We start from the raw sequence: 243793 nt of genomic DNA, 5'->3' as shown, positions 1-243793 counted from the left end.
ACAATAGGTGCTGATATGCAACCATTGCTAGCAGGAAATATTGAAAATTGAAACTATTCCTCACCAGTATGTCACTGTTAAAGAAGGCTTCGGTACGCCGTACCATCTAAAAAAAAGGCACAGTGTGTGTGTATAATATTACGAAAAGTTTTGCATTGACATTCTTTTATGTTATTCTTTTCTGTTATTCTGTTTCTAGTCGCTCAATTTTCTTTTTTCGTGTTTTTTTTTTTTTTTTGTTTGTTTAAAAGTTTAATTTTTCTGAACAGCGAGGACGCTGAAGTGTTTTGTAGACGTATGATGTTAAAAAAAGATTGGAAGGGAAAAAAATGCATGTTAAGGAACCTCTTTAGTCGAGTTGCTATATTTTACTTTCTCGTTTTTTATCATTTAGTTGGAGGTGCTAGGTTCCTGTCCTAAGTGAAGAGGAAACTACACCTCCAACTTTAGTGTAACGATTTTGTCGCCATGGCCGATGGTAGAGCTGGATCATTTAGCCGAGTAGTTCAAAAGCATGCTGGACGTGCGAAGGAGCGGGTATAGTCGATAATTATATAATATTTAATTAAATATATGTCTGTATATAAAGTAAGAGTTTGCGGGTTCGCCCCCAAATTGCGACTAAAGTTGCCTGCTGGCTTCAATGCTGCACTATCACATGTTTTAATTTTATTTTTATCCATAAGCGTAACCATAAATAGTGATGGAATCTATTAACGTTATTAGAATATTTCAATCAGGAATGGGATAGGCATGGTTTCTAAGAAAGTAACTCATTTACCTAATGAATGCTGTTTGTTCATCACGTTATTTAATGCGAAAATAGTTGAAACACGTGAATCAAATAATTTCAGAGGCTGATACCACGATCAGAAAGAAGGAATTTGTGTGCAGTTGAAGTTATTGTCATTTGAATTTGCTTATTTTAATTGCATCCCAAATTAATAATCTCGTAGATACCAACTAACGATATTTTTTCTTTTTATTGTGCAGTATAAGAACTGGCGTAGATTCAGTCCTCTCCAATTACCGAACTCCGCGGTTTAGCTTTGTATTCAAGGAGACGGTCAGTTTGAAACAACGTTAGGTTTATGGAGAGATAAACATGACATTCTCTCTCTACTGAAAACCATCACTTGTTATTCCTTTAAGTATACAGGATCATTTGAAAAAACCTTTGTGTATCTCATATTGCAATGAGAATCAAAACCAGATTTTTCACCATTGCTGTTACCTGTGTTGTGAAGACTTCGTGCTCCTTAATCAAACACATCGGCACATCACTACCAGTGATAGTGGTATGCCTGTGTGTTTGATGTGAGAAGTAGTAATATATTGATTTAACTGATTTTAAATGATTAAGTCACATATTGAGGGCTGTAAGCTTATGGCACTGTAGGATGATATAATTCTATACCAGTAGTGCCAGTTATTGTAATTTTTTTTAGTCGATATTCTGTATTTGGTTATTTCCATGTGGTTTGTTGTGTGTTAGATTTTCATATCTTGTGTTCTTATTTGGTTAGTTTTGTGTTTGAAATGGTATTAGTTATTAATGTAATTTTTATTTATATTTTTTGTTTAATTTGTGTTATTGTGCATGTTTCTAAGTTTGGTTAATTTAAAAATCTGTATATGTCGGCTATCTCTTAAGAAGCTGGGTCCTGTTATTTTCAATGAATAATGCTTATGTGCCAATTACAGAAACTTGAGTCAGTGACATGCTACATGTATCATGCGATTTTGTCATCTCATTTATTGGAGATAAGTAGCTTTTCTATATGTATACCATGTTCTGATAACATGGTTAATCCTATGTTATCAGAACAACTGACAGACACAGTTTGCTGTGACTGTCAGTTGTGAATATTCTCCAGCTGGTTTATCTTGAAGGGTGAAATAGTTGAGATTTTGGAAGAAAAAACTATAAGGCTGGCCAATTCACCTTTAGTTCAATTCTTTATTAAGGATCTTCATGTCCTAGAAAGGATTCAAACCCACATTTTTCTAACCACTGGGCATTGTCTTTACCAACTGAGCTGTAAAGGCTCTAAAAATCACTTCTGTGTAAAATTATTTTTCCTTTTAAGATCTCCAGATAAATGTATTCTTAGTTCTCTAACTTCAGTAAATACTGTAATTATTGAAGTTTAGCAAAATTATTGCTGGATACTGTTCTGTATTTATCAGTTTTTAGCATCTGTTAGCTTCATGTCTGTCCATCTATCAACCAGTATGACTTGCATTACTATTCAAAAGTGGATGAACTTGAGAAATTGCATAAACAGCTGTTTCTGTAAGATAGAAATATAGAAATCCAGTAAATGCCTCTGACTTGACAGCCTCTACCCGTCAAGTCAGAGGCTTCTCCTTCCTGTGGTGTTGAGTTTGTTTCCACAAAAAGGAGCTCTGGCAAATCCAGCAAGCATTCTAACTGCCAAAGGGTGCCTTCCTCTTTTGGAGGAAATGCCAAAACTAGATCCACTGGATAGTAAGTAATCTTCATTGCCTTGTGAAACACACCACCCTGGTTATCTTAGGCCTGAAGTGGAAAATGCTGTGTTTTGGCTCACACCGCAAGAGATCTGGTTTTTGTCTCCTTTCCTCCATGCAGTATGAGTGACATCCTTCAGGAGAATTGTAGACACTTAGAGACCCAGAACTTCCACCATTTTGAGGGTACATTAGTAAAAACAGTAGTCATGTGGGCCAGCCACCACATAGGATTTGGTCTGAACCACTCATTAATGAGCTAGGAGGCTTCCCACTCAGCTAATGCATAATCCTGCTGCCATATACTCTGCCAGGTCATGCCTCGAAAGAAGTCTGAGTAGGGTATATGGGAAGCTCTCAAGTTTACATTATGGCAACAGGATAGCTCGTTCTGTGTATCGGTATCATGCTCAAGAATATCTCCTTTCATTGCATGTCCCCATTGATTCCTACCATCCAGCAGTGAACAAAAAATAAAATAGACAAATGATGACAGTGACCAAAATAAATCTTCCTCAAAACAAAGCAGTGTTTAAAATATACCAGTCCTCATAAAAAAAAAAATATAATAAATAAATAAAAAAAATCACATTCATTTTATAAACATCTGTGGCATAAACTCTAACAACAACAACTAAAAAAAATGACACACATCATTACTTATAGACATCCAAAACACTAGATGTCTTGACAGCTGCTGCCTTTGCTGTAAAGGTGGCACTTATGCCTTGGTGCAATCTGACATTGCTTGCCAGAGAGAGCCAAATTTAGAATCGTCTGCTTTTGCCCTTCTGTGACTCAAGGATTCCTTGCCCCATTAAGTAACATTCGTTTGGTGTATTTACTGCTCCTACCCATGATACTCAACCTTCTGCAATCCAGATATCCAAATAGTGAAGTCCATAACTCCAACATGCTCCCCTTTTTTCAGCACTGCCAATCAAGCTGGATAGTTTCCCCTGTAAGCAGTGATGAAATACATATTATACATCTTCTTACTCAAATTCCTAATAATCTCTCTAGGTTACCAATATTCTGGGATTTTTTTATTTAAACTAGTTTTCCTTTCAGATACACTGTAGAGATCTCCTCTCTTCTCTGCAACTCAGATCACAATCTTGTGTATTTCCAGTCACACCGAAGCCTTCCCTATGGCCACTCCCAACCTCGCGTTCTTTTGGCACTAGAAAGGTACCAAGTGGAATGACCTCCAGATCTGCTATTTTTCCTATCTGTAGCCTAACTATTGCTTCATTGCTGACCCAGACTGTGTTGAGTGAGTCACAGAAATATGCACACTGGCATGAAAGCCTACATCCTCCATTCTGCCTGCAATCGTCATTAACTTTTCATGCCTTGGTTCAGCTGAAGATCTATAGAAGCAGTTGAAGAAAAAACTCAGCAGGTGGTTTACAACAAGAACCCCCCCATCTTTATACACCCTATGCTGAAGTACATGATAAATGTAAAACAACCATTAGCAAGTTGTTGGAAGTTTTTTTCACTTGATAATTGGCATGAACTATTCTAACGATTAGGTTACTTTTATGTAGTGGCTAATGACACATTAATTGCTTTAGTTATCACATAATGCAAAGCACACATCCTTTATTATAGGATGTGTGCTTTGTATAATGCTCTGTTATGGGAAGTGTTACTACCCAGACAGGTTTTGATTTTCATTGATGTCTCATGAGTGGAAGACAGATCCAGAAGAGATACCAAGGTTGAAATACTGCAGGACTCATATACAAGTAGTGAAAATGTGTATCACCTTATTATGAAGATATTCTGGATTACAGCTAGACATTGAAAATTTTTTCACTTGGTTATGAATTATGCCAAGAAATTATATTCCTGTTTAATTCTTTACTGAAGTGTAAGCAAACATAGTTTGCAATGAAATATCCTCTTAACTAGGCTAATTATACAGGTTGTGTGCCTTGCATTATGGGATACTAAAGCAATTAATGTGAAGTCATTAGCCTCTATATACAAGGAGCCTAGTCATGAGGATACTTTGTGTGCAAACTTTGTTTTCTTACATTTAAATAAAGGATTAAACAATAATTATAATTTCTTGACAACTTTTAACTTAACCATCAACAAATCCAACTTCATTGAGACCAATAGTAAAAAAAACCTGCCTCCTTTTCATTTGGAAAGGAGGCAGGAACTTGGAAGGCTACAGATGCAACTTCTGCTCACTTTCATCCCCTCTCTCTTTCCCTCTCTCTCTCTCATGCAGAGGACACCGTTGTTACAGCACCCAAAGATAAAGCTGACATTTTAGCATTAGTCTTTTCTTGCATAGATTAAGCAGATTGTCTCATACCATGCCTCCAGTGTTTTTTTGGAAAAAGACTTCATAAGAGAAATGCTTGATAACTTGGATACTAAAAATTTTTCTAGTCCCTATGGCATCTCTCCAGTCATACTCAAATATTGCTCTTGAGCTAACATTTGTCCCCTATTGTTTCTTCACTCATCTGTACTCAGCGAGTACAGGTGCCACTTATCCCAACACATGGAAGCAATCATATATTTAACCTATTCCAAAGAAGATAAAAGCCTCCCATCAAACTAGTGACCAACTGCCATTGCCTTGTTAAATTGTGAATGAAGCTATGTTATGTAATTTATTATTTTTCATTCACATTTAACATTGCTTATTAAATATTAATCATGGCTCATATAAATTTATTTATTATTCCTTAAATAAGAATTACTAATTAAAAATTTATTCAAAACCTGACCTATTATTAACTTATAAAATAATAATATGTTTAGAATTTTGTATAACTAAATATATATGGTGTAACGTAAAGTGTATTTTTATATTTAACTGTATACGTAATCAAAAGTTGAAGAAATAGCTTAAATATTATATTGTTCTTATTTGTGAAATATTTAATGTTATGTAATCACTCATGTAGCAGTAATATAGCATACATTACATTGGCGAAATGTTTACGCTTAGTCTATTGTCATGGAAACGCACGCGTAAACAACCACGAGTGGAGTAGAGCGTGGCGTTCGAACGTAAGGTGGGAGTGAAGGTCATAGATAGATAGGGATAGATAGAGCAGAGAGAGAAGGAAGGTCATAGATAAGACAGGGAAGGGAGAGGAATTTTATTTAGCGAGTGAGGAGAGAGTTTTGCGGAACCAAGATTATAAAATCCTGAGGGCAGAAATTCATGAGTTTAGTGTTCGGAACCTATAAGTAGTGAAACATAAAGTTTAATGTTATAAGCGAAAACTGCTGTTGTTATGAAGAAAGGTTGATACCGTAATCAGATAAAAGGAAACTGGACAGTCAATGCGAGAATTCTGATTAGTTCTAGTTAATTTGGATTACGATTAAATTCTTGTTGCCCTAGGAAAAGGTTATATTGATTACTTGGAGAAAAGTGAACAGGAAAAGATATTAGTACCTAATTACTGTTGTTTGGAATAGTGAAGTGCGACTTACAGTAATACAGTTTAAACTATGGAGAATATTTGTTATGTGTGTTCCGCTAAAGTTAATTAAGTTAATTCATAAGTGCTCTCTCAATAATTTGATGTATTGAAGAATTTGTCTGGTAAGAGTAGTTGTATAAGATTGTCTATTTTAGCATTAACTGTAATATATCTCCGATGCTCAAGGTCCGGAATATATTTGCTTGGAATATTGCTTACGTAGTTTATTGCCTGCTGTGAATATAAACATTGAGCTGATAGATTTGTGAAGACTGATTAAATGTGAAGTTGTTATATTAACTTGAGATAAGAAGATTTGTGTTTTTGAGACTGTGAATAGTATATGAAAGTTAGAACATTGAATTAGTATCAGTGACCTAAGAAGAAGTGTTAAGTTAATTGTATAGTTCCATTTTGAAATAGAGTTCTTGTATTTGTTAACCATATCATATATTAAATGTTTTATTTTGTTGATCTAAATATTGTGTTTGCCTGAATTCCTTATTATTGCACCGTTCATAAACATTCGAATCGTGCGGGAACCCCAAGTAAAAAAATGATTATAGATGATTCGGCCTAATGAGATGACTGTTAACTTAATTTAGAACTGATCCTACTATTTATATAGACTAATCTAAAAATAGGGTGGCGCAGTATAAATATAAATTTCCCTACTTTTGGATCGGTGATCATTTCGTAATTAGTTTTATTATTTATAAAAGTGACTTGAAACTAGATAGATTTAGAACACGACAGAAAAGATTCGTCACGACAGCCTCATTCTCCTACAGAATAATGCAACGGTTATCAGTAATCAACTTCTTCACTGCTTATAGGCTCACTAGTTAATTAGTGACCACTAGTATTGATCCTGTCAGTATAGATCTATGCTGATCTCTTAACCCATATTGTCCACTACTGGACATGTACCATGGAAAAAGTTCAGAAACACGTAAGCTCTTGCCCTTTGGCATTTCCAGGGCTTGTGATTGTGTTTGGAATTGAGGCCTACTTCAGCCCCTGCCATCCTCTGTTATTGGATACCCTGCTTTCTCTTTGTTCATTTACTGCATCCGATGGATGGCATCCTCACTTCATGCTTTGCTACTAGTAGGAGTGTGCCTCAGCACTCTGTTCTGTCACCTATCCTTTTTTCTCCTATACATAAATGACTTTTCAATTGCCACTAACCCTATCCACAGCCTTGCTAACAATAATACACCCATTCATTCTAGTCTTTTTGACAAACCATATAATTCTGACATCCTAAGCTTCAAGATCATTTGCAACAGTGCCTTGAACACTGATCTCCTACAATCCTTCAGTGGGGCAAGGATTACCTTCATTGCCACCAAAATGCACTCTTACCTTTTCTCATGCAAAAGGGATTTCAGCTCGTCTTTCCTTACCATCAGTAATACACACATCACTAGAAGGATTAGATCTTTCTCCTTGGACTGACTTTTTCCTCGAGCCTTTCCTGGCATAAACATCAATTGCATTAGTAGCTTTCTCAGCCTCTAAATAACTATGTGTTATTTTTCACTCAAGATGCTATTTTACACCCATCCAGCTACTGACTCAGTACATATCCCAAATCTCCCCATACCTAGTTTATTACATATTTGTGGTAGCACACCTAAAACTTCCATAAAAATTCATGATGCTGTCTAGAGGAGGGAAATTTAGCTCATAGATGACCTTCCATCACAGATGGACTGTTTCATCTCCACGTCTCTTCTGCAGTTACTCATGGTCATTGAACCCCATTTTCTGTTGGGCCTGTTAAAACGAGCAGCAGACTTAAAACCCAGTAATCATTTGAGCTATTTTGTCATCCATTTTATCAGTGATGCATGACCATAAAAAAAAAAAAAAAAAGATCATTTATTATTAGGTGTCACTTTTATGAACTCATTGTTGGAGGATACTCCAGTTGACAAAATCCACCATCTTCACTTAATAATCCTCTATTTACATCTTCTACACATAATGCCTGTTTATAAATTAAATTAAAAATGCCAAGAAATTATATTCTTGTTTGATTCTCTATCAAGTAACAAAGCAAACATGACCAGGCTACTTGTATGTAGAAGCTAATGACTTTACATTAATTGTCTTTGTATCCCATAATACAATGCACACCATCCTTTTGGGTCTGTAGAATGTTATGGAAAGTGCCACTAACCAGATTGGTTCAACATTTATTGAGGTCTCATCAGTGGGAACCAGACAGAAGGGGATATCCATAATGCATAGCATTATAGACACCTGAAAGAATGTGTGCTTTGCATTAGAGAATACCAAGTCAATTAATGTGAAGTCATTAGCTTCTATGTATACAAGTAGCCTAGTCATGAAGAAACTTCATGTGCAAACTTTGTTTGCTTATACTTGGATGAAGGATCAAACAAGAATATAATTTTTGTTAAGTATAGTCTGGGAAAAATTCCCATGTTACTCCTCTTAAACGCTATTATTATAATTATGGCTATTATAGCCTGTTTTTGTTTAGGAGTGTCCCTTATTTAAATACATTGGCTATCAATACTCAAGAGGGGTATATATATTTAGGGCATTATTGGTGAGTATAGAAGGTAATAAGGTAGAATAAAAGAGGTGGAAAAATTTTGGTACATAACTTTTTTGATTCTACGATGTCTTCTACTTCCACGATCTCGCTGAAGGTTGTTTACAAACGGGGGGGAGGAGCGTGGGGTGTGTGTTTTGACACGGGAAAATAAGTTTGGATAACCCGGGTTAATATTAATAATATATATATAAATGTATACATATATTATTTTGAATTAAGGCGCATTTTTGTTGGGGGGGGGTATACTTATGTGGCAGCTGGGGCAGGGTTAACGGGGTGTGGGGAGGGGAGGAAGGGTATACTTATGTGGCAGCTGGGGCAGGGTTAACGGGGTGTGGGGAGGGGAGGAAGGGTATACTTATGTGGCAGCTAAGGCAGGGTTAACAGGGTGTGGGGCCACACCCCGTTAACCCTGCCTTAGCTGCCACATAAGTATATCCTTCCTCCCCCCCCCACAAAAATGCACCTTAATTCAAAATAATATATGTATACATTTTTATATATATATATATATTTATAAAAATAAATTTAACTGACTAGAACCTGAGAAAGTATAACAAAAACCTTTAATACATCACAACTAGTTTCATCGGTGCTCCGACTTCTTCAGGTGAGAAATAAAAACATAAGATATAAAATAACACGGTAAAAAATGAACTTTACAGCTTAATAAAAAGCAGAATAATAACAATCATATTTGAATAGGTGACCGCCTGCTACCGTTGGCATGAGTAGAATGTGTGCGACAGCTAATTTTTGAGCGCCAGTACTGGATTACTGCGCTATGGGAATCGGGTAAATTGTAGCTAAGATTATTGTTTAAATGTGAAGGGTCCAGAACTATTTCTTTTGATTCGATAATTCTTCTTTCAAATTCATCCTTGCAAATATATATAGAAAAGGTTGTACGGCTTGCCTAAGATCCATAAGGTTGACAACCCTTTTAGACCTATTGTGGAAGGGATTGACTCACCTACGTACAATCTGTCCAAATATCTTGCAGCTTCTTTAAAACATTTAGTTGGCAATTCTTCTTCCTTCATCAAAAACTCTGAAGATTTCATCTCAAAAATAAAAAAATTTGAATCTTTTAGACTCGGACAGAATGGTGAGTTTTGACATCGTATCTCTGTTTACGAATGTTCCTACAGATGAAGTTCTGAGTCTTCTTAAGGACAAGGTTTCTAAAAAAGTGTTCGCTCTTCTAACTCACTGCATCAATTCCGGCTATTTCTGCTACGAAGAGAAAATATACAAACAAACTAGCGGTTTAGCTATGGGCAGCCCTCTATCTCCAGTCTTAGCTAACTTTTTTCTAGAAGATTTTGAAGAGAAAGCTATTTCCTCAGCTACTTTGAAACCTAAACTGTGGTTACATTGATGACGTCTTCCTTATTTGGGGACATAGTTTAGAGGAACTGCAAAACTTCCTAAACCATTTAAATAACCAACATCAAAACATTAAATTCACATCTGAACTAGAGATTAACGGCGTTCTCCCCTTCTTGGATCTAAAGATCAGTAGATTTCCTGACTGTCTTAAATTTTCAATTTTTCGAAAAACCACCCACACTGATAGATATTTACATGGTTCTTCTCATCACTTCCCACCTCAGAAACTGGGCATCATCTCCACCCTCACCCATCGAGCAAGATGTCTCATTTCCACAGAAGAAGACCTTCAAACAGAGCTTAACTTCCTGAAAAACACCTTCTTAAATAATGGATATTCGTCTCGTAACATCACTAAACGTTTGAGACCACGCCAACATCCTCGACAAGAAGATGACTCCAACCCTATCACTCATATACAGTTACCTTTTATCAGCACTCTTACCCCAAAACTAGCTAAGATTCTGAAAAAATTCAACATAAAGACCGACTATACTACGCTGCCAAAACTTCGTTCTTTTCTGAGTCGACCAAAACACAACCATCTGCATTTTCCTGGTGTTTATAAAGTTTTGTGCAACTGTGGTCGACCTTATTTTGGCCAGACAGACAAATCTGTTTCACTTCGTCTTGAGGAACATAGATGTGACATCTCCTACAGTAGAGCACGAGCGAGCGCCCTTTCCAGTCATGTCCTTTTCTCGGCAAACTCTAACCTTGAAGAACAGCCACATCAAGTTGATTGGGAACGCACTACTAATTTATATATTTGCAAGGATGAATTCGAAAGAAGAATTATCGAATCAAAAGAAATAGTTCTGGACCCTTCACATTTAAACAATAATCTTAGCTACAATTTACCCGATTCCCATAGCGCAGTAATCCAGTACTGGTGCTCAAAAATTAGCTGTCGCACACATTCTACTCATGCCAACGGTAGCACGCGGTCACCTATTCAAATATGACTGTTATTATTCTGCTTTTTATTAAGCTGTAAAGTTCATTTTTTACCGTGTTATTTTATATCTTATGTTTTTATTTCTCACCTGAAGAAGTCGGAGCACCGATGAAACTAGTTGTGATGTATTAAAGGTTTTTGTTATACTTTCTCGGGTTCTAGTCAGTTAAATTTATTTTTATAAATGTATACATCCCGAGTAAATCCTAATTTCAACAATATATATATATATTATTAATATTAACCCGGGTTATCCAAACTTATTTTCCTGCATCAACATCCCCCCCTTACCCCATTTGTGAACAACCTTCAGCGAGATCATGGAAGTGGAAGACATCGTAGAATCAAAAAAGGTATGTACCAAAATTTTTCCACCTCTTTTATTCTACCTTATTGCCTTCTATACTCACCAATAATGCCCTAAATATATATATCCCTCTTGAGTATTGATAGCCAGTGTATTTAAATAAGGGACACTCCTAAACAAAAACAGGCTATAATAGCTGTAATTATAATAATAATTTTTGTCCTTTTTAATTTAATTTATAACCAATTGAAGAATTTCTACTGCCTATTTATGGTATTTTTGTTTGTAAAGTTACTGTGTTATCTTGGCTGATTTGCAATGAAAAACCAGAGTTTATCAGAGAAAGAGCCCAGTTATTTTCACATGAAGGACTGACACAGCTGAAAAAAGCATATATAAAGATTCCTCTCATCACAACGAGAATCAAACTCAGCTCTTTTCTAATCAAAGGGTCCAGTGTCGTGTTATTCTTCCAATTGTGCTACAGAGATGCTTATCAGTTTCTTGCGAAGTGGCTGCCAGTTGAAGTAAGCAATTGAAAGAATGAATATAAAGAAATGATATAATTTAGGAAAATTAAAAAGAAATCTATAATACTTTCCAAGTTTTCATATCTGCCACAAATGGTTCAAATTTTGTATATTCCATCAGCTATCATGAAATAAACCATTTACCGCTGTTTGTTATGCATATATTTTAGGTTACCATGAAATACACCAACCAATTGTGTTATTCACAATTGGCTGGTGTATTTCATGGTATGCCAGAGCACTTGGTAGAAATAAAATGAGCAAGGGTTTGATTAAAACAAGTTAATGGCCGAACAGTTTTTTTTTTTATTTTAAGGACTGCTACCTAATAACAAATTTCAGTGAAATCTGTACAACTAGAGCACAGATAGATAAAAGAAATATAATAGGTTCAGTATAGATTTTGCATAATGCACTTAAAAACTGTGCAGCATAAATAATAAATTTCAGTTCATATATTAGTTCTTTTGTAAATTGGTATGATTGGGAAGGATGAACTAATATTTTATAATTCTTACAATAATTGTTTCCATAATTTCATGCATTACAAAAAAGCCTCTATTTTTTTTTTTAAATTATTTTTTGCTTATGCTCCTCTCTTTTATTCTCCCATCTCATTGTTCATAAAATAACATAACAATGAGATTTGCAATTCATAATATGTACATTCAAGGGGTGTATGGGATAATGATACATGAAAAGTTTATATTATTACTTAACTTCCTATCAACAGTTTTTCCCCAAATTAGTTTCTCTCAGAACCCCAATATTGTCACATATTATTACTTTCAGGCAATGTATTCCTCACCAACTGATATTTCAATCAAATCCCCTCTTCTCGTTACAAGGCTGTAAGTTGCATTTCCCTCAATCTCTCCTCGTATTTGACATTGTATAGACCTGACACAAAATCAATAAACCCCTAATACCTTTCATCTCCTTGAAAACCAGGCAACCAAATCTGTGCACAGTAGTCTATATGTGGCCTGATCAAATCCTTATACAGTTGACCTTGAACAATGCAGGGGTTAGGAGTGTTGATTTCCCGTTGTTCAAAAATCTGCATATAACTTTTGACTGTCCAAAAACTTTATTATTATTTGACACCTCCAGAGATTCCAAGACTCATCAAGGGAGGGCACCTACTCTACAACTCTCCCTCCACCACTCAACCTCATCCACCAACTGCATCATCTACACCAATGCCATCTACTGTCCACCACCACCACCGTCACTAGTATTTTCACAGACAATCACAAACATCCATCCCATGGCAGGATTCGAACTGGCAGCCTTTTGTCTGGAGAGCAGATATGCTAACCACTCAGCCAATTAGGCCCACCACTAATAGCCTACTATTGACCATATAGTATGATTACGTAACAGTAGCCTAGCCTATACGCTAATGAATTAATCGTCATAAATATTTTATTTTTATGCTAATTAATTATTTAACTAGTCTTTCCAATAACATAAACAGCCAATTAATACATTTTGTATGGTATATATTATATACAGTATTCTTACAAAAAAGTAAGCTAGAGAAAAGATGTTGTTAAGAAAATCATAAGGAAGAGGAAATACATTTGCAGTACTGTACTGGATTTATCGATACTAAGTTTACATCATCTGTTTACGAGATGAATCATGTCTGGCAGTACCTACATCAGCATTGTTCTTATATGATACAAAACACTGCACATGTTATACGTATTACTAACACTAGACATCAAAAATGAAAAGCTAATCTGAAAAAGAAATTCATATTTATTTACAGGTATAACGATTCATGCGTTGATAAAGAAACAGCAGCAATATGATTGTTTTATGGTAGCTTAGTGCAATCGATATGATTGCTTCACTGTAGCCTAGCTTATACCTTAATGAATTAATCATTATAAAAATTTTATTTTTATGCCAATTAATTAATTTAACTAATTAATAATAGTTAATTTTTATGCATTTATGATTTAACACTGCATCTTTACGTTTGTTTACATTTCTATCAACTGCGAATGGTGCCATGTACAGTCTCTAAGTGTTTGTGCATAAGTTTTGATAAATTTTAACTTTTTTTTATAATAGATTTGTATATATTTATTGTAGTAAATGTTAAAATAGACTAGTATCTACATATATTTTATGCATTCATGACATACCTAACTTTTTCTTAAATTTTTCTATATTTCTAAGCTACTTGGTTCATCTGAGAGTTTTTTCAAATTGTCGAAATCTCTAAAAAAAATTTCCAATAGATTTGTTTTAAAAAAAAAGTGTATAAGTGGATCTGCACAGTTCAAACCTGCGTCCTTCAAGAGCCAACTGTACAAGGGAACCATATCCCCTTTGCATCTGCATACCAATGTCCTCATTATTGCCATGATCTGTTGGGATGTTCTTACAATTTTAGCAGTGTGACCCCTGAACTTTCAAGTCTCTGTCCATCATCACTTTCAGATCTCTTATCTCCTCCACTGTCTTCAAAATTTCTCCATTAATTGTATACTCTGCATCCCAACCTTGCCTACCAAATTTCAAGACCTTGCACATTGCAGTATTAAACTGATAGCTCCACTCATTTGCCTCACATAGTTTATTCAGATTCCCCTGCAAGGCAACACTGCTCTACCTTCTCATAGTTATTTACAAACTTTGCATCATCAGCAAACAGGCTGCACATTTCTAATTAAGCTGGTCCCAATGTCATTAATGTACAAGTTAAACAATAATGGTCCCAAAACAGATCTCTGTGGCACTCCACTAATGACATTCCTCTTTTGGGATACCACTCCATACACAACCATGCCGATACCTGTCTGACAGCCAGTCAGCTATGTAACTCACTAGTCTGTTATCTAATCCTATTTGTTTCAATTGAGCTACTAGCTTGTCATGTGGCAGTCCATCAAATGCTTTTGAAAAATCCAAGTACATCACCATATATGCATCTTCTTTATCGAGTGAATTTGTTGTTGTAATACATAAGCACATCGCTGAAACATTACCCCCCCCTTCTTACAAGCCCATGTTGATCATCATAAATATGCTATTATCAACCTACTTCTGAATCCTAGTCTTCACTAACTTCTCTAATACCTCAACACCTTATATTTTGGTCTTCTAAGGCACTTGTGACTGCATTATTCTACCTGTATCTTGGTCCTATAACTAGTCTTTTTCCTAGCATCAAACACCTGTTGTGCTAACCATTCCTCTTCCATTCTGTTTAAATGACCATACCAGCTGAAATTAGCTTTGCTAACACATATCTGAATGCTAATAATGTTGAGTTCCTAATATCTTCATTTGTAATGATTCTGTCATTGATGTCATCTGGTCACTCCTCTAATTCTATTATTTCAGAAGTGTGTTATAATGTGAATTTGATTCCTGAAAAAAGTCACTGATAACAGTCTTCAGTTAGAGGTTGAAGGAAATGAAAATTAAAAATGTGTGCAGTCAATACATCTACAAGAGATAATGACAGGATTTGCTCATGTGCTTATTCCAATACAGGAAAAACTTCTGTAGATTCCAAATAATAATATGTTGGTATAACGTGGAAATAGAAGAGGAAATAAAAGTGATTCTAAATCATGTTTTTTCCATTTCTATTTCTGTAGAATCATTTTTGTTGAAGATACTTAATAACAATTAAGTAAAGTATATATGCTCTGTGTGTATATTGCCAGCTTGGGAAGCCAAGTGAATAGCATACCAGCTCTCCAATCTATTAGTTGCTGGTTTATATCTTACTGTGGGATTTTTTTTGAATGTATTTATGTGGAAAATAAACTTCCATCAGATGTAAGACCTCCAACCTGTTTGTTTCATGTTTGCTCTGTAGAATAGTTTCAGATTATGTAAAAATATTTAAAATATATATAAAACAAAAAAGTCTTAGTTTACCCACAATCCTTTCATAGATAGGTGTTACATGATTGGTTTTTTTTGTAAGGCTTATACCCGAAACAAAATATCCAAAAATTATTCATTGGGAGTGGGCATAAGATACTTCTCAAACAGGTGGGGATTGACATTTTCATGCTCTTTGGGAAGAAGCAAAATAAGCATAAGTTGTACAGTTGAATCAAATCATTATGGACCAGGAGTTGTGGGTTTTAAAGAGGGAATGATTACATAATTTTGAAGTTTCCAGATAATCAGAATTTTGAGAGGCATTCTGGCATTCACAGGAAAAGGATTTGAATTGTTAAGAACTTGCTGATTTAAAAAAAAAAAAAATAGCCATTGATAATAACTTAATGAAGTTTAGGAAAATTATTTTTTTAATTAATAGCTGCTCATCTACTTAAGAATTTTTAATATTGCATTTCATGCTTTTGATATGCCATTACTCTAATGTAGGAAGAACATGTTGATTCCCTACATATTTGCCATAGTTAAATGATTTTCAGTGGTCCATTTTATGGAAGGAAAAGTAATGTATTAATGAGATTTTTAATGTTTTCCTTTTTTTTAAAAAAAAAAAGTTAGCTTCATTGATTTAATTTAATGGTTGGAGCAACTAAAGCCAACTCTCTTTAGTTGGTTAAACTATTTAATATTAGACATGACTAGATCCAAGAGATTCTAACATGTTATCATGTGAGTTCTCTAGCCAGTTGGTCACTTGGGATGTTAAATGAGTCATACTGCTACTTTTAAATTAAAGATATCAAGAAATTATATTCTTGGTTTAATCCTTTATCTAATGTAAACAAACAAAGTTTGCGTGGGAAGTCACTTCATGACCAGACAACTCGTTTATAGATGCCAATGACTTCACATCACTTGCTTTAGTATCCCATAATATATATATATATATATATATATATATATATGCGTTGTGGGAAGATCTGGGTAGTGATTCTTCTCCTGATTCATAGCATTATACATGTCCGTAAGGATATGTGCTTTGCATCATGGGATACTACAAGTGATGTGAAGTCATTAGCCTCTATATATAAATTGCAGTCGTGAAGTAACTTCACGCATAAACTTTGTTTGCTTACACTCGGATAATGGATTAAACCAAGAATATAATTTTTTGGCATCTTTTAATTTATAGTATAACCAAGTGGGAAAAACTTTCAACTGCTACCTATTTTAGACTGGTTATTTGCACTGGAGATTATACAGCCCTATTATTTACAAGGATTGAGACTTCTCAATCCATGTAAATAATAGGGCTGCAAGTCAGCTATTTCATAATCAAATATTAAAATAAAGGAAGACTTGAGACATACAACAAATTAACTCCTGAACTCTAGGTGCCAAGTAGTTCTCAAAATCCATATAGTATATGCAGGATGCAAAAATAAGATTAGAACTTTATTCCAACTAAGAAAATTCTGCCATTATCACGTCATTTCCTTTCAAAACAAGATCCAATAATGAATTACCATTACTCTTAGAATATTCTCTATCCATCTAAAAATAACATACTCTAGGTGAGTTTTTGTGACTAATGATTATTGTATTTATTTTATTATTGGGGTGGGAGGCAAATGGAGACATGAGTGAAAAATGAAATGTGAATGATGGGAGTATGAAAAGAAAAATGGTTGAAGGTGAAGAGAATGGCATAGTGGCCATAATGAGGAACTTTGGTTATTTCATGGTGCAAAGCATAAGATGGGATGACTGATAAAGCATTAGTTGAGTGGCGAGAGTAAAGAAAAAAGAGAATGAAAGATTGAGAGTAGGATAGGTGTGCATGATGAAATTGTGTTTTCCTGCAGAGATTAAAGAAGGAAAAAGAAAGAGTTATTGTTTTGTCAGTTATGTAAACGTTAACAAATATTGGATGAAAAAGTTATTGAAAGAAGTGAAAAATAAGAGAGAAATAAGGATTGTCAGTCTTTTGCTGAGATATGATAGAATCAAATTGAGAATAGCTTTGATTTCAGATGAATCTCTGCATTTTGTGGAAAGAATGTATGCACCTTTTAGATGAATTAGTGAATTTGATAGATGAAAGGACTTGTATATGAGTGAGTAGATTTGGAGTTGAGCTTAATGCAAGTGCAAAAGCAGGGTAACTTTTCAGAGGGAATGGGTGCAGTCACTTTTTGAAATGAGTGAGTGCAATAATGAGAAACATCAAAAATGATGAATGCAATTATTCCAATGCCAAGGCTAAATGTGACATTTATTAAAGGATACAAGAGTATCTGTTTGCCTAAGGAGATTTTTCACCCCTGTCTAATGCTTCTGCCGTTACTGATGTCAGAAGCATTAGACAGGAGTCAAGAGTTTATCTAGCTCAGCTTGGCAAAAACAGTATAATATTGGTGAGACTTGGTTGATGGAGAAGATATAGTTATAGGGGATAGATTTTAATCGATATTGTATTTTCAGGGAAATAGGGAGCCTTGGGGAGGGTGTGAATGATTGCTGAATGGTAGCAGAACTGCAGCCAGTAGTAGAGCTTTGTCAGTAGGACACTGGTAGAATTATTCTTGTCTAATTAATTTACTTTGTATAGCCTCCATAGCTCAGTTGGTATAGACAGGTCTTTCTGAACACAGGTCTTTCTGACTTTGGTCAGAAAGACCTGTGTTTGATTCCTGTTGGTGATTTGAAGAATCATTATCTGGTCTCTTTTGATGAAAGGTGAGTTAGCCGGTCTGATACAGAGGTAGGGGGTTTTATCCACCCAGAAACTTGGGTTTTTCGTCCCCCAGAACAGGCAAACCAGCCCCGTGAACACACATGGATTACAATCAGGAATACCTAAGACCCAGCCATAAGGCTGACTCGTCAGCTATGCCAGTCCTGAGCTTGAATAAAATTAGGGGGGATTGAGATGGTGCTGTAGTCTTTTATCCACTTAACTCGGTATATATAGTTTGCATGCCCTCAGTCTGTCCTCATAACCAATGTTGTACATTCATAATTTTTGTTATCTGCCTCTGCGTCACCCCCTCCAAAATTTCATCTTCTTCCAATCTCAGTGAGTAGATCTGAGCACAGAAATGCAGATATGGTCTGTGCTCCTGAATATTGTAGCAGTTCTCTGAGTTATCTTCATAACCCCTGTAATATATCCTCTTAACTTCTATCAGCAATCATCCCACGATCCCTTACTTTCTACACTTTTTCTAGTATAACTCCCAAGTGAATATGGAGCAACCCTTCTGTGGATCCCATATTTCAAAACCTTGCATTGACTTGTGTTAAACTGATATCCTCATTCATTTTCCCATCTTTCCAGCTTATTCAGATCCTCTTGAAAAGTCAAAAAAAACATCAGCACTATTATTAACCCTCCCAAACTTCATATCATCTGCAAACCATTGACAATATCATTTCAATTCACTAACCTAATATCCAAACCCATATGTTGCAACTTAAATACCACCAACTTGTCATATTTGGAATGATTTTTAGGGGAGGGAGGGGGTATCGTTGTTTGCTGATATCAAATTGTGGAAGAAATACTTGATAAAAAAAAATGTAGAGATCCTGCAGGATTTAAATTGACTGGTGGTATAGAAAAAGATAATGGTTGAGAGTATAATGTAATCGCTGCATAAGTTATGCAGTGACAAGGAGATATTCAGTTGTTTGCAGATGATATTGAAGCTTGGGAGGGTTAATAATTAATTAACCCTCCCAATAATTAACAAATCTTAGTTCTAGTTTTAAGATTTAGTTAATCAAAGCGATGTGGAGCGCTTGCAGGACAATTTAAATAGGCTGTCAACATGGACAAAAAATAATGGATGTCAGTTTAATGTCAAGAAATGTAAATTTATGCATTGGGAAAAATATATTACAAGCTGTGTATTATATTGATGTTACTGTACTCCAAGAAATAGATGAAACTAGAGATTTAGAGATGGTGGTAGACAGAGAGCTAAAGTTTAGAGGACATATTGCCAAGGTAGCCCATAAGATTACTTGGCTATTAAAGAACATATTAACATGTAGATAAGGAAGTTGTTATTCCTCTTTATAAGGCCTTGATATGTCCACATCTGGATTACTATGCTCAGGTCTGGGTTTCTTGGGGATGAGGAAACAGTGGAGAGGATTCAGAGGCAAGTGACCAAGATGGTGAGTGGCCTGTGGAATCCCTATGAGGATAGATTGAGAGTGTGTGGATTACAGAAGTTGGTTGATGGGAGAAAAGGAGGGGATAGAGTAAAAGTTGCTAAAGAATTTTATAGGATTGATACAGGTGAAATGTTTCAGCACTTAGTTAGAGGGACCAGAACAAGGGGGTCATCCCTGGAAGTTGAATAAAGGTGTGGTTAGTAGGAGTGTGAGGACTAGATTTTTCGCTTGGATAGTTGTGAATGAGTAGAATGGGTTGCCAGAGTCAGTTGTGAGTGCTTTGTCCATTAATGGGTTCAAGGAGAAGTATGAGAGATTGGGACTGCAATGATCTTCGGACTCCATGGAGGTGCCTGTATAATAATAAGATTGTACTTCATATTATAGGTGAAACTGGGCTATAAGGAATCAAAGCTAGAGTTTTGAGAATGGACAGAATTGTAGTTCAGAGGACATATTGGAAAAGTAGACAATACTTTTTTTAGAGAAAAACTGGAATATTAAGTGCCACCAGTACCATCAACAAGGTATAGCATAGAGGCAGCTTGCCTCACAATGCTGCTTAATAAGGGTGCTCGTTCAGCCATATTGCGGTAGGCACTGTCGCTACACTAACAATTCCTGTTAACGTAGCAAGTGCGGAAAAGTTTTTCCAAGCTTAAACAATTAAAAATTATTGCAAACAGCAATGATCCAAGAAAGCTTGCCCCAAGAAAAATTGGTTGGTCTAGCAACTATATCGATAGAGGTGGACATAGCCTATAATTTAAATTTAGAAGAACTTATAAACAGTTTTATTGCACAATATCCCCATGCAGCAAACATTTAATTAATATGTAGTTATGTAATCGTTTTCCACTAACGTTTCTCTTGTAATAAAAACAAAATAACAATATAACAATTTGAGATTTTCTTATATTTTTGTCTTATAATCCATCAGGGGCAATATTTAATTGTTTGCCTCAGGGCGTGATCTAATCTGGTGATGGCCCTGGGTTCCACGGTCGATTTTCTTGAGTTCACGGGATGAAAAACCCGAGTTTCTGGGAGAAAAAAACCTGCTTGCCCATGCTGCACGTTCCTTCGTGTGACCAAACACTGTGGTGTGTAAACTCCACATCCACTGAGCTACACAGGCTCTCGTAATTATTTATTTTATTTATTTATATGTTTATTTTGAATTTAATAAACATTTTTTCGTTTTTGATAGTATTATTATTATTATTATTCCGGGCAACTCCAAGGAGTCTACAGACTCATCAAGGGAGGCCCTAATATCATGTCAAGAACAACTATTTGACATTCACACAGTATCTATCATACCTTGCCTTGAACTCATTCACGGTCGTAGCACCCACAACAGACTCTGGAAACTTATTCCACTCATTCACCACTCTCCAAGTAAAAAACCTAGCTCTAACACCCTTGTCAACCACACTTTTGCCCAGCTTCCATGTATGGCCCCTAGTCCTCCCACCACCAGTCATATTTTCAAAAATATCTTCTGGATCTATCTTATAGAAACCCTTCAGTAATTTGAATGTCTCAATCATATCACCCCTCCTTTGCCTATCGTCCAATCTCTGCAACCCACAAATCTTCAACCTATTCTCATAAGGTTCATTCCACAGACCTGCTATCATCTTGGTCACTCGTCTCTGGATCCTCTCCACTTCCTCTCCATCACGAAGAAACCCTGGCGCCCATAACTGGGCACAGTAGTCCAGATGGGGTCTTATCAAGGCTTGATACAGAGGAACAACAACTTGTTTGTCTCTGCATGTTAAAGTATTTTTCATAAGCCAAGTGATTTGATGAGCTGATTTAGTCACTTTTGCAATGTACCCCCTAAACTTCAATTCCCTATCCACCAACACTTCCAAATCCCTGGCCTCAACAATCTCCAGGAGCACGGTTCCACCAATGCGATATACTGATGCTATTCTTTTCACCCCAAAGTGCATGACCTTACACTTTGCCACATTAAATTGACATCCATTTTTCCTAGCCCAGTCCTCCAAACTATCCAAATCATCCTGTAAAATTTTGACATCCTGTGCACTCACAATTGCTCTACCCAACTTTGCATCATCAGCAAACAAGTGAACACTTCCTCTCAAATCCTTTCCTATATCATTGATGAACAAATTGAAAAGCAGTGGTCCAAGAACAGAGCCCTGCGGCACACCACTAGTCACAAGCCGTCTTTTAGACTCCCCTCCTGAATAAACCACTCTCTGGTATCTCTCCTTCAACCACCCTCCTATCCATCTCACCAACCTATCTATCCCCATCTGCTCCAGTTTACTGATTAGAGTTCCATGTGGTATCCTATCAAAGGCCTTGGCAAGGTCCAGTAGTATCACTGTAAACCCATTACCCCTATCCAGTTCAGCCGTAACTTTGTTATAAAACGTGAGGAAGTTACTGAGGCATGATCTACCCTTCACAAAACCATGTTGTCCCCCATACAATATCCCATTTTCATCTATCCAATCCTGTATTCTTTTCTTGACTAATTTCTCTAAGACCTTGACAATGATTCCTGATATGCTAATCAGTCGGTAATTTAAAACAGCAGTCTTGGAACCACCTTTATGCAGTGGAACTATTTTCCCCTCTTTCCACCCCCTCGGGACTAACCCAGACCCGAGACTCAAACAAAATGGTCAAGGGTACTGACAATTCTTTAGCTGCTTCTCGTACGACACAAGCTGGTATACCATCCAATCCCACGGGTGTATTGACATTGAGGTTATGCAATAGACTACTCACCTCCACTTCATTCACCACAATTCCCGTATAATCTACTGGTTTATTCGTTTCTGCAATGTCGCCACCTGGTTGATATATACTTGCAAAGTGCTCACTCAGTAACTCAACTATATCAACCGATTCAGTTACTTCCCTACCATCGGCATTCTTTAAAATCATTCTGCCATGTACATTTTTCCTTTTACTTGCTACATATCTAAAAAACTGTTTAGGGTTTCTTTAGCCTGCATGGCCAATGTTCTTTCGTAATCCTTTTTTGCTTTTCTTACCACACTCGTTACCCTTCTGGCCTGCGCTTTATACCGTTCATGTGCCTGCCGGTCACCTTTCTCCTTAAATTCCCTCCATAGTTGTTTCTTTTTTTTGCAGCTCAAGCTTAATGGTGTTATTCATCCACTTAACCCCTACTTGATTTATTATTCGGACTCTAGGTATACAGTCAGCCATTGCTTCATGCAAACACTTCTTAACTGCCTCCCATGCACTATCAACTTCTAGTCCTTGCAGTTGTACATGCCATGGCACTGAACCAATCAAACTCCTAAGCTTGTCATACTTTCCAGCCCGATAATTCCACATGTACCCTGTCTTAATTGAAAATTCCACACCTTTAGCCACCTCCCAAGTCAAGACCCTATAATCACTCTCACCAATTGGTGGCAATGTGGTCATATTTGTTACAGCCAAATCCTCAGATGTAATTACTAGGTCCAGCACTCTCTGACCCCTTATTTTCCATTACATGCTGTCGCAGATAGTTATCCCTTAATAACCGCATAAAATCCATTTCCTTCCTCCCATGTGTCCTCTCCTCACTCCTCTCAATGCGACCATAGTTGAAATCTCTCATAATAATTACCCTCCTTCCACTCATTTCTTCTCTTTGCTTGTGCATACTGTCACCACCATTTTTTCCATCACCTGGTCTATAGCAGCACCCAGTTGTATATTTAGTTCTGCTAGCCACAATTTCACACCAAATGGCCTCAAATGTGCTCCTTTCTCTATCCTGCAATTCAACTTCTATTCTCCTTGGCTGTAGCTCATCTGCTATCATCAATAACACACCTCCCCCCATTTTATTCTCCCTGTCTCTCCTGAACACACCATACCCCCTCGCATTCAAAAATTCTTCCCTCTTGTTCCTAATACTCCTAGCATTAGTGTACATGAATTTAAGACCCCCCCCCCCATTAGCCCCAACCGTACCTTGATGCCTTATATTAACTATCCCACTCTGATTTGTTGTCCTTATTCGCTCGGACATATTATATTCATTCATACATTCAACTGCCTCCCTAAGGACTGTATATCTACCCCCCCCCCTTAATAAATCTAGTTTCCCTGAATTTGCACATCCACTACATTCAGCAACACTTTCTCAAGTCTCCTTACACCGTAACCATTCAAATGCAAGCCATCCATCTTATATAGATCCTTTCGCCCATTGAACTCACTCCACACATCCACAAATTCCACACCACTCGTCATACATAACCCACGCATAAAGTCATTCGCAATTATGGCCCTCCTTTTAAACATTTCACTGTCATACCATGGCAAAAGACTAATCATTCTAACTCTCTCACTCTTTTCTTTTGTTACCTCAAACAATTCATTCAGGTCTTCTATCATTTCCATTTTATCTCCTTTCAAATTATTCGTACCTGCCACAACAATAATTTCTTTCACCCTTTCCCTTTGCTCTCTAATAGACTCAGTTACATCCTTTATGGTTGCACCAGGTTGGTACGATTTTGTCAAATCCTTTACTAACATGGCCCTAGTCCTCCCACCACCAGTCCTGTTCTCAAAAATATCTTCTGGATTAATCTTATAGAAACCCTTCAGTATGAATGTCTCAATCATATCACCCCTTTTCCGTCTATCGACCAATTTTTGCAACCCACAAATCTTCAACCTGTTCTCATAAGGTTCATTCCATAGACCTGCTATCATCTTGGTTACTCGTCTCTGGATCCTCTCCACCTCCTCCCCATCAAGAAGAAACCTTGGTGCCCATATCTGGGCATAGTAGTCTAGATGGGGTCTTATCAAGGCTCTCGATACAGAGGAACAATAACTTGTTTGTCTCTGCTTATTGAAGTATTTTTCAGAAGCCAAGTGATTTGATGAACTGATTTAGCTACTTTTGCAATGTGCCCCCTAAACTTCAATTCCCTATCCACCAACACTCCCAAATCTCTGGCCTCATCAATCTCCTGGAGTACGGTTCCACCAATGTGATATACTACTGCTATTCCCAAAATGCTTAACCTTACACTTTGTCACATTAAATTGATATCCATTTTCCCTAGCCCAGCATAATACACATAATGATGCCAAGAGAGTTTAAATCTGGAACTAGTAAAAGAAAACGACTCAGAGAAAAGGAAAAACAGCTAAATAGTCAGAAGGGAGCAATTTTGTTTTCTTACGTTCTTCTGAAAATGAAGGAAGTGAAGAATTTCATAGAACTGAATTTGTATCTCAAACTTCTTGGGATGAAAGCAAAATATTGGTATCAGTATTAGGAGGAGACGAAAGTGAAAATGAAGAACATCAAAATAATGTGGAAAACATAGGAGAGAAAGAAGTAAATGAAACAAATCAAGAGGGTTTTGAAGAAAGATTTCAATCGGAGTCTGTACTGATCAGCAAGCAAGCTCTCTCTTATCCTACTGATGCAACAGTGTGGCCAATTAGTATTAATGAACAATTTATCGTGCATATTTTAATAAATATGCCTCAGAATGTTGGTAAAATCGAAAATTAAAAAAAAAAAAAAAGAATTCACAGAACGCAATAGAATAGAGGTCAGAAATGTAAATGAATTGCATTTTTACTGTAAAAAGGTGAATGGAACAAAGGAAAAACGAGACTGGCTAATTTTCTAAGAAACCAGCAAAACAATTTACTGTTTTGTTTGTAAATATTTTCTAAGTCAAATAATAGCTTAATAAAAGGTTTCAATGAATGAAGAAATATAACATAAACCTTATGTGATTACAAGCGTTCTACTGGACATATATGAGCAATGTGCCCATATCACAAATGAAAATCAAGTTCTGTAAATAGTTGCATTGATTCTGAATTGAAACAAATACAATCTGAAGAAAATTATTGAAGCAAGGTTTTAAAAAAAATAATAATAGTTACCATTAAGTTACTGAGTAAACTAGGGCTAAGCATTTAGAGGCAATGCCAATTATATTTTTTCTGATTCTTGCGGAAATTATTTATCGTGTTTACATTATTTAAGTGAATTTGATTTTTTTAAAACATCACATGAAAATGTGCACCAGCTGTGGTTCTGGCAGATGAAATTATTTTTTTTACCACACTTGTGATGAATCTATAGCATTAATAGCTTATAAAACAAGGAAATATTAATATCAGAAATTAAGGAAGTTGCTTATTTTGCAATAATACTCGATTCAGCATCAGACGTTGCACATAATGACCAGCATTTATCGGGTTCATCAGTATTACACAGTATAATTCCTTATATTTAGAAGAGGTAGTATTAAAAAATTAGAATTATCTTTGGAGATAAAAATGTGCGGAGGGAAAAGTTGTGATAACGCTGCCAATATGAAATGTGTCTGTACAGATTTACAAGCTAGGCTGAAAAAATAGTCACTCTGCATATTATCCTTAAATTTAATTGGCAACTATGCTGCAGAATCTTGTCTGGAAGCAGTGCCGTATTTTTGTTTTAAAAATGTATATAATTACTTTGCATCTTCAACAAGAAGATGGGGTATACTCCTTAAACATTTATTAAAAAAATCTCATCATCATCAAATTCCTGCCATGTACCCCGAAGTGGTGTACAGGATATGATAGTACTACATGAAAAATTCACATAGTTACTAACTTCCTATCTACAATTTTCCTCCAAATCAATCTGTTATCTGTTTGGGATTTAGCCAACCAAATTGTATTCTTATTGGCTTAAACTTAAAATTGGCTTAAAACATAAAATGATGGTTAAAAAAATCTTTAACAGTTAAGACTAAATGAAACGAGGTGGTCTGCAAGAGCTGACACTATATTGGCTTTGAAACATGAATATAAACAAATTAAAGGCATTACTTGAACTTTCCATTTCTCCTCATGTTAAGTACATATCTCCTCTCTCTTTTGGCTATCATGAAAAACCTATTTCTAAATTTGAGAGCTCATTGGCTGAACATTTTGACAATTAACAGTTGTGTGAGACAAAATTTTACAATGAATAAATGCTACTAGTAAATCTCTACAAGATTCCGATGTGGATTTGTTGTTAGCTAATAATTTGTTACAGTCCTTAGTTGGTTTTATTTTAGATATAAGAAATAGTTTTGCTACTTTAAATGAAGAAGCAAATTTATTAACAGATGAGACAAAATTTGAAGATAGAAAGAAAGAGTGAAAAAAAAAAAATGTGTGTGATGAAGTTTCACAATCTAATGATGAGATTATATTACATGGGAAAGAAAATTTTATTTTTAATACTTTTAATGTGATTTGGGATAAGCTAATTTTGGAAATTAATGAAAGAGCAAAACGCTATTTAGACATATTAGATATCTTGAATTTTTTGAAGAAAGATATAGATTAAGACAAGCACAAAGATTAGTATTAACAAAATTTTACAAACTTATAGAACTGATATTGACTCAGAAAAATTTATTGACGAACTTAAACTGTTGCTATAAATTCAAATGCCTATTCAAAGAGAGTGCTGAGGCCTTACTTCAACGCCCTAACTTGAATCGAAATGATTGCTTGTTGTTGTTAAAAATATTGAAAAGTTTAATCCGGATAACACACTAAGTTTTTTTTTTTTTTTTCAATTGAGACCTTCTATTTCTTACATTAGTCTAATGTTATCTTTAATTTAATTTATAAATTAAGATTGTTGTATCAAATTGTGAATTGATACCTATAATTTATTCATCACTCTGATGAAATTTACCTCTCTTTAGTTTTAGCAATGTAGCATCACTCGACTTGTTCTACTTTTGAACGATCAGTCGTTTGTATTCCACCTTATAAAAACTGTTCTTATCAAGCCACTGATGATAGTCTGTTAATTTCAGACTGAAATATTTGACAAATATTAAAATATTCTTGTGCTAACGTGTTGATAATTCTTAATTTCATGTCACAAGTGTTTCAAGAATAGAAGTTAAGCAATTTTTAATAATGATAAAGAAAATTCAATTAAAAATATACACAAATTTATAAATGACGGGTTATGGTCTACTTTTTTGAATGTAGAAACAATTTGAAAATATTTTTGACGATGCCTGTTTCAAATGCAAGTGCTGAATGCCATTTTCAGTGTTGAAATGAATAAAAAAATTATTTAAGAAGCAACCGCACCAAAATAAAACAAGTGACCTGTCGTTATTATGCATTGTAATGGACTTGATTAATTATGACGACATTATAGATATATTTGCTAAAACCAAAGCCGAAAAAAACATTTAATTATTTTTTTTTATTTAAATTTTAATTGATTTATTTTTATACTTTTTATATATAATTTTTTAAATTTTTTTTATATGTATACTTTTTTAAATGCAAATATATGTATACCAATATTGTGCTATTTTTATTTTATTAAAATGAGTTATTATAGAAATATCAACTTTTATTTTCAATAAACTAAAAAAAAAAAATTGTATATGACTTTGTAAATTGTATATAACTGAAATAGACTTGTTATTTTGAGGCCTCTTAATGATGTTGTGCCTAGGGCCTTCAAAAGTATAAATGCATCCCGGAGTGGTTAGACTCCATGGAGATGCTGTTGTAGCAGTAAATTTTCTTATTTAACTTTTATTTATATATTACCAGAAATTGAGTTGTAAGGTTAGAAGTTCAGTAATTCTAATGGTATATCAATAACTACATCATGTGCTAGAAATTGTGGAGTTTTTAGATGTGGGGAATGAATTTGATTAAAGGCTTTGTGTCTATATACATGCATGTATATCCAGACAGTGATTTCATTGGGAAGGCTGAAACATGAATTAATTGATTCACTTCAGTTAGTTAATACTCATTAGGTATTAACTTCAGTTAGTTAATACCCCCCCATACACACACACACACACACACACACACAATGAATTCTGAACACTGTATTGAAAAAGGTTATTTTCACTTGAAGAGTATATAGAAAAGTTCTTTATGTCCTAAATGAGATTTAAACCAGTCTCTTAGAGTAAACCCTGCTTTTAAATCTTTGGGTGGAAGATCTATCTCAAATCAAAGCCCCCTCATACAGAATAATAAATTTAAGTACATTAAGTACATATCTCCTCTCTTGGCTATCAGCTTGTTTTTGGAGCCTATAGACTCCAATCAATCCTCATAGGAAACATTTCACAGACCTGCAACAATCTTTGTCACTTGCTGGATTCTCTCCACCACTTCATTACCAATGAATCCAGGTGACCAGATCTGTTCGCAGTAGTCTAAACGTGGTCTTATTGATGCCTTATAAAGTGGAATAGTAACTTCCCTATCCCTGCTTGTCAGTGTGTGTTCTTCATCAGCCATGTAATTTGATGTGTTGTTTTGGCCACCGTTGCAGTATGCTCGCTAAACTTCAGTTCTCTGTCCACAGTAATCCCTAAGTCCCTTGCCTTGTCAACTTCTTGCAGTTCAGTTCCATTAATACCCACCAACATATTTAAGTCATCCTGTAAGATATCTACATCATCCTCATTGATATCACATCCCAATTTTGCATCATCAGCAAACAAGTTGATATTTCCTGTCAATTTTTTTCTAATATCATTAATGTACAAATTTAAATAAAAGAGGACTAAGTACTAAGCCTGAGTTGCAACACTAATCACCTGCCTTCTCTTGGACTCACTCCTCCATAAACCACTCTATGGTATCTGTCCATCATCCATCCTCTAATCCAAATCCAGCTTGATCCATTCCCATTTGCTCCAATTTATGCAACAGAGTTTTATGTGGAATCCTGTCAGATGCCTTTGCAAAGTTTAGCAGTATCACTGATTAAGAATTTTATTTATCCAACTCTACTGTTACTTTATAGAAAGTAAGTTACTAATCAAGACCTACCCTTCACAAAACCATGTTGCCTCTTATAAAGTATCATATTTCTGTCCACCCAGTCCTGAATCTAATTTTTATCTATTTCTCCAAAACCTTAACCACCACCACCACCTCCTGATATACTGATTGGCCTGTATTTGGTATTTCTGTCTTGGATCTTCCCTTATGCAGTGGAATTATTTTCCTCTTTCCACACTATTGGAACTATACTAGAACTGAGGCTTAAATTAAACAGCTTGGTCAGAGGAAGTGCTAATTCTCTTGCACATTCTCATAACATGGGCTAATATGCCATCTAACCCAATGGCAGTGTTAGCATTAAGGTTCTGTAATATATTTAAGCACTTCTATTTCTTCTATCTCTAGATTCATTAGTCAGTGACACATTTGGCATTGCAATATCACAACCAAGATGATACACATTTAGCAAAATGATCACTAAGTAACTCAACTATTTGATTTGCTTCTGTTACTTCCCTATTATCAACACTTCTTAAAGTCATCTTTCCATAGTTATTCCTCCTTTTACTTGTCGCATAGTGAAAGAACTCCTTAAGATTTCTCTTGGACTCATCAGCTAGCTTCTGCTCGTAATTAGCTTTGGCCTTCCTTACCATACAGGTCGCCCTCCTTGTCTGTACCTTACTGCTCATGGGTATGCTGATCACCTTCTTTATACTTCCTCCGCAACCTTTTCTTTATCTGCAACTCCTGCTTAATGATACTATTCATTCATCTCACTCCTACTTGATTTCATTTCCTGACTATGGGTATATAGTCTGATACTACTTTCCTTAAAAATCCCTTGAAAGTCTTCCCAGCATTGTCAGCATTTCTCCCCTTCAAATTCTCATGCCATAGCCCTGCTAAGAGCTGACTTCTCCACTTGTGATAATTGCCAGCCTTGTAATTCCACATATATCCTTTCTTAACAGAAAATTCCGCACTTAATCTCTTAGGTCAAGACCACATATTCGCTTCCCCCAAGTGAGAGAGTGTGACAACATTGGAGAACATATCAATAACCAATTTAATCACCAGATTCAACACTTTCGAACCTCTTTTCTCTTCCATTACATGCTGCCTCAGGTAATTATCTCTTTACAACCAAATAAGTTCCATTTTCTTCCTTCCTTGTGACCATTCCTTCTCCCAATATGTCCCCATAGTTAAAATCCCTCATAATAATTACTCTACCTTCACTCATCGTGTAGATTTGCCCGTGCATACCATCTGCATTCTCCCTTATACCCAAAAAGTTACATATTTCATCCTGTTGATCTCTATTTCACACCAAAGAGCCTTAAATGAACTTCCCTCTGCATAACTGGCATCTAGAGGCACTTTTACTATTATAGTTTATTTATTTGTTACTTATTTGTCTGTACCAGTAATGAAGTTCTAATAACATCTAATATGTGTAATTCAGCTTTTCATCTGTTATTAGCAAAATCCCTTCCCCCATTCTGTTTCCTCTGGCCTCCCTGAAAATACTGTATCCCTGATTTATGCTGTCTTCATTTTTTTCAATGTCTTTTATGCATTCAGACATGCAGATCTCCCCTCCAAACTTCCCATTTGGCCTACATAGCAAATGTCATAAGAGCAGTGAATCTCATGAACACCTGTTTCTTCATGGGATGATATGGAAGTTTTGGCGGATATAAAAATCTGAGATTTTATGCGAAGGCAAAAAAGCATGTCTGAACACATAAAAGACATCGAAAAAAGAAGGCAGCGTAAATCAGGTTTGACATCCCACACATCTACTACAGGCCGTCGAGTAGTTTGGTGACAAACAAAAATGCCTTATATTGATCATAATTGTTTTACAAGAAAGTTTCGCATACCCAATCTTAAACCAAGTTTGGTCTTCTTTTATTAAAAATCTAAATGCTTCAGACCTAGGATATGACACACATGACACCACAGAACATGACAACAACAACTGTACCAACACACATGCAGTAATGAAGTTAACATTTTTATTCTGATTACTTATTTGTATGTACCAGTTGTGAAGTTCTAATATGAGTAATTAAATTTCTAGTCTTTTGTTGTGTATAACTTTTGCTGGTACCCCTGATGATGTAAATCTCACAACTTACGAAATTTGTAAGGTTATAAATGTTTATTTTTATTAAACTCGTTATTTACCTTAAAATGTGGTCTCAATACTTAGAAGCTTCAGAACTGGTAAGCCACAGGAACTTATGTTTTCATCTAGACTTTTATTCTTATCCATTTAATAACAGAATTAGTTTCATTGCACTTCATTTAAACAAGTTGATGGAATTCAGTTTCAAAACCAGTAATTCTAGGATTTATGATATGTGCATGCGTGCACACATGTATGTATATATGTATGTACATACATATAGCAGCTGGTTGTTGATTTGATGTTTTCCTTTTTAGCAAGAGGCCAAGCCCTGTTTGCATATTTGATGCCTGTTGACAATTGTGTTGGATTGGTCATAAATAGGCATACACATCACTGAAATATAATAAAATTTTGATAAGGTTAATGAACACCTCCGTAGCACAATTGGAAGAATGACTGTATATTGCACCCTTCAATTGGAAAATGCCTAAGTTCTATTCTCGTCATTACTGGAGGAATCTTATGGTTTTTTTTTTTTTTTTAATTGAAGGTGAGTTAACCAATCTCATGTGGAGGTAGCAGGGTTTTTTCTCCCAGAAACTTGGATATTTTTCATCCCACATACAGGCAAATCAGCCTTCAGAACACACAATTTACAGATAAAAAAACATGCTAGTGGTGGTGGGCAGTAGATGGCACTGATGTAGATGATAGTGCGGTTTGGTGTAGTTGGTGGATTACATGATGGACAGAATAGGTGCCCTCCTACTCTGTCCTCGATGAGTCTTTGGACGAAATAAAAAAGAAAAATATTGTCTAGGTTCTAGTTTTGTACAGAGGTGTAAATGCCAGTGCAGATACACTATATATGGAAGTTATTGATTATATTTTCCCTTTATATTTAGCTTATATCAATTATATGTGAGCCATCTACTCATTTTGTTTATTTTATGAACTTCACCCTAGCATATGGAGGTGAAAATTTCCATCAAAGAAAACTTATTTGTCTTAACCAGTAGAACATATGTGTCTGAGAGAGAGAAAAAGAGACAGACAGACAGACTTAATTTTGGGGATCTACATCATAATGAAGATGCATTCTGATTGTATCATACTTGATTATTTTATATTAAATTCCATTTAAAATGTGATGCTATTAAATTATCTATTCTAGAAAATGAAAATAACCACATTACATGGTGTGTTTATTATTCTTAGCTAGTATGTGAATATCTGTCTTATGTGGAGTTCTGAAATTTAAAAAAAAGTGTCATTAGTTTCAGTTGTGTTGTGTACAATATTTAAAGTAAGTAAAGCTGTAGGTACATATTTAAACAGCCAAGACTGTTGAACTAGGTCAGACTGAAAATAATCAAATGAGTGGTAGACTTCTGCTGAGATAAATATAGCACAAGGGAATGTCTTTGGTGATCTTAGCTCATTCCTTGGTTGCTTACAGCTTGTAGTAAAGACCTTGTATACAAAGGGTGCTTAACACAATAAATGCCACATGTTTTGTAGTTCATTTTAAATTGTCCTGTTGACAATAAAAACTAAATCTTAAGTATCTGTTATTATGATCTGCTATACTATTTCATTTGATAATATACAGCTAAAAGCAGTTGAAATATTGATAAGTGAAGAAATTTTGATTAGTGATTTTTAACATCAGAAATTATAAGTTGAAAGGTATCGCAATTTATGAAATCAACTTAAACCCAAATATTAGTTAACTTGTATTAAGCTAAGTTTCCATCAAACCTTCAAAACAAATTGACTACATCTTACATTTTAAATCAGATATGTTATATTATTATATCTGAAATTAGTTAAATCTCTCTCTCTCTCACACACTCACACAAAATTGAATGAAATCTGCAGCATTTTTTGGTGAGGAATAACAGTGTGAATTGTTTGAACTTTCTAGTCAGTACTTAAGAGAATAATTTTTGAAATTTCATTTAATGCTTATGTTTAGAATACATACTTTTGCTAAATTTTTGCACAGATGACACATAATGTTCCTAGAATAGCAATAATAATGTGATCATGAAAAATTAGCTAATGATGAACTATTGAGAAATAGTTCTCATCATTAGCTGTTATATTAAGTTTATTTCATATTCAGAACAAATATTATGAAATTAACAATATTTGTTGATTGTCACATGTTGGGAAAAGTGCCTTACTTGAAAAGCAAGTTTTTCAGTAATGAGCTACTTTCTATAATCTGGCCACCCTTAGAACATCCTTAGCTTTTGCTTTATGATACTAATCTTTTAGGGCACAGTTTCATCCCCTGGAGAGTTTTTAATAGTTGCAGTCTTCTGAGCATCATTACTTTCTGATACCATGAGTAGGACATTTGAATCTCATTACTTATTGGACTTTGAAATTTGTTAATTCCATTCAAGTTCCTCTTTGCTACCCTCTAGCAATCACAACAGTACAGGCCAACCATTGCCTTCATGTGTTTGACTATGTTTGCAGTGCACATTTAGAGATCACTGCATATCTGCCATGAGAGGTTATACTAGGGAAACTAAAAATTCCCCACTCAGCATAGCTGCTTTGCCTAGTATTTAATTTAATTTATATCAGGATTTGAAGAACATGTATTACAAAATACATGAATTACTTATAAACAATGATTTAACTTGTGTTCTTCTTTATTAATTTTATTTATAAATTATAAGTAAAAGATTTCGATTAATCTAATAAAATATTTGTCAAATAATAAGAAGCAAATTATATTTGGAGATGGTAAGAGAATTTAGTATGCGTGAAATTAATTTAAAAAAAAAAAAAAAAACCTTTAGTGCCTTGCTGCTAGAAGAATAGCTGTACGGTAACATACTCGAGATTAATTCCTTTATTTTATAATTAACTGCTGATATTTTGGACTGATTTCAGAACAGCTTAAAACAATAAGAACAGCAAGTTTATTTAAATAGTAAAAAGCCACACAGTCAAGTATACCTCTTTTTTTGTTCATAGAAACAACTACGGAAGCATTTATCTTGTGATATATATTCTGAAATGGGGTGTGCTTTGCATTATGGGATACATACTAAGCAAGTGATATGAAAGTCATTAGCCTCTATATACAAGTAGCCCAGACCTGAATATATTTCATGCACAAAACATTGTTTTGCTTCCTTGGGAAAAAAGATTAAAACCAAGTATAAAATTTCTTGGTATCTTTAACATATATACTGATCTCATACACCAGAGGTCAAGAGACCTATAAGTACATCAGTGCTGTGTGTGATGGTTTAGATGTGGACTGAGATAGTTTTTTTTTAGTAATTAATTGTTTAGGAATACTATATGAGGAAGGCTGTTCCGGGGGAACAGAGGTGGATGGAATAAAAGAGAAAGAGGAGAAGCAGGTTCAGTTAAGTGTTTGCACTTGCATAGTAAAGGGATGCTGGATAGCTGCTGCTGCTCTTATATTAACAGGTACAACTGAAAGTGAAGTAATGATAGTTGCTAATTCACTGGAGCAGTGACCATGGAAGTACCTGTAGAATAGACAGTGATGAAACACTGTCTATTTAAATTTAAAATACTGTTTATATATATATAAATATATATATTTATAAAGAGATTTAATGATTAAAACCAAGAACAACTGTAAGGCTTTAATGATATAAAACACTAGTTTCGGCTTTGGACAGCCTTCTTCAGGTGTCTTCTAAAAATAGGAAACAGCAATAAAAAAATTGATGTATGTATGATGATGAAATGTATCAAAACAACTGCGTCAATGTTCCTGAACGTGTGTATATATATATATATAAAAGGGTGTCCCAAAATTCACGCAAGATTTAAATTTAGCGCCATTTGTGCGGTAAAGTGTTGCCGACGAGCAAAAAAAGACAGCTGACAGTTCAGGGTTATTAAAAATGGAGCGCTACACGAAAGAACAACGCATTTTCATTGTTGAGCAATATTTTTAAAATAATGAAGGTTTGGCAGCTACAGTTCACAATTTTCCTACAAAATATGGTCGGAATAATGATTTAACTCCATCAACTGTGAAAAGATGAATTAAAAAATTCAATGAAACTGAATCAATTAGTGATCTTATACACTCCTTCAACAAGTCGTTCAACAGAAAACATCGAAGCAGTTCGTGAGAGTGTTGCTGAGAGTCCCATCACATCAATTCGGCACCATGGTCTTGAATTGGGCATTTCGAGAAGCTCTCTACAGCATATTCTCACGAAAGATTTGCATCTTTACTTACAAAGTTCAATTGACTCAAGAACTGAAGCCTACTGACCACACACAGCGAAGAGAGTTCGTTGAATGGATTATGGAAAAACAACAAGTGGATACTTATTTTTCGAACAAAATCATCTTCAGCAATGAGGCTCATTTTCATCTTGATGGCTTCGTTAATCGACAAAATTGTCGCATTTGGGGTTCAGAAAATCCACGAGTGATTGTTGAGAAACAAATGCATCCACAATGTGTCACTGTTTAGTGCGGATTTTGGGCTGGAGGCATCATCGGTCCATTCTTCTTCGAAAATGCGGCTGGTAAGGCAATAACAGTTAATGGTGCTCCTATCGCGACATGATAATCCAGTTTTTTGTACCTAAATTGCAAGATATGGATGTGGACGACATGCGGTTTCAACAAGACTGTGCCACATGCCATACAGCCAGAGAAACAATTCAATTACTGCATGAGTCATCTCCTGGTCGTGTAATTTCCCGTTTTGGTGGTCAGAATTGGCCGCTCAGATCATGTGACTTAACGCCGTTGGACTTTTTTCTTTGGGTTTTTAAGTCTAAGGTTTATGCCAACAAGTCCACGACCATCCACGCCTTGAAGGAGGAAATTGAGTGCTGTATCAACGAAATTCAGCCACATTTATGCAAAACGGTCATGGAAAATTTTGACAAGAGAGTGCATATGTGCCAGCAAAGTCGTGGAGGCCATTTACCTGATATGCTATTCCATGCATAACCCTATACTGTATAGTTAATGAATAAATAAGAAATTACAATTTTTAATTAAAAACCTGTGTTTTCTATCAAAATTACTTCTTGCGTGAATTTTGGGACACCCTGTGTGTGTGTGAAAAATAAATTAATTTGAATGACTATAATACCGAGAATAAAAAAGAATGAAGTTGAATGCTGAGATACTACTAGTTTCGTTGAAAAAATCAACTTCTTCAGGTATCAACGATAAAGAATTATATAAAAAATAACAGGCATTATAAAATTACATCAACAGATCTAATATAAAAGACCGTAGTACATTTTAAACAGGAATGCGTGCTTTTTTAATCCTATTTTCCCAAATAAGCAAACGAACAAGTAAGTCAAGTTTGCGGCTGCACGTAGTGCAATTCGTGGTAAAGGTGGAGCAAGCTCAGATCACTTTCCTTAGAATTTTCCCCTAATGCAAAGCACGTTTCCTTGCAGAATTGTATGATGCTATGCATTAAGGTAAGTCACTACCCATACCGGTTTCGACCTTTATTGAGATCTCGTCAGTGGTAGCCAGACCTAAAAAAAAAAAAAAAAATGCCAAGGGTAAAGTAATACAGAGCTTATAAATATTTTACCTAAACAAGTTGCCATAAGGTGCTTTGACCTCATACCTTAATGCATAGCATCATACAATTCTGCAAAGAAATGTGCTTTGCATTAGGGGAAAATTCTAAGGAAAGTGATCAGAGTTGCTCCACCTTTACCATGAGTTGCCTAGTGTTGTACTACGTGCAGTCGCAAACTTGACTTACTTGTCTGTTCACTTACTTGGGAAAAAAGGATTAAAAAACCTAGCCTATAAAATTGCTTGGTATCTTTAACATATATTGTTTTTTGCATGTTAGGCCATTGCATTGCCTTACTGTCCTGAAGGAATGGAGATATCTTGGTATCTTCTGAACATCAAAAGGACAGTCTTCTATTCCTTTCTCTTTAGAAAATGCTTTGTCATCTTGAAAGGAGGAAATACCTTTTGTTTTTCCTCCTTTCAAGTTATTTGCTCCCTAGGTATTGTCATAAGTTGATACTCAGGCGTACCTATGTCTCAGTACTGTCTCGTATGGATAGGGCTATTCGCTCTGCCATTTGTTCATAGCTTAGGCTTCTTTTAGATACTCCTGTTGCCTATTTTCATGCCATGGTGAAGGACGGTGGACTTGGTATCCCTTCCCTCCTCTGGCTAATCCCATCTCCCCATAATAATAGAATTAAGAAATGAGAAATATCCACTTTGCAAATTTGCAGAGATGCATTTTATTATCCAAGAAGACCTTTAGCATACCACAGGGTGGACCAAGTATCAAGGTCAACTGATAGAGACTGCATCAGCAGAACATAAGAATTGGGCTATTCAACTATATAGCTCTGTTGGTGCTGCATCACTTTATGGATCTAATCTAGTACCTCCCCAGCATCAATGGGTAAGGTACTAGACACCAACCTGGTTATGAATTTATTAACTTGTTCAGGGCTAAGATCAATGCCCTGCCATGAGGACCCACACAGCCCGCAGCCGTAGAGGTGACATGAGTTGTAGGGCAGGCTGCTGTTATAAGAAAGGGTTTCAATATTGCCCAATGTTGTTTTTGAACTCATGATATTCTGGAGAAGCGGCATGATGCTGTGGTCTCCATATTAAATAACCAGTTGGCAGACTGCAGTTGAACCTCACTATAGGACTACAGCTGGTATTAGAAAGCCCAATTTAATTGCAAAGAAGGGTGAAAGAATTTGGGTTATTGATGCACAGATAATGGGTACTGGATGCCCACTTGTCAGTCATAAGAACATGGTCTCATATTATGGACAGAATATAGATCTTGCTCGACAGATTAAAGAGGAGTTTGGGGCAGCTCCTCATTTCACTAGTGCTACCATCCCCCTTCTTGGTGTGTGGTGCAGTGAGAGTTACAAAGACTTGACTTCTATAGGCATACCTTCGGCAGACATTAAAATCTTATTGCTTAGAGCTTTGCAAGGCACACGGGTGGCTTGGTGTCGTCACCAACAAGTGACTTCTGGAATACCTCCTACCGGCATGGGATAGATCTTGATGTATTTTGGTTTCAGCCTCTCTGGCCTATTTGGGGCAAAGGCATTGGCCTTTGCTTTGCTAGACCATAGTATGTAGCCCTGCATTTCAGTGTGAAGATTTTTAAAATAAAATATAATTGTTTTTTGTTAAGAAAAGTTACACGGGTGGAAACATGACTTAAAATAACCTACCATCTTTAGTTTTACATACCACTAAAACATTCATCACAAACAAAGACATATCTTTGCTGAGAAAGCAGTATGAATTCATTCCCAGAGTTAGTTGAATGAATAAGGTGTGAGTGAAATTGACAAGCAGTTTAACCACGAGTTCCATAATAAAAAAAAAATATGGTGGTACATTTGGTGGGTGTAGCAGGTTCAAAAAAAAAAAAAAAAAAAAAATGTGACAGCTATGGTAAAGAAGTTGAGAAGACTAAAAGGAATCTTTGTTTTGTAACTGTTGGTGAGTGGAAAAGGAAAAATTATTGTGGAAGAATAGCTACCATCTACTATTCAGTAAAGTTATATGACAGTTGCAAAAGAAATATCTAAACTATTAAGTGATGGTTTTGCTAGCAACTGTAATGTTATGAGAAGATATATTTACAAGTAATATACTAGAGATGTTGTCTAATCTTGAAAAACAGCAGTTGATTAGATGGGTTATATAAGCACATGTGCAAGGGGTTGTGGAAGCAGTTTAATATAGTTTGACTTGTTTATTCAGTTTGAGTCTAAATAGAGGCAGTGTTCTGAGGAAATGGAAAGAAGGAAAGTTGAATTCTGTTGAACAAAGTGTTGACAAAATATATATGCATTGAGTTATATGCTTAAGTTTTGTTGATCTAGAAAAGCCTGCGATAAGTCACAAAAAGAAAAGTTGTTCAGAGCAATACATGGTCTGTATTTAAGTTGTAAATCAGCAGTTACAATTAAAGAAATCATAGGAAGGTGGTTTGATGTAAAATCAGGTGAAAGTGAGCACTCTGTCTCCACTTAATTCATCATGTATGCGACTGATATGAAAGAAAGTGGCATTAAAGCTGATATCAGACTTGATCTTTGCTTTATGCAGTTATACTCCTAAATAAATATAGTGCAAGTCTCCAGGATTAAATTGAATAGCAGCTATAGTGGATTTGGAATGAAAATTAGCATTTAAAACAAAAAACAGAACTATAGAAAACATTAACTGAATATACTCAGTAGAGAAATTACAAAACAAGTACAGGAAAACCTCATTTAATGGATTAATCCATCAATTAATGCGTGCTAAGCAAAATCACATTAAGCGAATACAGTAAACAATAGGTTTCAGTAAACAATAGATTATAATTCATCCATCAGTTCGTGCAAATTTGAAAAAAAAATTATAAGCTATATTAGAGGATAAAATCAAAGTTAATAAAAATCATTATGATTGGTGATGTGATTGAGACATTCAAATTACTGAAGGGTTTCTATAGGATTGATCCAGAAGATATTTTTGAAAATATGACTGGTGGTGGGAGGACTAGGGGCCATGAATGGAAGCTGGGCAAGAGCGTGGTTGACAAGGGTGTTAGAGCTAGGTTTTTTACTTGGAGAGTAGTGAATGAGTGGAATAAGTTTCCAGAGTCTGTTGTGGGTGCTACGACCATGAATGAGTTCAAGGCAAGTATGATAGATACTGTGTGAATGTCGAATAGTTGTTCTTGACATGATGTTAGGGCCTCCCTTGATGAGTCTGTCGACTCTTTGGAGTTGCCCGGAACAATAATAATAATAATGATGACACATGAGTGTTGGATTATACCTTTTATTGCCTTATGGTAACAAATGACTGACAGCATGAGGAATTCCTTATTCCTTTAAGTAGAACTAAGTGGATTAAATTACAGATCGATTTTCCTCCAATATTCTTAGAATTTTGGGTACCACCACTATTAAATTCTTGTATCTGATATTATATGGAAGGAAAGGTTGTAGTTTCTTTGCATTTTGTTGCAAGCAGGCAAGAAAAATTTAGTCCTGCATTGCCATGGAAGTAAAGTCATTGCATTGGATAACTGCACTATTGAAGAATACCCTAACTCAGTGGTTCCCAAACATTTTTATTTCACGGCAGCAATCAGGATTTTTCCATGACACCCAAAGTCAGAACATAGGCCTACCTAACAGTCACAGTTGATGCGGTTATATTGGTTAAGTTAAAAATAAATAAATGAAACACGTATTTCAAATTCACAAACAATTTATGTAAAAAGTATTAAATAACTACATATTTTGAACAATCGAATCATTGAATAAATAAATTGTAATTAGTGGGACAGGTGAGCTTTGGACACTGTACCTTCCTATCATTGCATCAACACATTGATAGAATATTTCATGGTGTCGCGGCACACACAGTTTGAGAACCACTTCCCTGACGTATAAAGTGATAGATTAGCTTCCTTTTGCATAAGAAAAAGGAAGCTAAGACCACATTTGGACTACTATGCAGATATGGTCATCACCTGAGTTCAGAGGCACATGCATTTCATATGGTTGGATTTATGCAAATAGAAAGATAAAACCAGAAAAAATGAACACACACACACTAAAACTAGATAATAAAAATCAAAAATTTAAGTACAGATTGTCTCTAATCCATTGGACTGTGTCTGGGGGTAGCCTTGAACAGGTTCATCACTGTGCCCTTAAAACTCTTCAGTTGGCAGTCCTGGATAATATGATTGATGATTTGTTGATCAGCACTACAGTCACATGTTGGGATTGACACAAGCCTCACTTGTACATCATGGTAGCATATCTGCATGGCCTGTTCTCAGGTGGTCGAGTGTGCTCCAATGTCATCTGGGCAGGGGCCTCTGTTATGGGGTCTGTAATGAGGTGTCCATTTTTTATTGTTGAAGTAAGCCAGCAATTCTTCCATTCAGTTTCAGGAGAAATATGTATCTGGTTGCTGATTTTTCCAGATCAGGTTGCAGGACTTCAAGCAAATAGGTGGTAGATTTTGGAGGTCCTTGTGGATGGGTAAGTTGTTATTTCCCATACATTTTATCCACTCTCTTTTAGCAGCAGCTTTCCTCTCTTATGTCTGGTGCTATGATGTTAAAGAGTGTTGGTAGCCACTCAACAGGTGTAGACTTTATGCAACCCATGATAATTCTCATAGTATCGTTAAGTTGCACATCAACCTTGCTGACATGGTGACTCAAATACCACACTGGAGCACAGTATTCTGCACAAGAGTACTAGGGCAGCAGATTTTAAAGTGTTGGCTCCTGCCCCCCAGTCTAAACACACGCTTTCTGATGATATTATTCCTAGCTTTTGGCAGATATTTTCCAGGTGTTTCCTGAAGGTTAAAGAGCTATCTAAGATGACTTCAAGCTATTTTGGATGGGGGTTGTGCTTCAAAGTTTCTCCTTTAAATGAGACCTTCAGCCATTTATCAGCTTGATGATTGCTGAATTGAAATGTGCAAAATGTGCAGTTTTAGAGTGATTTGGGGGGGGGGGGGTAACGCATTTGCTGTAATAGATGTACAGAACTTCAAGGTCAGAAATGAGCATAGTCTCGGTCTCTTTCAGGTGTTTAGTCTGAGTAGTTGCCGATGCCAGATCATTTGTGTATGCGAAGTTTCAGGAGAAGATTTGTGGCATGTCACTAAATGTATAAATTAAAGAGGAGCAGAGCTAGCACAGAGCCCTGCGGTGGTCCATTTTTTAGTACTTTAAAGGGACTATTTTTACCATTCAGTTGTACCTTGAATTTGTACTTTAGGATGTTGGTCTTGTACTACAATTGCAAATTTCAGTACGAGTCCATTCAACCAAATTTTCAACCCATTCAAATAATTTTGTAAGTGCTTGATAACTGTGTCGTATGCATAAGTTTTCAGATGGGATAAGGCAGTAAGCAGTACATGTTTAACAAACTGTTCTTTAAAAGAAAAAAAAAATCAATACATCAGTGGTTGAAGTGTCATGTGTAATAGAACTAAACATATTCATATCTTTTGTATATCAGTAATTTGGTTATTAGCTGTATTATTATCTGAGACCTCCAGGGAGTCAAGGACTCATTAAGAGAGGCTATAAATCACCCAAACCAGCTATCATACCTTCCTTTAAATTCATTCCCACTAGATGCACTCATTACCCCCTAAAGGAAATTATTCGATTCACTCACTGCTATGTGAGGAATAAATCTAGCTCTTACCCCTTTCTTAACTGCAAACAAACTTAACTTCCATGGATGCCCTATGTTCTCTCCCCATCTTCCATATAACGAAAAATTTCATCAGCCGATATCCTATAACGCCCATTCAGGAATTTATAAATTTCTGTCATATCACTCTCTTTCTCCTGTTAACCAGAGTCTGTAATCCACATACAATCTGTCCTCATAATCTGAATCTCAATCCAGATATAATCTTTGTAACTCTTCTTTGCATCCTTTCCACAGCCCATTAAGGGGATAAAGAAGTGGCAAGAAGAAAATGACTTCCTTATCCTTACATGTCAAGGTTCACTTCAACATCACAGTTATCCTCCGAGTTGTATTTGCAACTTTTGCTATGTGACCTTTGAACTTCCAGTTCCTATCCACCATTATGCCAAGATCCCTAGCCTCATCAGTTTCTTGTAGCATAACCCTGCTCATATAATATGCCTCTGGAAATTTCATCATGCCAACTTATTAACATTAAACTCATGGCCATTTTCGTTTGCCCAGATTTTCAGCCCATTCAAATCATTTTGTAAGTGCTTGATATCAATCAATAGCATCCCTGATTGTCCTGGCTATCTTTGCATCATCGGCAAACAACTTCACATTTTCTGTTAGACCTTTCCTAATGTCATTAATGTATGGATTGAACAATAATGGCCCAAGGACTGAACCCTGAAGTACATCACTGGTCACTTGAAATCTGCAGATTCACACCTACTGTATACCGCTTTGATATCTGTCTGTCAACCATCCACTGATCCAAGTCAACAGTTTATATTCCAATCCCACATTCTCCAGTTTATGTAACAGCCTTTTGTGTGGTATCCTATTAGATGCCTTTGCAAATCCAACATTATCATAGTGTATCCATTCCCTTTATCCAACTCAGCTGTAACATTGTTATAAAATATGATTAAATTGCTAAAACTTGACCTTTCTTTAGTAAGCCCATGCTTACTTCTGCATGCGAGTTCTTACCAACTTCTCTAAAATCCTGACTACTACACTACACCAAAGATAATACTGATAGGTTGGTAGTTAGACGCATCAGTTTTTACAATGGAACTGTCATATATTCCTTCCATTCATGTGGTATCATTCCTGAGCTGAGGCTCAAGTTACACAAACATGTGAAAGGCCTAGTCAATTTGGTTGAACATTTCTCTAGCAAATGTGCTGATATTCCATCTCAACCATGTTACATCTGTTGATATATCTTAGCAAAGTGAGCACTCATTAATTATAAAATCTCATTAGCATCTGACACTAGGGAACCATCTGCATTCACTGAAGTTATTCTTCCATATTCATTCTTTCTTTTGCTTGCGGCATAATGCTAAAATTCTTTTGGATTGCCTTTAGCTGCATAGTCAATTTCTTTTCATACTCCAATTTAGCTTTCTGCATAATACTCATTATTATTATTTTTTTTTTTTTTTGGCTGTAATTCTATATATTTCATAACTCCTCTCACTCTTATTCTCAAAATAATCTTTTCACATCATCTTCTTGTGGATCTCTTGCTTGATAAGGTTGCACATCCATTTTACTCCCAACCTATTTATTATTCAGACATTAGGGATACATTCAGATATCACCTCGTTTAAGCACTTTTTCAAATATTTCCATGCATTGCTGACATTTTTTTCCATTCAGTAACTGATACCATGGGACCAAAGATAGCATTTTCCTAAGTTGATCATAATTTCCAACTTTGTAGTTCAACATGTAATCTCTTCTAATGGGAACATCAATATAATGAGGTATTTTCCAAGAAAGCAAAGTATGATCTCACTGTCACCAATGATGCCCCCAGTGGATGCCATAGTACCCCATAATGTAAAGCATCTATCCTTATAGACATGTATAATGCTATGCATTATGAGGAGCGCTACCAGCCAGACTGGTTTTGACCTTGAGGTTTCATCAGTGGGAGCCAGACCCAGAAGAGATACCAAGGATGAAATAATGCAGATGTCATAATTACATATTCTACCTACAAATCTTTGAAAAAATATTACAAAAAGATATTTCTGTAATATCTTTTTGTAATATTTTTGTAATATCTGTAATATGTTTTATAATTAAAAGAAAAATAGGTTACCAAGCATCTGAAAATGTTCTGTAACTTATATTCTCTCAAAAACTTTTTGAAAAATTATTATACATTAATTTTTAATTTTTTTGTACTATGCATTTTACTCTCTCCCTTTCTCTAAACCTTAAATACATTGGTGATTCATGTTAATTAATATTATAACATCTTGAATTGTTTATTTTTGGACTGTGTGGAGATGTATAATTCAGTAATTGGTGGCAATTTTTAGGGTGCCCCCCCCCCAAAAAAAAGTGTGTTTTCATTAAAAAAAAAAAAATTCTTTATAAGTATTTGTCTGATATAAAGTTTTTATAGCTGAAATGTTATATTACTAAGAATAATTTTAAAATTTTATATATGAATAAGGCTATTATAACATTCCCTAACATAGCACAGCTGCATATAAGTACAAGCACTTATAACCTGATTTATGAACTTCAAAGCCTTGCTAAAAATAAACGTTAAAACACAGGCAGTTTCATCTTGGGCTATAAAAAGAAAGATCATGTGGATACTTAATGTAAACTTATGTCCACTATTTCATGTAAATCAAATGTGGTTAATTTATCTATGCATTTTAAATTAAAACAGAACAAAAAATCATTTTGTAGTTTGTTTTATTCACTGTATCGTTGGGAAGGGGGAGTCTTTCTGAAGAATGAGGAGTGTTAGTTTTAGTTATTTGAAATGTTATTTTGGAAAGTAAAAGCAGCCAGGCAGAACACATTGCTGTCCTTGGCTGTATGTTATCTTAGTGTTGTAACAAAATAACTTAAGTAAGCATGTCAGTTAGACAGCAAGAGTACCACTTTCATGTATTTAAATATTATAGTATTAGAATCAGTATGTTAAAACAATCATTGAAGCTTTTTGAACTTTAAATTTATTTACCCCACCATCTTTTATCTTGCTTCTGAATTTCAGAAGTTTAATGAACTAATTTTCAACATCTCTATATTGCTGAATTAATCATTAGAATTTAAATCTTAAGTGATCAAGATTTTGTAACAAATTACATTTAACTAAATTCAATTTAACACCTTTTTAATTGGATCAGTTTAATTTTTTTTTTTTAAATTCAACTCCATTATACAAATATAATTCTTAGATAGTAAATAAATATGGAATAGTTATTTATTCAGTGGAAAAGTTATTACTCTGAAGTGCATTGGACTTCAGAGTAGTAAAAATAATAATAATAAGCAAAATTCAAAAGGTAGAACATACAATTACTTAAACGTTTATAGTAAGTGGGCATTGCTTCTGAAAACTTAAACTTGCCCATGAAAATTCTGAAGCAGAGTTTCCATGGGCATTTCTCCTCTGAATTGGCTACTGCCATTCCTCCACTTTCTTCTAACCATAGAAGAGCCAACATCTATACTCAGTCCAGTTTCAAACACACCAAACTAACTTCTCATCAGCTTCCTTCATTCCATCCACCTCTATTCTTTTTGAACAATCTTCCTCCATACTGTTTATACTGCTGAGTACAACTTCCCCACTCTTTAAGAAATATATCAATAGGCATCATTTTTCTCCTTAATCACTTGCCCACACATGGCATTGTAGTGTTATAGGTTCTTGTGACCTTCCATATGTGTGGTCAACATAAAAATAAATAAAAAATATTACAAAGAAATGTAATGCAAGCTAGAAGGATAACATCTGAATAGTTTAAACGTGAAAAGTAATATGGTTATTAAAATTAAATGGTTTTTTCATCCTGCATATCAGGTAAACCAGTCAGAAAACACAATTAACACCATTGTACTTGAATTAAGGGGATAAAAATCCCTTATTATTTTACAGCCAGTATGCAAAACTCTGTGATTGAAAACTACGATCTAAGAGTTTCATGCCGAAGAACTATCGGCGAATCCAAGCGTAAGTGAACACCTGGTAGTAGTACAACACCAAGGCAAAGGTGGAGCAAGCTCCCTCACTATCCTTGATATTTTCTCATAATGTAAAACACAGCTCCTAGGAGATGTAATGCTGCCTTACATTATGAGGAGAGGTCACTACCCAGACCGGTTTCAACCTTTTTTGAGGTCTCATCAGTGAGTAGATATATTTCTCCAACTGATTAGAGATCCCTTGACACTTCTGCGCATGTGAGAAAAAGGAGAATCCATTCTGATAATAGGGTAATCAATCTGTCTTCTGGGATGAGTTTGTTTATTATTACAGGTGGGAAAATTTAGCCTTTCTTTTACGAACATTGCTGTTTTTAAAGTGTAACTATTTTGCTTGTATAACAGTTGGGAAAATGTAAGTAGAGTATTATCAAAATTAAAAATGGTATAGCATAAAACAAAAATTTAACTAAGTTTATTTTTAAGAAAGTTTTCTATAAAATAAAAATAATTATACAGAAAAACAGAATTTTTTCAAATGAACTGAGATATTCTAAACTTACAGTTGAGAGAACTGAGACACTTTAATGTCCTAAACCGATTAATTATTTATGACTTGTTGCGACTCTTTTAACAAACCCCTGCAAAAAAATGTTGAAAAAAAAATACCATTGTCAAGTCTTTTTTAATCTTCAGAGTCATCTGAATCGGTGTCTGATTCACCATCACTTTCACTTAAACTAATCACCAAAGGTTCGCATAATTCTTCGATAATTCCATCTCTGTCCCAATACATATTTTCCAATGAGGTGACATGAGAGCAATATTTTCCACAGTTTTGAACCGTAATACTTTCAATCGCCTGTTCTGAAAGCTTAAAAAGTTTCGACATGTCAATAGCCCCAGTTATGTTGCGATGGCGAATGAAACTTTTCACTTCTGCACAAACATACTCAATAGCATTAATATCGCAATGATATGGTGGTAGCCTCAAAGCTAGAAATCCATGCTCTTTGAGCATCGTGTCGAATTTAAATAGTTTAGTTGTGGGCAAGTTTCTTTTGACCAAATTAAGCAATTCAATTTTTCACATGTCTGGGGAATGAGAAATGTTATTTGCAGAGAGCCAATCCATAAGAACTTGCTTCTTATTAGACCAATTTGGAACTTGGAACTTTGTTTAATCGAATAGAGTGATATGAAGCGTTATCAATTATAACAACATCATTTTTAGGAAGGCTTGGAATCAATTTTTCTTCTACCCACTTTTCGAAGATCGTAGAATTCATTTGCTCATGGTAATCTTCAGTAGTTGAATTGGCTCTGTATATTAAGTTTGAATTCAGTAAAAAAAAAAATAAAACATTTCTCCACCCGCACACGAAATTATTATGCGCCACAAGGCATTTTCGGTTTGTAGCATTCCACATTCTTCTTTAGGCTGCCAACATTTTCCATAAGTTAAATTACTATCAATCCAAGTTTCATCTAGATACACAATCATTCTTTTCTCCTCCCTGAAACATTATTGCTCTCAAATACTGCGTTCTAGATAAAAATAATGTCACTTCGCTCCATGATAAGTTTCCTTTTATTCTGGGCCTTTTTAAAACAAAATCGGATTTCATGAAGTATTTTCCTTAAAGTTTCTCTTTTCCAAAGAAAATTAATTTTTTCTTTAAGCACAGGAATCAATTTCGGAACAGTTGGCACTCTTTTCTCGACCACGTAAAATTCGTGAATAGTTCTTTATAACGTCTACATCAAAATCATTCAAAGCTACGGTTTCGATGGTTTTCTTTCTCTGACACTTTTTTAAGAGATTTAAATTTTGGCTTATCTTCACCTTTTGATTCCCTACGAATTTTTTTAACAGTCGACCCTGATACGCCCGCAACTGCACTTGCACGTTTTATGACTTGAGAAAGGGGAACAAGGAGACGGCTTTCTGACGATTCTTTTTTGCAGAATGTCAGCACATTCAACATTCTTTTGCAAGAGCTACTGAAACATTTAACAACAGAACTTGTTGACTGTACTGGATCCATCATACAAATTAATAATAAAAAAAAAATGCAAAAAGCGACAAAAAAAATCAAGCTAGTATTAGTACAGCGACAGACAAGAAAGCACGTGATTTCGCATGTTGGCAACTAATTCGTACATCCTTCATTTCTTTCTCTCCTTCAGCATGAATCGACTATTCTTGGCAAAATTCCAAGGAGAGACCTACAAATGGTGGGTGAACTATAGACTTGGATGATTTTTGAGGTCTCACCAGTGAGTAGGTAGACCTGGATGATATCAAAGTTTAAGTGAAAAGAACTTGCATACCTTCACTATACGAATGCCAGAAAGGTGTGCCCATATATTATAACTAAGATAAAAAGCCAAACTGCTATTTTTTCTGGCGAAGTTAATTAAATTAAGGGGATAAAAAGCCCTTATTATTTTACAGCCAGTATGCGAAACTCTGAGATCGAAAACTATGATCTAAGAGTTTCATGCCGAAGAACTATCGGCGAATCCAAGTGTAAGTGAACACCTGGTAGTACAATACGAAGGTAACTCGAAGCAAAGGGATAGTGAGGGAGCTTGCTCCACCTTTGCTTCGAGTTTGCCTTGGTGTTGAGAGTTACCAGGTGTTCACTTGCGCTTGGATTCGCCAATAGTTCTTCGGCATGAAACTCTTAGATTGTAGTTTTCGATCTCAGAGTTTTGCATACTGGCTGTAAAATAATAAGGGATTTTTATCCCCTTAATTTAATTAACTTCGCCAGAAAAAATAGCTGTTTGGCTTTTTACCATTGTACTTGATTTCTAATATTTCCATGCTGAAACTGCTGCATGTCTGTTAGAATTTAAATAATTTCTGCTGGAGATCATCTTCATTCTGTAATGACTACATCAGCATATACAACCAATTTTTTTTTTGTGATCTTCCTGTATGTAATCCTTGCTGTTCATTGTTAGGATTTAGTCTTGGTTCCAAGTCTTCTTTGATAACATTTTTAGGGTAGTTCATATTACTGGTATTGTAATGTTAACCTCCACTTGTTAGTGATGTCTTCTTCAAGATATGTTTAATTCAATTTCTCATGATTTCAATTATTTTCAATTATATATTTCTTTTGCCTTCACATTTTAGCATTTCATTATAAATTCTATCGATTCTTGCTGATTTTTTTTTTCAATTTTGAATGACTGATTTTATTAAATTATTATTTATTTCACTTTCCTCTTTTTTTTCACTAATATTTCTGACATTAATTCCTGTTTGCATTCATATAATTTAGTTAACATAGTTTATCACTGTTCTTGTTATGTGACTGGTATCTTTGTGTAAATATACCAGTCAGAAATTCTCCGCTAATTTTTGTAATGTGAATCTCTCTTCATTACTGATAATAGTAAAGGTGATTAATCATCACTGTATAAAATGAAGCCCATTATGATGATGAACAATGAAGTTTTTTTTCTTCTTCTTTCTTTCTCTTTTTTTTTTTTTTAAACCTAGGAAATGAAGTTAATGCTACAGCTCATTAATAGTTGCATATGGATTATTATTTTTACTATTATTTTAAACAGCAGTAAACAAAATATTGTTCATTTTTTTCAGTGGCTCTCTCTCTTTTTTTTTTTTTTTTTGAGTTAATGTACTTCAAGAAATATATGATAATTTGAAATTGTTTTTCAGCTGTTACAGAATTTGGGAAGAGCTGATAGAACAACCGATGAAATTTTCAATTACCATTTAAGTAACTTCAACAGACAGCAGGTAGGTAAAAAGGGTATATTTTTGTTATTCATAGCATAATGAAACATAGTTATGACTTTTTTTTTTTTTTTTTGCAATAAATGACCTTTTTGACAAGTGATTTTTGCACAGTGATGAGAAAAGATGCGAAGATAATGTACTGTGTAAAATACAAAGAATATATATTTTTCACCACATAGAATTTGAATGGAATTCAAACTGATAATTTACAGAAACATTATTCTTAATTCTCTCATCTTTTTTTTTTTCTCTTTTAATTATTTTATTTTGGTCAATTTCTTGGGGCAAAAGAAGCTTCCTTTTTAAGCGTATTTTAAGATACACTTATGTGCAATTTTTCAGCTCTAGCTCTAGGATTTTATTGAATTTCTGTATTTTTTATAATTACATAAGCATCTCCATGCTATTGATTTTGACAAAACACTTAAAAAATGTTAGTAATAAAGTATTTGGCAATAGATCAAGTGTATATGATTAAAATGTCTCTTAGTACAATTGTTGACAATGATCCTATTCTATAAGAATATATTACAAAACTGCAGCTTCCCCCTGCCACCTTCCTTTTTGTCTCCAGTTGTTTTTCCTTATTTGTTATGTTCAAATGATACTTGGAGTTTTCATAATTTTTTTTTATTTACACATGGTTATTTTTGGGTGCATTTTACAGTTTTGTCAATCCATCCATATGTATGTTCTGGATAGATTTGATTTATATTTGGTATTTTGAGTGTGTATTAAAATTTGTTATCTAAATTTGTTTCAGTAAGACCAATTTATTTTCAGACCTCCATGGAGGCAAGACTAGTTGCTGGAGGCCCACAATCTCTCACAAAAAGATCATGCCTTAAACCCATTCTGTTTTTGCACTCAACACACTCTCAAACAATGCATTCTGCTTGACACCCACTCTCCATGCAAAGAACCTGCTGCTCACACTCTCCTTCTGGCAATGCCCTTTTGTTCTACCTTTGTTTCCCCCCCCTCTTCTCTGTGAAAAATCTTCATATTAATCTAGTAACAACAGTTCACCAACTTATGTTACCAACATCACAATCATATCCCCCTCTCTTTCTACTCACATGGCTCTGCAATTAGCATTCCTTTAATTTTTCTTCATATCCCATATTCAGAGACCTGACACTGGCTTAGTGAATGTTCTCTGAACCCTCTAAGACATCTTCATCCCCTTGAAAGGTCCATATGTGATCTTATACAAGGGAACTGTAACCTCTTTACTTCTTCATGTAAAAGTTCTCAACATTATCATTATCCATTGTGATGTTTTCACAATTTTAGGAGTGTGATCCCTAAACTTTATATCTACAAGATCTTTCATCTCTTCCACCTCCTTTAAAAAATTTCCTGATCAGTTTGCTTGCCATCCTTGCCTACCAAATTTCAAACCTAACACTTCACAGCATTAAGTTAAACTGGTTGCTCTACTCAGTCTTTAAAGATCTTCCTATAGGTCACATCTGCTCTACTCCTCAGTTCTCAACTTTGCATATCTCCACTTTAGTCTGTCCCGGTGTCAATAATTAACATACAAGTTAACTTTTAACGGTCCCTTCCTATTTTGGGATACCTATCTAACAGCTAGCTTATTGTGTGTGTGTGTGTGGCAATTGACCTAAGGCCTTTGGAAAATCCAGGTATACAACTGTATATGCATCTTTCTTATCCATTGAATTTGTTACCTTGTTGTAGTATATAAGCTGATTGCTAAAACACGACTTCTCCTTAACAAACACTTGCAGACCATCATAGAGAATGCTGGTATTATCAACCCAGTTCTGAATTCTAGTCATCACCAATCCCTGACTGATTAACAAGAATCTCTCTCTCTCTCACACACACACACACACACATCCCCACTCACTTGCCCATTCACCCAATCTATTCACGTCCTCTTGCAAAGTTGTGGCATATGTTCTACTCCTGATTGTTCTCACCATTACATTATCTGCAGACAACTGCATATCGCCATTCAAACTTTTTCCCGGTATCAACGACATATAAGTAAAACAACAGTGATCCTAAAATGGATCCTTGAGACACATTACTAGCAACTTTCTCCTTCTGAGATGTATCCCCATATGGCTTGATGATACCTATCATACAGCCAGTCTCCAAACCAGCACATTAATCTACTATCCAGCCTCATCTGTTTCACTAATTATCAACTTGTCATGTGAACGCTGTCAAAAGGCTTTGCAAAATCCTGATATACCACTTTGTATGCGTCTCCCTTGTCTAATTCATTTGCCACTTTGTTATTATAAATAAGTTATAAGTACACTGCTAAAACACAATCTTCATTTAGCAAACCCATGCTGTATCAGATAGATACATTGTCAAGCCAGTTCTGAATCTTGGTCCTTTCTAACACTTTAACATCAGGTTTACTCAATTCTTTGTATTCCTCTTGCTCATTCACTATTTGTAGCTTCTCTTACTCAGTTCTGCACAATGCTACCTTCATGAAGATGAAATAACTTTTATGAATTGCTCATTTAACATCTCAAATATATCATCACTGATTATTCTACCATTTTCATTAATATCATTCTTCCTTCTACTCAGCACATACTGAAAGAACTTCTTTGGATTTTTTTTTTCCTCATTAGCAGACTGCCGCTCATATTGCAGTTTTGTTATATTTACCAAGTGTGGGTCGCCTTTCTTGCTGCTCTTTGTATTCCTCATGCAACTGATTATTACCACTAATCTCATGATGCCTCCATAATGCAGCCTTCTTCCAAATTGCTGCCTCACCTCTTCATTTATCTATTTCACACTTCCCTTATTTAACTTACTGGTCTTTGGAATGCATTCAATTCAGACATTGCCACTGCCATACACAGTTCCTGAGTAGGACCCAAGAATTATTGATATCTGTTCCATCCAATTTCCCCATTCCATGATATAGCTGCAAGCCCATCCCCTGAGTTTGTCATAATCACCAGTCTTCAAGTTTCACAGATGTCCTTATATGGCTCGGCCACTACCCAAGTGATCACCTCATGGTCACTTGCACCAGCTAGAGGAAGATTTGACACCTCGGTTTACAATAACATCCTCCGATGAGATGATCAAATTCGAGACCCTAGAGCCTCACATGCCTTCTGTTATGCTAAGGTAATTGTCCCTTAAAAACTGAAGAAACTTATTTTCTTTGCCTCAAGATGCTGTCTCTTCATTTCAATCTATATTATCATAATTGAAATCACCCTTTTATTTGCTAGACTAATTTGTCTATACATTACCTTCTCACAGCTCTCCATATTACCACTGTCCACCTCTACCTCATACCATGTCCCCTCAAAATCACTGCTGTCATTTGTTCCTTTCCACTTTCCATCTCCACTTTGGATGGACATAACTCCTATGTTGCCATTAACAGTACCAGCACTCCTTCCTTTCTGCCCTGTCTCTCTTGACAACCAACGTCATATTCTTCCAACATCTGTTCCTGTCAAAATGTCATCCTTGTTCAGCCGTGTCTCACTTACTCCAATAATTTTTAAGCAAATGAACTCTGAGCACAGCAATTTCATTCCCCTTATTTTGGATACGTCTGGTCTTCATAAACATATTAACTCATTCCTGGTTTTATAACAAATCCTACCAACACCACTGCTCAGATGTGACTCCTCTTCCCACCATTCTTGTACATCATCTATCCCGTGCCCTTTCCCAGACCTAAATGTTGTCTCACACATCTGCTTCTGTATTCAGCATCTAGACTTTGTATAGTGTTTCCCCTGTTCACTCTGACTCTCCATTTCCCTGTCTGTCTTGTGTTCCTTTGCTCTCACTCATGCTGCTCCTTCATTTACAAGCTGTTCTACTCTTTTTCCTGCTCTTTCATATTATTTCTTGTTTCATTAGATCTTCCATTCACTGCAGTCATTACTCTCTCTTGCAGCAACAATCTCTTAAGCTGACTTGCATCAAATCCATTTAAATATATTCTGTCTCTTATAAATCTAAATGTCTCAAATGCATTCTGCATATTCACAAAATGCACTAATTTCTCCTTGCACATAGTTCCTCTAGCACAACATTCATAATCCTAACTTTCCACCTCAATTAAGTTTTAAAAAATTGTCCTGGTTTTTAAAACTCTTTAAAGTACTCATAAATTTTAGAAGTGCAATTTACAGAAATCATTCATGTTTGGAGATTTATACAAAAAAAAAAAAAAAAAAGATAACAAAAATTATCATTTTAAAAAATGTGTAAACTAGCAGTAACAAGCATAATTGCTATTTTCCTTTTACTTTAAAATATTTATACAGTATTGATAAGTCACATATTCCTTTTCATTACATTTCAGATTGTTGTCTTGGTACATAAAACAAATAATTTATCTCCAGACCCTCCATAGCTCATTTGGTATTGATGATGCTGTTTGGTCAGTAATACCTGAATCCAGGTTTATGAGGTTTTCAGTCAAAGATAAGTGAGTCAGTCCTGTGTGGAGGTGGCAGGGTTTTGTTTCTGGAAACTCAGGCTCTTTTCATCTCCTACAAAACAAACAAACTGGCCAGAAAAATAATGCAATTAATAGACATACACTTGCCTCATAGCTGTAGTTGCTTGAGCAATAACTCCAGATAGTCTCCAAAGCCACCATAGCGATAATTTGCTATATATGAAAAATGACACAATCTGTAATAAGAAGTTTGTTGAAATTAATTCCTGTCATCTGATTTACTTCCTCATCAGTTTCCTGATGTGTACCCTGAAGGGATGTTGAGGTTACTGCACTACATGATTAAGTTTACATTATTATTAATCTCCTAGCGACAATTTTCCTCCAAATCAATCTATTACTTGTGGGCACTCCAGTATTGTCCTATATAACATTCCATGCTCCTAAAGCACTTCTGACTGAATCAATCCACCTAGACTTTAGTTTTCCTCTGGGTCTCTTTCCTGCCATCTTAGCATCAAACACCTGTGTTGCTAACCTTTCCTCACCCGTTCTATTTAAGTTGCCATACCACCTTAGATTAGCGCTGGTAACACATTCTTGAATGCTAATAATGTCAAGTTTCATTTTTAATATGATTCTGCAGTTGATGCCATTGGTTCATTCCCCTAATTTTTCTCATAACCCTCATATCTGTGATCTCTAGTCTTTGATCAAGTGCTTTATTTCTACTCTCAGATCAATAACTTAAAACAATTTGAACACTGTCTTGTATGCTGCTAGTTTGGGGTTTTGACTGATTTCTCACTTATTCCATATAATTTATTCAGCTGACTTCCTACCATATCAGCTTTACTAATTCTGTTGTCTATTTCTATATTTAATTTTCAGTCTTCATTAAAAATTGTGCCTAAATAGGTGAAATGTTTTACTTGTTCTATAGGTTCACCATTCAGGATACATTTGAGGTTTTCAATGTTCCTGCCTATTTTTGTTGTGAGCACTCCACATATTTCTTTGTCTTTTTATTACTAATTTTCATACCAAATTTATGATGCACACCAATTACTCAATTTAGTCAAGGAATCCTGGAGACTTGCACTAGATGTGTTTAGGAGTACAGCATCATCATCATCTACATAAAGCAAAGAGCTAAGTTGGACATCTCCAATTCTAATATCAGACTTGATGCCACTTTCTTTAATAATGTGATCTATATAGATGATGAATAATATTGGTGATAATGTGCATCCTTGTCTTACCCCTGATTTTACATCAAATCATTTTCCTATATTTCCTTCAATTCTAACTACTGACTGACAACTAGATTATGTATTGCTCTGTATAATGTTCCATTCATTCCATATAATTGTAGTGCTTTGAAAAGGTTTTCTCTGGACACCTTGTCATATGTCTTTTCCAGATCTACAAAACTTAAGTACAAATCCTTGTCATATTCCCATGATTTCTCAATTGTTTGTCTTAAAGTGAAAATCTGATCTTGACAACCTCTGTTTGGCTTTGAAACCTGCTTGTTCTTCTCCAGGTTTCTCTTCCACAAACTTTTTCAACCTCTTTTCAAATATGCTTGCATAAATTTTACCTGGAACACTTAGTAGAGAAATTACTCTGTAATTTTGTAATGCATTCAATTTTATTCCCTTTTTTATAGATGGATTCTATGAGAGCTCTACTCTGATCATTGGTAATTCGACCTTCTGACCAGGCCCTCTGAATCATGCAGTGTAGCCACTGCAAAACTTTTATATCTCCATACTTCAGATTTTCTGGTCAGATATCATCTACTCCATCTGTCGTCCCATATTTCAAGTTTTTGATGGCTTTTTCTACCTCAATTGTTGATGTTTACTCCGCTTTGTATTCCTCTTGAAAATTTTCTAGTATAGTTCTATCACTGCTTGGTTTGTTTAACAGTCTTTTCAAAGTAATTACTCCAGACATCTAGAATATTCTTATCTTATTTTCATGTCACCTTTATCATCTTTGATTCCTTTTATAGTACTCTTTACTCCGTTTCTAAGCTTCTTCAATAGCCTCTAGAACATTTTGCTAACTTACTGATATTTATTTTTTATATTCTTACCAAAATCTTCCCATGACTTTTGTTTAGCTACTTTTACACAGCTTAGATCTCTTGCATTTTTCTTGGTATTCTTTTAGGGCATCTGCCAACTTATTTACTAGGAACTTATGGTATGCTTGCTTCTTTAACTTTTTGTGTCCACCATGGTGTTCTTATTTTTCTATCCTTGTAGACAACTTCACCACATATCTCCCTAGTTGATTAAATATCTTCTTCAAAATTTACTGCTGAGACCTTAAGGTTTGGTTCTTGTTTTCAGTTTGTTTCATTTTTTCTTCAAAAATGTTTCTATAGTTGAGTCTACAGTTTACTTGTAAAAGCTGCTGAACTTAAATTATTTTTAAAATTTTCTTACATGCTGTTCTTTTTAATGTGATATCCATTTTAATCCTGCTTAGTACTGGTCACTTCCAGTTTCAAATCCTCTGTACACTCTTGTATCCTGAATGAACATGAATGATATAATTATCAATGATGAATGAGGCTACTACTACTTCTATTTGTAAATCAGATTTACAAATAGAAGAAATTTCTAATATTTTAGATATAATATTTAATATTTCTAATATTATTAAATTCATCTTCCAGCTCTGGTTTGATTCTTAATTCTTTGAATTCACAGTCAGTAATGAGTATAAAATCATATAAAAAATGGCAAAAATTAATTTACTATAGTAAATGAGTACAAAGTTATAAAAGAAAGAAGATACTTATGACATTACATTTAAAAGCCATTAGCTTGGACATTTAAAAGAATGTGTGACAAAATATTTTAGCAAATGTTAATGGTACAGAACATGGATGAAGATGGAGAAAAAATTTGTTCGGAGCAAGACTGAAGTGACTAGCTGCTTCTGCACATCTTTTAATAAACTTGGACAAGGGGAATTATTGCTTTTGATTCTGATGAACAGCAGTTATATCTGTGAGAAAAGTAGCAGAAATTGAACTTCTGAAAGAGTGGACTGAATTAATATGACATAATACACTGATATTGAGGATTTTGTTTGGATATACACTGACTTTAAAAACTCTGACTACTTCTTGTCACAGTAGATAGAAATACATCATCATCATCAAATTCCTGCCATGTACCCTCAAGGGGTGTACAGGATATGACAGTACTACATGAAAAAATTACATCATTACTAACTTCCTATCTACAATTTTCCTCCAAATCAGTCTGTTACTTGTCAAGACTCCAACATTATCAGATCTTATATTTCTATCGTCTAAGGCACTTTGTACCGTATCAATCCACCTATATCTTGGTCTTCCTCTGGGTCGTTTTCCTGCCAACCTGGCAGAGAACACTTGTTTTGCTAATCTTTCCTCTCCCATTCTATTTAAGTGACCATACCATCTGAGATTAGCTCTGCTAACGCATTCCTGGATGCTGACAATGTCAAGTTCTTTCCTAATATCCTCATTTTTAATATGATATTGCCATTGATGCCATCTGTTCACGCCTCTAATCTTTCTCAGGACTCTCATATCTGCAGTCTCTAGTCTTTGGTCAAGTGTTTTACTTCTGACCCAGCTCTCAGATCCATAAGTTAAAACTGGTTTGAACACTGTCTTGTATACAGCTAATTTAGTGTTCCAACTAATTTCTTTCTTATTCCATATGAATTTATTCAATTGACTTCCCACGATACCAGCTTTGCTGATTCTGTTGTCTATTTCTATATTTAGTTTACCATCTTCAGTAAAAATTGTGCCTAAGTAGCTGAAATGTTTTACTTGTTCCACAGGTTCTCCATTCACAACACAGTTGACATTTTCAATGATTCTGCCTATTTTCATTGTCTTTGTCTTTTTATTGCTGACCTTCATACCATATCTATTACAACAGCTATTCAATTTAGTCAGAGAATCTTGCAGACTTGTAGCGGATTTATTTAGAAGTATAACATCATCCGCATAAAGCAAAGAGCTGACATTAACATCTCCAATTTTGATATCAGGTTTAATACCACATTCCTTCATAATGTGATCCATATAGATAATGAATAACAGAGGGGATAATGTACATCCTTGTCTCACACCAGATTTAACATTAAACCATCTTCCTGTACTTCCTTCAATTCTAACTGCTGACTCACAACTCAAAGACTAAGTATTGCTTGATATAATGCCCCATCGACACCATATAACTGCAGCGTATTGAATAGCTTCTCTCTTGGCACCTTGTCATATGCCTTTTCCAAATCGACAAAACTTAAATACAGATCTTTGTTATATTCCCATGCTTTCTCGACTATTTGTCGTAAAGTGAAGATCTGATCCTGACAGCCTCTATTTGGCCTGAATCCAGCTTGTTCTTCACCAAGCTTTTCTTCCACAATTCTTCTCAACTGTTTCTCAAGTATACTTGCATAGATCTTGCCAGGAACACTCAGTAGGGAAATACCTCTGTAATTCTCACATTCAGTTTTATTTCCCTTTTTATATATGGGTACTATGAGAGCTCTACTCCAATCATCGGGAATTCGTCCCTCTGTCCAGGCTTTCTGAACTATGCAGTGCAGCCACTGTAAGACTCTTATACCACCATACTTCAGCATTTCTGGTCGAATATCATCTACTCCTGCTGCCTTCCACATTTCAAGCCTTTGACGGCTTTTTCTACTTGAAGTATGGATATGTATTCCTGACTGCATGCTTGGTCAGTGTTTTTTATCACTGTGCTGTCATCACTGCTTGTTTCATTTAGCAGTTTTTCAAAGTAATTACTCCATACTTCAAGGATATCTTTTTCTCCTGTTTTCATTTCACCTTTATCATCTCTAATTCCTTTTACAGCACTCTTTCCTCCATTCCTAAGCTTCTTCAACAACCTCCAGAATATTTTGCCACCTTCTTGATATTTATTTTCTATATTCTTGCCAAAGTCCTCCCATGACTTTTGTTTAGCTAGTTTTACACACTGTTTAGCTTTCTTACATTTGTCTCTGTATTCTGTAAGAGTAAAAGCTGACTTATTTGCCAGGAACTTTTGATATGCTTTCTTCTTTTCCTTCACTGCCTCTTTAACTTCCTGTGTCCACCAGGGAGTTCTGATTTTTTTATCTTTGCACACAACCTCACCACATGCCTCTCTGGCAGAATCAATCAATGTTTCCTTCAGAGTTTGCCACTGAATCTCCAAGGTTTGATTCCTGTTCTCAAACTCTTTCATTTTCTTTTCAATAATATTTCTGTATTTTAGTCTACAGTTTACATCTGAGAGCTGCTCAACTTTTATTCACTTTAAAACTTTCTTACATGTTATTCTTTACAATATGAAATTCAATTTTATCCTGCTCAAGACTAAATAGTGATCACTTCCAATTTCAAATCCTCTGTACACTCTGGTGTCCTGCACCAGGGAGAAAACATCACTATCAACAATAACATAGTCAATGAGACTTTTCTTATTCCTTGCCTCTTCTCTCCATGTGAATTTGTGCACATTTTTATGTTGGAACATGGTGTTAGTAATAACCAGTCCATGTCCTGAGCAGAAATCCAACAGATATTTGCCATTATTATTAGCTTTGCTCTTTTCTCCAAATTTTCCCAAAATATTTTTGTATGTCTCACAATCATTTCCTACTCTACTATTTAGATCCCCAACAAGGACCAACTTTTCCTTTTTCATTGTGTCAGTTGCTTTTTCTAAAGCCTCAAAAAATTCCTCCACTTCTACCTTAGTAGAACCTTCTGTGGGACCATAGGCACAAATAAGTCTCATTGTCCAGTTCCCCATTCTCATATTTGCCCACATTACTCTACTTGAGACTGACTGCCATTCAAGATTAGCCTCGTATTTTGTGTTGAATACTATGGCTACTCCTTCTTTTCCTTGATTGTTATTGCCTGAATATAACATTTTGTATTTATTGCTCAGAAAGATCTCACCAGTTTTGGTCTTTTTTGTTTCAGTCACCCCTATTATGTCGATCTGGTACTTATCTAATTCCTCAGCTAGCTCCATTTCTTTGCCATTCAGGCTTCTTACGTTGATAGTACCGATCTTTAACTCTGGTGATGTTGAGTTGGGGTTTGTTTTCAGATTTGTTCCAGTAGCTGACTTTTCGCTGTTTGCCCTGGTTCCCTGGCGAAAACAACGGGGGCCTTGTTTAACCAGGCGACGCCCCAGCCGGCATGAAATTTTGTCATGTTGTACCATCATTTTTTATTTTGGTTTAACCAGTAAGAATACAATTTGGTCGGCTAAATCCCAAATTGCCAGCCCATCCTCGTTCGTTCAGTATCAAAGTAGATACCCAACAGGGTGCACCACGAGAAGGTGAGGATTGGACATTAGGTCAGAAGCCCTGGTCGGTTCTCCGCATTCCTTTAAAGGCTATGTGGAGGTCTCCTCTCAGTTATACAGCTTTGACCCTTAAACACCCCGATAGAAATACATTAAATTATTATTAAATATGTACTCTGAACAGATGCATAGGACAGTGATAGACTAACACATCATCATCAAATTCCTGACGTGTACCCTCAAGGTGTGTACAGGATATGACAATATACTACATGAAAAATTTACATCATTACTAACTTCCTATCTACAATTTTCCTCCAAATCAGTCTGTTACTTGTGAAGACTCCAACATTACCAGATCTTATATTTCTATCGTCTAAGACACTTTGTACCATATCAATCCATGTATATCTTGGTCTTGCTCTGGATCGTTTTCCTGCCGACCTGGCAGAGAACACTTATTTTGCTAATCTTTCCTCGCCCATTCTGTTTAAGTGACCTTACCACCTGAGATTAGCTCTGCTAATGCATTCCTGGATGCTGATAATGTCAAGTTCTTTCCTAATATCCTCGTTTTTAATATGATATTGCCATTGATGCCATCTGTTCATGCCTCTAATCTTTCTCAGGACTCTCATATCTGCGGTCTCTAGTGTTTGGTCAAGTGTTTTACTTCTGACCCAGCTCTCAAATCCATAAGTTAAAACTGGTTTGAACACTGTTTTGTATACAGCTAATTTAGTATTTTGGATAATTTCTCTCTTATTCCATATAGATTGATTCAGTTGACTTCCTACCATACCAGCTTTGTTGATTCTGTTGTCTATTTCCATATTTAATTTACCGTCTTCAGTAAAAATCGTGCTAAAGTAGCCCCAAATATTTTACTTGTTCCACAGATTCCCCGCTCACAACGCAGTTGACATTTTCAATGATTCTACCTATTTTCATTGTCTTTGTCTTTTTATTATTATTATTATTATTTGTCATCTCTGGGGAGTCTGATGACTCATCGAGGGCGGACATCTACTCTACAACTCTACTTCCACTACACCAACGCCATTTATCGCCGACCACCACCACTAGTATTTCCACAGACAATCGCAAACATCCATGGCCACAGCAGGATTCGAACCCAAAGCCTCTTGACTGGAGAGTGGACCTTCATATCATATCTATATTGCTGACCTTCATACCATATCTATTACAACAGTTATTCAATTTAGTCAGGGAATCTTGCAAACTTGTAGCAGATTTATTTAGAAGTATAACATCGTCCGCATAAAGCAGAGAGCTGACATTAACATCTCCAATTCTGATATTGTGTTTAATACCACTTTCCTTCATAATGTGATCAATATAGATAATGAATAACAGAGGGGGTGATAACGTATATCCTTGTCACACACCAGATTTAACATTAAACCATCTTCCTGTACTTCCTTCAATTCTAACTGCTGACTTACAACTCAAATAAAGACTAAGTATTGCTTGATATAATGCCCCATTGACACCATATAATGTAGAATGTTGAATAGCTTCTCTCTTGGCACCTTGTCATATGCCTTTTCCAGATCGACAAAACTTAAATACAGATCTCTGTTATATTCCCATGCTTTCTCGACTATTTGTTGTAAAGTGAAGATCTGATCCTGACAGCCTCTATTTGTCATGAGTCCAGCTTGTTCTTCACCAAGCTTTATTTCCACAATTCTTCTCAACCGTTTCTTAAGTATGCTAACATAAATCTTGCCAGTAACACTCCTTAGGGATATACCTCTGTAATTTTCACATCCAGTTTTATTTCCCTTTTTATATATGGGTACTATGAGAGCTCTACTCCAATCATCAGGAATTTGTCTCTCTGTCCAGGCTTTCTGAACTATGCAGTGAAGCCACTGTAAGACTTTTATACCACCATACTTCAGTATTTCTGGTCGAATAGCATCTACTCCTGCTGCCTTTCCACATTTCAAGCCCTTAATGGCTTTTTCTACTTCAAGTATGGATATGTATTCCTGACTGCATACCTGGTCAGTGTTTTTTATCACTGTGCAGTCAATCACTGCTTGTTTCATTTAGCAAATTTTCAAAGTAATTACTCTATACTTCCAGGATATCTTTTTCTTCAGTTTTCATTTCACCTTTATCATCTCTAACTCCTTTTTACAGCACTCTTTCCTCCATTCCTAAGCTTCAACAACCTCCAGAATATTTTACCACCTTCTTGATATTTATTTTCTATGTTCTTGCCAAAGTCCTCCCATGACTTTTTTTTAGCTAGTTTTACACACTGTTTAGCTTTCTTGCATTTGTCTCTGTATTCTCTAAGAGCACAAGCTGACTTATTTGACAGGAACTATTGATATGCTTTCTTCTTTTCTTTCACTGCCTCTTTAACTTCCTTTGTCCACCATGGAGTTCTACTTTTTCTATCCTTGCAGACAACTTCACTACGTGCCTCTCTAGCTGAATCAATCAGGGTTTTCTTTAATGCTTGCCACTGAATCTCCAAGGTTTGGTTCCTGTTCTCAAACTCTTTCATTTTTTCTTCAATAATCTTTGTGTATTTTAGTCTACAGTTCACATCTGAGAGCTGCTTAACTTTTATTCTCTTTAAAACTTTCTTACAGGTTATTCTTTCCAATATGAAATTCAATTTTATCCTACTCAAGACTAAATAGTGATCACTTTCAATTTCAAATCCTCTGTACATGCTGGTGTCCTGCACCAGGGAGAAAACATCACTATCAACAATAACATAGTCAATGAGACTTTTCTTATTCCTTGCTTCTTCTCTCCATGTGAATTTGTGCACATTTTTATGTTGGAACATGGTGTTAGTAGTAACAGGTTCATGTCCTGAGCAGGCATCCAACACATATTTGCCATTCTTTTTAGCTTTGTTCTTTTCTCCAAAATTTCCCCAAATATATATTTGTATGTCTGACAATCATTTCCTACTCTGCTATTTAGATCCCCAACAAGGACCAACTTTTCCTTTTTCGTTGTGTCAGATGCTTTCTCTAAAGCTTCAAAAAAATTCCTCCACTTCCACTTTAGTCGAACCTTCTCTGGGACCATAGGCACAAATAAGTCTCGTTGTCCATTTCCCCATTCTGATATTTGCACACATCACTCTACTTGAGACTGCTTGCCATTCAAGAAGATTAGCCTCGTATTTTGTGTTGAATACTATGGCTACTCCTTCTTTTCCTTAATTGTCATTACCTGAATATAACAGTTTGTATTTATTGCTCAAAAAGATCTCACCAGTTTTTGTCTTTTTTTGTTTCAGTCACCCCTATTATGTCAATCTGGTACTTAGCTAATGTCTCAGCTAGCTCCATTTCTTTGCCATTCAGGCTTCTTATGTTGATAGCACTGATCTTTAAGCCTGGTGATGTTGAGTTGGGGTGTGCTTTCAGATTTGGTCCAATAGCTGACATTTCGCTGTTTGCTGGAAAAACAACGGGGGGCCTTGTTTAACCAGGGGCGCTCCAGCCGGCATGAAATTTTGTCATGTTGTACCATCATTTTGTATATTGGTTTAAGCCAATAAGAATACAGTTTGGTTGGCTAAATACCAAATTGCCAACCCATCTTAATTCGTTTAGTATCCAGGTAGATACCCAACAGGGTGCACCACAAGAAGGTGGGATTCGACATTAGGTCAGAAGCCCTGGTCAGTTCTCCTCATTCCTTTAAAGGCTATGTGGAGGTCTCCTCTCAGTTATACAGCTTTGACCCTTAAGCACCTTCCCCCCCCTTGTTCTTGTTAACGGATTTTAACTACATCAGTCTGTTATTTGCCGTTTCATTAACTTTTCACTGTGTGCCCTCTGAGGTACTATATCGGTTTCCATCTGAACTTGGTTTGCTATGTTTTATTCCTACTGCAAATATCTCTTTATTACTCTTTCATGCTGATTACTTTAAATATGAATCTACTACATCAGATAAGTACTAAATACTAAAAAATATTTATGAAGGTGTCCTGAAAAGTCGTGATAATTTCAAATTTCTTCAAACCTCTGACATGTCTTATATATCCTAAAACCGAATGAACAAATTATTACAATTTTATGAAACATGGGGGGGGGGTTAAAGGGTTTTAAGATATGTTCTTTCTTGTGGTTATATCAGTTGCTTTAATATCATTTTTGTTCTAGGTATTTATCAGAACTTTTCAGTCCCCTCCTCCTTGTATTCCACATGTAAGAGGTAAACTTTTATAGCATGTACAGATATGTATGCAGAGGTTAAGGTTTAAGGTCCTTGTATGCTGCTTGATTATCAAGAAATTTATCTGGTAAAATTTGCTTGTAGTAGGATATTTGAATAAATAGTTCAAGCTGCTCATGGTTATGTAGAAAATATTTAAACAAAAAAAACATTAAAATGCATAAGAGCATTACTGTCATTCTGCAGCTGTTTATACAGAAACACTAATTCTGTAGTTGAAGTTTATACAAAAGAAGAGCAATGACATTTAAATTGTATAAGAAGGAATGGGGACGAATATCTCACAGTATATCAAGAAATTAATTGATGAAATTGAAATGAAACACTTTTGGTTGTTTATAACCCTTGTCAGAATATAGACAGATGTATTAATAGTTTTGATATACTTCAAAAACAAAAAAAATTTCTATCATTTGTCACAAATGATAACTGACACTAGATTTAATAGGTTGTGAATAATATAAGCACATAAACACAAGAAAGATGTTTAATTAACCAAATATTTCGGTCTGGAAATAGCAGACCATCTTCAGTGGCACTACAAGAACAGTGAAAAAAAAAAAAAAAAAAGGTGGAATACTAACAATAGATCATTTAAAAATAGAATAAACCGCGTGATGTTATATCACTAAGTATTAAAGGGAATATTTTTAAGCAGAGACATGATTGAAATAAAGATATTAATTGATAATATTAAATAATATGAATTAATGAGTTATCCTGATTAACTTTCCCAGATTTTTGATATAGATGTACAGTCATTCCAATTCAGGTTAGGACGATGGAGTAAAGCCTCTATGCTTTCTTTGAATAAACATTCAAATTTATAATGGGATCTATGTAAGAGGCTAATTTTTGACCAAAGAATGTTGTGGTTAGTTTCAATCCTGTGCTCAGCCAATCCAGATTTTTCAGGTTTGTTGTGATGATTGGAGGATTGATGTTCTTGGATTCTTTTTCAAGAGAAGGTCAAATTGGCCAAAATAGGAGAGAGAATAGTTGCAGGGAATTTGATAAACTCCAGGAAGAGACATAGCTGAGCATTTGTCTTTAGGAGAAGGAAAATGGGAAGATAATTTGTTAATAGGTGAATATGTAGTGTTAACTCATATTTCTTCAGAATTCTTGCGATAGGTTCTGAAATCCCGGAGATGTATGGAATTGGAACTCGATGTATTGAATCTTTGTTGTTTTGTGGTGGATTATAAGAATTGAGAAGATGTTGAGTACTCTTTTCGGAAAAGCCATCGAGTTTCATGTGTTGTTGGATAGTAGAAAATTAGAAGTAGAACAATTAGTTTTGTCTATTCTGATTAGACATTTTATGAATCCTGTTTTTTTGACAAAGATGATGGGCTGATTCTTTAAGAATATAACGACCTGTGAGCGTTAGTTTCCTGTAAACTGTAGTTGTAAGAGTATTTGAAAATGACCGGATGAGGAGAATGTCTAAAAAAGATAACTGGTTGTTTTCTTCCGTTTCCATAGTAAACTTTATACAATGATGTAAGGAATTCATACTGTTTAAAAAAGAAAGTAAGGAGTCTTTGTTGTGCGGCCATACAGTAAAGATGTCATCTTATATATCTTACCCAAAAAGATAGTTGAGGGAAAATAGATGAGAAGAGGACTTTTTCTAGATGTTCTAAATAAAAGTTGGCTAAAGCAGGAGAGAGAGGACTTCCCATGGCCGTTCCTTCTACTTGGCTGTAAAATTTGTTTTGACATAAGAAATATCCAGAGTGTATTACGAAATCGAATAGTTTTATAATGTCTTCTGGAAAGATGTCGGCAAGTAATTTTAAAGTCTCCTTGAGGGTACGCTTGTATATAAAGATTCTATATCAAAGCTCACCATAAGATCTGTAGGTTGCAATGAGACATTTTTCAATATTTCTAAGAAATCTGAGGAGTTTTTTTAGAAAGGAACTAGAGTTGCCTAAGTGAGATTTCAATGATTTAGCTAGATATTTGGCTATACGGTAAGTAGGAGAATCAATACAATCTACTATTGGACAAAGAGGAAATTTAATCTTATGTATTTTAGGAAGACCATAAAATCTAGGAGGTCTTGCAAAATGAGTTTTAAGTCTTTCAATTGTGTCTCTGTCTAAACTGATGACTTCATCTAAGAGAGAATTTAATTTATTTAGTTGTCTGTTGGTTGGATTATGATCAAGTTCTTGATATGTGGAGCAATCGCAAAGTAAAAGAGAAAATTTTCTTCTGTAATTTGCTGAGTTCATAACTACTGTTGCTTTCCCCTTGTCAGCTTTGGTGATAATGAGGTGACTGTTTTTTCTCAAGGACTGTAAAGATTTCATTTCAGAAAGAGATACGTTGGAAGGAGGAAGTTTGGCCTTAAGTAGAGAAGCAGCAACTACTAGGCGAAGAGCATTAGCTTTATCACTAGTTAGATGACTGAGATTCCGTTCAATGCTAACTAGGAAATCTAGATATGGTATCTTATTAGGAACAATAGAAAAATCGTCCTTTTTGACAGGATGAGGGTTTCGCTATCAGTTAGAACACGTCCAGATATATTGACAATCCAATTATCTGGAGTTTTTGAAGGGTTTGAATTGTTTAAACGAAAGAGCTTCATATTTTCGATTCAGATGTTGACTTAGTTTATTATATGCTTGTTGAGTAGAAAACTTTCAGTTATACAAGGTAAGTTACGAGCAAAGATCAATTTTTTAAAACAAATGCTGCGACAACAAGATTATTCCCAATTTCGCTAAGATTATATAAACTATAAAATCTCCTGGAGCTCATAATATTTACTGGAACACCAGTTTATCGTTAATCCGTAACCATCTTAAAGCTGCAAAACGTGATCTTGCTATTAACAGTCTTCATATTTCTGATCGGGATGCTTAATGGTCAAAGCTGTATAACTGAGAGGAGACCTCCACATAGCCTTTAAAGGAATTCAGAGAACCGACCAGGGCTTCTGACCTAATGTCCAATCCTCAGCTTCTCGTGGTGCACCCTGTTGAGTATCTACTTGGATACTGAACGAACGAGGATGGGCTGGCAATTTGGGATTTAGCCAACCAAATTGTATTCTTATTGGTTAAACCAAAATGAAAAATGATGGTACGACATGGCAAAATTTCATGCCGGCTGGGGTGTCGCCCGGGTAAACAAGGTCCCTGTTGTTTTCGCCAGGGAACCAGGGCAAACAGTGAAAAGTCAGCTACTGGAACAAATCTGAAAACAAACCCCAACTCAACATCACCAGAGTTAAAGATCGGTACTATCAACATAAGAAGCCTGAATGGCAAAGAAATGGAGCTAGCTGAGGAATTAGATAAGTACCAGATCGACATAATAGGGGTGACTGAAACAAAAAAGACAAAAACTGGAGAGATCTTTCTGTGCAATAAATACAAAATGTTATATTCAGGCAATTACAATCAAGGAAAAGGAGTAGCCATAGTATTCAACACAAAACACAAAATTCAACACAGATTAGGCTAATCTTCTTGAATGGCAGTCAGACTCAAGTAGAGTAATGTGGGCAAATATGAGAATGGGGAACTGGACAATGAGACTTATTTGTGCCTATGGTCCCACAGAAGGTTCTACTAAGGTAGAAGTTGAGGAATTTTTTGAGGCTTTAGAAAAAGCAACTGACACAATGAAAAAGGAAAAGTTGGTCCTTGTTGGAGAATTAAATAGCAGAGTAGGAAATTATTGCGAGACATACCAAAATATTTTGGGAAAATTTGAAGTAAAGAACAAAGCTAATAATAATGGCAAATATCTGTTGGATTTCTGCTCAGGACATGGGCTGGTTATTACTAACACCATGTTCCAACATAAAAATGTGCACAAATTCACATGGAGAGAAGAGGCAAGGAATAAGAAAAGTCTCATTGACTATGTTATTGTTGATAGTGATGTTTTCTCCCTGGTGCAGGACCCCAGAGTGTACAGAGGATTTGAAATTGGAAGCGATCACTATTTAGTCTTGAGCAGGATAAAATTGAATTTCATATTGAAAAGAATACATGTAAGAAAGTTTTAAAACGAATAAAAGTTGAGCAGCTCTCAGGTGTGAACTGTAGACTAAAATACACAAAGATTATTGAAGAAAAAATGAAAGAATTTGAGAACAGGAATCAAACCTTGGAGATTCAGTGGCAAACTCTGAAGAAAACATTGATTCTGCCAGAGAGGTATGTGGTGAGTTTGTCCGAAGGATAAAAAAATCAGAACTTCCTGGTGGACACAGGAAGTTAAAGAGGCAGTGAAGGAAAAGAAGAAAGCATATCAAAAGTTCCTGGCAAATAAGTCAGCTTGTGCTCTTAGAGAATACAGAGACAAATGCAAGAAAGCTAAACAGTGTGTAAAACTAGCTAAACAAAAGTCATTGGAGGACTTTGATAAGAATATAGAAAATAAATATCAAGAAGGTGGCAAAATATTCTGGAGGTTGTTGAAGAAGCTTAGGAATGGAGGAAAGAGTGCTGTAAAAGGAGTTAGAAATGATAAAGGTGACATGAAAACGGAAGAAAAAGATATCCTTGAAGTATGGAGTAATTACTTTGAAAAACTGCTAAATGAAAGAAGCAGTGATGACAGCACAGTGGTAAAAAACACTGACCAGGCATGCAGTCAGGAATACATATCCATACTTGAAGTAGAAAAAGCCATCAAAGGCTTGAAATGTGGAAAGGCAGCAGGAGTAGATGATATTCGACCAGAAATGCTGAAATATGGTGGTATAAGAGTCTTACAGTGGCTGCACTGCATAGTTCAGAAAGCCTGGACAGAGGGACGAATTCCTGATGATTGGAGGAGAGCTCTCATAGTACCCATATATAAAAAGGGAAATAAAATTGAATGTGAGAATTACAGAGATATTTCCCTACTGAGTGTTCTTGGCAAGATCTATGCAAGTATACTTGAGAAACGGTTGAGAAGAATTGTGGAAGAAAAGCTTGGTGAAGAACATGCTGGATTCAGGCAAAATAGAGCCTGTCAGGATCAGATCTTCACTTTTCAACAAATAGTCGAGAAAGCATGGGAATATAACAGAGATCTGTATTTAAGTTTTGTCGATTTGGAAAAGGGATATGACATGGTGCTAAGAGAGAAGCTATTCAATACGCTTCATTGGTGTCAATGGGGCATTATATCAAGCAATACTTAGTCTTTATTTGAGTTGTAAGTCAGCAGTTAGAATTGAAGGAAGTACAGGAAGATGGTTTAATGTTAAATCTGGTGTGAGACAAGGATGTACATTATCCCCTCTGTTATTCATTATCTATATGGATCACATTATGAAGGAAAGTGGTATTAAACATGATATCAAAATTGGAGATGTTAATGTCAGCTCTTTGCTTTATGCGGATGATATTATACTTCTAAATAAATCCGCTACATGTCTGCAGGATTCTCTGACTAAATTGAGTAGATGTTGTAATAGATATGGTATGAAAGTCAGCAATAAAAAGACAAAGACAATGAAAATAGGCAGAATCATTGAAAATGTCAACTGCATTGTGAATGGAGAGCCTGTGGAACAAGTGAAAGATTTCAGCTATTTAGGCACGATTTTTAGTGAAGATGGTAAATTAAATATAGAAATTGACAACAGAATCAACAAAGCTGGTACAGTAGGAAGTCAATTGAATAAATTCATATGGAATAAGAGAGAAATTAGTCAGAACACTAAATTAGCTGTATACAAGACAGTGTTCAAGCCAGTTTTAACTTATGGATCTGAGAACTGGGTCAGAAGTAAAACACTTGACCGAAGACTAGAGGCCGCAGATATGATTATAGATTATAGGCGTGAACAGATGGCATCAATGGCAGTATCATATTATAAATGAGGATATTAGGAAAGAACTTGACATTGTCAACATCCAGGAATGCGTTAGCAGAGCTATCCTCAGGTGGTATGGTCACTTAAACAGAATGGGGCAAAGAAAGATTAGCAATACAAGTGTTCTCTGCCAGGTTGGCAGCAAAATGACCCAGCGGAAGACCAAGATATAGGTGGATTGATACGGTACAAAGTGCCTTAGACGATAGAAATATAAGATCTGATAATGTTGGAGTCTTGACAAGTAACAGACTGATTTGGAGGAAAATTGTAGATAGGAAGTTAGTAATGATGTAATTTTTTTCATGTAGTACTATCATATCCTGTACACCCCTTGAGGGTACATGGCAATAATTTGATGATGATGACGATGAATATTTCTGATCTTCGCACCTATATTTCCACAAACTTGGATTCACATCTTTCACACATAGTTCTGAATATGGCTAAACGTTCTACTCATTTTTTAAAAAAATTGATCTTTGCTCATAACCTACCTTGTATAACTGAAAGTTTTCTACTCAACGAATATATAATGAACTAAGTCAACATCTAAACCAAAAATACGGAGATCTTTCGTCTAAATAATTCAACCCCTTCAAAACTCCAGATAATTATTGAAAGTTTATTTTTCACTTGGTCAGACTGTAATAAATTTAGTTTAATACTTGATCCAAGTGTGTGCAAACAAAGTTTGCGCCTGAAAGTATCTTCAGGACTGGGGTAAAGTGGTACTACACCGGGCAACTCCTTGCAAAGGTGGAGGAAGCTACCAACACTCCTATCTCAGTATCTCCCATGATGCAAAACTCATCTCCTTGCAGATATGTATAATGTTATGCATTAAGGGAAGGGCCATAACATTATAATGCATAACATTATACATATCCGCAAGGAGATGTGTTTTGCATTATGGGAGATACTGAGATAGGAGTGTTGGTAGCTTCCTCCACCTTTGCAAGGAGTTGCTCGGTGTAGTACCACTTTACCCCAGTCCTGAAGATACTTTCAGGCGCAAACTTTGTTTGCACACACTTGGATAAAGGATTAATCCAGATAATTAGATTGTCAATATATCCGGACGTCCTCTTACTGATAGCGAAACCCTCATTCTGTCAAAAGGACATGATTTTTCTATTGTTCCTAATAAGATACTATATCTAGATTTCCTAGTTAACATTGAACGGAATCTCAGTCATCTAACTAGTGATAAAGCTAATGCTCTTTGTCTAGAGGTCGCTTCTCTACTTAAGGCCAAACTTCCTCCTTCCAACGTATCTCTTTCTGAAATGAAATCTTTACAGTCCTTGAGAAAAAACAGTCACCTCATTATCACCAAAGCTGACAAGGGGAAAGCAACAGTAGTAATGGACTCAGCAAATTACAGAAGAAAACTTTCTCTTTTACTTCGAGATCGCTCCACATATCAAGAACTTGATTATAATCCAACAAACAGACAACTAAATAAATTAAATTTTCTCTTAGATGAAGTCATCAGTTTAGATAGAGACACAATTGAAAGACTTAAAACTCATTTTGCAAGACCTCCTAGATTTTATGGTCTTCCTAAAATACATAAGATTGACTTTCCTCTTTGTCCAATAGTAAATAGTATTGATTCTCCTACTTACCGTATAGCCAAATATCTAGCTAAATTATTGAAATCTCACATAGGCAACTCTAGTTCCTTTCTAAAAAAAACCCCTCAGATTTCTTAGAAAAATTGAAAATCTCATTGCAACCTACAGATCTTATGGTGAACTTTGATATAGAATCTTTATATACAAACGTACCCTCAAGGAGACTTTAAAATTACTATCTGACATCTTTCCAGAAGACATTATAAAACTATTCGATTTCGTAATACACTCTGGATATTTCTTATGTCAAAACAAATTTTACAGCCAAGTAGAAGGAACGGCCATGGGAAGTCCTCTCTCTCCTGCTTTAGCCAACTTTTATTTAGAACATCTAGAAAAAGTTCTCTTCTCGTCTATTTTCCCTCGACCATCTTTTTGGGTAAGATATATAAGATGACATCTTTACTGTATGGCCGCACAACAAAGACTCCTTACCTTCTTTTTTAAACAGTATCAATTCCTTACATCATCGTGTAATCTTTACTATGGAAATGGAAGAAAACAACCAGTTATCTTTTTTAGACGTTCTCCTCATCCGGTCACCTTTAAATACTCTTACAACTACAGTTTACAGGAAACTAATGCTCACAGGTCGTTATATTCTTAAAGAATCAGCCCATCATCTTTGTCAAAAAACAGGATTCATAAAATGTCTAATCAGAAGAGCCAAAGCTAATTGTTCTACTTGTAATTTTCTACAGAAAGAACTTTCTACTATCCAACAACATTCTCTTTGTTGGATAGTAGTTGAGTACACTTTTCCGAAAAGAGTACTCAACATCTTCTCGATTCTTATAATCCACCACAAAACAACAAGGATTCAATACATCGAGTTCCAATTCCATACATCTCCGAGATTTCAGAACCTATCGCAAGAATTCTGAAGAAATGAGTTAACAGCTACGTATTCACCTATTAACAAATTATCTTCCCATTTTCCTTCTCCTAAAGACAAATGCTTAACTATGTCTCTTTCTGGAGTTTATTAAATTCCATGCAGCTATTATCTCTCCTATTTTGGACAAACTGGACATTCTCTTGAAAAATCTGGATTGGCTCAGCATGGGATTGAAACTAACCACAACATCCTTTGGTCAAAAACTCGTCTCTTACATAGATCCCGTTATAAATTTGAATGTTTAAAGAAAGTGTAGAGGCCTTACTCCATCATCCTAACCTGAATCGGAATGACTGTATATCTATATCAAAAACCTGGGAAAGTCTAATCAGGATAACTCATTAATTCATATTAATTTTATGTTAATTAATATTATTAATTAATATCTTTATTTCAATCATGTCTCTGCTTAAAAATATTCCCTTTAATACTTAGTGATATAACATCACGTGGCTTTTTCTATTTTTAAATGATCTATTGTTAGTATTCCACCTTGTATTTTTTTTTTTAACTGTTCTTGTAGTGCCACTGAAGATGGTCTGCTATTTCTAGACCGAAATATTTGGTTAATTAAATATCTTTCTTGTGTTTATGTGCTTATATTATTCATTCTTTATGTCACAAGTATCCTTAAAACATCAAATCTTAATAGATAACATGAGTTTTTTCCATTATTAAATTTGTATCGATATGTCTACTCATGGTATACCTCTTTTAAAACTTGAATCTTAATAGGTTGTGATAATATAGATAATTAAACTGACTAGTTTTGCCACATACTAGGGTTTCTGGGTTAGGAAGAAAAACAGTAACAAAAAAAAATACACTAAGTGGTAAACATGAACCATTACATAACTAAAACTGAACATGTAAGAACTGTTATACAAAAGTAAAAAAAACAGAAATATATGGAGGTTGGCACAGATCAGTGATTGTTTAGTATTCATGATAATTGGCAGAAAAGTAAAGTCTGACATGGAAAGATCTAATAAATGACTTCCAAATATCACCTAAAATCATTCTTTGGTTTCTGTTGAGTGTACCTTGTGAGTGGATAACCATTGTAGCTTCTTTGATGTTGCAGGCACTGAAGTAGTCTTCAATGTAAGGCATGAAGCTCTTGTCCCATTCAGTATTGTCGTGAATGTGGAAGAAGTGGAAAACTAGGCCTGAGCTGTCTTCTCTGCCGTTATTAATGTCTCCAATGTGCTCTTTTTTGTCTAATTTCCAAACTTCTAGAGATTTGCAAGGCCACAAGAATGTGGAATATTATAAACTGCAGGATGTTTGTTGAAAGCAGTTGTGGTACTTAGGTGAGCGTATATAGTCACAGTGGCTTGAAAGCCATTCTATATCATGAGATTGGTGATTTTGACTGAAAGTCTACCAGTATAAGGGATGGAAACCGAGGCTTCTGCAGATGGATTTCCAGCTTCCTGTCTGGACACACTCTATGTGTAATGGTAGATGGCTCCGTATCCTCCATCTATCCAACTAATGCTGGGGTCCCACAAGGTTCAATTCTCTCACTGACCCTCTTCCTTCTATATATCAATTACCTACTTCAGTTGACCTCCAACCCAATACACAGTTTTCCAGATGACAGCACATTGTGCTCCTCCCTTTCATTTGATAAACCTTACCCTACACAACTCACTTCAACCCACAGAACATCAACCACAACTTCCTTTAACGTAGACCTCCAAAACATACTCCGATGGGGCTCAGATAACCTCGTCAACCTCAACGCTAGTAAAACACAGTTCTGTCTTATTTCCCACAAAAAAGAACCATTTTCCCCCAGTATTATCTTTGATAATACTCAAATCCCCAGACAAGATGAAATTTCTCTTCTTAGAATTACCATGACATAATCACATCACAACCATTGTATCCTCAGCTTCCAAAAAACTAGGCTTTCTCTTTCGCTCAAGACGTTACTTCACCTCAAAACTGCTGTTAACCTTATACAAATTGCAAATCCACCCAGCTATCGAATACTGTTCTCACATTTGGAGTGGTGCTCCCTCAAAATGCTTGACTCAATACAGAGGAGAGCAATTAGACTGATAAATGATCCATCTCTTACCGACTCACTCCTCCCACTTTCACATAGATGTTTAGTCTCTGCAATTTGTATATTCTACAAATATTTTCATGGAAAATGCTCATCTGAAACAACATCAGTACTTTTCCCACTCTGTACTATACCCATTGGAACACGTACAACCACCTTCCAACATCCCTTCACAGTACACCTTGAAACCCACCGAACAAGTTTCTTTTCCTCCTTGTTCATCCCTGCTACTGCAGTACTTACTGTGGAACAGTCCCTGGCCGGCGGAAGCGGGCATGTGTGCGCCGCCACCTGGGCACTGTTCGTAAGTTCTTTTTTAGAAACAAAATTTTTATCATGAAAACAAAAAATCTTAGAATGATCAATATTAAAATACATATTGGCTGGTTACACCGAATAAAATTTAAAAAAATTGTATATTGCTGCCTCTTTAATCAGCCGGCTGTTTACAATTTTGCAGCGAGAGCAGGCTAAATGCTTACCTAAAAAAAAAAAAAAAAAAAAAAAAAAAAAAAAAAAAAATGTTGTCTACTGCAAACTGCAGTCTATCTAAAGTGAAACGGTGAACGGTTTTTATGTGCAGAAACGAATTTTCGTACAAAACATTTGTTGCTAATTAACCATTTCATCTCTGTGTTGTGTTGTGTAATAATTTCTTGTGGGTATAAAATAGAAATGGAATCAAAAATTAAAAAAAAAAAAAAAGTTATCCGGTGCACAAAATTGTAAGCGTCATGCTGCGAAAGAAGCAGATGTTAAGAAACAAACTGGGGCTCTTAATAAATTTGTTAAAATATTCTGATGCAGATTATGACCACTCGATAAATCAGAGTTGAAGAATCTTGTACATCATCCAGTTTGCATGAAGGTACTATTAAACAAGATAACAAGATGCATGATTTAAGTGAAAAATAGTTAGGAGAAGATTTAGTTGACCACGAAACTAACACACTTTGTCTCTGTAAATTTAGAAGATCCAGGTGAATGGGGAAATATTGATGAAAAATTAAGAGTTGTTTTAATTGAAATGGGGCCTGTTCAAAAGAAAAATATAATATATCCCAGAGATGCATATGGTCATAAATTTGGCAACACGTATTATTATTGAAAAATGGAAAACGGTGACCTCGTGCCAAGAACAGGGCTCATTTATTCCGAAACTTTAAATTCTGTTTTTTGCTTTTGTTGCAAACCTTTCGCACCTACCGAATCAAGTAGTCTTGTAGAAGGCTATAACGATTGGAGAAATGTAAGTACAACTTTGCATAGACATCAGACTAGTTTAACTCACATGAAAAATTTCTTAAAATGGAAGGAACTTGATAAAAATTTAAAAAACAAAACTACTATTGATTGAGAGACTCGATGGAAAAGACACGTTGGACGAGTGTTTTAGAATGCTTGATTGAAATTATAAAATTCCTTGGTAGCCAAAATTTAACTTTTCGCGGATCATCTGATAAATTATATGAAAGGAATAACGACAATTTTTTTATATTTAGTTGAGCTGTTTGCGAAGTTTGATCCCGTTATGGAAAATCATGCTCAAAGAACCCTACAACGAAACAATAGAGTACACTATTTGAGTAAAGATAGTCAAAATGAAATATTGGAAACTTTAAGAAACGCAATCAGGGATACAATTTTATTATCAATTCGAAAATCTAAATATTATTCCATAATTTTAGACTGCACACCTGATGTAAGTAAAACAGAACAAATGACCATTATTATTCGCTTTGTTTCCTGTGACAATGGAATTGTTAAGATCAGGGAAAACTTTTTAGGTTTTGCAGATATATCAGATTCCACAGGACGTGATTTATGCGCAACAATAATGGAACATTCTCATTGAAGACATGCGAGGTCAAGGGTCTGACAATGGGGCAAATATGAAAGGGAAAAAATATGGGCTCCGAAATTTGCTTTTAAACAAAAATCCTCGAGCATTTTACGTGCCATGTGCTGCTCATACTCTAAATTTAATCATTAACAATTCAGCCAAAGTGAATGCAGATACAATTAGTTTATTTGCCATTATTCAAGAAATATACAATTTCTTTTCATTCTCTTACAAACGTCGGGCAATCCTTTTAAAGTTCGTAAAAAAATTAACTTTGAAACAGCCATTAGATACCGATGGGAAAGTAAAATTAATGCAATCCGCCCTTTACGATATCATTTACGAGAAAATAGATTCTCTTGAAGGACGGCGACAATAAAGACGTAAATGCAATAGAACTATATGACGAGTTATGTACTCTCCGGGATATTTTTCGGAAGGATAATTTAAATATTCAAAACCCTTTTGATATTCTTAATTTTATTTTGTCCAATAATTTATCTTTCCCTAACTTTTCAATTGCTTTAAGAATACTATTAACCTTACCTGTTAGTGTTGCGAGCGGTGTACGTTCCTTTTCCAAGTTGAAATTGATTAAAAGTAGGTTTTAATTTAAAACCTACTTAAGAACAAGTATGTCACAAAAAAGGCTTGTTAGTTTTCCGTTAATAGCTATTGAAAATGATATATGTGCGGAATTATACGTTAAGACCATTATTTCTACTTTTATGAATATGCAATCAAAAACCCTAAAATTTTGATTTAAAAAAATGTCAAGTATATTTATGTAATTTAATTTATTTTCTATTATTCTGTAAAGATGTTATTTTTTGAATACTTATATTAAATGTTCTAATTATTTCTGAATTCTTCTATTTTCTCATCTATCTTGAGTTTCTTTTAATTTCCTAAAAGATAGTTCCACTTATAAAAATTATTACAAGTTACTAAGAATTTAGTAACTTGTAAAATGCAAGTATTTTTCAAACTTTAGTTCAAATAAATTTTAACTTTAATTAAAATTCATTTTAATTTTGTTAGCGATTCGGATCGGTGAGAAGACTATAATCCCTGTATCATTATATTCAACGATTAAAGTGAAGTGGCTTTATCAAATTTTGCTTAACTTTTGAGAATTTTTTGAATATTCGGGTTTTTAACGATTATCCTGCTTAGTCAACACCCGCGGTTCGTTACATTTAGCGAACCAACGTGTGGCTGTTCTGTCAAAATTTATTTAAGAAATTTCAAATAATTTTAATTTTTATTATCGTAAAGGAACCACATAAGCCCAGATCGTTACAGGGGCACTTAGATAGACATTGCATGCGGGCGGCAAAGATCCTAGCGCCGGCTCTGCTCCCAATAGTAATCCTACCAGGAGATAATTTATTCGTACATGCTCCATTGCATTACAATGCTTATATTACATGTAGCTTACAAGTACTGAATAACATTTCTATTTATATTTTTGTATCCATTTCATATTTACATTTATACAGTATAATTCACATAATATCGGTGTTTATGTTAGATCACAAGGATGGAACTTGATTTTATTAGCAAATTTAGTTAATTCTATGTAATACTGTTCAATAAGTCTGTTTTGACACTGGTTACTTGTCTCCGGAAGTGATGACGTGTTGTATTAGGGGCATCCGGATGGAGTCCAATAGCTGACAGTCGCAGAGTATGTGTTCAACAGTCTGTTGATGGTGTGGACTGCAGATGCACGATAGTGATTCCAGGATATGGAATCTGTGCAGGTAGTGACTTCGTTTTTCGTGTCCCGTTAGTAGCGTGGTTAAACCTGGAGAAATGGCATGTCTTTTCAGCCGGAGTCAGTTTCTGATGCTAGGAAAGAATTCTTTTGTTGTTGATCCGTTTTTTTGATGTTTTCCATTCTTCTTCGCACGTCTAGGCTTTTCTCTTCTGCGAGTGTTTTTATAGCAGATTTCGGGAATTTCTGATGACTTGTTTCTAGCTGCTTCTTTAGCCAACTGATCCACTCTCTCATTTCCTGCTATTCCAGTATGCGCTTTCACCCAGCAGAACTTGATTTCCCATCCCTCTAGAGTGACATCTCGAACCAAATTTCTTGTCTGTTCTATTAATGCAGTATGGCTGTTCTGGTCTTTTATGCTATCTATAGTTCCTCTACTGTCACTGTAAATTGTTGCTGTCTTTTGATGAGAGGTGTTGAGTTCTAATTCCTGGAGATATGTAAGTGACTGAACTATAGCAAGTTGTTCTGCTTGGTTGTTTGAACAGAGAGGATGTACTCTAAAGCAGCGTTCTTGTATTATGAACTGTATGTTGTATGCAGTGAAAGAACAGCCGACGTTCCTTTCGGTTTTGCTTCCGTTGGTGTATATTTCAAATTCGTCACTTTCACAGCTTTCCTTCTCCTTAATATTTGTTTTCTTTGCTGGGTGAGGCCACTTACTATAGTGAAGCGGACGTTCGTAGCTATTTGGATTGATGTTGTAACTTTCGATAGATCTTCCGGAAGTGACTTCATATATAAGAGATAATTCTTGTATTTTCTGGCAGGTCGGCGTTAGAGCTGCAATAACGCAAGCTGCCTCGAAAGATATGGTTTAGTATCCTTTGATTATGCGTATGGCTATAAGGCGTTGAACTCGGTTTAGTATTTGTCGGTTTATCTTTGATTTTAGTGTGTGTTTCCAGGCAGGTGCATCATAAGATATCAGTGGTAGTATAGCACGGTATATATCATTTTCAGCGCTCGTTGGCCTAATCCCCACTTAATCCTTGCTTAGCTAGGAGGTTTACTATTTGTAAGCTTTTTCCCGCAACATATGAGATGTGCTTATTGAAGGTGAATTTTTCGTCTATTGTAACTTCCAGTTCTTTTAGCCCACTGGCTACCTCGAGAACTCCTCCGTTTAGAAAGACTGTTACAGGTTGTTTTTCGTGATATGTGAAGCACTTTAGACTTCGTGCTATTGAAGGTCACTTTCTTCTCGCATGCCCACTCTGCAATTTTAAAGAGTTCTTCGTTGGCTGTTACTTTTAACTGTAAGCCGTCGTGTCCCCGAATCATTATCATCGGCGAAGGCTATGACTTTTGTTTCATTAATGACAGGGACTCTTAAAAGCGAGTCGTACTGAATGTTCCAGAAACCTGGCCCACAGCAAGAGCCTTGTATTTGTTAATTTCGTCGGATGTTTCTTTTCCTGGTTTGATTATGGGTATAATTTTGGAGTGTTTCCATATTGAAGGAAATCGTCCTCTTTTAAGCATTTGTTGTAAACTGTTATGAATTCAGGGAATTGGAGAAACGCTGTTAAGAATATGTCGCTGCTTATTCCGTCTTCTGCAGGAGTTTTTCTTGGATCCATCGATCTTAATATTGACTCGATTTCATTAGTTCGAATGAATCGTCGTCAGGAAAGTCTATATCTGTTTCCATTCTTTGTTTGTACGTTTTGTGGATTTCTTCATCTGTTGATTCATCGGGAATAAACTCCATCATGATAGCTGCAGTTTCTGCTAAATTTTTAGTGTAGATGCCGTCTGTTTTCTTGATAGTTGATAGTGTAGGTGTTGTCTTGTTCTTGTTTGCTGATAATTTATATATGCAATTCCAAGGATTCGACATGATTGAAACTGTACAAACTTTTTTTCATGATTCTGTTTTCGCGTTTGTAATTTTGGACTGATAGCTGTATTTGGCTTTGTAGTAATTCTGTCTTCTGCGCTCTCTTAAATCTTGGTTATTGTATGTTCTTTGGTATAGTCGTCTGAGTGCATTAACACGTTTTCTTAGGACTGTTAGTTCGTCGTTCCACCATGGTACTGATTTTTTTTTTTCTATGTTTAGCTTGGTTGTTCTGAGTGTTTGATCGCTAGATTTTTTTCAGTCCTGATGAAAGTGCAGAAGCAAGAAAGTCTATATCGGTTTGTGCTGATGGCTACGTTCTTGTCTTATCTGAGCTGTTTTTCACTGTTCGAATTAAAGTGATGTTCTGAGATTAGGCATGAAAATTCGGTTTTTTATTGGTGAAGTGCTTGATGTTAATGGGATGGTTTGTGTTGTTTATTCCGTTTATATTTTTGTTACTGATATTAAAACTTAATATGCGATGATCAGAACAGCTTTCCTCTTCACATTTTCATTCAGAAACCTGGGGTAAAATAGCGTTGTTTGCCAGTGTCAGATCAATGAAGCTGCTTCCTCTGGTATTTTCAAATGATGGAGTGTTATTGTCGTCGTTTAGTATATGTAAGGAATTTGATGCTATGAACTCTTCCAATTTTTTTTCCCCTCTATTGTTTGTGTTTTCGCTAAACCATAATACCGAATGGGCGTTGCTATCTATTCCCATAATTAAGCTGTGGTTGATGGTAAAATCCACGATGTTGCCCATTTTTTCTAAGTCATATTTTATGTCGGTGTAATAGTTTAGATACATATTTGCATCAAAAGTTTTAATTCCTTTGTACGTAATTTCAATAAGTACCGAGTCCTCATTGCTGTGCTGAGACATTAATATTGCCTCGACTTCAGGGTTGACTTGCAGCTCTCTTTCTTTCAGATCCTTTGGAAAATATTTTAAAATTACAGTAAAACCCCGTTTTTACGTTCCCGCAATTTACGTTTTCCTGCCATTTACGTCATTTTCTGTTGGACCTGTCTTAAGGCCTATTCTCACGATGTATTGTTTTCCTGCCATTAACAACTTGATGTGGACGTTATTTCCTGTGATTTGCGTTTTTTTTTTTTCTCGGTGGCAATACTGATTTTCGAATCGATTTCAGCGGAAATCTGCACATTTCTGTTCTCAGGTGGCGTTGCTTTCGGCTGTAGTTTCGTTTCCGCCATCACGGTGACTTGCGCGCATGCAGCAGTACTGTAGTGATGAGCGATACCGTGATTGTTCAATCACAGTACGAATTGATATTGCAGAATTTCTGCAACGTAATTTAGCATGTGAAAGTTGTTTTCGAGTTGCGGTGGTGGATGAATGGAGAAAAAAGATAGAAAATGTATTTCGGTAGAAGAAAAGATGGCAATTCTGCGACGTGTAAATCATGCCGGAATAAAGAACTTATGCATTTAGCATAAGATCTTAGACTCTCCGTGTCCACTTTGAACACGATAGTAAAAAAACAGGTCAAGCATTGAACTCGATGCAAAGCAATCTGGCGCTAAGTCAAAAAAAAAAACCAGCAAATATAAACTCTGTTTATTTATCCATATATAAACCTGCTGTATGTGAGCATGTCTGCGGGGTTAGCCTAGTGGTCTGTGCGCTTCGCAACCACATGCCTGGGGAAGGAGTGTTCTAGTTTCGATTTCCGTCAGAGACGTGAGGAACTTAAAGATCTTCCTCAGCCATAGCCAAGTTAGCCGGTCTTGGGCGTGGACAGTAGGGTTTTTTTCCCCAGTTTATCCTGGGGTTTTTCATCCCGCAAACAAGCAAACCGAACCCGGGAACATACAGGATACAGCCATAGGACATATAGATGAAGACAGAAGAGGAGAGGGTGCCATCTGTCTTAATTCATCGCCCATTAGACATTCATGGCTCAGCCATGAGTGACCGAACGGTCCATTAAGAACTACGGGATAGGATAGGATGTGGACCACATGCAATCAGATGATTATGCATGTGTAGGAATCTACGTTGAGCTGCATAATATTGATTTACTATTTACAGTAAAAAAACTGTTCACCTTTGACAAAACATTAAGTGTAAAAGACGATTAATAAATAATTAGCCATGTTATCCCACTAGCATAGTTTCGATAAAATCAGACATCGAAAAGTTTGATTTTTATGAGACATGGAAAATAATAATAATAATAAAACGCAGTATAAGAAATCAGATGGTAAACAGATGATGCACGATAATTCTGATTCATTATGTAGAACTTTGTATCATGACTGACCTGTGATCCGTAATGGAAGATGGGAAAGAAAATGACTTTTTCGTGAACATATCACAGCAGAGGCGTAGCTGGGGGGGGGACAGTCCGTCCCGGGCGACACTTTGAACATTTTTGAACTTTTGCAGTTAATTCTAAATACAGTCTCGAGAACTCAGTTCCAAATATCGTAATACTACTGCAAATTTTCCTCACAATTGCTGTAAGTGTTGCTAGTTGTGAGAGGAGTGTTTCTAAATAAAATTGATTAAGAATTACCTACATCATTATGAAATAAGACTTCGCCAATGTCACCGATGATTTTGCTAACAGAAAAGCAAAAAAAATAAATTTTAGAATGTTGAAATTAAAGTTTTACTTAAAAAATAAATAGTGTTTTAATTTATTTCCCTATATGTCGTTTTTGATTTTTTTGTAGTATTTTTGGTGTGTATTGAGAGGGGCGGCAAAGTCAGAGACCACCACGGGCAGCAAAAGCTCTAGCTACACCACTGCATCACAGTACTAATGAAACGCGTGTTTAGGCACATATGAACCGGTCGGTTCATATGTGTGCACGTGCGTGCTTTCTCGAGTTTTTGTATTTTGTAACCCACACAAAATAAATTACAACCCTTTCTAAAGTATCAGATATACATTGACCTGCAAAGGCACTACATTGAATAGTTTATGTGGATGATAAACATCTAAACTTCAGACAAGATGCTTACTTATTCAGAAAACTTAAGTTTTGTTCCCAGACCGTTAACAATGTAATCTCTAAATGAAGCCTAATATAACGAACAGGAACTAGATCAGGGAATCTTGAATGTTCTAAAAATATATCTAGTAGATTTGAAAAATTAACAAATTGTGTGCGACTGCCCAAAATAAAATTCTTATGTTTACATTGTATTATGTAACACGAATGAGTTATTGTTCTTGGTTACCCAAGAACAATAACACGTGATTCCTTTCATATAGTTTCAAAAGAAAAAATAGGAAACTTAAGATAAACAAATACCATTATGGGTTATATTAGAAGTGTATTTGCTCGTATTATTCCACATGAAAGAAACAGATGAGTTAGAATATTTTTATTAAGAGCTACAATATTTTTATTAATCAGTAATGTAGAAAACAAAAATAAACTTGGAACCAGGACTGGTGGTTAACAGCTGAAACCAAACATCAAGCGTTATGGCAGCAAACCAAAATGCTTTACTTGAATAAAAATTTTTTTTCATTATTACTGTGTTATTATTTTGCCGTAAATAACGAAGAACTTTTAATTCAGATAATAAAAAAAACTTCAAATGAGAAGGGGGGGGGGTAGCTTTATACAAAATCTGTGCAGCCTCAACCATAGCTTGTTATGCTCATCTGTAGGTAATGACTTTTTCTCCACCTACCATAAAGTCTAAATGAGGCAGGCGACAAGGTGTTACTGCAAAATATAGACTTTTTGACAATATAATTTATCATTTGTAAAAGGACAGTTATTTAAATTTATAACCCACTTTCACGGCAGACTGCAGGTTGCTGAATGAATCAACAGCGTTTATGTTCTAAGAATTCAAATTTACATAACAAATTCCTTTTTATACTTTCAGTGAGCACGTTGGGATGAGGAAAGAAAAATTCTACTAAGCCAAAATATTCAGGGCAATGATTTTTTTTTTTATTATTATGTTCAACAATGTTTACAAATAAAATTTTGAAAAAAAAAAAAATAATAGTGATAATAGTAACAAACAAATAATAATAATAAAGAAATAATAAAAGTAACAAACAAAAATTAACAATTAAAATTATAAAAATATTTTCATACACTACTAAAAAACTTGATTATAGCGTTAATTTAAAAATAATATAAATCAATAAGATAAATTAATAATATATCAGAAAAATAATAAAAATAATGAATTTAAAATAATGTGAACACAAAATTGAAGGTGTCACGAATGATAATAACAATAAAATATATAAAACTAAACATAATCCTAAAAATAGGATTAAGAAATGCATCAGTTGGTCATCGGATTCCATAGGATCCATCACTTTTAAGTCATCTCTAGTCAGTTCAATAGTATCTATGTCATCCTCTTTCAATCCTCCCGTAATTATATCAAGACTTTCACTTTTAAATGCATCAGAATCATGTCCATTTTTTCCGGCATCAGAGAAATCTTCGCACGTGGCTTTAACATTGCTGGATTCAACAGAATCGTCATCTTTCACTCCTCCCATAATTATATCAAGACTTTCATTTTTAAATGCATCAGATTCATATCCACTTTTTCCAGCATCAGAGAAATCCTCGTACGTGGCTTTAACATTGCTGGATTCAACGGAATTGCCCTCTTTCAATCCTCCCGTAATTATATTAAGACCTTCACTTTTAAATGCATCAGAATCATGTCCACTTTTTCCGGCATAAATCCTCGCACGTGGCTTTAACATCGCTGGATTCAATGGAATCATCCTCTTTCAATTCTCCCGTAATTATATCAAGACTTTCACTTTTAAATGCATCAAAATCATGTCCACTTTTTCTGGCATCTGAGAAATCGCTTATTGAGTTAAGTTTGTTGGGTTTCATCGATTCGCCATCTTTTGATCTTCCTATAAGCAGTTCATCACTTCCTATTTGAATGGTGTCAGAATGATGTTCGTTTCCCCCTTCTCTTGAGTTGTCATTTTCTGATAGTGACTTACATCCTGGGCATATACCTACATGAAAAATGAAGATCATATTATTATCTTCGTTTAATAATATCAATCCCATTTTAGATCGACTTCTTATTTTTTATCAGACTGAGAGACCATTACACTGAGCTAAATAGTAGAAGTTGATTATAGATCCAGTGTGTATTTCGAAACTGGATTTGGAACGAAGGAGAAATCCGGTAGCTGGTAATTTATGTGTGCAATATGTAAACGAGTAAACGGAGAAGGAGATGCTTTCATATCAAAATGAAGAATATGAATCATTGTAAGAAAAGTCCTGTGAGAAATTTAAAATGGGAGCCATTTTAGTGTGAATCTTATATTATCCTACCGGCCGAAATGGATAAAATAGCCAGTCTATCCTAGCATTTTTCATTGATCAAAACTTAATCGCGATTCTGCCTTTTATCGTATAATTACTCTCCTCTGCCGTTAATCGCTTAACTGCGATTTTAGTGTCTTTAGCGGATTAACGCTGTGGTGGAGCAACCTTTGTGTCACTTGTCTTTACACGTTCTGTGTTACTTGGAAGTTCCTTTACTGTTCTACGAGATTTGACCTTTTTTTTTTTTTTTTTGCTGCACAATTTATTTATTGTATCTCTTCTCAAAAATAATAACAAATTTTACATCTGCAAAAATAAATAATCAATCTTGAAATGACCAGATCAGCTTTTGCTATGAATCTATTTATTAGTGGTAGATTTTGTTGGATTTTGTTTTTCAAATCAGTGCAATGGAACAAGACAACTTTATGTTCTTTCATGTTACTGACACTATAGGAGCAATTTTTTTCGCTAATTTTCAAATGTTTTTTGCATTGAAAATATTATATCAAATATTTATATTTCTTAAATAACAGTTATTGAAATAAATATACATGCCAAATATCATTATGTGGATCGTCACATTTCAGTGTTAGAAACTTTTTAGTATCAGACATTTATATACAGTGATATTTCAGATATATATATATATATATAGGATGCACATTACTATAACATCCAGTGCGTAAATACTGTAGATATGCTGAAAATCTAATATGAAAGATATCATATACGGAATAATTCAATATTTATGTTCATTTTGAAGATTTTTAATGCTCCCCCCCCCCATCCTCTTCTGGAACTCAATTATATAACTACTCTAAATTTCTACAGGTTTGAAAGCTTTTACAGACAGTATCCAAAATCTGTTATTTCATTTTACCTTTTCAACAAAGAAATAAAGCAAAAATATTGTTGTATATTGGAAACTTCAAATTCTGTAGTATTTCTTTGCAATCTAAAATCAGCTGTGTGCTGAAATTATTCTAAGTTTTAGAAATACCACAGTATATTTTCACCATGTAAAACTGTTTATATGCATACCACACAAAAAAGTTCAGTAGTGCTATTTTTGTTTATTTTTCTTAAAAAAAATTATAAATATTACTACTACTGCTGCTGGTTGCTATTTCTGAAATAATCTACATCTTAGAAATACTTGATAGTAATCCTCTTAGCTGGAGGAAAAGCTAAAGACTTAAATTACTCTCACTGCTACTGAGAAAGAAAACAAACTTCACCAGAAGTCACACTGAAGTGCCTCAACTGTAGTGCAGAATACATCAAAAATGACTTGTTTTCAACTGTTGATTAGCAGACATCCTGACAAAGAAATACTGACATTTGTTTTACAGACTGATATAGCATTTATGCCAAAGTAATTTCTAAATGGGGTGCTTAAGGGTCAAAGCTGTATAACTGAGAGGAGACCTCCACATAGCCTATAAAGGAATGCGGAGAACCGACCAGGGCTTCTGACCTAATGTCCAATCCTCACCTTCTCGTGGTGCACCCTGTTGGGTATCTACTTGGATACTGAACGGACGAGGATGGGCTGGCAATTTGGGATTTAGCCGACCAAATTGTATTCTTATTGGTTAAACCAAAATATTGAATGATGGTACAACATGATAAAATTTCATGCCGGCTGGGGCGTCGTCCGGTTAAACAAGGCCCCCGTTTTTTTCGCCAGGGAACCAGGGCAAACAGTGAAAAGTCAGCTACTGGAACAAATCTGAAAATAAACCCCAACTCAACATCACCAGAGTTAAAGATCGGTACTATCAACGTAAGAAGCCTGAATGGCAAAGAAATGGAGCTAGCTGAGGAATTAGATAAGTACCAGATCGACATAATAGGGGTGACTGAAACAAAAAAGACCAAAACTGGTGAGATCTTTCTGAGCAATAAATACAAAATGTTATATTCAGGCAGTGACAATCAAGGAAAAGAAGGAGTAGCCATAGTATTCAACACAAAATACGAGGCTAATCTTCTTGAATGGCAGTCAGTCTCAAGTAGAGTAATGTGGGCAAATATGAGAATAGGGAACTGGACAATGAGTCTTATTTGTGCCTATGGCCCCACAGAAGGTTCTACTAAGATAGAAGTGGAGAAATTTTTTGAGGCTTTAGAAAAAGCAACTGACACAATGAAAAAGGAAAAGTTGGTCCTTGTTGGGGATCTAAATAGCAGAGTAGGAAATGATTGTGAGACATACAAAAATATTTTGGGAAAATTTGGAGAAAAGAGCAAAGCTAATAATAATGGCAAATATCTGTTGGATTTCTGCTCAGGACATGGACTGGTTATTACTAACACCATGTTCCAACATAAAAATGTGCACAAATTCACATGGAGAGAAGAGACTAGGAATAAGAAAAGTCTCATTGACTATGTTATTGTTGATAGTGATGTTTTCTCCCTGGTACAGGACACCAGAGTGTACAGAGGATTTGAAATTGGAAGTGATCACTATTTAGTCTTGAGCAGGATAAAATCGAATTTCATATTGAAAAGAATAACATGTAAGAAAGTTTTAAAGCGAATAAAAGTTGAGCAGCTCTCAGATGTGAGCTGTAGACTAAAATACACAAAGATTATTGAAGAAAAAATAAAAGAGTTTGAAAACATGAATCAAACCTTGGAGATTCAGTGGCAAACTCTGAAGAAAACATTGATTGATTCTGCCAGAGAGGCATGTGGTGAGGTTGTTTGTAAGGATAAAAAAATAAGAACTCCCTGGTGGACACAGGAAGTTAAAGAGGCAGTGAAGGAAAAGAAGAAGGCATACCAAAAGTTCCTGTCAAATAAGTCAGCTTGTGTTCTTAGAGAATATAGAGACAAATGCAAGAATGCTAAGCACTGTGTAAAACTAGCTAAACAAAAGTCGTGGGAGGACTTTGGCAAGAATATAGAAAATAAATATCAAGAAGGTGGCAAAATATTCTGGAGGTTGTTGAAGAAGCTTAAGAATGGAGGAAAGTGTGCTATAAAAGGAATTAGAGATGATAAAGGTGACATGAAAATGGGAGAAAAAGATATCCTTGAAGTATGGAGTAATTACTTTGAAAAACTGCGAAATGAAACAAGCAGTGATGACAGCACAGTGGTAAAAAACACTGACCAGGCATGCAGTCAGGAATACATATCCATACTTGAAGTAGAAAAAGCCATCAAAAGCTTAAAATGTGGAAAGTCAGCAGGAGTAGATGATATTCGACCAGAAATGCTGAAGTATGGTGGTATGAGAGTCTTACAGTGACTGCACTGCATAGTTCAGAAAGCCTGGACAGAGGGACGAATTCCCGATGATTGGAGTAGAGCTCTCATAGTACCCATATATAAAAAGGGAAATAAAACTTCATGTGAGAATTACAGAGGTATTTCCCTACTGAGTGTTCCTGGCAAGATCTATGCAAGTATACTTGAGAAACGGTTGAGAAGAATTGTGGAAGAACAAGCTGGATTCAGGCCAAATAGAGGCTGTCAGGATCAGATCTTCACTTTACGACAAATAGTCGAGAAAGCATGGGAATATAACAAAGATCTGTATTTAAGTTTTGTCGATCTGGAAAAGGCATATGACAAGGTGCCAAGAGAGAAGCTATTCAATACGCTGCAGTTATATGGTGTCAATGGGGCATTATATCAAGCAATACTTAGTCTTTATTTGAGTTGTAAGTCAGCAGTTAGAATTGAAGGAAGGACAGGAAGATGGTTTAATGTTAAATCTGGTGTGAGACAAGGATGTATATTATCCCCTCTGTTATTCATAATCTATATGGATCACATTATGAAGGAAAGTGGTATTAAACATGATATCAAAATTGGAGATGTTAATGTCAGCTCTTTGCTTTATGCGGATGATGTTATACTTCTAAATAAATCCGCTACAAGTCCGCAAGATTATCTGACTAAATTGAATAGCTGTTGTAATAGATATGGTATGAAGGTCAGCAATAAAAAGACAAAGACAATGAAAATAGGCAGAATCATTGAAAATGTCAACTGTGTTGTGAATGGAGAACCTGTGGAACAAGTAAAACATTTCAGCTATTTAGGCAAGATTTTTTACTGAAGATGGTAAATTAAATATAGAAATAGACAACAGAATCAGCAAAGCTGGTATGGTGGGAAGTCAATTGAATAAATTCATATGGAATAAGAGAGAAATTAGTCGAAACACTAAATTAGCTGTATACAAGACAGTGTTCAAACCAGTTTTAACTTATGGATCTGAGGGCTGGGTCAGAAGTAAAACACTTGACCAAAGACTAGAGACCGCAGATATGAGAGTCCTGAGAAAGATTAGAGGTGTGAACAGATGGCATCAATGGCAATATCATATTAAAAACGAGGATATTAGGAAAGAACTTGACATTGTCAGCATCCAGGAATGCGTTAGCAGAGCTAATCTCAGGTGGTATGGTCACTTAAACAGAATGGGCGAGGAAAGATTAGCAAAACAAGTGTTTTCTGCCAGGTTGGCAGCAAAACGACCCAGAGGAAGACCAAGATATAGGTGGATTGATACGGTACAAAGTGCTTTAGACGATAGAAATGTAAGATCTGATAATGTTGGAGTATTGACAAGTAACAGACTGATTTGGAGGAAAATTGTAGATAGGAAGTTAGTAATGATGTAATTTTTTTTTCATGTAGTACTATCATATCCTGTACATCCCTTGAGGGTACATGGCAGGAATTTGATGATGATGATAATTTCTTAATTTATAATGATCAGTTTCACTTTTATTATCGAAAAAGTATCAATTATTTGATTCAACTATCTTGGGAAAAAAAAAAGATTTGAATTATTTTAAAGAAAAGGCACATATGTATTACATAATCATTTTTTGTGGGGGAGAGGGTTATAGACCTATTGAATCTGCAGATATTTCAGAGAATTTATTTTGAAAATCGTTCGCAAGACAATTGTTACAATTGTAAATCACTTCAGGCAGTTTAGTGTAAAATAGTAGCAAAAGTTTAGCTAATTTAACAATGCCACATTAAACTAGAAGAAAATGTTATATCTGCTGATGTTAGAACTATTTACATAAATAATTTTTTCTGGCATGATTTCCCTATTAGTTGTAATGTAATCAATTTACATATTTTTTTCTCTCTTCTATTCTCCCATGTTATGTGTAGTGATTTCTTTTTTGTACCACTAGAGAAAACAAGATAATAGCAGGAGAAAAATATGTAGTATTTTCTTTTTCATTGGGTGAATTTACAATGTTCTAAAGAACATTGTATTGTTTATTTGTGTTTTGAAAAGAAAGTGCAAATTGTTATTTTCTTATTTTTGTCAAAAGAACATCTGATACAATTATAATAGTGACATTTTACCTTTTTTCTCCCACACAAGAAAAAGAAATAAGTTAATAATATTGTTGAATCTGTTTTATTTTATTGTTACAAAACTTGACTGCTTTGTAATAACTATTATTAATGCTACTTTGAAAATTTCTAATATGTGGCACACACTGCTAGAAAATTTAATAGAGAAAGTTTCACTTTCGGCAAATTGTATTCTCATTTACTGAAGGCAATCTTATAATAGGCAAAAAAAAAAAAAAACAGTTGCATTAGGTGGGATTGTGACACACAATATTTCAAAAATTAAGAAATAAAACATCTCAGAGAATGATTTAGCCTAATGATTTAATTTATTCAAAATTGTTTGGAATATAATCAAGGAATTATATATATATATATATATATATATATATATATATGTAATAAATTTTTTTAACTTGGGGATATTGTATATTAGGATAACCAAGTAATTTTATAAACTTGGTTATTTTAACTCCTAATCCCAAGTATGCAAACAATTAAGTTTGCACATGAAACAAAGTTCAAGTCTAAAGATGGTATAACACCAGGGCAATTCATTGTAAAGGTGGGTAAAGCTCTGATATCACTATTCTTAGTATTTTTGAAACTGGTCTGGATAGTGACCCCACCCATAATGCATTGCAGTATACATCTTCTAGTGAGATGTGCTTTACATTATGGGAAAATACTAAGAATAGTGATCAGAGCTTTACCCACCTTTACAATGAGTTGTCCTGGTGTTGTACCATCTTTAGACTTAAACTTTGTTTCAGGTGCAAACTTAATTATTTGCATACTTGGGGTTAGGAGTTAAAATAACCAAGTTTATAAAATTACTTGGTTATCCTAATATACAATATCCCCAAGTTAAAAAAATTTATTACATCTATATCTCCTCCAGAGATTTTTATTAAAAATAAAAACACCTTGTTGCAACTTCTATAGGTAAAGTTGATAAGGCTCCGTATTACTAAAATCTTGGTATTTAGGGTCTAGCTATTCCTTGAGGAGACCTGAAAAAAGGTTGAAACTGGTCTGGGTAGTGACCCCACCCATAATCCATTGCAGTATACATCTTCTAGTGAGATGTGCTTTGCCCACCTTTACAATGAGTTGTCCTGGTGTTGTACCATCTTTAGACTTGAACTTTGTTTCTGGCGCAAACTTAATTGTTTGCATACTTGGGATTAGTAGTTAAAATAACCAAGTTTATAAAAATTACTTGGTTATCCTAATATATATATATATATATATATATATATATATATATATATAAATTTAATACTAACAGTATTAGTTAATCTTATTTTATTTGTTCTTCCTATTGTTATTATCACTATGCTATTATTATAGAATACAGTTTACATTGGGATAACACAATAAGTTTGCTGATATAAATTGATGCGTACATGAGAAAATAGTCCCTTTATCCCACATTTAGTAAAATATTACTATTACTACTAATAGATGGCGCTTTAGTAGCAAGTGGTAGCAAGCACAGTATTTTGATGCTCCCATATTTTAAGTTGTAGAGTTTTTACTTGTTGATTAAAATTCAAAGTGTATCATCGAATTCCATTCGCCAAGCCTAACATATTGATGCAAAAATTTTAAGTATCTGTTAAATAATAAGTAAGTTATAAGTTTTCAAATCTTGAAGCATACGGTGGTCAATGCAACAAGAGTTAAAAGGAAGTCGCCATTTTAGCAATCGCACCAGGATCGCCAAAACCAGAAAGATGAAGTGCTATAAATGCCAGGAAGACTTAACGGGGAGGAAAACCACATAACATGCAGGAACTGCCAGAGAAGTATGCATTTTCTCTATTCGGGATTGTTCGAGACCGCTTGGCAATGAAAATCGAATGCGAAGCATGATGAGTGGAAGTGGCCACACTGTAGAGAAAACAAAGAAATGCCACCTTCAACAGCAGGTGGGAAACAGCCAACGCAACCATCAGCAGCAGAGGAAATGGAGTAGCCCACTTTGAATGCATTACTAGAAAATAGATTACAAAACCTAAAAGACTGTTTAATCATATTTATTGGAGAACTATTTGAAAAGCATATCGCACAAATTACTGAGAAATTCAACGAATATGAGGAATTTATTAAATTTAATAACAGTTCTGTAGAAGATGTATTGCAGACTATTAGAGAAATTAAAAACTGCATTAAAGAGCTAACAAAGATAACATACTTAATTAAAGACGTAACTGAACTATGGCAAGAACTAAATTCTTTAGAAGAACATTATAAATTCCTAAACCAACAACAGTATAAAAATAATCTCTTCATAGATGGTCTCCCAGAAATTGCTACGGAACATTTAAAAGACACGGTAATTCAACTAAGCTAGCAGGATTAAAAATCAGTAGCCACGGATCTGAATGGAACTAATGACAATACCCCAATCTACCTGTCTGAGTACTTAATAATAAGCTAGCACCTTTTATTCCCTTATAGGGAGGAGGCAAGGCCTTTAAACCCTATCTAGATTTTGGAGACTGTGTGGACAGTTCAATCTCCTGTCCAAGTGCTTAACCATATTATCAGAAACTATTTGACCATGCAAGGAAAGCAAAAATAGAAAAGAATTACTGGAGCTTCTTTTAAAGTAATAAAAAAAAACGGCTTCAACAAAAAAAAAAAAATTATTGAAATAAATTCTAGAGCTTTCTTTGTTTCATGATTTGCACATTAAATTTAAAAGTTCATGATACGGTAAAAATATCTTTTGAAACTTTTTTTTTTTTTTGCATCGTTCAAGAATTGTACACTTATTGTTCCACTTCTGCTAAGCGATGGGCTAAATTGAATTCTCCTATTCAAAATTTAACTTTAAAAGATGAGAAAGCCGTATAAAAGCGATAAAGCTTCTTTAAAATTGACATAAACGAAATTTATCAAAGCCCTCTTGGAAATAAGACACAACTAAAGATCTCGAATCAAGACCGCAAGCTAATAATCTTGTTTTAAAAATTACGTCGTTTAAATTTCTTTGTTTAATTATTATATGGCATGAATGTCATGAATAAAATGATGCAAAACCCTTCATTTAATATACAAACAGTTATTGAATGTGCTGAACAAATTACAAAAGAATTAACAGATTACAGGACAGATCGAAATTTTGAAAGTGTTATTAATTCTGCAAAGAAGATGGCAGATGATATGGATATAGAGCCAGTTTTTCCAGGTATTCGAAAAAGAAAAGAAAAGAATGTGTGGTTATGAAGCAAATGATGAACCTCTACCTACCGCAAAAGATAATTTTAAAATACACTTCTTTTTTGCGATATTAGATAGTACTTTATCATAAAGGTTTATGCAGTTAAAGGAGAATAATGAAATATTTAAAAGCAACCCTAATTCAACGCATTGAAACAATGGAAGGAGGAAGATATCTTAAAACATTGCCAAGATTTACACTTAAAATTAAGCAACGATAAAAATCCAAATGCTCGTGATATTGAAAGCAATGTCCTTTTCGAGAACTCAAAACTTTACAATGTTCCATAAAAAAAAATCTATCCCCCTCACGATTTATTGAACTTCATACATGAGAACAATTTACATGATACGTATCCGAATATTTCAATTGTTTTAAGAATTTCTCGAACACTGCCAGTATCAGTGGCTTCAGGGGAAAGAAGTTTCACGAAACTCAGAATAATTAAAAGTTACTTATGATCAACCATAACCCAAAAACGTTTAACGGATTTGTTTATAATATCTATAGAAAACGATATTATGGATAATTTAGACTTGCGTGAATTAATTAAGAATTCTGTGGCATTAAAAGCACGAAAGGTACAAATTTTGTGATGTCATAAGGTACAGGATGTCATTCATGATGTGATTGTATTTATAAATTTATGTATTTCTTATGTATATATGATCCAAAATTATTTTGTTATACATATTATATACTCTACTTTTCATATGCGATTTCCTTGTTGTGTATGATTACTCCTGTACTTATTATAAGAAATATGTATTATAATTATAAAATGTTTCCTTTTTTAAATATTTTCAAGAGGGGTGGTTTTTAAATACTCTACTTTTCATATGCGATTTCCTTGTTGTGTATGATTACTCCTGTACTTATTATAAGAAATATGTATTATAATTATAAAATGTTTCCTTTTTTAAATATTTTCAAGAGGGGTGGTTTTTAAAGTTTGCACAAAGGCGACTCGTATGCACCAGGTGGCCCTGGGTAAGTCTATTCCACTGTGAAGGAAAGAATATCATCGTCTAGAAATAGGCGAAGAAACATAAAATATTGCTGTGTCAAAATGTTCAGTAGTTCTTGGCTTATCTATAAATGAAAACTGGACAAGCTGATATGCTTTTAGTGACGATCACCCATCTTCCGCACGAAGGCATGTCTCAACTGCACGCGAAATCTTCACAGCTAGAAAAATTTCTCTCATCAACATCAGTAGAGTAAGAGCTGCTTCAAAGACGACGACTTCAATTTTCTGCATCTTCAGAACTTTTTTTTTTTTTAAACCCGTTACTTTGCTTTCTTTTGGGGAATATACCACTTATATTTCAATCTGCTTTTGAATAGCAACGTGCAACGCAACACATATACAGGAATTTTGTTTCTATGGGGTTAAAAAAAAAAAAAAAAGTTCTGGAGGTGCAGAAAAGTTGGAGCCTTGGCCTATCAAGTAGCTGTTACCCTATTGGTGTTCATGAAAATTTTTCTAGCTACGAAGATATCGATTTTGTGTGTTGCTTAGACATGTCTTTGTGCAGATCGTCACTAAACGGGAAAGTATCAGTACAGTAATCCCTCGATTAGTGCGTCATTTTTTTTTTCGATACCCAAATTCGATTAGTGCGCCTATATACATCTTAAAATTAAATGTTACAGATTTTAAAAATTTTTCTATCTATACATTTTTTATGGCTAATTATTTTAAAGATCACTCACCAGGATGAAATAATTCACTTACCGATTTAAAACATTTTACAAAGTTATTTTTAATGGTATACTACACTAATTCCATATACACTATGTTCCAAATTTTTACCGCCAAAATTGATGTCATGTCGTCTGCTATAGTACGCCCACAGATTCGAGATCCTTCGACACTTCTGTGCATGTCAACAGGAGGAGAATCCATTCCATAATAGGGTAATCAATCCGTCTTCTCGGATGAGCTGTTTATTATTACACGTCGGAAAATTAACATTTATGATCATTGTAGTTTTTAAAGTGTTAACTATTTTGCTTGCATAACAGTTGGGAAATTTTATCTATAAAGCACATAATTTCGCGTGTTAGCGACCAATTCGTACGTCCTTCATTTCTTTCTCCCCTTCAATGATAACGTCCAAGAATTAATTAAATCTCATTCTGAAGAATTGAGTGATTCCGACTTGCTAAATTTAGATGCACAGTGGGAAGATCCCGAAGAATATGAAGAAAATTTAACCACTGATAGTCAACCAAAAGAGATTTCACAGAAACAATTTGAAAATATTTTTCGTACAATCGAAGTTTTTAAGCAGCAATGCTTAGAGGCTGACCCTGATGAAGAGATAAGCAGTAAAATTTGCAGAATAGAAGAGGCAATAGAGTCATGCCGTCGATTGTATGAAAAAAGGAAACCAAATGCCTGCCAAACTACTTTAGCTCAATTCTTTGTTAAGGAGTAGAATAATAAAATTTACATTCTGAAAATGTTTTATTGTCTTTCAGCTTAATGGTTTTCCATTAACTAGACCCTGAGACATACCTTAATTCTTTTATAAAAAAAAATTAAGGTTCAAAAAAGAAATTTAAGGAACGAATTATACATTTTCCCATAGGATATTATATTCGATTAGTGCGCTTTCTATGAATGCGCCTGTTTTAAAGAACGCATTAGGCGCACTAATCGAGGGATTGCAGTACTTCAAAACTGACGCGATTGTTGTTACTACTTGCTAATATTCCTTTCTGCTCGAGTAGCAGGCTGTAATCTAACGAAAATTATTGAGAAAGTGAGGAAAGAACACGTCCATTAGACAAATTAAAAAATCCCTAACAATAGCCGAATACACAGATTTTTTTTTTTTTTTTTTACACCTGTCTGATTGATTTACAGATATTCGAAACATTTTATTCTGATATTGCTTTTGTAGAATGACACTGTTTTTTAAACATTAATTCCCCCAATATCATATCATTTAATGATTTATAATTATCAGGAAATAATATAGATGAGAAAATTAGCTGATTTATAATAATCACGATTTAATTTCGGTATCAGAACATTAAAAATTATCTGGTACAATTACGTTGGAAAAATGATGAAGTCAAACAAAAAGAAAGTGCACTTACTTAGTAGTATTTGTGTGTGTGAGAGAGAGAGAGAAAGAGTTTGGAAGAGGGAGTTAGCTATCCAAGGCAAAATACAATTTTAATTCTATTATGAAAATTTGATTTTGACGCATGCATCTATACGTGTTTCGGATGATAAACTGTAGGCAAAGTATCGCTACTTCAAAACTGCCGCAAAATATCGAAATTAGCAGAAAAATATGTACATAACTGTTGACTTCATAATCGCCCTTTATTTCGATTTGTAGTGAGTGACTAGGGGAAACCAAGAAAGTGAAGTGCAAAGAACTACAGATCACGTTATAAATGTATAATCTTTACGTGATATGATTCAAGATTTACGTATGCTTCTTTATAAAGCAAAATCGTAAAAGCGCGAACTTTCACGCAGTCTGTGAACTAACTTTCGAACGAAGATTATGAATAAAAAATAAAGAAAACTTAATTTGGAACAGAATTTTAAGAATCAGATTTTCGTGAATTTATAAAATAATTGTTTGACAAAAATAATTATCTTGAATTAGGTTCTGGGAGAATAAATGTATTGGCGACTAAGATAATTAGCAAAAAAAAAAATATTAGTGACATTGATCTTCCAAATTGGTGTAATATTAAGTGAAGAAAGTATGAAAGGACCTCTTATTTTGCACTGGCATTAAAAGCAATAACTATACAATAAAAACAAGCAGCGAAAATGAATATAACCCGTATGTTTTTAGTCTAATATAATTTTGATTCTGGTTACCGAGCAAATGGCAAGCAACTGCGTTTCTGGCAATAGGTACGTAGCTGCGTACCTATCGATAAGAAGTGCAATCTGGTTAAGTATTCTCCTCAGCGTGAAGGATTGTTGCACTTCTTATCGATGTTCTTTCAACAAGGGTATGAATCCTATCCAGGTTTTGCTGGAGGTGTGGGTTCCTGGCTGGTGGAGAAGTTATTTGAGTTTTACTTGTCAGTCGTGTGTATGTGGGGGGAGGATGTGATTTGCAGTTGTCCATCCGCACTGTAAACTTTCCAGATATTGATGTAATCCTGTAAAGGAAGGAATGGGGAACTGCTCATTTGCATTGCCGATAACGCATTTATATTAATCAAATAGTTAACTTTAGTTGGTTCTCTCAGAGGTGGCCTAGGGTAGAAGTCTACCCTGACAAGCCTCCTCAGAGGCTTGTTAAGGTAGATCAATAAATAAATAAACTCAGGCGTAGATAAAATAAATTCACACAATAATCTTGAATCATGTTTCATAGCTAAGATTGCATACGAGAAAAAAATAAACATTTCGTTACTAAATGCAGAACTTAAAAAACATGAAGTAATCTGTGAAATACATCTAAAAAACGTCAAGGCTCCCATACTAAATTATTCTGGAAGCAGATGGCACTATCTTTACATAAAATCTCGAAATAATCTCTTGAAAATTATACACTTTAGTAGAGCTGAATAAAACATTTCTATTCAACATAGAAGTAGTCAAAGAAATGACACTGTGGCATTGTTACAAATTATAAAGTAAACTACAGACTGACAATGAACATTCATTGAAACAAACATTGCAACTATTCATTCATTCTATTGTTGCCCGACTGGATTCGAATCTAGACGAGAGCAACTGAAAAAAAAAACGAAAAAACTTCACCTCGCCTTTCACCCATAAAACAACACCGTTTCAGGGTTGCTGAAGTTCATGCTGCGTTCATAAAAATGACTTACGTGTTCAAGAAACTTTTTTTTTGTAATTCACCTCAGTGTAAAATTGTATTTTTAATGGTTAAATTGACTAGTTCAGTGCCTGAATAAGTATGTTAAATTGAAGTAAGGAAAATCTATTCTGTTGGACCTTCAATACCAATCTTCTTCAAATCTCTGCACATAGTTCGTTGAGATGGGTCGGGAACAGCCTTAAGTTTTAAAAGAGGTATACTGTGAGTAGACATATAGATACAAAATTAATAACGGAAAACTCACAAAGATTATTTAATAGTATAAATAATAAGGACAAGCTTCCATATCTTAATTATCCAGGTGTCTACCAGATTCCTTGCTCTTGTGGATTATCTTATTTCGGACAAACAGGAAGATCTGCCTCTATTCGGCTAGAAGAACACCAATCTTATATTGAATACTTTAAACCTGTAAAGTTTAAATGCACTTGCAGAACATGCCATTTTCACTAGACATAGAGTTCGTTGGAAAAAGACGAGTCCTTCACAAAAGTCGGTTCCTCATGGAACGCCTTTATAAAGAAACGTGAAACTTGACTTCGTTCTCCTAACTTAAACAGATCCGATGGTTTACATCTATCCCCTTTATGGTAGATAGTACGTTATAAATCAGCTAATCTTTCCTAACTTTTTATTGCATACATTTTTTTTTTTTTTTTTTTTTTTTTTTTAGGAAATTTATTGACCTTTTTAGTTATCTTACACCAGCTACTTAGGTGACGCTTTTTGGGATTGTCAGTTATTGTTTAATTTGAGCTTAATATGTACTGAAGATGCCTGTGACACCCAGGCGAAAATTATACTATTAAATAATCTTTGTACGTGAGTTTTCCGTTATTAATTTTGTATCTATAGCCTTCATTAAATGCTTCGGTCAAGTGCTACACGCAGAAAATTTTGTTAGTCCGTACAAGCTTACTCAGAGGACGGCGATCTCGTTCCCGAAGACAGTCTTAGGACCATAGTTAGGCCTCTTAGATAAGCAATTTGGGTTATTTTTCTACTGATTAAACACCCCAGATATCTCACCTGAGAAACCAGTCAGCTGCTGTTTTCAAAACTGTGGCTCCAGCCAGATGGGCACTCGCAATAAGCCCATCATCGAATTCCGAAAGATTTTTTTTTTTCGTTGCTATCAACATTATTGACGATTACTAACAGACAGCATTCTTAAATATTTGCTTAAAACACCTGGTGTTTTAAGCAAATGACGTATGTGATCTGGTATTTGCATACACGCTACGAAAGTGCCGTTTACATATCTGCATAAAGGTATGTGTATATTATATTACATATTGTATGCAAAGTCCTCTAAGTCTAAGTGTGATCCCGGACGATAAAAACATTGCTAGCATATCGCCATCATACGTGTGGTGTTAAGCTTACTTGTGCCATAGCTTCATACTCGAATTTCTCCATAAAAAAAAAAAAAAAAGGAAGAAAGAAAAAGGTACTTTTTACAGAAATGAATTACAAATACAGTTAACCCTTGAACAACGGGGGTTAGGGGCACAGACCTCCCCCCGCTCGTTGTTCGAAAATCTGCGTATAACTTTTGACTCCCCAAAAACTTAACTCTACTAATAAGCTACTGTTAACCGAAGCCTTATCGATAACATAAACAGTCGATTAACACACATTTTGTATGGTATGTATGTATTATTTATTATATTTCTTACAATAAAGCAACCTAGAGAAAGGAAAATGTTATTAAAGAAAATTAAGGAAGTAATACTTTTACAGTACTGTACTGTACTTTATTTATCGATACTGTAAATTTACGTGGTCTGTTCAAAAGATGAATCGTATGTCTGTCAGTACCTACATCAGTATTGTCTTAGATGATACAAAACACTGTAGATATACGTATTTCTAATACTAAACATCAAAAATGAAAAGATAATGTGAAAAGGAAATTCGTATTTATTTACAGGTATAACGAACAAGCAGCGATATGATTTCTTTTCGGTAGCCTAGTGCAACCAAAAGTTTGGTAACCTAGCCTATACACTAATGAATGAACGAATCTTTATAAAATTTTTATGTATGCTAATTAATTTAACTAATTAACAACGGTTACTTTTATGCAGTTACGATTTAATAGACAGTTGTAGGTATCCTCCTGTGATGAGTCTTCGGACTCCTTGGAGGCGTCAGGAATAATAATAATACCGCATCTTTATGTTTGTTTACAATTCTCTCGACTACGAGTGATGCCATTGGACGGTCTGTTAGTGTGCGCAAGTTCCAATAAATTTGAACTTTTTTTTTTTTTTTTTTTTTACAATAGATTTGTGCCTATTTTATGGTACTAAATGATAAAATAGACTAGTATCTACATATATTTTATGCATTCGTGACATACCTAACTTTCTCTTAATTTTTTCGATATTGCTAGGCTACGGTTCGTCTGCGAGATTTTTAAATTGTCGCAAATCTGAAAAAAAAAAAAAAAAAAAAAAAAATCCAATGAAAAAACGCGTATATCATTTACAACTGTATATTATTTGTAAATATATATTAATTTGGGATTTTAAGATAGACAGTACTATTATTTAAAATCATTAAAAAGACAACGTTATAACGTCTTTCAAGCTAGTCGTATTCCTACAGAACTTCCTACATTTCGTTGTAAAAATACCTTCGGATACGTAAGATTCCTTGTTCTTCGGTAAGGTTTACATCTGTAAGAAGAAATTTAAACAGGGATGAATGCAACGCAAATTTCTCATACTTATAAACAGGATGGCAAGTCTTCATGATTTGGAATTCAATGTTTCCCAAACTGTGATCCGGGGGTTCGCGGGATAGTTTATTTTCATTAAACTTTATCTTATCCTGTTGCTTACACCTGGCCTAATTGATATGATCATTATTCTTCCGAATATCTCCATTTATAACAGTATTGCATTATCATAAATGACACATTTAGTGTTGTAAAATTTATTACTTCACTTTATGATATGTAAAATATAAAAAATTTCCATTTTGGATTTTATGAGAGCCGCGGTGAATTAACATTCGCTACAGGGGGTCCGCGACATCAAAAAGGTTAGGAAACACTGATTTAGATGCTTCTTTGAGATGGCGGGCAGTTGAACTACTTGTGTTAAATATATTATTTATGTGATTTATACTTAATTAGTTACTTGATTGAATCCTTTCTCAATTAAAACCTTATTCAATTAAAGTCCTACTGGCTGCTCTATTGTTATGTCTTTACTTTCTCTATATATTGTTATATAGAGAAAGTATTTTTCTTCTTCAGATATCGGGCCTAATATGCTTACATCTAGGACTGTTTCCTCTTCGGATACTGGCAAATTTATATTTTGCTGCGTCAGCCAGTATCCTATAGCAGAAAAGATCCTTACTCAGGGAGACAATACTAGATTCTGAGGCGTTCTTACGCAGTGATCTACTTTAACTTAACGCTGCTGTATAGATTCAGACTATTGCAGTCGTGACCTAAATCTATAATTATATTTACTTTCTAATTCCTTCCCGCCAAAATAATTCTATTTTGGCGGGAAGGAATTATAAGTGGTAGTTTGGAATCGTAATCAGGCATGACTCAGGTTCAGGTAAATATGACAAGGTTATTGGAATATTTAAACAGATTACACAAAAATTCATACACTCAATTATGACTCAATACTAAATGAAAAGACTCGAGTTAAGTGGTTAACATGCTCTAAATTAAACCAAAGGTTAAGAAACATCGTAAAGCATGCGAAACACAATAACTGCATGCTGGGATAGATAGCAAATGATATGAAGTTAAACTAAAATTCCTTTCTGTAATGTGATTCATAAGATAATATAAACAAACATTATAATGTTACTCAGTTACTAAAATCCACAATTCTGATCTCATTAAGTTAATTCTATCACATACAATTACTAAAGATCTTTTCCAAACAATTCTTCTTACTCTCTCAAAGGAGGTTAACTTTATAATTAAAGACTGTCCACAGAGTTCTTTAGAATACTGTTCTTAATTTCACATTCGCAAACAATCTTCTCTCCTCTAATGAATTTTATACACAAAATAGAGTAATTTCACCTGACCGAATTTTTTCCGTGTCTTTCAACACCACGAGTATGTCTGGTTACTTCTTGTCTATTGGCTGTCCATACGCCAACGTAGGGGTTACGCTATCTTCATTATTTCTGCCGAAAACGGATTTAAATCTTTGCGTTTCAGGAACAACTCAATGGGACTTCTCAGCGACGGCTTGATTCTGCTAGGATTGGAAATTTTTACCTTCAGCTCTGCATAGAATCCATCTCCATTTTCAAGAAAGCTTGCTGTCTGACATCTTATCTTACCACAGACACTTCATCCCCCCCCTCTCCCCAGGGCAGGATGCTGGCGCGGCTACGATGGGGGCGCCGCTGCCGCCGCTAGGGAACGGTTCATAAGTTAATTTTTAAGAAACAAAATTTTTATCATAAAAACAAAAAAAAATCGTAGAATGATCAATATTAACATAAATGAGGCCGTATACACTGAATAAAAATTTTTTAAAAAATGTATATTGCCGCCTCTTTGATCAGCCGGCTGTTTACAATTTTGCAGCTAGCGCAGGCTAAATGCTTGCCTGCAGAATGTTTTCTACTGCAGTCTATCTAAAGTGAAACGGTGAACAGTTTTTATTCGCTGAAACGAATTTTCGTACAAAACATTTGTTGCTAGTTAACCAGTCATATGGTACGCATCTCAGTAGGCTACTGACAGTAGCGCAGTTCGGACTATTATTTCGTCTCTGTATAAAATAGAAATGGAATCAAAAATTAAAAAAAAAGTTATCCGGTGCACAAAATCATAAGCGTCACGCTGCGAAAGAAGCAGATATTAAGAAACAAACTGGGGCTCTTAATAAATTTATTAAAATATTCTGATGTAGATTGTAACCAACTCGATACATCAGAAATCAGAGTTGAAGAACCGTGCACATCATCCAGTTTGCATGAAGGTACTATTGCAACTATTGAACATGATTTAAGTGAAAAATAGTTAGGATTTAGTCAACTACAACAAGATTTAGTTGTAATTGACCACGAAACTAACACATTGTTAGTGTCTGTAAATTTAGAAGATCCAGGTGAATGGGGGAAATATTGATGAAAAATTACGAGTTGTTTTAATTGAAATGAGGCCTGTTAAAAATATAATATATCCCAAAGATACATATGGTCGTAATTTGGCGACACGTATTATAATAGAAAAATGGAAAACGGGAGCTCATGCCAAGAACATGGCTCATTTATTCCGAAATTTTAAATTCTGTTTTTTGCTTTTGTTGCAAACTTGTCGCACCTACTGAATCTTGTAGAAAGTTATAACGATTGGAGAAATGTAAGTTATACAACTTTACATAGACATGAGACTAGTTTAACTCACATGAAAAATTTCTTAAAATGGAAGGAACTTGATAAAAATTTAAAAAAACAATACTATTGATTTCTAGACTCAAAGCATGTATGAAATGGAAAAGAAACATTGGACGAGTGTTTTAGAACTCTTGATTGAAATTATAAAATTCCTTGGTAACCGAAATTTAGCTTTTCGCGGATCATTTGATAAATTATATGAAAGAAATAACGGCAATTTTTTAAAATTAGTCGAACTGTTTGGGAAGTTTGATCCCGTTATGGAAAATCATGTTGAAAGGGGCCCTACAACGAAACAATATACACTATTTAAGTAAAGACAGTCAAAATGAAATAGTGGAAACTTTAACGCAATCAGGGATACAATTTTATTATTAATTCGAAAATCTAAATCTTATTCCATAATTTTAGACTGCACACCTGATGCAAGTAAAACAGAACAAATGGCCATTATTATTCGCTTTGTTTCCTGTGACAATGGAATTGTCAAGATCAGGGAAAACGTTTTAGGTTTTGCAGATATATCAGATTCCACAGGACGTGGTTTATGTGCAACAATAATGGAACAACTGGAAAAATGGAACATTCCCATTGAAGACATGCGAGGTCAAGGGTATGGCAATGGAGCAAATATGGGCTCCAAAATTTGCTTTTGAACAAAAATCCTCGAGCTTTTTACGTGCCATGTGCTACTCATACTCTAAATTTAATCATTAACGATTCAGCCAAAGTGAATGCAGATGCAATTAGTTTCTTTGCAGTTATTCAAGAAATATACAATTCTTTTCATTCTCTTACAAACGTTGGGCAATCCTTTTAAAGTTCGTAAAAAAAATTAACATTGAAATAGCCATCAGAAATGCGATGGGATAGTAAAATTAATGCAATCCGCCCTCTACGATATCAGTTAGGAGAAATTTATAATGCACTTTTTGAAATTTTAAATAATGAAAATTTTAATAAAGAAACTCAGCATGAAGCACAAACATTAATGTGCTAAAATAAAAGACTACAAATTTATTTGCTCTCTTATAACTTGGTATGATTTACTTAACAGAATAAACGCTGTGAGCAAAATGCTTCAAGACAAAAATATGAACATTACACTTGCTTTAGAATCTATCGAAAACTTTAAAATATTCTTACAAGAGTATCGATCAGATACAAATTTTAAAGAAGTTCTAAAAACGGCAAAATAACTGCGTGAAGAGGTGGATTGAGAACAAGAATTTAAAACTGGTACGGAAGTTCGACGACGAAAGAAGACACGACAATTTGACTATGAGTATCATGATGAAACGCCACAATCGCCAGAAGATAAATATACAGTGAATGTGTTTTATACACTTCTAGACGTTGCAATGTGTTCGTTAATAGAACGTTTTGAACGTTCTACAAGATATGATAATTTTAATTTCTTATATAGATTACTACAAATTAATAACGAAGATTTACGAAAAATTTGTGACGATTTAGAGATTCTCTTGAAGGACTGCGACAATAAAAACGTAAATGCAATAGAACTATATGACGAGTTATGTGCTTTCCGGGATATTTTTCGGATGGATAATTTAAATATTCAAAAGCCATTTCGATATTCTTAATTTTATTGTGTCCAATAATTTATCTTTCCCTAACTTTTCAATTGCTTTAAGAATACTATTAGTGTAGCGAGCGGTGAACGTTCCTTTTCCAAGTTGAAATTGATTAAAACCTACTTAAGAGCAAGTATGTCACAAAAAATGCTTGTTAATTTAGCGTTAATAGCTATTGAAAATGATATATGTGCGGAATTAGACATTAAGACCATTATTTCTAATTTTGTGAATATGAAATCAAAAACCTTAAAATTTTAATTTAAAAAATGTCAAGTATATTTATGTAATTTAATTTATTTTCTGTTATTCTATAAAGATGTTATTTTTTGAATACTTATATTAAATGTTCTAATTATTTCTGAATTCTTTTATTATTTTCTCATCTATCTTGAGTTTCTTTTAATTTCCTAAAAGATAGTTCCACTTATAAAAATTATTACAAGTTACTAAGAATTTAGTAACTTGTAAAATGCAAGAATTTTTCAAACTTTAGTTCAAATAAATTTTAACTTTAATTAAAATTCATTTTAATTTTGTTAGCGATTCGGGTCGGTGAGAAGGCTATAATCCCTGTATCATTATATTCAACAATTAAAGTGAAGTGACTTTATCAAAATTTGCTTTAACTTTTGAGAATTTTTTGAATATACGGGTTTTTAACGATTATCCTGCCTAGTCAACACTCCCAGTTCGTTACATTTAGTGAACCAACATGTGGCTGTTCTGTCAAAATTTATATAAGAAATTTCAAATAATTTAAATTTTGATTATCGTAAAAGAACCACACAAGCCCGGATCGTTACAGGGGCGCTTAGATAGAAATTGCATGCGGACGTCAAGGACCCTAGCACCGGCTCTGCTTCCCCCTGAGGTTTTTTCCAAGGAATACAATATACAGGCTTTCAAATCGAATGTTAGCAAGTTCCTCCTTTCCCATCCCACTACCCATATACGCTACTAAAGTACTATAGGTTGACCAGCCAACCTCGTATATGGGCCCAACATAGAAAAAAAATGTCGGGAATCTGTTGTGGAGCAAGAGTAGAGAATAGTTGAGAGTTGATTTTTCACTTGGTTAGACTATAATAAGTTTAGTTTAATCCTTTATCCAAGTGTGAGCAAACAAAGTTTGCACCTGAAAGTATCTTCAGGACTGGGGTAAGGTAGTGCAACACCAGGCAACTCGTTTCAAAGGTGGAGAAAGATCTCATCACTCCTATCTCAGTATCTCCCATAATGCAAAGCACATCTCCTTGCGGATATGTGTAATGCTATGCATTAAGGCAAGGGCCACTACCCATACTGGTTTCGACCTTTATTGAGGTCTCATCAGTGGGAGCCAGGCCCAGTAGTGGAGATACAAAGGCAGAAGCAATGAGAGGTCATCCTAACCTATAGGAGTTGCCAAAGGGTGTGCAACCTTATTATTAAATTACTCCAGATTCAGAGAAAGATGTTGAGAGTTTATTTTTCACTTGGTTAGACTATAATAAGTTTAGTTTAATCCTTTATCCAAGTATGAGCAAACAAAGTTTGCACCTGAAAGTATCTTCAGGACTGGGGTAAGGTGGTGCAACTCGTTGCAAAGGTGGAGAAAGCTCTCATCACTCCTATCTCAGTATCTCCCATCCACGACTGGGCCTGGCTACCACTGATGAGACCTCAATAAAGGTCGAAACCGGTATGGGTAGTGGCCTTTGCCTTAATGCATAGCATTACACATATCCGCAAGGAGATGTGCTTTGCATTATGGGAGATACTGAGATAGGAGTGATGAGAGCTTTCTCCACCTTTGAAACGAGGTGCCTGGTGTTGCACTACCTTACCCCAGTCCTGAAGATACTTTCAGGTGCAAACTTTGTTTGCTCACACTTGGATAAAGGATTAAACTAAACTTATTATAGTAGATAATAGTATTCTTTGTACTATTTTCTTAGAAATATCCATTGCTCACCAATAGTTGGAGAAGAGATTGTAATTCTTCTTTTAGTGTTTCTTCATCTCCTGTAATAGAGATTTTTTTTTTTTCCAGCATATGTATAATATATAGTGCAATGAAGAAAAATGTAGGTAATAATAAAGCATGTATTAATACTTTTTTTTTTTTTTGCTTTTGTGAAAATCTGACTAAATTAATAGATTAATAGGAAAAATGGTCATCCTATTATTACATTCCTACTTTTTAATTTATATAAATGTTGATCCATTTTTAAATTCATGTGATGGGACCATTTATTCTCTAATTTGAATAAAATAAAAATTTATGTATTAATAGAGATGAAATGAGGTTAAAGATAATTCTGACTTAATACTATATATTCTTTTTTTTTTTTATTTCTTCTCATTCAGAATGTTGCAAGTAGATTACAAAAAGAATTTAGAAATTATGTGTCATGTGTTAGAGGTAAGTTTTTTGCCAAATTGTTTAATTCTATTTACTTTTTTTTTAAAAGCTTTATGTTCTTCATTTGATACTGTCACAATTACTCATGGGATATTTTTTTAAATATAGCATAAAAATTATCATTTGAAAATTTTTTGTGGCATTTGAAAAAAATTACGTTTGAATAATTAAAAAGAGGCTGTTAAACAAAGGATACATACACATGACATTATCTTTTCTTTGTATGTTTTCTTCTTAATAGGCAGTGTGAAATAACATATCTAAGGCTTGTGGCAGGGATTTTTGGCAGTCTGCTATTGTCTGCCATTCGATTTGGATGGTCTAGCTGTTTTTGTTTATATTTACTTCTGTAGTATTTAATTGGCATTATATTCAGGGATTGTAAAATTTCTTTAGTTTATGGTCCCACTTGGTATATCCAGCTGTTTTTCTGAGAAATTGCATTTCTGCTGTTTAAATCAGTTTTCATTCTTCTTTTTTATGGTCCATGTTTCACTTCTATACTGGTGTCCAAATCCTAAGGATGAACATTATTTCTGAAGATTACAGCTGCAAATTCAGCCAAATCAACTTGTGGCAATTTGTATGACTGATGATTTCGAGTAGAACGTGGGTACATATTCAAATTTTCGAATAGCATGCAAAGGGGTTGTGTGGTAGCACTCAGCAGGATAAAAGGCAAAAGACTGTGCTAAGCGAATTATGTTTGAAAGAAGCTCTTTTCATGAAGGAATAAAGTTGCAAAGTTGGTTGTCTTGTAATATCTCAAAGACATCATCTAGATGATTTCACACAAGGAAGAATTATTGCAAAGCTTGAAGAAGGCTGCAAAATTACTGATATTGCCAGAAGTTTGGAATCTGACATAGCATTGTATCCAGGCTCTGGGCAGTATTTCAAAGCAATGGCAGATGTTTGCTAAGAGGTCACCTTTGTTATACCAGAGCATGAAGACAGATTTATAACAGCAAATGTAATTGATGCACCATGACAGTTCATAGTGAAGAATTTTTAGAGATACAAACACATGTCAGAGTAATTACTTATAATTAAGGAAATAACAGTCACAGTCATCATCAGGTAAACATACATATGCACAGGACACAAGTTACATGACACTGCACGTGTTTTTATTCCCTAGTCATTTACCATAGTCTGACTTCTAGTAAAAAAATAAAATAAATAAAAAAAATTAATAAAATATATATAAAAATATAAATTAACAAAATAAAATAAAGTTTTATAGTGGAACTACATTAAACAATTTCTACAGTCCTCTTATATTAAGGTTTTCTTGTGTTGCATTGTTCTGGATGCCATATAGGTTGAAAATAGGTCCTCCAGATTCTTGGAATTATTAATCCATTGTTCTTGTTTAGATTTGGATGATGTTTCAGCATCTAACAGGCTTCTTTGAACTTTCTTTCAAACCAGGTTTTGGTGTGGTATAGGGATCTGATGCCTTTCCAGTTGATTCTGTGACATTTGAAGTGCAAGATCTGACAGGCCTGTTATACCATAGTGGAGGAATTTAATGTAGCATTTATGTTTGTCTTTTCTTATTGAGATGGTGTGCCCTTTTTCCTTTATGTAGGATAGGTTTGCAAGTATACTGAATTTTGTAAACTTCTGGGTGGGCAAGGTGGAGAGAGCGTTAGGTGTGCTGGGTATATTTTGTAATTTTGCAGGAAATTTGAAGGTTTCCTTAATGTTGTATTTATGTAGTATTCTATCTTTTTTCTGATATGCCCATAATGTATGGTTTGGCTATGGCATTCTTGTAATCTGCCTTTAATGGTATTTTGGTGGAGGATCTTGTGATTTTTTTTTTTTTGCCATTTTTTATAAACATTTGGCTAATGATTTCATATTCTAAGTTCAGCACCTGCTCATTGGAGTAAATTGTTAGGGCTCTTGCGTCCCTTTATCCACAGCTCATCATAAAACACATTTTCAGTGATGTTGTATCCATAAAAATTGGACAAGACACCAATGGGCTAATGTACTCTTTACAGGTGATAGTCGTTCTAGTCTTTCCTCTGATTTTAGATGATACTTGATCTGGCATGAAAGTGGGACTGCTTACCATATGAGAATGTTCTTGAAAAGGATAGATACGGCATTGCTGGGGTCTTGGTGTATGGAGGTATTATGCTTAATGGATGCACAGAGCTACAAGTGCTGGAAAAAGGGAACTTCATTTACAACAAAGTTTTTCATCATGTTTGATTGTTCTGTGGTGCTGTCAGTGAAGAATTCATTTTTATGGATGATAATTCTACACCACATTGTACACAACCAGTGGAGATACTTCTGGAGACCAAGGATATTAACTGAATTGAGTGGTCAGCATGCTCCCAAGATATCAACCCCATAGAACACATTTGGGATGCAATAGGGAGATGCATTGCTGCTCGAAATTCTCCTCAAGCTAGCAAACAAGACCTTCTCCTTACTCTGAGGAGTGGGCCAGTTTGCTTCAAGAACTCCTGAATCACTTGGTGCTAAACATGGTATGTGAGAGCTGCATCACATTTCAGGATGGACATATTCCATACTGAAATGTCTCTCTGATTAGTTTTCTGTAAGCACTGTACATTAATTCCTTAGGAAATTTGTAACTTTTGCCCAAAATGTATTGCAGTTTAATTTGTATGAAATTTATAACATGTTTTTGTGTAATATAATTTATTAGTATGCTGGCAATAAATTTAGCCACATTTGGCTGTAGTCATTAAATTTTTTTCATATACAGGTAAAAATGTAGTTCGTTGTTAGCTTTGGACAGCAGTATATATAATAAAGTTGGTTTAGACAGGATGTGATATAGTCTGATTCTGGTGTGGTTTTGTACCAAGGGTAGTTTAAATATATGATTTCTTATGCCATTTAACAAAATTTGATATTTTAATGTCTATATCTTTTTCATCTTTATGTGATAAGTCCCATCCCAGGTATTTGAAAGTATTTGTTTGTTCTAATATTTTATTATCTTTCAGCTATTTTACTTCTTATTGGGTTTTCTCCTTTGGAAGCCATTATTTTTGTCTTTACTTTTAATATTCTCATATTATATTGTCCTGAAATTTCATTTAGTGATTTTACTTATCTCTGTAGATCTTCTGATGTGAAGGAGTGATAAAGTGCAATATATATAGCCCCTCCCACTAAAATGCCAACTTGAACTTCTTGTGGTCCACCTTGTTCCTAAAGCACAAAAGAGGCATTGGGAACTGGGTATGGATGTTATAACCCTAACAGAACAAATGCAGTTAGAACTGCATGTCCAGAGGCATCAGGTAGCAACCCTAACATTGGACTTGCCTAGTGAAAGGCTAATAACCTGTCCTGGGAAAATTTGATGTACTATCACGTCTCAGTCAAAGAAAAGCCAGATGAACTATCAGAGAAACAACCATGATTCAGAAAAGGTAAATGAAATTGGAAGAAGGAACATGTAATGAAAATCGCAACTTGGAATTTAAGGAGCATTGCACACAAATTGCACTTGGTTTAGTTGATGAACAACTAAACCAAGTCAGTGTAAAGATATGTATAGTAACAGAAACAAAGAAAAAGCAAAAAAAATTTACCAATGAAACCAATAACTATATACAAATCTATAATGGAGTAAAAAACAGAAGAAAGAACAAAGGCAGGTATAATGATGCATAAATATGTGAAGAATAATACTCTATATTGTAACTACTGGACTGAAAGACTAATAGAAATTAGACTGAAAACATTGAAAGGTCATATAACAATAATTGGGGCATATGCATATTTATTATTTTTTGGAATAAGCAGAATATACTTTTTCTATGATGCAGAGAAAATATCTGTAGAGAATAAAATTTTGGAAACAGTATAGGATGGGTATTTGCATAAATTGGCGAGGGGTACCAGAAGACATTTTTAATGTTCAAGCTGGCTCAGAATTCTTCTGATATTTGGAAAAATACTAGTGGGAAAGCATGTAGTGCAGCATTTTCAATGTAGTAAGAGGTGATTTTCCTAGTTCAGTTTTGTCTTTAGATGATGTGACAGTGGTGCTATCTGTATGTATGTAGAAAAGTTTGAAGCATAGAAGAGCAGAAATTGCATATCAAATGTCTTTCTTTGCAAAATCTTTTGTCCCAGATGTTGCTTGTTTTTGAATTGTAATTGGATTGCTTTCACATACTAATTGGAAATTGGGTGGACATTTTGAGCACCTGCAATTCCATTCAGATAACTAATTTAAATGTGATAGGGGGGAGAGAGAAAGGCCTTTGTTCCAGCAAGATTTACATATTGTCAAATAGAATTTTGACATACACGTGCAATCTTCATGATGTTTTAACTAGTGTTAGATGAAATGATTTTCCTTCCTAGAATTACTGAAAATAATACTTACTTTTGTGACTTTAACCACCTCATTGCCAACTTTAATAACTTAATTAAATAACAATGAGTAACTTTTACTTAATTATTGTTAATTCTTATTGAGAACTAACTTTAATTTTGAAAATTGAATCTTTAGCTTTATTTTTGTAAAAACTATAGCTTCTCCTATATTGTAACTTTGTTTTAAAACAAGTTTAACAATTATATAATTTTATAGCGATGCAATCAGCAAGTAAAAGTTTCATGGAGACATTAACGGAACTTTACGAACGTGAATGGGTTGGACATGAACAGATACCAGTAAAGGCTCAGGTATATGCATAATCTTTGAAAATTTTATAAATTATGAGAATAAATACCAAGATTTAGTTGAACAGGTTGGTAATTTTGAGGTTTCGTTGTTGTTGTTGTTGAGTCCATTGAAGAGCTTCTAGATATGACTGTGGAACTGTAGAACTGCTTTGGCAATCTGTTGAACTTTAATGGAGCAGAGCTTTTCTCTAGGGTTATTGTCAATTTTCTGTAGAGCATCAGCAATTGCTGGACAAGAATAGATTTTCATGCCTTTAAAATGTTCCGTCCTTAGTCTGGTGTGATTGTGGTTATTTCTCTATTTTCATTAATTTCACTGATTTCATTCTTCTTCTTGAGTGTTTGTTTTGCCAATCTTATTTTGGCGACAGAGTTAGCATCAGTTAGTATAGTGGGTGTAATTTTTGAGGTAAATGTCTTGCTTCTTTGGTGAGACTGTCTGCTCTTTCATTGCCTTCAATATTTACATGGGCTGGTATCCATTGCAGTATACAGTTCTTATTTTTCAAATTTACCGTTGTTAGTTGTTCATGAATTTCCTGTGTATTTCCATTTTTTTAATGCTTCAAGTGCAGATTTAGAGTCACTGTAGATGGTTATTCCTTCTGTAATGTTTATTACTGGATTAGAGAGAGATAGAACTTGAGAACTGTTTGTATGGCTGTTAATTCGCAAGTGAAGTTTGAAGCTATTTTGCAAGCTGTGGTTTTGATTTGCATTTCCTGACCTCCAGGTAGAGTTAGAAATTGAGTGCTTCATCAGATGATCCATCAGTGTAGGCAACGACATGGTTTAAATTATTTAAGTGATGTATAGTGTCAAGTCCTTTTCTTTTATTTACTTTCTGTGAATCCTTTTTTGAACAAGGTTCTAGGAGATTTAAGTTTATCATTGTGTTTTTTTGGGTAGAATAGTGGAGAGGAATGGCATCTGTTCTGAGGTTTCATTACAAGTGATATCAAAAGATGCAATATGCTTCATTTTGTCTTGTAGCATTCTGAGTGATAAAGAAAAAAACTTTGTAAAATTCTGATTTTGTTAGAAATATCACTGATACATACTCAAATTCATATATTGCTAGATTTGACATAATGTAAAATTTTAGGATTCTGTTAAGGTGCAAAGAGGAGAAGTTTGTTATTCCCTTGCATACCACATAAAATGCCAGGACTGGAAAACTCAAACTTAGTAACATGCTACTTACTATTTTTGACTATACCTTGTAGTCTATAGACTTGATTGGCTGTTATAAACAGTCATCGGACCCTTGAGAAGTACAGAATATTACATAATATCTCAAGGTGCATATTGTGCTATTATCATTAGAGCAATAGATTTATAGAATCAAGTTGCACAAGAATTCAAAACTGCTATATCACATGACAAAAAAAAAAGTCAAAATAAATTGGCAGGGAGGGGGGGGGGAGTCACAGGTTGTCCATCCATGTATCATCATCTTCATCAATTTCCTGATATGTTCTACCTTCAAGGGGTGTACAGGCTACTATGATAGTACTACATGATTAAGTTTACATTATTAGAATTTCAGGTAATATGGAATGCTATTTTGCATGTAAAATGGTATTATGTATTACCTGAAGTTCCTTTACTAATCTATTAATAATTTTCTTCCAAATTATCTGTTGCTTGTTAACATTGTCATATCAGATATTTTGGTCTTCTAGAGCACTTCTGTTTAAATCAGTCCATCTCGATCTTATTTACTATAGGCCATGCAGCCTCGTGTGTGTGAGTGTGCATGAGAGAGAGAAATATTAAAAAAACAGGGGGGGGGGGGTATACATCCATTGAACAAGTGGCTCAATGAATCCATTAGTTGACTATAATATTTATATAAATGAAGAGAAACTAAGGATTAGTCACTGTAAGTAAGTGGAGGCTGGCTAGTATGTTTCAGTGAATGGCACAGACTGTACCTTGGATGATAGTGAGTGGCCTTTGTTAGAAAGATCAAGGTACAGATTCAGTCTGTACTGTTAAAGTGCAGACTGAATCTGTAGCCTTTATAAAGTTTTTTTTCATCTGAAGAGAATTACATACAGAAATGACAATATTTTTCCTTCCTGTAGAATCAGGTTTTTTATCCTGCAAAATAGGTAAATCAGCCAGAATACCTGCAGTGTACAGACATGATATACTAGCCTCATATTTCTGTGTGCCTTGGTCATAATTCCAAACAGCCATGGTTACGATTGTCATGAAAATAATAATATTAAAGGATGACTCGAGGGGTATAACACCATCACAAAATTTTAAACATCTATGCTTTTGTAGTTTAAATTACTACCTAGAGATGGATATTGTAAGAGTGTGCAATTTGCTTTAATGATGGACTTGATAAAATACATGAGAAGAGGTTATCAAGAGAAACTCATTGCACCAAGAGAAGTATTATTACTTATAAATCAGGTGAGATAAGGGCGAAGTTGTTGATAGTGGAGTGTTTGATAACAGCGGGGGCCATAAAATTAAGAGTGAGAATATTTTATTATAGTGGAGAATCTGTTAACTTTGTACATCAGTTTTTTCTTTCTCCTCATCAGTATCTCTGATATTGACTAAAATCATCATGATCATCATCAAATTCCTGCCATGTACCCTCAAGGGGTGTACAGGATATGACAATATACTACATGAAAAATTTACATCATTACTAACTTCCTGTCTACAATTTTCCTCCAAATCAGTCTGTTACTTGTGAAGACTCCAACATTACCAGATCTTATATTTCTATTGTTTAAGGCACTTTGTACCATATCAATCCACGTATATCTTGGTCTTCCTCTGGGTCGTTTTCCTGCCAACTTGGCAGAGAACACTTGTTTTGCTAATCTTTCCTCGCCCATTCTGTTTAAGTGACCATACCACCTGAGATTAGCTCTGCTAACACATTCCTGGATGCTGACAATGTGAAGTTCTTTCCTAATATTCTCGTTTTTAATATGATACGATATTGCCATCGATGCCATCTGTTCGCGCCTGTAATCTTTCTCAGGACTCTCATATCTGCGGTCTCTAGTGTTTGGTCAAGTGTTTTACTTCTGACCCAGCCCTCAGATCCATAAGTTAAAACTGGTTTGAACACTGTCTTGTATACAGCTAATTTAGTGTTCCGACTAATTTCTCTCTTATTCCATATGAATTTATTCAATTGACTTCCTACCATACCAGCTTTGTTGATTCTGTTGTCTATTTCCATATTTCATTTACCATTTTCAGTAAAAATCGTGCCTAAGTAGATGAAATGTTTTACTTGTTCCACAAGGTCTCCATTTACAACACAGTTGACATTTTCAATGATTCTGCCTATTTTCATTGTCTTTGTCTTTTTATTGCTGACCTTCATACCATATCTATTACAACAGTTATTCAATTTAGTCAGAGAATCTTGCAGACTTGTAGCAGATTTATTTAGAAGTATAACATCGTCTGCATAAAGCAAAGAGCTGACATTAGCATCTCCAATTTTGATATCATGTTTAATAGCCACTTTCCTTCATAATGTGATCCATATAGATAACGAATAACAGAGGGGGATAATGTACATCCTTGTCTCACACCAGATTTAACATTAAACCATCTTCCTGTACTTCCTTCAATTCTAACTGCTGACTTACAACTCAAATAAAGACTAAGTATTGCTTGATATAATGCCCCATTGACACCATATAACTGTAGTGTATTGAATAGCTTCTCTCTTGGCACCTTGTCATATACCTTTTCCAAATCGACAAAATTTAAATACAGACCTTTGTTATATTCCCATGATTTCTCCACTATTTGTCGTAAAGTGAAGATCTGATCCTGACAGCCTCTATTTGACCTGAATCCAGCTTGTTCTTCACCAAGCTTTTCTTCCACAATTCTTCTCAACCGTTTCTCAAGTGTACTTACATATATCTTACCAGGAACACTCAATAGGGATATACCTCTGTAATTCTCACATTGAGTTTTATTTCCCTTTTTATGTATAGGTACTATGAGAGCTCTACTCCAATCATTGGAAATTCGTCCCTCTGTCTAGGCATTCTGAACAAATGCAGTGCAGCCACTGTAATACTTTTATACCACCATACTTCAGCATTTCTGGTCGAATATCATCTACTCCTGCTGTCTTTCCATCAAGCCTTTGATGGCTTTTTCTACTTCAAGTATGAATATGTATTCCTGACTGCATGCCTGGTCAGTGTTTTTTATCACTGTGCTGTCATCACTGCTTGTTTCATTTAGCAAATTTTCAAAGTAATTACTCCATACTTCCAGGATATCTTTTTCTTCCGTTTTCATTTCACCTTTATCATCTCTAACTCCTTTTACAGCACTCTTTCCTCCATTCCTAAGCTTCTTCAACAACCTCCAGAATATTTTACCACCTTCTTGATATTTATTTTCTATGTTCTTGCCAAAGTCCTCCCATGACTTTTGTTTAGCTAGTTTTACACACTGTTTAGCTTTCTTACATTTGTCTCTGTATTCTCTAAGAGCACAAGCTGACTTATTTGCCAGGAACTTTTGATATGCTTTCTTCTTTTCCTTCACTGCCTCTTTAACTTCCTGTGTCCACCATGGAGTTCTAATTTTTCTATCCTTGCAGACAACTTCATCACGTGCCTCTCTAGCTGAGTCAATCAGCGTTTTCTTCAAGGCTTGCCACCGAATCTCCAAGGTTTGGTTCCTGTTCTCAAACTCTTTAATTTTTTCTTCAATAATCTTTGTGTATTTCAGTCTACAGTTCACATCTGAGAGCTGCTCAACTTTATTCGCTTTAAAACTTTCTTACATGTTCTTCTTTTCAATATGAAATTCAATTTTATCCCGCTCAGGACCAAATGGTAATCACTTATAATTTCAAATTCTCTGTACACTCTTGTGTCCTGCACCAGGGAGAAAACATCACTGTCGACGATAACATAGTCAATGAGAACTTTTCTTATTCCTTGCCTCTTCTCTCCATGTGAATTTGTACACATTTTTATGTTGGAACATGGTGTTATTTTATTTTGTGAGTTATTAAATAAGCATAAACATGTGAAAAATACATATCTTTTCAGATTCTTGTGTCGATCCCTTCATTCCTAATAAAGGTAGTCAGATTTAACTGCCAAAAGTTAGTTGGGCAATTTTGGAGAACTATATATATATAAAACAAAGAATTTTTTAGAAAACAGTTTTTGCTAAAACTTGTACTATCATTAAATTATGGATTGGGATGGGCTATTTATAGGGACACAGTAAGCAGAATGATGTGAAGTAATAACTTTGCTCTGGTTAGATGGAATTTAATAAATTTCATGCTTAGGACACCTATTAAAATTTATCATGTGAATTCATTTTTAGTTTGAATTAGATTATATTTGGTGGCTAGTTTACTTGAATAAGTAACACAAAATCTAGTTTCAGAAAATTTTTACACTGTCTGTAACAATTTTTCAAAAATTGCTCTAAGAGTCATTGGCTTTGACAATAACTGACAACATGAAAAAAAATGTGTGGGGAGGGGACTTTTATTTTAGTTATTTATTTTGTATTTGTCAGGTGCTTTCTATACTTATTCAGTGTATCTTTACTTACCTCACAACTGCATATTTTCATAGAGGCAAATTACTTTTATTATTAAGGGAGACATCCAGGGAGTCAGGGACTCATCGAAGAAGGCTACTTACTATATGCACCAGCCATCATACTTATTCTTGAATACATTCACACTGCTTGCACCCACAACATCCAATGGCAATCCATTCTACTCATGTATCACCATGAGAGAAAAACCTAGCACTCACCCCCTAATTAGTGGCATTCATTCTTAGCTTCCAATGATGCCCTCTTGTGCTTTACCCACCCTCCATAAATTGAAAAATTCCATGAACTGAAATCCTCTGACCCTTTCAGAAGTTTGTAAGTCTCAATCATATCACCCCTCTTTCTCTTGCTTATTAAATAATTTAAGGAATTTTCAATGTGCACAGGGTATAAATTAAATTAAACTTTAATCTATATTTCCAATATTTCAGCACTGTCATGTTGCCATCTGCACAGGAACTTAAAATAAAGACATGTGCATGCAGGCACTACATGCAGTAAATGAGGATGAAGCAGGAAGCTGTTGTTTCTCCTAAAAGCGGGCTATGTAGTTATTCTTGGCCGTTGGGCTAAAGGTCTTCTGGTGTAAGTCTCCCAAATTTGGGGCAGTCTCATGCAACCAAATTTGTTGAGGTTTGGACTGTTTCTTAGGACTGAGGCTGATTCCATGAATAGTCTTTCAAATTTGAATTTACTACGGTGTATTACCGTGGCTTTCTTCCACCGTATTCTGTGGCATATATCCAGAGCATGGTCTGCAAGACCAGAGTGGCTGTACTGGTGAAACCGGATGTAGTCCTTATGTTCTGAAATTCTTATATTCGCTGTCCTCCCTGTTTGGCCAAAATAGGACAGCTTACAGCTGCAAGGGACCTGGTAAACACCAGGTAGGTCTGTGGGAAGTGGTTGGTCTTTAGTGGAGCAGATAAGGGATGCCCATTTTCTATATGGTCTGTAACACGAGGTCAAGTCATGTTTTTTTAGGATTTTGGTAATTTTTTCCAAGTTGCCTCGGATGTAGGGAATAGTAATGGATTTAGAGTAATCCTTGTTGTGAAGGGGGGGGGGGGAATTGTGGTTTACTGGTTTCAATATTTTTTGGATTTTTTGGGGTGGGGTAGCTATTGGCTGAGAAAGTGTTGAGGATGTGATTTAGTTCTGTGGTTAGGGCATTGTCATTTGAACAGTTAGCCCTGTTGTGTAGTATCATAATAACTCCATATTGTTATTAACACGAGGTCAAGTCATGTTTTTTTAGGATTTTGGTAATTTTTTCCAAGTTGCCTCGGATGTAGGGAATGGTAATGGATTTAGAGTAATCCTTGTTGTGATGGGGGGAGATTGTGGTTTACTGGTTTCAATATTTTTTAGGTGGGGTAGCTATTGGCTGAGAAAGTGTTGAGGATGTGGTTTAGTTCAGTGTTTAGGACATTGTCATTTGAACAGATAAGTTTAGCTCTGTTGTGTAGTGTCTTAATAACTCCATGTTGTTATTAACACGAGGTCAGGTCATGTTTTTTTTAGGATTTTGGTAATTTTTTCCAAGTTGCCTCGTATGTAGGGAATGGTAATGGATTTAGAGTAATCCTTGTTGTGAAGGGGTGGTGGGGGGATTGTGGTTTACTGGTTTCAATATTTTTTGGATTTTTTTTGGGTGGGGTAGCTATTGGCTGAGAAAGTGTTGAGGATGTGATTTAGTTCTGTGGTTAGGGCATTGTCATTTGAACAGATAAGTTTAACCCTGTTGTGTAGTGTCTTAATAACTCCATATTGTTGTGAGGGGGGGGGGGGAGATTGTTGGTAAATGTATCTGCCTGTATGGGTGGGTTTTCTATAAACTGAGAAAACCAAGGTTCCATCAGGCTGACAGGCCTGATGGAACCATGGTTTTCTCAGTTTATAGAAAACTGAGAAAACCCTTTCTTAGACACATGCCTTGGAACCTTGGCATGTGTCTAAGAAAGGGAGGCTGTTATTTTTCTCTTTTTCCAGGGTGAACTTGATTCTGGGGTATTGGTTGCTTAAGTGTGTTAGGAAGGAGAGGAGTGTATCAGAGCCATGTGGCCAAATAGCGAACACATCATCAACATAGCAAAGCCATGTGGTTGGTTTTTGTGTGCGTGGTTGGTTTTATCGTAATGGTTTATGTTGAAAATTCCTTAAATTATTTAATAACATGTTTAACCAACGTCTAAGCCTTTCTAGAGAACCCCTCTTTCTCCTGTTTGCTAGTGTCCGCTGACTTAAACTGTATTTGTGTTAGTGATGATAATTGCATTGTATGCTTACCTACTTCTCCTTAATGTTTTTTCTTTTAATCAGTTGAATGCAATATGTAGTTAATTTTATTGTAAATTTTTTTGGTTTTTTTTAAATTATCTTTTTTTTCTTCTAGGCTTTGGAGATGTTATGGGATGACTTCTGTCACAAGATAAATGATCAAATTGGCATTCCACTGACAACATATCTTGGACAGTTCCCAGAAATCAGGGTATGTTGGTTGAGACATCTAAACAATTACCACTTATATATATATGTATATATATTGAGAGTTTATTTTTCACTTGGTTATAATATAATAAGTTTAGTTTATAATATATATTGAGAGTTTATTTTTCACTTGGTTAGACTATAATAAGTTTAGTTTAATCCTTTATCCAAGGGTGAGCAAACAAAGTTTGTGTCTGAAAGTATCTTCAGGACTGGGGTAAGGTAGTACAACACTGGGAAACTCGTTGCAAAGGTGGAGAAAGCTCTCTCATCACTCCTATCTCAGTATCTCCCATAATGCAAAGCACATCTCCTTGCGGATATGTGTAATGCTATGCATTAAGGCAAGGCTACTACCCATACTGGTTTTGACCTTTATTGAGGTCTCGTCAGTGGGAGCCAGGCCCAGTAGTGGAGACACAAAGGCAGAAGCAATGAGAGGTCTAGTGAACCAAGTGAAAAAAAGTGAAACAATAACCAAGTGAAAAATAAACTCTCAACATCTTTCTCTGAATCTGGAGTAATATAATAATAAGGTTGTACACCCTTTGGCAACTCCTATAGGTTAGGATGACCTCTCATTGCTTCTGCCTTTGTGTCTCCACTACTGGGCCTGGCTCCCACTGACGAGACCTCAATAAAAGTTGAAACCGGTAAGGGTTTCAACCTTTGCTATGCCCTTGCCTTAATGCATAGTATTACACATATCCGCAAGGAGATGTGCTTTGCATTATGAGAGATACTGAGATAGGATGAAGCAGGAAGCTATTGTTTCTCATAAAAGTTCTGATGGTGAAGAGAGAGCTTTCTCCACCTTTGCAACGAGTTGCCCGGTGTTGTCCTACCTTACCCCCAATCCTGAAGATACTTTCATGCGCAAACTTTGTTTGCTCACACTTGGATGAAGAATTAAACTAAACTTATTATATATATATATATAGCCTGTAACTTGTGCACAATCAATTCTTGCTATAGTGAACTTAAAGATACAAAAAGAATGGTGTTGGTAGTGTAGTAGTGACTTGATAATTTGTACTATATGAAGCCTTGACTAGAATGTTTTAGTAGTCTGTTATAGTGAATGAGTTCACTAGTGGTGCTTGCTGTAGTTAATTTGACTGCACTGTTAAAAATTATTCAGACACTAAATTTTTTCAAGATATGCTTAATAATATGCTAATTATTGATGACTTATTGGTTTTAGTCTCCGTGAATTGTAATGAATTCAAATATGTCTTAATTGGATAAACTTATTCAAATACGTTTAAAGATGTGAGAAAAAATCTCCTTGGATCACTTCTTCTGAATAATGAAAGCTGAGTTTGCTAGTCTAAGATGGAGATGGCAAGGATTTTTATTTACCATATAAGACGCACTTTTTTTTCTTTGAAAATAGGTCTGAAGAACAGGGTGCGTATTATACCCCGATATTCAGTTTTTTATTACTTTTATTTCTGGAAATTTTCTCTGTTCCGAGTAACGCAATTTCTTTCTTGCTTCCTTGCAGTGTCTGAGAGCATTCCAGTTACGCAGAGTTCAGTGGATGCCCATGCACTGTCATAGATGATCACAGCTGTGTTCCTGTTCGTTTAAACTTTCCAATTGTTGTGAACGGTGATAAATTTCTACTGTTAAATTTTCTCTAAATTTCTTGGCAAATTATGGCTGAAAAACGTTGGCATTGCTACAATATTGCATACAAGCTACGTGTGATTGCATATGCTAAAGAACATGGAAATAGGACTGGAGAGAGGCATTTCGGGCTACCCCCAACTGAGAAAATTATAAGAATTTGACAGAATCAGGAAGAGGATCTAAAAAAAGCACCGCACAATAAACATAACCTACGAAGTGGAACTGCAAAATGGCCATAACTTGAGGCAGAACTGAATACTTGGATTTTAGACCACAGAAAAGCGGGACTTTCAGTGTCTACAAATTGAATTTCATTAATTCGTCATTAACACAAGGAAACAAGAAAATTTTGAACTTGCGCAAATAGGAAACATGGACGAGGTTCTGCTGACTTTTGATGTGCTCTCAAACAAAACTGTAGATTCCAAGGGCACAAAAAGTGTTACTGTTAAAACTTCTGGGCACGAAAAAACTCTCTACATGGTTGTTTTATCCTGCTGTGCTGATGGGACAAAATTGCCACCACTATTGATTTTTAAAAGGAAGATGCTACCCAAAGGAAAAAACTGCTTAAAGGAGTGTTTGTACATGTTCATGCAAAAGCTGGATGGATGGAAGAGGAATGAAGTTATGGATAAATAAAATTTGGTCTAGGCGCCCTGTAGGACTGTTGAATAAGCCTGCCCTGTTAGTATGGGATCATTTTCGTTCTCACAGAAGAGAAAATGTTAAAAACTCAGCTAGCTGTAATTCCCGGAGGTCTAGCTAGTCAGCTTCAACCTTTAGATGTCTGTATTAATAAACCATTTAAGGGATTTATGAAGGGGAAGTGGAACAGCTGGATGCAGTCTTCAGATTGCATCCAGCTGTTCCACTTCCCCTTCACCTCTTCCTTCTTCCATCAGGAAGAAGGAAGAGGCATAGCATTTTGCAAGTTTGTGAGTGGGTCAAAGCTTCATGGGATGCTGTGAAAACTGAGACAGTGGTTAAATCATTAGTAATGCACTGGACATAGGACAATTTGTTGTATGAGGACTCAGATTCTGATTTAGAAGAGGTTTCAAGTGTCTCTTCATTTAGCTCTGGAGATGAATTTCTGGGTTTTGACGAAGAAGATTAAAAGTTGGTTACTCCTTCCTAGTTAGATTAGGTATTTGTTGAAAGTAGACCTACTTATTACTTTATATTTGAAATACTGTAAATTCATTATAATATTCAGTGATCAAGTTTTTTCCTAAAAAATGTGTACAAAAAAAGGGGGGTGCATCTTATACGCCGGCAAATATGGTATTTTTTTTATTTTTTAAATAATCATCTAAACTAGTTTTTAATTTTATAAAACAACAATCTTCCTTGGGCAGATAAGTCCACAAAGCTATCTGTTTTAGCAACTTCTCTTAATTTGCTACATATATCCTCTTGTTGATGAGTAACTATCCTTTGGGAATTAGCCTTGTTGGCATTCTAAAAATTATGTGATCTAGAAATCCTACTCTGGAGACCAGACTTTTTTTTTTTTTAAGCAACTTAAGGTTTCCAAAATCAAAACAGTGAATCGCAGACAAGGCAGCACTGAAATTCATTTACAGCCTGAAGATGTTCACAAAAAATCCATGTGTGCAGTGGGATTTGAACCCATGACTTATTGGTTGGAGAGTTTAAGCACTATCCACTTAGCCAGTTTTATTTTCTTACTACCATCTGCTACCTAATCATCATTATACATATCAACATTTGTTGGCATTTTATGTATTGTGTAGGTGATAGCCAACAAAAGCCATATGTTGAAAACTTCTGTTTTGACCTTGATCTACAGTGATATTTTTACTTAAACTTTAACATCATTATAAAACATTTCTTTTACATAGATTATATATATCTCACTGGTTGATTTTTTTTTCAATATATCACTGTTAACTAGTTTTGAAGTTCTTATGGTTTTATTCTTCTACTCTCAATCCCTTATAATTTCTTGCATATTTCCAGCAGTCCATGCTGAAAGAAGGCCTAGGAAAACTTTTTCAAACGTTTCTCAAATGAGTAACTATCCTTTGGGAATTAGTCTTGTTGGTATTCTAAAAATTATATGATCTGGAAATCCTACTCTGGAGACCAGACTTTTTTTTTTTTAAGCAACTAGGTTTCCAACAATCAACATAGTTGGCATATAGAATCAAACATTGATATATATATATAATATATATGTCAATCAATCAATCAATCAGCTTACACGCCTTTTTATTCCCATATATATAGGATGTAGGCGAGGCCGTTTTTAGCCCTATCTAACTTTTGGAGAGTAAGTGGGCAGTTCAATCTCCACTGGTGCCCAATCAGAGATAGCTGGCCCAAGGCTATCACTAATTAAGCAGCACGCAGTGAAGAGTAACGGCTCAACAAGTGCCACCATCTCGTGGTCCCTAACACTTGTATTTAATGCCTGAAATAATGAGGGTTCTACGGTCGATTTTCTTGAGTTTACGGGATGAAAAACCCGAGTTTCCTGGAGAAAAAACCCACTTGCCCATGCCAGAGATCGACTAACTCGGGAACCGGTCGAAGAAAGGCTTAGAAAAATTTCCTCTAGTTGCTGACTAGACTCAAAATCAAGTCTTATATAGCTGACATAAATAAAATATATAACGGCTTTTCTTTGGCTGATCTAGCATTATGAGACTTTTTATGTGATCGTCTCTCATGAAAGATTCTAAACCCTGTTGCATTAGTATGTGGTCTAAGGATTTTATTTTATTTTTCTTTTGTTGTTTATTTTTTACATAGTTTGGAAACCCTCCTCTAGAGACCAAACGTGAAATGTTTTCATGCCATTTCAGGCCTCTGATAAAGACAGTGATCTCAAACCAGTTAATGAAATCCTACCTAATTGCAAGCATCCATGCACATAGCAGAATTCAAATCTGCAGCCTGTTGGTTTGGGGGTCGGGTATGTTAACATTAACCAGCCAGGCAATCCGGTGGCAATCCATTCCAATCATGCACCACTCTGTGAGGAAAAAAAAAAGCCCCCCCCAGCAGCATTCATTCTCAGCTTCCAAGGATGCCCTCTTGTCCTTTCCCCATCCTCCGTAAAATGAAAAATTCCATTAACTGAAATCCCGTGTGACCCTTTCAGAAATTGTAAGTCTCAATCATATCACCCCTCTTTCTCCTGTTTGCTAGTGTCTGCAGTCTACAAATTCTCAATCTATCTTCATAATCAGTATTCCACAATCCTGATATCATTTTTAACATTCTCCTTTGTTCTCTCTCCAATATATCAGAATTATAACAGAAACCAGGAGACCAGACCTGCACACAATAGTCCAAGTGAGGTCTTATCAAGGTCTTGTAAAGAGGCAAAATGACATCCTTATCTTTACATGTGAACATTCGTTTCAGCATTGCAATTATCTTTTGAGTTGTATTTGCATTCTTTGCTACATGGCCCTAAACTTCAACTTCCTATCTAAATATCTACTAACACTCCAAGATCCCTAGCCTCATCAGTTTCTTCTAGCATAATCCAACTAATATGATATGCCATGGATATCTAATCACTCTGAAGTTTATTACTTTACATTTACTGACATTGAAGTGATATTCATTTTCCCATGCCCACAATTCCAGCTTATTCAAACCATTCCACAAGTACTGCATATCAGCATCATTCCTGATTACCCTACCTATCTTTGCATCATCAGGTGTATGTCACTTGTCAAATCCTTCCCAATATCATTAATTTACAGATTGAATAACACTGGACCAAGGACTGATCCTTGCTGTTCACCATTATATTTACCTTAAATCTTGCAGACTCACATCTCCCATATACCACTTTCTGATATCTGTCAGTTAGTCATCCTCTTATACACTTTAGTATTTTATAATCCAAACCCATATTCTCCAATTTATGCAACAGTCTACTATGCTGTATTCTGTCAAAAGCCTTAGCAAAATTCAAAAGTATCATGGTGTATCCAATTCCCCTTGTAAAATTCAATGGTAAAGTTCATTTCAAAGTAGAGATTCACTATCAATCCATTTCTGAATGCGAGGCTTCCTGAGATACTAATTAGTCGATAGTTGGATACATTGTTCTTTGCACCAACTTGTGCAATGGAATTACCATACATTCCTTCCATCCCTGCAGAATCTTCCCTGTTCTGAGACTCATATTAAACAGCCTGATTAGTGAATAGCCAGTTCAGCCGAACACTCTTTTAGCACACATGCTGATATCCCATCAGTCCCTATTGCTGAATTCTTATTCAGTTTGTGCAACAGCTGTAATACCTTGTCCTCAACCACCTGTGTTTCTTCATCCAGTGAAGAGGTAGCAGTGAGCTCGATGTCACGTGCTATCAACCTGGTGTACGTGACATTGAGCTCACTGCTACCTCTTCACTGGATGAAGAAACGCAGGTGTATGAAAATGGGCACTCATTAGCTGAACAACCTGTTCTTCATCTGTAACCCTCATGCCATCTGGATTTAGAAGAGTCATTCTTTCATGTTCATTCTTTCTTTTACTTGCAGCATATTGATAGAATTCTTATAGATTGCATTTAGCTTGCAGAGCCAATTTCTTTTCATACTCAGACTTAGCTTTCCATACAAAAGTTGTGACTCTTCTAACCTGCTGCTTATAATTTTAATAACGATATCATCCTTACACACATATTCCTTCCACAGCATCCTTTTCTTATGAATCTCTTGTTTAATAAGATTACACATCCATTTGACTCCTACACTATTTATTCTTTGAACTCTCGGAGCACATTCTGATATCGCATCATTTAAAAAAAAAAAAAATCAGCTAACGCCTTTTTATTCCCATATACTGGAGTAGGCGAGGCCATTTAGCCCTATCTAACTTTTGGAGACTGAGTGGGCAGTTCAATCTCCACTGGTACCAATCAGAGATAGATGGCCCAAGGCTATCACTAATTAAGCGGTACACAGTGAAGAGAGACGGCTCAAATGTGCTGCCATCTCGTGGTCCCTAACCCTAACACAATATATTTAATGTCTGAAATAATGTGGGTTCTACGGTCGATTTTCTTAAGTACGGGAGGAAAAACCTGAGTTTCCAGGAGGAAAAACCCGCTTGCCCGTGCCAGAGATCGACTAACTCGGGAACCGGTCGAAAAAAGGCTTAGAAAAATTTCCTCTAGTCGCCGACTAGACTCGAAACCAAGTCTTCCTTCGTGCGGCCAAGCGCCGTGATGTGCAAATGCCACATCCACTGATCTACACAGGCTTGCATCATTGAGTATTGTTTAAATGCTTCCCATGCACTGTCGATATTCTTTCCATCCAGCAACAATCCCATTCCACTGAACTCAGTATGCTCCTCAGTTAGTCATAATTTCCTGCTTTGTAGTTCAGCATGCAACCTTTTCTCAGTGGAACATTCATAAACTTAGTCTATTCCCAAGTGAGTACTACATGATCACTGTCACCAACTGAAGGCAGAATACGAGAGTAGTCTGAAAAGTTCTCGGCCTTGACCATAGATGGCAACACTATCAGCAAGATTTTTTTTTTGTATCATAAGCATCCATGTGAAATTGCAAGTCATTCTATCAAATAGTTTGTTTTATGCAGCTGTCTGAAGCAAAAGTGTTGTCTGTATCTCTTGAAACGGATAAAATTAAGTGTTATAAAATTCTTTGTAAAAGAAGGTTTAACACCAAAAGAAATTCATTTGAAGTTCATAAAAGTTTATGGGAACTGTTCTCCTTCATTTTCGACAATTAAGAAATGGGCTGCCGAGTTTAAACGTGGCTGTACCAGCCTTGAAAATGATCCACGTGAAGGACGTCCAAAAAGTGTAACAACATCATAAATCATTGATCAAGTGCATGATATGGTATTGGATGACAGGCGAGTCAAAGTGCATGAATTGCTGAGACTATAAGCATTTCAAAAGAACGTGTTGGATATATTTTGCATGAAGAATTGCAAATGAAAAAGCTTTGTGCAAGATGGGTGCTGCGCTTGCTCACAGCAGATCAAAAACGCACTCGCATGAAAATCTCTGAACAGTGCTTGGAGTTTTAACAAGAATAAAACTGATTTTGTGCGTCGATTTATTACTATGTATGAGACTTGGATTTACCATTACACACCAGAATCCAAACAGTGGACAGAAGCCAGTTGTTCAGTCCCAAAGAAAACAAAGTCAGTTCCATCAGCAGGAAAGGTCATGGCAACAGTGTTTTGGGATGCTAAAGACATTTTGTTTATTAATTATCTTGAAAAGGGTAAAACAATAACTGGGGAATATTATTCCGATCTTTTAACCAGACCAGATGAAAAAATTCGTGAGAAAAGACCCGGTTTGCAAAATCAAAAAATCATCTTTCATCAAGACAATGCACCTGCCCACAAAGGTGTTTTGGCAATGGGAAAATATTGAGGGATCTGCACTATGAATTGTTGGAACACCCTATTCCCCAAATTTGGCTCCCTCTGACTTCTATCTCTTCCCAAAACTAAAACTCTTCCCCGCTGGTCAGCATTTTTCTTCAAATTAAGAGATGATTGCAGTTATAGAGAGGTATTTTGCAGATCTTACTGAGAACTAAAGGGATGGATATTGAAGCTGGAGCATCGCTTCAATAAATGCATTAGTCTTAAGGGAGATTATGTTGAAAAATAAAAATAATTTTGAAATTATAAATTTGTTTTTTTATTGTTAGGCTGAGAACTTTTGAGACCACCCTCGTAGTTACGTCTTTAACTGAAACGCCCCCTCTGACACTATAATCAAATCTAACACTGTTTGACCTAGAGTTCCTTCTGTCACATGCTGTTTGAGGAAGTTGTCCCACAACAGCTGAATAAATGCATTTTCATTCTTCTCATTAGATTCTACTGCTACCCAATCAATATTTGGATAATTAAAGTCTCCCATTATGATTACTCTTTTTGCACTAATTTTTTCTATTTGGTGATGCATATTTTCATCACTAGCAACTGATCCACCAGGTCTGTAACAACATCCCACTATGTAATTGAACTTGTTAGATTCCACCTCACACCAGATGGCTTCACACTTACTGCCATATGAAATATTCTTAGTAGTAGTAGTAGTACATTCATAGGTCTCTACTCTAACTGGATTCAAGTCATTCGATATCATTAGCAGCACGCTTCCTCTCCTGTCTTCTCTATCCTTCCTAAAAATACTGTACCTTTGACACTCGATACCAGTTAATAGATCTGATTCTGATAGCCAGGTCTCACTAATACCTGCAATCTGAGGTCACAACATATTGAATAAGAAACAAACGAACAATTGTAGTTCATGCCACTGAACATAATCATGTCCCTCAAACTGAAAAAAGTTGGCATCCTTGACTTCCAAGACAGTGAACCTAAATTACGAATATTTGAATCAGTAGCACTCGAGACCAATTTTAATGTCATTAATATTTATCACCTGTATATTATTTCAGAAATTTATCAGCTCCATCATATTAAAATGATTCTGAAACTTTCGACCAATCAGAGTACTCCATGTTTGCTGATGCCATCTATATAGAGCATTTCAATATTTTCTGATATTCTTCCACACTTCCACTCTGGATGCCAACTTTTTTCAGTTGGCATCCAGACTATCCTTTCTCACATATTCTTTTTATATCTTGGGTTTTATTATTACTTTCTAAATTATTTTCTTTGATGAAATGATTTGTCAAATTTTAATGGAACCTTATATCACATTACACAGCCAATCTAGGTTTAATACTGCATTCATATTGTCTCTTCACTAATGCTCGAAGAAATGCTTTTATTTTGCTAATATACTTTCAATCACATTTCATGTCATATATCAATTGTAGCCAAAAAATTAAGCTTGAGTGCTCTATTGAATAATAAATTTGCTTAGATATTTTTTATGCATTCATTTTAATAATTGTTTTTTTAAGGTTTCTAAGTTGAATTAAATTCATTTATTTTTAGACAAAAGTTGCCAAACGTGGAAGAAAGCTGGTAGATTATGATAAATACAGACATAATTTACAAGCTCTTCAACACAATACTAAAAAAAGAGATGAAATGAAAATTGGAAAGGTAAGTGGTTATTTGCTATTGGATTTATTGATTGTTTTTGTTTTCTTTTGCTGATTAAGTGTTCTTGAAGGAGGAGCAAATTGAACTTAACCATATATGCGATACACCTACTTTTCTGATGGTTACAGCAGAATTAGTAAATATTTAATCATTCTCCTAATCCTTACCCCTTTCTACATACATAACGTAGTCACTATTCTCTATGTTAGGTGGTCAGCAAAAATATCCAGTATTTTGAAGATATACAGTCTCTGCATTGCAGGTTGGCCTACTGTGGGTAGATTGAAAGATCAGCATCTGTTTGGAAGAACATAAAAAATTCATGACTGCAGACAATCAGGTTTAGCAGACCATGCCTGGACACTACTCACAGAATCAAATGAAAAAAACATTATCATGCAAGAAGCACCAAAATGGAGACAACAGTTGGATAATAGACTACAAACAAACCAAACTAGTGCAAAAACCAAGTAACGCCACTAGTAGCCACAAAGGACACCAGTATGCAGGCACTGCATAGGAAATGTGCAAGACTCTTGCGGTCAAATCCATGCCTCACAGAACCTAGCATTATACACTTTACCAACATCCGTGGTCTCGATTCCAACCTTAATAGTGTCCACTACCATCTGCAGTCCACCAAACCCCATCTACATTGCAAGAAGCACCAAAATGGAGACAACAGTTGGATAATAGACTGCAAACAAACCAAACTAGTGCAAAAACCAAGTGACGCCACTAGTAGCCACAGAGGACACCAGTATGCAGGCACTGCATAAGAAATGTGCAAGACTCTTGCGGTCAAATCCATTCCTCACAGAACCTAGCATTATACACTTTACCAACATCCGTGGTCTCGATTCCAACCTTAATAGTGTCCACTACCATCTGCAGTCCACCAAACCCCATCTACTCTTTTTAACAGAAACCCAAATCTCGCCTTCCCCCAGCACTATTCATCTCAACCTTCCTAACTATTCACTATTTATCTCCTTTCGACTCAAGGGTGGTGTCTGTGCATATATCCGCTCCAATGTACCCTGCCAGAGAGCACCTAACCTAGAATCGCCCAACTTCGACCTTCTTTGGCTGAAGATATCCCTCCCCCACTCAGTCAAATTCATCTGCTGTCTCTATCGCTCTCCTAATGTCACCAATCACTCTGAGATCTTTCATTTCCTCTCCTTAAAAGTTGATTTTCTCCAGTCCCACTCTCCTAACAGCGAAATCATCCTCTGGGTGATTTTAATGTCCATAACACCAATTGGCTTTCCTCTTCCAGTTATCATCATTTGTCATCACTAACGACCTTACACAAATTGTTCAAAAACTGACCAGAATACCAGATAACCCAAACCACTCCCAAAATACCTAGATCTCTTCCTTATTAATGACCCCTTCAAATATGCAGTGAATATAGTGAGCCCCCCGGGTAATTCTGACCACAACCTAGTGCTCATCTCTTCCCCCATGCAACAATGCATACACAGTCACTCCCACACAAGAGTAGTTTGGCATTATAACAGTGCCAAATGGGACAGTCTCCGAGACTACTATGCTTCATTCCCATGGTTGGACTATTGTTTCCAGTCTTCCAGTCCAAACATTATGCACCGAATGTATCACCAAAGTGATCCTCACTGGCATGAAAACGTGCATTCCCCACACTACTCAGAACTGCCGTCCCCTAACTAAACCCTGGTTCTCCAAATGATGTGCCAAGGCTGTACAAATGAAAAATCAGGCATACCACAGCTGACTCAAATCAAGAGCCCCCATCCTCCTTCATTGCTTGTACTGAAGGAGGATGGGGTCTCTTTTGGTCTCTTGCCAAGGCAATTGGCTGTAACTTTTGCCCTACACTATTCCAACTTCTATCATACCCAGATGGCTCAATTGCAACATCACCCATAGAAAAAGCTAACCTCCTGGCTTCACACTTTGCCTCCAATGCACACATAACTGACAATGGCAAATGCCCTCCAGTCATTCCAACTACCCAACGTACAATGTCCCCTGTATCCTTTTGCCAAAAAAAAAAAGATATCATAAACCTGTTGTCTAAATTAGACACAAAAAAGTCTCCTTGCCCTGACAGCATTCCTCCAATTGTCCTGAAGGTCTGTGCACCAGAACTGATTCCTATCCTATGCCATCTGTACACACTGTCTTACTCCACTGGTATATATCCCAAAGCCTGGAAACTGGCCTATATTCAACCCATTCCTAAAAAGGGTGACAAATCATTGCCCTGTCTCACTCACTTCAGTCCTATCTAAAGTGGTGGAGAAAACCACCAACTCTTAATCTACCTTGAAGGTACCCGGCTATTAAGCGAACATCATTACGGATTCTGTCGAAGCCGATCAACAGGAGATCTGCTCTCATACATCACCCATCGCTGGACAAATGCCATGGAGTAATTTGGCAAATCCCAAGTAGTTGCACTTGATATCTCTAAAGCCTTTGATCGAGTCTGGCACAAAGGCTTACTAAGCAAACTCCCATTATTCGGACTGTCTCAGGACTTCTGCAGATGGATTGCCAGCTTCCTGTCTGCACGCACACCAAGTGTGATGGTAGAAGGCTCCCTATCCTCTCACCATCCAACTAATGCTGGGGTCCCACAAGGTTCAGTTCTCTTGCCGACCCTCTTCCTTCTATATATCAATTACCTACTTCAGTTGACCTCTAATCCAATACATAGTTTTGCAGATGACAGCACATTACACTCCTCCCTTTCATTTGACAAACCCTACTCTATACAACTCACTTCAACCTACAGAACATCAACCACCACTGCCCTTAATTTTGACCTCTAAGCCATCCTCCAATGGGGCTCAGATAACCTGGACAACTTCAATGCTAGTAAAACCCAGTTCTGTCTTATTTCCCATAAAAAAAAAAAAAAAAAAAACATTTTCTCCTAACATTGTTTTTGATAATACTCAAATTCACAGACAAGAGGAGATTTCTCTTCTCAGAATTACCCTGCCATCAAGCCTCTCCTGGCATAAATACATCACAACCATTGCATCCTCAGCTTCCAAAAAAACTAGGTTTTCTCTTTTGCTCAAGACGCTACTTCACTTCTAAACAGCCTGTTAACATTATACAAATCACAAATCCGCCCAGCTATCGAATACTGCTCTCACATTTGGAGTGGGGCTCCCAAAAGCTCCCTCAAAATGCTTGACTCAATACAGAGGAGAGCAATTAGACTGATAAATGACCCATCTCTCACCAACTCGTCCCCCTCACTTTCATATAGATGCTTGGTCTCTGCAATTTGTATATTCTATAAATATTTGCATGGGAAATGTTCATCTGAAACAGCATCAATAATTCCCCCATTCTGTACTAAGCCCATTGGAACATGTACAGCTACTGCCCAACATCCTTTAACAGTACACCTTGAAACCCACAGAACAAGTTTCTTTTCCTCCTCCTTCATTCCTGCTACTGCGGTACTGTGGAACAGTCTTTCCCCTGACGTATTTCCTATGGAATACAACATACAGGCTTTTAAATCAAATGTAAACAAGTTTCTCCTTTCCCAACCCCCCCACCTATATACAGTATTAACATACTATAGGTTGACCAGCCAAGCTCTTGTATATGGGCCCAACATAAAAAAAAAATTAAATAAAAAATTAAAAAAATTGAAATATGAGTGTTTTTTTTTTCTTCACTAATTCTTAGGTATACTTAGTTACAATCTAGGCTTCCTCCTAGTACACATAGAAGGCACCCTTTCTAGCTATGACTGTATAGACTTGTGCATTTGTTGCAGTTTATATTGTGCTTCCTTAAAATGTGTCTGTGATTGAGATGAAATATTGGAAGCATCAAACTTTTTTAATGCATTCCTTGTGTTTTCATTCCATTAAATGACCAACATGCATTTTAACCAACACCTAAATCTAAGCACACATGGGAAGAGCAAAAAATTAAATATTTACAGATATATTGAAAATCTTTATTTGTGGGATTGATGGTGAAGGATAAAGCAGAATTGTTAATCATTGATATCAGATGAAATTCCTAATATCGGTTAAGGAATGTCATAAATAATCATCCTTTTAGAAATTAAGGCCTCAATGGCTTATTCTGGTCTAATTTTCCATCTTTTCCTTGGTCATCCTTGAATTCATCTTTGTCTCCAGCTGGACAAGTATCAGAGTATCTTTTTGAGTACTCTTGGATGATCCATTTATTTCTGTATTTGTATACTTCATCTATAACTGAGCAGTTTTTTATTCTCCCATTTTCATTATTCATATTTCACTTCGTACAGTAGAGAAGACTATGCCAAAACTTTATAAGCTCTCATTCTTGTATGCTTTTGAACTTGGTTAAGTTTGAAAATGTTATCATCCCTGTTATTTGTTAAGAAGTTTGTAATTTGGATGTGCTTTGGCAAAATTTAGGTTCTTTGAACAGTCAGCATTATCTGCTGATAAATTATGTTCCACGTTCACTTTTTTTGTTGTTGAGTGTAGAGGGAAGATCACATCCCCATTAAGATAGTGTTTTTTGGTTAATTAAAAAGTAGTCCTTGAGATGGGCAAACATGCATAATCAGTATTTCATAGAAATACATTTCCTGTCTCTGTTTTCAGAGTCTGATTTTGTTGACAAATATATTTGTACATGGACATTATATTTTTCATTTTGAAATGTGTACACAAATATAGCTACTATAATTATACCTACTATAACAAAAATTAATTAATTAAATTAAAATTAAACATCTAGATTTCGAGAACATTTAGATAGGTTTAAAAAAGAAAAAGAAAAAAAAAAGTAAATACTTGTTGAACTTTTTTTTTTCTTTTATGTTACTCCTGCCTACATAAGGTTTGAACACCTATAACATGTTTAATTCTGTGTAAATGAGTTAATCTGAAGTGATATTGTAGAGATTGAAAATGCAACTTTTTCAAGCCATTTCATATCTGATATGTAGCATGATCTCACACTAAATGATGAAAATCATCTATCACCTAAAACTTTGCACAAATTATATATATATGTGCACCATAGTGGAAGATGAACCCACATCCTATTGATTAGAAATACTGTACTTGGAGAGTTAATTCATATGCTAATTTGAACTAATGTTAACATAAAGAATTATTTCCTTTCTTAAATGAGTAAAAAAAATTCTTTTGTAAGCTAGCCACTGAACTTCAGTATGAAGATTATTTTATTATGAACTTATCTTTCAGTATAGTTATATTTGGAAATTGAATAATATTCTATAAAATTTACACAGTAGCTACTTTGCACTGTACATGAAGACAGCAGTGATTAAATAATATTGCTCTACATTAAATTTTTTTTTTTTTTTGTACATCCCACCCACAAAAGTGTGGACTAATGAACTTACCATACATAAGTTCATGCAAGTGGGATTTGTGAACTTATCATACATAACTGCTTTGGAAGGACTAGCAGTTGTATAATCTTGGGTCCCTGCTTTAGAGGCCAAATAGGACTTTCTTTTTTCAAGCCATTTCAGATTTACAGTAAGCAGGATGGGAGTCTCATACTGGGCAATTGAATTAATCTTCAATGTATATTTCACTGTACAGGTAACCCTCATATAATGCGGTTTCGATATAATGCAATCTACAAATTGTAGTAACCATTGTTCAATGCAGTACTTATACAATTTTGACAAAAACACGTTCTACAAATTGTAGTAACCCTTTATCTTTTTATATATTTTTCACCGCCGACTTAAAAATCAAATTTTATCTTAGTTAAATTTGCGTCTGCCTGTATTACACATGTGGTTATAAGTAGTGAATTTATATTAGGGGAAATGCCCTTTAGTACGCATGTATGTCAATTGTTTACCATATAAAGTATTTACTGTTGAAAGTTGTGTTGATTTTCTGCCAGGGAAGTGCACTGAAAATCATAAGTGTTAATCTCAAGCTGAGCACCTTATTTTCTGGTGAGTTACATATAATATGTAATGCTTTTTTATGTAAAAATTTTATTTTTATGGTAATGGCCACTTAGAGAGCTTTTGTGATATGGTTGAAAACGAAATTAGTGAATTAATTGATGGGGAAATAATTTAAATTTAGGAGGAACTGGTACAATTAATAGATGACGTCAAACCAAATGGCAGGGAAAGTTCTGCCGAAGATTCTGATTGTGATGAATCTGTTAAATAAATTAGCAGAAGGATTGCACTTTTGCAAGGAAGTTATTTTACGGATAATGATCCCTCAATGGAGCGCTCTGGAAAATTCACGAGACAGTTGGATATTGGTTTAGCTCCATATTATGAACTTAATAAAAAAAATTGCAGCATAGTGGTAAGCAAGATCTTGTTACTGACTTTTTGATAACTAAACCAGTCGAAGTATGCAATGAGAATTATACAAGCGATGTCCAAGAGATTTCAAGTGATGATGACGTTCGGCTACTCGTAAATAAAGAACATCTATGAAATGTTAGTTTTGAAGACAGCGATGACAAATAAATAATGCACTTTATTTTATTTTGTCTAAAACATTTATGCATTGTGTGCAATGAAGTTTACATACAATTTATATTTTTATAAGTTTATACTATGTATTTTGTTTCATAGTTTATAATTTTTCCTAACTTACATGAATTACCTGAATTAAATAAAAATATTTTTTTGTTGGATATGTCATTGTGGTATATATAATTAAAAAAAAAACGATTTCAGAACAACTCTACTTTTTCTGTGTGATCTGAGTCTCACATAATGTGATTTATATAACTCGTCATTTCTGTGGAACTTAACATCCGCATTATACGAGGGTTACTTGTACATGAAATTTTACTAACCAAGCTGCAGCTGTGTCAATTTATTTATACTTGTACAAAGATATTTCATTTATTCTATAAATACATTACCCTTTTTTTTTGTTCTTCTTCTGTGGTTTTGACAGGAGTTTGGAAATGAACATATTCTTCATTGAAATGTTACCTGAACAGTTATGATGTATGAGGTGTGCAGAACAAAAGTTTACAGATTTCTTGTGTGGGAGAAAATGCACATCACTGATTAAATACACTAATAATTAAAATAATTTTACTCATTCAATGCAAATATCTGCAGAGCTAAACAAGGCAAAGCCATTGGAAATGTAGTTTAAGAGAACGTGGGATTACAATTTTGTATTAATTCCCTTTATCTATAGTGCATTAGAATGATAACTTATCAGAATAAAATGTTATCTACAGATAACATTTTACTGCGTGCAGTTCATTCTTCAAAGCCATGCCTTTCAGTTGCTCAACATCCATTGGAAGAGAATTATAATAGATTTGCACTATAGTGAATACAGCTTAGTAACTTATTCACATCTGTAATAAAGTGACTACAGAATTGGATAAAGATAATGGCTACACCATGATACTGATCGATTTGCCAAGGCATTTGACAGAATAACACATAGAAAACTATTTCAAAAATAGGAGAAGATGGGAATCGTTATGAGACTAGTAGCATGAATAGCGGGAGATTGCTGACAGACAGACAGACACCATAGAGTAGTATATGGTGGAGTGGAGTCTAGAAGAATGATAGTGACTAGTGGAGTACCTCTGAGTTCGATACTGGGGCCACTACTCTTTAATTTGTATATCAATGACATGGGAAAATTTTTAAGAGGGGGTATTCGGTTGTTTGCTTATGATACAAAACTGAATTAGTTGATAAAGGTGATGTAGATATTCTGCAAGATGATTTAAATAAATTGGTATTGTGGACAGAGGATAATGATTGTCAATTTAATGTTGCAAAATGTAAGGTTATGCACTTAGGATTGAAAAGGTTGCATATGGTATATTGTATTGATGGTATTGGTTTGCAGGAAATTGATGAGGCTAGGAACTTGGGGGATAATGGTGAACAAAGAGTTAAAGTTCAGAGGGCATATTGCAAAAGTTGTTAAATAGCTCAACAAATTACTTTGATGTTGAAAAACACGCTAACAAGTAAAGATAAGGAAGTTATTATTCCTCTTTATAAGGCTATGATTCGGCCACATCTTGACTACTGCACACAGATTTGGTCACCTGGGTTTCTTGGAAACTAGGAGGTGGTCGAAAAAATTCAGAGATGAGTGACCAAGATGGTGACAGGTCTGTGGAATACTCCCAACAAGGATAGGTTGAAGGTTTGTGGTTACAAAGTTTAGTTGAGGAAGAAAAGAGAAGACATGATAGAAACTTTTAAGATATTAAAGGGGTTTGTAAAATTGATGCAAGTGAAATTTTTCAATATATGACAAATAATCAGAGAACTGGGGGCTATCTGTGGAAGTTGTGTAAGAGTGTGGTTAGTAAAGGTGTAGTGACCAGATTTTTTGTGTAGAGACTGGTGAATGAGTAGAATGAATTGCCAGAATTGGTTGCGGGTTCCCTGATGGTGAATGGATTCAAGGAGAGGTATGCTAGGATTTGTGTGTATGATGATTGATTTGGGTCTGCAGTGAGTTTCCAGACTCCATGGAGATGTCGTAAATAATAATAAAATGCTTATTTTCTAATGATTTACCGCTTTTAAAAATTGATAATTATGCTAAACACATGGCAGTATAATTTTTCTTATGTGTTATGTATCAGTTTCTAGAAGATTATCCTGCAAATACTTGATTTTTAGTTTATCTTTAAAAATGATTAGAATATTATGAAACTGTTTTTACTCCCCTCCCCTCCCCTGCAGGCAAAAGATCAGCTTGAAAATTCACGAAGATATTATGAAATTATCAATAACGAACTTCATGATGAGTTGCCAGCTCTCTATGACAGGTAAGTTATTTTTATTACAAATGTGTAATTTCTGGAATTGTCTTTCAAAAGGTTTTTTTTTTTTTTCATGTGATCTTATTCTATTGCACTATTCTTTTTTTTTCTTAATAATATCATTAAAAAACAAAGACCTGCACCAATAGGTATTTTATATGTACAAAGCTCATCAAATTCCTTACAAGTACTCTCAGTGGAGTGTACAGATTACTATGACAGCACTACACAATTAACAGAGTGGTTAACAAGTGATTTGTACATAAAGGTGGTGAATGACTTTTGAATGCATTGTTGATGCATTCAAAACAAGTTGTTGATGTTGATGTGTTCAAAGAGAGATTCATATGATAGGATTGTGTGGATAATGTGGGCATCCTGCGATGAGTCTTCAGACTCCATGGAGAAGACCATGCAATAAAATATTACTTTTAGCATCATTAAGCAGAATCTGTCTCTAAAGTAGTGCAGTGCACAGCAAACCATGCTGAAAGTTTTATTCTCATAAGCTTTTGATCACTTTTGGAAAAACTAGATATTGTTTACATATTTTACTTTTCTTCAGTGTTCATGATTTATGCATTAAAAGTTCACCTACAAAACATGCCAAAAAAAAAAAGTTGTTATTTTCTTTTGCTAATGCTAATTCCTTTAATTTAATGCATTTCAGTTAAAACTACTTGCCTGAATTGCCACTTTGCACTCATGTGCTCAGTGTCTTCAGTTCTGGTTGTCAAAGACTCTAGTTAATGCTTTGCAATAATCTTTTTTAATATACAGCTTTCAGTGACATACTTGGCACTTGCAGAGTGATTTCTAGTATTAGCTGCTTTTGTAATTGTTTTCAGTTTTTGATTGACAAGTGTTCAGACCTGTTTGGGACAGACAGAAAGTTTTCAAGTAACAGTTGGCTTGCATCAAGGGTCAGCATTAAGTCCGTTTCTGTTTAATATTGTGATGGAGGTGGTAACAGAGGAGGTGAGAGAAGATGCACCTTGGACAATGTTGTATGCAGATGACATCTTGCTGTGTGTAGATTCAAGAGAAGAAGCGGAAACTAAACTGGAAAGATGGAGAAAAGTACTGGAAGAGAGAGGTATGAGACTGAGCAGAAGTAAGACAGAGTATATGTGTTGCGCAGTGGACGGTGGCCAGGAGACAGATCTGGAGCTGGAAGGAAATGTCATCAGGAAGGTGAGAGACTTTAGATACTTAGGTTCAACAGTGGAAGAAGATGGAGGAGCTGAGAAGGAAGTGGGATGCAGGATACAAGCGGGTTGGAGGAACTGGAGGGAGATGGCTGGAGTGTTATGCGATAAAAGGGTGCCAATCAATCTGAAAGGCAAAATTTATAGGACAGTAGTGAGGCCAGCTATGACATATGCTATAGAAACTGTGGCCCTGAGGAAAAATAACATCAGCAGGATGGAAGTAGCAGAGATGAGAATGCTTAGGTGGATGTGCGGTGTGACCAGAAAGGATCATCTGAGAAATAACTATGTCAGGGGAACAGTGAACGTTACGAACTTAGGAGCGAAAATACAGGAGGCAAGGTTGAGATGGTTTGGTCATGTGATGAGGAGGGAGGACGAATATGTGGGAAGAAGGGTCATGCAGATGGATGTGCAAGGAAGGTGGAAGCGTGGGCGGCCAAAGAAGAGATGGAGGGAGCTGGTAGAAGAGGACTTGAAGATGAAGAACTTGGATGTGGTGACAGCCCAAGACAGGAAGGTGTGGAGGAGACTCATAACAAACAGTGACCCCACTTAAGTGGGAGAAGCTGTAGAAGAAGAAGATTGACAGTGAAGCATTATAAATATATTCCTTAGTAGCTGTAATTAGTAGATCATATATGAAACCCTTACCACAAACTAATATCCATTTGCACAATGTGGTGATGTTCGTGTCCATAAACCAAGCAGTTGCAGCAGCTTATGAAATGGTGCATTGTCTTGCAGAAAGAATCCCGGTGAATGTCTCTTACCAGAGACATTCAGTGGGCATCTGCCACACCCTGACCCTTCCATCTGCTTGGTAGAGGGTAAAATGTGATTCGTTGCTCCAAACACAGCTTTCCAAGCTTCCACATCCCACTGTTCATGCTCTTTGCACCACTGAAGACGACATTGCATGTTGGTTCAGGTAATGGGGTTACACATTGCAATCCTACCATGGAAACTCTTATTGTGAGCCTCAGTTCTGAATGTTTTTGTTCAGATTCATGTTCCAGTGGATGCCTGGAACTCTGCATTCACTGTGTCAGCCGATGAATGATGGTTATTACATGTTATTCTTTGTAGCACCCTACAGTCACGTTCAGTGAGTGTGGTGGATTGTCTACTGCACTTGCAGTTGATTTCCTCCGCTTCCATCTCAGTATAGTATCACTGATTATTTACCTGGGATGGCCCAATTTGTCAACAATTTGCCAAACAGATAAGCATGCAATATGGCATCCTATCACAATGCCTCTTTCAAACTCCCTCAGTGCCCTTCTCTCAACCATTTTGCTCAAACATAGTTGCACTGACTTGGGAGCATCATATTCCTCCAATTTACACCAGCTACAAACACTTGATTCATTACATGGCACGATGCATCTTGCCCATGAGGATGTCTGTTGAATTTTTTCCAAGCAATGTATGTCATAATCTAGATCTAACTGTGACATACAATGCCATTTAATTCCTCTTCTTGCACCTGTGACTTTTCTCATCCAATCAGTCACTATATTAAACAGTAACCCAGACATTACATAACCCTGCCTTACACCAGATCTTATCTAAAACCATTCGGATGTTGTTTGCTTTGCAGTAACAGAAGTTTTACTTTCCTTATATATTTCTTTGATTATTTTCACATATTTGTTGGGAATTCCATAACTTTTAATAATTAACTGTAAAGGTTCTCTGTCAAATGCTTTAGCAAAATCTACAAAATTTAGGTATAATGAGCTCCTAAATTCTATGCTTTGTTCATGAGCTCCTAAATTCCTTAAAGTAAAAATGCAATACACAGTTACAATAAACAGAGTGGTGGTCTCACATCTGGATGATGATAATTTGTCTACCTCCTAAAGACTTTCACAAACATCCATGCCACAATGGGATTTGAATCCACAACCTGTTTGTTGTAGAGTGGGCGCACTATTCACTCAGCCAACCAAGCTAGCATAAATCAGCCTTTCCCTTTCTGAGCTATCCTGTGATATTATATGAATATAAGGATACACAACTTCACAACATTAGGAAGAAATCAAGTATCCAGAAAGTGGGTGACTTCATAAAAATGAATTTAGCCCACTTAGTCAAAAAAATAAAATAATAATAATAAAAAAACTGCAAGAAATATGACTTATCAAACAATCTTTACATCAGGATTCTCTGTACTGCTTTTATAGTTCATCATTAGCACAGCTGATAATAATTATAAAAGCAACAGAGAGGAGTAATAAAGAATTATTAGGCTTTAGCAGCAGTTAATAAAAATAATAATTTTGCACCTGCTGCTGATTGCAATATTATATTTACATTTATACTTGACAGTTATACACACATTTTTAACTTCGAATGCAAGAAGAATTTTGCAGCATGTATTATTATGAGAAAGATTATCATTTGTGCAGCATTCTATGCTATAGCAAAGAATTATTACAGAAGCTGTGCTTAAGCTACTGACAAGCTATATATACATGGTTTCTTATAAAGTATATAAATAGCACAATTTGATTTAATAATTTGCTTTAATTATGTTACTGTTATTTAATACTGATGTGGTTTTCTAATCAGTAACTTCTGAATGACCACTCATAAAGTTTAATGGAATAAAAACACATATTTAATCAGTCCTATATTTCATCTCAGTCACTGAGAAATCATCAGGTGAAACAATATTAATATTATAAAAACACACACAAAAATGCACAAAACAATAAGTGGAAATGATTAGACTGAAAGTCTGAAGTCTTCTCCTATGATGTGGACACCTTCTATGGATGCGGTTGGGTGGGAGGCCAAAGAATTAGTTTCAGAAATCGTGGGAAGTGTAATACAACCATATTTATTAAGATTACGTTTTTTTTTTTTTTTTAATCTGCTGATTCTGAAAAATTCTTTCTAGCTTGTATTTGTTGTGGTAAGGCATAGTAGTTTTCTTCCATTTGATTTTGTGCAAGGTATCCAAGGCATGGTCAGTAAGCCCTGATACATCTGCCTCATAAGTATGGTGGCAGATGTATTTTTTATGTTCTTCTCAGCAGATGTTTGCTGATCTCCAAATTCGATCATAATATTGTAAGTTGCAAGAACAGGGAATCCTATGAACACCTGGAACAGATTGAGGAGGTTGAGGAGCAGATGAGGACATCCAGCTTCAGATGAGGTTTGGATGCAGTGCAGAGATTGTACTTTTTTAAAGTTCTAGCTATTTTTTATGAGGTACTCCAGATATAAGGAACAGTGATGGCATTAGTCAGCATGTTAAGAGGAATGTAAGGAGATGGGAGTAACAATTAATTTGTTGAACATAAGTATTGTCAGTCAGGTAGGCTGACCATGTCTTGGATACCTTGCACAGAATCAAATGGAAGAAAACTACTATGACTTACCACAACAATACAAGTTGGAAAGACTTTTTAAAATCAGCAGCAGATTTAACAAACCAACCTAATGTTAATAAATATGGTTGTATTAAACTTCCCAAGATTTGGGAAACTTTAATTCTTACGCCTTCCACCCAGAAGCTAAGGCTAGCCAACAGCATCCATAGAGGGCACCCCCTCATAGGACTTTAGGCTTTCAGTCTAATCTTTTCCATTTATTGTTTTGTTCATTTTTGTGTGTGTTTTTACAATTTTAATATTGTTTCATCACTAAAAAACACACGTACTAACCACAGTGATAATATTGTTTCGTAAATATTTCTTCCCAAGTATCTTGGGACATCCTCAGTACAGTAATTCAAACAATACTAGGAATAACATACAGTTAGGGCGCATGATTACAATGGAATCTCAATATGCATGCAGTAGCGTGTTATAGAATTAAATTAAAATATAACTGGGGAAAAAAAAAGAAACCAAACCATAGGATCCATTGGGAAAAGACAAAACTTTTACATAGATCTTTATATAAACATGAACGTTTATATAAAGATCTATGTAAAACATAGATCTTTATATAAACTACACAGACCAAATTTAAACCGCAATGACGTTCTTGCTATTCCTAAAGTATTGTCATACTTTAGGAATAGCATACAAAATTGTTTAAAATAATCTCTTTATATATGTTATCTTTTTTTTTTTTTTTTTTCAGTTATGTTTTAATTTAATTTTATATCACACGCTACTTCACGCATATTGAGATTCTATTGCAGTCATGCGCCCTAACTGTATGTTATTCCTAGTATTGTTTGAATTACTGTACTGAGGATGTCCCAAGATACTTGGGATGATATATTTACGTATTAAAACTTATCACTGTTCTGTTTTGATTGCTGTTAGGATTCTGGTGTGTAATAGTGAATCCAAGTCACATCCATAGTAATAAATCAACACACAAAATCAGCTTTATTCTTGCCAAAACGTTCCAAGCACTGTTCAGAGATTTTCATTCGAGTGCGTTTTTGATATGCCGTGAGCAAGCGCTGCACTCATCTTGTTTAAAGCTTTTTCATTTGCAATTCCTCATGCAAAATATATCCTACACGTTCTTTTGAAATGCCTATAGTCTCAGCAATTTCATGCACTTTGACTTGCCTGTCATCCAATACTATATCGTGCATGTGATCAATGATTTCTGGTGTTACACTTTTTTGGACATCCTTTACGTGGATCGTATTCAAGGCTGGTAAGGCCATGTTTAAACTCGGCAGCCATTTTCTTAATTGTTGAAAACAAAGAACAAGTGTGCCCATAAACTTTTATGAACTTTGAATGAATTTCTTTAAATTCCGTTAAACCTTCTTTTACAAAGAATTTTATAACTGCACGATACTCAATTTTATCTATTTCAAGGGATACAGACAACACTTTTTGCTTCAGACAGTATAAAACAAACTACTTGATAAAAGGACCTGCAATTTCACATGGATACTTATGACTCGTATAAGATTGATTAAACATATGTTTATTTATTTGTGCTGTTTTTTATTTCATTATACCTTACAATGAATTCCATCCAGCATGTAAGTCTAAGTTGATTCTGAATGACCAGACAAAGTATTGTGCAACTTGATAATTCATTACATTGAATGTAATGGAAAAACTTCAGTTAGTGTTGAATATGATATTGAAACTTTGTAATTTAAGCAATGCATTGTTACTGTGGAATAATTTATATATATAAGCAAATTTGGTTCATTTTCAAATTATATAAATAAATTAGGTCTGGTTTAAAAAAATAAATTTTAAAGAATTTAATATTTGAGAAGTGCTACTACTATTATGGCTTAACAAAAATAGACTAGGATTGTCTAATGTGGTAAACATTTATTTTTAGTCGAATTCCATTTTTGGTGACAAATTTGCAAACGCTGTTTACCGCTGAGTCACATTTTCATTCAGATAATGCCAAGATTCATTCTCAGTTGTGCGAGCTGATGGAAATCCTAGCAGCTGAAAATCAAAAAGGAAGATATTTAACTCGGAAACCTGGCTCTCCCCTTATATTGAAATCGTAAGTAGTGGCTTATCCTTCCAAGAATTTTTGTACGATGGTATTTAAAATTTAAATATCAAATGATCACTGGTCATTTTAACGTGTTTTTACCAAGTGAGTGAAGTGTCCATTTTTTGTCTTAGACAAAAATAATCTAAATAATTAAAAAATTAATAATAGTAGTATAAAATATCTGTGGTCTCGAGTCTTTGATAGCTGTTTATTTTTAATCCAACAGTTGGAACCATTTGTTAAAACTGTTCAGTGCTGTCTCTTGGTCATCTGGTTGATTTCTCTCTCTCTTTCTCATTCCATAAAAATTTACTCATTTAGCTTCTTAATACAACTGAGAAGTATCTTCTCTGCTAACTTATTCTGTCATCTATTTCAATATTGTATTTGTCATTTCACTAAAAATTGTTTATGGGTAACTAAAATATGTAACTTCTATTGTTTTACTTCTGAGCAAACAGTTCTTACATTTCTGATTATCATGCCAAATTTGTATAGCAGGTATTGAATTCAACTAAAGACTTGAAGATTTGCAGCAGATTGATTTAAGTGGATAATGTCATCTGGACAGAGTAAAGAACCTCTTACACTTGACTTTACATCAAAATATCTTTCTCTATCTACTGAAATTCTGCTTTAAAACTTATACTTTTACGAGTTTTCTTATACCTTTATGTTAAAAAAAAAATCAAATACTGAAGGAAGTAGAAGGTAGACTTATTGTAGAAGCACTCACATTTTATAGACATTTATTGGTGATATTATTCTTGCTGCTATTGTTTTGATATTGCTTGAATTTCAGATTGAAATTTATAATCTTAATAGTTGAAACAATAACAGCCTAGTAACCCTTTTAAATTTCCATGCATCTTCAAACTACATAATTCTTTCTTTTAAGGTTACACGGTGACCATAAATTTATAAATATGACTCTTCATATTTATAAATTTAGGGACATAAAAACACACAGATTATTTTATTAATTACTAATAAAATAAAACATGAAGTTTAGACCCCTGTATCGAGGTCATCATCAGAAGGATACAAGTGTATAAGGAACCAAGCTACATGCTCTAGCCCTGTATAACTGTAAACTAAATCTACGTAGTTAATTAATCCTTTTCTCTAGCCTGACCTCTAGTGATTAAAATAAATAAATAAATAAAAAAATACAACTACAATAAACTGCTAAAGTCCTCATGTATTAATATTCTTCTGGATTTGTATAGTTCTGATTGTTATAATATGATTTCCTTCAGTTGCTGTTGAATGTTACAAACACTTCACCAGGTTGTCTTCTTGTAGTGAGATTTTTCTGTGGCTAGTTTACATTGTTATACAGTTTGTAGATGGGTCCTCCACATTCTTGGAATGGTGTCAGGCCATCATTTTTGTTGAGATTTGAGTTGTGTTTGAGCATTTCGCATGACTCTTTAAATTTTCTCTCAAAACAGGTTTTGGTGCAATGTAGGGACTTGGTATTTTTCCAATCAATTCTGTGGTATGTTTGGAGTGCATGGTCAGAAAGTCCGGTTTTTCCAAAATGGTGGTATTTAATGTGTCATTTGTGTTCGTTTCATCTTGTCTGATTGGGATAGTTTGCCCTGTTTCCCCTATGTATAGTATGTTACATGTGCATTGTATTTTGTATACCCCTGGGTGGGCTAGGTGTGGAAGAGGATCTTTAGAACTGAATAGGTGTCTTAACTTATTTGGGGGTTTAAAGGTGGTTTTAATGTTGTATTTGTGAAGTGTTCTGTCTATTTTTTCAGAAATGCCTCTAACATAAGTACTTGGCTCGCTCTTTTACAGTAGGATGTATTTTATTAGAGGATAATGTTTTTTTAGATGAAATAACATAAAATGGTAAAGAGTGTATCCTAATAGCATTTCAGCAGCATTTATTCTTTTATATATATATATATATATATATGTGTGTTCCATTATGATCCAGTTGTGTGAAAAAGTGGATCTTTAGATAACATAAACAAATATATTCCAAGCCTTTTGTGTCTGGTGAATACCACATGGTTCTTTCAATTACTAGTTTTCTAAAAAAATTTCATGTAAATCGTAACCTCAGATTTAAAAAAAAAAAAAAAAGAGAGAGAGAGAAAGAAAAAGGTATACACAGAGAAATTTCTGAATTAACAACTGTAATTACTCAAATTAAACTTGAACTAGATGTTGAAAATCATAGTGAGATATCAGATGTGTGGCTCATTGTTGCACGGTGCTTTATCACTTCTCTCATACTCATACGATAATATGCAGACCTTTTATATATACTGCCCATAATGAATTTAGAATGAGACCATGGGGTTTTTTTTATATTAAGTAGGACATATCATTTTGCTCGCTTCTTTAAATCTACATACATAACTATTTAATTCTGTGTGTATTGCAGTTAAGTGAGTTGCCAGTTTACTTGGCATTTTTCATTGGTGGTATGAAATTCCATTTCTGATTTATGCGCCTGTTTTTTTCTCCACATCCATGACATGTTCTTCTTAACAGAATTCTCCATATTGATCTGTCTGTCCAGTATAGCAAGTTCTGCAAATACAGAAGATTTTATACATTCTTGGTCATTTAAGAGGTAGATTGTTTTGGTAATCTTAACATCATGGATATTTTTTATAGTGGCTGAAAGGCACTTTTTAAGTTGTATTGTTTTGAAACTTTTGCTATTTTATCTGTTAGGTTTTTAATGAAACAGCACTTCATAGTTGCTTCAGTGTTGGCCTATTTTAGATTCTATTGATTGTTCGGAATTGTATCAATTTTTAAGAGAATGTCTTTAAGATTTTTTTTTTTAATTACTAGATATTGTAATAGTCTTGTCTTTAACATTTTTGTTTTGATGATGCCTTGTTTTTGCACCATGTAGTGGTGTGATGCAGCATGTAGATATCATGGTTTGAGCTTTTTTTTCCCTATAGACTTCAAAATTAAAAATTGCCATGATTTTCTGTTGAGATGAGAACGTTTAAGAAGAGATAGGATCTGTCTTTTCTGCGTCTAATGTAAATTGGACTGTTTAATTTAAACTGTCGAAATCTGTAAACTTGTGGAGGATGTCTTCTGAGCCTGGTCAGATTACAAAGATGTCATTGACATACCTAAGCCAAAGTCTTGGCTTTGCATGCTACTTATTTATAGCTGTTTATTCAAATGTCTCCATGTACATATCTGCCAAGTGCAGTGAAATGGATGCACCCATGGCTAGGCTTTGTCTGTTCATAGTAAAGGTCTTGAAACTTGAAAGTGTTCTTGATACAATGCTTAAAGAATTTTGTGCTGTCGGGTAGGAAAATATCTTTGGCTTAGGTATAGAATAGATATAGAATATCTTAACTTTTCATACTCCCTTTATCGTGTATGTTCCTTTTGCAATAGTCTTCCATTACTAAATCTATATCAATAGCCTCCAGAACATTTTGCTACCTATCTGATATTTTTCTTCTACACCCTTACAACACCTTCTTATGACTTTTATTTATCCACTTTTGCACATTGCTTTGCTTTCTTACATTTTTCTTTGTATTCTGTTATGACACATACCAACTTACTTGTTAGGAACTTTTGATGCACCTTCTTTGCCATGACTATTCTTTTGGATTTTTTGCATTTTTTCAAAAAACTTTTTCATGCCTCTCTGGCTTGAAACCATCAATGTTTCTCTTTAGAAGTTTAGTCCTTATTTTCAAACCTTTCATTTTTTCTTGAATGACTTTCATATATTTGAGTCTACATCACCTCTGAAAGCAGCTCAACTTTTTAAAACTTTCTTATACACTTTTCTTTTAAATATGATATTCAATTTTATCCTGCTCAAAACTAAACATCTATATCTCTGATAATATCATTTCCTACTTCTTTGCTGTTTAGATCTCCAACAAGCACTAACTTTTATTTTTTTTCTTTGCATCAGCTGTCTTCTCTGATAACTCAAAAAATTCCTCCACTTCCTCCTTAGTAGAACCTTCTCTGTGTAAATAACCTGTTCACAAATAATTCTCATTGTTCAGTTCCCAGTATATCCTTGTCACTTTACTTGATATTGCCTGCTTTTGAAAATTATCATCATCATGAATAATATTTACAGCTGCCCCTTCCAAATGGAAGGGGCAGCTTGATCTTGTTTCATTATTTAGAAACTCATATGTTTGTGTCTTTGTTTCATTAGCATCAATTATGTTAGCCTATTACTTATCTAATTCATAAAGCAGTATAAAAAATATGAAATTGCTATGAGCACATGTATGGTTAGATTTAATTCATATAGTATTCCATTTCAGTAGAGGAAGAGCTATAAGTTATTGTGAGAAGCAGTTGCAGGGGTCAAAAGCATGTTTGGAATTTCAGTATACCTTGCTCTAACAACATATGTGAATCATAGTAAAAAATTTGAACTTGCAGGAAACATCAAGTATTGTTGAACTTTGGTCACTGTAATAAAAATATTAAGATATGAAGCTATAATAAATTTAGTTTAATCCTTTATCCAAGTGTAAGTAAACAAAGTTTGCACCTGAAGTATCGTCAGGACTGAGACAACTCATGATAAAGGTGGATCAAGCTCTCATCACTACTTGTCTTAGTATCTCCCATAATGCAAAGCACATCTCCTTGCAGACATGTATAATGCTATGCATTAAGGGAAGGGCCACTAGACCAGTTTCAACCTTTATTGAGGTCTCATCAGTGTGAGCCAGACCCAGAGGTGGTGATACTAAAGTGGAAGCAATGGAGAAGTCATATTTACCTATTAAAAAAAAAAAAAACTTCCAACATGAAGTTGCTATGAGTACATCTGTGGTTGGATCTAATGAAAAAGAAATTAATTAGAAATGAAAAATGTGAAACTTGAATATTAATAATGCAATTTTGTATTATAACTCATTTGCTAAAGCATTCTGTGCTGTCGTTTTTCTTCATTGTGAAACACTTTCAAAAAAAAAAAAACAGTTAAAAAGGTGTGACCTTTGTCACACCTTTTTAACTGTCACATCAGTCAAGAAATGTCTGTACAATATTTTCACTTCAGACTGTCTTGGTTTTGAAGGATGAGAATTCAAAGGGATTAAGGAATATAGGGACTCATGTGCAATATGAATTCAATCTATGAAGACTGTTAATCTCTATAGTACTTCAGTATTAGTATCGTGGATAATATAGTTAGATGATCCAGATACTTGCTGTTGAGACTAAACATAGAACTTGTCAAGCCAATTCATGCTTCCAATAAGCAATTTGGTGGTCTCATACACCAGTGATGAAATTTATCTACTGCCTGCTAGTCATTCAAAAACATCATCATCATCATCAAGTACCTGATATTTATCCTCGGGGATGTAGGGATAATTATGATAATACTGTGTGAAAAAGTTACACCATTACTAACTTCCAATCAACAGTGTTCCTCAAAATTAATCTGTTATCTGTCGAGACTCCAACATTATCAGATGTTATATTGCTGTCTTTTAAGACATTTTTCAGCATATCAGTCCATCTATATTTTGGTCTTCCTCTGGGTCTTTTTCCTGCCAACCTAGCAAAGAGCACTTGTTTTGCTAATCTTTCCTCTCCCAATCTATTTAAGTGACCATACCACCAGAGATTAGCTCTACTAACACATTCTGAATGCTAACAATGGCAAGTTCTTTCCTGATATCCTCATATTTAATGTGATACCCATTGATGCCATCTGTTGACTCCACTAATTTGAGAAAACCTCTGATATGAGATAAGTGGATCAGAAATCTCACATCAGAGGTCTCCAGTCTAATCTGTTCTATTTCTAACCCAGCTCTCAGATCTATAAGTTAAAATTGGTTTGAACCCTGTCTTGTATACAACTAATTTAGTGTTTTCACTAATTTCTTTCTTATTCCATATAAATTTATTCAGTTGACTTCCTACCATACCAGCTATACTAAATCTGTTGTCTATTTCCATATTTAATTTGCCATCTTCACCATTCAGGATACAGTTGAGGTTTTCAATGTTTCTGCATAATTTCACTGTCTTTGTCTTTTTATTGCTGATTTTCATATCAAATTTATTACAACAATTATTCAGTTTAGTCAGGAAATCTTAGACTTTTTCTAGATTTATTCAGAAGTATAACCTCACCTGTATAAAGTAAAGAGCTAAGATTAACATTACCAATTTTCAGATTTAATACCACTTTCCTTTATAATGTGATCCATATAGATAATGAATAACAGTAGAGCTAATGTGCACCCATGTTGCGCACTTGATTTAACATTATATCGAGCAATACTTACTGTATTGCTCGATATAATGTCCCATTTACACCATATAACTGTAGTGTTTAAACTTCTAAACACTGTGTTTTAAATTTCATTCATCCTCCAGATCAACAAACTTAAACACAAATCCTTGTTATTTCCCAAGATTTCTCAACTATTTGTCCTGAATCCAGGTGGGTCTTCACAAAGCTTCTATTCCATAATTGTTCTTAGCCATTTCTCAAGTAAGTATACTTAATAAATATTACCACATTCATATGCTCACATTGAATTTTATTTCACTTTTTACAGCAGTCTTTCAAAGTAATTACTCCAAACATCTAGAATATCTTTATCTTCAGTTTTCATATTATCTCTTATTCCTTTTAAATTACTTTTTCCTCCGTTTCTAAGATTTTTTTCAATAACCTCCAGAATATTTTGTCACCTTTCTGATATTTATTTTCTAAGTTCTTACCAAAGTCTTCCCATGACTTTTGTTTAGCTAGTTTTACATAGTCCTTTGCTTTCTTACATATTTCTCTAAGAGCACAAGCTGATTTACCAGGAACTATCGATATGCTTTCTTTTTTTCCTTGACTGCCTCTTTAACTTCCTATGTCCACCATGGAGTTCTGATTTTTCTATCCTTACAGACAACCTCACCACATTCCCCTCAGGCTGAATCAGTCAGTTTTCATCATGATTTACCACTGAAACTCCAAAGTTTGCTTCTTGTTTTTAAACTCTTTCATTTTTTATTCAGTGATGTTTGTGTATTTGAGTCTATGGTCCACCTCGGAAAACTGCTCTACTTTGATTTGTTTTAAAACTTTCTTACACCGTTCTTTTTGATATGAAATTCGATTTTTTCCTGCTCATAACAAGATGGTGATCACTTCCTATTTAAAATTCTCTATTTACTCTTGTGTCCTGTACCAGTGATAAAACTTTGCTGTCAACTATAACATAATCAATGAGACTTTTATTATTTCTTGCGTCTTCTCTCTATGTGAATTTGTGCACAATTTTTGGAACATGGTGTTAGTAATAATTAATTCATGTCTTGAACAGAAATCCAGCCAGCATTTATCATTAATAGTAACTTTGTGCTTTTCTCCAAATTTTTCAAAGACATTTCTATATGTCTGGTAATCATTTCCTACTCTGCTGTTTAGATCTCCAACAAGAACCAACTTTTCCTTTTTTTTATTGAGCCAGCTGCCTTTTCAAATGCCTCAAAAAGTACTTCTCTTTCTTTCTTCCTCGGTAGAACCCTCTGTGGGACAAATAAGTCTCATCATCCAGTTCTTCATTCTGATATTTGTCCACATCACTCTACTTGATTTGACTGCCATTCAAGAAGGTTACCCTCATATTTAGTGTTGAATACTATGGCTATGCTCTCTCTTTTCCCTGATTGTTATTGCCTAAATATAACATTTTGTATTTGTCACTTAGAAAGATCTCATCTGTTTTTGTCTTCTTTGTTTCAGTCACACCTATTATGTCGATCTGGTACTTATCCAATTCTTCTACTAGTTCCATTTCTTTTCCATTGATGCTTCTTACTTTGATAGGAACAATCTTGAGTTCACCTGATGTTGAGTTGTGACATGTTTCGGGATTTTTTTAAGTAGCTGACTTTGTGCTATTCAACCTTGTTCCCTGACAAAAACAATGGGAGGCTTTATTTAACCCCCATAGGCGATGCTCCAGATGGTATGAAATTCTGTCATGTTGTACCATCATTTTACACTGTGGTTTAAGCCAATAAGAACACAATTTGATAGGTTAAATCCCAAATTGCCAGTCCATCCTTGTTCATTCAGTATCTGGGTCGATTCCTAACAGAGTGAACTACAAGTAGGTGAGGATCGGATTAGGTCAGAAGCCTTGGTCAGTTCTCTACATTCTTTAAAAGGCTATGTGGAGATCTCTTTCCAGTTATAAACCTTTGGCCCTTAAGCATCCCACATTCAAAAATGCTAATATTAGAACATATACTGTATGTTAATAATATGTTTAGGTTGGGGGCAGGAGAGTACATAAGCCACAAGTCTTTCTTTAGAGAACAAACTTGTTCTTTATGCTGCTTTGGTTTCCCCCCCCCCCATTCAGCAAGGATGAATTTAAACAGCTAGTGTTGTCTTCTGAGTGATGATCCTCTCTTTCCTCAAGACTTGTATGATGCCATGGCATGTTAGATTTGATCTTATAGCCTGTCAGTTGAAAGTTGAAAGCAGATATGGGAATCATCCCATTTACTATTTGTGTTGGAGGCTTAAAACAGCACTGGGAAGGGATTAAAAACATTGTTTAAACTTCCAGTTATTTTTATTTTTTAAGTTAGGAAAATACTGACCATTTTTTGTTATCTGACATTAGTGATCTAAGGTGCTTTTTTAGAATTTTCTGTTATTGTTTAATTGCTGCCCCATTTTTGTACTGAAGATGGCTGTGAAACATAAGCAAAAATTTTACAAATAAACATCAAGATTTTCCACGAGTTTACTATTCTTGTATTTTATTCTTAGTATGCCTACTCATGGTATTCCAGTTTTGAAGCAAATTTCTTTATAATGACTATTCATCTGAATCTAAGTTAGCTGGTCTCATACAGACATGGAGTTGACTGATTTCTCATCCCATAAGATTAGCAATCCCATCAGAGTATTAATCAGTTTTCCATAATGCCAGTGAGCTTAACATGTGTAAGGAAAAGATGAGGTGAATAAACAGAACCTCTGAGCAAATGCATTGCATGCTCATCCGTAGTGCAATTCTGAATGCATATAAAAAGTTGACTTTAGTTCTTGTTTTATTTAGAAGCCTTCTTAATTCTGCAGCACACGGCTGTGAATATGAAACATTTGTTCTTCAGATGGATAGACCCGAACCTGATCTAGGTTTCCTGTCTGAAATACATGTAACATTTAAAGAACTTTTTAACTAAAGGAGTGTTAACCAGTAAATAATAATATCTGGTTAACCGATCAAGTGTTGATCAATTTTATTAATTAACTGGACCTTAATAAAATTGATCAACACTTGATCGGTTAACCAAATATTATTATTTACTAATTTATGATCAAGAAAACAACCTTCATGAGGAGTGTTAACCAGTTTATACAGAAATGGCTGGATTTTTCCTCTGAGAAACATGAAAACTAATAATAGGTATAGTACATATGTCTGTAACTAGTTTTTAATTAATCAGTTTCATGTCCTTAGATGACATGAGGCCACTGTACCATGCCATGGATGTTGGTGAATACCTTCAAGTGGTAGATGAAAGTTGTCTCCCAGTGTGAGATCATCACTCTGTTTAATGGGGGCATGAAATAACTTGAAAAAATACCATATTTGGACTAAGAGCAGAGTCTTTGGATTACTTCTTAGAAATCCAGCCAGCATTTATCATTAATAGTAACTTTGTGCTTTTCTCCAAATTTTTCAAAGACATTTCTATATGTCTGGTAATCATTTCCTACTCTGCTGTTTAGATCTCCAACAAGAACCAACTTTTCCTTTTTTTTATTGTTCTAATGTACAATAGGACAATTTACATAAATAAATAAATGAATATTTTGATGTTTTTGTATGCTCACATGCATGTGTACACACACACACACACACACACACACACTCTCTCTCTCTCTCTCTCTCTCTTGTATATTGGACAATTAAATTGCCCATGTAAATTTTAAAGGTGTATTCAAGACAATTTTAAAGGTGTATGAAAGTTACAATAAAACATGGTTTCCATACCCATGTTTCATTGTACCCATTTTGCAATAAAACATGGGTATGGAAACCTCACATTTCCAAGATACACAGCCCTTTGTAATTGCAGCATGAATTCCAATAACATGAGAGGTAGTGGGAATTGAGTTTTCTGCTGCTACTTTTATGCTATCCTTGATATGATTCGATGTTTTCAATATTTTCATTCTCAAATTGAAACAAAATTTTAAAGAATTGTTCACTGTCACACTTGGCTCATTCAAGTGTCTGTCAGAGTGTAGATTTTTGTATATCACCAACTCCAGATGTTAATGTCTTTTACTGATTACGATATGATTTTCCATGTTTCTTTGTGTATATATTCTTCCTCATAAATATAGTGCTGCTTATTATTAAATTTCTAGATGTGGCCATATTAATCAATCTTTCTTCATTCATATTTGTCTCTTCATGAAGACTTTACCTTTTGGTAATTTTTTTATGTATTTCTTCTTTTCAAATTTTTTTGTATTGAAATTTCCTAATAGGTTGATTATATCCTGTTGTGGATTTTATTTATTTATTTTAGGATTAGTTCCAGTTCTTCATAGAATTCATCTTTTATTTTATTTTCTGCATCTGTGGGTGCATGTACATTAATAAAAGTTATCTTTAATCATTTTGCTTATACTCTTAGCTTGCTTATTTTTTCATTAAAAACTTCAAATTCGATTAGAGATTACTTTTTTTTTTTCTTAATGATGAAACCTGTTCCAAATTCATGTTTATTTATCAGAGTTGTTTTTGCCATAAAGTAGCAAAAGGTCATCTTTCTTCAAATTACCTTTCCCTGTCCAACATGTCTCTTTTATTTTATCTGTATCCATTTGATATCTGTTTAATCCATCTGTATGCTCTTGAAATTCTCGAACTCTGTATGAGTTTCTCGTGTTCCATAATCCTATTCAGAAACCATTATTCCAAGGTTTGGGTCATTATCCATTTATGTCCATCCGGTGAAGAAAATTACTTGGTATTGTTTCATGACTTGATTGATTTTTTAAAATAAGGTTGTTGACCCCATGCTCAAACCCCCTCTAACCTCGAGGACCAGGGTGACTCTTTTTGTCTGACCCCTTCCCTATGATCTATCCAGCTTGAGAGGCCCTACTGGTATATTGCAGTGGATGATGAAAATTATCTGTCATCTAGAAGGAGCACTTTTTCTAAGTCAGAAAATATCCTTTTGTATAATCACTGAGAAAGTTTGATACCACTAAGCAGCTAAACAGCACATAATTTATATAAATCAGTTTAGTTTACAAATACAAAAATAAATAATTTAAGGTAAATATAAATCATGTCTTCATAAATGACTTATAAGAAAAATGAAGTACAGTTTGTGAGAATCACTTTCGGAGCATTCATTTAGGCAGACAAGTAACCAAAACCTTCCCTATCAATGTTTTGTAAATACAGTTTGTAATTATGTATATTTTATATTTTCTTAATAAGATCCTGTATTCTTATTGGTAGGAGAGATGCTGACACAAGGCATTATGAAGAAATTGAATTTAAAAAGGGACTTGCGGAAAAGTCAAAATTAACAGATAATACTGTAATTTCTAATAACGTTAGCATGCAGAATACTCTCTCTAGAACTGGTAAGTAGCTGATATCATTTTCTTAGTTATCTTCATAAGTCGTGTAATGATATTAATATTATGTGTAATCTTATAGTACATGTATATATTGCGATATTTCACCTTAGCATGTTACTCAGTAACCTACTATGACCAAGTAAACTTGGCTTCATGTAAACTTAATTCTTTGTTCACATGTTCGGGAATAAACACTGCAGTCAGTCACTGTTGCATATTTAAAAGAAACAGACTGGTTGTCTGTTTTTGAAGATAAATAGTTTTCTCGAACAAAAAAACTCTTCACCTCCAAATGGATTATCTTACCTTCAGTTAAAAAGATTCAGTAAAGGTTCTTCACATCCTATACAGGATTTGAATTCAGACCTATCCAACCAAAGGACATCAACATTGTTATTGACTGAGGATTGCTATGAATATTTTAATATAAATGATTTTACTTGTTATACTGTGTAAAGCAAACTTGTAACTTCCTTCCTCTGACTTCATCAGCTCTCGTTGAATTGCTAAGGCTTCTAACTGCATCCATCCACCTATGTCTCAAGTTTCCTCTCTTTATCTCCTGTTTTGGCTTCTGATACCTGATTTTTTAATCTTTATCTCACATTCTGTGACCATACCATCATGCATTTGCTATACTAACATATTCTTGAATATTCATATCAAGTTCTTTTCTGAAATCTTCATTTTTAATATGGTTCTGCCACTGATGCCATCTGTTTATTCCCCTAATATTTCTTAAGACCATCATGTCTGTCGTCTCCATGTCGTTGATCAACTATTTTATTTCTAGCCTAGTTCTCTGATCTATATGTAAAAATTGGTTTGAACACGTATAACAGTACTGTGTTGATATTTTGGCTTTCTCTCTTGATCCAACTATGTTTACATAGCTGACACCATTCCTAACATCAGCTTTCCTTTTTCTGCTGTTTTCATATTTGGCTTGCTGTCTTCACTAAAAATGGCTAAATAGCTCAAGTGTTATTCTGTGGTTTTTACTGGAACAAAATTTCTCATAATAGTAATTTAGTTAAAAAGATACAATATTTGCTTAGGCATAAAGAACTGAGCTTCATTCATTTTTGAAATTATGGATTCTACAACTATGTTAAAATAACTTTTTATTATCCTGATGTTTTGATCTTCATATCAAGATCAGCATCTGGAGCATACATAAATATACAAGACAAGCTACGTTACATTTCAAACCGTAAGCTAGAGAAACAATGATTTGATCACATGCTACTCACTGGCATGACCTCTAGTGAAAAAAAAAAAAAAAATAATAAAATAATAATGATAATAATTATTACATCAAGCTAGATTTAATTTATGATTACATGAATAAACATTCTTGCTTACAGATGGTATTCCTTCCAGTAACAGTGATGTCTCATTTCTATTATTACAATTGTTTTTGATTTAAAAAAAAAAAAAAAAAAAAAAATTATTTATAAATTACAACATGAATAAACATTCTTTCTTATAGATTTTTTTTCTTTAACAGTGATGTCCTATTTTTTAGTAATAAAGTTGTTATTTTAGATTTAGGATCCTGGATTTTCTACAGTCCTGTTTATAGTTGTTCTTAGAGAAGAAGGATTCGTGGGACGAATATATGCCTTCCATATGTATGGAATTTTTAGACAATCATTATTGTTTAGATTGGGGTGGTTGATAACGATCTCACAAGCTTCCTTAAATTTGCGTTCATACCATGTTTTGGTGTGATGTAGAAAACTAGTGCTTTTCCAGTCAATTCTATGTAAGGTGTTCAGGGCATGATCAGAAAGGCCAGCTTCACCATAATTATTATATTTGATGTGTTGTTTATGTTCTTTTTGTCTGATTGGAATTGTGCGTCCTGTTTCTCCTATGTAGGGTATGTTGCAGGTGCAGTAAATTGCTAAGGTTGTAGGTTGTAGAATCCATAATTTCAAAAATAAATGCTGATCACCATGTAACACTAAAAGAAAAGAAACTGAGCTTCATATTTCTTACTTTAATATTAGGTATAATAGTTTTCTTTAACGACTTTCACCACAGCAAACTTATTGGAACCACAGAAATAGTTTGTTCAATTGGATAGGTTACTATAGTGAGTTATTTTAGCATATCATAACATTGTACATATTCACTTGTGGCCAGAACTTTTCAGTAGTTTTTTATTGTAGCATTAGTGTAGATTATAAACAAGTGGAAATAGTATACATCTCTATGTTATACCTGATTGAACATTTTTCTCTTCATCCCTCAATTTGTATCATATAATTTGACAACTTATATGATTTCTTGATTATGGTCATAAAGCAAAAATTTAGTATTTTAATCTTTAAACTTGAAGTTTTACTGAGCCTTTCACATTATGTGGAAAACATTTTGCTACAATGTTCTGTGTATTGTAGCAAAACAAGCCATATTACAATCACTAGAATATGAATTTCATTATAGAATATAAACAAGAAAAATTTGGAATTTTCCTGTCTCTCATCATGTCAAATCATCGCATTAAAACTTAAGCCCACCATAAACTTAGATACCGGAAATTATCTACATTTTAGCTCTCGCCACGTTTCCAGTATTAAAAATATATTTTAATGCAGTTTATAAATGCCTTCAAATATTGAATGGGAAAAACTGAAAATAAAATGGAATGGAGAAAATTGGGGGAGACTTTCTTTCAGCACTGGACTGATCCACTTTGAAGAAGACAAATATTGCACATATACTAAAGTACTTTAAGAATAAGACATTTAAAATATTTATTTAACTCACTCCATATGTAAGAAATGCACATGTTTATAGAGAAAATAATATTTTCAGATCATTATTTAGTTTCTAGAATAGAAACTACTAACAAAATAGAGAAAAAAAATAAATAAATAGAACAAGCATACAAAATTATGTCTGTTACAGAAAGAAAGTATTTGAATATTATATCAATTACAATTAACACTTTGCTTAAAAGAAGCCAAAATGAATGAAAATATAGAAGAAAAATATATATATTAAAAAAAAAAACGATTTGCATACAAATCATTCCTTCAAAAACAAAGTAAACAGAAGAAATATTAAAAAACCATAGGAAAAAAAAGGTCATCAAGATTCTTGAGAAAGATCATCATTGAATTCCTGATAAGTACCCTTGGGGGGGGGGTACAGGATATTATGACAGTATGACATAAAAAAAAAGTTGCATCATGATTAACTTCCAGTTGACAATCTTCCTCCTAATTAATCTGCTATCTGCCAAGATAAGTAGGTTACCTGGATACCAAACAAATGAGGATAGACTGGCAATTTGTGATTTCGATGCCCAAATTGTAATCTTATCAGCTTAAACCAAAATAACATGATGGTACAAGTGCCTTGGGAAAGATTTATTAATAAAATTGAAGAAGAGATATACATAGAAGAAAATATCCTACAAAATATTAAAGAAACATAATGAAGAAATAGGTGTAGGACAAATGAATATATAATACAAGAGAAATAGTAGATAGAACATTATAAGAATTCATGGTATTACCCCAATTTATTAATAGAAATTAACAATATTACCCCAATTTATTAATAGAAATTAACAATGAAGTAACAAATATATATGAAGAACCAATTACATTGGAAGAACTAAAAGAGAAACAAAGGTTTCCAAAAATAGAAAATCAACTGGATTAAGTGGTGCCAATACAGAGCTTTTGAAATATGGCAGATAATATTTACATCAAAGATTATTAAAGTTAATCTTTGATGTAAACTGTTGGAGGAAGTGCAAAGTTCTGTCAGATTAGTTTAAAGCCCAGTTGTATCTAATTTTAAGAAAGAGGATAGAAAGGACTGTGAAATTATAGAGGAATAAGGTTATGAAATACAGGTCACAAAACATGCAGCAAAATTTTGAATATGACTTATATTGTAGACGATCTGTTCTTAGAAGAACGAAGTAGTCTTAGATGCAGAAGATCATGGGTAATAATTTGTCTTAAATCTATTAAAAAGATAAGAATTTAATTTGGAGATGCATTATGCCTTTAGGAGAAAGTTATTGATATTAATACATAGAGAAAAATTATGAAGTATAATGAAAACACAAGAATATCAATTAGTACAAGCCATACATAGTTTATATAAAGACACAAAAAAGCTACAGTTAGATAATAAATTAACAGAAGAGATTGAATTTAATCAAGGTATAAGACTGGAATTCAATTATAAAAACATGAAAAATAACAAAGCAAGACATTCAATTAATCAGAACTGCTACTATCTATAATATAATGCTGTATGCAGATGATCAGATTGTTACAGGATAATGAAGATAACCTTCAAAAATCAGTTGCAAATTAAATGAAATAAGCCAACAGTGTAATCTTAAGATTTCACAAAGAAAAATGGAAATAATTGGCATTTAAAGACAGAGATCATGTTAGGTCAAAAATAGTCATAGAAAATAATAGGTGATGCTGTCTAATTATTTAGGTAGCATAATAACATATCTAAAAGACAAAATATAGGTGGAAAAATAAATTCCAGAAAATCTGTGGAACATTTTTTGTTCAATGACCATTCTGTTGTATGGTTCAGAAATATAGACTGTCAAAAAGAAAGATCAGAATAGAATCCAGATAATAGAGATGAGATTTTAAAGAACAGTTAAAGGATGCACAAAATTAGACGATATAAGAAACTAAGACATTAGAAAAGGTGGGTATTTATAGTTTTAAAGAAAAGATCAAGAAATATAGAGAGCATTTATATAAAATGGAAAGGTATCAGCTTCTTTTGATAGCTGATACCTATTTATCCAAAAGGGGTGGGGGGGAATAGAGAAGACCACTTGCAAGATGGAAAAATCAGTGAAAAACCACTGAACAGGCAAATGCCTAATCCGTAATAAAAAGAATATGTAAAATATCTTTCTTAAATGACAGTTTATAATTATGCAACAATTATTTACATAGTTAAAAAACATCTAATCCCTCTAAGAAAACAAATATGCAGTATAATAGTAATTTGTGTGTGGATTGAATTCCTGGAACTCATTCATAAACAAAGGGTTGTGCAAATTAAGACCAATTATACCACTTATGCATAAGTGGTTACCATCGTAATAATTTTCCAGCTTATTTTATGCAGATAAGTTGAAATTAATAGAAGTTTTTATAATTAATATAAACAAGGTGTAAATATTTGTTACTAATTTATCATAAAACAATAAAAAATTAATCACTTTATAATAGAAATATTACAACTTCATTGCACAGATGCTTGCAGAACTGGAAATTATATGTAATTATTTACTGTACTACTATACTTAGTAACTGACATAAAACAAGTTTCAAACGATATCACTCACTGTAGTCTTTTTTTTTTTCTTGAGTTAGTCAATTTTGTAAGCTTTATTTTATTTTGTTAAATTGGACAACTTATTTGTCATAATTTCAAAATCATGCAAGATAAGATGACAAATCACAGTTGCACTGCATTTCAACTTGCAAAGATTTTTTTAAATTTCCATATGTTAACATTATATATAAGTGCAATCATAGTTCTTAAAAAGATTTCAAACTAGTATTTAAATCTGGCCACCAACTACAGGATCTTTTCAAAAGTAAATTTACATTACTGCAAAACAATTCCTTAATACTAATAACATAGTTCCTAGTTTCCAATGTCAAATAGGATACAGTGCTATTTATATAGATTCTACTCTTCAAAACTTAAACAATAGATTGTTATTAAAATATTAAGACTTTAATATCGCAGTTACTGATCTCTTTTTCACTTACTCGCTCTCTCTCTCACACACACACACACACACAGAAGAAAATGGAAAAAAATTCGATTAAGACAACCATCAGAAATTGCAGCACACACTAAATGATACAAATTATAAGCATAACTTTTGTTTTCACTTGGAACTTAAAAATGTTCAGCCGATTATTATGGTAATCAGAAGCAATAAGAACAAATAAACATCTGTAGACCTTAATAATTTTGCAAAATTTATAGTGAAAAATGACATAGCCAATCAAAAGCCCCCATCTGAAATCATCCACATATACAATCAGTCAAAAAAAAATGTATACACACTTCAGCAAAAGAAAAACCTGTATAAAAATTGTAATACTAAATTTATACACACATTAAGGGAAGAATACAAGTTACCTTTGACTTCTACAATTACACGAGGTGCTCAAAGTGGTATTTAGTATTACAATTTTTATACAGTTTTTTTTATACAGTTAGTTTTTTCTTTTGCTGAAGTGTGTATACATTTTTTTGACAGACTCTGTATCTATACATATTGATCACATCAATGCTGTGTCTGTGGTGCATGTGAGGAGTCAGGAATTTGATTTTTTTGAAGAGGTGTAAGTTGTAACTGATTGGAAATACTTCTTATAACAGACTGTTCCAGAGTATACAGGTAGATAGGATAAAAAAAGGAAGAAGAAAAGCAGGTTTAGTGTTTTGCAGTTGTACAGTAAAGGGGTACTGGGTAGCTGCTGCTCTTGTATTAACAGGTGCAAGAGAAAGTGGAGGAATGATGGTTGCCAGTTCAGTGGAGCTGTGACCATTGATGTACCCGTAGAATAGGCACAGAACTGAAACACTGCATCTGTGAGATAGAGGCTGAAGTGAATCTGTAAGAAAAGAATCGTCTGAGCCCAACTGGTCTCATCTGGACAGCATCAAGAATTTTTAGAGACATTTTAGGTGCTTCACCCCAAACATGTGAGCAGTACTTTAAGCATGGGTGGATTTGGGATTTGTATATTGTTCAGAGCTGGTTGAGTGTAAAATCTTAGGCCAGGAGAGGCTGGTGGTGAATGTTAGTCCAAGCAGAGAGATCTGATCTTGTGATGATTTGTGTATTACTGAGGATAAGCGAATGTGAGCTGAGATTTTTTATGTGAAAGAAGAGACAAGACTGTATTTTGGTGGCATTGAATCTGACCAGATTATCCTCACTCCATTGAAGGATAGAAAGTAGATAAAATCAGTTGTAGTTGATTTTGATGTTTGGGATATCTGTGTGCTGCATGGTTTGTCAGATGAGTAGAATGAATGGAGAGTACTATCATCTGTACAAGATGAAGTGAGAAAGAGAGTAGGTGATAGGACAGAGCTATAAGGTCTTCCTGCATTGGTGGTGGAGCTTAAGGAGAGAGAGCCATCAACCATGATACACAGTGAATGACAAGAGAGGAAACTAGCAACCCAATTACAAATGGCAGCAGGCAGACCAAAGGAATGGCAGTTTGTTTAGCAGGCTTGGTGCCAGACATGATTGAAAGTTCTGGAAATGTCAAGAGCAACAGCACAGGTTTTGCTGAACCGTTCCATTGTACATGTCCAGTGGTGGGTGATATAAGCTACAGGGTCAGCTGTGGATCTTGAATGGCAGAATCCATTCTGGTGGTTACTGATTAATTGGTAGTCCTCTAAGTAGTAGAAAAGCTGGCTATTGATAAATAATTGCAGAGGATGCAATTAATTTCTCCATTATTTTATAGGTGATGGCAGTTGGTCGGTAGTTTAAAAAAAGACTTCTATCTCCCTTTTTTGGAATAGGCTGGATGTGAGATTGCTTCTGTAATATAGGATGAATGGAGAGTACTATTATCTGTACAAGATGATAGTGCTCTCATTGGGATTTATGTTATTCATATGGGGTTCCCCCTCTTTCACCCCATCTTTTTAGATGATTGGAGATGATGATTGTCTGATATTATTGCTTCCAGCACATACTTCAATTTCACTCCTTTCTTAGTCACTAAAATTGGAAATCATGAACCAGTGGGAGTTGTGGATAGTAAATTCACTAAGGAAGATGTCTGGATGGTTGGACTACAGGAAATTGAGCTTCAAGGATAAGAGATCAAAGTGATTTTCAGAATTAAGGGAGCAGTTGAGACAAAAATGAATGAAACGTAATGAAACAATGAAACTGTAGCTAGAAAAAGGTCAAAAAGAGGATATTCAAGATATTGGCAGTTTCTAGTGGGGAATATGTCTGTCTGCATAAAACCACACATGCCACCCTTTGTGGGAAGGAATGATATAATGTGTAATTTGGATAGTTAACTTTAAAAACAGCAGCTGGAAGGAGAGGTTTGGATGTCTCCAAGTAGTGGTGTAAATCATTTAAATTGGTGTTTATACTACAAAATTTGATGTGGAAGTCAGGTGGGGAAGGGATAAGGTTCATCAGTTGTTGTTGTTTTTTTCACTACTAGTTTGCTTTTATAATTCCTATAAAGTAGAACTTTTTGTAATTTTTGTTCATATGCTGTAGTCAGTTTTCCATGAAATTATTTTATTTGCTAGATAGCAAGATTGGAAATGTATCACCATCAGTAACTAGAGCGAATACAATTAATCGAGATGAAAAATTATTTAATAATCGTGATGGGACACTAAATAAAAAAATACTTCACAAGGATGAAAAAGATTATGAGCCTGTCGATGTTGGAATTACGGTGAGTATGTTTTCATTGAATAGCAGGCTACTCATGTTAACATAATTTGTACAGAGATAACTTAGCCTTGTTAGAAGATACTATTATCTGATGACTAAATATTTATTGTTGTCTAAAAGTTGCATTACACTAAAATTTTACCACTTATCATGTCACCTAGGACCAAAAAAAAAAAAAAAATCAGTTGAATTAATGCAGGCTCTTGTAAATAATTACTTTAGACTAGAATAACTTCTGGAATTTCTTTATGGTGTCACTTATTTATAAACATTCTGTTGGCAGATTTTCCAGAATCATTATTAAAAAAAAAAGTTGGCATTATAGCAAGTAAACTCACTGCAAACAGATTAAAGTACTTTGATGGGTTTGCTAATCAAACTTACACTCACTTTAAACAACTTTCTGAATACTGTCATTCCCATTCTTCTGGATTTGAATAAGTTAATATTTTCACCATTAGATCTGCCATCTAATTTTGAAATTCTGTCCAAATTATCAACTTTCTAAAAGATGAACTATGTACTTCATAAAATGCAATTTACATTACAGTTTGAAAACGATATTGCTTTCCTTTCCTGATCTCTTCATACTAAGACAGGTGGCAACTACAATTTTTCATGCATGTTGATAGCATATCGCATTTATCATCCATGTTGGATATTTGGTACAATTAAAACACTGATTCCACACAGATGTAGTGTGCTCTACATATGTAGCATTGCAAAAAAGAGTAGTTCCTCTTAAATAAAAATCATCTTATTAAGAAAATAATAAATGGTCTGATCTGATCCTGTAGCTTCCTCCTCTTTGAGAGGGTTGCGGCTGATTACTAGGGAGATAATGACTCAAGGTGTTTTCCCGTTGCCTTCCTTGTTGTATTTCTATGACTATAGCCTGTGTGTTCACGGGTCCAGTTTGCCTGCTTGCGGGATGAAAAACCCCAGATAAACTAGCGGAAAAAACCCTACTGTCCATGCCGAAGACTGGCTAACTTGGCTATGTCTGAGGAAGATCCTTAAGCTCCTCACGTCGTCAACGGGAATCAAACCTAGACACTCCTTCCCCAGGCATATGGTTATGAAGCGCAAAGCCACTAGGCTAACCGTGCGGACAATAAATGGTCATGTTCATCATTCTTCTTTTTCTCAAGAGGATTCATATTGGTTTCTGTCCTATACATTAAAGATATTTGAAGGAATCACCAGATTTATGTTCTAATAATGTGGTTACCTTCTGCCTGTTATGCAGACTTCCCCAACCTCTCTCAAATGACAAGCTTGATCCATTATTTTGTCCTGGTGTTGACCCTTTTCCTTGTGTGTGTGTGGTCTGTAGCACTTTTTATCAGACACAGAGATTGGTGAGCAATTTTTAGCTAAAAAACTGTATGGAGAACTGTGACTGTCTACTTCAGAGATTCAGAGACCTAATTTGAATAAAAATTAATTGTGTTACTAGATATCCACCACAAGAATGTGCTGGAAGTTTGGAACTTATTCTCATCAAGGAGTAGGCATTTGCCTGTTATGGCTTCACTGGTCTCTTCATCTTGCATCTGGTCTTCCCCTCTCTGTATGTTATTATGCGACCTAAATACTTAAATGGTATCACATGTTCTATTATTTTATCTTCTTTAAAGGTCAGAATCTAATATGATCTCGACCTTTAAATGGCATGACTTTTTTTTTTCTTTTTAAACTGTTCGTTGGCTTATTTTGTCTAATTCATAAACTGATTTTTGAAGATCATCTTCATTGTCTTGTAATATCTGATCATCTGCAATACAGCATCGTACTTATAAATTCTTCTGGTGTTGTGAATATCTTGTTTTATTGTTGTTTTCCATATTTTAATAATTTGATCAATACATATACATATATAGAATAAAGTTGGTGATAATCTACATCCAAGTCTTACACCTTGACCAATTTCAGTCTTTTCTGTTAATTTATTACCTAATTGTAACTTTATTTTTGTGTCTTTAGCTAAACTTTGTATAGCTCATATCAAATATAATGGATATCCTTTTTTTTTTCATTATACTCCATAATTTTTCTATATGTATTCAAAAGCTTTCTCATAATCAGTAAAGGCCAAATGAATCTCCAATTAAATTGTCTTTTTTCAGTAATTTGTTTTAAAACATAAATATTGTCTATATATGATCTTCCGTGTCTGAAACTACTTTATTTTTTTTAGAATAGGTTGTTTGATATTTCTAAGTCTTTTCTTTAAAATGTTACTGTGTATTTTGTAACCTGTACTTTTTCCTCTGATTTCCACATTCATCTCTATCTCTTTCTTAAATATAGATATAATCTTAACTTTTGATCAGTCTTATGGAACTTCATGTTTCCTCCAACAATTACTTATTAACTTTAAGAATCTTTGATATAAATATTCTCTGCCATACTTCCAAAGCTCTGTATTATGATCTGCCATTTAATCCAGTTGATTTTCTATTTTTTGATACCTTTTCTTTCTGTTTTTAGTCTTTCAGTAGGTTGGAAGAGCTAATTGGTTCTATATCAGTTCTGATTACTTCATTATTATTTTCTATTAATAAATTTGGATCATACCATAAATTCTTATAATGTTCTATCCATTGTTTCTCTTGTGCAGGTATACCACTGAATTTCTGGCAATGGTTGGTCTGGTACAATCTTTTGTCCAGACAAAATTACAATAGCATTTCATATTCCCTCAACTACTTGCCACAGATGGCACTGTATGTGCACTCGCTAGCTTAATCTTTACATCTGCACTTGATGGTGATCTCTTGATTTTGGATTATTCTTAGCGTATTTTGTTTACATTTAACCATAGTGGGGATTTTTAAGTAAGGGCTAGTTAACAGTTGTGTCAAGTGTAAGCACAAATCCATATCCACTCATACTGTACCATTTATAATAATGCATTTTATTTTATCATTTAATTTACAATTAATTTACATTGAATATTTAAGTTTCTAGTGCTTTAGAGACATGGAAGAGTATAATTGGTGGATCAGAGGTGTACTAATGAATTATTATTATGTTACCTCCGTTTGTCCAGTAGAATGGCTTATCCGGCAAGGATCTGGAACCAAGGGCACTGGAAAATTGGTAGTGTACCTGTATTATGTTGATTTGTGCTGTGTCTCTTTCTTCATTGTTTAATTTCCTTAATATTTTGTAGACTATGTCTTGTCTTCCATGTATATCTTGTTCTATTTTATTAATAAATTCCAAGAATCTTGGTGAATTTCTTGACTATGTTTTTAGCTATATTTTTTGTTTCCTTTGTTTTTGAAAGAATGATTTGTATGCTACTTGTTTTTTCTTATTGCATTTTCTATATCTGTGTTCCAATTTTTAATGTTTTTCATTGTAATATTTTGTTTTTCTTTCCAAGTATTTTGGAGGTTGCCTTTTGAATTAACGTTTCTTGAAATTTTCCACTCTTTGTATCTTCATTAATATTGACTTCTTTTAGGTAATCTGTTAAATTGTAATTGATATAGCATTCTAATGCTTTCTTTGTGTAATAGATATACTTTGTATACTTGTTCTATTTTTTTTATATATATATAATGTGCTCCCACCACAAAAGGCTTCTATAAACCTATAGTACATTCATACCATGAGAAAGTTAAGGATTTTTTTCTATTTTTATTGATTTTATATATATATATATTTTTTTTTTCTTTCTTTTTTTTTTTTTTAACAGGTCTGTAAACCCTGCTCTAGAGACCAAACATGGAACTTTTTCAAGCTATTTCAGGCATCCACTGAGTGATGAAATCCATCTCCCACCTAAAGGCATTAACAAACATTTCCCACAGTGGTATTCAGACCCACAACCTGTTGGCTGGAAAGCAGGTATGCTAACCATTCAGCCAGCCAGGCCAACGTTTACTTCTTTTCTCCATTTTGTTATTATTTCGATTTTAGAAACTACTAAATAATGATCCAAAAAATTTTCATTTCCTCTGTAAGCATGTACATCTCTCACACATGAAGCTAGCTTTTGATTAGTGACGATAGTCAATTATAGATCTTGTTCCTCTACATTTCAAGTATATTTATTTATATTCTTTTTTCGAAAAAAAGTATTTTTAAATTATTTTAAAATGATTGGAAATGCAGAAGTCTAATAGTTCTTGACCATTATTATTCATACAAGTTTCTCCATATTTGCTTAAAACATGTGGGAGTGGATTATCTCTGAATGGTATTAAGAGCTCCTGCTATTAATATATCGTCCTTTTTATTACATTTATTTAACCGTTTTTGTAGTTCCTCATAAAACAGTTCAGTCGCATCTAGATTGTTCTACAGTAACATCACTGAAAGACATGACTAACCTACTTGTCATCACACATCCTGCATTAATGACCAAGGTAACCCCCCCACACACACACACACACATTACCACCACTTTATCATGAACTGCTCACTCCATGCCATTCTTAGTCTTCTGTCAGAATGAAATCAGAAGAATTCTGAATAACTTGAACAAGGCATCTGGTATCTCCCTATTACGCTAAAAACTTTTGCTCTAGAACTAAGACCCATATTATTTTACTGCTTCAGTCTTTCCTGCTTAACTGGTATCTACTCTACTCTACTCTACTGCATGGAAACAAGCCTACATTCAGCTGATTCAAAAATAAAGTGATAAAAGTAATCCAGTGAATTCTTTTAGTTGTTTCAGAGATCCTGGAGAAGGTCATCAACAGTAACAAAATCCATATTGACAAGCAATATGGATTTTGCCTCTCTAGATCCATAGCTGATCTTCCATCCTATATATCACACACTTTTGGACTCAAGCTATGGAAAGATTTGGAGAACTTGTCTGGTTTCCCCTCAACATACCTCTAAGGCATTTGATTTGGTCTTGCATGGTCTTGCTCAGCAAACTACCATGATCTGCCTTCTACCCTTTGCAATTGGAACACCATCTACCTCTCTAGGTGTCTCAATCAGTGTAGGAGTACCTCAGGGCTCTGTAATCAACACCAACTCTCCTCCTGTACATAAATGATCTGCTCTCACTGATATCAAATTCTATCGTAGCTTTGCTTATGACAATAGTATACCTCATCTCTCTTTTTTATTTGACAAACATAATGCCTCAAGATCTACTATAACCTGTGTCCTAAACTCTGTTATTATATTTCAATGTGGAGTAAGAACTACCTTGTAAATTCAATGCTGCCAAAACTCAGTTCTGTCTAATTTCTCACAAGGTCTCGCATCACTTCCACGATCTTTCGATAATACACAGATATTCAAACGTAATCAGATTGCTTCTTGGAGTGACCCATCCATCTAGCACTGGGACAAACATATCATAGCCATAGCTTTCTGCAGCTGCCAAAAAATATGCTGTACTTTTTGAAGATATTCCTGCTCACCTGTACAACTGTTCATACTGTATAAATCTCAAATTGCCCCAACCATAGAGTACTGCTCACACATGAAGTCACTTCATGACTGGGCTACTTGTAGAGGCTAATGACTTCACCTCACTTGCCTTAGCATCCCATAATGCAATTCACATATCCTCATTAGCCTCTATATACAAGTAGCCCAGTCGTGAAGTGACTTCATGCACAAACTTTGTTTTTTTCACTTGGATAAAGGATGAAACCAAAAATATAATTTCTTGGCATCTTTAATTTATAGTATAACCAAGTGAAAAAACTTTAAACATCAAATACCTTCATCAAATATCATACCTTCTCAAGATGCACCTCATTAATGGTATATATACTTTTTTTTTTTTTTTTTTTTTTTTTTTTATGGAGAGCCCATCCACAAGAGGTTGATCAACTTATAGTACGTTAGTACCATGAATGAGCGATAGGAACTTATTCACATTTCATTTGAAAAGCTGTGGGTTGTATTCTATGGGAAACAAATGTGATGGAAGACTGCTCCAGAGGGCAACAGTGGAAGGGATAAATGAAGAAATAAGAAATTTGTTCTGTGGGTTTGGAGTTGAACTGTGAAAGGGTGCTGGTTAGCTGCTGCACCCATTTGTATGGGTTTGCAAGAGGATGGGGGAATTATTGATGTCAATTCTGATGAACAATGGCCATAGAAGTATTTATAGAAGATTCAGGCTGTGAAGATGAATGCCTGTGCAAAAGTGAGTGGAGTGTATTAGTGAGAGAGCGATTATCAATCAATCAATCTAACTGCTCTCTTATATAGAATCCAGTATTTTCATTGAGCTTTTGGTACACCACTCCAGATATGAAAGCAGTATTCAATGGTTGAGTAAATTTGTGATTTGTATAGGGTTAAGAGCTGTTCAGAGTTAAAATAACATCTTGAGCGAAAGAGAAAGCCTATATTTTTGGATGCAAAGGAGGTAATAGTTTGTGACATTCTTGTGCCAAGAGAGATTAGAGGTAAGAGTTATCACGTAGGGATTGAACAAAGGATAGGCTTACAATTAGGAATTAAGTTGACTGTATTATCATTTGTTTTGATGTAAGCCAATAAAAATACAATTTGGTCAACTTAATTCCTAATTGTAAGCCTAATTTAATACCAGCTAAATAAGGTTAAACAGTTCTTCAATTTAAACAAGGTCCCTGGTTCTCTAACAAACAGTTTTTGTTGGAGAACCATGATTGGTGGAAAGTTAGCTACTAGAACAAACTCCAAATTATCATCAGTAGAATTTAAAATTAACACCATCAACAGAAAATAAATGAAACTGGCAGAGGAATTAGAGAAGCACATTGATACAATTGATATTACTTAAGAGACAAAAACAGATTGTTCTAAATAACAAATACAAGCTGTGTCACTGCACACAAGGAAAATCTTGAAGCAATCAATATCAAGTAAAGTGATTTGAAAAACATCAAATTGGGGAGTGTGACAAAAGCCATTTGTTTTTACCTGTGATCATCCAGAATGTTCTCCTAAGGAAGTTGAAGAATTTTCTTGTCATTGGAGAAGGCATCTGATCTACAGAAAAAGGAAAAGTTCATCCTTGTTAGAGACCTAAACAACAGAGTAGAAAGTGATAACCATATATATAAGTGTTTTGGGAAAATTTGAAGAAAAGTGGAAAGCAAAGATGTGCATAAATAGGGGATTTGAAATAGGAAGTGATTGCCATTTACTTTTGAGTAGAATGAAATTAAATATCATACTGAAAGAAAAGTGTTATAAGAAAGTTTCAAAATGAATCAATCAAGCAGCTTTCACAGAAGAACTGTAATTCAAATACACAAACATTATTCAAGAAAAAAAAATGAAAGTGAATGAAAACAAGAATCAAACCATGGAGACTCACTGACAGACTCTGAAGAAACACATCGATTGATTCAGCCAAAGAGTCATTTGTGAAGTTGTCTGCAAGAATGGAAAATCAGAACTCCGTGATTGGCTCAGGTATTGGAGACAGTCAAAGAAAAGAAGAAAGCATATCAAAAGTTCTTAGCAAGTAAGTCAGCATGAGCTATGAGAAAGAAAAGTGAAGCAATGTGTAAAAGTTGTTAAAGGAAAGTTAATGGAAGACTTTGGTAAGAATACAGATGATATTTGACATTAGGAAGATGTCAAATGTTCTGGGGGAGGGGCTATTGAAAAGCTTAGAAATGGAGGAAAAAGTACTGTAAAAAGAATCAGAAGATAAAATTGACATGAAAACTGAAGAAAAGGCATTCTAGATATCTGAAGTAATTACTTTCAAAGATTGCTAATTGAAACAAATCAAAAAAAAAAAAAAAAAAAAAAAATGGTAGCTAATTGAAACAAGAAGTGGCAAAACAGTGGTAAAAAATATTCAAGAGGAATGCAGTCGGGAGTATATATATATATCAATACTTGAAGTAGAAAATGACCTGAAATGTGCAAAGGCACCTCAGTAGATGATATTCAACCAGAAATGTTCAAATACAGAAGTGTAAAAGTGTTAATAGCTGCACCACATGTTTCAGATTGAATTCTGGATGATTGGAGTTGAGCTCTCATAGTACCCACTATAAAATGGGATTAAAATTGTGATAATTACAGAGGAATTTCCTACTGATTCCAAGTAAGATTTATTCAAGCATATTTGAGAAGAGGCTAAAAAATTTGTGGAAGAGTAAACTTGAAGAAGAATGGGCTGTTGTTCAGCCCAAATAGGTTGTAAGGATCAGATTTTCACTATTAAGACAAATAGTGAGAAATAATGGGGACTACAACAAGGATCTGCATTTTTGTAGATCTGAAAAAGTTATTTTTAACATCTGACCTTCACAGAGTCAGAGACTCATCATGGGAGGTACACATTATCACACACAAAGCTCATCCAACCGTGCCTTAACCTGATTCAATGTGTCTGCATTCACAACACTCAGGCAATGCATTCCACTCATGCTGTCCACTGCTGGACGAATGCCTCTCCATGCTTCATCCATTTTAGCCAGTATTGTGCATCTCTCCACCATAAATGTCCATAACATCTTATCACTGGTTTACCTGATTTATGATAACCAGTTCTTAGTGTCCATTCTGTTGTTCCCTTTGTCCACCTGTTGTCAGGCATTCTCATCACATGTCCTGCTCAGCATCATTTGTTGCCTTCTATTACTAATCCATCACTTTTTGTTTGCTTTCTTATCCAAGTATTATTCTTACTAGATTATTCTCCAAATGACTCTTTCCGTGTGTATGTTGTTTTCAGTTTTCCTAGGTGTTTCTTAGTCAGACTCCGAGTTTCACTACCATAGGTCATTGTTGGGAGTACACACAGGTTGTAGATCTTTCTTTATAGGCACTTTGGTAAATTGCTTTTAAACATATCTCTATAATGGTTAAATACTTTCTTTCCTTAAATTATTCTAGCTGAAATTTCATAATCACACTTCTGCACATGTCAGAAGAAGGAGAATCCATTCTGATATTAGGGTAATCAGTGCATTTTGTGGGATGAGTGTTTATTATACGTCGAAAAATTAGCTTTTCTTTTATGAAAATTCTAGTTCTTAAAGTGGTAACTATTTTACTTGTACAACAGTTGGAAAATTTACGTGACCAATTCATACATCCTTTATTTCTTTCTCCCCTTCAGTTGTTTGTAATGATTTGTCCTAGATATTTGTATGAATTCACTATTTCAGTTTTCTTTGATTTATTGCAATTTGTTTTCGTTCTGGGGTATTTCCACTATATATATTATTTTTTTATCCATATTATTTTCTAGGCTTATCTCTAGACTTCATTTAATTCAATAATGTGTCCTAGTTCTTTTGGTGATGTTGCTATTAGAATGATATCATCTGCAAATTGTAGATTGCCTAAGTATTCTCCATCAATATTCAGTCCTCTTTTCTCCCAGTTCAGTTTTCTCATGCATATTCAAGGTTGTAGCAAATAATTTTGGTGAGATAATCTCCTTGTCTAACTCCTCTTTTTATTTCTATTTCTCTTTCTTTTCCATTTAAATTTATTACTGATTGAACCTCTCTCTCTCTCTCTCTCACATATACACAGTCTTGCCATAAATACTGTTACAACTTCTGCACTCTTGCACTTCCCACAGAATTCTGTGAGCCTGGTTCCATTAGTGACACTACGTGTAACCAGCATTTGCATGTTTATCAGTAGAGAGAGAGAGAGAGAGAGGTCTAGCTAAACAGGTTAACATGCAACGGGGAGAGGTTGGAATGCAGCCACCTGTTATTTTCAACATGCTAAAAACATGGAATCGGTAGGATGTTTGTCTCAGACTGTTAACTGTTATAGCCATACAGAAAATGTTTGTGACAGCCAAAGAACAAGTCGACCATGCTGTGTTAGGACACAACAGCTTGTGAGAGCCATGAAGGCATGCCTCTACTATAATCCTTTGAGAATGCAGAAAATGATGTCATGGGAGATAATGTTTCACAGAGAACGATGTCACATGTACTTACTGACTGACTGGCCAGGGAGGGTGAGAGCCTGTCATCATTCTACTGAATACTTTCTACCTCCACAGCTTATGTGGCAGAGGGTGATAAAATCAAAGGCACTTCACTGGCAGTGCATAAACAACAGACATAGAGATATCCTTTTCACAGGTGAGAAGATTTTCATCATTGAAGAGTCATTTAACCACCAAAACGATTGGTGTGTATATGCCCCAAATGGTCGCACAGCAAGTGTCATAGCACCCAGAATTCAGAGAGGTTGTCACTCTGTGTCGGTGATGGTTTGGTGTGTGTGTGGGGGGGGTGACACATCAGGGGATATCCAAGTTGCCTTTACATAGGTCTATTTGAGGCTCTCATGTGAGAAAGGCATCAGAACCTTCATCAGAGTGTCTCCAGACACCATGCTGGAACCTGTGGTACAGCTCCTGAACAACACCTTGTTTAATGGTAGGCAGTTGACTTTCCAACAGGACTCACACAACAGTGGCTAGAGGTAAATGTGCCCAACCACATATCATCTGATTCAGAAAAAGGAAGTCTTTTTCTGAATCTGTTGGAGACTTCAAATTGTGGTCAGAGCCTAAGAGAGTAGCTTTTCAAGAATAGCATTGCCAGCCTGAAAGTAGATTGGTGCGAGCAGTGGCCACGTTTCCATTGGATGGCAATGCTGGGGTGTTGTTTCTTGCAGGCTACTCTCTCTCAAGCTCTGATGTTGTGAAGTGCTGCCATCAATATGTGGCCTCATAGATTTCAGGCATGTGTGAAGGCAAAAGGAGGACATTTCAAACATTGAGTGCTGAAAGGTGTAAAATACTGGATACTTTTTTTTGTCTATCAGATTTACTGATAGATAAAAAATGTATTCACTCTTCAAATTGTAACAGTATTTATAGCTAGACTAAGGCATATGAATTAACATGTTAATATAAATATTGTCTATTTTTGAATGTTTTAAAACTTCAAGCACTTTACATAGGTCTATTTGGGTATACGAAGGCTTTTCATAATCTATGACAGCCAAAGAAATTGGTATGTTATATTCTTTTGTTTTTTCCATTACTTGATTTAAGGCTTGTAAATTATCTAAAACTGAGAAGGATGTTCTGAAAGCTCCCTATTCTTTTGGTTGATGAAAATTTTAATATATTGTTTATTCTGTCATCTATTTTTGTAAACAGATTATGAAAGACTGGTAGAAAGTCTGTAATTTCTTATATCAGTTTTATCACCTTTCTTATATAGAAGAATGATTTTTCTGTATTTTCCAACTTTTAGGGGTTCTTCCTTTTTTTAGACATGTATAGAAGCTATATTTCTTAGCTATGTGTAGAATTCTTGCTGTCGTTTCCTCTTATTTAATGACTTATCCATTTTTAAAACTTGGTCAGGTTTATTTCCATCTGAGACAGCCCTCCTTTGTAGATTTGGCTAGAAATATTTCATCATATTTCTGCCAAAAACAGTCTTATTCATGATTATATTACTTTGCCCATTATGGCCTTTCTTTCTTCTCTTCATACTCATGGGGTTTTTTTTAGTCTAATCTCCCACATCGACCAGATGGATGGAGATGCATTTTATAGTTCTCTTCCAGCTGTCTAGTAGAATCAGGAAGTGGAAGGAGAGGGGAGGGGGATAAAATAGAGACCTTTAGCCCTCAAGTTACTCTAATAATAGGTCTGAAGAATCAGAGAAATTATAAAGTAACAAGATGAAATTAAGAAGACAGGAAAAGGATCTGTTCATCAGCTAAACATGATGTATCATCAAATCCACTTCGGTTATCTCAGGATTGCCAATCCTGTGCTCTCCAGATGTGAGCCTTTGAGGCTCTCATAGTTCTGAAATTTTACCATTTTTATAAATGGTAATTTTTTAAGGAAGCTCTTTAGAAGCTGTTTATTACCATATTTACTTAGATAGTAACCAATTATTATCCATTTCAAATGGAATGTTAAGCATAATTATTTGTTCTATAGGTAAATGAAGATGCACATTTGAATGAAGAAGAAATAGATTCAAAGAAACTAGATGAATTATATGATATACCTGTTGGAGCAACAACTACTGATCTACCTCCTGGAGTATTATACAGAGTAAGAATGTCATTTATTCAAAATTATTTTACAAAACTTATATAATAATATAATCTCAACCTTGCATATGGAAGTTTGCAAAACCTATCAGTGTTTTTTGTAGACATTAAAAGGTCTACAAAAAACACTGTACGCCCACAGATGCAAGACCCTTCAACACTTCTGCACATGTCAGAAGGAGGAGAATTCATTCCGATAATAGGGTAATAAGTCTGTATTGTGGGATGAGTTGTTTGTTATTAAATGTCGGAAAATTAACTTCTCTTTTATGAATATTGTAGTTTATAAAGTGGTTTGTAAACTATTTGTAGTTTATAAACTATTTTGCTTGTATAACAGTTGGAAAATTTTACGTATAAAGCATGTGATTTCGCATGTTGGTAACCATCGCCCTTATTTCTTTCTCCCCTTCAACATGAATTGACTTCTTGGCATCGTGTCAACTGAGATTATGGTATTTGTGGTCGGACAGTATCTATTAATGTATTTCTTGAATAGTTGAATTTTTTCGTCTTTGGAGAAGATAGTGGGGGATTGGGGGAGGATGTTCCAAAGAACGGAGAAAAGTGGAAGAAAGGAAGAGTAGTTGATATGTTTGAAGCTGTGTTGGGGGGGGGGGGGGCAGGAACAGAAGGAGCTTGAATCAGAAACATAATCTCTGTGTGAGAGAGTGATTAGAGTAAAATATAACTGCTGACCACTTTCTGTGTTAGACATAGAAAGAGATTTCACAGTTAATTGAATTTTCCTCTTCTGAATGGTATCAAGCATTATTGGGAACAGTTTAGTGCACCATTCCAAATGTGTGAGCAGTACTCCAGGGTTTCGCAGATTTTGGATTTATGCAGCGTCAGCAGGTGTACAAATGTAAAGAAGTGGATTCAGCAGAAAAGACCCACTTTTTGGAGGCTGAAGAAACCATGTATGTGTTAGTACCAGGAAAGGCTGATCCAGTATTGTTTTAAGATATCAGAAGTAAGGATAAGTGAAGTTGAGGTTATTCTTGTGGGATATAAAACAAGATTACATTTCAGTAGCATTGAAGTTCACAAGGCAATGTCTCCCCCCCACACACACACACACTGAAGGATAGCAAATAGATCAGAGTTTGGAGTAAATATGGAGAATCTTAATCTTCAAATGTTTGTGTTCTAAAAGGTTCATCAAATGAAAAAGAATAGTGTACTGTTATCATCAAAATTATAGAATACGAGATCAGTGAGAGAATATCATAATAGATACAAACGAATCAGTGATAGTATCAGGAGACCTAAGCCTGGAAGCAGAAGTACAAATCAAAGTGGTAGAACCCTCAATGACTTCGCTGCCATCAGGAAGGAACATAATGAGCATGGGACATCCGGAACTCTATACTACAATGTGGCAGAACTGCTTGATATTCTTGATATAGCAATCCTACAAAATATTGCTCATCAATACTAAATAAGTGTGATGGATGACCTCAACTCTGACCACAACCCAGTTTTACTCCAACTGGGCTTACAACGGTTTCGAACTGTCAACTGGATAAAAATAACAACCACTCTGTGTGAATATATTGGCCCAGTTCCTGTCATCGACCCAAAGGGAAAAAATCGACAACTCAATTTTGAGCTTAAAAAAGAAGATTTATTTATTTATTTGTATGGGGTTCCTCCTAGTGAGGGATTAAGTATATCTTTTATGACTGTAGATTCATATATTTGCTGCCGATTTTCTGAGAAACGAAAAACTCGAGTTTCCAGGTGAAAAAAACCCTCTACCTTCGTATGAGACCAGCTAACTCACCTTTAGTCAAAAGAGACCAGATATAGAATCCTCATGTCAAGGACAGGAATCGAATCCAGGTCTTTTGGACCAAAGGGCTTCGTCTATACCAACTGAGCTGTAAAGGCTCTAAAAAGCAGATAACAACTGCATTGACATCTGCCACTGCAGATGTGCCATGCACAAACTTCAATTGACTTCCGAATGTGGTTAAAAACCTGATCTGTGAAAAGAATGGAAGCAGGTACCAATATCACAGAACACTGACAGGCACTCAATAGGGCTTAAACATAGAGGACCAGACGTTCTGGAAAATGACCAAAGCTCTGCACACAGACCGTAAACTTCTTCCACCAGTTGATGATGAACATGGTCTGGTTTACCGTGATGAAGACAGAGTTGAAGCCTTTGCCAATAGCCTAGAGAAGCAGTGTAGTTTAAACTATGCCCATGCAGATCTAGCCTTTACCAGTAAAGTACTTACCTAGGTATGCTGTACACTAAAACACACAGAATACATAAACCCCATCTGACCAACATCACCTGTTGAGGTACGTGAAATCATCACCAAACTGAAGAATAGGAAAGCACCAGGAACAGTTGGAATTTCTTACAAGGTCATCAAGCACATGCCACATAAAGCCATAATGCACATTCTTGCTATTATTAATGCAATATTAAGATATCACTACTTTCCTACACAATGGAAAGTAGCAAATGTAATCTTAATCCCAAAACCAGGAAAAGCAGCACACCTTTCCCAAAACAGCCCAGTCAGCCCGCTTTCCTGTCTGGGAAAAATAGCTAAGAGGGTAACACCAGTAAGACTGGAGAAAATCACTGAAGAATTAAATCTCATCCCAGATGAGCAGTTTAGATTCCAGGAAATTACTCCACAGAACAACTAGACATTGCCAAAACATTTAACAAAATATGGCACAATGAGCTTCTTTTCAAACTTCTGCAGGCCAAATTTCCACTAGGACTGGTCAAATTTACCAAATCATACCTCATGATTTGGTAAAAAGATTGCTAACTCCAAATGAAGCTACAGGGAATTAGATCATCTGAATGCAACATCACTGCAGGCCCTGCAGTGATCCTGCTATCACCTCTGCTCTTTGCTACCTGTGTAGCTGATGCATGTGCATCTTTACAAATGCTGCTATCCATCCTAACTAACCTACTAATCTGTAAGTGGTAGACTACACTGAGCATGATCCTGCAAAACATAAATGTCCCAATACTATACTGAACAGATAAATTTTTTAAAACCCACTGCCAGAAGCCCAAAATGGACTTCTGACTTGGAATATCAGTGATATCCAAGCCCATCATGGTCTGCCAATTTCAGTGAAACAATAAATTAACATCTCAAAAAAAAAAAAACCCATATCGAACAAGTATTTTTTTTATTATTATTATAAAAAAATGAAAAGAAAAAGTCTCACTGGTAGTCAGTAGTCTACAATCAGTGAGCCAAGTGCTCAATAATATCCTTTAATCCAGAAATTCTGTTGCAAATTCAACAAAGGCATAAATGACCACAGGCCCAATCAACCCATCTTGCTAGAACAGTTAACAGAAGATCATAAATGATCTTCTCATTTATGTATAGGTAGAAGAGTATGGGCAAAAGTACCAAGTCCTGGAGTACTTCAGCATTAGTAGAGAAGTTTGAGAAGAGGTAGCTGATGACTCCAGTTGCAAAGGATAGAAGGCAGACCCATAATGTGTTGGGTGGGCTGGCCTCTCTTTGCCAGATTGGAATGTGATTTGGTAGATTAAATTTCAAATTGCCATCCCATCTCTCATTGTCCTGGTGCAAAAGGAAATGTGGATGAGGTATCAGCAAATTAGCTCAATAAGTACAGAATAATTTATTATGGGGAACTTTTACATTGGAAGGAGAAAAGGTCATATGAAAAGAAAGAAATAGCATTTATGGACTTGATGAGTGACAGTTAACTTAAAACTGCATGTGATAAAAAGGGACCTGGAGTTTGAGAGTGTTGGATCTTGTATTTGCATCAGATAATCACTACTCTGATTTTCATGAGCGATCATGCATTCATGACTTGGGAGGAGGGTAAGCATATGGAATTTTCAGTTATGAAGAAATTCATATGGAACTACAAGGCTAGTGATTATTATGATGAACTCAGAAGATAACTTGGAGCTGTATCATGGCATAAGAAATTGCAAGCAAAGCATGTTAGTAGTGGATAGACATGCAGTGATCAAAGGAAATGGTCAGGGATATTTCAAGAAAGCAGTGCTATTGCATGTTCAGAATTTGGAGAATATATCAGGTGGAACTTAAATGGATGAGAAGCATTAATCAATCAAACCACAAGAAAGAAGTGAAACCAGCTTGGTGAGGAAGACAAAATTGGATTATAAAAAGAAATTAGTTAAGCAGGCCAAAGAAAATTGTACAAAGTTCTTTTGCTGTGTGGTGAGTAAAAGGAAAAATTATTAACTAATGGAGGAATAACTAATGGACACTAGTAGTGGGGGGGGTGACAGAAGAAGAAGAAATAGTTGAATTACTGAGCAATCACTTTGTGTGTATTATCCAGATGAAGATGTTATGTAGTTACTGATGTGACAGGAATTGATATAAGAATAAAGGTAAATGAAATGGGGTTGTTTAGGATATTAAGATTCTCATTGTGAATGTTGCGACAAGCAAAAAGACTAAGAAGAAGATGAAGATATAGTTATGTGTATGTGTATGCAGTGAGGAATGCTTTTGTAGATTTTGATGTAAAAGCTGATCAAATCAAAGACTTGAGAAATAATTGACCAATTCAGAAGAAAGTTATTGAGCATGAAATCTTAATGGTAAGAGTGCATTAATAGTACACCTTTTGAGGTTATAAACAGCATGATGATGATGGTGAAAGTAAACTTTAGGAGATAAGGAGTTAGGGGCAGTTTCAGGTAAATGAGCAATTATTATAAATATACTTAAAAAAGAATATATTGTATTAACAGAAGTAACAAAATAAAGTATAAATATTATAAATAAATTTTGCAAATAGATTGCAAAATTTATTTAGCCATGTGAATTACCATTTTCTGCAGTTATCAGTAAGGATAAAGCAACTTTGCCTGCTCTGTTTGACAATGTGGAGAACATTTTTCCAGCTCTGCTGTGAGTTCATATCCCACTGTGGGAGATATTTGTTGTCTGGTATGAGTTAATTACCCTGTTTATTTCAAGGCCTAAAAACCACGTTCTTCAGTTTCCAACAAACAGTTGTTACATTTGCATTGCTTGCAAAGGCTGCATTTTTCAGGACTCAATAGTGAATATTTCAATGAGGAAGGCGATTTTTTTCATGCCACTCACTTCAGCACTTAGTGGTCCCACTCTGTGATTATATGTGGCCTACCAGGGCAAGATTGTGCCATTGTTGCTCCCAGACATTTCAACTTTATAATAATCACTTACATTGAATTGGAGTAGCTGCAGCAGTGCAGAAATTTCCTGAACTGAGTTGTTGCAACGGTGACATTTGTGATAATGTCATGTGGAAAGTAACTGAGCACTGTTAAGTACAGTACATTTTGCTGTTAATGTTTGTTTGTGACAGCAAAATGGGCTGTATGGTTCATAGAAGTGCTTCCTTTTTAAATATAGAAGTGAGCCATAGTTGTGATGTATATAGCCATATCCACTACTAAGAAGTATATGGATATTTTTTTTATCAGATAGTGTATTTGCTAGTAGGTCTGGCATCATTTTCTGAAGAAATATTTTCTTGCAACAGATCAACAGTTTACATCCATAAATCCAATTTACCATGGAAAGGAAGAGTTCAGAGTTCTGTGAGGTTTACTGTACTTAGATATCCTGCTTACTCATATATTGGTTCACAAGTGTTTATCATGTGCCTACTTTTACTAGCAGATATATACATCAGGGTCATTCATCATTCCCATCAGAAGTTGCTAATACCTCATTTAATAGAACTCACAATAGTCATCATCATAATGCTAATTACAGATATAGACCATATTGGTCTGTTCCAGTCTCATTATCCATCTGATATCCTCTTTTGAGGTCTACCTGGCGTTCTCTTTCCAGTTATTATTATCATTATTATTATCCAGGCCTCCATGGAGTCAAAGGACTCATTGTGGGAGGTCATTTTTAGGAAACACAAAGTTTATCATACCACTCCTTGAACCCATTGACCGTTCCCACTCCAACCACTCTCTCAGGCAATGCATGCCAAGGTTCAACCATCCTCCACGCAAAGAAACCACTCCTCACCCTCTTGCACACAGCCTCCTTTCGTAACTTCCAGGGATGGCCCCTTGTCATCGCTCCTTCCCGCTGTTCCACCAAGTGAAAGAACTCTCCAATGTCTACCCTGTAACTGCCTCTCAACAGTTTAAAAGTCTCGATCATATCACCTCTCCTTCTTCTATCCACCGAACTCTTTGTCCACATTCCCTCAGTCGATCCTCATAACTCATTGTACAGTCATGAAACCATCTTTGTTATCTGCCTCTGTACCCTTTCCACAGTCAATTTATCCCCTTCAAATCCTGGGGACCAAATCTAAGAACAATAGTCTAAGTGTGGTCTGATCAGAGTCTTGTACAACAGAATGATAACTCTTTTATCTCTGCAGGTCAGCATCCTTCTTAGTATTGCAGCAATCCTCTGAGTTACCCTCACCACCTTTGCAATATGTTCCCTGAATTTCAGTTTTCTGTCAATCATCACCCCAGATCTCTTGTCTCCCCTACCTCCTCCAGTACAGCTCCTCCAATTGAGTATGCATCCTCCCATCGATGGATCCCAAACCTCAGACTTTACATTTTGCTACATTGAACCGACATCCCCATTCATTTGCCGATCTGTCTAGTTTATTCAAATCCTCTTGCCGGACTGCCACATCTACACTATTACTGATAACCCTTCCCAGCTTCACATCATCCACAAACAACTGAGTGTTCCCTTGAAATCCATTGACAATATCATTGATATAAAGGTTGAAATACAGGTCCCAGTACTGAGCCCTGTGGAATCCCACTTGTAACCTTCTGCTTCCTTGATATTGCCCCACCATACACAGCTCTCTGATAGCTATCAGTCAGCCAATCTTGAATCCATTTGACTAACTCGACATTTAAACCCATGTGCTGCAACTTAAATATCAGTTGGTTTATATTTTATTAATTGTTTAGGATATCGAGTGTGGGCCATTCAGTTTACATGTTCTATCCAATTTTGTTTGTAATTGTTTAGTATTTCTTCTCTTGGTTTTATTTTTAGTTCTTTTAAAACATCTTCATTCCTTTTTTTGTCTAATAATGTATATTTTGCAGTCCTTATCATGAATTTTATTTCACTTGCTTTTATTCTTTATCTTGTTTATTGCCCAAATTTTGCTGCTGTATAATAATGTAGGCACTGCTGAAGTATTGTATATTTTTAAGCATATTTCTTTTTTTGTACAATATTTGGATTGAATGTTCTATTTATCAAGCCTGTTATCTGTAAAAATTTTGAAGTTTTTAATTTTGTCTTTTTCTCCTTCATATGATATTTCACATCCAAGATAATTGAAAGTATTTATCTGTTCTTTTATTTTATTACTAATAACTGTTTTACTTCTAACTGGAGTTTGTCCACAAAATGCCATTGTTTTAGTTTTATCTATGGATATTTTCATTCCAAACTGTTTAATGTTTAAATTATATATGGCTCTTTCTAAATTGTCTTCCTTATCTGATATTATTACCTGATCCAGGGCCATCGCCAGATTAGATCGTGCCCTGAGCAAACAATTAAATATCGCCCCTGATGGATTATAAGACAAAAATATAAGAAAATCTCCAATTGCTATTTTGTTTTTATTACAAGAGAAACATTGCAAAACGATTACATAATAATATTAATTAAATGTTTGCTCTTCTGGAATATCACACAATAAAACTGTTTATCATCATCATTAGTGTTCTGTCTCTTGCTTCCTCCTTCATTTCCTGATATCTTGTGCCCATTATATCATCAAGCATCATTAGTCGTCTCCTTCCTCTTGATCACTTTACTTCAATTTTCCCTTTTATCATTATTTTCAGTAGGCTGTCTCCTCTTAGTACATGTCATGTCCTATCCAGTTATGCTTTCTTCTTCTTATGGTCTTTAGTAAATTCCTTTCTTCTTCAACTCTTTGTAATACTTCTTCATTGGTAATTTTTTCAGTCCACTTTATTTTCTACATTCTTCTCCATAACCACATTTCAAATGCCTCCAACATTTTAGCTTCTTTCTTCCCAATTGTCCATCTTTCTGGCCCATATAAGGTCATACTCCAAATATAACACTTAATAAGCCTTTTCTTTAGATTTTTATTCATTTTATTAATAAACAAATTTTTCTTGCTATAAAATGCATATTTTCCTTTGTTAATTCTTTCTTTTATTTCCATGTCACATTTTCCATTTTCTTGTATTATACTACCAAGATATTTTTATTGTCTCACTTGCTCTACGCTTTCTCCGTTCATCATCACCTTCATACTTCCTGGTTTCCTGGAGACTCAGGAAAAAAGCTCTTCTAAATTTAAATTATAAGCTGTCTGCCTATCGATATAGTTGCTAGACCAACCAGTCTTTCTTGGGTCATTGCTGTTCACAAATAATTTTTAATCAGTTTACGCTTGGAAAAACTTCTTTTTGCACTTGCTACATTAACAGGATTGCTAGTGTAGCGACGGTGCCTACTGCAATATGGCTGAATGAGCACCCTTATTAAGCCGCGCCATGAGGCAGGCTGCCTCTGTGCTACACCCTGTCGACGGTACTGACCTGATCATCTGCAAATAATAGCATATTTATTTTGTTGTTCCAGGAAATTGCTATACCTAGATTGTTCGAGGTGTTCCACTGTATTAATATTTCATTAATATAAATATTAAAGTGTTGGAGATAGAGGGCATCTCTGTCGTACCATTGGTTTATAAATTGTTTTTTAGATATTTTTTTCATTTATTTTTATTTTTATTTCATTATCTTTGTATATATTCAATATTTCATGTAGTAAAATATTAGGTATATTTATTCTTTGTAATATATCAAACAGTATATATCTTTTTACTTTGTCAAATGCTTTTTCATAATCCATAAACAAAAGATGTTTCTAAATTAAATTCTCTTCTTTTCTCTATAAGTTGTTTTAAAATGTATTAGAATCAGAAATCTGCATCCTTTTCTAAATCATTTTGACATTCTAATAATATTTTTTCGCTGTATATTTTCAATTTTCCATTAAGTATTCTACTGTATAATTTTGTAGCATGTATTCAATAAACTAATACCTCTGTAATTAGCAGGTTTTGTTTTATCCCCTTTTTAAATGTATGTATTACTATACTTGTATTCCATTCTATTATTGTCCATTTGTATATATTTTATTTAAAAATTTTAATCTCCAAGGAAATTTTTTCCAGCAAATTTATACAGTTCAGAGTTTATCTCATCTTCTCCTGCTGATTTACCATTTTTTTATTTTACTTAGGTTGTCCTTGAATTCTTTCCCCACAATAGTTGTTGCTCCTGTTCATCTTTGCAACATGAATCTCATTTTTATCTCATTCAAATCTATTATACAATCAAATTATTATGATTCTACACCTAAATTAAACATAATAGAAGATAGTTCCCAACCCATATATTTCCATATTTCTTGCAACTACCAAGGATAAACTTATTTTTATCTTTAGCTGGTGTTTATCTGATTCCATGTGAATGTAATTTATTGTATTTTGGACAGACAGGCCATTCAGTGAAGAAAAGAAGTGTTGAACACTAATTCTATATTTTCTTCTTTCTAGCGGTTTTATCAGGGTCTTCTATTGCACACTGTGACTTTAAGCAACCCCAACCGGTCTGTTGCTTAGCCTGGCACGTTGGTGGGGGAGGGGTATGTTTGTAGATGTGTGTTTTCACACGACTAGTTTACCTGTTCTGGGGGACAAAAACCCACTGCCTCCATATGAGAATGGCTAACTCACCTTTAGTTGAAAGAAACCAGATAAAGATTCCTCATGTCTTGGACGGGAATCAAATCCAGGTCTTTCCGACAAAACTACAAGGCTCAAACCAATTCTATATCAGTACTGTAAATCTTATGTCTGGATTCAGATAGCATGGTTATTGAGTCAACACAGATCCTTAAGAAACAGTTTTAAACATGAGTGATTGTTCCTGTAGAGGTCAAAAGCTTTTTTATATCTTAATTTTTTATGTGAATTTCACCGTAAAAAGTTCTTTTGTAAACTTGCAGTATATCTGTACTGTGGCAAGCCACTTTAGACCTCCAATAACCCGGGCAGTGGTCTCATACCAGGTGATGAAATTCATCTCCCAAATAAAGACAATCTGTGGGAATCACAAAGATTCCCACAGAGGAATTTGAATCCACAGCCTGTTGTTAGAGTGGATATACTGTCCATTGGCCAAGTAGACTGACCAATTTATATCAGAATGATTGCCTTTCAATCCTAAATGTGGGAGATTCTCATCCTTAGTAAATGTTTGGAAAGCTCAAATGCTAAATTGTTTAGATCAGATAAAATAGTGATATTAGTTAAAAATTGTATTAGAATTAGATTGTATTGTGGGTAGTAATTAGATTTAAGTTAAAAGTTTTATTTAAATATAGTTAATATAATCTTTCTGCATGGTAAGCTGCATAGTGTAACACATAGCATCAATGCAAGGCAGAACAGTAGCATCAAAGGCATCATTGTTTAAAGAATCAGCCAAAGGACTTTGGTTTGAAAGTGACAGTGGTGGGAAAGTGTGCTGAAAATGCTATGAAAGCGAGGATCAGAAGTGCAGGTCAGGAGATTGAAGCAGTGGATGGAACAGAGAATATGCTTGAATATGTGTGTGACAGTGTAATGGCAGATAGGATTGAAAGAGAAGTTGAAGGTGACATGATTGAGAGAGAAAGATGGGGAGAGCAAAAATATTGATCGAAAAAATAGTAGTATGATGGATGTAAAGAATGAAGAGTTGGCCACAAGGATGGAGACAGCTCAGTTATGCAGAGTGATACACAGGACAAAGCGGCAGATGTAGTGAATGCAGAAACGTCTGGCGAGTGGTATCATAAAGAAAAAAGTGCAAGAAAGCAGAAAGGAATGCTTGACTAAGAAAGAAAGAAAAATTAAGGAGCAAGTCTTGTGTGGCAATTCTATCATAAAAGGTGTGATTAGCAAGACATTGACAGAATCGTGCTTCCTGGGTTCAAAAATTAACAATGTTAGCAAGGCTATTAGAGTACAAATAGGTAAAGTGAAAGAGTTGATTGTTTTGGCCAGAATGAACGATTTGAAAGGAGAAAAGTATGGTATTGGGGAGGACATTAAGAGTTACTGGAAGTAGTAAAGGAAAAGAGTAAGATAGTGAGTCTGTTGCTGCAGTATGAGAGAGTTGAGTTGAGAAGTAGGACCATGATAGTGAATGAGTCAATGCATAGGTTATGCAGGAGGAATAATGTGAAGTTTGTGATGTGTGGAGTGAGTTCAGTGGATGAGACGACTTATACAAAAAAGAATGGTTTGCATCTGAATGGATTTGGTGTTCAGAGTCTGGAAAAAGTGTTGTTGAATGGAGTGAAAGTGGATGTGCAAAATCAGGGGAAAAAAGCTAGAGCTTTTAGTGAGGGGAAGCTGTTGAGTGGGTACATGGATATTAGTGAGACAGTTGAGTTTAAGAATGTGCATAAAGAGCATTCAGAATGAGGGAAAGGAGTTTTGGGCATTTGTTAGTTCATTGCAGCCAAAGGTTATTGGCATTAGTGAGAGACTTGGCTGACAGAAGATACAGTTAGTGGGATAGAATGTGAAGGGTATAGTGTGTTCAGGGAGGATAGAGGGGGGGGGGAGTATTATTGATGATAGCTAATGAACTGCAGCCAAAGAGAGTTGAAGTTTAACTGTAGGCCAGTGAAAAAATAGCACATTTAAAGCCATCTGGTGTGAGATAGTAGCCAACAGAACAAAATATACAGTTGATTGCTTCTATAGGCCAGGGAAAGGAAAGGATGATGAGGATGGTGCTTCGACAAATAAGCTCAATGATTTGAAGGCAGGCGATTATTATGGGAATAGATTGGAAAGAGGAAAGGACACATGAAAGGAAGGAAATGGAATGTATGCAGTTATTATGGAATAATTACCTGACGGAATTTACTATAGGGGTGTGAGAGTGCTAGATCTAGTAATTGCATCAGAGAATTTGTCTATAACCAACATGACTATGTTGCCACCAATTGGTGAGAGTGATCATATGGTCTTGACCTGGGAGATGGCTAACTCTGTGGAATTTTCAGTTAAGAGGGGGCATATGTGGAATTGTAAAAATTCGATGCAACAAGAATAAATTTTGTATAACGAACACATCGAGTTTTTACAGTTAGGCAGAACCCAGAACACCTGTAAATAGTTCTTTCTTTTAACATTTTGTATTGTATGTAACATATGTATAGCCCAACGGGAATTAGCTATCTCTTTGAACAAAAGATGCAAAACTTTCAAGGCTACGAGAAACGTTCTACAGTCGGAACACCGTTTGAAAGTTTGTTTACGAGCTCAATCCTAAGTGACTTCAAGGTCAATGCAAAAAGGGTGCAGCAAAATTCAAACGGATGTTCCGCTGACTAACTTAATGAGATTAGAACACGAAAACGGAGAAGAAAGGGCTTGTCGAAGGTTCCAGAAACGAGGAATCATATGACGATGTAAGGGGTTTGCGTAAGTGCACACAAGGAGTGCGCGGGGTTTAGAAAACTGAACCCAGGGTCTCGAAGCTGAGGTAATATAAGATGGGACGTCCAGAGACAATGGGAGTTTTTTTTTTTTCTGGCACAGAGAAGAAACGAGCATACGAGGAGACGATGGGGTAGAAAGGCCTCATGATGATGTCCTGACGTGTCAAGGAGGGAAGCCATGCCGCGAGCCATCGCTCAGTCCAGAAGCGTGGATGACCAGGGGACAAATTAGCTGAGGTGCAGCCGAACTTGTCTACAAGCCATTCCGCTTATCTAAGTCTGTGAAGGCCCTGGCAATTCGCAACCTTTCAGCGGTGTAGTGACATGCCGAAGAATCGTAACCCACATCCCGCAAGCCAACCTGAGGAACGGTCAGTATCCCAAGGATCTGAAGGAGGAGAGATCGAAAACTCGAGACAAAGAAAAAGGAAACATAGGAAGTCACAGCCAACAGGATCTGAGAGTGCAACCCATCAGAAGACAGCCCAAGTGAGTTAGAAAATTGTTTTATGTAAACTCTATGATGCTATAAGGATAGGTTGTAGAATTCGAAGATTGCATGTAAGAATGAATATAGCTTTGATGGTTGCATCTAAGAAAGAGTATAGCTAATTTCCTAGGAACTAATTATTGGGTTATGAAATTTTAATTAACGCCTGTATGTAATCTTGTATGGAATTTTAAGTTATATTAATCGTAATAAGTCTTTGATGTCGTTTATTCAAGTAATAGGATGATTGTTAATGATACTTCTTTAAGTGAGATAGATAAACATGATGTATGCTTTGTATAAAATGAAGAGAGATATATGCAGATATTAAGAAGTTTATTAAATGATAAATCTTTAAGTGAGATAGATAAACATGATGTATGCTTTGTATAAGAATGAAGAGAGATGTATGCAGATATTAAGAAGTTTGTTAAGTGATAATTCCTTAAGCCAGATAGATAACATGATGTGTGTTTTGTATTAATTGAAGAGAGATATATGCAGGTATTAAGATGTTTGTTAAATGATAATGCTCTAAGCTAGATAGATAACGTAATGTGTGCCTTATATAGATTAAAGAGAGATATGAGCAGATATTAAGTAGTTGGTTAAGTGATGATTCTTTAAGCGAGATAGATAACATGATGTGTGCCTTGTATTAATTAAAGAGAGATATATGCAGATATTAAGAAGTTAATAAAAAAAATGATAATTCTATGAGCTAGATAGATAACATGATGTATTAAGTTGAAGTAGAGATATATGAAAGTTTGTCTTTAGAGTTTCTCTTTTTTTAGAATTACAAGGATCACCCTCTGTTTTATAGTGTATAATATATGCCTGTTTGTTGACCATTAAATCCTATGTTGCATTTTAACGAAGTTTTTGCCTGATCTTATTTTAGTTGCAATGCATTGATCTTAAATAATGAAACGAACCTAAGTAGGAAACATTGATATAAATAGTAAGTGAGAAAAGGGCCATGACTGCAAAGCAAACGATTAACTTGGGGACGATTAAGAGATTTTTGTTGTGGAAGATTTGATAACCTACTGGAAGTACTATACTTCTTGCACCATATTGAGGCATGGATGGTGCAGTCGAAAAATCTAAATAAATATTTCCGTTGCTCTCAGGTGGAAGGAGTACAGAATACAGAAAGTAGGAACATAGAATAAAAAAGGAGAACGTAAAAGATTAAGTGACGATATTATAAAATAAACCCTCCAATTACAAAAGGTGCAATAAAATCCCAGTTAAGGATATATATAAGAAAACGCATAAGATTACAATGGCGAAGTAACGACAGGATTAGATAGATAGACACACACACACAAAAATTTTACAATGGCGCAGCTGTCGACAGGAAAAAATCCACGAATTAAGGGCGGATTTGGATCAATTTTGCATATAAGATCAGGCCAAGTCAATAAAAGTGAATAATAAGTTTGTAAGAAAAATATTTTCAAACCATGAATGTGGATCACACAAATTCGGAAGCTACAAGCACGCACACACAAGGGATGATAGAGAATTTTTCAGGAATGAGTAGGTAATGAGGGGAAGCAACAAAATGCCATAATTGCAACAGATTCGGACACATAGCGAGATAGTGTTACCAAAGTAAAAGAAGGCCTTATAGTAACAGGCAATTCGATACAAATATGCTGAACACTGCCCACCATCCCAGGAACATGTCGAGGAGAACAACACACTAAGCTCTTAACTGTAGTCCAAGGCAGAATAAGGGGAATGCAGTGTGAAGTTCTACTTGATACTGGATCTCAAGTTTCAATAATCCCAGGTTCCCTATTCAGAAAATTCAAGTCTAGGGCATCTGACTGCGAAGAACACTTGCGAGGTCTGTAGAGCTAAGTGGAATTACAAAACCCCCCATTTATGTTCGAGACCAATTAAAAGTAAGTTTGGTTTCAAATTAAATGTCTTGCCTTAACTGCTCATTCTACCAGAAACCTCTCGACACGGGAACCGAGTAAGACTGGGAATGGATTTTCTAAAGGGGCATAGATTCCAATGTGATTTTTATACACAAAAAATTTCTCTAATGGGAATCAGGTGGGTTAAAGGTGACAGTTGAAGAATTCGTGACAACAGAACTGAGCGAGGCAAGGCTGTGAGCAGCAAAAAGAAAATTAGTCCCTCAGAATCTGAGAATGTCCGCCAGATAGAAGTGGATGGGACCTTTTATTGCTCAGGCGAAAGGTTGGCATTAAATCCAGGAAAGGACGGGGAACTGGCACCAATTAAGGATGCAATCGAGACAAATTTTATAGAGATAAGAGGAGGGAGCGATACCAGGCTTCATACACGTCTTAGTCATGCCAACCTGAGGGCAAAGGGTAGTAATAACATTGAAGATGCTGGAATAAGAAAGGATGATGTTAGAGCCAAGAAAAGAACTGAAGGAGGACTTCGAGGGAGTGACCTAAGCACCCATTATTACAAAAGTAAATTGAAACGAAGTAAGCCCATGTTACGAAGTGGGTGCTTTCCTATCTTGAGTGAGAGCAAAGTGACGGAGTGCTACACCCCCACCGGAAAATCTCGATCTGCAACCTAAAAATAAGTTGATAAAAAAATTGTCATCCACATTTCAATGTATGAAAATTTTTTTTAGGAAGGGTGGGCCATTGTAAAAATTCGATGCAACAAGAATAAATTTTGTATAATGAACGCATCGAGTTTTTACAGTTAGGCAGAACCCAGAACACCTGTAAATAGCCCTTTCTTTTAAGATTTTGTATTGTATGTAACATATGTATAGCCCAACGGGAATTAGCTATCTCTTTGAACAAAAGATGCAAAACTTTCAAGGCTAAGAGAAACGCTCTACAGTCGGAACGCCGTTTGAAAGTTTGTTTACAAGTTCAACCCTAAGTGACCTCAAGTTCAATGCAAAAAGGGGGCGGCAAAATTCAAACAGATGTTCCGCTGACTGACTTAATGAGATTAGAACACGAAAACGGAGAAGAAAGGGCTTGTCGAAGGTTCCAGAAACGAGGAATCATATGACAATGTAAGGGGTTTGTGTAAGTGCACACAAGGAGTGCATGGGGTTTAGAAAACTGAACCCAGGGTCTCGAAGCTGAGGTAATATAAGATGGGACCTCCAGAGACAATGGGATTTTTTTTTTTTTTTTTCTGGCACAGAGAAGAAACGAACATACGAGGAGACGATGGGGTAGAAAGGCCTCATGATGATGTCCTGACGTGTCAAGGAGGGAAGCTATGCCACGAGCTGTTGCTCAGTCCAGAAGCGTAGATGACTAGGGGACGAATCAGCTGAGGTGCAGCCAAACTTGTTTACGAGCCATTTCGCTTATCTAAGTCCGTGAAGGCTCTGACAATTCGCAACCTTTCGGCAGTATATTAACACGCCGAAGAATCATAACCCACATCCTGCAAGCCAAACCTGATGAACAGCCGGTATCCCAAGGATCTGAAGGAGGAGAGATCGAAAACTCGAGACGAAGAAAAAGGAAACATAGGAAGTCGCAGCCAACGGGATCTGAGAGTGCAACCCATCAGAAGACAGCCCAAGTGAGTTAGAAAATTGTTTTATGTAAACTCTATGACGCTATAAGGATAGGTTGTAGAATTCGAAGATTGCATGTAAGAATGAATATAGCTTTGATGGTTGCATCTAAGAAAGAGTATAGCTAATTTCCTAGGAACTGATTATTGGGTTATGAAATTTTAATTAACGTCTGTATGTAATCTTGTATGGAATTTTAAATTTATGATATGTTATATTAATCGTAATAAGTCCTTGACGCCATTTATTCAAGTAATAGGATGATTGTTAATGATACTTCTTTAAGTGAGATAGATATACATGATGTATGCTTTGTATAAAATGAAGAGAGATATATGCAGATATTAAGAAGTTTGTTAAGTGATAATTCCTTAAGCCAGATAGATAACATGATGTGTGTTTTGTATTAATTGAAGAGAGATATATGCAGGTATTAAGACGTTTGTTAAATGATAATGCTCTAAGCTAGATAGATAATGTAATGTGTGCCTTATATAGATTAAAGAGAGATATGTGCAGATATTAAGTAGTTGGTTAAGTGATGATTCTTTAAGCGAGATAGATAACATGATGTGTGCCTTGTATTAATTAAAGAGAGATATATGCAGATATTAAGAAGTTAATAAAAAAAATGATAATTCTATGAGCTAGATAGATAACATGATGTGTGCATTGTATTAAGTTGAAGTAGAGATATATGCAAGTTTGTCTTTAGAGTTTCTCTTTTTTTAGAATTACAAGGATCACCCTCTGTTTTATAGTGTATAATATATGTCTGTTTGTTGACCATTAAATCCTGTGTTGCATTTTAACAAAGTTTTTGCCCGATCTTATTTTAGTTGCAATGCATTGATCTTAAATAAAGAAAAGAACCTAAACGGGAAACATTGATATAAATAGTAAGTGAGAAAAGGGCCAGGACTGCAAAGTAAACGATTAACTTGGGGACGATTAAGAGATTTTTGTTGTGGAAGATTTGATAACCTACTGGAAGTACTATACTTCTTGCACCATATTGAGGCATGGATGGCGCAATCGAAAAATCTAAATAAATATTTCTATTGCCCTCAGGTGGAAGGAGTACAGAATACAGAAAGTAGGAACATAGAATAAAAAAGGAGAACATAAAAGATTAAGTGACAATATTATAAAATAAACCCCCCGATTACAAAAGGCGTAATAAAATCCCGGATAAGGATATATAAGAAAACGCATAAGATTACAGTGGAGAAGTAATGACAGGATTAGATTGATAGAACCACACATAATAAATTTTACAGAATTACAGGTCTGGTAACTATGACATACTTTGGAGATTGCGTGGATGAGTGCTATGGCATGTGAAACCACAAGAGCCGAATTTAGTACATGGGAAGTGCTAAAGGAGTGTTTGAGGGAAGTAATAACAGACTGCATACGTAGTCAGGAGAATAAATCAAGGTAGAATTAAATGGATGAATATCATCAAGTTGGAGTTATAAAAAAAATTATTATAATATAAAAAAAAAATTGTGGAGGGAATTCAAGGAGAAAGATGACCAGCAGGCACATGAGCAGTACAAGCCTGTGGCTTGTACTGCTCATGTGAAAGAAAGGTAAGAAGGGTAAGAAAGGCAAAAGCAGAGTATAAAAGAAAATTAGTAATGCAGGTCAAAGAGTTCTTTTGATATGTTGCAAGTAAAAGGAAAAATGTTTATTTCAGAAAGATTTTAATGAATGCCATAAACAGTTTTTTGCTGATGATGCAAAATTGGGTAGAGCGATAGTTAATACACATGTTAAAATTTTGCAGGATGATTTCGATAAACTTGAGAGTCTTAGCAAAGAGAATGAATGACAGTTTAATACAGCAAAATGAAAAGTTATGCATTTTGGAGTGAAAAGATTACAAGCTGTATGCCACATTGATGGAACTGTACTCCAGGAAATTCATGTAGCCAGAGATTTGGGGATGTTAGTGGATAAGTAGTAAAATTTGGAGGTCACATTGCAAAAATGACCTAAGCAGCTCATTGGACTACTGAATATTATTCTGGTGCAGAGACAAGCAGGTTATTATACCTCTTTATGAAGCCTTGATGCAAAATTGGGTCTTGACTAATGTGCACAGACCTGGTCACCTGGGTTTCTTGGCGATGAGGAGGCAGTAGGATCCAGAGGTGAGTGACCAAGATGGTAGCAGGTCTGTGGGATGAACTTTATGATGACAGTTGGAAGATTTGTGGGTTACAGAAATTGGTTGACAGGCAGAAAAGGGGTAATATGATTGAGACATAAAAATTACTGAAAGAGTTTTTTTACAAGATTAATTACAGAAGAAATTTTTCAGAACAGGTCTGGTGGTGGGAGAACTAGGAGGGGAGCCGTCCTTTGAAATTCAGCATGAGTATAGTTATCAAGGGTGTTAGAACTAGATTTTTTGCTTGGAGAGTGGTGAACAAGTAGAATGGGTTGCCAGAGTCTGTTGTGGGTGCCATGACTGTGAATGAGTTCAAAGCAAAGCATGATAGTGTGCAAATGTAGGATAGTGCTTGGCATGATGCATAGGGCTCCCCTCATTGAGTCTAAAGACTCCATGGAGTAACCCATAATAAATATAAAAAATAACATTTGGACTGTTTAATTGCTTGATATTATCTTTTATCTCATGACATTTGCCTCGATTAGTTAGCTGATTGTTTTATTTCCATTGTATTCTGCTTCATAAATTGCTTGTCCATTTTAATATATCATTTACAACATAAAATATTTGCTACTTAATTTTTACTAAATCTTTTGCCATGTCTGTGTATTTCATTCTTGATGCAGTAATGTGCTATGGTTAGTATGTTAGTATATTAATAACTAAAATTTTAGTTTTGCTAAAAAAAAAAAAAGACAGAGAGAAATGTTTTCTAAATTTTTTAAATATATATACATACATAAATTGTTGTAAATATGCTCATGTGCTGTGCACATGATTATACTATAGTAAATTAAAACAAACCAAAAGGTTAAAAGTACTAATGAATAATGGCTTTATTTGAAAAATGTGCTGTATTTGCAAGATATGGTAAATTCGTTGCAAGGTCAGACACAGCTTATAGAAGAAAACAAACACTTAAATGTATCAGGTCATGTATCTTTTTCATATGAATTGCCAATTGATTGATCTCTGCTTCAAATCAGATTTCAGGACAGAGAAAAACACAATAAAGAGGAACAGGTTTGGTGTGTGTGTGTGTGTGTGTGTTGGGGGGGGGGGTACCAGCATCAAAACTCACTTTTAACTGACTTTATTCCAAGTTTAGAACTTGGAATAAAAGTTAAATATGTATAATTTGAATTGTTGACATGATTCATGAATGGTATTGTGTTGAATTTTCTTGAATAGTCTGATGCCCAGAAAAAGACAGTATTAAAATGTTAATGGGTTAGTTGAGGGTTCCAAATGAGTAATTTTTGGATTTTGTGAAATTAAATAAACCATAGTCCTACCAAAAGAGGGGTAGGCTCAGAAACTGAGCATTGTTCCACTATGTCATAGAGAGTAATTTGGTACCTGTCTGTGATTGAACATAAAGACAGAAATAATTACATTTAATGCCTCTCACTAAATTTACTGTTTAGCAGTAACCATTCAAAATTAAGAGAATTATCTTAGTTTGATATTCATACAGTTGATGATATGTTGGTGTGGAATGGAAATCAGAATTTCTGTGTTGTAATATTCATTTGGCAAAATATTTAACATTAATTGTTACATGGACGTGTGTTGAAGATTTGCATTTTGATGTTAGATCTTTCCATTTTAAAAGTGAGCTTAGTATAAATTTGAGAATCAAGTAAATTGTACTGTCCTGGTTGGCCTGAGTCAATCTCCTCTCCAGGAGACAGACTCCAGCAAGCTGTGACTTCAAATCCTAGTGTGGCATATTTGTGAAAGCCTTTTGCGATTCACTCAAAATTGCCTTGTGTGAAACACTTACTTTGTTTATTGGAGACCTGAAGCTGATTTAAAAAGTAGTAATTTGGGCTCTAGAGCATGATTTCCAAATTATTTAACCCTCAGCCCATAATTAATAATGCCAGCCTGGCTGGCCAGGTGGTTAGCGTATCCACTCTCCAGCCAAAAGGCTGCAGGTTTGAATCCTGCCATGGATGGATGTTTGTGATTGTCTGTGGAAATACCAGTGGTGATGGTCGGCAGTAGATGGTGTTGGTGTAGTTGCAGTCAGTTGGAGACAGAGTTATAGAGCAGGTGCCCTCCCTCGATGAGTCTATGGACTCCCTGGAGGTGTCAAATAATAATAAATGATAATAATTATTAATTATTAACCCATACATGTGTACACAGATTAAAACAAAAAAAAAGTGGTGGATTGTTATTTGGTTGCATTAAAAAATGCCTGTATGTAATCATCCTAAAGTGTAAAATGAATATAGTTTTTATTTTTTACTTCATATTTTAAACCCTTCTTGTAGTGTATTTAAAAGAATAATGTACACATGCTCTTTGTATTGGAAATATCCAAGCAAATCTGTCTTAAATACTAAATGCAATGTTTATAAACAGTGTTTGCATTCCAGATGGAAAACAAAATCACTTCTATAGCAGTGGGCATTTTTTTATTCCTCTGAGAAAATTTGGTTCCTTCTCTCCCTTTTTGCAAAACAAACTGAGTTAGAGAACAACTCAGTTGATTTAGCATTAACCAATTTATCTGCATAAATTAGGTTTATACAAGCTAAGATATTACAGCCCACTGTAGGAACCTGAAACAAAGTATGTTTTAAATTGTTTTTTTAAATCACTTTTACACTTATGTGTTACCACAAAAAATTTGAGTGCCATTTCTTTTAAAGGTGCGTACCACATACAAGTATACAGCAGAAGATGTTGATGAATTATCCTTTGAATGTGGAGAAATTATTAGAGTTATAGAGTATGAAGATCTTGAGGAACAAGTAAGTAAATATTTTGTATTTAGTCTAGCTTTGATTACATTACCTCATTTTAAAAGCAGTGTTAGAAATGAGTATTTATCATTCCAACCTTTAAATGTTTATTTACATATGCGTATGTTTTTCTTTCACTGTAACCGCTAGATTTTGTTTGTAAAATTCATGCATGTTTTTACATATATATTTGCAAAACATGCAAATTTCTATACTAGTGTAAGTGTGGAATAAGTTATAAGATTAATGAGAAAGTCATGCTTATTTGTAATTGCTAATATGAGATACTTTTTTTGCTAATGATGAATCAAATATTGGTTTGTTTAAAAAGAGAGAAGAGTAAATATTACTCTCAGTATTCAAGTTGTATTGGTACTTGTACTGAGGCCATCCAATGAATTATGCTGAAGTTAAGATTTGTAAGACTGAAACTGATTTTGATAACATAAGTTTGTCATGCACAATTATAACATAGAAATCTGGTTCTGCTTCAACTTTCTGAAATGACAAGTCTATTAATCTGTTTCATTTTACTTTCAACTCAGCTCATCTAACAAGTTTTGCATACTTTTGTGGACTGTCAGCAATAAGTTGTCATTGCTTAAAGAAACTCATTGAACATGAAAAGTTCAATTTTCTTACTTATATGCCTCTCTAGGAAAGCATGTGTCCAGGTTAAGAACAACAAAGAAAAGTTACTTTATCAGATGCATTACCTATACATCTTACTTGGAATTACTGTAACAAACTACCAGTAAAATTCTCATGATCTTTTTTTAAAAAAATTCCCTGTAGCACTACTGAAGCATGGAGTTTTTTTGTTTTTTTTTAATCCTTACAGGTCATTTAATAGTGACAGTTGACTTTAAAAAGTTACTTATATTGAATATTCAATATAAGTAACTTTTTAAAGTCAGTATATTAAAAGTATACTGAACTTGTAAAACAGCATAAGATGAGTGAACATGTAAAGAAAAAATCTACCTGCAAAACATACCATGTTTTGCAGGTAGATTTTTTCTTTACATGTCCACTCATCTTATGCTGTTTTACAAGTAAAACATATTACTCTTTTGTTTAATTTTCATCCTGAAATGTAACAGTTAATCTCGTTGACAGGCTTAGATATTGAGTGTTATCTATAACTTAATTTTAATGCTATTACACTGCCCAACAACAGTTAAAATAAATTTTTGACAATTTGTTTTTGTGAAATTGCACAAATTAACTCATTTGCACCTACAAAAAATTTAAACCATCATAATTTTTCATTTCATGGTGCTGGCTGTTTCCCCATTATTGCTTGGCTTTAACATATCAAAAAATAGCAAGGTTTATTTGGTGATGAAGCTACCCTAATTTCCACCCAAAAGGCCCATTTAGATTTGACTAATATGAAATTTTTAAATTGTTATTATGAGTAATTAAAAGGACATTCTGGTTGTTTTTTTTGGAAGGTAAAGATACTCAATTATCCAAAAATTAAACATGAATAAAATCATCAAATGATATATCAATTAAACTGTGTTTGAATGATTAAGAGTTAAAATTATGCAAAATTTTGAAAACTGTAAATTAAAGAACAAAAACAATAATTAATAATATAATTAATAATAAACACCATCATGCAGGACAACATGATGGTGTTGCTGGCCTGTCATCAAATTGTGAACTGTGCAAAAACTGACTGAGTTTGCCACGTGGTTCAAAATTATGTATTAAGAGGTGTTTGGTTGGATAAATCTCCTGAGTGAATCAGTGATTTTCAGAGTTTGCTGCCGAGTCTCTAAGGTGGTTTTCAAAGTCGACAGCTCACCTCTGAGAGCTGCTGAACTTTGATTCTTTTTAAAAACTTTCTGACAGACTTTTCTTTTTAGTATAATATGCAATTTTATTCTACTAAAAACTAGGTGATCACTTCCCATTTCAGATCCCATGTATATTCTTGTGACCTGAACCACCATTGAAGATATTGCGATCCACAATAACATAGTCAATTAGACTTTTCTTATTCCTTGTATCTTTACTCCATGTGTAAATTTGTGCACTTTATGTTGGAAAATTATGTAAGTGATAACTAGTCCATGTTCTGAACAAAAATCCAGCAGGTGCTGGATCAGATCATTATTATTAACTTTGGTCTTTTCTCAAATTTTTCAAACCTATTTTTAAATATTTGGAATTCATTTTCTACTCTGCTGTTTAGATCTTCAACAAGGGACCAACTTTTTTTTTTTTTCACCCTTTATATCAGCTTCCTTCTCTAATCACTCGAAAAATTCCTTAACTTCTTCCTTAAAAATTTCTGGTTTAATTAAGAAAAAAATTGACCATAGGCACAAACAAGTGTCATTGTCCAATTCCTCATTCATTTTAACATTTACCCCATAAAAAAAATAATAATAAATAAAATAAAATTATATATATATTTATGCAGCAAACAGCACAAAGTGTATAAGTCATCTGTTGTGAGGTGGAATCTAACAAGATCAAATACATAGTGGGATGTTGTTAAAGTCCTGGTTGATCAGTTGCTAGTAATGAAGAAAAGCATTACCAAAAAAAAGTGATGGGTGTGAAAATCATAATGGGGACTTTAATTATCCAAACATTGATTGGACAGCAGTAAAATCTCACGGGAAGAATAAAACTGAATTTATTGAGCTGTTGCAAGACAACTTCCTCAAGCTGCATGTGGCAGAAGGAACTCAAGGTCAAAGAAGGTTAGATTTGATTATTGTGTCAGAGGGTGTTTCAGTTAAAGGCAACTATTCTGCCTCTGGTTGGTGACATTGATCATGCAGTACTCACTTGGGAAGCGGCTAAGTTTATGAACATTCCATTCAGAAAAGGTTGCATACTGAACTACAAAGCAGGAAATTATGACCAAATGAGGAGTATACTGGGTTCATGACAATGGTATCAGATGATGCATGGGAAGAATATCACGGGAAGAATAAAACTGAATTTATTGAGCTGTTGCAAGACAACTTCCTCAAGCTGCATGTGGCAGAAGGAACTCAAGGTCAAAGAAGGTTAGATTTGATTATTGTGTCAGAGGGTGTTTCAGTTAAAGGCAACTATTCTGCCTCTGGTTGGTGACATTGATCATGCAGTACTCACTTGGGAAGCAGCTAAGTTTATGAACATTCCATTCAGAAAAGGTTGCATACTGAACTACAAAGCAGGAAATTATGACCAAATGAGGAGTATACTGGGTTCATGACAATGGTATCAGATGATGCATGGGAAGAATATCGACAGCGCATGGAAAGCATTTAAAAAATTCTTAAATGATACAGTATCAGAATATATCTCTAGAGTTCAAAGATAAATAGGATAAGAGTCAAATGAATGTGTAATCTTTTTAAGCATGGATTCGTAAGATAAGGATGATGTGGAAAAAATACTATTTGCATAAGGATGATATCTGTTATGAAAAATAAAAACAACATGCCACAACAGTCACAGCTGTTTATGGAAAGCTAAGTCTGAGTATGAAAAGAAACTGCCTCTGCAAGCTCCTGTTCGTATGCTGTAAGTAAAAGAAAGAAATAATATGAAATATCTTCAGGCAGCATCCTCTGCACAAGGCTGCCCGAAGATGGACATTATTATTACGAATATTATTATTATTATGGGCAACTCCAAGGAGTCGATAGACTCATCGAGGGAGGCCCTAACATCATGTCAAGAACAACTATTCGACATTCAGTATCTATTATACCCCACCTTGAACTCATTCACATTCATGGCACCCACAACAGACTCTGGTAGCTTATTCCACTCATTCACCACTCTCCAAGTAAAAAACCTAGCTCTAACACCCTTACTAACCACACTCTTGCCCAGCTTCCATGTATGGCCCTTAGTCCTCCCACCACCAGTCCTATTCTCAAAAATATCTTCTGAATTAATCTTATAGAAACCTTTCATTAATTTGAATGTCTCAATCATATCACCTCTTTTCCGCCTATCAACCAATTTCTGCAACTCACAAATCTTCAACCTGTTCTCATGAGGTTCATTCCATAGAACTGCTATCATCTTGGTCACTCTTTTCTGGATCCTCTCCACCTCCTCCCCATCAAGAAGAAACCCTGGCACCCATATCTGGGCACAGTAGTCTAAATGCGGTCTTATCAAGGCTCAATACAGAGGAACAATAACCTGTTTGTCTCTGCTTGTTAAAGTATTTTTCAGCAACCAAGTGATTTGATGAGCTGATTTAGCCACTTTTGCAATGTGCCCCCTAAACTTCAACTCCCTATCCACCAATACTCCCAAATCCCTGGCCTCATCGATCTCCTGGAGTACGGTTCCACCAATGTGATATACTGCTGCTAATCTTCTCATCTCAAAATGCATAACCTTACACTTTGCCACATTAAATTGACATCCATTCTCTTTAGCCCAGTCCTCCAAACTATCCAAATCATCCTGCAAAATTTTTACATCCTGTGCACTCACTATTGCTCTATCCAACTTTGCATCATCAGCAAACAAATGAACGCTTCCTCTCAGATCCTTTCCTATATCGTTAATGAACAAATTGAACAGTAGTGGTCTAAGAACAGAACCCTGCGGCACACCACTAGTCACAGGCCGTCTTTTGGACTCTACTCCTGAATAAGCCACTCTCTGATATCTCTCCATCAACCACCCTCCTATCCATCTCACCAACCTTATATCCATCCCCATATGCTGCAGTTTACTGATTAGAATTCCATGTGGTATCCTGTCAAAGGCCCTTAGCAAGGTCCAGTAGAATCACTTTAAACCCATTACCCTTATCCAGTTCAGCCATCACTGTGTTATAAAACATGAGCAAGTTACTGAGGCATGATCTACCCTTCACAAAACCATGCTGTCCCCCATACAGTATCCCATTTTCATTTATCCAATCCTGTGTTTTCCTCTTGACTATTTTCTCCAAGACCTTGACAACGATTCTTGATATGCAGATCAGTCGGTAATTTACAACAGCAGTCTTGGAACCACCTTTATGCAGTGGAACTATTTTCCCCTCTTTCCACCCCCTTGGGACTAACCCAGACCCGAGACTTAATTTAAACAAAATGGTCAAGGGCACTAACAATTCTTTAGCTGCTTCACGTACGACACAAGCTGGTATACCATCCAATCCCACAGATGTGTTGACATTGAGGTTTTGTAATAAACTATTCACCACAATTCCCTCATAAGCTATTGGTTCATTCATTCCTGCAATGTCACCACCTGGATGATATACAAAGTGCTCGCTCAGTAATTTCACTATATCAACTGATTCGGTTACCTCCCTACCATCGGCATTCTTTAAAATCATTCTGCCATATACATTTTTTCTTTTACTTGCAACATATCAAAAAAACTGTTTTGGATTCTCTTTAGCCTGAATATCTAATGTTCTTTCATAATCTGCTTTTGCTTTTCTTACCACGCTCGTTACCCTTCTGGCCTGTGTTTTATACCGTTCATGTGCCTGCCAGTCACCTTTCTCCTTAAATTCCCTCCACAGTTGTTTCTTTTTTTTTTGCAGCTCAAGCTTAATGGTGTTATTCATCCATTTAACCCCTATTTGATTTATTATTCGGACTCTAGGTATACAGTCAGCCATTGCCTCCTGCAAACACTTCTTAACCGCCTCCCATGCACTATCAACATCCACTGAACCAGCCCTTGCAGTTTTACATGCCATGGCACTGAACCAATCAAACTCCTAAGCTTGTCATACTTACCAGCCGGATAATTCCACATGTACCCTGTTTTAATTGTAAATTCCACACCTTTAGCCACCTCCCAAGTCAAGACCCTATGATCGCTCTCACCAATTGGTGGCAACATGGTCATATTCGTTGCAGCTAAATTCTCAGATGCAATTACTAGGTCAAGCACTCTCTGACCTCTAGTATTTTCCATTACATGCTATTGCAGATAGTTATCCCTTAATAACCGCATAAAATCCAATTCCTTCCTCCCATGTGTCCTCTCCTCCTTCCAATCAATGTTACCATAGTTGAAATCGCTCATAATAATTACCCTCCTTCTGCTCATTTCTTTTATTTGCTTATGCATATTATCTCCACCATCTATTCCATCACCTGGTCTATAGCAGCACCCAACTGTATATTTTGTTCTGCTAGTCTCAATCTCACACCAAATAGCCTCAAATGTGTTCTTTTCTCTATCCTGCAGTTCCACTTCTATTGTCCTTGGCTGCAGCTCATTAGCTATCATCAATAACACTCCTTCCCCCATTTTATTCTCCCTGTCACTCCTGAAAACACCATACCCCTCACATTCAATCCCACTAGCTATATCATCTTCTGTCAGCCATGTTTCACTAATGCCAATAACCTGTGGCCTGGAAGTGCCAACCAAGGCCAAAAATTCTTCCATCTTGTTCCTAATACTTCTGGCATTAGTATACATGAATTGCAGAAGCCCATTTGTCCCATCCCTATTTTGATGTCTTATACTAGGGATGCACAAACTTGTTAAGGCCGAGGGCCACATAGTTCCACTGTTACTTATGGGAGGGCCACCAAAAAAAAAACTTGAAAGTTATCTATCATATATTGTTTATTTTATTTATACCTATCATAATTGTTACAAAAAAGGTAATAAAAAGTAAGTGAATTTAATTTGATGTGTGACATTGCATTGATTTGACAATTGTTTAGATATTTGGTTCGAGTTTTGTAGTTGCCAACCGCAAAATTGATTCTAAATTTTCATCAGTCAAGCAGTTCCTATTTTTTGATTTGTTAATATTCATGACTGAAAAAGTTTGTTCACAAATATATGTTGAGGCAAAGAGGCTTGCACATTTTAATGCATTATCTAGCAACCATTTATAATTGTTTTTATCGACACAATGATAGAAGTTTAATAAAATGTATTCGTTAAATTTATTTTGCATGCTCTCATCGTTTTGAATGTCGATGAGTTCAAGCTGTGCTGATTCGGGTGCATTTTCGGGAAAAATGGCAAAAGGATTGCTAAATAAATCTAGCAATGGTGTCACTTTTTTAAAATCAGAAAACCGATCCTTGAAGGCTGATATCATGTTATCAATCTTTTCAACATACACAGTTTTGAAGTTGACATTGAACTTTTCAGAAACTTTCTTATAATTAGGAAAATGGATGTAATTCCCTGACTTCAGTTGGATTTGAAACTTGCACTGAAAAGACAAAATGTGACCATAAAGTTGAGTAACTAATTGATCTTTGCCCTGAAGTCGTGTATTTAACGTATTTAAATGATTAGTAATGTCAACCAGAAAGGCTGTCACATAACCAATCCGGATTTTTTATGCAGGGAAGTTTTTGTTTTTTTCAGTCATGAAGATTTCAATTTCATCAATTAATTTTAGGAACCACTCCAATGTTTGTCCACGATTTAGCCACCTCACTTCTGTGTAAAAAATTAAGTCACCATATTCACTTTCAATGTCTTCAAGAAACTTTTTAAATTTTTGGTGATTAAGACCACAGGATTTTATAAAATTAATCGTTGAAACCACAACTTTCATGACATGTTCAAATCCTAGTTTCTTAGGGCACAAGCTCTCCTAGTGGATTATACAGTGGAATTGTATCAATTCATCGTCATGCCACCCCAAATGCTGTTTCAATAATGTTACCAATCCAGAATTAGCTCCTATCATGGAAGGAGCTCCATCAGTCATGATGCCTGATAATTTTGTCAGATCTAAATCAATTTTGGAACACTGTTCCAAAAGCCAAGTGAACATGTCATTACCTTTCGTTTGATCTGACAGTGAACTCATTCCAATCAGCTCCTCACTTAGCTCAAACTCTTGCATTATTCCACGTGCAAATATTAACAACTGGGCTGTGGAAGTAATGTCAGTTGATTCATCAATAGCTAATGAAAAGTAGGCAAATTTCTTTGAATAAGATGTTAATTGGTTCTTTACATTTTCCGACATTGCAGTAATTCTTCTTTGCACAATCATCCTGTTTAACTGAATTTTCTCAACATTTTTGGCTGATTCAGGACAAATTTTTTTTAGCAACTATATCTCCGTCTGTAAATGGTCGGCACCTTTTTTTGCTATAAGGGGAGATATTTCAAAACTTATTTCTGTTGCGATTTCCGAATCTTGAATAGATTTTGTAAACATCACTTGCTGACCTGTCAATTCTCATTTCAAAAATGAAGTCTTTTGTTTATGTAGTTCTTCAGGTAGATTTGAAAATGTAGAATGCAGACTTTCATAGTGTCTCCTTATATTGTATTCTTTTGGTATGGCTACAGCACTTTTGCAAATCAAGCACACGATATTATTAAACGACTGCACAAAACCATATTTTTCGGTCCAGCTATCCTGAAACTGCCATTTTTCATTCTGTAGTTTGTGTTTCCTACTTGGCCCTGCTTTATCCATTGTAGAATTAATTTTTTACTGTTTCCTAGGGGTGATAATTAATTGTAGCAACCGTACCTACGAAAACAAAATATTCATATGACAAATAGACGAATTATAAAATTTGTTAACATTATCACTAACCAATTATCGTAAGTAGACAGGCAATCGTGACGTCACAGCTACTTTGCTTTATGCATGTTCCATTTTTAAAAATTACTTATCATGTAACTTGTTAAAGTTAAAATAATATGCTGTGAGGCGGGCCTCTAGCAAATCAACAGAGGGCAGCGGTCTGTGCATCCCTACCTTATACTAACTATCCCATTCTGATTTGTTGTCCTTCGTTCTCGCTCGGGCATATTACACACATTCATACACTCAACTGTCTCCCTAAAGTCTGCATATCTACTCCCCCCCCCACCCCATAATAACTCTAGTTTCCCTGATTCTGCACATCCACTTCATTCAACACCTTTTCAAGTCTCCCTACACCAAATCCATTCAAATGTAAACCATCCATCTTATATAAATCCTTTCACCCATTGAACTCATTCCACACCACCACTCCTGCATAATCCGCACACAAAGTCACTAGCAATTTTGGCCCTACTTCTATACTCTTCACTGTCATACCGCGGCAACATACTCACCATCCTAGCTCTCTCACTCTTCTCTTTTACTACCTCAAATAATTCCTTCAAATCCTCTCTCATAGCCATTTGGTCTCCTTTCAAATCATTCGTTCCTGCTACTACTATCAATTGCACTCACTATTGTACTCTCATTTTTCTTATCATATGTTTGCCGTTTATTTGTTGGTATGCTCGGTAAACATTTTTGCCAGTGCTCCAGAAAAAAAAATTTTTTTTTAAATTTAGGATGCTGAAAGAATGATGGAGTTTATTGGTAGGTAGGTAGGTTAGCCATTTGTATCAGATCATTACCAATCTGATACAAATTTGATGTTAATCAAATCATCCAGCTTCTCTTCTTACATGATCTGTAAAAGTTAGAAGAAGCAAAGCAGGCAAACCTTCCCCATGAACACACGCTTCGACAGACAGGAGATGTTACCAGAAATAAGGATGACCTACTCCAGATATTATGGACTGTGGTAATAGCCACTTCAAATCTTTAATAAGCTGAGTGTTTCTTCAGGTGATGGAAATCATCCATGACCTAGCTGGAATTTCATCCAACTTAAAAGGTATGCTTTTAAGGCAGCAGCATATAGCAAAGGGCAGCAAAATTGCAATAATGAAAAGAACACTGACAAGTAGAAAGTTTATTCTATTGCCTAAGCTGTTCTAAGAGCAGAGTTCTAATTAGCTCCAGTTAATCAAGAAAGAAAATATACATTGCTATGTTATATATATTATTATTACAGGTATCTCCATGGAGTCAGTAGACTCATCGTGTGAGACCCAAGATATCAAAACAATATCAATCATATCTGTTCTTTAATTCATCCATAGACGAAGAACTCACAACTGAGTCAGGCAATGCATTCCACTCATTCACCAGCCTCCAGGCAAAAAACCTCGTTCTCACACCCTCGTTAACCACACTTTTCCTTAATTTCAAGGGATGACCTCATGTTCTTCCATCACTATCATACAGCTGAAACACTTCCCCTGCATCAATCTTATAAAAACCTTTTAGTAATTTAAATGTTTCTATCATATCCCCTCTTCTCTATATTCCATGGGGATATCCTGTCAAAAGCTTTAGCAAAATCCAGTAGTATCACTGTGTAGCCATTTCCCTTGTCCAACTCAGATGTCATTCTATTATAAAAAGTTAATAGATTGCTAAGGCAGGATCGACCTTTAACAAAACCATGTTGGCCCCTATAGAGTGTCATATTCTGATCTAGCCATTCTTGAATTCTGTCCTTAACCAACTTTTCCAATACTTTTACCACTACTCCTGAGATGGTGATTGGTTTGTAATTAACTGCTGCAGTTTTAGAGCCACCCTTATGCAAAGGAACCACTTTGCCTAACTTCCACTCCCTAGGGACCATACCAGAGTTCAAACTTAAGTTAAATAACCAAGCAAGAGGTGTTGACAGTTCCTTTGCACATCCACACAACACCCGAGCTGATATGCCATCTAAACCTGCAGCAGTGTTTGCATTTAAATTCTGCAATATACTAAGTACCTCTGATTTATTAAATTCAATTCTCACATTAGTTATTGCTACAGGCACAGAGATATCCTCACTTGGGTGATAGACTTTTGAAAAGTGATCACTCGGTAACTCGTATTATTACATCTGAATTGGTCACCTCAATACCATCAGCACCCACTAAAGTTATCATTCCAAAGTCATTCTTCCTTTTACTTGCCATATAGTGGAAGAACTCTTTGGGATTACCTTTGATCTCCTTGGCTAAGGTCTTCTCATTCATAATCTGATTTAGTTTTTCTTACTATGCTGGTAATTTTTCTAGCTTGAGCCTTGTACTGCTTACTCATCCATCTAATGCCTACCTTGTTTGTCTTCCTGACCATGGGAATACATCCTGATATTGCCTCCCTCAGGCACCTTCTGATTTTATCCCATGCACTGTTAACATCTTTCCCCTGCAATATGTTCTGCCATGGGACGGCTGTAAGCTCACTCTGAAGCTTGTCATAATTAACTAACCTGTAGTTCCGTATATACCCCCTTCTTAAGAGAGAAATCCACAAATTTTGCAACCGCCCAAATCAACACCACATGATTGCTCTCACCAATTGGAGGTAATGAAGACACCTTACTTTTGCATATGTCCTCTGAACCTATGACCAGATCCAATACACTCACACCACGAGTCCCTTCATTTATGTGCTGTTTCAAGTAATTATCTCTTAGAAGGTGTATGAATTCCATTTCCTTTTTGCCACATGATATTTCCTCCTTCCGATTGATATCACCATGATTAAAATCCCCCATAATAATCACTAACCCTGCACTAATTTGCTAATGGATGAATTCAATATCACCCCCTGTACTCCCTGGCCTATAACAGCAACCAACTGTATATTTTGTTGCGTTGGTCACTATTTCACACCAGATCACCTCAAATGAACTATCATTTACATGTCTATCCTCTTGATATACTACTTTCTTTGGCTGCAACTCATCAGCTATCATCAACAGTACTCCTCCCCCCGATCTATCTTCTCTATCCTCCCTGAAAATACTGTACCCATCACATTCAATTCTAGTAACCACATCTTCTGCTGACAGCCAAGTTTCACTAATGCCTACAACTTTTGGTGAGATTGCACTGACTAATGCCAAAAATTCTTTCCTCTTATTTTGAATGTGCTTCTTGCATTAGTATACAAAAATTGCAGATTCCTTTTAGTTCTTGTACCAGCTTTAGAACTGATATACATTATACTAATCTCAGTAGTCCCATGCCAATTTTTATCCACTCCATTCTTCAAATTATTCCACGAAAAAGGATCAACAAATATACATTCACTGCATAAATTTCCCTGCTCAATTACTTCAACTTGTTCAGAAAACAGTAACTTCTTCAAATACTTATGACTTTCCACGTTCAGGTGCAACCCATCTCTTGCATACAGCTGTTTTTGCCTTCAAACACACTCCAGACATCAACAAATTCCAGACCTCTTTTTTTTGCACATTCTTGCAATCACATCATTCATTATCATCGCTCATCTACTTAACTCATAATTGTCAAAACGAGGCACACACACACACACACACACACGCTATCCTCCCTTTGACACTTAGCTTCTTCATAATATCTAACAATGTTCTTAAATTTTTTGCTACCTGATTAATACTACCACTCAGGTCATTTGTACCCACTATAACTATCATCTTTTCTGCATCATGCCCTCTCTTTATTGCTAAAGTCACTCTCTCTATTGTTCTGCCAGACAAGCACTCCTCAGGCATACCTCTCTCCATACTCTTAATCATTGAATCATCATATATTATACCACTCATAACTTCATTCAAACCCAAACAAGCATCACTCATGGCCTCATTTTCTACACTATTCACCATGATTCTCCCACTTTCATTACTTTCCATCAATACTCTCTTACTTACTCCCTCACTTTCACAACATCTCATTGCTTCTAGACCTCTTTTGCTTTCATTCTGTTGACTCCCAATAACTTACATACTATTCATTACTTCATCATTCACCAAAGACTCTGCCTTACTTAAACCTGTTCTAGTTACTTCAGCTAAAGTAATCTCCATAGTCCTAATTTCTCTATTCAACTCATTTAACTCAATCTTCATATCCTAAACCTCCTTACTGAGCACTTCCAATTCATCTTGTAGGAGATGAAGGTTGCTTTTCATTTTCACAAACTCCTGCCGAAGCTCTTCTGCTATGGTACCGACGTTTGCTTCCATTCCCAATCGCTCTAGTCTATCTAGACACTTCTCACATACATCAACATTTTCATTCATCTCGTTTAGCCAAACAGTCTACAGATCCTTTGCATTCCTTGGAGCATACATATAGCAGTTTCTGCAATGCATCCACTGCAAAAAATCCAAGGCAGAGCTAGACTTTCCTACTGAAGTCCTCCGTGCCGCCGATGCACGTCTCTTTGTGGATGCCATCTTTAGATGCTGAAGCAGTGCAACAAACAAGTAGTAAAAACACAATATAAACAACAACGTTTCAACAACAACACCACTGAAGGACACTTGTATCCAACTGAAGCACAATTTGAGACAAAATACCTCACTATACTTCAATTGAAAAACACTTTTTCTAGCATAGCTCAAAACGGCCGCTACGTTCACTTGCAACACTGACTCAAGTTCAAGTCTAACTCCCAACTGGAGGAACTTTGTCTTAGCCTTTCTTCGACCAGTTCCCGAGATAGTCAAACTGGGAAACTCTGTTTTTTTGTCCCATAAACTCAAGAAAATCAATTGTAGAACCCATACTAATTTGGACAACAACGTATCTTGTTAGGGTTAGGTACCAAGAGATAGTAGCACTTGTTTGCCAGTTTCTTCATCGGTTGTTGTTTATAATTAGTGATAGCCAATCAGTGGAGATCGAACTGCCCACTCAGTCTCGAAAAGCTACATAGGGTTAAAAGTCATTGCTTACTACCTATAAGGGAATACAAGGCACTGGCTGATTTATTTATTTTATTATTTTTTTAATTTTTTTTCGAAATATGAAAGAATAACTGTCAAATGATGGTGTGAGGGTGACTAATGCAGAAGAGGTTGTTCAACTGAGTGCCCATTTCGCCAAATGCTATCAACCTGGTAGCAGTGAACTCAACATTGAGCTCACTGTTACCTCTTCACTGGATGAAGAAACTCTGGTGTATGAGGAGGAAGTATTAGAGCTTTCGCACAAACTGAATAAGAATTCAGCAATAGGGGCTATGGGATATCAGCACAGATTATAAAAGAATGTTCAGCTGAACTGACTATTCCTTTGGCCAAGCTATATAATTTGAGTCTCAGAACAAGGAAGATTCTGCAGGAGTGGAAATAATGTATTATTGTAATCCCATTGCTTGAGGGTAGTGCAAAGAGCGATGTATCCGACTATTGTCCAATCAGTATCTCAAGTGTGGTGGTGAAGATTTTGGTAATGTTGATCAAGGCTCACATTCAGAAATCGATTGACAGAGAATCTCTAATTTGCAATGAGCAGCATGGGTTTACTAAGGGAAGGTCATGTTTTAGTAACCTGCTCACATTATATAATGTTACCGTGGAGACAAGGGTAATGGATAAACCATCATATGATACTTTGAGATTTTGCTAAGGCATTTGATAGAATACAGCATGGAAGACTGTATAATTTGTTGCACTTCTCACAGACATCCTGCTTTTAATAGGCCAGTTTAGAATGTTGCTGCATGTGAAGCTTGAACTTGTTTTTTTAATGAAGAATAGTAATGATTGAAATTTCTTAATTCCTTGCCTATAATGAATTTATCCTCCATTAACTTGTTTGCTGTACTGCACTAGTGCATCACCCACTTTATACTTTGCAGAAAGGTTTGTGGAATAGATTTCTTTATGTAAGCTTGGAAGCAGTTGTATAACCAAATACTAGATTTTTAACAAACTGTTTGTGCATGCTTGCATTGGTTTCATAAAATTTTAAACCCTCACTCCCCATATTCTATTCTTAAAGATTATTGGTAAAGAACTTGGGTTATTTAAACAATTAACTACTCTCCTAGCTTCAGATCAACAGCAAATTATTGATGCTATTTTTGGGGAGAGGGATAGCAAAATATGATCATGTGTATATAGTTTTAAAAAAAAAATGCAAACAATCATATCACAAGGTAAAAATGATTGCATTTATTAACTTTTGTTGTTCTTTTTTTAAATTTTAATTATGGGTTATTTGGAATTTTCAGGAAGAAGGTTGGCTTATGGGCGTCAAAGAATCAACTGGAGAAAAAGGCCTTTTTCCAGCCAATTTTACAAGGCCTATCTAGAATAATCCTGCCTCCATTATAGAAAAGGGATCGCAACCTGTGTTAAAAGAAATCATTTGTTATACATATTGTTTGCATTTATGCATACAATATGCAACAACGAAATAAGAATAGATGTTGGTGTTATGTAGTGTTAGTAATTTTTCACTCAATGAAGGCCTTAATGTTAATTGTTTTCAAGTTGAACAGAACTGCATGTTTTTATTTAACCCTACTTTAAGAAACCTCATAATTGAGGTTTCTTAAAACTGGAAACAGTAAGTCATCAGCTATCAAAATGTGTGAAGGTTTGCATTTACATAACAATTACTTATTCTAGTAAAGAAAAGATAGCAGTAAATAGCTATTTTCACTATTCAAGACCTAAAACACAAAAGCAGACCATTGGAAGCTTCAGTTCTTTAAATAAAGGCATAGAAAGGTGGTCATTAATTCATAGAGATGTTAAAGATATTCTTAGTCATTTAGGTTGTAATTATTTTTCAATATCTAAAAAAAATGTTGAATTTTGGGAGATGTGTAATAACCTCTTTTTTTCAAGGTGGTTTAATAACCTAGGGTTAAATCATCACACTAAAACATGCTTTTCTTGTTGTTCAATAATGTATTAAATGTCCATAAATAATTACATGTTATATAAGTATTAGCTTTTTCTAATGCTTATATATGTACTTAAACAGTAAGAAGTGCTGAACAAACATTTGTGTGAAATCTGTTTTTGTATGGTTTGTAATTTTCTTATAACTCATATGTAGAGTGCCTCCAGTTTAAAAAAAAAAAAAAAAAATTACTTCATATATGAAGTGACTCAATGATATGAAAAAAATGGTGCATTTTCATATTTTCTAGTAACTTTGTAGTTTATATTCATGTCCGGTTTGATATCTATACGATTTTGTATATATGTGTTTCCACTCCCGTAAAACAAGATCACGTCAGTTTATCTGCTTATAATTTATTAAACCATGAGCAATATTTATATTTGATTTGCATGAATACCATTATATCGTATCTTCCATCATTTTTGCATATATTTTAAAGCAATTCTCTAGTTATTTTTATGCTCAATACCTGTGCCATTTTGATCAGTGCTTCCAGGGCAGTTATAGAAATTGTGTTGAGAGGAAATATTTAAAGAAAAGAATTTTTAATGTATTTGCAATTGCTTGTAACATTTTATTAGTATAGAATGGTAACACTGTCTTCCTTCTATATAATGTGTAATGCAAACATGCATTTCTCAGGAGGATTTTAATCCCCAAAGCAGACAAACTAGACATTAGAATACATGCAATTAAGACAATACACTGGCCTCGTAGCCTGAGTTGCTTCGATTGTAAAAAAAAAAAAAAAAAAAAAAAAAAAAAAAAAAAAAAATTTAAAAATCTTAGTTGGTGAGATATTTATAATAAATTTCTTAATTTGTTTACTAATTTATTTTGTTATTTAGTAAATGTTTAAAAGAAGAAAATTTAAATAAGATTTTTCACTTTCTCATTTTTCGAAATAGATGAGGAAATCTTGCATGGTTTCTTTATGTGGTTAGGCAGCTGTTTAAAAAAAAGTGTCGAGAAAGCATTTATAATTGTTTTGTTTAAGAAATTTAAGACTTCATTTTATATGCATTTATTTATTCATAAATTAATATATATCTCTATCTACACACACAAATTAGTTTCAAAATTCATCTCTGTGCTGTATTTGGTCACTTATTAAATATTAAACTGGAACTATATTACTTGACCAGAGATTTTTTGAAAAATATATACAATTGTCTACAAATTTCACCAGCAGTTCTGTCTAAAATCTCTACACCCACTGATGCCACGCTTATATGGTGCCCCAAAAGCACACAAAATTGGAGTTACACTCTGCCTGATCGTTGACGGAAGAAATTCTCCTACACATCTGTTAGCTAAACATCTGGCCCATCTACTGAAAGAAAATATAAAAAAATCAGATTCCTTTATAAAGAATTCTAAACATTTCACTGAAAAATTAAAAAGCATCTCCATCTTAAAAACAGATATCTCACAAGCTTAGACGTGGTTTCCTTATTTACCAACGTACCCATGAAAGAAGTTATCAATATCCTGGACAATTTCTATCCACATGGTACAGCTCAGCTTTTTCATCATTGCCTCAAATCGAATTATATCAAAGTGAATGACACAATATATGAACAACTTGATGGCTTAGCCACGGGCAGTCCCTTATCACCTCCCTGCACTGATCTGTTCATGGAAAAACTAGAAGCTGACATCCTTTCCAAATAAAACCCAAAGCCGTTGGTTTCGTGGAGATATGTAGATGATGTTTTCATAATTTGGAGAGGCACAGAAACAACCCTATTTGAATTTCTTACAAAAATAAATTCCTTCCACCCAAAAAATACAGTTCACATTACAGGTTGAAAAGAATAGCCAATTGCCCTTTCTAGATACACTAATCAAGAAACAAGAGGATGGACAAATCCAGCTCACAATCTACCAACACACTGGACATTACCTGCATTTCAAATCGACTCACCATATTGCACAAAAACTCAGCATAATTCATATGTTTAAGAATAGAGTAACCAACATTATCTCAGAAGAAAAAGATCTCCTTGATGAACTCGCTCTCATATCTCAGACCCTGGTAAACAATGATTACCCAGAAAATATAATCAAAAAGATTCTTCATAGAAACTCTCCACAACAACAACCTTCTGTCACGCAGTATACATCGTCATCCCTTATGCAGGCTGTGTCAACAAAAATTGCCAAACTCCTTAAGTTTTTGAATGTCAAAGTTGCTCTTAAACCGGTCAAGACAATACGCCATATTTTAAGATCACCAAAGGTGTACAACATTCCATGTTCCTGTGGATTAAATTACATAGAGCAAACATCGAGAAGCCTGGAAATTCGAAAGAAGAACATGATAACAACAGAACAGATAATACCTCAGGATTAGCCTATCATTTCTCGATTACTAACCACCCCATCGATTGGGATAAAAGCTCCATGCCCTATATAGAAGAGGATTTTTGATGTAGAAACTTCAAAGAAGCTGCCGTTGTACTCCGCTCTGGAGAAAATCTAAACAGAAATCAAGGAATGATTCTGAAACACATCTGGAAAAGCTTAATAAGTTCACTCAGCTTACCAGAATTTCATTTCGCTAAAACACAGAATGGAGTAACACAGTGTTACTCCATTCTTTTTTACTAGCAAACGTTGAGTTCGATGTACCGTTTATGTCCTGAAGAAGCCAGACAGAACTGCTAGTGAGACTTGTAGACAATTGTATATATTTTTCAAAAAAATCTCTGATCAACTAATAAAGCCAATATAAAGTTCCAGTTTTAATGTTTTCAAAATGATATTCCTTTTCTTGTAACTTGCTATTTTTCCATTTTAAACCATTAAAAATCCAACTTGATTAACTTAGTAATACCAAAGCAGAGTATTTTAAGATACAGTGTTTGTTTTGAATTTGTCTTCTTTTCCTAATTAAATAAAATTCAGGAATTGCAATACATAGCATGAAAATTGAACATTATGCATGTTTACAAATTTCGTTCTATACAGTCTTAATTCTTTCATGCTTCTTCAAGTTTATCATATGTTATTACTGTGTTGGTTGTGTTATTTTCTTCATTTTATTGCTTCTAGTGTTTCAAAATTTTGACATTTTCACACTAGCCACTAAAGTATCGGTGATTGATTAAAGGACACATCTTCCTTTTGTTTCCTAAATATATTTCCTTTCTGTTATCTTACGAAATCATGTTCGTTCTAGTCCTGACTTTAGTATTGTATTCTTTTTGTTGGGCACCACAAGTTAGCCTGCTGGTTAAGAAAGAAAAATTTTTATGACTATGGAATGTAACTGTTTTATAATCTTTAGAAAAATATATATGGACAAAATATTTACTCTCCTGTTAGACAATGAGTTTTCCTGGTAGTAGGTTCAAGCTTATATAGATACAATATGTAAACAGTATTTAGAGCCACTGAACATATTATAAGACTAACTGGTCAGTCTCACCATTTAGTCTACATTGAGTAATATTTGACCAAGTTGATTGCTCCATTGTGAATACTGTGTCAGTCTGAGATATCCAACTCAAACTGCAGCTTTCTGACAAATTTGATTATTGGTATAATTTTTCCATGACCAGTGTTTCAAATAATCAGATAAGTGAACAAATGAATGAAATTAACATTTTCATCATACCAAGTGCCTTTCAACTGATTCTGGTTAGAGATGTTTGTCTGAGTATGAAGAATATTTTAATTAAGTTACTACATAATGTTACTTCTAAAGTTTGAGTATTAGGTGCTAATATTCTGTTTTTAATTTTTCTCCTGTTTACACAACTCAATTTTTTGCCCACTTTCTTTGGCATTTATAGTAGGTGCTCAATATTTGCTAACATTTGAAACTAGATGGAGAAGACAAAAATAAGTATTAGTAATCATATTTGATAGCATCTTTATTGCCTGTTAACATAGATTTGTCTGTTGTGCTTTCTTTTTGGCAAAACATAGAATTTACCCCAGTCAAGTCTAGCTAATCTTAACCTTACCTGAAAAGAACTAATAATACAAAAAACTTTCTTATATTGTGGGACTCTCTTCCTCTTTTAAGACTATTAACTTGTCCAGTTTGGGCTTTGATGTCCTTGTAATTACTTTGTCACTTATGAAAACATTTCGCCTTCAACTAAAATGTTATCTAAATATTTTAGTATATAACAAACAGTATTGTTTTACCATTCAGTTCTTTTTTTGTTTATTATCCGTTGCTTTTTTATTAGAAAAAGGTGCTTTCAGTTTTAGTTGTGACATTAATATCATGATTATCAAATGTTAACTATTATTTATGTTTCAATCCCAATTATAATTTATTTATTTTATTTATTTACATATTTATTTATTTATTGACTCCTCAGGAATGGTGTATTAGAAAATAAATGCCTGTTAGCACAGCTTTTTTTTAAATATGCAATAAGGAATTTAGCTCCCATGATCATACAAATAAATATTAGTGTCGGAAAAATAAATTTTAAAGTTTTTCAAATTTTTAAAAAAAGTTTTGCATAGAGACAGTTTTTAAATTGTGTTGAAGATTTGTGGCTCCGTTATTTGTATGTATACCTCAGTTTATTAAAGTTTTGTTTTCCATTTGGTGTTTTATTATTATTATTATTTTTTTTTTTTTTCATTTTTAAACATTAGTTTTGTAGGATAGTCTTTTATTGTTTCAGGCCATGATGATTCAAATCATGGATTAAAACAAGGTGTGAAATATTTTTCTAACATTATGTTAGTAATTGACAGAGTGTTATTCATCCCAAATTAATTTCTTGTCTTTAATTTAAACATGCTGAAATTGGTTACTTTCAGTCAAAACTTAAATGATGAACACTTCTTTTTCAAATCCTGAATGATACCAGTATACAGAGGATTTGAAATAGTGATCACCGTTTAATTTTGGGAAGAGTAAAATCGAATATCATATTGAAAAGAAAAGTTTTAAAAAGAATCAGTCAAGCAGCTTTCAGAGTCAGCTTTCTTTCACCTTAGACTCATACGCAAATATTCAAGAAAAAAATGAGAGTTGGAAAACAAGAACCAGATCTTGGTGATTCATTTGCAGACTCTGAAGAAAACATTGATTCAGCCAGAGAGGCATTTAGTGAGGCTATTATATGCAAGGATAGAAAACTAACAACTCAATGACTCGGGAAGTTAGTGTTTTAAACAAAATATGAAAGCTTTGCTAGGTGGCTGTCTTCCCTTTCCTCTAAATTTCCACAGATGATCCACTTAAATCCCACCTTCAATGGCCCTTCCGTGCTTCTCTGATTTCAAGGCTGCCTCAACCTCTTCCTTATGACGTTTGATATGTCTAATTCACAACTCCTTGTTTTTCTTTAAATTTATTTTGTCAGTGTAAAGTTTCTTCATAGTGTTATATAATTATTATTTCACTTTGATCTTATCATCCTTTTCATTTACAGCACCCAAAGCTCCATTTGACAATAAAGAGCTTTGAGTGTTGAACAAAGAGTTGAAAGTTTTTTCACTTGGTTAGACTATAAATTAAAGATATCAAGAAATTATATTCATGGTTTGATCCTTTATCCAATTCATGACTTTATTAACTTCCTTACTGGCCGAGGTGGATGAAATAGTGAGACCAAATAGCACTTCTTATCCATGTTATTCAATAAGTGTTACAGAATCGTATCCAGATTTAGCTGGACATCTATAGACGTCATGGCCGTTTGGGTGTTAATTCATGACCGAGTTACTTGTATGTAGAGGCTAATGACTTCACATCAATTTCCTTAGTATCCCGTAATGCAAAGCACACATCCTTATGGGTGTGTATAATGGAAAGGGCCACTATCCAGACTGGTTTCAACTTTTGTTGAGGTCTCATCAGTGGGAACCAGACCCAGAAGAGATACCAAGCTTGTATCTCTTGAAAGTAATGCAAAACTCGTATATAATTTCCATATACAAGTAATGAAAATGTATTTTACCTTATTAAATTACTCTGGATCAGAGATAGATGTTGAAAATTTTTTGACTTGGTTACACTATAAATTCAAGATGTCAAGAAATTATATTCTTGGTTTAATCCTCTATCCAAACGTAAGCAAACAAAGTTTGCAGATAGAGTTTCTTTGCAACTGAGTTACTTGTATATGGAAATATATGAAGGTATATTGTATATGGAAAATATGACTTCTACATTACTTCGATCTTGGTATCCCTTCTGGGTCTGGCTCCTACTGATGAGACCTCAATAAAGGTCGAAAGTGTTCTGAATAGTGGCCCTTCCCATAATGCATAACCTTATACACACACCCATAAGGATGTGTGCTTTGCATTGTGGAATACTAAGGCAACTGATGTGAAGTCATTAGTCTATATACAAGTAGTCCAGTCATGAAATACTTCATGTGCAAACTTTTGTTTGCTTGCACATGGATGAAGAATTAAACCAAGAATATAATTTCTCGACATCTTGAATTTATAGCATAACCAAGTAAAAAAAAAACTTTCAACATCCATCTATTATTGAGTGTAATTTAATAATAAGATGATGCACTTTTTTCTTCTTATTTTTATGAATTTTACATATTTTTTGTATATTTTGTTATACTGTCTGGAAACCCAGTCTAGAGACCAAATATGCCACTTCAGACCCTCTAGTAAGTGGGACAGTAGTCTCACACCAGTTGAAGTTCATCTCCCACCTAAAAACAATCGCAAACATCCATATCCATGACTTGATTCGAACCCACAGCCTTCAGTTGTTTAACTATACCAATGTACTCTTATTTTCAGTAAGAAATAGGTGTTTATTTTCAATAAATCCTCGTATATTTGTTGTGCTTATTTGCTCTTAACCTCTGTGTGTCCGTATGTCACACAGAGCATGTCAACACAACTTCTTTGTCTTAGATTCCTTTAAAATTATGTATTAAAATTTAAATTGGCAAAACAAATAAAAACAGCTGATCCACTGCATTTTTTTCTGTGAAATCTTGAAAACTTTTCTGTAGTCCATTCATTAATGACATTTCCTGAAAAAAGGGGTTTTTCGTGAGTTTGTTTTTTGGAGAAGATAGCAAGTTGTGAATTTGGTTGATGAGTTGATAGGTAGAAATGAGTTAATATTTTGTTAGCAGTGCTTTTGATAACAATGGGTTGAAATTATGCTACCTGGTATACAAATACCATGTTCGTGTTACTTGTCTTACTATGGACAAACAGGAAGATCTGTAAGTAAACATGTCTCTGAATGTCAAGACCACATTCATCTTATCAAACCTCACAAATCTAGCTTTGTGCAACATGGAATTGAAAACACTAACCACAGCATCCAATGGCAAAACGCTAAGCTACTACATAGATTCATATGTAAACATGAACATTTATATAAAGAAAGTGCTGAAGCCTCATAATTGGAACGACTGTCTCACTATTCCAAAAGCTTGGAAAATTGTTCTCAATTTTATTAAATAATTTGGTATAATCTAATTTAATTTTAATTTCAGTGCAGTAGTTTTAATCCATGAACAGGCGACTGTATACATACGGGAATTATTTAAGCGTGTGCATGACTATTTTTTGAATTCAGTTCCTAATGTTGTTCAATAATTATACTGATGGACATAAGGATTCAAAAGGCAAGAAGTGCATATGCTAAACTTAGTCGAGTATGGAACATGAAAAATATTCACGCAGATACAAAATTAAAAATATTCAATGTATGTATTAAATCAATTTTTTTATATGGATGCGAAATGTGTCTGTTTTCAAAGGAAATGCAAAGAAAACTACAAACATTCATAAATCGATGTCTGCGAAGCAGACTTCGAATTTGGTGGCAGTGGCCATAAATTATTACTAACAAAGACCCCTGTTGGTCTGGTTGGCTGAGTGGTTAGTGTATCCACTCTCCAGCCTGTGGAGAGTGGATATGCTAGGCTGTGGGTTCGAATCCTGCGTGGGCATGGATGTTTGGGATTGTCTGTGAAAATACTAGTAGTAATGGTGGGCAATAGATGGCATTGCTGTAGTTGCGATCATTATAGTTGGTGGTTTGAGTTGTGGAGACAGAGTTGTCAAGTAGGTGCCCTCCCTCGATGAGTCATTGGACTCCCTGGAGGTGTTAAGTAATAATAAAAAGAACAAATCAGCAAAGAGTCAACCTTGTAATCAGAAAACGAAAATTTAGATGGATTGGACATACACTTAGGAAATATCATGAAGAAATCTGTGATGCAGCCCTGGAATGGAATCCACAAGGAAAGAGAAAGTGTAGCCGTCCTAAATATACATGGAGGAGATTGACTTTAATAGAATGTGAGAAGAAGGGTTTTTGCTGAACTAAGACCAATAGCAAGGATAAGGAACCAATGGAAAACATTTACAGACTTCCAATGTTCCTGATGGAATCTGGGAAAGAAGAATTATATTGATGATGTCTTATGATACATAAGAAATATTTATATAATAAAAAAAAGTTATTTACTTTGGCATATGTGTTATTCTATAGTTATGGATACCCCACAGGTTTTGCTATATAAAGTTAAATCATAAACTTTGAGATTGTGGGCTTTCTCACTTAGAAGAGTAACTTTTCCACTGTTTCTGTAGTCATTTACTTATCTTAGTTTTGAAGCACAGTTGATGAACAAATGCTGTTTCTAATATCTGCCAGTTTGGAAATTAGAGAATATAGTAATGCTTTTCAAGGTATTAAGTATTTACCTTTCAATAACAAGCTACTCTTTTGAAATAAATATCCCAGCAGAACCCTACTAGCCAACAAGTTAGATTTGTACTAATTTCACATTGTGTTGTTACCGGGTAGTCAATAAATTACTTCATTTCAAATATCAAGATGCTTTTGCAGTCTTGTCAGAAAAAGACAAAAAAACTTCAAACTTCTGCATCAGTGGATAGGGAAAATCTTGCATTTCTTCTTTCAGTCAGTGGTTCCCCCATTATCTTTCCTCCACCTCAGAACAGAAAAAGTTTAACTTGGAAAAGCTGAAGATAAGTTGATCAAAAAATGTATAATGATAAAAATACTATCACTTGGATATGATTATTATTGTCATCATCCTAAGATCCCATGGAGTCAAAGATTTTTTTAAGATTCAGCTAGAAGGTTTCCTTTCCTTTGTCCTTTGTCACACACACACATAGCTCATCATACCTTGTCTTAAACATTAAAATTCTCTATAGACAACACCACACTCAGGAAAAGCATTCCAATCATTCACAACTCTGCATGCAAAAAACCTGCTTCATATCCTCGTACAGCTTCCAGGGATGAACTCTTGTTTTACCACCATTTTATGAGAAACCTCTTCAACGTTAATCCTATGACAACCCCTTACCAATTTGTATGTCTATCATATCACTCCTCTTTCCTACTATCCACTAGACTCTGCAAATTGCATCTTCTCAACATTTCTTCATATTTAACATTCCAGAATCAGAAAACCTTAGTCAATTGCCTCTTGACCCTTTCCAACATCTCCCCATACTTTTGAAAACCAGGTGACCAAATCTGTGCACAGTAGTCTATATGTGGCCTCATGAAAGCTTTACATGGGAACAAGAATCTCCTTACTTCTTTAAGTCAGTGTCCTCCACATCATTCCCAGAATTTATTGTGCTGTCTTCACAATTTGGACAATAAATTTTAGATCCTTATCCACCATCACCCCAAGATCTCTTATTTCCTCCACCTCCAACAATATATCCCCACCAAACACAAATTCTACACATCATCTTTGTTTTCCAAATTTTAAAACCTTGTGTTTTTAATATTGTGTTTAGTACATAAAAGTAAATAATACTCTTTCACATTCATTCTTTTTTACTTACAGCATAATGATGAAATTATTTTTGATTATCTTTAGTTTGCAGAGCCAGTTTCTCTTAACTTTTGTACAATAGTTGTAACTCTTATTACTTGCTCCTTATAATTGTCATTCCTTTCACATGTTTTTCACTTGCTTAATAAGATTGCACATCCATTTCACTCCTGCCCTATTCTTCAAACATCTTTTCCCTTAGGCACCAGAGACCACTGGACAGAACCTGGCATACTCCTCAGTTTGTCATAATTTCCTTCTTTGTAGTTTTCTTTTTTCTTTTCTGAATGGAACATCCTTAAACGTGGCTATTTCCAAAGTCAATACAGCATGATCACTGTCACCAACCACAAGAAGAACAATCACATCTTTGAATGAAATCCCCTCTGTCACATGCTGCAAGTTGTCTTGCAACAGCTCAATAAATTCAGTTTTTCTTCTCATGAGATTTCACCGCTTACCCAATCAATGTTTGGAGATAGTCAACCGTTACGATTACTAATTTTGCAACCATCATTTTTTTGGGAGGCAGGGGGGGGGGAATAGTGCATTTCATCCTTACCAGAAATTCTGTAACTAATACGATCAAATATTTGATCAGTTATAGATCTTGTTAAACTCCACCTCACACCAGATCTTGTTAGATCTGGTGTGAGGTGGAGTCACTGTAACATGGAAAATTGTCACTAGTATTGCATAGTCTTTCTAACTTTACTGAACTCAAACCATCCAGTATTACCAGCACACCCTCTTCTCTACTATCCTGTCTATCCTTCCTTAAAATACGAGGGTGGTTTGAAAAGTTCTCGACCATAGATGGCAATACTATCGGCAAGATTTTTTTTTCCTAAGTTGGTACATCTGTCATAAGCATCCCTGTGAAATTTCAAGTCATTCTATCAAGTAGTTTGTTTTATACAGCTGTCTGAAGCAAAAGTGTTGTCTGTATCCCTTGAAATGGATAAAATTGAGTATCGCGAGTTATAAAATTCTTTGTAAAAGAAGGTTTAAAGCCAAAAGAAATTCATTCAAAGTTCATAAAAATTTATGGGCACTCTACTTCTTCGTTTTCGACAATTAAGAAATGGGCTGCCGAGTTTTAACATGGCTGTAACAGCCTTGAAGATGATTCACATCAAGGACGTACAAAAAGTGTAACAACACCAAAAATCATTGATCAAGTGTATGATATGGTATTGGATGACAGGGGAGTCAAAGTGCATGAAATTGCTGAGACTACAGGCATTTCAAAAGAAAGTGTAGGATATATTTTGCATGAGGAATTGCAAATGAAAAAGCTTTGTGCAAGATGGGTGCTGCGCTTGCTCACAGCATATCAAAAACGCACTCGCATGAAAATCTCTGAACAGTGCTTGGAATGTTTTAGCAAGAATAAAATTAATTTTGTGTGTCGATTTATTATATGGATGTGACTTGGATTCACTATTACACACCAGAATCCTGACAGAAGTTGGTTGTTCAGCACCAAAGAAGACAAAGTCAGTTCCATCAGCAGGAAAGGTCATGGCATCGGTGTTTTGGGGCGCTAAAGGCATTTTGTTGATTTTATTAATTATATTGAAAAGGGTAAAACAATAACCGGAGAATATTATTCCAATCTTTTAACCAGACTAGAAGAAAAAATCATCTTTCATCAGGACGATGTACCTGCCGACAAAGATATTTTGGCAATGGGAAAATTAAGGGATCTGCACTATGAATTGTTGGCTCCCTCTGACTTCTATTTCTTCCCAAAACTAAAAACTCTTTCACACTGGTCAGTGTTTTTCTTCGAATCAAGAGGCGATTGCAGCTGGAGAGGGGTATTTTGCAGATCTACTGAGAACCACTACAGGGATGGGATAATGGCACTGGAGCATCACCTGAATAAATGTATTAGTCTTAAGGGAGATTATGTTGAAAAATAAAAATAATTTTGAAATTATAAATTCGTTTTTGTATTGTTAGGCCAAGAACTTTTCAGACTGCCCTCGTATATCTTTACATTCAATACTAGTTCATATATATAGAAACATACTATATAAGCTAAAAGCTCCTTGGCACCTTTTTGAAATTGAAATGTCCGATAGCAAAAAAAAATTCCATCGAGTGAGTTGAGTGCAAATGTTACAGAATGGAGAAGGAAAAAAGTTTTTTTTTTTTTTTTCAGAAGTTGTGTTCAATGATCACTTCAGCTCTAAACAGCACAAGAACTGATATCACTAAGAGAGGATTGGTGAATATAGTATATACATACATGATGTTCACATGTAGTGGCATCCATTGTAACTTTTACAGGTAATATTGTTTTATTTCAACTTTTGAAAGTATCTTGAATGTATAATCACTGACAGAGATAATAGTTTTTTCCCCCCGAAAAAAAGGGAGGGGGAGAAGAATATGCATAATTGATCAGTACAGCCATCTGAAAGTCTGTAGCTGTCTTGGTGTTAGTTCTAAATAACTCTGATCATAACATTATTATATAATTTTTCAGAACTATGACAGTTAAATTCAGAGGGAAAGTTACTTTTATAAATAACAAAAAATCTAGCTGATTTGTTGTATTTACGTTTAATTTACAGGATGGAAAAATTTACACACAAATTTCAGTAATTTAGAATTAAAAATAATCAGATGGAAGTACATGACTGAAATCTTAATACAAAATTTTAAGACATCACTTGTCATTTCACTTAAATTTGTGTTGTTAACGTACAAAGTCGCATAATGTTAAGGTTAATGTAGAATGGTAACTTTTAGTTTTGAAAGTGTGTATTTTAAAATATTGATGCATGCTTTTAATATATATTTGTTACGGAGAAGGGGTGTAACTTCATTCAAGTGAACTAACTATACATTTTTTTTTTTTAAGTGAGAAAAATGAATCGTATGTAGACTAAATAAATGCACTATTTTTTTTTTTTTAGTAGTTTATAGGAAAACAGTAATACATATTTGTTACGGGGAGAATTATTATTAGCACCCACTTGGCAGTGCTGGTTAAGTTAGATTTTTTTATACTGTAGTGTCATTTAATCATGATTGACAATGTAATATTTCTGCAATAAACTAAAGACACATAGAATGAAAGGTTATAGTCTATAATAATATCGACAGTGCATGAGAAGCATTTAAAAAATACTTAATAAATGATACAGTATCAGAATGTGTCCCAAGAGTTCAAAGAATAAATAGAGTAGCGGTCAAATGAATGCGTGAGCTTGCAGAGCCAGTTTCTTTTCATACTCAGACAGCTTTCTGTACAACAGTTGTGACTCTTCTGGCCTGTTGCTTATAATTTTCATAACAGACATCATCCTTATATAAGCACACGGTATACCTTCCACATCATCCTTATGAAAATAATTTTATCGATATGCTGCAAGTAAAAGAAAGAATGATTACAAAAAACGAATTACTAAATGCAGATGGTGTGAGGGTGACATGCAGAAAAGGGGGGGGTGTTCAACCATTGAGTGCCCATTTTGCTAAAAGCTATCAACCTGGTATATGCAACATTGAGCTCACTGCTACCTCTTCACTGGATGAAGAAACTCAGGTGTATAAGGAGGAGGTATTAGAGCTGTTGTACAAACTGAATAAGAATTCAGCAATAGAGACTGATGGGATAATCAGCACAGGTGCTGAAAGAGTGTTTAGCTGAACTGGCTCTTCTGTAAATTAAAGATGCCAAGAAATTATATTCTTGGTTTAATCCTTTATCCAAGTGTAAGCAAATAAAGTCTGCATGTGAAGTAACTTCACAACTGGGCAACTTTGTATTATGGGATACTAAGGCAAGTGATGTGAAGTCATTAGCCTATATATATATATATATATAGAAGTTGTTGCCCAGTTATGAAGTTACTTCACATGCAAACTTTGTTTGCTAACACTTGGATAAAAGATTAAACCAAGAATATAATTTCTTGGCATCTTTAATTTAGAGTATAACCAAGTGAAATACTTGAACTGGCTATTCCTTTAACCAGGTTATACAATTTGAGTCTCAGAACATGGAAGATTCTGCAGGGGTGGAAAGGATGTATGGTAATCCCATTGCACAAGGGTGGTGCAAGGACTGATGTATCCAACTATTGACCAATCAGGAGTCGTGAAGATTTTGGAAAATTTGGTTTGGACTCGAATTCAGAAATGGGTTGGCAGAGAATCTGTACTTTGCAATGAAGAGTTTACTAAGGGAAGGTCATGTTTTAGCAATTTGCTCACATTCCATAACAGTGTTACCATTGAGCTAGACAAGGGGAATGGATACACCATGATACTTTTGAATTTCTCTAAGTCTTTTGACAGAATATAGCATGGAAGACTGTTGCATAAATTGGAGAATATGGGTTTGGATTATAAAATATTAGTATGGATAAGAGGATAGTTGACTGACAGATATCAATAAGTGGTATACAGGGGATGTGAGTGCAAAATTTAAGTTAACCAGTGGTGTATTACAAGGATCAGTCCTTAGTTCATTGTTATTCATTTGGTACATTAATGACATTGGGAAGGATTTGGCAAGCGATATACAGCTATTTGCTGATGAGCAAAGATAGTAGGGTAATCAGGAATGTGGCTGATATGCAGTATTTGCTGAATGATTTGAATTTTTAATCTAAGTCTCAGCTCTATGTCAGTCCCAAGGAAGTGGAAAGAGGGAGAAAATAGTTCCATTGTATAAAGAAGGCTCCAAGACTGATGTAGCAAATTACCAACCAATTAGCATATCAAAGTATTGGAGAAGTTGGTCAAGAGCAAAATACAGGAATGGATAGATGGAAATGGAATACTGCATGGGAAGCAGCATGGTTTTATGAAGGATAGTTCATGCCTCAAGAACTTGCTCACGTTTTATAATACAGTGACAACTGAGTTGGATAAAGGTAATGGGTTTACAGTGATACTGCCAGACTTTGTCAAGGCCTTTGACAGGATACCACATGGAATTCTAATCAGTAAACTGCAGCACATGGGGGGTTGGATGATGGAGAGAGATATTAGAGAGGTTTATTCAGCAGTAGAGTCCAAAAGAAGACCTGTGACTAGTGGTGTGCCTCAGGGTTCTGTTCTTGGACCATTAGTGTTTATTTGTTCATTAATTATATAGGAAAAGATCTTAGAGGAACTGTTCAATTATTTGCCGATGATGCAAAGTTGGGTAGAGCAATAGTTAATACAGATCATGGCAAAATTTTGCAGGATGATTTGGATAGATTGGCAGACCAGACAAAGGAGAATGGATGTTGGTTTAATGTGGAAAAGTGTAAGGTTATGCATTTTGGGGTGAAAAGATTACCAGCTGTATACCACATTGGCGGAACTGTACTCCGGGAAATTGACGAAGCCAGAGACTTGGGAGTGTTGGTGGATAGGGAGTGAGCACATAGCAAAAGTGGCTAAAGCAACTCATCAGATCACTTGGTTACTGAAGAATACTTTGACGAGCAGAGACAAGCAGGTTCCCCTTATTGTTCCTCTTTATCGAGCCTTGATAAGACTCCACTGACTTCTGGGTGCCAGGGTTTCTTGGCAATGAAGAGGAGGTGGAGAGTATTCAGAGGTGAGTGACCAAGATGGTAGGAGGTCTATGGAATGAACTTTAGAGAAGAGGTCGAAGATTTGTGGATTACAGAAACTAGTTGATAGAGAAAAGTAGTGATATGATTGAGACCTATGAATTACTGAGGGGTTTCTACAAGATTAATTCAGAGTAAATTTTTCAGAAACAGGTTCTGTTGGTGGGAGAACTAGAGCTATCCAGGGAAACTGAGTAAGAATGTAGTTAGCAAGGGTGTTAGAACTAGGTTTTTTTGTTTGGAGAGTATGATAAAATGTTGGCTAGTTCTTGACATGATGTTTAGAGCCTCCCTTGATAAGTCTAACGACTCCTTGGAGTTGCCTGTAATAATAATCATAATAATAGTCTGGAATTGTGGGCATGGGAAAATGGATGTCAGTAAATGTAAAGTTATGCATTTTGGCATGATTAGATATCCAATATCATTATATTGGCAGGATTATACTAGAAGAAACTGATCAGACTAGGGATCTTGGAGTGTTAGTAGATAGGTAGTTGAAGTTCAGGAGCCATGTATCAAAGTTTACAAATACAACTCAAAAGATAATTGCAATGCTGAAACAAACTTTGACATGTAAAGATATGGATGTCATTTTGCCTCTTTAGAAGGCCTTGATAAGTCTTCACTTGGACTATTGTGTGCAGGTGTGGTTTCCAGGTTTCCATTGTGATTCTGATATGGTGGACAGAGTGCTAAAAATGATATCAGGATTGTGGAATACTGATTATGAAGACAGATTGAAAATTTGTAGACTGCAGACACTAGCAAACAGGAGAAAGAAGGGGTTGGTATGATTGAGACTTACAAACTTCTGAAAGGGTCATACAGTATTTTAGTAGATGGCATTTTTCATTTTATGGAGGGTTATTGGATGTTACAAACAGCCTAATACTAGTCTTCCACACTTAACAGCTGCTCTGCAACTTCTATATATTCTCTTAATCAAATTGATGATTGATTCACTCACATTCATCTTTCTCATCAATCTCCGGTCTACTAATGGAAACAGAGTCTTTGCAAGATCCACAAAAGTCAAATGTGTTGTTTGCTCTTTAGTGATTCTTTTTATCTGTGATTTATCTTAAGATGAAAATATCAATACAACACTTTCCATCAGTAAAGCCAGTAGTCTGTTCTGATACACAGAATACTTTTTTGTAACCTTACTTAAAGTTCACTTAATAATTTGTTCATGGAGCCCATGAATAGATTATTAAGTAATTTGTAGGATTGTTCTTATTAGTCTTTTTAAGGATAAGAGTTATATATAATAATGTCCAATCATCAGACATTATATCTGATGATTCTTCCTTTCTAACTTTATAATCTTCCAGTACTAAGCCTGTGGTTCATCTAACTTGACATCAACTTCCTTTTAACCCTTCCAGATACAGTTATGCAAGTAATAGGTAGTGATTTATGCCACATTCTGCATCTTTCAATGATCACACTCCCTTACAATGCAGCATTTCTGCCATTTTGTAATCAGATGGTCAATAATATATCCTATGCCTCTTTTACATTGCATCTGAGCATCTCAGATTTTGTGAAGTGCTCAGATGTTGAATAGGTGAATAAGAGGGGACATGTTCATTGTTAAGCTATAATTGGTCACTCAATTAGATAATTTAAACTATAATATATACTGATTTATTAGAGAAAAAAATTAAAAAATATAAACGATTCAACGATGACTTCTAAAGCCGGAACAGGCCATGCTAGGCCTAAATCCTTGATACGTATGATGATGATGATGATATACTGATTTTTGATTTTCAAAAACTTGTCTTCCCTGAAGATACGGCTCACCTTTTTCATCATTGCCTTAAATCTAATTATTTTAAATAGAATGACATGATATATGAACAACTAAATGGCTTAACTATGGGCAGTCCCTCTTTCACCACCCTGTGTGGATCTGTTCATGGAAAAGCTAGAAACAGACATCCTTTCAACATTAGACCCAAAACCTTTAGTGTGGTGGAGGTATGTAGATGATGTCTTCATAATATGGAGGGACACAAAAACAGCTCTTTTGGACTTTTTAACCAAAATTAATTCTTTCCATCAAAAAATATAATTCACTTTGGAACTGGAAAAAGATAATCAACTACCACTTTTGGATACCCTTATCAAGAAACTAGCAGATGGACATATCAAATTAATAGTCTACCCGAAATCAACACACACCGGACGCTACCTTCATTTCAGATCAACACAGCATATTTCCCAGAAGCTCAGTATAATACATATGCTCAAAAATAGAGCTACGAACATCATCTCAGAAGAAAAAGAACTTTATGATGAAATTACTCATATATCAGAGACATTAATAAAAAATGGCTATCCAAAGAATCTAATCAACAAGATTCTTCATAGAAACCCCCCCCCCACAACAACATCCTGCCATCACTCAATACAGTTCATCCATAGTTATTCCTTATGCAGGTACAGTGTCCGAGAAGATCGCAAAACGTTTTAAACCTTTCAACATCAGAGTTGCATTCAAACCAGTCAAGACTGTCCATCATGTTTTAAGATCGCCAAAAGATCATTTTTTCAAACATGCTGGAGTTTACAACATCCCATGTGCTTGTGGTCTAAACTATATAGAAAAGACGTCAAGAAGCCTCAAAATCCAAAAAAAAAGAACATATAGGAGATGTTAATAACAACAGAACAGACAATTCAGGTCTAGCCCATCATTTTGCAATTACAAACCACACCATTGATTGGGAGAGGAGCTCCATGTCTTATCTAGAAGAAGACTTCCATTGTAGAAACTTCAAGGACGCCATAGTAGTCCTACGTTCTGGAGAAAATCTTAACAGAAACCTTTTAGCTGACATATGGAAAACCTTAATAAGATCTCTCAGTTTGCCAGAATTTCATTTCGCTCAAAACTATAGGGCGTGCTCACACAACAATGACTAATACAACACACTCCATGCGTGTAATGTTACACATCTGTTTTAAATTTTAATTTATACGATAGTGTTACTCCATTTTCTCTGTACTAGCCACTTTGAGTTTTCTCTTACTGCTATAAGCCCTGAAGAAGCCAAACAGCTCCGTTTGCAAAATTTGTTGGCATTGTATGCTTATAAATCACTGGTCAATTAAAAATCAATATATATTTCAGTTTAAAGAGGGGACATGATAGAAGCATATAAGTCATTAAAGGGGTTTTATAGGATTGACAGTGAAGACTTTTTTTTTACTACATAGCATGAAAGAAGAGAACAAGGGAATTGTATAAGAGATTGTTCAATTTCCCCCTAGAAATTGTATAGTGTAGTTAGCAAGGGTATTAGGACTAGATTTTGTGCTTGGAAGATGGTGAATGGGTGGAATGAATTCTAGCCAGAGGTGGTTGTGAGTGCTTCGTTGGTGAATGAGTTCAAGGAGAGTTATGATAGGTATTGCATGAACAATGGTTAGAGTGGATCTTCCTCCAATGAGTCTTTCACTCCATGGTGATGTTCAAAAAATAATATTTATGCTGGGAGTACAATTAATAAACTACCACTCTTCATATAATGCAATTAATCTTTTACCATTATTATTTTCTACATTCTCACCAAAAGGGTCCAAGTGTTAAATCTCCAGTCCTTCTACCAGTTCTGCTATTTAGGTCCCAAGAACAAAAAAGGCCTTGATTATCTCTACATGTTTCTATCAATTCACTCAACTGCCAACATACTCATCTTTCACATCTCTCAGTGCATCTTCTGGTGGAGCATACATCCTTATCATGACCATTTCCACTCCATAAACATCGAACACTACTCTTAATAACTACTCTCTGATTTCCATCCAGCTTTTCATGAAATTTTTCCATTTCTTTATCCACAAGGAAACCTCTACTCACCTTATCCATCCACTTCAAATATGTATGTAACCACTCATGCCTTCCTTTTTAGTTTCTGTCAAGACTACTAGGTCTAAGCTGTTATTAGTAACATTTTTCAATGCCTCTTCTAGTTTCCCAGTTATATACTTTGTATATTCCATGTTCCAAATCTGAAAGTCGATGTTCATAACTAATTACATGACCAGGGTTTTATTCTTTGAGTACACCGTCTTCCCAGCCCGTGGGGGGAACAACCCTAGACTGTACCAGGCCAAGCATTTAACATTGGAATTCTACTCCTAGAAGGACTGCACACCCTGACTATGAGCTCCTTTTACCCATAAAAAAGACAACTTAAGGTAAGGGAAAAAAAAGAATATAATTTCTTGTCAAGTATAATTCACTTTCTGACCAAGCAAAAAATAAATAAATAAATAAATCTTTCTACATTCACCTCACACATATAGTTGCCAGCTTAATAATATATACAACATGACCATGTAAAATAATTGTATTTTTTCATCGACAAATGGAAAATAAGAGCAGTGACATCCAACACATGAATTTGTTTTTTTAAAACAAATTGCTATGGCAAAAAAAAAAAAAAAAAAAAAGGAGAATACCAATATGAATTAGAATTAGCTTAGTGAAAGATAAGTAAAGAAATCTTGTAGCAAGTATATTCTTTGCTTGGTCAAAAAGTCAATTATACATGACAAGAAAAAATTGGGATTTAGCCGACCAAATTGTATTCTTATTGGTTAAACCAAAATAAAAAATGATGGTACAACATGACAAAATTTCATGCCGGCTGGGACTTCGCCCAGTTAAACAAGGCCCCCGTTGTTTTTGCCAGGGAACCAGGGCGAACAGCAAAAAGTCAGCTACTGGAACAAATCTGAAAATCTGAAAACACACCCCAACTCAACATCATCAGAGTTAAAGATCGGTACTATCAACATAAGAAGCCTGAATGGCAAAGAAATGGAGCTAGCTGGGGAATTAGATAAGTACCAGATCGACATAATAAGGGTGATTGAAACAAAAAAGACAAAAACTGGTGAGATCTTTCTGAGCAATAAATACAAAATGTTATATTCAGGCAATGACAATGAAGGAAAAGGAGGAGTAGCCATAGTATTCAACACAAAATACGAGGTTAATCTTCTTGAATGGCAGTCAGTCTCAAGTAGAGTAATGTGGGCAAATATGAGAATGGGGAACTGGACAATGAGACTTATTTGTGCCTATGGTCCCACAGAAGGTTCTACTAAGGTAGAAGTGGAGGAATTTTTTGAGGCTTTAGAAAAAGCAACTGACACAAAAAAAATGAAAAGTTGGTCCTTGTTGGGGATCTAAATAGCAGAGAAGGAAATGATTGTGAGACATACAAAAATATTTTGGGAACATTTGGAGAAAAGAGCAAAGCTAATAATAATGGCAAATATCTGTTGGATTTCTGCTCAGGACATGGACTGGTTATTAATAACACCATGTTCCAACATAAAAATGTGCACAAATTCACATGGAGAGAAGATGCTAGGAATAAGAAAAGTCTCATTGACTATGTTATTGTTGATAGTGATGTTTTCTCCCTGGTGCAGGACACCAGAGTGTACAGAGGATTTGAAATTGGAAGTGATCACTATTTAGTCTTGAGTAGGATAAAATTGAATTTCATATTGAAAAGAATAACATGTAAGAAACTTTTAAAGCGAATAAAAGTTGAGCAGCTCTCAGATGTGAAGTAGACTAACATACACAAAGATTATTGAAGAAAAAATGAAAGAGTTTGAGAACAGGAACCAAACCTTGGAGATTCGATGGCAAGCCTTGAAGAAAACCCTGATTGATTCAGCCAGCGAGGCATGTGGTGAGGTTATCTGCAAGGATAGAAAAATTAGAACTGCATGGTGGAGTTCTAATTTTTAAAGAGGCAGTGAAGGAAAAGAAGAAAGCATATCAAAAGTTCCTGGCAAATAAGTCAGCTTGTGCTCTTAGAGAATACAAAGACAAATGCAAGAATGCTAAACAGTGTGTAAAACTAGCTAAACAAAAGAATGTAGAAAATAAATATCAAGAAGGTGGAAAAATATTCTCGACATTGTTGAAGAAGCTTAGGAATGGAGGAAAGAGTGCTATAAAAGGAGTTAGAGATGATAAAGGTGACATGAAAATGGGTGAAAAAGATATCCTTGAAGTATGGAGTAATTACTTCGAAAAACTGCTAAATGAAACAAGCAGTGATAGCACAGAGGTAAAAAACACTGACCAGGCATGCAGTCAGGAATACGTGCTATAAAATTTCCATACTTGAAGTAGAAAAAGCCATTAAAGGCTTGAAATGTGGAAAGGCAGCAAAACTAGATGCTATTCGACCAGAAATGCTGAAGTATGGTGGTATAAAAGTCTTACAGTGGCTGCACTGCATAGTTCAGAAAGCCTGGACAGAGGGACGAATTCCCAATGATTGGAGTAGAGCTCTCATAGTATCCATATATAAAAAGGGAAATAAAACTGAAGTGAGAATTACAGAGGTATTTCCCTATTGAGTATTCCTGGCAAGATCTATGCAAGTATACTTGAGAAACAGTTGAGAAGGATTGTGGAAGAAAAGCTGGGTGAAGAACAAGCTGGATTCAGGCCAAATAGAGGCTGTCAGGATCAGATCTTCACTTTACGACAAATAGTTGAGAAAGCATGGGAATATAACAAAGATCGGTATTTAAGTTTTGTCGATTTGGAAAAGGCATATGACAAGGTGCCAAGAGAGAAGCTATTCGATACGCTATAGTTATATGGTGTGAATGGGGCATTATATCAAGCAATACTTAGTGTTTATTTGAGTTGTAAGTCAGCAGTTAGAATTGAAGGAAGTACAGGAAGATGGTTTAATGTTAAATCTGGTGTGAGACAAGGATGTACATTATCTCCTCTGTTATTCGTTATCTATATGGATCACATTATGAAGGAAAGTGGTGTTAAACATGATATCAAAATTGGAGATGTTAATGTCAGCTCTTTGCTTTATGCGAATGATGTTATACTTCTAAATAAATCTGCTACAAGTCTGCGAGATTCTCTGACTAAATTGAATAACTGTTGTAATAGATATGGTATGAAAGTCAGCAATAAAAAGACAAAGACAATGAAAATAGGCAGAATATTGAAAATGTCAATTGTGTTGTGAATGGAGACCCTGTGGAATGCGTAAAACATTTCAGCTACTTAGGCACGATTTTTAGTGAAGATGGTAAATTAAATATAGAAATAGACAACAGAATCAGCAGAGCTGGCATGATAGGAAGTCAATTGAATAAATTCATATGGAATAAGAGAAAAATTAGTTGGAATACTAAATTAGCTCTATAAAAGACAGTGTTCAAACCAGTTTTAACTTATGGATCTGAGAGCTAGGTCAGAAGTAAAACACTTGACCAAAGACTAGAGACCGCAGATATGAGAGTCCTGAGAAAGATTATAGGCATGAACAGATGGCATCAATGGCAATATCATATTAAAAACGAGGATATTAGGAAAGAACTTGACATTGTCAGCATCCAGGAATGCGTTAGCAGAGCTAATCTCAGGTGGTATGGTCACTTAAACAGAATGGGCGAAGAAAGATTAGCAAAACAAGTGTTCTCTGCCAGGTTGGCAGCAAAACGACCCATAGGATGATCAAGATATAGGTTGGATTGATATGGTACAGAGTGCCTTAGACGATAGAAATATAAGATCTGATAATGTTGGAGTCTTGACAAGTAACAGACTGATTTGGAGGAAAATTGTAGATAGGAATTAATAATGATGTAATTTTTTTCATGTAGTACTATCATATCTTGTACATCCCTTGAGGATACATGGCAGGAATTTGATGATGAAGAAGAAATTATATCCTTTTTAATCCTGTGAAGGATAAAAAAATTCGTATTCTGTGGCTAGTTTGTCTGCAATGCAAAATGAAAATCTCAAGTTTGAGAGAAAACTACCACCTTTGTATCAGAATGGCTAACTTAGCTTCAACTGAAAATCCCTTATAACGGTTCTCATCCAATAGTGGGTTTGAATCCATATCTTTCCAACCAAATGCCATTGTAATTAACAACTGAACTACTGTAATAAAATTATATTAATTTTATATATTTCTATTCCTGGTTTTCAGCTTTATGTTCAAGATGTGTTAAGGGAAAGTATTACTGTTATCAGGTGTATCCATAGTTCGGCTGGTAATGGCCTTGTTTCCCACCCCCATAGGTCTGAGTTTGAACCTCATCTAGGACACAAAAAAAACTTTAAGGGCCTCTCAAGTAAAGGTAAGATATCTGGTTTGATACTGAGGTGACAAGGTGCTTCATCCAGTAAAACTGGCAAGAATACAAACATTTAATAGACAATAGTTTTTGGCCTTGTAGCTTCAGTTTCTTATGACTGTAATTCAAAACAACCCAATTAACAATGTCGTTTTTTATACAAGTTTAATTTTTTGAAAACTATAGAGTGAGTGGCTTTTTATATAAAAAATAATATATATAAGCAACAGATGATAGAAATGTGAGAAAAAATAATATTTTCGATAAAAAAAAATTTACTGGTGCCAATGGTAATACTACTGTTTCCATAGTACTCTAGACTTCTAGAAAGTTCTAGTTGGCAATTAGAAAAAAAACTTTTCATAAGCCCCTTTTTTCAGCAAGTTCTGAGTTGTTCCAAGCATGTAGTCCCCCCCCAATAACTTATTTTTTAACTGTTCAATTCAGAAAAATCGACTGCAGAACTCACATTATTTCAGACAGTGAGACCAGTTAAGGTTTAGAACATAAGATGGTGACATTTATCTGCCTTACTCTCCCTCCAAGTTTTTAAATTGTTGCTGACAACTAGGAGTCAAAACAGGCTCCTACTAATTTTTAAAAACAAGGGTTAACACAGTTCTGCATACTTTATTATTATTATTATTATTCAGGCCTCCATGGGGTCAAAAGACTCATCGTGGAAGGTCCTTCCTAAGAAACACAGTCTATCATACCACTCCTTAAACTCATTGACCGTTCTCACTCTTACCACTCCATCAGGCAATGCATTCCCATGGTTCAACCACCCTCCATGCAAAGAAACCACTCCTCACCCACTTGCTCACAGATTCCTTTCGTAACTTCCAGGGATTCCCTCTTGTCATCTCCTTCCTGCCGTTCAACCAAGCGAAAGAACTCCCAGTGTCAACCCTGTAACCACCTCTCAACAGTTTAAAAGTCTCAATTTTTCTTTGGATAATAAGTCAGAGGATTTTTATATCCTCGATGAGTCCTTGTAGGTGTCACGTAATAACAATAAATATATATGTGCAAACGTTTATGCATGTATAATGAAAGACAACAGCTTCAAAGTCTTAATTATCTGTGTGTGTGTGTGTGTGTATTTCTTCTCTCCAGCATTAATCTTTTTGTCAGTGGGATTCTTGTAGTAGTACATGAAGACAATCCCATTAGCGTAAATAAGGAATGAATAAAATCCTCTAATACCTTTTATATTTCCAAAAGGAAGTATGTAGAACTCTTTCAACTATAACTAACTTTTTGAAATCGGTAGACACCCGGTCTCCATCCTTAGTCATCACTGACGAGTTCATGTATATATATATATATCAGTGCGTTTAAAACCTCTGGGCAAGAGTACGTGACAACTGCCGCCATGTTGTGATCTAAAGCTTAACAATTATATTAAAATCCAAAATAGTGTGAGTTCTATGGTCCATGAGTTGTGGAGTTTAAAAGCTTAGTTCCAAGAAAATTAAATAAAACAGTTCTCTAGTCAACCACTAGAATCGAACTTAAAATGGTCTCAGTATTTTCGAAAGTCGATATGATAATATAATATTGCTAACGGTATAATGCCTATAATAGATAATTTATAGTAACGCATTTGGTGGCAAAGTTATAACTCTTTCACACATACACATCTTGAACATATCACCATCATACTTTGTTTCGTAAAACTCCTAATATTTATTGAATTATACTAGGAACACAAGATGAGTAGAATTTTTAAATATAACTTAATGTTACAGGATACCGAAATTTTCTACAAGTTGTTTTGCTGCATTTAATGTTCATTTGCTTCATTCTCCAGTGAGATAATTTTAAAATTGATGTTTATAATTTTTACATGATTTTTTTCAGACGAAGCCATTAATTATTCTGTGAATTGCTACCTCCCTAACTACACGATGAAGGTGTGTTTGTTTAATGTGCCTGCGCTGCAACTAAATTGCTATTTCAGTTTTTGCCTTCTGGCTGTGCTTGTCCATATCTTTGACTAGGTTGACCTTGGCTTGCGGATACCTTTCATCGAACACTTCCTGATTATCTGGCTTATCCTTCACCCTATGGCTGAATGCTAAGAAAGTATTATGCCTTGTCCTTCAATAAATTCTTCAAATGTTTTAAACCCTTCATTACTCGGATGCTGATATAGAAGTGAAGCAAATATACAGCCCTGTCTTCGCGTTTAATGTATTTTAGCCATTAATGAGACCTAATCAGTGAAAATAGTTTAAATGATTCTCAGTTACTAATGTTTCTTCGATCTTCCAATAAATAAAGTGAGAACTAGGAATTGCCCTTATGACTATCGTATTCAATGATAACAATACAGTCACTCTCTGCGTGTGGATAACTAAATTCTAATCGCTTAACGTGCTGCGTACGTACATTAGGTAGGCTAAAACCCTGTTATTGTTGATAATATAAGATTATATTAAATATGAACAAAACTACTTTAATTATTAATCACCAGAGTACACTTGCATGGACAGAGTAAGATAGAAATAAAGTAATCAAACTATGAGGTCTTAATAATCATACCATAACAAATGAGAGGGTAGATTAAGTTATGGTATGGCTTTTCACAATAAATTTTGTTTTAAAGGGACTGAGGATGATTAAGCGTTTATTAGAGTACCTGTGAAACTCTGGGGGGGGGGGGGATCTTCATTAAAACAGAATTTCATTCAGTACTGCCTTAAACAGGAAACAGCGTAAACAGCTTCCTTGTAATGTTCACAATATAATAAATTACTAGCGACTATACCTAATAAACGCATAGTATGTGGCTCCCTCTATTATTTTACATTTCTGGAGTAAAACATGTTATTTTCAGAGCTTTCGTCACGCTATTATATGCTACAACTATTGTTACAGAATGGCAAAACCCGGTGATTTAAACAGGTCACTTAAACTGCTAAGAGATAAAATCGACCATCTCTACGTGACACTCATTGTAGAGTGCGCTGCTGAAAAATAATATGGAGGATAATGGGAAGATATATAATGGGATTCTGTTTTTTTTTTTAGGTAGGCTAACACCCACAAGATTCTTTCAGAATATATCTCTATTTCCTGAATATCCTCCTTAATACAACAATGCTCTGTGACAGCGCAAAAACTGCACGACATTTTGTTGTGTATTTCCTATTTTTAAGTCCATAATTTACTTTAGCTCATGGCTTCTGA

General features: G+C 35.0%; 1 protein-coding gene across 1 annotated transcript; it reads left to right on the top strand.

The window, feature by feature from the left end:
* The first annotated feature begins 322 nt into the window (after positions 1 to 322).
* Positions 323 to 221607, top strand: LOC150098986 (myc box-dependent-interacting protein 1-like). Its single transcript, XM_090404553.1, has 13 exons — positions 323 to 537; positions 50691 to 50771; positions 109834 to 109888; positions 114492 to 114586; positions 122583 to 122678; positions 132284 to 132394; positions 141117 to 141202; positions 147697 to 147873; positions 159387 to 159514; positions 167849 to 168000; positions 179890 to 180006; positions 201469 to 201570; positions 216353 to 221607. Exons 1-13 carry the CDS (start codon positions 469 to 471, stop codon positions 216431 to 216433), a joined length of 1350 nt encoding a protein of 449 aa, XP_090260679.1. The 5' UTR covers positions 323 to 468; the 3' UTR covers positions 216434 to 221607.
* The last annotated feature ends 22186 nt before the right edge of the window (positions 221608 to 243793 follow it).

The sequence above is a fragment of the Typopeltis vanoorti genome, chromosome 15 (genome assembly GCF_054136105.1).
Source record: "Typopeltis vanoorti isolate ZY-2024b chromosome 15, IOZ_Tvanoo_1.0, whole genome shotgun sequence".
Lineage (NCBI taxonomy): Eukaryota > Metazoa > Arthropoda > Arachnida > Uropygi > Thelyphonidae > Typopeltis > Typopeltis vanoorti.
Note: the sequence above shows the minus strand (reverse complement) of the source record. Positions and strands in the feature narration are given on the sequence as shown.

Coding starts and splice junctions, on each gene's coding strand:
- LOC150098986 (XM_090404553.1), top strand. CDS start 469: ATGGCCGATGGTAGAGCTGGATCATTTAGCCGAGTAGTTCAAAAGCAT. Junction 159,515..167,848: donor GAATACTCTCTCTAGAACTG/GTAAGTAGCTGA, acceptor TTTATTTGCTAG/ATAGCAAGATTGGAAATGTA. Junction 168,001..179,889: donor CTGTCGATGTTGGAATTACG/GTGAGTATGTTT, acceptor TTTGTTCTATAG/GTAAATGAAGATGCACATTT.